Below are 228,557 nucleotides of genomic sequence, written 5' to 3'. Positions count from 1 at the left end.
GTGCTGCAGTTAAAATCACAGGGATACCGTGTGCTAGGTAAGGGCTATTTACCTCTGTTTGTTCTAATTTTACTAACCGCTAATTTGGGCAAGAGGCTGCCTGGCCTCAGATTAAATCCTGATAAGCTTGTAACAGGAAGTCAGGGGCCCAGTCACAACCACAAGATGCGGGGGAGACTCTAGAGGGAATGCAGGCCCATAGGCAGGCACACGATCTCATCTTGGGGCCTGCCATTGGCTTTCAACGATGAGAGGAGAAAGGGAAGGAAGGAAGGATGATGGCTGGGAAATGCAATGAGACCTTGTCATGCTCAGGAGGGCAGGGGAGGAAACTGGTTACAGGTTCTGGGGACTCTATTACTTCCCCCCAAAGTTTGGCTGTTATAATCAAGTGTCTGTATTACAGAAGTGACTGTCATCCAAATCCTCCTCCCTCCCTTCCTGCCTCCTCCCTGCCCACCCCTCCCTCCCCATTGGCCCTGAAAGGAGGGACATCCAGGGAGCAAACCAAAAAGTGATAAGATCTCACAGTGAGTGCAGGCTCCCCCTGTATAATTCTCCTTCCTCCACAACCTTGCCCTTCTCAACACACACAGATGCACACACACACACACACACACACATGCTCACATACACATGCTTACACACTCCCGCACACTTATCCAAATGAGAACAAGCAGACACTGTTTATTCCGAACTTGATGTAGCAAAGGAGTCGACCACCATCACTTGCATTTTGGCCAAGACGCGAAGGCAGTCAGAGGAGTAGGAAAACTTGATGGTGGACAGAAAAGAGAAGGCTTCGAGTATGCCCTTAGAAGAGGATGTTGACCTGAGGAGCTAGAATCGAGTTCTAATTACTGGCTCTGGTGTCTGGTTAGGGGTCCATATTTGGCTCTTCCAACTAGGAAAAAGAATAAAGGTAGGGCCTGTTGTTATGGACCAGTTACTAGAGATAGGGTCTGACTTGTACAAATTTGATTTATAGCAGTCTGGGTTCCTGAGTTGTTTGCTCCAGACAGTGGGTTACAGTCTTATTATTACATATATGGTCTGGCCTTTGTCCATCTATATATTGTCTCTCAACACACCCACATGCATACTCACACAAAACATCCACCCACACTGAGACACATGCACACACTTTCTGAAGCTTTTTTCTCTGTCTAAATGCTAGATAATGGTAGCTGATGACTCTTCAGTGCTTGCTTAACAAGAAGGCCGGATCTCAGACATGGTAGTAGGAAGAGTAGGGGGGCTCATGCAGGAGCCCCCATGCAGATAAGTGGGCAGGGCAGGGCTGGGGCAGGATTAAACTGAGCCCCAGAGTGTGCAGAGAAACTACAGCGAGGAGAGGGGCTGACAGCAATTCTGTTATATCTTGGTGAGCTTGGACTGCCATACAAGATACCATAGATCGGGTGGCTCAAACATTTACAGTTGACCTTTGAAAAACACAGGGGTTAGGGGCACCAACCCGTCACATAGTCAAAAATCCAGCATAACTTTTGACTCCCCCAAAACTTAACTACTCATAGCCTACCGTTGACCAGAATCCTTACGAATAACGCAAATAGTCCATTCACGCAAATTTTGTGTATGTATTATAGACTGAATTCTTTTTTTTTAATTTTTTTTAACATTTATTTATTATTGAGAGACCAAGAGACACAGAGCGTGAGCAGGGGAGGAGCAGAGAGAGGGGGAGACACAGAATCTGAAATAAGCTCCAGGCTCTGAGCTGTCAGCACAGAGCCCAACATGGGGCTCGAACCCACAAACTGTGAGATCATGACCTGAGCCGATGTCGGTCGCCCAACCAACTGAGCCACCCAGGCGCCCCTAGACTGAATTCTTACACTAAAGGAAGCTGGGGAAAAGAAAGTGTTATTAAGAGAATCATAAGGCAGAGAATACACTGACAGTGCTATACCATATCAAAGAAAATCTGTGTATAAATAGCCCCATGCAGTTCAAGCCCATGCTGTTCAAGGGTCAACTGTATTTTCTCATAGTTCTGGAAACTGAAAGTCCAAGATCAGGATGCCCACATGGTCATGTTCTCAGGAGACCCTTTACCTGGTTTATAGATCACACTGCCTTCTTGCTGTGCCCTCACATGGCATTGAAAACTCTCTGGTGTCCCTTATGAGAGACTAATCTCATCACGAGGGCCTCACCCTCATGACCCCATCAAACCTTAACACCTCCCAAAGGCCCCACCTCCAAATACCATCATATTGGCAGGGGAGGGCTCCAACATCTGAATTTGGGGGAGACAAAAATATTCAGTCAGTAGCACACTGTCTTTGAAGCTGGTCCATCCTGACCGCGTGCCCATCTGCACTTGTCAGAACACTCAGTGGTCTCTGTCCCTGAATTCAGGCTGCTTCTGACTCTGGTAACACCCTCTTCAACTGGTCACTCAGAGAAGCTGCTGCAACATTTGGAGAATCCTAGGGCCTCCCACCATAGGCCTCAGCTTGCCCCTGCTCTGTGACAGAGTTTCCAGGGTCTGAGCAGATGGCCTTGTCACCAAAAATGAAACTGAGAAAGACTGTGGTTAGGAACAGAAGAGGCGATTAGCATGTGGGACGCAGTGCCGATCTCGGGTCTGGAGGGCCCTTTGGGGAGCATCTGAGGAGAAGAGGCTGACCGGTCCAGGGACCCAGAGGCCATCCTCTAACTGACCAGAGTCTCCCTGAGGGCAGAAGACCTTTCTGTCTTGTTCTCCAGTCTATCCCCAGCATTTAGGGCCGTGCCTAATATTTTTTTTTTTTGAATGAACAAATGAAGAGCAGGTAGATTAAAAAAATTCCTTTTATAGCACTATTTTTTTTAAGTGGGTGGAAAGAGGAACCTACATTGGAATTGTTTGGGTGGGCTTGTTTATTTGAGAGTCCTGGACCCCACATCAGAACTACTGAGTCAGAATCTCTGGAGCTCAGGTCTACAACTCTGCATGTTTAATGATGTTTGAGGGGATTTTTACACATGCTAAAACTCGAGAATCACTATTCTAGAGTTTCGTTTTTAGCTCCTGGAAAGATATTTCCCCATTCTCACATAGTAAGAAATAAATAGTACTTCTAGTTTGTTCCCCTTTTTGCCTTGTTTGCCAGAAAGCCTGGAATGAAGAGTAAAGCTTGACTGTGTAACTTTCCTTAGCCCAGCTTCCCTTACCACTTCTAGGAACATTTACTTCCCTGGCTAATGCAACTCATCTTTCAGGACATCGTTGGGAGATACCTCCACTAGGGAGCCCTCCCAGAAGTCTCTCTCCTGCCTCCCGCACAGCTAAGGGCCCTTCCTCTGTCCCCGGCCCCACCGCGTTGGTCAGAATAGACCCAGAAGATCTGAGAAAGTCCTCCCCACATGACTGCCCCAGTCTTACTCATCGGGGGCCTCCCCCACCTGTTAAAAGGAGCTCGGCTTCTTCCACTCTGCTTCATTTTTGATCAAATCATATCTCGATAACTTTTTTTTCTAAGTTCCGTCAAGTCATTTTTAAGTTGGGCATATGTCATTAGCAAATACATAGTATCTGCACCACCCACTTCAAGAATGACAAATGCTTTGCCTTTTATTGGTTTTCGTGTTTCATCTGACTTCCTAGATTCAGCTGATGGTGTCCGGCCCAATTGAATCCTCAGCACCAATGACACTAGAACATATAAAGGCAGAGAGGTTTCGGGGGAAACTGCAAATCAGAATAAGAAAGAAAGAAGGAGAAACAACTGTGCCGAGCCTGCTTGGGATTCCCTCTCTCCCTCTCTCTCTCTGCGTCCCTTCCCGGCTCGCACTCTCTCTCTCCCAAATAAATAAATAAGTTTAAAAAAAAAAAAGTAAATAAAACAGCGGGGTTGACTAGATAGCCTCTACAGCACCAGTACCCACATACTTACTGTGAGGCTGTGAGATTCTTTGGGGGGCAAGCTCGCATAAACATCTTCAGAAGAGAGCTGGCCCTCTGCTTCCAAAGACAGGACCTGTTTACATAGAGCCCAGCCAGGTTCTCAAGACTTTTCTTCAACACCGAGCTTCAGAAATGCGGGCATGTATTTACAGCAACGTGACAGCACCGGGCTGAATGAGAATGGAGGGCAGGGGACTCCCAGAGCTGCCTGACAGCTGAGAATTTGGAACAGAGCAGCCATAAACATGGTGGGCTGGACAAGCATGGCGGCTGTGGAACAGGGGCAGGAGGAAGGGAATAGGCAGGCAAGGGCACTGAAAACAAAAGAGGATGTGCGTCCTTCACTGTTTGGGAGAGCAGCAGGCTCAAAGCTCATTTAAAGACAGGAACAAGAGTCTTCAAAGTCTGCAGTTACGATCACATCAGCTTATAAACACACAGGGGCACCGGGCACTGCTGTCAGTTACCATGTTCCAGTGCCCAAAGGTCAGCAGCGGCTCCACTGCGTGGGAAGACGTCACTTACCTATGTATGTCATAATTCTCTGAATTATAGAAATTATGTCCACGCCCTTGTTACTTGGCAGTTCTTCCACCCAAATAGGCAGCGTTTGTTTTCCTGCCTTAGTGATGTTGGGTCGGGCCATGTATCACTTGCTCTGACCAGTGAAATATGGGGGGAGGGGGAGAGAGTATGCTGGGTGTGAGCAAAGTTCTTTAAGAGCCATCACATAATCTGGCTTGCCTTCTTGCATTTCTGTGATCTGAGATCACAAGCCCCATAATGTGAAGCAGACCTCAACAAGGTCAGAAACCTGGAATCCAGCCTTGCTCAACCAAACCTCAGCTGACTTGCAGACCCATGGGTATGAAAATGAACGTCTATGATTATAAGCTACGGGGAGATTTAGGATTGCAGCAATAGCTGACCGGTGGATCTCTTAAGACTCTTCCTTCACAAGTTGCAAACCTGAGTGGAGAAAATCACAGAAGAAAATAAGAGCTATTTTTGGCAAAGCCATGAAGTTTTGCATAACGTGGCTATCGCACCACAGTGTAGACGGTAAAGCGAGGGCGGTTCACACGCAACTCGCCACTGCCATCTTATTGCTTCCTCCTTCAAGGGCCACTGCTCAGTCCAGAGCCAGCAAATAGACATGGCTGAGTCATGCTGTGTTACCACTCATGGCATTTCTGGACTTGAGTTCCAGAACAGCTGTACTCGAAACGCTGTTCATGGCAGTGCTTATTGGAGAGGAAGCATATTGATAGGACCTGCAGCCTTTTGGCTCTACCCATGACCTTTATCACAACATATGTAGATTCTATAATTTAGACAATCTCTTTCTGCCCTAAGTGACCATTGGCTTCTGGTAAGCAGGAACCATGTGTGAGTTAACTTGAAGACTTCCTGTAGCTCAAAGCTCTGTCCCACAAGAGAGCCTAAAACCAATTAACACATGCTGAATGAACAGAGGAATTAAAGAATCTAAAAACGGCCCTTTTTCAAATGGGATTTAAAAAATCTCTTTTAGGCCTTTGTAAATGGTCACAAGTTACTAAATCAGAAACAAGATAATTCTCGCTTTCTCCCTGCCAGGAGTTTAAATTCATGAAACTTCACAAGGGAGAATATTTACTCCCCAGTGCACACGCTGCCTAAATTTTCCTCCTCCGGTGTAGTTATTTTTTTCCCATTGCATAAAACTGTGCTCCATCCTCAGGGTGGTGTTTTGTTCTGTTTTGTTTCGCAAAACACATTGCCTCTTTTTTGGGAAAAAAAAAAAATCAAACACAATAGAATAGAGGTTTTCATGTTTGCGTTTTTGTATTTGAACACCTAAAAGCTGTATCTGGAGGTTTGTTTGGGTTGATCTGAAGGCGTTTGGCTTGCTCAGGGAAGGGCCATCTCGTGTGGTTGGAAAGTGGAGTGTAATGTTGGAAAGGAAGGCAGGGACAAAGTCCTGGAGGAATGGAACTGGATGCCTTGGCAATGAAATAGCGGTATGGTTTGACGGGTGGTCTAGAAAGTCCACCCCATGAAAAACATTTTCTTTTAAATAACATTTATTCCCCTGCCCATGTTCAAAAAAGGATCTGCATTTAAAAGCATTGCATTGATGTTGGTGGGTTTTCGTTGAGGACTGGGTGGCTTGCTACAATTTGGATGAAACAAGTTACTGAGGAATTGGAGGCACATAAAAATAGGATCTTGCACAGCTGTCCTTTTGGGTGCGATCTAAATACACGGCAAGTGAAGTCATAGCCCGAATAGTCGTATAAGTAGCCGTCATCTGACACTTACCCAAATAGGTTTATTACTACAATTCTAAATTCCAATGAATCAAAATAGGCTACAGTGTATCCCCAGGATATCTAGTGTCATTTACATTTGCTAAGTCTGGAATAGAGATCATCACCCTCAAAAGCATTAAAAAAGAAAACACTTGGGGCGCCTGGGTGGCTCAGTCGGTTGAGCATCCGACTTCAGCTCAGGTCACCATCTCGCGGTCCGTGAGTTCGAGCCCCGCGTCAGGCTCTGGGCTGATGGCTCGGAGCCTGGAGCCTGTTTCCGATTCTGTGTCTCCCTCTCTCTCTGTCCCTCCCCCATTCATGCTCTGTCTCTCTCTGTCTTAAAAATAAATAAACGTTAAAAAAAAATTAAAAAAAAAAAGAAAAAGAAAACACTTATTTACTTATGGCACCCCACTGGGCCGTACACCAAATAAATTTCTGCCTTTTACTCATTTACCGTCTTATATTAATATAACACTTTAATATTTTCAAGTCATATACACTCACTGTATATACACTCACTGTAGAAACATGAGAAAATGCAGGTCAGTAGATGGCAGAAAATAAAAGCGTCACCCATTTTTTCTTTCCAGAGTTTTTTTTTTTTTTAAGGAATAAGAAAAGGCAAGAAAAGAAAAGAAAGAAAAATTATTTTTTCAAAGAATAATTCTGAAATCACACTTGTGTTTTCCCATTTAAAAATAAAAATGTTCCTGGGAAACAGTATAGTTAGAAATAGAACTACCCTGCGATCCAGCAATCGCACTGCTCAAAAATACTAATTCAAAGCACACATGTACCCCAATGTTTATAACAGCATTATCAATGATAGCCAAAGTATAGAAGAAGCCCACATGACCATTGACCGATGAATAGATAAAGAAGATGTGATGTGAATATAATGGAAAATCAGCCATCAAAAAGAAGGAAATCTTGCCATTTGCAACAATGTGGATGGGGCTAGAGAGTATTATGCTAAGTGAAATACGTCAGTCAGAGAAAGACAGATATCATATGATTTCACTCATATGTGGAATTTAAAAAACACAACAGTTGAATACAAGGGCGGGGAGAAAGGGAAACCAGGAAACAGACTCTAAACTATAGAGAACACACTGAGATTTACTGGAGGGAAGTGGGGGGGGGGGGAATAGGTTAAATGAGTAATGGGTGTGAAGGAGGGCACTTGTGATGAGCACTGGGTTTTGTATGTAAGTGATGAATCATTAAATTCTACACCTGAAACTAATGTTATTACAGAGTATGTTAATCGGAATTTAAATGAAAACTTGAAAAATTTTCCATTTAACTAAGTAGAGGAACCTAGTCTATCTTCCAGGTAACTCTTTTTATTCTTGAAGTTTATGCCAGTATGATACTGTAAGTAGTATTTGACTGTAAGGGGGGGGGGATGACAACATTGCCTTATACATTGTTTTTATCTTAACTAGTTAATTTAATATTTCTAAATATTGTTAGTCCTTTAGAAATTCGGACACTGGGGATTGATTGTTCCTATAGAGCACATTTTGGTTTTAACCCTGATAACTTACTTTTCTTTTCCTCAAAAGAAGTTAAGAATCATTACTGATTTTATTTTATTTGTTTATTTATTTTGAGAGACAGACAGCATGAGTAGGGGAAGAGCAGAGAGAGAGGGAGAACAGAATCCCAAGCAGGCTCCGTACTATCAGCACAGAGCCCGAGGCAGGGCTTGAACTCACAAACCATGAGATCATGACCTGAGCCAAAATCAAGAGTTGTATACTTAACCGACCGAGCCACCCAGATGCCCCAAGAATCATTAATGATTTTGGAAGAAAGACTTTGATTCTGTTTTACTTCATTCTTCTGATCTGAAAAGGTAGAAGTCATTAACAGCTCTCTAAAACATGGAAAACGGGTCACACAGTGAAGGCATTACAACAATGAATAAAGATAGAAGTTCTGGAGTTATGTTCTAAATCACCCTTTTAAACCCTTTAAGCATGCTAGTCATGGTGCCTTTCATTCCTAACTTCTTAGAGTTTCAAGGAAGATATATCAGGGTATTTTATTGTCTTGCGGTATTTATTGGCTGACCGAAGGTGGCACTTGACCCAAAGCTGTCTAGTGATCACAGAGTGGTGGGCCTGAGGGCTTTTACCTATAAAGGTGATAATAAACTAATATAAATATGTCCCTCTGAAATCTGAAAGAATTTCTGGCCCTTTGGCAGTTGGTTAGTGGAAGGAGAAGGGTAGAACTCACAAACATAAGAGGAGAGACCTACGTGGGTCAGATAACCTGGAGGCAAGGAGAGGATAGGCCCAGAACTATGAGATGTGAGAGGTCCATCCACACACATCCTTACAATAAAACCTCTGTCTTTAAAGGTGGTCAGGGGCGCCTGGGTGGCGCAGTCGGTTAAGCGTCCAACTTCAGCCAGGTCACGATCTCGCGGTCCGTGAGTTCGAGCCCCGCGTCAGGCTCTGGGCTGATGGCTCAGAGCCTGGAGCCTGTTTCCGATTCTGTGTCTCCCTCTCTCTCTGCCCCTCCCCCGTTCATGCTCTGTCTCTCTGTGTCCCAAAAATAAATAAAAAACGTTGAAAAAAAAATTTTTAAGGTGGTCAGATGTCCTGTTTTTGTTTTGAACAACCAAAACCCATATATGCTTATTTTCATTTTAGTTCCAAGTGATTAGCATAAGTTTGATACAAAGTAAGTCTTAATATTTATGGAAACGAAATAATTAATTTGTTCTCTCAGAGTTGTATCAGAGACCTTGGAAAAACTCTGCATAAAATGTCATGATGCCAAAAGACAATATCAAGATAATTGGAAGACAAGACCCAGACCGGGAGAAAATATTTGCAAAAGACACATCTGATAAAGGACTATAATCCAAAATATACAAAGAACTCACTAAAACAGCAATAAAAAAGCAAACAACCTGATTGAACAATGGGCCAAAGACCTTGACAGACCTTCACCAAAGAAGATATACAGATGGAAATGAGACACGTGAAAAGATGCCCTACATCATATGCCATCAGGGGAAATGTAAATTAAAACAACATATCTTATCACAATGCCCCAGATCTGGAATGCTGACAACAGCAAACACTGGTGAGGGATATGGAGCAAGAGAAATTTTTACTTATTGCTGGTGGGAATGCAAAATGGTGCAGCCTCTTTCAAAGACAGTTCGGCAGTTTCTTATAAAACGAAATAATCTCTTACCGTACAATCTAGCAATCATGCTTTTTGGTGTTTACCCAAAAGAGTTGAAAATTTATGTCCACACAAAAACCTCCTACACATGAATGTTTGAAACATCTTTGTTCATAATTGCCAAAACTTGGGAGCAATCAAGATGTCCTTCAGTAAGTGAGTAGATAAATTACCTGTGGTACATCTAGACAATGGAATATTATTCAGTGCTAAAAAGAGATGAGCTATTGGGGGGCCTGGGTGGCTCAGTCAGTTAAGCACCTGGCTCTTGTTTCGGCTCAGGTCATGATCTCCCCGTCCGTGAGATGGAGCCCCATGGCTTGGCTCTTCTCTGACAGCATGGAGCCTGCTTGGGATTCTCTCTCTCTCTCCCTCTCTTTCTGCCCCTCCCCTGCTCACACTCTCTCTCTCAAAATAAATAAATAAATAACCATATTTAAAAAAATGAACTATTGTGCCATGAAAAGACAGGGAGAAAACATAAATGCATATTACTAAGTGAAAGAAACCAATCTGAAAAGGCTACATATTGTATTATTCCAACCGATGTGCCATTCTGGAAAAGGCAAAACTATGGAGACAGTAAAAAGATAAATAGTTCCCAGGGGTTGGGTGAGGGAGGGATAAACAGGCAGAGTACGAGGATTTTTAGGGCAGTGAAATTAACTTTGTGTGATATCCACTGTCATGGTGGATTTACGTTGTACACTTGTCCAAACAACACCAAAGGTGAACTCTGATGTAAACTTTTGGAAAGTGTCAGTGTAGCTTCCTCAGCTGTAACAAATACACCACTTTGGTGGAAGATGTTTTAATGGGGAAAGCTATATATATGGGGGGGAAGGGGTATACGGTTAATCTCTGTACCTTAATTTTGCTGTGAACCTAAAATTGCTCTTTTAAAAATGAAGCATTTTTTTAAACAAAAAAATATCGTGATCCCTGAGCTCAAGAAATTTAAGATGTATCCACAAATATCTGCAAACAAATAAAAATAGAGTGATTTTAAGATGGTTAAAATAACATGTATCACATAGGATGCTTTGGGCTTCAAGAAAAAGACGACCTAATTTAAAATGGCTTAAACAAGGAGAATCTCACGTGACAAAAAGTCTGGAAACAAAGCGGGTCCAGAGTTAGTTCAGGTGCTCAAGGACATCATCAAGGTCCTGGTTTCCTTCAACCTTTCCGCTCTGCTATCTTCAGGGGATTGACTTTGGTCTTGAGGCTTGTTCCCTCACAGACGCTACATGGCTATTCCTTCTCTAAGGATCAAACCTTCACACAACAGTCTGAAGTCTGGCACAAAGAACGTTCTTGGTTCCTCTTACAAGGAAAACTTTCCCAGGGCCCCCCAGCTGACTTCCCTTCACACTGCCATTTTTACGCTAGTCACTGGCAAAGGAAGTAGAATTACCTTTCTTGGGTTGGTCTAATTAAGAGTCACCCCTGATAACACTGTCTTACATAAATGAAATTTGCGAAGATGGTAGAATTTAAAAGTCCTCCACAGGGGCGCCTGGGTGGCGCAGTCGGTTAAGCGTCCGACTTCAGCCAGGTCACGATCTCGCGGTCCGTGAGTTCAAGCCCCGCGTCGGGCTCTGGGCTGATGGCTCAGAGCCTGGAGCCTGTTTCCCATTCTGTGTCTCTCTCTCTCTCTGCCCCTCCCCCGTTCATGCTCTGTCTCTCTCCCAAAAATAAATAAACGTTGAAAAAAAAAATTAAAAAAAATAAATAAAAAAAAAAAAGTCCTCCACATATACACATATAAAAGATAAACATGTGAGGTGATGGGTGTGTTAATTAACTAGATGGGAAAAACCTTTTCATAGTGTATATGTGCATCAAATCATCATGATGTCCACTTTATCTTACAATATCATTTGTCAATTACAGTTTTTTTAATTAATATATTTGCCAGTCACTTTTTTTTAGAGTTTATTTATTTATCTTGAGAGAGAGAGAGAGAGAGAGAGCACAAGCAGGGGAGGAGGAGAGAGAGAGACAGACGGAGAGATAGAACCCCAAACAGGCTCCACGCTGTCAGCATAGAGCCCAACATGGGGCTCAAACTCACAAACTATGAGATCACGACCTGAGCCAAAACCAAGAGTTGGATGCTTAATCAACTGAGCCACCCAGGTGCCCCATAAATTACATCTTAATGAAGCTGAAAAAAAGATCACCCCTAAGACTTTAGAGGCTCTCATGAGGCCGATGACCACTCAACACCTCAACAAAACTGGGGCGGGGCTAACAGGAAAGGGGGATATAAAACGACCCTTGAGTGGGCAACTAACAGTCTGTTACGTGAGCCAAAAGGGCAAAAACAAACAAACAAAAAAAGATAGATGATGACAGATACATAGATAGATAAAATGAAGTGTAAATTATAAGGCAGTAAGAAAAATCTAAATAAACTATAAGAAAAAATCAAGTGTAGCATAGTTTAATGGGAAGAGGGAAACAAAAGCTGAGGAAAATTAAGATCTAGCTAAACACTAAATCCAGAGAACCAAAATACTTAAAGGATGAAAGGAGAAAATAAGACAGCAGTTCTCAAAGTGTGGTTCTTGGAGAGGCAGCACCAGGGTAACCTGGGGACTTGCTGGAAATGCAAATGACTGGGCTCCTCCCCAGGGCTCCTGAATCACAAACTCCTGGAGTGGGGCCCAGCAATCTGGTTGTTTTTTTTTAACTATGAAATTTATTGTCAAATTGGTTTCCATACAACACCCAGTGCTCATCCCAACAGGTGCCCTCCTCAATACCCATCACCCACCCTCCCCTCCCTCCCACCCCCCATCAACCCTCAGTTCTCAGTTTTTAAGAGTCTCTTATGCTTTGGCTGTCTCCCTCTCTAACCTCTTTTTTTTTCCTTCCCCTCCCCCATGGACTTCTGGTAAGTTTCTCAGGATCCACATAAGAGTGAAAACATATGGTATCTGTCTTTCTCTGTATGACTTATTTCACTTAGCGTCACACTCTCCAGTTCCATCCACGTTGCTACAAAGGGCCATATTTCATTCTTTCTCATTGCCACGTAGTACTCCATTGTGTATATAAACCACAATTTCTTTATCCATTCGTCAGTTAATGGACATTTTGGCTCTTTCCATAATTTGGCTATTGTTGAGAGTGCTGCTATAAACATTGGGGTACAAGTGCCCCTGTGCGTCAGCACTCCTGTATCCCTTGGGTAAATTCCTAGCAGTGCTACTGCTGGGTCATAGGGTAGGTCTATTTTTTATTCTGTTTTAACAAGTTTTCCTGGTGATTCTGATGGAGATAAAATTTGAGGATCCAAAAGGAAAATAGACATTTTAAAACATCAAGCCTTGTAAGATGTAAAAGATCAATAGGCAAAAAGGGCAAAATAAAAACCAACACTGGACCAGTCCCAGGGTTAATGCCCTTGCGCTGGGCCAACAGGCCCTCTGACCACTCCCGACTGACCCCCTACTTGGCTGCCCCTTCAAAGTCAGTGGTTGTCACCCTGCTACACTTCAGAATAACCTGGAGGATATTTATATAATGTGGTATCACAGATCCACCTCAAGCCCATTAAGCCGGAATCCTTGAGGGTGGGGACCTGGCATTTGCATTCTTAAGAAATCCTTAGGTGATTCTACTGTACAGCCATAACTTTGAACCACTGGCTGAGAGCCTCAGGGTTAAGAGCTGAGGGTCAGAAAGGGCTCTTGCTCTCCGTGGCTCTTTGCCTTCTCACATTTGCTGCTTATATCTTGCACAGCTAAGAACATTTAGGGAAAAACATTGAGGAAAAGATAAAGCAAATATGCAAGCAGCTCATTTCTTTTCTCCAACAGGTCGGCATATACCCGTCCTACCCATACAAATCTGACCCTCCAATAAGACCACCCAGGCTGGGAAAGCATAGGCTGATGCTGAAATCCTTGACTGATGTCTTTTATGTTTTCTGAACACCTGCTGGGAACACAATGTCCTCACCTCCAGACAGGGCTGGTCCCCCAGCTAGCCAGCAACCCATTAGTGCAGCTGCTTTGGATGGGCACAGCGTGGGTCCCACAGAGACTGGATATGGCCATTAAAAGCAAACCATGGTGGTCAACAACGCAGCCAAACACTCCCTCAAAAAGTTACCCTATCTAGGCTTGTCGGGTACTTGGCTTTCTCATCAAGAATGAGCAACCCTTTTATCTCAATCTTGGTCATGTGTCCTAGCCATGTGCCCTTCCTGGCTCATTTCCATCCCCTCTCTGACATTTGTGCTTGCTTAATCCCTTAGTTTAATGCACTGGATGCCAGGGGCCCATGGCCCACACCGCTGACCCTTCATTGAATCACCAGTGCCTACAAGGTAAGCCACTTCCTATTGACTTGGAGAAAGATTTCTGGAGTCCTGAACATTAAAGGACCAGAATCCAGGCCTCTGGACCATTTCTTGAACCATTTCCTTGACTCACATGTCTCTACAGACAGATTCCTTCTCTTCTGCATGCCTTACTGCCTACCTGCCCTTATCCACGGTGTGGATAGGACCTGCTGACTCATTTCCTTATCTTCAATGTCTGAATCAATGATTCTCAACTGTGACTAGACTCCCTGAGATTAGAAAGATAGTGTTTTGTAGTAATGCTTCTCACGAGGGTAAGGGCAGAGAGGAAACAAAGAAGGTTGTAAGGAACCCAAGGAATTTATGTAACGACATATATAATGTATAAATGAATCTATATTAATATATTATTACATGTAATATGTAAGTTCATATATCTAAAGGAATTTACATATATAATAATTATATATATTACAAATATAACATTATCATATGTGTAAATTCCTTTATATACCCTATGTAATGATAATATCATATATGTGAATTCCTAATACATTTTATTATATATAATTTTATTTTATATATAAAATAGCAAATATAATATGTATATCATATGTCATATGCATGTTATTACATGTTACATATGTAGTATATACATTATTACATATATATGTACAATTGTATTACAATTTACATATGTAATTATATATATATGAAGTCTTTAAAAAATTTTTTTTACATTTTATTTTTGAGAGAGAGAGAGAGAGAGAGAGACAGAGCACAACTGGGGAAGTGGCAGAGAGAGAGAGGGAGACACAGAATCTGAAGCAGGCTCCAGGCTCCGAGCCATCAGCACAGAGCCCGATGCGCGGCTTAAACCCACAAACCATGAGATCATGACCTGAGTCAAACTCGGACGCTTAACCGACTAAGCCATCCAGGCGCCCCTATATGAAGTCTTTTAAATATATCCTTAGGAAATTATATATATGTATCATATAATTATATATATAAAGGAATTTATATAATATTTTATCATATATGTTAATTACTTATTATTACACAGTCTGTAATTACAATATATAAAATTCCTTTATGTAAACTTTCCTATTATATGTAATATATGTAAATTCCTTATATGTAATTATATATTTATTTATTATACATAATCTATATTTATTATATATATATATATAATACATATATTTTCTTGAAACTTCTCAGGTGATTTTCCTATGCAGCCAGGATTGAGAACCACTGATTGAGAATGAACCCTTTGTAAACCAAGATCTCCAGATTAGGCAAATATAACATATTTAAACGAAAATGGAGAAATACAGCTAACCAAAGTCCCCAAATAATTCATGTCAAAAGGAAGAAGACCTCGACTGTTATTCCCTCCTTCCCTTTACCCTCTTGAGAAGCACTACCATGGAGCACTATCAACAGCTCCCTTCGTAACACTGACTCTTCTACTGAATCTTCATCTTTTCGTGTCCCACAGGCTTTGCTCGCACTCCCTCCCCTGGGTAGTGAGCTCAGATCAATTGCCTCTTCACATTAGCCCTCTACTGCTGAGCCTCCCTTGAGCCAACAGACCCAAATGATGCTCCTGAGGCTCCTCCCGGTCCGCAAGACTCAACTGAGCTGAACCTCCCCAGCAAAGGCAGAGCCAGATACATGAGAGAAGGGCCATGCAGAGACTGGTTGGTGGCCGTGGTGGATCAAGCAAAAAGAAGAAGATGGAGAGGGCCAGGCGGTAGGGTGACCAACTGTCCTGCTTTGCCAAGCTTCAGTGCTAAAACTGGGACAGTGTTGGACACACCAGGTCTTATGGTCAAGCAAAGCTTTGTATTCTTCCAGAATGGAACCTCAGGTGCAGCAGTGAGACCTTACTTAACACAAGCATTTCCTGTTTGGTGTCCTGTGAGCATGCAGGGAATTGCTTTTCCAATTTCATTTTTTGCTTTTTAAAAAATTAAACAATTGAGGGGTGCCTGGGTGACTCCGTCGGTTAAGCATCTGACTCTTGATTTTGGCTCAGACCATGATCTCCATGAGTTCGAGCCCCACATGGGGCTCGTGGAGTCTGTTTGAGATTCTTCCTCTTTCTCTGCCCCTCCCCCGCTCGTGCTCTCTTTCTCTCTCTCAAAACAAACTAAAAAAATAAAATAAACTATTGAAAAACAATTAAAAGACTGATGCATCAATCATGGAAAATTTTAAATCCTCAGAGAAGCAAGAAGAAAATTAATGAAATTGCTTGTAATCTCACTTCCCAAAGAGAACTGTATTTAAGATTCTGGCATTTCTTACCCACATATATTCTAAATTTCGATATGTATATGAATATGTTAGGTTTCTTTTTCTATTAGAGTAATCAAAGGTGTCAGGAGAAGAGCAAAGATCATTAGGCACAAATAAAATAGATGCCACGCCAAGGGAAATGAAAAATAAAACATGAATGACTAGGGCAACTACAGTCCAAGGGAAATGCATCTGAGCTGTGTCCAGAGCCCCACAGCCTTGCTGTGAGGCATCAGCACAACGCTTTGCTTGTGGGGGCAGGTGCTAGCACTGTGCAGCCATGCTCCCAGCACTCTCTCTGAGGGTGACCAGGGTTCTGTGTGCATTTCTGCCCTCCCGAACTCAAGAGGTCTGGGCAGCACCGTCACGAGAGACTGTCCCTATAGAACCTGAAAGAGCTCAGAGAAGCAAAAATGACTAACGAGAAGAGGAAGGCTTGCAAGCAAAGGCAAAAGGAAAGCAGAACTATTCAGCCAGAAAAGTCAGGAAGTTGGAGGGACATCTTAATAACGCTCTTCATGTAGATGAAGGGTTAGCACCCACAGGGTGATGTTCATTTTCTCCAAGACCAAAAAAAAAAAAAGAGAGAGAGAGAGAACAAATAATAAATGTTACCTCTCATACGTGCTTTTTACTTTGCCAAACAAACACCTTTCATTCCCATTGGATGATACCATTTTCAGAACATCTTTGAGATACTGAAGATGCTTGTGCAAGGTGATTTAGATTTATGCAGGAGAGGGGTGCCTGGCTGTCTCAGTCACTTGAGCGCCTGACTCTTGATTTCAGCTCAGGTTATGATCTCAGGGTCGCAGGATCGAGCCCCACATCCAGCTCCACACTGAGAGTGGAGCCTGCTTAGGATTCTCTCTCTCTCTCTCTCTCTCTCTCTCTCTCTCTCTCTCTCTCGTTCTCTGCCCCCCTCCCCCCACTGGCCCTGTCCCACTCCTCTCCCCTGCTCCTGCTCTCACTCTTTTTTTCTCTAAAGAAAAAAAAAAAAATGTACCCAGGAGAAAATGCTGTGAGGGCTGTTAAAGCGTCCAACGCGATTTTCTATGGAGGTCACAGACTCTTCATGCTCAATAAAAATAGAACCATTTCCTCTTGGTTTTGGCTCAGATCATGATCTCACAGTTTCATGAGCTCAAGCCCCACGTCGAGCTCTGCACAGGCAGTGGGGAGCCTGCTTGGGATTCCCTCTCTCTCTCTCTCTCTCTCTCTCTCTCTCTCCCCCTCCCCCACTCTCACTGTCTCTGTTTCTCTCAAAATAAAGAAATAAACTTTAAAAAAATAATAATGGAACCATTTTTCGTCAGATAGGGATGTTTTATACAGTGCCCTCCCTGAGGACCGGGGATGATAAGTATTCCCTCCACTTAGATAACACATTATCCGAATATCTTTCCTCTTCCTAAATTTATTATCTATGAAACAACCATTTGAGGTGGCAAGGAGATATTATTTTCCCATTTTCCAGATGAGAAATGTAAGATTAAAGAAGTAAAGTGACTTGCCCAAGGCCCCACAGTGTATTGGAGAGCTGGAGTATATTCCAGACCTAGGAGTCTTGGTTTCCGGGACTCTTGCCACACTAGCTGTTCTCAGCCTTTGGCACACATTAGAATCACCTACGGGACTCCTTAAAACACAGATTGCTGGACCCACCCCCAGAGTTTCTGATGCGGTAAGTCTGAGGTGGGGCCTGAGAACTTGCATTTCTTAAAAAATTCCCAGGCAATGTTACTGCAGCTCTCTGGGGACCACACCCTGAGAACCAAAGCGTCACAACACGCCTGTCGGGCCGACTAGACTAACCGTAGAAAAAATGTTTTCCTGAAGGCGAAAGACCCGTAGAAGTTTTATCTGGCTTGAAAAATCATCTCCATAGAACTCCCTAACTCTGACCACCTTTGCAAACAACTGGCAGAATAGATCCAAACAGCACACGCATCTGTTTACAGTGTAAAGGTCTCATTCTTCCCAGTTTCCCACAACCACAATCCACAAACAGGTAGAAGCGGAGCAAAAAATTAAGAAATATTGAGCACATATGCTCTTCTGTGGCAGGCTTTCTTCCAGGTATTATACATGCCCTATGTAATGCTGGCAGTTACTCCTTGATATAGAAACAATTATTTGCATTTATAGATTAAGAAACTGAGGCTCGATGTGATAAGAAAAAAGTTAGAATATCCGGCTTCAAAACTATAAATTACTTTAGATCCATTACCTGATTTCCATTATATTCACCCTAATTTTTGTTAGGGCTTCAGCACATTAAACTATGTTTCTTTCCCCCATTCTACATAGTCGTTTTCTCCCCAGCCTGTGGCATAATATTGACTTTCTTCCTAATTCAGAAAGATCTTTTCTGGACTTTGGTGCCAAAATCAGTTGGCACTTGTTAGTTGACTGATTCATTTGATGCAAAAGACCTACCTAAGAAGGAGCTAGCTGGGTAAATCGTGGTACATCCATATGATTCTGTTTCAGTACATATTGAAATGAAAAAACTGTCATAAAAGCAATTTTTTTAAATTTTTTTAACGTGTATTTATTTTTGAGAGAAAGAGACAGAGCATGAGTGGGAGAGGGGCAGAGAGAGAGAGAGACAGAACTGGAAGCAGGCTCCAGGCTCTGAGCTTTCAGCACAGAGCCCGACGTGGGGCTCGAACTCATGAGCGGTGAGATCATGACCTGAGCTGAAGTCAGGTGCTTAACCGACGGGGCCACCCAGGCGCCCCTAAAAGCAATTTTTTAAAAAGCAAGTTACAAAGGCAAATACCATATGATTTCATTCATATGTGGAATTGAAGAAACAAAACAAATGAGCAAAGGGGAAAAAATGAAAAGGCAAACCAAGAAACAGACTCTTAATTACGGAGAATAAACTGATGGTTACCAGAGGGGAGGCGAGTGGGGGCATGGGTGAAATGGGTGAAGGGGATTAAGAGTACACTTATCTTGATGAGCACTGAGTAATATGGAAGTGTTGAATCACTGTATTGTGCACCTGAAACTAACGTAACACCGTATGTTAACTTCTGGAATTAAAACCACTTAAAAAATAAAATAAAATGCAAGTTAGAAAACATGCAAGGCGTACCTTTTTTCTGTAAAAATAAAATCATAAGCAAACACACATGCGCATAGGCAAGTGCACACACACACATTTTGACACGCTCAGGAAGAGTGTGCATCAGCATGGCCACGGTGATGAACCCCGGGTGGGAGGGATTATGGCAACTTTTTTGTTGTCTACAATTTGCTTTTCTAAATCTTGTCATTTTTCTTCCATGGGTATGTATTATTCCGTGTAGGAAGACCACCTTTGCCAATCCTTAAAACCTCCCTCTTGGGGCGCCTGGGTGGCGCAGTCGGTTAAGCGTCCGACTTCAGCCAGGTCACGATCTCGCGGTCCGTGAGTTCGAGCCCCGCGTCAGGCCCTGGGCTGATGGCTCGGAGCCTGGAGCCTGTTTCCGATTCTGTGTCTCCCTCTCTCTCTGCCCCTCCCCCGTTCATGCTCTGTCTCTCTCTGTCTCAAAAATAAATAAACATTAAAAAAAAAAATGTTAAAAAAAAAAAAAACCTCCCTCTTTACACTAAAGTTCTTCACTTTTTCCTGGTGTTTATTCGCCTAATTAAATATTTAGCTCGATCCTCCTCTCTATACCAGAAAATAAGAGCTCTCTGGGAACAGAAAGAAACCCCCCCAGCCTCTCCTGTCAGTATACCTCAAAGAGAAAACAGGGCTGCCACCAAACCTCCCTGGGCTCACATTTTATATGTGCGGTGAGAGCACTATTCAAGGGCATCTACGAACGGCACGTCGATAATAATTCTTTCTTCAGGTTCTTGGGCTCCGCCAGGTACAAGTAAGAGTGGACTACACCACCTCATAAATCTAAATGATTTATAAGAGCCAAGGTGCCGTGATCAGTACTTACGGAAATCGATGCACAAAACTCCTGTGTTGCCACAGTGCCTAGACCACATTCAAAAATTAACAGCTGGACTTTGAAGCCTTCCATAGAGTAAGTAGTATGTTCTCTAGCAATTCTCTGCCCAAGGGAATCTGCTTGGGACTCCAGGACAGTGAGGACTCAGAGATGTGTAAGTTTGGAGGAGGAAGGTTGCGCAGTGTGAAGCGAGCGCCCTTTGAGGGGCAAGCCTCTGCGCCAGGCCTCTTTAGATCTTTCTGCAGTGAAACAGAAACCACCGCGTGATGCCCTGGGTTCTGATGAACTCGCTTAGTCACACACAGTGCCCTGGGTCCAACCACCCACCAACTTAAAGGGAGTGTGGGTGGCTATCTTCTCTCCCCAGGAACAGAACCACCCTTGACCTCTAATGCCATTCAAGCCAGAAAGGGAAGGAATGCTTCTTTTAGGTGAGTTCACTGAAAGGCTGGAGGGCGGGGGAGCCACGTACTGAGCAAAGAGAAATATTTGAAATCAGAACATCTCCAAGCCTGCAAATAAACGTCTATCACCTTCAGAGTAGGATCCTGAGAGTGAAAGCAGTTTCTGGCCCGAAGTGCTTCATCCAGACAATCCTTCTAAGGAGAAAAAGGGGTCCACCCCTCTTCAAGGCCCACTCGGCCTGGCCTGAAGGCCTGTTGCTTAAACTGATGATTGTTTTCTAAAGAGCTCTCAGGGAGAGCAAGTAAGAGAAGCATCTCATGTTTTCTATCTGGAGAGTCGGCCTCTGGCATCCTTGCTGCTTCTCCCAAGCCTGATCCATCACCGTCCCTTAGACCCTATCGTGTGGGAGTGGGGAATACAAAAAAAAGGGGTGACTGGGTGGCTCAGTCGGTTAAGCGACTGACTCTTGATTTTGGCTCAGATCATGATCTCACAGTTTGTGAGACTGAGCCCTGGATCAGGCTCTGTGTTGACAGTGTGGAGTCTGCTTGGGATTCTCCCTCTCTCCCTCTCTCTCTCTCTCTCTCTCTCTCTCTCTCTCTCTGCCCCTCCCCCACCCACTCTCTCTGTCTCTCTTGGAATGAATAAATAAACTTAAGAAAAATTAGAAAAGGTTTAGGGGCGCCTGGGTGGCTCAATCAGTTAAGCATCCGACTCTCGGTTTCGGCTCAGGTCACGATCTCACGGTTCTTGAGTTCAAGCCCTGCATCTAGCTCTGTGCTGACAGTGTGGAGCCTGCTTAGGATTCACTCTCTCCCTCTCTCTTTCTCGCTCTCTCTGCCCCTCCCCCACTCATGCCCTCTCTCCCAAAATAAATGAATAAACTTAAAAAAAAAAATACCCACCAAAAAGAATGACTTCACAGCCCTTGCCCTGCATGTCGGGGAGCATGGTAACTATCTGCGGCAGGATGCCTGATGGCTAAGAGGCACCACGGTGCCACATTTCCACCGGATGCCCCTGGAAGGGATTTCTCCTGAATTATGCGTTGACCCTGTTGCGGAAATAACTGTATCCCAGGCTCACTTCCTCTCCGAGGTGATCTTTCGGAACATATGTGCGTGGAAGGCTTCTGCTCCCTGCCCCAGCCTGCCTTCCTACGGTGAGTCCCATCCACGCTGGGGTCCTAGCCATCAGCAGCGCCACGGCTTGTCCGTGAGCCGTTCTTTCTCTTCCGGTGCGCACCCCCAGGGGGCCCCAGAGAGACCGGGAGGGCAGGTCAGCAGGGGAATGACCAACCTGGCAGCACCTCACGTAGCGAGCCCTGGGCACAAGCAGCACTGAGAACATTCCGTGACCAATCTAAGAGGTAAATGCACGGCGGTGGCCGGGTCGCCTCTGCTTCAGCGGGGATGCTGACCCCGCACCTCACATCCACATGGGGGAGAAACTCTTTAGGAACTTTGACAAGCTAGACACAATGAGGCACAAAGTGGTTTGCTAGCCATGGTCTCATACTCACAGCTGCACCTTTTGTATTTGTAACTCCTAGCCTCTGCATATTATTACTTGCCCCCTACTTCTCCAGAAAGGCCCAAGGAAACAATATCTCACTGGGTAGTCTTCCAGAATAGCAGTGTTTCTCATCTCCCCAGGCCAAATGTAGCATACCTTTACTCCTCCTGCAGGAGACACAGGGCTTCCTTCCCCCTTCCTGTCTTCCTCCTCCTTATAGATCCATCTGAGAAAACACCCCCTCTGTTTTCCACACTGTACCTAAACACCCTTTCTTTGGACAGCATCACCCTGATCTTTTTATCTGCTCTTCCCCTCCCCACAATTTCTCAGGGTGCCCTGTTTTACTCTCAGTTTCGAAAGCAGCCTGTGCAGGCAGGTGTCAGGGGAACAGCCCGGCGTGTGGAAAGCGGCAACCTCAGCTGCTAAAACAGCAGCGAAACGTTTGAACAGGTCGCCTGAAAAGCTCCACGGATGGCAAACAAGCACATGAAAGAATGCTCAGTACTGTCTGTTATTAGAGAAATGCACGTTAAAACCACAGCCAGGTAACACCACACATGCCCATTAGAAGGGCTTAAAAAAACAACCTAACAGGGGCACCTGGGTGGCTCCGTCGGTTAAGCACCTGACTCTTGGTTTCAGCTCGGGTGGTGATCTCACCTTTCATGAGTTTGAGCCCCGTTTCAGCGCAAAGCCTGCTTGGGATCCTGTCTCTCCCTCTCTCTTTGACCCTCCTCTGCTTGCACACGCACACTCTCTCTCTCAAAATAAATAAACTTAAAAAAAAAAAAAAACCCTAGCTAGCAATACCAAGTACTGGTGAGGCTGTGAAGCAACCGGAACTCTCGTATACTGCTGGTGGGGACATAAAATGGGGCAATGACTTCAGATAAACATCTGCGTTCACATAACCACCTTTATGCAAATGTTTATGGCTGCTGTCTTCAAAATCGCCCAAAGTTGGAAACAACCCTGATGTCCTTCTACCGGGAATGGATAAACTACGCTACATCCGTGCAACAAAATATTACCCAGCAATGAAAAGGAATGAAGCACTGAGACATGCTATAAGCATGAATGAACCTCAAAAACAGGCTAAGTGAAAGGAGCCAGACTCAAAATTCTACATACCATGTGCTTCCACTTACGGGATATTTATGTGATATTTTTGCAAAGGAGAAACCACAGGGACAGAAAACAAATCAGTGGTTACCAGGGAGAGGGGTTGGGCAGTGGGGTTGACTACAGAGGGGTAATGGGGGAATTCTGGAAAAGATGGAGCTCTTGTATATCTTAATTATGGGGGTAGCTGCACAAATCTATGTGTTTATCAACACTCCCCGAACTAGACACATAGGGTGAATTTTACCATATGTAAATTATACCTTAATTTTAAAAATGTGAAGCCAGAGTTGGAATCTGTCTTCCAGAAGGCTGTGTCAATGGCCATGACACCGTATCTCTAGTCAGCCTTTCCTGAAGGGGCATGTCCCTGCCTCCTTCCCCATGTATAGAAGAGAGGTCACCTCAGAGCCACTGAAAATAAGTACAACTTCCCTCACAGGCTCCTAGCTCTGGAGGAAATTGCTGTTGCCGATTAGTTGACAGAGGTGTTACTAAAAAGAAAGTCAGCTTGTGTGGCTGATTAAATCCAACTGCGAGGGACTCTGTCAGGGCTGCCCTTTATAAACAATGTCATATCATTAGTGGTCATATAGTAGGTGGTAGCCACTGAGGTTGAACACGGTCACCATAAGCCATTCAACACGAGGATAACCTCCAGGGTGAAAGTGATGGGGAGACAGCCCCACCTACCATGTGCTAAGCACGTGCCAAGTTCAAGGAGGTCCCCAACCCCAGGTTACCCTCTGTGCCTCCCCTCTGCCACACCGAGGCCACGGGGCCACTGTCCTGGTGAGCCATGCCTCACTCTCCCACCAGAAAGCCATCTGACTTTGGCTTAGAAAACAGAGAACCAGGTATGGCTCAGAATGGACAGTCCCTCCCCACCCATTGTCTTTTGTTTCTCTGATAAGTGAGGTCTGTTTCAGGACCAGTTTGGTAGGATGGGTTCTCCATCACAGAAAGCCTATGTTCCTGGGAGCCAGCCTGCCATTGGTTCTGAAAAGAATCCTTTGGACCAAAGATGAACTGGGGGTCTCGATGGCTCCCCCCGCTAAGTCCATTTCTAGTCTGGCATGTCCAGGATGGGACCCAACAAGGCAGGCTGCCTTCCCAGTGTGGAGGTCAGAAGGTGCCAGGATTGGCCTTAACTCTGGTTCCTACCTCACCCTGGCTCCACGCTTCTATTATTCTTTTCTCCTCATTGTTTTTTCCTGGCTCTTGGTCACTCTGACCCCTCTCTGTCTCATTCTCAGTTTTATTGACAATGATGGGCAGATGATAAGCTGCACATTCTAAAGCATATACTTTGATAAATTTTAACATGTGCATACATCCAGGAAACCATCACCAGAATCAAGACAGAGAATGTGTCTGTCACCCCCATAAATTTCCTCATGCCCACTTTGTAATCCCTGTCTCCTGCCTTTGCTTGTCCCTCCTTCTCAAGATCCACTGATCTGCTGTCACCATAGATTAGTTCACAATTTTTAAAAGTTTTATAAAAATGCAATCATACAAGTATTTCTCTCTCTCTTTCTTTTTCTCTTTATCTCTCTCTCTCTCTCTCTCTCTCTCTCTCTCTCTGGTCTGGCTGCTTTCCGAAGAATTATTTTGAGATTTGTCCATGTTGCTGCATTTATCAATAATTCATTCCTGGGATGCCTGGGTGGCCCAGTCCATTAAGCGTCCAACTTCAGCTCAGGTCATGATCTCGCAGTTGATGAGTTTGACCCCCACGTTGGGCTCTGCGCTGACAGCTCAGAGCCTGGAGCCTGCTTCAGATTCTGTGTCTCCCTCTCTGCCCCTCCCCTGTTCATGCTCTGTCTCTGTCTCTATCTCTCTCAAAAATAAATAAACACTTAAAAAATAGTAATTTAGGGGCGCCTGGGTGGCTCAGTCGGTTAAGCGTCCGACTTCAGCTCAGGTCACTATCTCGCGGTCTGTGAGTTCGAGCCCCGCATCGGGCTCTGGGCTGATGGCTCAGAGCCTGGAGCCTGTTTCAGATTCTGTGTCTCCCTCTCTCTCTGACCCTCCCCTGTTCATGCTCTGTCTCTCTCTGTCTCAAAAATAAATAAATGTTAAAAAAAATTAAAAAAAAAATAATAATTTACTCCTTTTTATTGCTAAGTAGTATCCTATCATATGACTATACCATAATTTGTTTGCTATACCATTCATTTGCTGGTGGATATTTTGATTATTTCCAGGTTTGGGGCTGCCTTTCTCTTAAACCAGCAGGGCTGGTAGTTCTTTAGGAAACATTCAGACTTCCAAGGCTTCTTGCTCTGACCCCTCCTGATCTGCCACAGTGGGAGTGGCAGGAGTCAGTGTGCAGAGTATGGGAACAGCCGTGGAGAACTGGTATCTCCATACACCCCTCCACTTCTCCCCTTCTTCCCCACTGCCTCCATTCCAACAGCCTCTTAAGTCACAACAGCCCCTTGATCTGAGCCAGGAAGGGAGGTGACCATATGAGCACTGGGAGGAATGGACGGTTTGTTAATGACGTCTTCCACGGTGATACCTCCCACCATTTGCCCTTTCAGAAGAAGGCGAGTCTCTGCAGTGGAGCAGGTCACAGACAGACTTTATGATACTGGCTCTTGGAACATGTTTTTTAGAGACCAATATAAAATAGCTGTGGCAGTGCTTCTTAAACTTGGATGTGGACCCAGATCAGTATAGGATCATGCTAAAATGCAGATTCGGATTCAGTAGGCTTGAATGGGGACCTCAGATTCTAGATTTCCAAACAAGATCCTGGATGATGTAAAGATGCTGCTTTTCAGACCACGCTCTTGGAAGGGGTCAGTCACAGGTATTTAATCATTCAATAATTGCTTTTTAACAAGTGTCTAATCACTACCTATAAAACTCCACTAAACACAGGCTAATTCCTGTCTTCCTATCTCCTGGAGATCCCTGCGGCTATTCTGAATTGGCCAGGCCTCCTACTGAATGTCTGTAGTGCTCTGTGGAAACTAGGACTGACTTTTGAGCTGGATGGTGTCAGATTTTAGAGGGTCACAAACGGCACCTCTTGCTGGCAAAATATCGACTGCTCCTCCTGTTTTCTGCCTTATCCCTTAGTTCCCGGGAAATACTAAGTTCTGGAACTAAGATTCTACAGAAATGGGTTATGGGATAGGCAGAGACTAAAAGAGAGAAAAGAAACAAATGTATGAACAGGAAAGGGAGGAGGAATTCCTAATTACGTTCCCCAGGCTGATCCAGCCAGGGACCCAAGGACTGAATGGTGAATCTGAGACATGCTGTAAGTTCCAAGCTTAGATCTCCAGGAAAAACTTTCCAAATGGGCCTCATCTGGTCCACTGTTTCCATGAAATGCCCCTACCCTTACTTTCATTGGCGCTCAATAACTCCTACGTTTGAGGAATGGCTCATTCATTACTTTGGCTCATTTTTAGGCTGTATATACTTCCCCAGAGCCTAACTCTAATGGAATCTTTTTTCCGTAGGGGCCAGCTATCACAGACTTAACTAGAGTCGAAATGAGCTCGTGATGGTAACTGGAGATCATAGATCTCCTGAGTACAAAGTTTTGATAAAGCAATTCATTCATTCAATCACGCAAATGAATATTTATCCCCTAAAATGTGCAAAGCACTAGGGATAATGTCCCTTCCCTCAAGGGAGGATGAGACAGAAATGGATATATCTACCTTCATTCATATTGGGAGGTACGAATTAAATGTTTGAGGAGATCAGAGAAGAGAAGTGTCGTTTCTAGCCATGGTAAACTGGGAGAAGGCAGTCCACGGCGGGTGGCATGTACCTGGGTGATTACTAGGAACTTGTTAGGTGGAAAGTTAGGGAAGGGATATTCCAAGTGAAGGGCACAAAGGTGAGAATGCCTGCTGTCTTTAGGGAAGGGAAGTTACCCAGTGTTTGTGTTGGAAGGAATGGCACAGGAAGTTGGGAAGGGGGACTAGAGGCCCACCCAGACTCTATTACTATCTACACCCTGTTAGTGGTTAATTGAGGATACAGAAGTGACAGAACCAAAATGGAGCTTTAAGGTTGACTTGGCCCCAATGTGGTCTGATGGATCAAAGCGAGGTGAGTGGAGAGGTAAGGGGTACAGTTAGGAGGCCACTGTATCAGTCTGGGTGGAAGGGCCTTGGCCAGCATGGGGCTCTGGGAAAAGAAAAGATGGGTTGGATGAAGGAGCGGGGAGATACAATACCCCAGAATTGGGGGGTCTGTATGTCAGGGATGATAGAGAGAAGGCAGTGAGCATGCTGTGATTTTGAGTCTTTCTGGAAGAATGACGGTTCTGAACCATGAGTTTGGGTCCAGTTAAACTGAGACATGTATGGGAAATGTCCAGCAGGGAGTTAGTAACATAGATCTGTAGCTTTGAAAGCAAGGGCCTCCTGAAGACACACATTTGGTTACACTAAGTTCCTTCTAGAAACAAGCAGACAAAAACATGAGAATCTCTGGAACTCCACACAGTGCGACTCACTGGGTCTGAAAAAGTGAAAAAGACAGGGTCTTTTCCTTGTGCAGTTCTCAGATCTGTAGAGGAAACAGGTCCTTCCTGCAGTAACAGATTCCGGTGCCTGGGCTGGAGGAAGTGCTCCAGTAGAGGGGCATTTGGGGTGTTGCAGGGACACAACTGCCCATAGGGAGACCCCTGGAGTGGGCAAGAGGTCTGAGGAGGCAGGGCCATGGAGGGCACAGGCTCTTTTCCTGTGGGCTACATATTTTGAGTGCTTACAATGCGCCAGGCACTGTTCTATGCACCACGGAGTATGGGCCTGTGAGCACTGGGCCATACTGTCCCACTAAGCACTGTCTGCACTCTGCAAGCAGAGGAGAGAAATTGCAGGACATGGAGGGGAAATCCAGATACCGAAATGCCTCTGAAGTCAAAAAGAAGAGTTTCAAGTGATACCAGTGGTCATCAGTGTCAGAAGATGCTACCAAAAAGTCAAGAAGGCTAAGAACTGGGCAGAGACGACTGATCTAGGGACTCAGAAGGCATGGTGACGTTGGGTTCCAATTTCAGTTAAGAAGCTTCGGGAAGTTCTATTCTAAAAGAGTAAGGAATGCACGAGTTACCAAGAAGTGGAGGAACACTGGGTGTGGGTCTCTTTTTTGAGAAGTTTGATAATAAAAGGGGAAATGAGTGCTGGTAGTTCAAGATGGGAGCAGTTTAGGATTTTTTTTTTTTTTTTTAAGATAAGAACGACCAGGGTATGTTGGTTTCCAGAGGAAGAAGGAACCAGCGGAGAGGGAGTGTTCAAAGAAGGGGGAGATAATAATGACCTAGATCCCAGCAGGAGAATGTACAGGCCTCTTCAGCTCCTGGCCTCTGGGGACTCTGCTCTCCCTATGGAATCACCTAGCCTTCGCCTCTGGTGGCAGCCCTTGGTGAGGAGACGAGGGGCCCCAGGCAGAAGAACTCTGGTTGGATCCTGAGTGCTTCTGGAACCACTCTGCCGTGATCCGTGGTTTCTCCCTTGTGCTCCAATTCCCTGAGAGTGAATGGGTGGCTTGAAGCCCATTGCCCTAGTGCCCTTCTTTCTGCATTCTCACCTGTAAATAAACTCGACCCGTTGCAAAGATCTGAAGAAACTGGTTGTCCTAGTTCTGAGCACCAGATTCCCCTGATATCCAATGACAGAGAGCTCCCGACCACCTGTCTGCCTAGATCTCTATGCACGCCAGCTTTATTTATATCAACACCCAGGATTTGGAACTTGGTTTGGAAATTTTGCTAGTTGTCCTCCCATGAGACTTCACGTGGAAAACACCTTTCTAACCCACAGCTATTAATAACCTGCCTGATTTGCACCAAATCATCAGTATTTGGCTGTCTCCAGTTAGCTTAGCCCGCTAATGCCTCAGCTTCGGTGTTGAAAGCAGGAGAAATTGTGAGTGAACTGCACTCTTTACTCCCTGGAAGTTTAAAGGAGGGGGAAGATTAAGACGTTCAGGCAGGTCAGCCTCCAGCTCCCTGTTCTCCAGCCAACCAGCCTATCTACTCATTTATTCATCCTCTCAACTGCTCATTTATCTGTTTACCAGTCAGCAAGTTTTGTAAAGCACCCACTGTATGCCAGCTTCCAGAAACAAGAGACAGAAACACCAAGAAGCCTCAGGAAAGACTGAAACTAGCCCATCAGTGACTCAGAGACCTAGACTCGCCCAAATTCTCTCTTGCTTTCAGCCAAGGAGAAAGGGAAAAACCTGTTTTATTTGCACATCTCAGTACTGTGGCCTTCCTTAGCCAATTAGGATCTCAGGCCTCTCTCACCCTCCATTCTCCCCGGGGAGGCGCGAGCAAAGCCATCGTTTTGCAATTCTGGGAAATAAGTAAGACAAGCACAGGAGGCCGAGTCATTTAAAGACCTTGCCCTGATTGCCAAAGCCAGAGGTGGGGATGAACGCTACCTGTCTAATACTTCTTGCTGTTCATCAAGGCAACAGGAAAACGAGTGTTTTCAACATTTGAAATTCAACTCTAACACCAGGCTCCGCTCCAGCAGAAGCCCCAATACGGTCTGCTCAAATTTCCGCTGCTTACCACAGAGAAACCAGCAGTGGTCCCCACTCATCCCAGTCCTACCCTGGAGATACCTGCTTCCTGCTCCACTTCCTTCCTTCGTAGGACTCATGGGACCCAGAATCCTGCCAGCTCCTCGAGGACCAGGATGGAGCCCAGCCTCGACCCAGGGAAAGGAAACGGAAGCGCTACCGACTACAAGGTGGAGTGAAATTCAAGACTTTAACAAAGGAGCAGGAAGGATGTTCCACCTCACCCTGCCCCTGTCAGATAAGGGAATGTGCAACAGGGCTACATCTAAATAATCCTCGTGTAGGGGTGCCTGGGTGGCTCAGTCAGTGGAGCGTCCAACTCTTGATTTCAGTTCAGGTCATGATCTCATGGTTCGTGGGGTTCAAGTTCTCGAGCCTCGCATTGGGCTCTGCACTGACAATGCAGAGCCTGCTTGGGATTCTCTCTCTCTCCCTCTCTCTCTGCTCCTTCCTCCACTCTGTCTCTTTCTCTCTCAAAATAAATAAACTTTAAATAAATATAAATAAATAAAGCTTGTTTAAAAATGGATTTGTATTTTTTTAAATTTTTTTTTAACGTTTATTTATTTTTGAGACAGAGAGAGACAGAGCATAAACGGGGGGAGGGTCAGAGAGAGAGGGAGACACACAGAATCTGAAACAGGCTCCAGGCACTGAACCATCAGCACAGAGCCTGACACGGGGCTCGAACTCACGGATGGCAAGATCATGACCTGAGCTGAAGCCAGATTCTTAACCGACTGAGCCACCCAGGCGCCCCGGATTTGTATTTTTTTTTACATCTCTGATTAAAAGCTTAATATATTGTTGTGATGGAAATTCATAAAATACTGAAAAAGATTAAGAAGAAATAAAGGTCCCCCAGAAATAAACACTGCTAACATATGATCTGTTGCCTATACAGACATCTATTTTCTTTGCCTATGTATGCATAAATCATGTATTTACAAAGTTGTTATCGATATTATGGATACTCTTCTGCAACCTGCTTTTTTCCCCACTTCGTGTATCATATCCATTTCTCTGTATTTTTAGATGTTCTACAACATATTTAATGGCCATGTTGGATCCACAGAAAGAACAATAATAGTAACAGCAGTTAGCACATCGAATATAGCAGGCACTTTACACACAGTAACCCATTTAATGCTCACAGTGACTTAATGAGGCAGATGCTATAAAATTATCCTCATTTTACAAGCAGGGAAGCTGAAACACAGAGAACCACCCAGCTACTAAGTGAAGAGCCAGGATCTGAACCCCAGGCATTGTCAAGTGTACATGCTCTTAACCACTTACGCCACAGTATAAGTTACCGAACCTTTTCCCAGCTGATGGATATCAACCCAACTCAGAGGCTTTTTTGCTATCATCAGCAATACTGAGCTGAACATCCTTTTGAACACTTTTATAAACATCCTTGAGCACTTTTATAAACATGCTCAATTATTTCTTAATGATAATTCCTAGGCCAAAGAAAAACTTACTTTTAAGGCTTTTGATGCACATTGCCAAATTTTAGGAACATACCAAATTATATTCTGCATATATGAAAGTACTATTTTTGGGGAGCCTGGATGGCTCAGTTGGTTAAGCGTCGGACTTCAACTCAGGTCACGATCTCACAGTTTGTGAGTTGCATCTCTGCACTGGGCTCTCTGCTGACAGCTCAGAGCCTGGAGCCTGCTTCCGATTCTGTGTCTCCCTCTCGCTCTGTTCCTCCCCTGCTCATGATCTGTCTCTCTCTGTCTCTCAAAAATAAATAAACATAAAAAAAAGAAAGTACTATTTTTTATGAATGTCTACCAATGCTAGTTATTTTTTCTTTGTGATTTATTTGGTGGAAATGTTTCCTCGTGATTGTTTTAATGTGCATTTCCTTGTTTACTTGTTTCCTAGACAATTCTTTTCAGAAAATTATTGGCCATTTGAATTTTTCTTTTATAAATAGCCAGTTTGTTTATTTACATACTTTTTTCTATTAGGGCCTTCTCTTTTATTTTATTTATACAGTAAGATTTTTTTTTTAATTTACATCCAAGTTAGTTAGCATATAATGATTTCAACAATGGTTTCAGGAGTAGATTCCTTAATGCCCCTTACCCATTTAGCCCATCCCCCCTCCCACAATCCCTCTAGCAACCCTCTGTTTGTTCTCCATATTTAAGAGTTTCTTATGTTTTGTCCCCTTCCCTGTTTCTATATTATTTTCACTTCCCTTCCCTTGTGTTCATCTGTTCTGTGTCTTAAAGCCCTCATATGAGTGAAGTCATATGATATTTGTCTTTCTCTGACTAATTTCACTTAGCCTAATACCCTCTAGTTCCATCCACGTAGTTGCAAATGGCAAGATTTCATTCTTTTTGATTGCCAAGTAATACACCATTGTGTATATATATATATATATATATATATATATATATATATATATAAAGAAGATGTGGTATATATATATATATATATATATATATATATACCACATCTTCTTTATCCATTCATCCATCAATGGACATTTCTATACTTTGGCTACTGTTGATAGTGATGCAACATTGGGGTGCATGTGCCCCTTCGAAACAGCACACCTTGGATAAATACTTAGTAGTGCAATTGCTGGATCATAGGGTAGTTCTATTGTCAATTTTTTGAGGAACCTCCATACTGTTTTCCAGAGTGGCTGCACCAGTTTGCATTCTCATCAGCAGTGCAAAAGAGATCCTCTCTCGCTGCATCCTCACCAACATCTGTTGTTGTCTGAGTTGTTAATGTTAGCCATTCTCACAGGTGTAAGGTGGTATCTCATTGTGGTTTTGATTTGTATTTCCCTGAAGATGAGTGATGTTGGACATTTTTTCATGTGTCGGTTGGCCATCTGGATGTCTTCCTTGGAGAAGTGTCTATTCATGTCTTTTGCCCATTTCTTCACTGGATTATTTGTTTTTTGGGTGTTGAGTTTGATACGTTCTTTATAGATTTTGGATACTAACCCTTTATCTGATACGTCATTTGCAAATATCTTCTCCCATTCTGTCGGTTGCCTTTTAGTTTTGCTGATTGTGTCCACTGCTGTGCAGAAGCTTTTTATTTTGATGAGGTCCCAATAGTTCATTTTTGCTTTTGTTTCCCTTGCTTCTGGAGACGTGTTGAGTAAGAAGTTGCTGTGGCCGAGGTCAAAGAGGTTTTGGCCTGCTTTCTTTGATGGTTTCTTTGATGGTCTTACATTCAGGTCTTTCATCCATTTTGAGTTTATTTTTGTGTATGGTGTAAGAAAGTGGTCCAGGTTCATTTTTCTGCACGTTGCTGTCCAGTTTTCCCAATACCACTTTCTGAAGAGACTGTCTTTATTCCACTGGATATTCTTTCCTGCTTTGTCAAAGACTAGTTGGCCATACGTTTGTGGGTCCATTGCTGGGTTCTCTATTCTGTTCCATTGATCTGAGTGTCTGTTTTTGTGCCATATATATTAAGATTTTAAATCTCATGTCTGCAAGGTGTGTTGGAAACATTATTCAAAGTTTCCATTTGCCTTTTAATGTTTTTTTACAGTGTTTTAAAATATATATACAGACATTTTTAGTTTACACTATCATATTCACTGATCTTTTTCCTTATGTTCTATTTTAATGGCATATTTAGAAAGGATTTCCCTATCTCAAGAGAAGATGAATATTCACTTATAGTCTCTTGTAGTTCTTTGCAATGTCCTTTCATGACTTTATGGTCCAGTGAGGAAAACTGCAGAAAATCTGAACAACGTATCCAATGACTTGATTGATTGTCCAGCTCAATATCTACTTTGCTGCCATTTTTAAAATGCCTCTCTTGGGGAAGGACAGGACTCCGTGCCATTTTGTGGGTCTCCCGGGAGCAGCCTATCATTCTGACTCGGGGACTTTCATTCCTCATTCTCACAAGGCTTTATTTCCTATTTGAGAGTTTGCCTGCTTGGGTCAAGATTATTTCTTTGCTGCTGTTGATGGGAGCTGTGGGTTTACCATCTGTGTGCAATTGGACCACTTTTCTTTCCTCTCCAGGCTTTCCAAAGAATATACTTAGGAAAAACAAACACCTAAAGCTTCCAAAGACATTGAAAAATTGATCCAAGGACTCCAACATTTCCTTTCTTAAAAAAAGAAAAGAAAAGAAAAAAAGAGAGAGAGAGAGAATTGTCTTTGTAGATGCTTGATAAACCTTGTCCTTGCAGGAACGGTTCCACCCAGGAGACCACCCTCTACCTGGCTGTGATCCGAGCAATAAGGTTGTTTTCCAAGCCCCACCGGGCATTCTTGCTGAGTGATAGGAAGACTCAGAGTATTGAACTGCATCTTCTCAGCCGTCACTGGAAGTAAGAGAAAGATAATTTAAGTACAGGAGAGTCCCACACTGCTGGCATAGGCTCTCTTGCTAGACAAACTTTACCAAGTGCAGAGTAAATGAGATACATCCTAGATGTTTGAACAAGAAGCTGGCAGCCAAGCAAGTGGACCCATTTGTGAGTGAAATGCCTGTGAATATACTCTGCTTAGAATATTTCTCCCTTCCTGGTTTAAGTAAAAATAAAGAAAAATATTTTCTCTGCATGATTCATTCTTTATCCCGTGACCTCACCAGATTTCTCCCTCCCCATATTACGATTACCACCAAAGTCTTTCAAGAGAGCTCTCCAAGAGAAGCGTTTTCTCCCTGTAATGATAAAGATGTAAATGAGAGATGCTTCTGCTGAGACGGGGGAGGGGGCACAGGCCCAATTCACCTGAATTCTTAGAAAACATTATTGTGTTAATCACAGTTTTCTTCCTTTCGCACCCGCACTCCCCATTCCTGCAGAAGAAGCAGGCATGCCAATGTATCTGCAGCCCTGAGGTAGGATCTGGTACCAAGTGTGAAGTGAGCACCAACCTGCCTCTCCTGGAGGAACAGGAGGACAAGAGGGTGCCTAGGAAATAGCACCTTTTAGTCACTTTCAATGTCTTCTCTCATAGACATACTTAAAACAGTCTTTGGCTAAGGAATGCAGGTTTGTGGGGGGCAAAAGAAAATTAAAAGTAGAGATGAGAAATTAGGGGCTCCTGGGTGGCTCGGTCAGTTGAACTTCTGACTCTTGATTCTGGCTCAGGTCATGATCTCACAGTCGTGATCTCACAGTCATGACCTCACGGCCATGATTTCACGGTTCGTGTGGAGTCTGCTTAAGGTTCTCTCTCTCTCAGGGCACATGAGTGGCTCAGCCAGTTAAGCTTCCAAGCTCGGCTCAGGTCACGATCTCGGGTTTATGGGTTTGAGCCCTGGTCAGGCTCTGTACTGACAACTCAGAACCTGGAGCCTACTTCAGATTCTGTGTCTCCCTCTCTCTCTGCCCCTCCTCTGCTCACTCGCTCTCTCGCTCAAAAAAGAAAAGAGAAATAAAAGAAATGAGAAATAGTGAGAAGTTCAGTCCATCGTACTACCACACGCTACTTAATAATCACCTTACACCAACAATACACTTTCTATTTTAGGACAGTTTAGATTTACAGATCTATTGTAAAGACAACACAAAGAGTTCCCAGATACCTCGTTTCCCCTATCATTAACATCTGACAGTAGTATGGTACATTTGTTACAATTAAAGAATCAATACTAATATGTCATTATTAACCTAAAGACCATACATCGTTTATATTGTCTTAGTTTTTGCCTAATATCCATTGGCAAAATGTATGGATCCCATTCCAGGATCCTGACCAGGATACCACATGACATTTGTCATGTCTCCTTAGGTTCCTCTGGGCCATGACAGTTTCTCAGACTTTCCTTGTTTTTGATGGCCTTGAGAGTTTTGAGGAATACTGGTCAGGTGTTTTGTGGAATGGCCCTCAGTTTGGGTTTGCCTGATTAGACTGGGTTAATGTGTTTTTAGGAGGAAGACCACAGAGGCCAAGAGCCATTCTCATTACATTGTACGAAGGACAGTAGTATCGATATGCCTGACTGCTGATGTGATGAGCCTTGATCACCCCGCTTGAGGTAGTGTTCGTCAGGTTTCTCCACTGCAAAGTTCCCCTTTGTCTCCCCGCCTCCCATGGCCCTCTCAGCAAGACCCAGGCCCAGGCCACACTCAGGGAGTGAGGAGTTACGCTCCTTGAGGGGAAAGTATCTACGTTCGTTACTGGAGTTCTTTTCCATTTGTCTCTTCTTCCCCATTTATTTATTCACTCAATATAAATATACTTATTTATATTACTATTGATTTGTGGACATTTATTTTGTACTTCAGGTTATTATCCAATACTACTTTAACCAATAAGCATTTAAAAAAATTTTTCGTAATGAAGAATTTTGAATACATACAAAAATAAACAAAATAGTATAATAAGCCCTCATATCCCAGTCACCCAGCCCCAATCACCGGTAAGCCAAGAGCAATTCCGCCCTCCAAGCATCACATCAGTCCATCCCAAAATATTTCTGTATGTAACTGTATAAGACAAGGATTTTTTTTAATTTTATTTTTTTTAATTTACATCCAAATTAGTTAGCATATAGTGCAACAATATCAAGAGTAGATTCCTAATGCCCCTTACCCATTTAGCCCATCCCCCCTCCCACAACCCCTCCAGTAACACTCTGTTTGTTCTCCATATTTAAGAGTCTCTTATGTTTTGTCCCCCTCCCTGTTTTTATATTATTTTTGTTTCCCTTCCCTTATGTTCATCTGTTTTGTCTCTTAAAGTCCTCATATGAGTGAAGTCATATGATATTTGTCTTTCTCTGATTAACTTCGTTTAGCATAATACCCTCCAGTTCCATCCACGTAGTTGCAAATGGCAGGATTTCATTCTTTTTGATTGCCGAGTAATACTCCATTGTATCTATATACTACATGTTCTTTATCCATTCATCCATCGATGGACATTTGGGCTCTTTCCATACTTTGGCTACTGTTGATAGTGCTGCTATAAACATTGGGGTGCATGTGTAAAAGACAAGGGTTTTTAAAATAATAACCATAACACAATGACCACAGGTAATTAACAATAAATTCTGTAGAGCAAATAGTCAATATTCAAATTTTGAATTGTTTCATAATCATATAGTTTTTCTTTTAAATTAAAAAAAATTAATGCTTTTATTTATTTTTCAGAGAGAGAGGGAGAACGAGCACAAGTGGGGAAGGGGCAGAGAGAAAGGGAGACAGAGAATCCAAAGCAAGCTCCAGGTTCTGAGCTGTCAGCACAGAGCCCAACACAGGGCTCAAACTCTCGAACTGATCATGACCTGAGCTGAAGTCGGACACTTAACCGACTGAGTCACCCAGGCACCCCTACAGTTTTTCTTTTAAATCAGCATCCAAATAAGATCCATATATTGTGATTGGTCAATGTGTTCTTTAAATCTTGTTGTTGTTGCTGTTGTTGTTTTTAATCTTTAAATTGCCCCTTTCTCTCTCTCTCCCTTAATCTCTCTCTCTCTCTCTTTCGAGACTTGCAATTTATTTATGAAAGAATCAGTTGTATATCCTGAGAGTTTTCCAGTCTGGATTTTGCTGATGGCATTCATGGTAGTCCAGTATTCCTCTGGCCTCTGTCATTCCTTTAAATTGGTAATTGGTGGGGGGGGGGGGGGCGCCTGGGTGGCGCAGTCGGTTAAGCGTCCGACTTCAGCCAGGTCACGATCTCGCGGTCTGTGAGTTCGAGCCCCGCGTCAGGTTCTGGGCTGATGGCTCAGAGCCTGGAGCCTGTTTCCGATTCTGTGTCTCCCTCTCTCTCTGCCCCTCTCCCATTCATGCTCTGTCTCTCTCTGTCCCAAAAATAAATAAACATTGAAAAAAAATTAAATTGGTAATTGGACCCAGAATCATTAGCGGTTGAAAAGCATACATCAGTGGTCAGTGAATGATGGAACAGAAGTGATCCATACCTGTTAGTGTGACCAAGGATACAGAAGTTGGCCTGGGTGAAGCCATGTTCAAGCCTTAGACCAGTGTTGCCTTGAGGTGGGTAAGTGCGGTAGGCCTTCAGATCCTCATCCTTGTCTGAAGCAGCCCGACGAATGCTTGCCAGACACTGAAAAATGATATCATCCTCACTTAGCATGCTCTGAAAACAGAATCCCCACAGAAATCAGATTCAAAGAAGTCTGCATAAATCTAAATCTCCTGTTTCTACTAACTTTCACATGTTGTTAAGATTCTCTATAAGCAGATAGAAGTTGATAATTTTCTGAACTGTTAGGATTCCTGTGACCTGTGATTAGAACCAGCTACATAACAGGTATGAAGCCCAAGTATGCAGATGTAGGGTTCTTGCTCAAAATATTTAAGAATTTCAAGATGGCAACAGCCGAGCATTAAGCCCAGCATTGCGCCCCTCTAAACATTGGAGCCTGTAGACTTCAGGGCCCAGGAAGCTGGTCCTGCCGGCCATGCTCCTTAACAGTTGAAATGGGGAGATGAATACTCATTATCTTCACCCATCACACACTCAAAGGACAGGCACTTCTACAGAACAGAGCAATTCCAACCCCAGAAATCACTGAGTTCTTTGTGGACCCCCGTGGGACATTGACACTTACATCCCTCCACGACAAATCTCTGCTTCTCTGACTCATGGACACCCGGCGGCAACACTGCGGGGGCCCTGACTGTGCATCCAGGGTACTTTAGAACTGCTTCATGGTTTGTTACATTGCACGGGGGTAACACTGCACCAGAGAAGTTCAGATTCCAAGATCTCATCTCCATTATTGTGGTTATGTGGGAAAAGCATCTTGTTCTTAAGAGACACATGCATGGCTGGGGCGCCTGGGTGGCGCAGTCGGTTAAGCGTCCGACTTCAGCCAGGTCACGATCTCGCGGTCCGTGAGTTCGAGCCCCGCATCAGGCTCTGGGCTGATGGCTCAGAGCCTGGAGCCTGTTTCCGATTCTGTGTCTCCCTCTCTCTCTGCCCCTCCCCCGTTCATACTCTGTCTCTCTCTGTCCCAAAAATAAATAAAAAACGTTGAAAAAAAAATTAAAAAAAAAAAAAAAGAGACACATGCATGGGACACCCGGGTGGCTCAGTCAGGTGAGCAGTGGCACTCAGGTCATGATTTCGGGGTTTGTGAGTTTGAGTCCCACGTCGGGCTCTGTGCTGACGGAGCCTGGAGCCTTCTTCAGATTCTGTGTCTCCCTCTCTCTGTGCCCCACCTCCCATTCACGCTCTGGTTCTGTGTCTCTCTCAGAAATAAACATTAAAAAAATTAAAAAGAAAGAGATACAGGCTTAAGTATTTGCGGGTAGGGCATCAGAATGCCTGCAACTGATTTTCAGATGGTTCAGGGGTGTGTTGTGTGTGTGTGTGTGTGTGTGTGTGTGTACAATATATTAATATGTATGTAGTGGTAAGGGACAGCCTAACTGTGCACTGTGGAAATGTGGACAAAGAACATTCCAGAACAGGGAACCACAGAAGCAAAGCCATGAACCAGAGTGCCCTAGCCTGACAGACAATGTGGCAGAGCTAAAAGCCTACATTTTGGGTTTCAAAACCAAACAGGTATCCCTTATAGATCCCACTGTATCCTATCATAGTGTAATTTATCACTATATGAACTTACTCTGTCCTGTAGTTTGTTTCTCTCCCAACTAGAATATAAGCTCAGTAGAGAGGGGACCTATTTTCTTATTCACCCCATATCCCTGTATCCCAGCACCTAGAATAGTGCTACAAGAGTAGAAACTCACTAAGTGTTTGCTGCCTCAGTGACAACGCATGAATAAATAGTCAAAATGATCGTTTACCCCAAGAACGTCAAGAGCTCATTGTCCCCTGGTTCTGCATGCTGCTGGCCTGAGGGCCAATCAGTAATGTCAGTTGCACAGAGAAGCTCTGTTCTGTATGAACAGAGTTTGGACCCCATGGTCCCTTTCCCTGGGTGGGTTCTCCTAAACACGTGTGTGGGGGCGTGGGGTGCTCAGTTGCTACCGGTGTTACTTCTTTGCTCAGCAACTCTCACCAGAAACAGGAATTCAAAGATGCAAGGGTTCAAATGTCACTAAGACCCCTCGCCAAGCTCCCCAGTGGGCTTCAGTGTTAGAATTGATCTCTTAAGGTTCAGCCATAACCCACTGACTGATTTTATTATTATAATTTTTCACTTTGGAAACACACAGTAGCAATCTGGATTTAAAGGGAGATTTAGGGGCGCCTGGGTGGCTCAGTCGGTTAAGCACCTGATTTTGGCTCAGGTTATGATCTCACAGTTCCTGAGTTGGGCTCCGGATGGGGCGAGCTCCAGCCCCTGCTTCCAGTGAGTTTGGAGTCCCACTTTGGGCTCCAAGCTGACAGTGAGGAGCCTGCATGGGATTCTCTCTCTTTCCCTCTCTCTCTCTCTCTCTCAAACATAAATAAACATTAAATACAAACACACACACACACACACACACACACACACAACTTATAAATAAATAAACGGCGATTTACATTACTTTGCTCAGAATATTGATGATCTGGCAAATTACAGAGGATCCAGGGCCACACTTTTTCATCACTTTTAGCCTATTCTGGTGCCTAGATAAAAAGGGAAAGAAAATAATTGTCTGGGAGATCGAATAAAATGATAGTTCTGGACCTTAAAAACCAGAGTTGGATACATGCCACAGGGCCGAACTCTCTTGTCAAACATGTTTTAAGAACAGCAGGTTTCTTAAGCATAGCACCGCATGTGGTACTGGGAAACTTGAGAGGCTGCTTCCCGGCCTTGGAAACGTGTGCATTTATTCATCTTTAAACACGTTGAGATTGTCAAATATTGAAAGTAAAAATAGGACATGCCGTGTCATAGAAATAACATTTGTGAGTCAAATGTGGTCTGTATGTCAGAGAGCAAACACTGGAAGTATCTCAGGAACTAGCTCGAGAGGCCTGAAAGTCTAACACGGTTTTGATATCGTTCCCCAAAGCCAAGAAAACAAAATAAAGATTAGGCCAAAGTATTCCGATGTTTCTCTCTGCTAGTGAGTTTAAAATCTTCTGAGGGAACAGTCGACCTGCTTAGACAAAAAGAGCAACAGTCCCTTGGCCTTGACACAGGTAAAACTTCTTAAGAGACTTGGCCCTTTGCCTCAGGTGAAAGCTAGACACGCCAAGTGCACAGACATATCAGCAATGGAGGTGATTCCGTTCCAGGAACAAATACCAGTCTAGTTATTTGGCAAATGAATAGGTAAGCGTCCTGTTGGCAGACAGATAAAACTGAAGCAAACAGATGCTTGGAAGTTTCTGTCACTTCTCTCAGAACCAAAGATGCAGAAAGCTGGTCCTATTAACCAGCCCACTACCGACTAGGAACATGGGCATTAAATCATCCATTGCAGCAGAGCTCATGTCATACAGCTGACTAATGTAACCAATCTAAATACGTCTAATAATAGACACATGCTTTAGAAGAATTGTCATCTAGCTTTCATCAGAAGCCATCGTAAGTTTTAAGAACAAACGTAAAACTACTAGCAAGATTAAGCAGATTCCTTCAGGTGTAAGCAAGGGTCTGGAGATGACCTGGGCAATGTAAGCAAAGGTTGAGTTCGTTGTGTTCTTTTTCTTTGAGGCTTTACTTCTGTTTCTTTTGCTTTCAGGCTGGGCAAGCCCTTTCTTAACAAACCAAACAGGTAAGAACAGATGTGGTAACATGTGCTGTTGAGCTGTTTTCTACAACACCCAACTTATGCGAAAACAGTATTTTTTAAAATAGTTGGAAACTTGAAACTGATCTCTAAGACCTATGTCTAAATATTAGTCAGATGACTTTATTTTTTTTTTAATTTTTTTTTTCAACGTTTATTTATTTTTGGGACAGAGAAAGACAGAGCATGAACGGGGGAGGGGCAGAGAGAGAGGGAGACACAGAATCGGAAACAGGCTCCAGGCTCTGAGCCATCAGCCCAGAGCCTGACACGGGGCTCGAACCCACGGACTGCGAGATCGTGACCTGGCTGAAGTCGGACGCTTAACCGACTGCGCCACCCAGGCGCCCCATAGTCAGATGACTTTAAAAGATCAGCCTTTCACTAATTCACTGGGGGGAAACTGTTTGTTACATACGTATGTAGGAAGCAAACAACACCTGTAAGTTTTAATCTCCTTTTCTTAAATTCATACAAATTAAATAGTAATGTCTATCTCATTGTTGCCACTGGCTAGAAAAAAAATAGCCCCACACTAAGACTCTCAGCAAAGGGCGCTGATCGCATAATGCATTTGGTTTCTCTTGTTTATAATATACACCATTCATCCTGTCTTTTTACTGAGCCTACTGTGTGCAAAGGAGTACACGAAAGGCTGTGGTGCACAGAGAGGGGACTCACGTGGGGATCATTTTGCATGAGATGTCTAGGATAAGGAACACATGGGACTGGGAACTGAGAAATTGAGTTCTACTCCCAGCTCTGTCACCAGCTATGTGACTGCGACTCTTGGCAAATCACTTAACGCCTGGAGGCCTCACTCTCTTCACCTATCAAATGAGAAAGAAACTAGATCAGTAATTCTTAACCTGGGGTCCTCGCCCCCCAAGATGTTCAAAGATAATATCCGGGGGTCTATAAACTTGTATGGGAGAAAATATTGCATTTTGTTTCCAGTAACCTTTAACCAAAAATGGGCATTTTCTCCCATTGTGAATGTTGTCAACAAGCTACAGCGTTATTTGCTGTATATTAGCTGGGTTTTGTTACCAATAGAAACCATAGGCATCTTCATATGATAGGACAATTGTTGCAGATATCTTGAAATATTGCTCGGGCTCACTGTTACTTTGAAATTATGATAAGGATTAGAACTTCTTAGAGTTTTTAAAATTAATATGTTAATAAAGAGCATATATATATTACCATATTACAAATTGGTTTTTAAAAAAAACACTGAAAATTCTACCTCATACCCATTACGATGGCTACTACTAAAAAATCAGAAAATAACAAGTGTTGGTGGGGATGTGGAGAAATTGGCGCCTCCGTGCACTGTTGGTAGGAATGTAAAATATGAAGCTACTGTGGAAAACAGTATGGCGGGTCCTCAAAAAATTAAAAATAGAATAGCTGTATGATCCAGCAACTCTAGTTTTGGGCGTATGCCCAAAAGAATCAAAAACAGGGACTCGGACAGACATTTGTATGCCCACGTTCACAGCAGCGATATTCACAATAGCCAAAAAGTAGAAATAACCCAAATGTTCATCGACAAATGAATGGCTAAGCAAACTGGAATACTATTCAGACATTAAAAGGAAGGAAAGTCCGACTCAGGCTACAACATGGATGAATACTGAGGACATTATGCAAAGTAAAAGGGCAAGTCACAAAAGGGCAAATGCTGCATGATTCCATTTGTGTGAGGTACTAAGAGAAGTCAAATTCCTATGGACAGAAAGCAGAATAGTGGTGGCCAGGGGCTTGGGGGACTGGGAAGAATGGGGACTTATTGGTTAATGGGTACAGAGTTTGTTTTGCAAGATGAAAATAGTTCCGGAGATGGATGGTGGTGATGGTTGTATAACAGAGCGAATGGACTTAATGTCACTCAACCGGTATATTTAAAAATGGTTAAGGGGCGCCTGGGTGGCTCAGTCGGTTGAGCGTCCGACTTCCGCTCAGGTCATGATCTTGCGGTCAGTGGGTTCGAGCCCCGCGTCGGGCTCTGTGCTGACAGCTCAGAGCCTGGAGCCTGTTTCAGATTCTGTGTCTCCCTCTTTCTCTGACCCTCCCCTGTTCATGCTCTCTCTCTGTCTCAAAAATAAATAAGTGTTAAAAAAAAATAAAAATGGTTAAGATGGCAAGTTTTAAGTTATGTGTATTTTATCAGAATGAAAAACATAAAAATAAACAATAATATATCAATAATATATATTGATAAATATCAATAATATATATTGATAACTTTATCTCAACATGATTGACATTTCTGGAATCTTAGGCATTTTATTTTATGCATTTAAAAATATTATTCTGTAAGGGAAGGGAAGCAAAAATAATAGAAAACAGGGAGGGGACAAAACATAAAAGACTCTTAAATATAGCCAACAAACGGGGTGCCTGGGTGGTTCAGTCAGTTAGGCATCTGACTTCGGCTCAGGTGATGATCTCATGTTTCATGGGTTCGAGTCTCATGTGGGGCTCTGTGCTGACAGCTCAGAACCTGGAGCCTGCTTCAGATTCTGTGTCTCCCCCTCTCTCTGCCCCTCTCATGCTCCTTCTCTGCCTCTCGATAATAAGTAAATGTTAAAAAATTAAAAAAAAAACTACACAGAACAAACAGAGGGTTGCTGGAGGGGTAGTGGGAACGGGGATGGGCTCAATGGGTAAGGGACATCGAGGAATCTACTCCTGAAATCACTGTTGCACTATGTGCTAACTAACTTGGATGTGAATTAAAAAATTAATTAACCCGAAAAAAATTATTCTAGAAGAGGTCAACAAGCTTTACAAGAATGCCAAAAGGACCCATGACACAAGAAGATTAAAAACTTAAAAAACTCAGAAGCGTTTTTCAGTTTTGAAATTCTGTAATCCTCTGCAATGGAAAAGGAAGCAAGAGAAAAATTGTTGTTTCATAAAATGGATGACTATAGCTATACATAGGAATAGTTAAACCTTCACTATACATTAATGGTTTTCCTTAATAAAATTTTTAAGCTGGATTCAGAAATATTGAAAATGTTCTTTAAATTCCACGTAAGAGCAATCATATTATATATAGGCTGCCTTTTTCTTCAAAATACTCACCTTGAGAATCTTATCAGGTACTCTATGAATTATTTTAAATATTGATTATAACTCATCAAGTCAGGGGTTTTCCAACGTTTACCAAGATACTATAGCAGACTTTTGTATCATTTTGCATATAGGAGAAAAGATCTCTTTCTACTTTCTTAATATTTTGACTTCAAAAGGGGAGAGGAAAGTATCTCAGATCTTTAAGGCACTTTATCTGCTCGGACCCTCCTGGATATAGGAACTGGGTATGTTTGATCCAGCCTCCCATTCCCTGCCCTAATTGGTCCCCCCACAGGAGGAAGGGGCAGTTTAGGCAAAAGGTCAGAAGGAATCTCCTTCTTCAGGGAGAAGCAAAGACCTCTTTCTCCATTCTGGTTCCCTTACCTGATCCCCAAGTTTTGTCTAATTACCTAAGCTGTAAGTAGGTCATTCTCAGTTGTAAAGGATTTGTATATAAACTGTTAAATAGTATGCCATTTTTATAAACTGCATGTCCTACAGAATGACTTCATAAGCATCATCTCAGTGGTCCTTAACCAATGTGACTTTGTCCTCCAGGGGAGACAGCTTTGGTTTTTGGGACTGGAGGGTAGGGGCATGCTGCTGGCATGTGGTAGATAGGGGGCAGGGCCAGGGATGCTGCAATGCACAAAACAGATCCCCACAACAACTGTCGGGCTCAGAGCGACATAATGTCAGGGTTGAGGAATCCTGTTTTATCTGATTTTGTTCAGAAGAAAATAATTCCCGGATGTTTCTTGAGAACCATCTTAGATGAGGGATGGTGGCAAGAGAGGAGAACGTCAAATCATGTTGAGTACTTTGGGCTTTATTTATGAGTACTTTAAAAAAAAAAAAGATTTTATTTTTAAGTAATCTCTACACCCAACTCACAACCCTGAGATCAAGAGTTCAATGGTTTACCAACTGAGCCAGCGAGGTACCCCTACTTATGAGTACTTTTAATGCTCACATAACCATGTGTTGTAGGTATTTTCTCTATTTGTGCAAGTGAAGCAATAGGCTCCATAAACAAGTCTCTCATTTGGGTCATAAAGTGACAGAACTAGTCTGGCCCTGAAGCCTCTGTGCTGTCTGTCATGTGGGCTGTAAGTACTGAAAATTCAGCGAGCGTGTAACAGGATGAACCTAGTCTTTATTAGGCCCTTCCATGCTGTGGATGGAGACATAGGGGCTCATACAATACTCTTTCTAGCCCAATTCTTTGTTGCTAAAGCACTATACAAAAGCAGTATTAGATTGTTCTGGGGAGTAGAAATGAATTGAGGAGAAACAATGAATCCTCATGAAAATACTAAATAACAGTGCACTATATTATAGTCCAGCAGATTGAATTGAAATGATAGCTCAGTATACTGACAAGTGTTGAATTTGCTTGGCATCAACAGTGAGTGCCATTGGAGTTGAGAAGGGGACCCGGTGTTTGTTGGAGTGGACAGCAAGGCTTCATGGAAAACAGTGAGAACTGAGCTTTCAGAGACCATAGGAGAAATGAAAGAATCAAATTTGTTTTCGAGAAGCAAACTATGGAAGCAGTGGGTAGGTCTCCAGGAGGCAAGACCAGCGGCTAGAAGACAACTTTTGAGATCAGAGAGATAGTCAAGGCCGGAGAGGGTGAGAGTCTGAGGCTTACAAAGTGCTGCAGAGATGGAAGGAGGCCCCAATCGAGTAGTGGTGGAGAAGATGATAGTAAAAGAAATTAAAAAAAAATACCAACTGAGATTCATAAAACAATTACTATATGCTAGGCACTGTTCTAAAGATGCGATGGGAATTATTTTATTAATTCGTTCAATAAATAGCTGAGTTTCTGCTATATCACAGACACAGATCCAGAGATAGCAGTGAATAAAACCAACAAAAATCCTTGCCCTCATAGAGCTTATATTCTACTTGGGGAGACAGACAATAAAAAAGCTAAATTAAAATTTTTAGTTAGATAGATAGTGCTAAGAGCTAAGGGGAAAAAATAATGCAGGAAAAGGGAAAATGCAGTGTTGAGGAGGGGTGTAAAAATTTTAGATAGCAGAGTCCATAAAGACCTCAAGAAAAGGTGAGATTTGAATAGACCTAAAGGAATGAGACACCTAGCCACAAAGGTATCTGGGGAAGAGTCTTCCATGCAGAGAGAATAGCAGGTGCAAAGTCCCGGAGGCAGGAGCATACGTGATAACTTCCAGTAGCAGTGGGAAGGTTGGTTTGGCCAGTCTCAGGTGAAGGAGGGGAAGAGAAATTACGAAAGTGGTAAAAGCAATAATAGGGTCCCAGTCTCATGGGACCTTGAAAGTCATGATAAGAACTTTGGTTTTTACTCCGAGTGACTGTCACTGGAACATGCTGAGCAGAAGAGTGACATGATGTAACTTGAATTTTTTTCTGATTTTTGAGACTAGATTGCAGAAACAAGGGCAGGATCAGAGAAACCACTAGTGCTGTAATCCAGGAGAGAGACTCTGGTGGCTCCGAACACAGTGGTTGCAATGCAGGTGATGAGAAGTGATCAGTTTCCGGTTACAGTTGAAGATACACAAAGTCTATAAAATTTGCTAATGGATCAGATATAGTGTGTGCGTGTGTGTGTGTGTGTGTGTGTGTGTGTGTGTGTGTACACGATCGAGAGAGAGACACCAAGGGTATTTCTAATGGTTTTGGCTGAGCAGCTGGAAAAAAATGGAATTGGCCTTAACTGACATGGAGAAGACTGTAGGAGGAGTAAGCTATTTTTGCAGGGAGGTAGACATTGGGAGTTCAGTTTGGGACCTGTTAGATTAGAGATGTCAAGTTGGCAGCTGGATAATTTGGGCTGGACTTCAGAGGAGTGATCTGCATTGGAGATATAAAAATGCAGGAATGATCAGCATGTGGGTGATGTTTAAAGCCATGAGACTGGGTGAGATCGGCTAAGGAGCGAATAGGTAGAAAAATGAAAGACTAACCCCGGGTCTGCTGACATTCAGAGGTTGTAGAATTGAAGAAGAAGCTATTACAGGACAGAAAGATGGAGCAGTCAGAAAGGCGGGAGAAAGACCAGGCAAGTGTGCTGTCCTGAAAGCCAAGTGAAGAAAGCGTTGCAAGGAGAAGAGAGTCAAGAATCCGTACAATGCTGCTGATAGATCAAGTTAGATGAGCGTTGGGAAATAATTACTGGATTTATCCATACGGGGTCATGCGTACTATGTCAAGAGCAGTTTCTGAGTGGAGATTCAAGCAATAATAGGAGGAGAGAAGTTGATGTCTGTGAGTGTAGGCCATTCTCTCTGGGAGTTTTGCTCTAGAGAATGAGGGGAATACAGCAGTGCAAGATGGGGAGCTGGGGTCCCAAGATGGGGAGATGGGAGATTTTTCTTAAGACAGGAGAGACAACAGCATGTGTGTAGGCTGATGGAAATGACCTTGTGGAGACCGAGAAACTGATGAAGAAAGGGGGGAGAATTTAGTAGTGAGAGGGGCAGGCTCTAAGACGCTGGAAGTGAGTTGATCTTAGCATAGAGCTAAGTTCAGCTATAGAAGCAGGACAGCACAAGGAGAATACAAGCATAGATAGATGCTTCACATTTAAATTAGTTAAACATTAAATAAAATTTATAACCTGTCTCCTTCTGTTGCACTAGTCACATTTCAGGTGTTTGGCAACCAACCACTTGTGACTAAGGCTATGCCATCCGGACAGAGTAGATTAAATATTTCCATCATGAGCTCCCGAAGTTCCTTTGGCCAGTGCTTGTCTAAGGTAAGGCCGTGGGGGTGAGCAATTGAGGTCCGGTAGGTGGAGGACAGGGTCATTGGAGGAGAAATCAGCGCGTTGGAAAGCTGATCTGTGTGTCCTTTGAGATGGCTAAGACTCAAGACGGGATGATTCTGGGGAAAGTGAAGGTGAGACAGATATCAAAATGATCAAAATGTGGTAACAATGACTGGAGCCTGGTCTAGAGGTAGCAACAAGGAGCAAAAAGAGCTCCATCCCACCTCCAGCCCCATGGAAGAGATCCAACCACCACTGCAGAGGCTGCAGGGGAAGCAGTGTCCCGAGGGGACAGAGCCAAGTTTCAGTTAGGGAGGTGAAAGGAACACTCCGAGGAGACAGAGCGAAAGGAAGATTCTGCCGATGACTGACCCAAGTTCCAGAGGGCCGGAGATGGGGAGGAATGCCAGATGAGGTCAGGAAATAGGGTGGGCATTAGACTCCCAGGGATGAGAGGTCACCTGGGGGTCTCATGGGGAGGGACATCAGTGAGGATAGGGGACATGGTGAGGTCAGCCCTGGCAGATTGGGAGGGACCGAGGGATCTTGACAGGAGCTACACATGTTCTGGGATCCCCCTGGATGGCTGCTGGGAGAGGCGCGATTCTGGCACAGGGGTGGCCTAACACTGGGCCTTCTTCTGGCTGCTGCCTAACGGTAGCCTTATCTGATCTCCACAACACAGGGAAGGGAGTGTGGCTATTATTCCAATTGCACAGAAGGCAGGTAGGATGTAAAATCAACAGGACTTGGTGAATGGAGGGCCTTAATTTGCAGGTTGAATCTGGTCTTAATTACCAGTGGGGAAGTTAAGAAGGGAGTCTATTTGGATGTGAAATTGGAGGAGGTGAAGGGTCTGGGAAGCAGATTCTCCAATTCCCATTTAGCAGGCTTTGAGTGGCAGGTGCAGACAGGGAAGATTGATAAATGGAAAGGAGTTGAAGATGCTCAGAAATACAGAAGTAGGCTTGGCTCATGTGTCTGGGCAGGAGAGGTTGATTTGGAAGTCAGCAGGCCAGGCAGAGCAGATTTCTCAGTCCTAGGTCTTCCCAGGTAGAGGTCTTACTACCACAGGGAAAGCGGAATTGTTTTCTAGGGGTGAGAAACAAGAAGAGATTAGAAGCAGATTTCAATTTAGGAACTTGACAAAATCCCAGCTGCTGCCCTCAAACTATCCGTATAATATCTTTTCCCTTGCCGTGTTCTGAAGGATTTTTTCTCAATTTTATTGCTGATGTAAGGCTTATGCTTTTGAAATATTGCTTTAACAGTGACCTCTAGTGTTACAATGAGATCTCTGCTAACCGATGAGGCGGGCTGCAAACAAAAATTCCTTAACCTTAGCATCATTGCATAGATTCATTTTGCCAGAAGGTACCTTAATAAATTATTCAATCCATCCTTCTGCCTCTGGGGAGGACATCGCTTGGACAATTCCAGGTCACTTCCCTTCAAGGCAGATGTAATGGAGTTTGAGAAAGTTCAGAGAATTGCAACTAGAGTAAACAGGAAAGAGATGTATTTACCAGTGAGAATACATATTTTTTTTAGATAAAAAAGAAGACACTGCAGACTAGAAAGTGGATGAGTCTAAAATGCTGAGCTAATAGAACAAACAAATCTCCAAGTGCAAGATCTAAGAGGCACCTCTTTGAAACTATGTCAAGGTCGCTTTAGCATAATATTGGCCACCACTTTGGGGCATTTGCTCTGTGCCAAGTATGCTGACAGTCCCGTTAAGGTAAGAACCTTTATTATCTCCATTTTACAGATAAGGAAATCAATGTAAAGCAATCAACTAATTAACCAGGGCAGCACAACTGGAAGGGGGCAAAATCAGGATGGGAACATAGAATTTTCCACTTCCATGTCTGTGCCCCTAACCTGTAAATGCAACAATTCTTTAATAAGCGAGAATGCTAATTTAGATAGAGGATGGCCATGAATCAGTAAATTGACAAAAGCTCAAAATTTAAGTTTGTTCAAGAAAAGTGTGGATGTGGACATGGCAGTTTGGGAACATAGGAGATATTTCAGGAATAGGAGGTTGGTTCTCTTTCCTTTCCCACCCGGAGCTCCTCAGTCCTAGAAAACCTCTGATCTGCCCCCTGAGTGCTGATTCTCATGTCCTTACTGCATACCAAATCTATGGACCTTCAGGGAAGAAACCCCAAGCAGATCGAGCCAGGCATTCAATCTTTGAAAATCCTCACCAGCAGAAAAAGTCTTTATGGCTGATCTAAATCCCTCTCGTTGATGCCCATTTTCTTGTATTCTGTCATCAGTGAAGATGGAAAGAGTTGACCATAATCCTGTCTAACCTTTTCTGTAGGTAAGCACTGTTGTTGTCACTCTCCAGCCTTCTGGTCTACCTGCCTTCACGATATATAGTCTTCATCCTTTTGACTGTCTCCATAGGTCTTGTCTCTCTCGAGGCTTTAATGCCTCCTATGGGAGCATTTCCAACCTTAAAGAGATGTTTGTGCTTGTGTATTTAATAAATCATAAAATGTCTTCCTCCATAACATTCATACAATGTTTCTCATTTTCAAAGGACTCCCATATACCTTATTTTGCTTGATTCTCACTTGTTTGTCCTTGTTTGACAGAATTGCAAGTGAGGCTCTGGAAAGTGACATGATTTGCCCAACGTCCCCTCAGGGAATAGTGGAAAAAATAACAAGGTTGTCAAGAAAAGACAGCGCATGGTATTTGATGACTCAGGAAGTTAGAGACAACTTTTTAGAAGGCTTGTGAGGGCTGAAAAATAATCCTCTCTGCCTTTTCTGTTCATTTTAGTAGCTATCAGCATCTAGTAATACAAATATCCACCAAACTAAACAGAACAAAAGTACAACCTCCCTTTCTGGTCTTCTTCGGGGCTTTCATTTTATAACTGGAGCCCACACCTCTCCTTCAACTTCTAGGACTTCAGTAGCTGGCAGCTCAGTGCCACCTAATTATTATTATGTGTTAGTCATCCTATGTGTATCAACTCATGTAATCTTCACGACGAACCTATGAGTTAGGGACTATTTTTACCTCTTGTTTTACAGATGAGAAAACAAGCACAGGAAAATTAAATAATTTGCTCAAGGTCATACAGCTAGTCCTGGTGAATATAAAGGTAACATTTAGGTAAAACTCATCTGAATTCTGGGGCGCCTGGGTGGCTCAGTTGGTTTAAGTGTCCAACTCTTGATTTTGACTCAGGTCATGATCTCGCGGTTCGATTCATGGGGCTCTGGGCTGACAGCGCGAAGCTTGCTTAGGATTCTCTCCTTTCTTTCTGCCTCTCTCTGTCTCTCTCTCTCTCTCAAAATAAATAAATAAACATTAACAACAACCAAAAAAAGTCATCTAGGGCGCCTGGGTGGCTCAGTCAGTTAAGAGTCCAGTCATGATCTTGAGGTCCGTTGGTTCGAGCCCTGCATCGGGCTGCAACTCAGAGCCTGGAGCCTGCTTCAGATTCTGTGTCTCCCTCTCTCTCTGCCCCTCCCTGGCTTGTGCTCTCTCTCTCTCTCTCTCTCTCTCTCTCAAAAATAAACCTAAAAAAATTTTTTTTAAGTCATCTAAATTCTGCAATTCAGCAGTGAGTATTCATCACAGACTATGACCCATAATAATACTGTAGGTAGGCAGGACAAATATGCTTCCTTTGATGCATGAAGAATTTAGATCTCAGAGAGTTAAATTGTTCAGTATTGGTGGCACCGTGAGGCAGGGCTCATATCCTTGGGCACCTTGTGGCCATATTGGTTGTTAAAATGATAAATTTTTCTATACAAGTTGGCAATGGCTACTGCCCGAGCTCCCTGAGAATCCCCATCACCCCTGCTGCCCTCGCCCCTCACCTGCAAGCCCTCCAGAACTCCCTGTAGCCTGGCAACTCCAGGGAGTCCCTGAACCAGAGGTAGCTTTGCTCAGCCTCAGCAGGCTGCCTTTGGGAACAAGCAGAGGCTGGGCAAGGGGCCAGAGAGGACAACCCAGGACAGGAGGCTTTAAGGTATGTCTGCTGCATAGCTGGTTTCATTTCCCTCTGATTATTACCCGAAAGACAAAAATAGGGTGCAGGAAAGGCAGGGAATTATTTTCTCCTCTGTTTCTACATTAGCTGGAGAAACTCCAAGTATCTGAGCAGGGAAACAGATCCCGTCTGCAGTGTGGGGGTGCCCTGAGGAATTTAGAGGGCCAGCATTTGGGGAGAGCCAGAGGGCTGGAAAGGAAGACTAAGGGATTTCCTTCCTTTCTGTTGGTGGATACGTGGTGATATGTACTCATGAAACCCTCCAATGCAGTGCTGGGCCCTTGACCTGGTGCTCGGTAAATATTCGTGTACTTTCTTGGCTGATTAAGGTATGATGTTGGCTGTCTTAAAGAGAGCAGTGAGGGTCTGCTTTTAGCCTTGAATTTAGTAGGGGATTATTATAGCCCCAGAGCAGACATACAGGGGCCAGGGAGGATCACCAAATACAGAGACATTGTTTTGGTTAAAAAGAGAGAGAGAGAGAGAGACTCTGAAATGGGCCAGTAATTATAAATACTGGTGGCAAATGCCTGAATGCTGAGGCAAGAAGATGAATAGTAAGAACAGGACTGTCTTAGAAAAGACCTGGACATAACTGATTCTTCCAGAAGTAAATCCACTGGGTTGGTTCTGAGCCTCCTTGGGCCTCACGTGGGGGAAAAGGGCAGCAGACAAAGCACCCAGCTGCCTGCACAAACACACTCAGGGCACAAGGAGGCAAGCAGAAGCAAATGCAGGAGAAATGGCACAGGGTTAGAAGTCAAGATGGTGAACGATGACCGACACATGAAGCCTGAGAGCCAGCGAGGAGTTTGTGAAGATGTGTCACGTGGTCCAGAAAGAGGTTCCACACAGAAGCTCCTGTGGCACATAGTAGGCTTGCTGCTGCAGGCTCTGGAAGAAAGAGAAGAGAGTCATAAAAAGGAAAAGATGTTTGCATTACTTTCCCAGCTCTGTCAGCACTCTGTGACTTAAAACAACAAAACTTTATTCTCTCACAGTCCTGGAGGCTGGAAATCCAAAATCAAAGGGCTGGCAGGGCCCCGCGTCCTCTGAAGGCTGTAAGGGAGGATGCTTTTGTTTCTTCCAGCTTCTGGCCATTCCTGGCATTCCTTGGCTTGTGGCTGCATTAACTCCAATCTCTGCCTGTCTTCACACGGCCTCCTTTGCTCTGTGTCTCTTTGTGTCCCTTCTTCTTTTTATAAGAAGACTAATCATTGGATTTAGGGCTGCCCTAAATCCAGGAGGATTTCATCTCAAGATCCTTAACAAATTACATCTAATTATGTCTGCAAAGACCCTCTTTTTTTTTTTTATGTTTATTTCTTTTTGAGAGAGAGAGAGACGGAGTGTGAGTGGGGGAGGAGCAGAGGAAGAGGGGGAAACAGAATCTGAAGCAGGCACTAGGCTCTGAGTTGTCAGCACAAAGCCCGATGAGGGGCTCAAACTCATGAACTGTGACATCATGACCTGAGCTGAAATTGGACACAGCCAACTAAGCCACCCAGGCACCCCTGCAAAGACCCTATTTCTCTTGTTTTTTTAAAATACTTTTTTATAAATGTTTTTATTTATTTTTGAGAGAGAGAGAGACAGAGAGTGAGCAAGGAGGGGCAGAGAGAGAGAGGGAGACACAGAACCTGAAGCAGGCTCCAGGCTCTGAGCTGTCAGCACAGAGCCTGACATGGGGCTTGAACTCACGAATCGTGAGATCATGAACTGTGAATCCATGTGCCTAAAAGAAGCTCCTAGTCAGTGACTCTTAGCTGAGGCTGGCCCTGGGGGGCCTCACCTTAAAACCTGCAGAGTTTATGGGGAAAGATGCCTTGCTGTGAAAATCCCCTGGACATGTGCTGTTCCATGGTCCATGGTACATGGACATGGACAGTGGGAGCCACTGTCCTTGAGGATAAGGTAAAGGTCAAATTTGCTTTTGATTGTCAACAATCATTACATAGTTAGCTGTAGTAAGAAAAACAAGTTAATACTAAATAAATTTTCCATCTTATAAATGGATAACCGCCCCCTTTGTCCATTTTCTGCAATGGGCCACACATTGTACTGGGTTAGATAATGTCTCCCCCAAACTCGTGTTCAATGAAAAATGTAGAATGTGGATTTATTTAGAAATAGGGTCTTTGAGGGGGGGTGCCTGGGTGGCTCAGTTGGTTGGACTCTCAGTTTCAGCTCAGGTCATGATCTCACAGTTCATGAGTTCAAGCCCGTGCTGTCAGCTTAGAGCCCAACTTGGTATTTTCTCTCTCTCTCACAAAAAAAAAAAAAAAAAAGAATGTCATTCCAATTTTGTTAACAAATCTGTGAGAAACAGAGTTTAATAGAGAATGATAAAGGTAAAACATGAAAATAAATTGAACATTTATCATCAAACTAACAATTATATACAATGTCATACTGTAAAATAAAATTTCAGGTTGCAATTCTTCTAAACTCAAAGATGTGTATGTTCATACAAGTATATTTCATCTGTGTTTGTTGTCAGACTATCAACTATCCTTTATGCTATGTCCTTTTTACTTTTTGGATGCCAAATTCTTATTTCTTTTATGAAATAATAGTTAAAATAGATATCTACCTCAGGAAATATAAAGGGGGAAACTTTGTGTTGGTTCCATACTTTAAGAAAACATTTACTGAACATATTTTATATTTCAGTGATTTATTAGTGCATTGCTTTGAAACAAAGAATGATTACAGAAATAGGTTCCAGAATATAAAGGTATTTCACTATAAGAAAACCTGCCATTTAAAAGCCAAACTCAAAGGATACATTTGTTACAATATTATTATCTGTAATGTTTTTAAGAGTTTGCATTTGAGAGGGTACACCATGGATACCCTTTATACAATAAACTCCTAAAGTGCATTTATAATACGATTTCATTTTATACTTAAAACCAAAATTTCACGTGTATAGACACTTTGCAAATCAAATTATACCTCCTGTTTTTTCCAGAGGCAGCTGTCAGTAGGCAAGGTATTCCACAGGCACTTTTTTTCTAAGTTTATATATTTATTTTGGGAGAGAGAAAGGGAGGGGGAGAGAGAGAAGGAGAGAGAGAATCCCAAGCAGACTCCGCACAGTCAGTGGGGAGCCTGACGCGGGGCTCAAACTCATGAACCGTGAAATCATGTTCTGCGTGGAAATCAAGAGTCCAACGCTTAACCAACTGAGCCACCTGGGCGCTCCTCCCTGCCCCCACAAACACTTTCAGATCAGGCAGGTAGAATGACTGCAAAGGTAGGAGCCATAGCCCGGTCATTCTGCCCAGGACAATGGCTTTTCTTTTTCCTGGGCCTTACTCTGATTGACAATCATGTGACAAAAAATGATAGCAATGGCAGAGTCATTAGATCGTTATTACAATAGCTTTCAATTGTCAGAAGACCTGTCTTCCTTCAGATGGAAACTCTCACCCCTGTTATTTAAAGGAAGTATTGAGTACCCCCATCCTCCGTCCAAAGTGCTCCAGGAGGGTGGCTGAAGTCTAATCATGTTTTGTCTTCATTACCTCCTTGATGTTTCTCTTGTGCAATTGCTTCTGTGCTTCCCTCCTGTACATTCAGGGGGAAAAGGCAAAAGTTTCAGATGCCTTACTAGGAGCTGGTTTTGTCAGCCACTTATAATTATAAAAGCACTATGTCAAGTTGTCTTCCAATCTTTGTGAACATTTTGAGCTTTCAGAAACCAAGGTCATCACATTTAACATGTTTCTGAATTACAACCAGAGGCCTTGTTTACCAATATCCAGTATAAAGTCATAGTATAAGAAATATGCAGGTAACAGGACTGACTTACTTTCTAGTTGACTCTCATGGAAAGTTCACCGTGCACGTATACATATGGGTGTGGGTATATGTGTATCCCTGGCTGAGTCCCAATGACACTTTTTGTTTGCCTCCATGGAGATACATAGTTTAACATCATGCATCAAATTGCTTGAGCCGGGCAATTCCAGAGAAGGAGCTGGCACAGACACAAGGACAGCATAGTCTAAAAAGATGAAAACACTTATCAGTTTCTTCTGGGTCTTTCTTGTGCTTCTGCAATTCATACATAAAATATATTACGTCCTTGGAAACGTCCTTCTTCCCCTCTCCCCTTCTCCCATCATGTCAGAGTCTAATATATCATACTGCAAGCCAGATAGAAGCATCCTTTTGGATCGAGCTGGCCAGTAAATTAACTTATGCTAAACGGCTGTCTGCCCGTGACTGTCAGCCCTATCATCCTTGCCTGTCTTCCTTTCCCTTTCCCAGACATTGCATTTCATTGTGGATGACATTTCATTTCATTCTCAATACTATTTCATCTCCTTGCAATGTATGAAATTCTTGAGTGAACAGGATACTCGCTGACCCTTCCGAAACTGACAAGGATACTTGTACACTCCAAATAAGTTCCTAATACAACACTGTTTGGCTTCCCTTCCAGTTTCTTCCAAGCTAGTCTATAGTTCGGAGACCAAGTTCTTAAAAAAGATCACCTGTCCGACCTGAGCTTCACTTTCAAAACTGGACTTAATCCTTCATTATAGACACCCACCTTCAAGGATCTGCAGTCACATGAAGGTGCTTAACGGGCTCGTGAGCAAAGGTCTTCTAGGAATGAGAAATCAACAGAGATTTCCTACGCATTTGCGGTGTGACTTTGGATGTTGGGCTGGTCTCAGAGCCCCCTTAGGAGCACATGATTGCTACGTGCTTTATTGTAATAAGAAGAGATCATTATGCCCAGCACGGTAGCTTTCTGGAGGTCCTCTATAAACATACTGTGGTTCTCAGTTCTCCCTATATCCCTTCAGTCCAGAAACAGGATCACTTTTTCACACAAATATTTACTGAGGTCCTACTAAGTGCCAGGATATCTGTTAAATGCTGAGAATACAGTGCTGAGAAAGTAGGTGTGGCTGGTGGTCTGGCTGATGTTTCTTTAGCGCAATTGCTTTTGCGCGTCATACAGCTTGTGGTCTGGTTGAGACGCTGGATGGAGAAAACTATTAAGGAAAGGGGATGGGAAGCACAGAATGCTGGGGGGACACACAGACAAAGCCCCTCTGTGGGTCTGGGGAATTAGGAGAACTTCCTGGAGGAAGCAATAACTGAGCTGAGACCTGAAGGGTGAGTAGGATTTCGAAAAGGGGATAGTGAGGGGAACGTGATAAACTCTCCTGTGGATTAAACATTGACTAGGTTTATTGTAGTAATCATTTACATACACACACACACACACACACACACACACACACACAGCACTCTAAGTATCACGGACATCTTACTGTATTTCATGCTCTTCTGTAACCTGAGATGTAGTTGCCGGTTCTATTACCCAGGCCCTACAAGCTTAGGCTTGTCCACATCAACTCCTGGCATCACAGACCAGGAGCTCCTGGGGGGAAAAAACATCTAACGCTTATAGAGTGATGGTTAGTAAAATGCCAAGAACTCTCACTTGTAATGGTTTCTAAACTGGCATGTGACTCATTTCATTGGACTCTTGCAATTTATTATCCTCATTTAACAGATAAAGAAACGGAGGCTCAGAAAAGTTAACTGACTTGACCATAATCACACAACTTGTGAGTGGAAAATCGGGACCCAAATCAAGAATCGAAAAGGGGTTAGTATTTGTAAAATGCTTTGGACGGTGTCTGGATCAAAGTACCTGATACACAGGTATGAGTTAAGTAAAAAATGAAAAACGGTAATAGAATAGGCTTTCTGACTCCCCAAACAGCTTTTTCCCTTGATCACAATGGTTTCTCTTGTGTCCTGTGTGGTAGAGTTCTTTGGGGGTTATTAGGGGTCACTTTAGGGACTCTAGGAAAAGGCAAAGAAACTGGGGCTTAAGACCCATCCATCCTACCCTACCCCATGCCCCCAACAAGGGTAGTCCCTGAACAAACAGAACATTTGCTTGAAGGCTTTCCCGTGGAGAGGAAGGGAGCAGCCTCACCAGTAATACAGCGTGCATGCATTACATAAATACTATCTGAGGATGGCGGTGATGTTATTGGGAAATTGTAACCTAAATGTATGAAAGAGAAACAGTAGTTTCTAATTTCCAAGTGCATTATGTCCCACGGGGGAGAATAGGTAATATTAGGTGGATCACAGGCAGAGGTTAACCTTATTTCCTGCGAGGGAAAGACCTGGAACTTTTAAATATGCAAGGGTTCTATTTAAACCTTAAGCCTTCACTGGCTAACTGTATGAACCTGTTTTATCGTTGGTAATAATGGAGCTGATAAATCGCCTTTACAGGATTGTTATGACAAGGCCCTTGCTTTCAATCCTGTATTCCTGATGCCTAGAACAGTATCTGGCATATGGTAGGTCCTCGATAAATATTTGTTGAGTGGATTAAATGAAATAACAATTCCGATACTCTCTAGCCCAACATCTGTTTCAGGGAAAAGGCCTTATTTTCTTTCTGGGAAGATGAATCGACGATAAAGACAGAGAATGTGTACTGGGTACTACTCTATGTGTTCATGCATATTAAATCTGTGCCCTTAGGAAAGACATTTAACTTCTGCCTCAGTTTAAACATCTGTAAAATGGAAATAATAATAGTTCTGACCTCACAGCTTTGTTGTGATCATGAAATCAGTTAATCGTCTATAATTTTTAGAACAATTCCTTGTACACAGTAAGCCCTCAGTGTGCTTCAACTGTGATCAGTTGTGAAATCTCAAATACTCCATGTTTTACTAATGCGCTCTTCCTCTGAGTTCAAGAAATAAAGGTTTTACGAGTTCTGTGATGAGATCGATATAGGCACTAGGAGCGCTTATCAGAGCACACAGAATTTAAGCTGGGCCTTCACTGAATTTTATTGGGCAGAGGGAAGTGGGAAGGGCATTCCTGGAGGGAAAAGATACGTAGCTAGGGATGCAGTTAGAGTTATCCTCTAAAGTTATGCTTAAATTCCAACTTCAACACTTACTAGTTTCCCCACCTGTAAATCAGGATAATGTCTGCCCAGGGTAATTGCTATTCAACTGTTATATGAAATAATGAACATAAAATTTTTAACATAGTGCCTCTCACACCATAAGCATCCAATATAAGGTAGCTATCATCATCATAGAAGAAATAGACGGGCAGAAACTGACGTTTATGAGAGTGAGAAAAGTAGCTGATTCTATCCAAGAAATCAGCGAGCCCTGGTTCCTCAGAATATATCATTAACGTAGTGACTTTTGACCTACGTAAAACCTTATTATAGCACAAACCTGGTTTAAGTGGAGCCTCAAGTTTTAATGGTTTGGATTTGGGGCATGGGGATTGGGAAGTGATTTTGAGCATACTACTTAGGGTAAATGTTATACTTAAATTGGTTAAAGTCACTGAGAAACTGAAATTACTGGAAAGTAAACCAAATAGTAAGTTTAGTGGAGAGATGGTTTGTCCTTCCCGCACACCCTTTCCCGCAGACTTCTTTGAAGTCACCTTGTGCTGCTGGGGCAGGCAGCAAGGAGTAACATGAGCCAGATCACTTTCCAGCCACTCCTTCACAGGCTTGATATAAACTTCTAGCTCCCAAAATAATTTTCCTGACCTCAGTGCTCTCTTGGACTCTTGGTGTTCCCTACTTGATCCTCTCATGCTAGCCTACCCCAGAGAGCTTACATTCAAAAGCATGAGCGTAGGTCTGACTTTTTCTTTCACGTCTACGGCAGGAATTGATACTTTAATGATTTGTAAAAGTTTGTCTGTGAAGGTTACATGCACAAGTAGCACGGAAGGGCATTTTCTCTTTGGGGCTTTATGCGATCAAGGGTGGAGCTTGCTGGCTTCATCTACAAGCTGCACAAGCCCTGGGTGGTAAATCAAAGGACTCAGCTTCTACAATCTACATTTGGAAGCGTTGTAAATGGACGCTCTTCTTTCTTTCTTTCTTTCTTTCTTTCTTTCTTTCTTTCTTTCTTTCTTAAAACTAAGTGTAATTTTTCCTTTCTTGGCTAATATCTGAAGTGGTATAAACAGTTGTTATTTCTTTTTTTTTTCCAATATATATGAAATTTATTGTCAAATTGGTTTCCATACAACACCCAGTGCTCATCCCAAAAGGTGCCCTCCTCAATACCCATCACCCACCCTCCCCTCCCTCCCACCCCCCATCAACCCTCAGTTTGTTCTCAGTTTTTAAGAGTCTCTTATGCTTTGGCTCTCTTCCACTCTAACCTCTTTTTTTTTTTTTCCTTCCCCTTCCCCATGGGTTTCTGTTAAGTTTCTCAGGATCCACATAAGAGTGAAAACATATGGTATCTGTCTTTCTCTGTATGGCTTATTTCACTTAGCATCACATTCTCCAGTTCCATCCACGTTGCTACAAAGGGCCATATTTCGTTCTTTCTCATTGCCATGTAGTACTCCATTGTGTGTATAAACCACAATTTTTTTATCCATTCATCAGTTGATGGACATTTCGGCTCTTTCCATAATTTGGCTATTGTTGAGAGTGCTGCTATAAACATTGGGGTACAAGTGCCCCTATGCATCAGCACTCCTGAATCCCTTGGGTAAATTCCTAGCAGTGCTATTGCTGGGTCATAGGGTAGGTCTATTTTTAATTTTTTGAGGAACCTCCACACTGTTTTCCAGAGTGGCTGCACCAATTTGCATTCCCACCAACAGTGCAAGAGGGTTCCCGTTTCTCCACATCCTCTCCAGCATCTATAGTCTCCTGATTTGTTCATTTTGGCCACTCTGACTGGCGTGAGGTGATATCTGAGTATGGTTTTGATTTGTATTTCCCTGATGCGGAGCGACGTTGAGCATCTTTTCATGTGCCTGTTGGCCATCTGTATATCTTCTTTAGAGAAGTGTCTATTCATGTTTTCTGCCCATTTCTTCACTGGGTTATTTGTTTTTCGGGTGTGGAGTTTAGTGAGCTCTTTATAGATTTTGGATACTAGCCCTTTGTGCGATATGTCATTTGCAAATATCTTTTCCCATTCCGTTGGTTGCCTTTTAGTTTTGTTGGTTGTTTCCTTTGCTGTGCAGAAGCTTTTTATCTTCATAAGGTCCCAGTAGTTCATTTTTGCTTTTAATTCCCTTGCCTTTGGGGATGTGTCAAGTAAGAAATTGCTACGGCTGAGGTCAGAGAGGTCTTTTCCTGCTTTCTCCTCTAGGGTTTTGATGGTTTCCTGTCTCACATTCAGGCCCTTTATCCATTTTGAGTTTATTTTTGTGAATGGTGTGAGAAAGTGGTCTAGTTTCAACCTTCTGCATGTTGCTGTCCAGTTCTCCCAGCACCATTTGTTAAAGAGACTGTCTTTTTTCCGTTGGATATTCTTTCCTGCTTTGTCAAAGATGAGTTGGTCATACGTTTGTGGGTCTAGTTCTGGGGTTTCTATTCTATTCCATTGGTCTATGTGTCTGTTTTTGTGCCATGGACACTCTTCTTTATATATGACACAGAAAATATCAGACTAAAACCCTTCAGTAATTCTTCCAACCTGGATTTATTACCCTGCACTTCACCTGTCCAGGACTGAAGCCTTACTGATCATGGCACCATGCTCTTCTCTGCACTCTGGGAATTCTGTTGCCGCAGTTGATTTGAAACTTAACATACAGCGGCTTGTATCACCCAGTGTGTTTATTCTGTCTTCCCAACTAGAAAGCACAATCCAAGGTAGAGACCAGGTCTTTAACTCCTCTGTGTCCCTCCTCACCACCTAACAAAATACACTGCAGAGAAGGCTCTCAAAATAATATTTTACCCCATATGTGACAGTCCTCCTCCCGGTTCCGAAATAGCTTGGCTAATAATATTTGTATGACTGAATCATTATTTTCTTTGCTCTAAAAATAGAACACATGGCATTCCTGGGATGTTAGCTTGGAGTCTGTAACTCTAAGTGTTTAAACCTTGTGTTTCTGAGGCTTCACTAGATGATATTGTCAGAGAGTGTTGCAATGAGCAAGTCCTGGTTATAGAGATTCAGCCTGGTACTCATTCTGGACTCTGTGTTCAGCGTCTAGAGAGCACAAGGCCTCAGACAGTTCTATTTATTAATTGGATTTGGCAAAAATTCCTTGTAAAAACATACAAGCAACTTATTAAAAATAACATTCAAAGAAGAAAGCTAAAAATAATATGCAATGGAAGAGCAAATTGCTTCGCTCACATGCAAACTTAGAAAAATAATTCAGGGCGCCTGGGTGGGTCAGTCGGTTGGGCATCTGACTTCAGCTCAGGTCATGATCTCGTGGTCCATGAGTTCGAGCCCCGTGTCGGCTCTGTGCTGACAGCTCAGAGCCTGGACCCTGCTTCAGATTCTGTGTCTCCCTCTCTCTGACCCTCCCCCACTCACACTCTGTTTCACTCTCTCTCTCTCAAAAATAAACATTAAAAAAAAGAAAAAAAAAGAAAAAGAATTCTATCAAAATTTCTTCAGGTATTTATTGGAAGCACGTGTTTAAAAAAGATGAATCAGATGTAGGCTGTTAGCTCAACTCCTCAGAGACTGAGTTTTTTCTTCTTTGTAAACATCTTTGTATAGTTTTTAATGATGAAGAGTATAAATGGTGGGAAGATGAAGCAGGATTTCTTAGTGGTGAATCTTCCGAAATGTTAAGCAAGTTGTACATTCATGTTCTTTTTCTGGAGACAATCTAAAGTTTTATCTGGATTCTCAAAGAGGGCTATAGATCAGAAGAGATCTGAAAACATGGGTGTTCTTCCTACTCACGACTCTGAGTTTAACAGGCGGGCTGAAGACACTTCCAAATTACCTTTATTCCAAGTATGTGTGAAGTTTCAATGCATTTCTCACCAATTTCAAAGTAAGTTTTGAAAAACCTCTACCTTTAACAGACTCAAAATTAAAAAGGAAATCCACAGGTGGTAGTTGTTCAAAGGCTAAATGTATGTAACGATCCCATGGGCCTATGGAGCTTGACAAGGATTTCTGGAGTTGCTCTTGAGAGCTTTGAACATCTGGAGTCCTCATAAGAGTGGGACTGCTAGATCATTAAAAAGTGTTAGCTTTTTAGTTGGCCTGATTAAAAAGATAGTGTCATCTCCCCCAGGTCCCACAAAAATGACTAGAAGTACTTAACAGATTCCAACACAGTGTAACCGTTCTCTGGGCAGTTAATTAGGAACTGTGCCTTTCCTAGACTCAAAGAATGTTTCAAACTGCTCAGCACAACGTGTCTATTACACACATTCCTGAAAGTAAAAAAAAAAAAAAGAAAAGAAAAGAAAAGAAAAGAAAAGAAAAAGAAAATTGCCTGAACTTATAGGAAAGGTTCTTACAGAAAATAAAAATCAAAAGAATTATTTTCCAACCAGGGGTGTTGTGAGAAATACAGTGAGTTTTTAAGAAGTCTGGTTTCTTGTTAATTAAATACATTGGAGGTGGAGCAGAGTGAGAAAAATAGGTTGTTGTTTTTTTAATGTTTATTTTTGGCAGAGAGAGAGAGACAGAGCATGAGCAAGGGAGGGGCAGAGAGAGAGGGAGACACAGAATCCGAAGCAGACTCCAGGCTCCGAGCTGTCAGCACAGAGACTGATGTGGGGCTCAAACTCACAAACCATGAGATATGACCTGAGTGGAAGTCAGACGCTCAACTGACTGAGCCACCCAGGCGCCCCAGAAAAAATAGGTTTTTAGTGGAGGTGATTTTAAACACTCCTGCTCCCGCCAGTGTGCTCATCATAAAGCAGAGAATGACACTCCAGCTAAGAAGAGCAGTCACTTCAGTGACAACAGAATTTGGAGAGGACAGCAAAGAGTTCTTTAAAAAATATATTTTTCTATCTTTTATGCTGAGGATCGCTGAAGAATATGATTAAAATACCAAAGGGGCGCCTGGGTGGCGCAGTCGGTTAAGCCTCCGACTTCAGCCAGGTCACGATCTCGCGGCCCGTGAGTTCGAGCCCCGCGTCAGGCTCTGGGCTGATGGCTCAGAGCCTGGAGCCTGTTTCTGATTCTGTGTCTCCCTCTCTCTCTGCCCCTCCCCCGTTCATGCTCTGTCTCTCTCTGTCCCAAAAATAAATAAAAAACGTTGAAAAAAAAATTTAAAAATAAATAAATAAATAAATAAATAAATAAAATACCAAAGAGAATACTCAAAATTAAAAAATAGAGGAAAGAACCTTGACTGTTGGGCTTTACCTGTGCTAAAACATACTTTTACTCTTCCTCTTTGACCCCTGAGCCCCAGTCTAAACATATCTTGTTACTACATTAGATACAAAAAAATGGGGAAGGGGAGAGACTCATTTATTAGAGAATCATTTTTTCTTAAACAAAAATTTATTTTGCCTTTTGTCATATTTTTTCCTCCTTACACGTTGTCAAATCCTCCTTTTGAGGCTCAGACTTTAAAATACATACCTTTTAGGTGGATTGTTTCTTTCTTAATAGCATTGAAGATGTGTTATTCTAAGTTAGATGTTAATTCCCAGTGAAGACATTTGAGTGCATTGGCCTAACCTAACTCAAGCTGCCCCATGAAAAATCACACCTCAAAGCAGAGAATTAGGGGAACCCTGGTTATTACTCTACCTGTGCTTCCTTATTACACACTACAGCCATACATATTTATAGAGAAGTGGCAGAAAGGGAATCAAGAATGTTGTAGGAAAGTGTTGAAATCTATTTTGTTTTTGTAAAAATGTATGTCTTATAGTGTGACCTTACCTATTTGTTCCATATATCTATTCTTTCCTTCTAGGTGGTAATTTACATTATTATTAGCCTAAAGGAAATGGTTTTACTCTTTCACCCTCTCTTGAGATGTCCAGGGCTCATCTGCCCTTCTCTTGGGCCATTAACAGTGGGTTGCTCACATGAGGAAGTAGATAAGATCTGCCAAGATTTGGAGGCTAGGACTGGCATCCTTTCTGCAAGGCGATTACCAAGCAAAGTACTGGCTGCTGCTGTCGGAGGAAGATTTCCCTGAGCACCTGAGCGGATGTGAGGAGGGAGGATGGCTGGCCTCACCTCAGCTCATCCTGGTGCTCACGCCAGTGGGGTCTGGGCCATCTGCAGAGCCAACTGAGCTCCCATAGTTCTTGACCTTCAAATAATGTCCCTCTCAGTGACCTTGGCTTTCATCTTCCTTATTGTTGTATGTCTACATTGATGGCTCTGCTCTCAGGCCTTTATCTCTTTTCTCTCCATGGCAGCAGGGACTCTCGTTCATCTTGAGAGGAGACTTCCACTTCCTGCAAACTCCATATTCTCGCTAACATTTTGAGTATGTTCCAAGTCCCATTACTCTGCTAGAGCCCCGGCTTTGGAAGACAAAGATGGGAAGACTTCTTTTCCTTCTACATTTTTTCCTATCGCTAGGAGAGCTGATGCTTACCCAGCCCTAAAGTTGTTGTTGTTGTTGTTGTTGTTTTAAGTTTATTCATTTTGAGAAAGAGAGAGAGAGAGAGAGAGAGAGAGAGAATGTGTGTGTGTGTGTGTGTGTGCGCGCGCGCGCACACACGCGCGCGTGCATGGAGGAGGGACAGAGAGAAAGGGAGAAAGAATCCCAAGCAGGCTCCCCACTGTCAGTGCAGAGCCAATGCTGGGCTCAAACTCACCAACCCTGAGATCATGACCTGAGCTGAAATCAAGAGTCAGATGCTCAACCAACTGAGCCACCCAGGTGACTCAAAATAAACTTAAAAAAATAAAAATCTTAAGTTTATTTATTTATTTTGAGAGAGAGAGCGAGAGAGAGAGAGAGAGAGCAGGGGAGGAGCAGAGATAGAGGAAGAGAGAGAATCCTAAGCAGGCACCATGCTATCAGCACAGTGCCTGAAGCAGGGCTTGAATTCATGAATCATGAGATCATGACCCGCAGCCGAAACTGAGTCGGACGCTTAACCAACTGAGCCACCCAGGTGCCCCAAACTATTTTTTAAAAATAAGCTTTACTTGGGGCGCCTGGGTGGCTCAGTTTGTTAAGTGTCCGACTTCAGCTCAGATCACTATCTCACGGTCCGTGAGTTCGAGCCCCGCGTCGGGCTCTGGGCTGATGGCTCAGAGCCTGGAGCCTGCTTCTGATTCTGTGTCTCCCTCTCTCTCTGCCCCTCCCCCGTTCATGCTCTGTCTCTCTGTCTCAAAAATAAATAAACATTAAAAAAAAATTAAAAAAAATAAGCTTTACTTGCCCACAAGTCGCCATTTCCGTTCAGTAGCAAAAACCCAACAAACTTAATCTTTTCACGTGCATATAACTGTCTTTTGGTTTAAGACTTAATTACTTTGGGCACCTGGGTGGCACAGTCCTTTGAGCGTGTCTGGTTTTGGCTCAGGTCATAATCTCATGGTCCCCACATCGGGCTTGCTGATGTCAGCCTGCAGCACAGAGCCCGCTTCAGATCCTCTGTCCCCCTCTCTCCGCTCCTCCCAAGCTTGTGCTTTCCTAATAAATAAATAAATATTAAAAGGAAAAAAAAGACTTAATTTTTCCTTAGAATTTATTCAGACATGGAAAGATTTAAACTCTTCCCCAGAATGACCTCTCAGTACAGGTGCAGGAAGTTGTTATGAATAGCAAAGTTATTACAAAAGGGTAAATGAGTCAATATATGGGGGGGGGGTTCCCTTTAGGAAAAATAAAGTTGGATCCTTGCCTCTACCACCCACAAAATAAATTTAAATATGAAGACAAAAATTTAAATATGAAGAAGAAAATATAGAGGACTATTTCCTGGTCTCCAGGTAGGAATAAGAAAAATAATTAGTATAAAGAAATTAAGTGATTTGGGGGCTCAGTCAGTTAAGTGTCCCACTTCAGCTCACGTCATGATCTCATGATTCATGAGTTCAAGCCCCACATCAGGTTCTGTGCTGACAGGTCAGAACCTGAAGCCTCCTTCGAATTGTGTCTCCCTCCCTCTGCCCCTCTCCTGCTCACACTGTCTCTCTGTGTCTCTCAAAAATGAATAAATGTTAAAAAAATTAAAAAATAAAGAAATTAAATGATCTTTATTAATAAATGATAATGAAATGATCTGATTTGAAAAACATACTGGAATTAATAAGAAACTTTGGTAATGTTACTAGATACAAAACAGTCAAAAACCACTCACTTTTTCTATACTAGTAGTAATCTGAAAATTAAAAGGAAAATATTGCATTTGCAGTAGCAACTAAACTATAAAATACGTAGGAATAAATTAAGAAAATAAAGGATATATATGGTAATCTGAAGTAAAACACAATAGTAATTATGTAAATTGGCAGATAGATATTTGTATTGCGTATACTTTCCTGTACTTTAAAAATTTAAGATTAGAGTATGCCAAATTAATGATTACCCTCTTGTGGCATTATACATGAGGTTTTTTTCCAAGCTTACTGTTGGCTGACTTTACAATAATTGGAAGAAATTAAGGGAGGCGCCTTGCGTAAGTCTGAGTCTTGTTATTATTTCGTTTCTTTTGTCTCCTTTTTTGGTAACTGTTTGGTTTAATTCAATTTGGTAATTAACTGTTCATTACAATAACAATATGAAATTCTCTTAGATATTTACTTTAGAGGGGGGCAGTTATCTCTGCAAGAGTTAAGAGAGAGATTCTGGATCTTTTTGGGGAATGGTTCCTCAACTGGGCAGATAGTGACAGGAAAGTGGCTCTTATCTCTATGCTGGGTTACCTATTTTGCAACATAGAAAATAAGGCGTGGTATCAGCCAATAACACAGGCAGTGACTTTGCATTAACAAAGAGTTCAGTGGCACACAAAGAGGAAGTTAGGAGAAAACAAAACAAAAACCCCATCTTAATTACGAATTCAGGAAACAAGACTATCTGTAACTTTGCATTTAGTCCTCCAACTGAGCAAATATTTAATATATCAATAGCTTGTTTGTATTTAATAGGTACTGTTGGGGAGATAGATATAAAGGGATTATACAACAGCCCCACCTTAAAAAAAATCATCTTGCTGGATTTGATGAATAAGAAAAAATAAGTAGAAGTGAGTGAAGTGGGGCCCCTACCCTTTCAATTGTTTCGCCTGATACACCGTCTCTGAGTTCTCTGACCTAGGAAGTTGATTTCTGTGAATTTAAATCGGGCTAATGCATGAAGATGAACGTGTAATCGACGGTACATTAAACCAGCAAGTCTGGTTTTTCACCAATTCAATACTATGCTATAGATCCTGTTTCACTTGGCAAAAAGATTTCTAGCCTGGCAGAGATGGGAAGATGTCCAGCAAGGAGAATCAGAGGAATAGGAGATTCATTTCCAGAATTTGCGAGTCAAATTTAGGAAATATCCAGTTCAGGCAAGCAAATTTTCATACACATGAAAGTAAAAGAAGTTAAAAAAAAAGCTTGGACCTTGACATTTCACTCAATATAACACGTGCATTTAACCAATTCTCTATTGAAAACATTTGGGGTGCCTGGGTGGTTCAGTCTTTTAGAGTCCAACTCTTGATTTCAGCTCAAGTCATGATCCCGGGGTGTGGGATAGAGCCCCAGGGTAGGCTCTGTGCTGAGTGGAGCCTGCTTAAGCTTCTCTCTCTCACCCTCTGCCCCTCTCCTCTGCTTATGTGTGCTCTCTCTTTCTCTCAAACAAACATTCATACAGTTTTCAGTGTATTTTTTTTGTTTTAAGTTACTACAGGATCTGAAGGCCTTTTTGTAACCCATTTGATAGTAAAAACCGACCTACCATGAACTTATTTGACAATAAAAACTATGAAGCTATTAAGTTACTTATTACCTTTACATATCTGACTTCACATGAATGCGTTTCACTACAAAATTATTAATGTTTGATTATGGGATGTTGCCCTAGAATCTCCTGGGGATATTATATAACATGAAGTATATGCATATATGATCTTTTGCAAATCTGATAAATTCTGCATTCTGAAACATATGTGTCCCCAGGGTTTTGGATAAAGAATTATGGACTTGTATACACTGCAACAAATGTCCTCAATGTTTTTATTTTGTTAGGATAAATTTATTCCACATACAGCATATTTTTAAGTCAGATTTTCTGGGTTTGAATTCTAGTTCTGTTACTTATTAGCTATAGCTCTACTTAAATTTTCTCAGCAGTACAATGGGGATGATAACTGTTGGGAGTTATTCTGAGTATGAAGCAACACAGCAAAACACTTAGAACAATCTGGTAATTAGTAAACACTTAACACACACCAACTCTAATAACTAAATGTGCCAATTTATACTTCCAACACCAGCGCACCCGTTTCTCTATGCTCTTGCCTACATTTGGTATTGTCATTTTTATAATCTTGTCTAATGTGACGGCCCCTCCCCCCAAAGACGTCCCACTTTTTGCTTGCATTTCTTTGAGTGATGTTAACAATATTTTCATACTTTATTAGTATTTTTACACTCAACTATTCTTGAGTGTCATACCTTTTAAAATATTTTCCCTATTAAAATATTATTAAACATTTACATTTACCTTTACTTTCCTAGTATTTACAAGTTTCTTTTCTTTCTCCACATTCCTTTTCTTTTTGTCTTTCTTCCTTTCCTCCCTTCTTTCTTCATTTTTTTCTTTCTTTCCTTCCTCCATTTCTTTTAGAGTTTTTTTTAATCCTTTTGGGATTCATTTAGATGTAGGACTTTTTAAAAAAAATCCTGTGTCTTTAGCTAAGTTGCCCTATTATCAGTTACTGAATAATCCATCAATTTCACCAACGATTAAAAGCCATCTTTGGGGGTGCCTGGGTGGCTCAGTCGGGTAAGCATCCGACTTTGGCTCAGGCCACGATATTGTGGTTCATGATTTCCAGCCCCACGTTGGGCTCTGTGCTGACAGCTCAGAGCCTGGAGCCTGCTTCAGATTCTGTCTCTCTCTCTCTCTCTCTCTCTCTCTCTATCTCTCTCTGCCCTATTCCATTCACACTCTGCCTCTCCCCCTCTCTCAAAAATAAACATTAAAAAAAATTTAAGCCATTTTTATCATATTATTTTTCTTTTTCTAGACATCATATATTATTCTTTTGATTGACCGATTAATTGTTGCCCATACCATATTGTTTAAAATTCTGCTATAGGTCAAATACTCCCTATTTTTATTTTCCAAAATTTTCTTAGATATCAATACATACTTATTCTTTTGGAAAAATCTGAATTATTTTGCAAAATTTTCAACAAACCTGCATTGGGATTTTGACTGGGATTAACTTAGAAGAAACAAGCATATGTATTTCAATTTTGGGTCTGTCCATTTATTGAAGGCCATGAAAAATGTCCTCATTTCTTCTTAAAGTTTTATAAACTTTAAGGAACTTGCTATTAGCTATAGGTTCTGTAATATACATACCCTTTTAGTTTATAGCAAGTTGGAAACTGATACAGCAAGTCCATATTAATTAATATGTGAATGCCTTTATTGGTACTAGGTAATTGCTATGGACTGAATGTTTGTCACCCTCAAAATTCATACACTGAAGCCCTAACCCCCAGTGTGATGGTACTTGGAGATGGGGTTTGGGGGAGGTAATTAGGGTTAGATGAGATCACGAAGATGGGTGCCTCATGATGGAATCAGTGCTCTTGTAAGAAGAGACAAAAGAGATCTCGCCCCCCGCCCCCATGCTGGCACAAAGAGGTCATGTGAGCATACGGTGAGCAATTGACTGTCTACGGTATTTTGCTGAAATGCTTTGCATAAGGAGCAATTCAGGAAAACTTGAAAGTTTCTAAGTCACCTTATTCCCTCATTCAAAGTGAAAATGTTTTAGTTCTACAGATAAATTGCGTATTCCTAGAAATGTTGAATTCCCTATTTTATTGCATTGAAGAATGTCAATGGGAAAATTGTCATTGGTATTTAGTGACCACAAGGCTAATATCTGAGCATATCTGGAAGTAGTAGCACAGAGGTGCCTTTCTAGTCATACCTTATAGTTGGGGAACACTTTAGAGTTTGCTAAGTGTATTCATCTGCATAATTTTCTTTCATCCTCGATAAATTCAAATAAGTGTCAGTCTCATTTTATGGGTGGTACAAACTGCTATTTGGAGAAGTGAAATGTCTTTTGCAAGGTAGCATTGAACTGGACTAGATTTAATTTATTCCATTGAAGAATTTTTTTCTGAGAACTTAGTGATGTACATTATGGTCCCCCAACCTAGGCCTTTCTCTCCTCCGATGGTAGGAACTCCTCCCAGCTACTGGTAGCTTCTTGGCTGCTTTATGCCATGCTGTACTTAGCTAGGTAGCTCTAGGTGACCCCAAAGATCCAGCCCACCACTGGACTCTGAACCTGTTGGCAGATGTGTGTGCTGCCTCCCCTAAGGGACAAACCTTTCTCTACCAGTCTCTATGGAGTCCCTACTGAGCCAATGATTGAAAAAGGACCTCCCTTCACATTGGAGGTGTTTGCTTGAGAAGCTCTCCTTCAATTCTCCCTCCCCTACTCCCCACCCCCCTGCCAATTATTCTGCTTTGTATACAGTAAATGGGAGGTTTTACACTTGATCTTAGGTCCAGATGAGAAGCCAGGCAGGAAACATAAAACCCATAGGCCTTGGTTTACTCATTGTCCTACTTTATCCTGAACCAAACCTTTCACTAGTGAAGTGAAACAGTGTCCTAAATTCAACATTTGTTGCTTGATGAAGCAGACAAAAGGGAAAAACATTGTTTTAACAGTAAACACTTATATAGCAAGAACAATAAAAACAATACTATATTTAACTGAAAAGCAGGTGAATTGCTAAATGAAGTTATTTTCTGAATAGACAAGTGACATTTAGTCCCAACTTTGTGCTGATATGTATGGAGAAGATAAATCAGGAGTGAGGTATGCAGGGATTGTCCTGGGAAAAGTAAATTAAAAAAAATTTTGTTCTGGGGGCACTTGGGTGGTTCAGTCAGTTAAGCGTCTGACTCTTGAGTTCAGCTCAGGTCAGGATCTCACAGTTTGTGAATTTCAGCTCCTAGTCGGACTCTGTGCTGACAGTGCAGAGCCTGCTTGGGATTTTGTCTCTCCCTCTCTCTCTGCCCCTCTCCTGATCGTCTGCACTCTTTCTCTCTCCAAATAAATAAACATTTTAAAAAATTGTTCTGAAAATAGTTTAAATGTATACAGCTTGTAAACTACACAGAAGAGTATACAACATTAACAACTTAAAGTTTATCTTTAAATTTAAATATGCAGGCATCTTTTTCTAATTCTCTATAGGAGCCTTATCTTCCTTTATCACCTTTAGATTTATTATGCCCCAGAAATAAAAAAAAGGAATGTCATATAGGAGAAAAAACAGTAGGTACTTTCAGAATTTGGACATTAAAGTTGTTTCAAGTATTTTTGTTTGAACTCCCCTAGAGCCTCTGTGTTAGAGTGGTACAGGATTACCCACTCACACGGTCCCAGTGTTTCATTATCTCGGTGTTCTCAGGAGAGATCTCGGGAACAGAACTATCAGCATAGATCCAGCATATTCTCTGAAATATTTCACCCTCGGGTCCCTAAACTCAAGGGAAAAAAACAACAGAATTTTCTTTTACAGAGTAGAGAAAAGAAGCAGAGGGGTGTATAGTTAGAGGAACATAGGTCTAGGTGATAGGGAACTACCGCATTTTGGGTTTGGTTCTGAGATTTTAACCAAATTCTCTTTTCAGGTTTCAATGTCCTCACCTTACCAAAAATGGAGGTAATAATTCTTATGTCACAGAATATCTGGAATGGTTAAATAAGAACATTTGATAGTAAGATGGTATGAAAGAAGTGGAGAAAGAGAGAGAAAAGAATTACTGAAGGCTGGATGTATGCCAGGTACTCTAATTACAGCCAGGGCTCTTAAGAGAGATTAAGGGCCATGATTTAGGTACACAATTCCAATCACGCTAAAATTTTAAATCAAATCATTAATTAAAATGTTTTCAATTAAGCTTAAGTAATCTATATTTCACTCTATGAGAAATTTCCTTCAGCTTAATATATTTTTAAGGCTTACTATTACTAAATCTCAAAAGCAGAGTAAATCAACAGTGGAAAATAAAAATACTTTCTATAAATATTTCCTTCCAAATGTGTCTTATGTTGGCAGACTAATAATTCATAATAAAAATAATCTGTATAACATTTTACACTTTTCCAAAATATTTTTCAAAGGGTACCCTAACTTATATGTAATACATTAAATAAGCATGACTTTTAAAATGTAACAACAGAAAAGTCTGACACATGATATTTTTCTAGTTTTAAAGACGATTTTATGGATGGAGAGTAAATAATTTCATACAGTATTTTCAAATATTCTATAGACAAAACTTCCTCAAACAGAAATTTAATACAATTTGAAAGAAAAAAAGATTAAGTATATCAAAATATGCTGAAAACACTCAGTTTTTCCTGAAAATAAAATTCAGTAAAATCAAGAAATAATTAAATATTATAGATTAAAGTTTCAGCTGTTAAAATTAGAAACATAAGAACCACATAAGATATTTTCTTTTTTAGTAACTGCATATATATCTTCATATATACTTTTCAAGAGTAATCTTATTAAAATATATTATAAGAATTTAACAAATGTTTCAGTAATGTATTTTTCTATTAAATGTACACACATACATATAAATATTAGGAAGAAACTATATCATTTTCTGGTTATAGATGACAGAAAGCATCTGATAAGGTCATAGTCTTTCATTTGACCTTATATAGAAATAACTGGAAAGTAGCGAGACATATATTTTTAATCGTTTTGGTATATAATTGGGTCAGGTTTTATTTTCAGTGCTTATTCATAATTTCCTGTTAGCAAGATAAGTTAGTTACAAGAAAAATAAAGTAATTTAAAATTAATACTTGATATGAGGCTCGAATACATGTCTTTATAAAAATAAATATCTAAGTAATAGATATTTTATTTCCTAGACGAGGTAGATAAATTAAAATATTCTAGAACATGATCTGTGCTTTAAAAAAAAAAGAGAAAAATAGCAATCACCAATTCAACCTGTATGAATCAAATAGCTGGAGAGTTTTCTATTTTTGACATATGTACCATATATTTCAAGTACAAGGCCTCTGTAATACAGTTTCTACTCCCCAAAACCTTGGTAAGTTGAAATTCATATTTTTCATTTATTTACTCTTTATTTAATCTACCTAGGGCAACTTTGCTATTCAGGTCAAAGACATGTGCAATTAAACTAAAGATTGCTAGTTTTTAAATTTTTTGTGTTTAAGTGGTAGTTTCCCTTCATATACCTTATCTAGTAAAATACATTAGGAAAAGATGTTATACCACAAATAATTATTTAGATGATGAGTTAATAAAAATTTCAAGGTCTGCTAAAGAATTATGAAGCTCCTCATTCATATCTTGACTTCTAAGAAAACTTTTAAGAGTATCTAAAGCAGTTATGGCCTCATTTTTTGATGGTAAAGGGAGCTCAGTTCCTAGAGATCCACCATCATCCTCTTCATCAGAAGTATAAAGCCCAGTTTCATCTGATTTACTCTCTTCGGTCCATACAGAATCACCTTTTGGTTCCGCTTCGCAGGTCTCCAAATCATCATCGAGGGCAGCATACTCTTCTAGAGATAAACCTTCAGGAAATTCCACACCTGCTGCCTGAGCATGGGCAACCAAATCAAGACCAGTGTCTGTCTCTACATTTGTCTTGTCACTTTCTCCCTTTTGAGATTTGAATCCTGCCTCTTCATAGCTCTTAACAATAGTCTCGGGGGTTACAGCCCTCCAGCAAAGGTGCAAAGTATCAACTGCGTCTAGTAGGGAAAATGTAAATTCTTTGCTGCCTTCAACAGAGCTTAAAAATTTTTTGATAAGACAATGTCGATATTTGATTTTAAGGCTTTTAATAACACCTTGTTTCATAGCTATAAATTTGGAAGATACACATGACGGAAAGAATGCTAACTCAATGGACTTTAGGTTCTTTACCTCTGGATGTGAAGGAAAAGAATCAACAAAGATCACCACTCTTCGTTGCTGGGCTTGAAATTTCTCATCGAGCTTCCGCATCCATTGTTCAAACACATCTGAGGTCATCCATGCCATCCTGTTAGCTTCATAACACACAGGCAATGATTTTATACCTTTGAAACAATGTGGATTTCTGTGTTTTCCAATGATGAGCAAAGGAAGTTTCTCTGAGCCATCCATGTTTGTCCCAACCACTAGAGTTATTCTGTCTTTGCATAACTTTCCAATCGAGCAGGTTTCTCCTTTAAATGCAAATGTATTTGTAGGTAACATTCGATAAAGCAGCCCGGTCTCTTTTATATTAAAAACATTTTTAGGATGATAATCATTTAAATAATAAGGAAGTACATTTTGGTGCCAGACAGTTGACGGGTCTACTGAAACACCTGTAGCTTCCACAGGTTGAGCTCTGAATACTAAACCGTACCTGGATTTAAAGCGATCCAGCCAACCGTTACTGCACTTAAAATCATTATGTCCCAGTTTCTGTGCAAAATCATTAGCTTTTAGACGTAGCATTGGACCATTAACTGGTACATTTAGACACTGAGCAATTCGATACCACCTCATTAATGCCTCTTCCAGATCTGTGTAAAAAGCAGTTCTCAGTCTTTTTCTCTTTGGATCAAATCTCAGAGATTCAAAGGCTTCTAGAACTTTGTCTTTATTCTTCATAATAGAAGACAGTGAATTTTTCTTTATTCCATATTCAGCTGCAATTTCTGCCTTTTTCTTGCCACTTTCTACTGCATTTATAATGTCGATCTTTTCTTCAATGGATAAACTTTTCTTTTTCTTCACTGTTACGGGCAGAGTCGAGGCATCCACAGAAGCTTCTGCCATCTCAACCGGTGCTTATGTAGAGATTTCTCGTCTTTCTGGTGTCTGTTTCTTTAAATTTCTTTTCCAAAATGATACAAATTGCTGCTTTCTATCCCGCTTCATATATTAAAAGTTGGCAAGTGTCTGTTAGTCTTAATTCTCAGGAAATTGAGATATAAATATATTTTTTCAAAGGTTCTGAATAAGGAAAATGTTATATGCAACTAGAATATTTTAGAAGAGAAACTTCCTTCCCAGGACCTGTGCGGCTCAGTTTATAGTTTATTCAGAGTTCCAGAAGTCAAGCTAAAATAGAAATCTCATTATGTCAAACCTGTCCAGTCCTGCTGATATATTTTTGGAACTTCAATCCTTTAAGATGATCCATTTTATCCATGCACACTCAACCTCCTATTAATTCTCCACAGAAGGCCTCAGAGATAAGAAGGAATAGCATTCAGTAATTTTCATGCAAAATGTTACCCATTAATTTCCAAGTCTCTTCAGGGTAGAGAAGAAAGTGGTAGACTCCTTCTAGGACCTGGTGGTATATCTTCTGCCTCTTGAAAATGTAAAAAAAAAAAACAAAAAACAAAAAAACAACTTATTTTAGCAACTATGTGTCAATCGAGTATCAAAAAGAATATTTATACTAATTAATTATGCTTTTAATAATAAAGAAAAGAATGGGACCATGTTTCTGAAAATATAATAACCAAAGCTTCCAGGAGAAAGGCTTACCTCCTCAACGGCCTCGGTAAAAAGCCCTGTAGCTTTGCTCTATGCGTTTGAATTCTCACTTGCTTTTGAATGTTTTGTAATATATACTTTCAAAATAATTCAGACAAACTTAATCTGTTTTAAAAATGGGCACTTACCAAAATTAAAAAACTAAAAATTATGCTGGATAGATCTTTGGTGGCTATTTTTCACATGAAGTCATAGCCTGCCCCCTCTGACTCCTCTAAAAGAAAAACATAGTCAGACAGTAGTCACAAGGTTCAACTTTTAATAGCACATGGGAGACAGTGTCTCCTTTATAGGAGTCTGGTAGAAAAGGCTTCACTAAAAATCAAAACAAGTGATTCGATTACAAATTTTAGAAATCCAAGTCTTATTTGATCTAAATGCTTACAAACCTAGTAACTTTTCCATCAACTTGACACACCAGCCAGACGCGCAGAGGCCAGAAATAGTTGACAAAATGCATAGGAATAAGCAAATCCTTACAAGGGTATAAAGCAGAAAAAGACCTAGACTAAGAGTAAGAAGGAGAGTGACCATGGGTCTTACTTAATGTCTCAGGACCTCCACTTCCTTATCTGTAAAATAGAGCTTATTATAGTGTAAGGATATGGGCTTTGGTGCCAGCCACACCTGAGTTGACAAGTGATTCTGCCATTTAGTACTTACGGGATCCTGGGTAGATTACTTAACCATTTGAAGCTTCAGCTTCCTTGTTTGTAAAATAGGTGTAACTACAGCCCCTACCAAACAGGGTCATTGCACATTCAGTGAGATTCAACGAGACAGTGTGACGTGCTCAACCCAGTATTTAGCACCTTGCAAAGTGTTCAGTGAATGCCTGGTCATGATCTCGTTATCATTATTTTCTCTCTAACGTCCCTTTGGCTGTGTCAATCTACACAATTCAAAGATTTTACAAAATCCTACTTGCAAACTGAAGCAAGAATCCCACCTTAAACATATACTGAAAGCAGAGATCTTCTTAAATCAAACAGTACTGTGAGAACAGTCACATGGACCAGATAAGCTTGCCCCTACCTTCCCAGGTAGCACCTACTATACCAGAATCTACAGGCTTCGGGCCTACTGCAGGCCAAGGTAGCAAGCTAATTTGATGAGCAGGTGTTACTGCTGTGTGATATAGTGTGGGCACTCCATTCCTCTAGTTTTTCTCTTCTCCCAGGTTTCAAGATGTCCTATGCATTTTTTGCACAAAATTTTTTGACAAAACTTTTTGTCAAAATTCCTCCGCCTTTGTTGTCTAAAAAAAGTAATTTTTATCATAGGAATTACAACCAGTAAAGGATTTTCGTTGTTGTTGTTGTAAAAAGACCTTAACGATAATTATGATAGCCCAGGGCTTTATTTTCCAAACACCTTTACTTCCTGTATTTCAAACAACTCAGGAGGAAGATAAAACTGAATTTCAAAGCTCATGTAGTCATAACGTGGTTGAGGGCACTAATATAAAATCTACCATTCTCTTCACTATATTACAGTGCCTTTGGATCACACTGGTGTGGCCTCCTTTGATAATAGTTGTACACTCTGTGTCCCCAGCACCCAACCAAGGCAGCATTTGCAATGCCTATCCAAAACCCAACAACAACAACAACAAAGCAACATCAAACCTCTACAGAAGAATAGGCCTTTATGAATTCTGTGAACACAAATAGCAACCATATCCCAACGTTAGGGTGGGCTGACCTTTCTAAGTAAATAAGCTTTGAGCATTCAACTAAAACAAACAAACAAACAAAACAAATTTGCTCATATATGGGACCTCCCTATACATATTTCTGCAATTCCCTGTAAATCTACAATTACTTCAAAATAAACATTTAAAATTTTTTTTTAAAATTTTAAAAAATTTAGAGAGAGAGCATGCAAGTGGGAGTGAGGGGCGGGGGGGGGGGACGTGGGGGGTGGAGGGAGGGAGAGAATCTTAAGCAGGCGCCACGCTCAGTGTGGAGCCTGACATAGGGGTTCGATCCCGTGACCCTGAGCCAAAATCAAGAGTCAGATGCTCAACAGATTGAGCAAACCAGGTACCCCTCAAAATAAACATTTTTAAATTCTTGCTCTTATTAGGAAGATACCAACCTTTAGAAATTGAGGTAGCAAGAAACAATTTTTTAAGACAAAACCACACAGAACTACTCTCCAAGAGAAAAAGGGACTCTCCCAACTTCTCCCTTCCTTCTTTCTTCTGTTCTTTCCTTACTTCTTCTTTTCTTCCTTCCTTCCTTTTTTCCTTCTGCCTTATTTCATTTGTTAGAAATAAACCCTCTCATCTCAAATAACAAGGATTAGAGAAAAAATAACTTGAATTTCCTCCTTCACTCCCTCTTAAATAAAGCAATATAATATACACAGAGATTAGTGATTATCTTGATCAAACTGAAAATAATGATGTTCATTTAGGAAGACCTTAGTTGTTTTCTGAGAGTTAACAGTATATATTTCCTTCTAAAACAAGAGTGAAACCTATAATTTTCCATGGTAATATACAACATATGTTTATACCCGAAACAACCACATTTCTGATGCTGAGCCAGACAAGCCAGACTTCTTTTCCCTAGAAAAGAACAAGGCACCAATACTGCTTAACCAATGAAGCTAACATTTTCCATTTTTGCACAGTATAATGTCTGGGATATTTCTTGCAGGGAGTAATGGCAGTAGCTAATATTTCTCAGAAGTACCCATTCTCTCAATTATGCTCATGAATCATTCTATTCCATGAAAATATTACAGCAGAAAAATACCGTACACATTAGATACTATTTTCTCCATGTCAATGGTAAAGCTACCTAAAGAAAAAGAATTGGCAAGTCACTAAAAAAGACTTGCCAAGTGAACTCCAAGTAAAGGAAACAATAATCAATTCTACTGGTAATAAGAGAAATGTAAATCTTCTTTCAAACCAGGAGATACCCTTTTTTGTTTTTTGTTTTTGCCTACCAGAATGGCAGTATCTAGTGTTTGCCAGAATATAACATAGGTTGTGAGGCGGTATATAAACGGGTACAAAGCTTACAAAGGGCAAATTAGTAACATGATACAAAAATCTAAAAAATGTGCATCACTTTTATCCAGCAAGTCCATGCCTAGGATTTTATCCCCAGATAATAATTTGAGATGCAAAAATAATCTAGCTTACAAATGTATTCATTTCCTATTTCTGCATTTAGTAGCTTAAAACAATACCCTCTTACTATCTCACAGTCCTGCAGGTCAGAAGTCCAGGTGAGCTCAACTGGGTCCTCTGCTTAGGATCTCACAAGGCAGAATCAAGATGTTAGTCAGTCAAATGGGACTTTTATCTGGAGGTTCTAGGGAAGAATCTGCTTGCAAGTTCATTCAGGTTGTTTGCAGAATTCAACTTCTGTGGTTGTAGGACTGAGGTCCCTGAGTTTTTGATGGCTGTTAGCAGAGACTGCTCTCAGCTCCTGGAGGCCTCCTTCAGGTCCTCGACTGTGGCCCTTTTCATTTCAGCAAAAGAGAACCTTTCTCCTGTCAAATCTCTCTCATGCTTCGAATCTCTCTGCCTTCTCTGGTGCAACCAGCAGGAGAAAACTCTCTGCTCTTAAAAGGCTCATGCAATCAGTTTAGGCCCATCCAGATTATCTCCCTGTGGATGAACTTAAAGTCAACTGGTTGCTTCTGCAAAATCCCTTGTACATGTAAGAAAACATTACAATGAGAATGATATCCTATCATGTTCAAATGAGAGGGAATTATACAAAGTGAGAATCACTGGAAATCATAGAATTTTACCATACAACAATATTCCTCCCACTGTTGTTTTAATTACAGACAAAATGGGAAAGAACCTAAATGTGTAGCAAAAAGGATTAGGTAAATAAATTAACAAATATATATGCTAAAATACTACTGAGCCACTGAAGGAGAGTATTTAATGATTGGAAGAAAATTCCATAATATATTCAGTGAAAAAAGCAAAATACAAAACCGTATGCCAACAAAACCAACATACACTGAAAGTTACATGAGGACAGGGGCTCATGGCTATTCCTACCGTGTTTAGTACTCAGCAAACAGTAGGTTCTAAATCACAATTTGTTAAATAAATGTAGAAAAATATATACTTATAGAAAAAAGACATTGACAAAAATGTTCAGTGTTAATTCTAGATAATGGAATTATGGATAACTTCAGTTTTTTTTCTCTTTGTAGTTAAAACAATTTCTACTCTTATGTTCTAATCCTACTACTATTCACAGGCTTCTTAAATGTTCCATTTATCAGTACCCTCCAACACAGGGTTTGTTTCCAGAGAATTACATTGTGCAATCATTAACACATGTCTCCATGAAAAGGGAGCTGATGATAGAGAGTGATAAAATTATTGTGACATTACCAGAATCCCCCTAGAAAAGATTTGAAGGTAGCACCTCTTACTTTCTCTTGAGAAAGTATTATTTGTAAACAATATAAAGTATTTAACATCTAAAGCAAAGAAAAAAAGTTGAATGCACATTTAATTCATTCAGAAAGGAGTAATATTCTTTAACCTGTTGCCCTCTTTCCTTCTTGGTCAATAAATGAAATATAGACCGTCAGAGTTCCCCATAAGCCAAGTGAAAAAGTGGCACCTGATTTTGCAAAAGCTGAATAATAGCCAATAGCAGTACAAAGGTAAATGAGTAGATAATCCCCATATCATAAACATATATGGCAGACAACTATTACCTTTTTTCTTACCTCTCCAAACACAGATGTCAATTTAGAGAAAAGTAGTAATCTTCTATTCTTCCTAAAGAGAATGGGCAGGCAGAATCCCCCAAACTCTAGGGCAAAGAAAAAGAGAGAGAGAGAGAGAAAAAAAAGAGAGAAAAGAAAGAGAGAGAGAGAAAGGAAGGAAGGTAGGTCTCCATCTAAGCAGAGTTAGATTTAAAATAAGAACTTTCTGTTAGAATCAAAAATTTCCCCCAAATCAAAAAATACCAGCTTCTGCTTTCTTTTTCCAAAATAAAGTTCATAGTATTTCACTGTGTTCCATCACCAGCTGAAGTAGCTTCCAGTGTTTTCTTTGAGCCAACCTACATTCTAATTTCCCTCGGAGCAGCAGAAGTCATGGGAAGATTAATCCTGTGTGTCGCCCTGTACCATGCATGAGGACTAATCATGCACAGTACCAGAAATGCACTGACCAAGGTACCTAACATGATTAACAGCACCTTCACTAAACAGAAATTAGGATGAGTTCCAAGTGGTTCCAAGTCCATCAGAATCTCTAGCAAAACCGCCAGCAGCTGCCAAGGAAACTATCCAGCTAAGGACAAATAATTAAAGCAAGTGTCCACCCTTCCAATGTAAGAAACACCTCTGAGCCTAACAATTTAGTAACTAGACGGATTCTAATGAAGTTAAGCATTCCCGAACTCAAGAGACACCTGGCAGGAATCGTTAAGACACCAGCCAACTCAGTCACGTACAGGTCATTCAAGCACGACTGAGCTCAGCCATGCACCTCTTCCTAGACACCCTTCCAGAACTCTAAGAATACTTGCATTTTGCTACTATGCTCCATTCTGTTCCTATACAAGAACGGCAGTAATTATTCTAGATTGGGACCCTATTCTTACAATTGAAAAGACTAACAGGATGGCTCTAAACAGAAAACTCCACAGTGGGCTATAGAACTGAAGATACAGTTTAAGTGAACTAGCATATATATTTGCTCTTCTCTTTTGTTAGGGACAGAGCCACTTAAGATAAGGGTCCTTTATACATAGATTTACATTTTGGGACTTGAGTACTGTTTTTGTCAGAGGAAGTCTCCTGGAGATCTCAGCTGATAAATATTGTTATTCACTTCTGACACATTTGCGTTGTCGCGGGTATTAACCATTTATGGCTATGGGGAAGATATTTGTACAGGGATATACGATTCACTATGCTGAAACTCCCTAGAATTTGTAAAGGCAGAATTCTGCCTTCGGGCACTTAGCCACTAAAAATGTATCATCAACTAATATGACAAATAAAGGAGGTAAGAAGTACGGTCTTTAGACCGTAAATGAATGGTAAAGTCTACGGAATGCACTGTTACCCTTCGCATTTCTACAAGTGAAGTGGTAAAAATGAGCACCCAAGGCTGTCAAAGGAAATGCAGTCCGGAGCCTTGAAGGGGGATGAATGTGGATGGACCAACTGTGTGTACTGTAGGCAAACGAGCTTCAGGTATGTCTAGCACCACTGTACAGCCATACATTCCCTCCATTCAGTTCCGGGGATGGGGAGAGTATCCAAAGTACAGATTGGGGTCTCAACTTAGTAAACCACAAAGGGCTCTGAGAAAAAGGATTGTTCGGCGGTTTCCGTAGAGAGGGCAGTGATCTGCTTAAGAAGAAATGGGACGGGCAAATAAAGCAGAAATCAGTCATACGGATAAAGAAAGAGGAGCAGGAAAGAAAAGTATCCGGGATCCACCGTTAGCGAGAGAGCAGTGCAGAAAGTGATCACAAAGACAGCAAGTGACAAGAACTAGGGATGCCGGGCTTGGGGGTCTGGTCTTCCTGAAGTGGGTGGACGTGAGCGACGCAGCCGGAGTGGGGCGCTCCAGGCACTGGGGAAGCGATTGTGGGGCGCCCGCATCCCGTCTGTTCCCTTAACCCCGCATTCCCTCCACCCTCCCACCCGCCGCGGGACTGAAACAACCTTCTAAGTGCTCTCCAGCAGCTGAGAAAGAAGCTTTGGCTCTCCTGTGGTACGCGTGGCAGCGAGCTACGTCCACCTCCACCTTCCCGCCGCCGGCTCACCATCTGCAGGGGGAACGCCTAACGCGTGAGGCTGGGGTGTATAAGTAAGAAAGAAGGGATGCTGAGGGCTTCTGGAGACCTCCGACCACTCAAGACCAGGCCCGCGCGCGCCCTTCCGCAAGCTCCCAGCTCTGGCAGATGCATCGGGACCCGCGCGCACACCCCTCTGTGATCCGGCCGGAGCCAGAAAATTACCCGGGCAACCGCGCCGGCGGAGCCCCGGATGTGGTTGCTAGGGCCGCAACGGGAGGGGCGGGGCCAGCCTCCAGGAGTGGGGCGGAGGAGGCCTCAAGGGAAGCGCGCTGGCACCACCGAGATGTGGCTGGGCCGGGCCAGATTGAGGGAGAGAGAGGCCGTCCAGGGCCAAGGACAACGCTACTTCCGGTCTCCTCACTTCCGGCTCCGCTGCTCTCTGCACTGGTGCCGCAGGCCGGGTCGAGAGGCAGCCGGTCTGTGTGTCCTCGGCGGTTGGTCAGTGTGAGGCGGTGACAGCTGCAGTTGCTCCACGCCCCCGAGGATCCGAGGTGCGTGGGGGGAGGGGAAGAAGGAAAAGGCCTAGGTCGCGTTTCCGCTCACTTCTTGCCAGGTTTGAGGCTATTCCGGAGAGCAGCGGCAAAGATAATCCTCGACGTGAGAGCTGCCGGGTTCCCCGCAGACAGGTGAGGGCGGTGCTGGCTCGCCGGGAAAGAAGTGGGAGGGGGGTGGGGGTGGGAGGAGGAAGGCTGGTCTGAGGTAGTTGGCGGGGGTGGACACATTGCTTGTGGAGCTTGCCATTCCAGACTTTTCACTAGACACTTCTGCCCCTCGTCTGTGACATATCTGCCCAAGCATTCGGCATTTGGTTTCTGCCCCCGACCCCCGGTGTCCCGGAAACAGCGGGTGGAAAGGGAAGACTGGCCCTTGCAGGGCTGCGCCCTCTCATCTTTGCATGCATTGGGTGGGAAAAGGGGTGGCAGGATCCAGGTCTTTCTCGGCTCAGTCTCGAAGTGGGCCACCTTCAGGTTTGGTGTCCAGTCTTTATTTTTCTCCTTCGCTCACTGCATCCCCTACTTCCTCTCTCCCGCAGCGAGAGGAATGGAGATAGTTGGTAGTCCCTCCAAGAAGTTCACTGGGCAGTGGTGCAGGGAGGAGCCTTGCCTAAGAAATGTCCCAAGTCTGACTGTGCTTGTGAGGACGGCCAACGAATGCTGGAGTTTGGGAAGGAAGTCGTGCTGTCGTCTTCTCATCCGTTCCTTTTTGCCAAGTTACTGTTTACGTGTCTAGGAAGAGGAAAGAGGTTTTTGTTCTGTTTTGTTTTGTTTCAAAGAACAGCTTCTAGACGTTTTCCCTTTTACTTTATTACTTCCTTTGTTTTGCTTTCATCTCCCTCTTGCACCCATTGATCTCAAAAAGTTTGTAGTTGATACTTCCTACAGATCCTTAAGCCACCCCCTGTTAGGATTTCTGTACCCTCCCTTTGTTTTCTCCTAGATTAAAGTACATGATTTCTCTTACTTGGTTCTTTTTTTGTTTTAAGGTTTATTTATTTACCTTAAGAGAGAGAGCGCGTGCTCGAGCACGAGTGGGGGAGGTGCAGAGAGAGAGGGAGGGAGAGTATCTCAAATAGGCTCCGCGCTCAGAGCTGGACTCTGGGCTCTGTCCGACCAGGGCGAGATCATGAACTGGGTCACACCAAGAGTTGGATGCTTAACTGACTGAGCCACCCAAGCACTCCATCTAACTCAGCTCTTATCTGATAAGGAAACATGGAATATTTACAGGACTTTTCATAAACTTGTGCTTTGACCTACAGGGGTGTGCTAACATTAGCCTATTAATTAACTTCATTGGCATGGAAATGTGCACCAGAATTGGTTTTGTTAAAACAGTCCTGTGTTGGGGTGCCTGGGTGGCTCAGTCGGTTAAGCATCCGACTTCAGCTCAGGTCACGATCTCGCAGTCCGCGAGTTCGAGCCCGCATCAGGCTCTGGGCTGATGGCTCAGAGCCTGGAGCCTGCTTCCGATTCTGTGTCTCCCTCTCTCTCTGCCCCTCCCCAGTTCATGCTTTGTCTCTCTCTGTCCCAAAAATAAATAAACGTTAAAAAAAAAATTAAAAAAAAAAAAAACAGCCCTGTGTTAAGGCTGCAGGCATTTCATTGCTGCTGTCTCAGAGTGACTACAATGGACTGTGTGTTAATACTGCTTTAACTCTACTTTTCTTGTTTGTCCCATGGTTTTTTGTTTTCCTTGCTCAACATGACCAACACCCTCTCCCAACAACCACATCTAATGCTCATTACCTGAGAAAATAGAAAATATTTCTGATTTTATTTTTTGTATGAAAATCTCTGCCTCAGTTACTTTCATTCCTTTTCAAATTGATAAATTAGTTTGCCTTAATCATGAGTTATGCGTGGGGTCCATGGTCTAGAAGTCTGTAACATTCAGGGGTCTTCCTCATCCCCACCTTTTAAAGTATGTGCAGTTTTGTTTGAATGCATTTTGGAGGGAGGTAAGGGGGATTGTCCATTTTAAAAAAACCAAATTCTTAAGAAGTACATAACCTCCAGATAGATTAAAAACTATTTCTTAGTGTCTTGTTTAAGTTAATGACAACTTTTTTTTTGTGGAGCTTTTTATTTTTTCAAACTGTAAATAGCTTGTATTGGGAGAGTAGAATGCAGAGATTCTAGGCTTTAAACTGAAATCTCTTAACTACTTCAAAACATCTGCGTTTCTAAATTCCTTCCTAGACCTAGAGAAGGAAGTAAGACTGCCTACTTACTTAGTTCCTGATTTGTGGTTTTGAGGTTTCTTTTTAGGGATAGCTGTTTGTGGCCAATGCTGCGGAGATCCAATGGGTTTATAAGTTAATGTGTTTATTATTATTTAATAGGTATTAAATATCACCATCCTACTTGGTACAGTTCAGAATTAAAAAATTACATTTTGGTTATCCTATGCTTTCATTTCCTTGTTTTTTACTTGAGGCATTATTTTAGACTTTGGCTTTGCTAGGAATGGCAAATAAGATGGTTTAGTAGTGTGGTTCATAACTTTTGGTATGTTGCTGCTTATCTAGACATCCCCTTTCCCTCTAGTCTATATCAGGTATTTTAATGATTGTTCTTTCATGTAAAAAAGTTAGTATCCCTCCAAGTGCAGTACGAGTTTAGAGTGTGTACTTGAACTTACCGATTTGGTTGCCAAGTGTTTATTGGTCGAGGGTTGAAGTTGTAAAATGTTTGACACTTGCAGAAACCTATACAGCTTGTCATAAGCTCATGCAGAGCAACTAGATTCTTCTCACAAAGAGAACTTCCAGCTGTCTAGCATCCTCACTTGGGGAAGAAGAAAACATAATTTCATAAAGAGAGGATTATGCTAAATTAGCTTCTTTCCAAAAAGGTAATGACAGAGTCAGAAGATAGGTTATATCTGACACCATACCAACAGTTAACATTTGTTTGCTTACTATGTGCCGGGCCTTATGCTAATTGCTTTATGTGATTATCTCATCTAATCCTCACAGCAACTTTTACAGGGTGGCTAAAATCCCCATTTTTATAGGTGAAGAAACTGAAACTAAACAATTAACTGAGGCCAAAGGAATCTGCTCAAAATTACACTGATGGAGCCAGGATTGAACCTAGTAGTAGACTAGTCTAGTCTAGACTGCTTCTGCTGTGTTTCCGTTACATTGTTTTTGGCATGACTTCGGGATATCTCACCTGATTTCTCTATCAGCTGTTAAGAAAAGAATATGTTTTCCCTTAATAATCGTCAGTAGATGAACACCGTGTTGAATGTCCTATCTAAAAGTATGACCAAAAGAAATGAACTTGGAGAAAGCTTATGGAGTGTTATTTGGTAGAGTTTTCCCATCAGGATGGATATAAATCTGTGTGTATATGGAGTGTATGTGCATTTATGACATGAAGAGTGGTAAATGAGAAAAAGGTTTTAAGTAATAAACTTGGCTTTGTGAGATTCTGGAGGTATAAATACATTTGACTGATCAATTTGGGATGGAGAAAGGAATAAACTCAGGATGAAGGAAAGAATAAGAATAAATTCAACAGGGAATTTAAGATAATATGGCCATGTATGAAAAAACTAACAATGTATGTACACACTGGAAAGAGTAGTTCTACATAATGAAAGATGATGATTTAGGGACCATGACAGTCTAAAACTATGCAGCAGCATTAGTTCTAGGATGTATGAAAAAGACTATAAAACGAAAGAATCTGAAAATAATCTTGTCATCTTTGGCCTACTACCTTTAGGCAAACATGGAAGCCACTGAATTCTCAGATTCTTGCAGATTCTCAGCTGTTTTCTACAAAAGTATATGTTTTCTTTTTCCTTTATTCCTTTTCTCTTTCTCCTATCTCTGATTCTCTTCTCCATGACTTCTAAACCTTTGTCTTGCGGTGGTCATAGATAGGTGTTACTGGAAATTGCTCTAATCTTTTGTGAAAATATGGCAATATCTTTGCCATATTCTCATCTAAGAGTTTTTTATTTTGTTTCATTTTTGTATATCTCTGATAACATTGGACTAAACAGCTCCTTGATCTTCTTTAGCCCTTTAGGGAACTGCGAGGCACTGTTTTTGAAGCCGGATCGTAAGAACAGTGGAACTTGTGATGAAGCCTAAGTCATACAGAGGAGAGAGTCAGTTAGCCAACTCCAGTTTCTGCTAGCATGCGATAGTATTTTAGAGCAAGGCTTCCATATTGTTCTGCATCATGGCACACATAGAAAATGAATATATTTGTAGGGCAGACTATATTCAGGCTCTCTCTGGTTCCCTGAAGGCTGAGGGGGCAGTCAGTATTTCAGCACATCTGTAATTCATTCTCGGCATACTCGTTGGAAAGCTTTGTCTGGGACAAGAGGAATATGTTACTCTTTGTTTAATACCTTCTGTTTATTTAGCATCTAATAATTTACAAAGCAGTTTGATATACTCAGTTTTCTATACTTTCATATACTCAGTTTTCATATACATAGTTTTATTCTAGCCATATCAAGTGGATATGATAATATTACCATATTAGAAATGAAGAAATTGAGATTTTAGCTAAAGTGCTTTGTATAAGGTCACACACCTAATAAGGGATGGATCAGGAGTTCAAATCCCAGGTGGAAAGAGTCCCTAGGGGTTAAATCAGTGGCATGTAGCCTCCAGGATGGCCAGCCCCCTGTCTGTTTTGTTTGAGTGCTACTACCTTCAGGGCATGTAGAGCAGTCCTAAGTCCATAATAGTTGTCGTTTATTAAGTGCTACTTTGGCTAGGCATCGTGCTTTATAGATACTGTATATTAAGTATTCTTATTTTCTATTAACAAATGAAGAAACAGGTACACAAACCAGCAGAAGTAAGTAGTCCAAGGTCACCGGCGCTGTAAAAGGAGAACCACAGACTCACAATCGCAGTTGCTCTACTCCAAAGCTTGTACTCTTTTCATGATAGTGACTACATGATTTCATGACATTGTGGGGTACAGATTGGGTTCCAGTTAAAGTGTGTGACATTAGTGGCAAAGGGTGATGGTAATAAAGGGAGACAGGCGAGTGGACTGTGTTTATTTTTGGCAGGTTCAAGGTTGAGTTCTGGAGATAGTGGCTGTCTAAAAGGATTTCCGAGGTGTTTGGAGATGGGGGTGGGAGAGAAGAGTAATGTGATAAAACTCAGAGAATAACTTGGGCCACTGTGCTACAAGTACTTCTAGCAAAAGTGTTAAAAATACAGATCCTCTTCAGATATGAGTAAATGTTAATTGCAGATTATTTCTTAAAGATAGATGTACAGATTATTTTTATTTTGTTCTTTCTGTATTTCCTAATTTTTCTATGTGGCATATTAATTACTTTTAAAATTAAAAATATGTTTAATTATACAAGTAATATATATTCTTGAAACTAAAATTCGACTAATGCAGTGGGCAGATGGAATGAAAGTTTCTAGTGCTCTAATCCCTCTATCACCCACAACCACTCACAGTTAATTTGCAGGGTAGTTGTTGGGGATTAGATGAAATAGATGAAGAAGTTCTGAACCAGCTCTAATACTGTAGCCACTAGCCATGTGTGGGTATTTAAATTGGTTAAAATAAACTAGGATTAAAAATTCAGTTCCTCAGTCACACCAGTCATATTTCAGGTGCTCAGCGGCCACATGAAGCTAAGCGGCTACTTTATTGGACAGCACAGGTATAAAACATTCCCAACAATGTTCGCCAGCCATGCTAAAACCTTAAAATACCCCATGATTGGTGACATAATTACTGTACTATTGAACCAAGATTTAAAAAAACTCTCTATTTCCCGTGGTGCCTAGCAGTTTTCGTTCTAGCTGATGAAATATTATTGCCATGTTCTCTCTCAGCTTTTGTTTTAATTAAATCCAGATGGTCAAAGTCTAATGTTTTTCTTGGATATTTGGGGATTATAGTTAGCTGCTTTTCTAGGCTAAAGACAACAGCTTTTCTAAGGGTGTGTTTTCGATCTTCTCTGTGCTCTAGGCCTGTATATCTTGCTTCTTTGTTGGCACCCTCTGTTGAATATATTAAAGTTCTCTCAAATACAATATGTTTACAACTAAATTGATTTCCCCCCTCACTCCCACACAAAACAAAACAAAACAAAACAAAACAAATGTTCATTTTTCTTTGCTCCTTATTTCAGTGAGTGACTCTATTATCTTTCCAGTTGTGCAAAACAGAAAATTAGGAGTGATCCTTAGTAACGCCCTTTCCCAGTTACCGTCAACAAGTTTTATTACTCTTACTTTTTGAATATCTCTTGAATCTGTTTACGTCTTTACATTTCCACTGCTACCACTTTAGTTGTTACCATCATCTTGCCTGAAATTTCTATAGTAGCCTCCGTTCGTCTCTGCTCACTTCTATTTTGGCCCCTCTCTAATCCATTATCCATCTTGGAGGCATAGTGGCTTATTTTGAAACACGCATCTGATTGTCACTTCTCTCTCCTCCCCAATCTTTCTATGACTTCCCATTGCTTCTAGGATAAAAATAAAACTCCTTAACAGTGCTTAACTCATCCTTGCCCTCCAGCCTCATCATTTACCATGTTCTGCTTAACTCTCCACTTCAACCATGCTGGCCACCTTTTAGTCCTTTGTACTTGTCTTGCTCCTTGCCATTACAAGGCTCCTTATTAGCTCCTAACTATCCTTCACACTTCAACAGAAGTTTTGTTTCCTTAGGGAATACTCTAACCACCCAGATCATACATTTACCACAGTTACAGTTTACATTTTGTGTGTGATTATATGCCTCCAAACTCCATGAAGATAGGGACCAAATCTTACATTCTTTTTTGGCTTGTTCTTAAATCCCTATCTTCTAGCTCAGTACCTCATGCCTAAATATTGCTTGAATTTCCAAGTATATAGTATTAAAGATTTCAGTTCATGAAGTTTTAGACTACAGGATTTTGAATATAATTATTTTTATTTTTTTTAATTTTTTTTTTCAACGTTTTTTATTTATTTTTGGGACAGAGAGAGACAGAGCATGAACGGGGGAGGGGCAGACAGAGAGGGAGACACAGAATCGGAAACAGGCTCCAGGCTCCGAGCCATCAGCCCAGAGCCTGACGCGGGGCTCAAACTCACGGACCGCGAGATCGTGACCTGGCTGAAGTCGGACGCTTTAACCGACTGTGCCACCCAGGCGCCCCTATTTTTAATATAGTAGTTAAAATCGTAGTTAAATTGAGTTACACTGTTTCTTAAGTGTATGAAAAATTTTAATAATATAAGTTTATATTAATTATTAAAAACTATAACATATAACGTAGTATTCTTAGATTATTTTATAATAAGCTCTTATTTTAGAAAAATTTTAGATTTTTAGAATTATTGCAGATAGTGTAGAGATTCCTGTATACCCCATGCCCAGCTTCCCCTGTTATTAACATACTGCATTAGTGTGGTACATTTGTCACAATTCATAAACCAGTATTTATATGTACTAATGTTTGTTCAGATTGCTTCAGTTTTCTCCTGATGTCCTTTTTCTGTTCCAGAATATACCACATTACATTTAGTTGTCATGTGCCCTTTTGGTTTTGACCAGTTCTCAGACTCCTTGATTTTGATTATAAGTTGATAGTTTTGAGAGTTACTGGTCAAGTATTATGTAGACTGTCCCTCAATTGAGGTTTGTCTGGTGCTGTTCTTAGGATTAGACTGGATAATATGTTTTTGGGAGGAAGACCCACAGGAATAAAGTGACATTCTATAGAGTATGTTTATCAGTGGTTATCAGTGGTTGTTGTTGACTTAGTCCCCTGGCTTGAGATTGGGTTTATTAGGTTTGTCCTCTGTAAAGGTACTCCTTCCCCAAACTTTGCATATTGTACTTCTTAGAAAAAAGTCACTATGTGAAGTACATGCTTAAGAAGTAGGGAGTTATATTCCACCTTCGTAACAGTGGAGTATGTACATAAATTTTTTGGAATTCTTTTGCAAGGGAAATTTGTCTCCTTGTCCTCATTTGTTATTTAGTCATTTATTTATATGAATATTGACTCGTGGATATTTATTTTATACTTTGAGTTATATAATCCAGTAGTACTTTATTTATTTTGTTGCTCAGATCACTCCAGCTTTGGCTATTGGGAGCTCTTTTGGTTCGTTTTTATATTCCTTTGACATATCCCTATCGTTGTGAGGATTTTGTTGTTTGGTTTGTTGTTGGGATTTGTTTTAGCACATCTTTACTGTCTGGCACTACAAGATGTTCAGGCTCATCTTGTATATTTCCTGCCCCAGGCCTAGACTCAGCTATTTCTCCAAGAAGTGCTGGTTCCCTTTACTGGAGAATGGTATTAGAAACCAATATCTGGGCACTATGTGTGCTCATTCTGGCTGCAGTTGCTTCTAAGAAATATACACCAACTCATGTAAATACGCGTATCTATAAATTTTTCTATATGTTACTATCTGTGTCTGTGTTTAAGCTGTATTCTTACTTTATTTATTCTGAAGCATTTTTCCACTGAAAAAAATATTGAGGGGTTTACTTTATATAGTTTTGGGAATTTAGTTAGAGAATTAAAGTAACTCCCCAGTTTTTTTGGTTCTTGGTTGGCCTCACTGCTAATATTCTGGAACGCAACTAGTTATCTATGAAGAATTCAGGAAGTACTTTAGTTTTGAGACTCTTATCATTTTACTTCTCATTAGTTTCTCTGAAACACAATCTAAATGGGGAAAATAAGACTTTCCCAGTTAATTTTATTACTTGGTTGAAAGTTAGTAATGATGGTGGAGATGGGAATAGTTGAATATTGATTTTTATTTATTATTATTATTTTTTAAGTTTGTTTGCTTTTAATAATCTATACACCCAGCATGGGGCTCAGACTCATGACCCCAAGATCAAGAGTTGGATGCTTTTCCAGCTGAGCCAGCCAATCACCCCTGGATATTGATTTTTAACTTGTTTCCCATTATTACCTGTAATGGGGAATTAACTATATTTTGTCAAAGCTTTCTACTTTTGAATTGTCTAGACTGATGAGCAATGTAATCTTAACTTATCACTAAAAGGACGTGTAGGTGTATGGTAAAATAGCTTTTACAGATATGAGATAATTGTTGACATAAGGCAGCAGCATAATGTAAATGATTCGTTATTATCTTATTTCCTTTTATTTAGTTATTATACTTATGAAAGGGAATGTAATTGTACTTTGAACATATTGTGTTGTAAACCATTTTTAGTTCAATATCATTTGCATTAGATAGTAGGGAAAAGGATTTTTTCCTTACGTTAAGACTACTGTCATAAAAAAGAAAATTAAATTGTTTTGACTACAGCAGAGAGCTTCTGTATTTTAGATGTTATTTTTCAGCTCTGAACACATGTAGTTACTTAATGTCACTATATGTTTTAACTAAGTTTTTTATTGTAAGTTAGTTCAACTTTAAAATTAGTATTGGGGCGTCTGGGTGGCGCAGTCGGTTAAGCGTCCGACTTCAGCCAGGTCACGATCTCGTGGTCTGGGAGTTCGAGCCCCGCGTCAGGCTCTGGGCTGATGGCTCGGAGCCTGGAGCCTGTTTCCGATTCTGTGTCTCCCTCTCTCTCTCTGCCCCTCCCCCATTCATGCTCTGTCTCTGTCCCAAAAATAAATAAAAACATTGAAAAAAATTTTTTAAAATTAGTATTAAATAATGAAATTAAAACAAGTCTTTCCATTCTGTTTATTCATAAGTGAGAAAAGCTAGACATATTCTAATAAATTCCATCAAGAATGAAAGAAATAGAGTAACTTCCTTTAATATTTAGCCTGGTAACCAGTCTCTGGAATATCAGCAATACAATAGTCTAAAGAAACTAAGCAAATTTAAATTAAAGCAAGCCCAAGTTTTGCTACTTTTTGCTTTCAATTTTCTGTATTTACCTCCTTAGCATTGTCCTTATCTCACCAGTTAGAACTCCTTGGTCACATAGATTAATAATTATTTATAGTATTTCTCCAACGTTTTTACTAAAGTACCTCTAGAAGGAAGTATCCCTCTTCAGATGTTTCTTTCTCCCCCCCCCCCCGATGTTTCTTTGGAGACACATATTTTATTACAAAACTTCAAGAAATTTCTTAGAAGACTTATGTATATTGTTTTATTCAAGTGTATTTTGTTTTAGATCCCATAATATTATAGTACTTATTTTAATAAAAAGAATGTAAATTCTCTTTCCAATATGATGTGCCATGTTTATCCTGTTTACCTCTGCCCTGTTTCTATTTGCCTTCCTGTGCCTTGAGCACACCATTTCAGACTCTGTGTGGTATGTGAGTACCTTAATTTGAAAAACTCATGGTTTCTGTTTAACAACATCATCCCGTACATACATCCTTTAGTGTTAGACTTCTAACTTCTAGTCTTTAACTCATTGGCAACATGGAGACTGTAAATGTAGTTTTTTCTTTTCTGGCATCCATAGAATCTTCTATTTCCTCTTCCAGTATCCTGGCAAATTTGGTACCTTCTGGCCTCTCTTTCTTGGGTCCTTAGGAAGAACCTAAATGCAATTAAGTATTATAGGGTATAGAATTCTCCCTCATTGAATTCTGGTTAAAGTTCTTATATAAATTCCCCTTGGATAGATCTAGTTTATTCAGTTTATAGAAATTAAAATATGATTTTAATAATAAAATAAAAAATAATCCCAGACAGTTGGATGAATTATAAACTTCGGGTGATATTATTTAAGCACTTTTTCTAGTGCTCATTAATAATTCACGCCAAAGGTCATTTGTTCTTAACACTCTTTAGTTAATGAGTACCTCTGGCTGATTTATAGAATCAGAGCCCCAGAGATGACCTGAAGCATTTTTGGCCTGCAGTCTAAATTTGCTTAAGAGGCTTGAGCATTAATGGTAGTTTTGAAAGAGTAGCTTATCATTCTATTTTGAAAACAGTTTTTAAAAATAACTGAATATGTGTAAAGATCAAAAACCATGTATCTTAAACAGTACAAACTAGAAGTCATTAACTTTTTAAATCTTTTTGTTCCCCATGTATATTAGTTATCAAACTTTATGAACAAACTTCTAAAAAATGTGAAGTAGGTCAGAGCATTTAAAGAATATCAATAAAACACAGATTATTTAGTACCTATCTCTGTAATTCTCAGAAATTTGATTTCCTGTTTCTCTCTATGTCCAGGGTTGTTTGACCTTTTCTTCAGTTGGATGATAATGATATATTTTCCTAATTGATGCTACTGATTAATACAGAGAAGCAGATGATAACTTCTATTTCATAAGAAAGTAGAAGACAGCGAAAGTGAATTGCCTTAACTTTCTTCTGTTTTCTATTCCACTCTTTGCTATCTCCGGGGGTTCCTTCCTTTCCTTCCTCCTTTTCATTCTTCCCTCAGTGGAAGAGGTTTCCTACTTTTATCTAAGGGTAATTCCTCAACCTTTGTTCAGAATTTCTTTCTGTTTTTAAAAAACTAATTTTGATCTAATTTTAGACTTGCAAAAATAGTGCAGTTTCCTTAGATTCTTCACCCCACTTCCCTGAATGCTAACATGTTACATAACTATAATTATCAAGAATAGGGAACTAACATTGGTATCATATTATTAACTAAACTACAGACCTTATTAGAATTTCACTAAATTATCAGTTGTCTTTTTTTCTGTTCCAGGATCCTATCTAGGAAACATGACACTTTTAAAGAGTATCGATCAGTTATTTTGTGGAGCATCCCTTAGTTTGCGTTAGTCCAGTGTTTTCTCATGATAGGCCTGAGCTTATGCATTTTTGGCAAGAATATCACAGAAATGATGTGTCCTTCTCAGTGCAGTGTTTCAAGGGGATTATGATGTTATATCTTACTACTGGTAATTACTTGATCACTTGGTTAAGTTATATCTGTTGAGTTTCTTCACTACGAACCATGATTTCCTTTACTGTCTTTCCCTTTTCAGTTTGTAAGTACCTTGTGGGAGATACTTGGAAATTATGTAAACCTTGTTTCTCCTCTCTAACTTTTGCCTTCTGATTTTAGCATCTATCAGTGGATCTTGTCTGCAACATTTATTACTGTGGTATTTGCCAGATGGTGATTCTGTTTCCCTCTTTTCTATGTTTATTAATTGAGACTTTGTCATATGGAAGTATTGCCTCTTTACCCCCATTTACTTATTTATTTGGCTATTTATATCAGTATGGACTCATTTGTCTTAATCTATGGGTCTAAATACAGTATTATCGTAAGTTATTTTGTTGCTCAGTTTGTTCTAGCATTGGCCTTTAGGGGTTCCTTCAGGTTGGCTCCTGTATTCTTTCAACAGGCTCTCATCTTTTTTTTTTTTTTTTTTAACTTCTCGTTCCTTTCTGACACCAGAAAATGTTCCAGACTCATCTTGTATTTTCCCTGCTCCAGCCTTAGAATCAACCAATTCTTCTAAGAGTTACAGTTCCTTACTGAAGAATGGTATTTAGAGGGGCACCTGAGTGGCTCAGTCATTTAAGCCTCCGATTTTGGCTGAGGTCATAATATCACAGTTCATGGGTTTGAGCCCCATGCTGGGCTCTGTGCAGACAGCGCAGAGCCTGGAGCCTGCTTTGGACTCTGTGTGTGTGTGTGTGTGTGTGTGTGTGTGTGTGTGTCTGTTCTTGTATTTCTTTTTGCTCTAATGAACAGAAACATGTATTTTCTTATATTCCCTTTGTTCTACATGAAGGTAGTATACCTATAAGTATTTTTGGGCTTTGTGTTTTTTTCACGTAACAGTATGTCCTGGAAATCACTCCATATCATAGAGGTCTTCCTCATTTTTTTAATAGTTGCATAGTACTCTATTCTTTGGCTGTGCCATGGTTTATTCAGTCACTTTCCTATGTATAGATATTTAGGCTGTTTCCAATATTTTACATTTATGAAGAATACTGCAATGTCTATGTATTTTTGTATTGCTGGAGGTATATTCCTAGGATGGATTCCTAGAAATGAGATTGCTGGGTATAGCAGTAAGTGCATATGTGATGATGATCTTAGGCATCACTAAAGTTGCCTCCAGAATGGCTGTGCCAATTTGTATTCCCATCAGCACTGTATGAGAGTTCTGTTTTTCCGTACTTCCTCACGAACAGAAAGTTTTGTTATATTTAAAATTTTTTTGCCAGTCTGGTAGGTAAGAAATGGTTATCTCGGTGTTGTTTTAACTTGCATTTCTCTAATTATGAGTGAATTTGAACATTTTTATATTTTGGAGGGCCGTTTTAATGTCTTTCTGTGTGTGTGTGAATTTTCTGTTCATGTCTTTTTCCTGCTTTCAATCTGGTTTTTGAGTTTTTTCTTTTTGTTTTTAAGAGTTCTTTACAGTAGTCTCCCTTTATCTGTGGGGGATAGAGTCCAAAACTGCCAGTGGATGCCTGAAACTGGGGATTGTACTGAACCCTTTATATACTGTGTTTTTTCCTACACATACATACCTATGATAAAGTTTAATTTATAAACTAGGCACGTTAAGAGGTTAACAACAACAATAATAAAATAGAACAGTTATAACACTATATGGTAATAAAAGTTTTGTGAATGTGGTCTTTTTCTTTCTCTCAAAATATATTATACTGTACTCACCCTTCTTCCTATGGTAATGTGAGGTGATAAAATGGCCATGCGATGAGATGAAGTTGAAGTGAATGATGTAGACACTGTGATGCAGTGTGAAGCTGCTGTTAATTTTTTGACAACATATCAAGAGGAGGATAATGTGCTAATCGACCATAGTTGACTGTAGGGAACTGAAACACAATAGACTAATACCCCTAATATGTACAGTAGTCTCCCTTTAGCTGCAATTTTACTTTCTCCAATTTCAGTTACCCAAGGTCGTGATTGGAAGTCGTGTTGAGAAAGTCTCCCTTAGTTCCCTTTTCCTTGAGTACTGAATTTTGAATGGATGTTGCATTTTGTCAAAAGATCTGTCAACATATGTGAAGAAAACTGTGTTTTTTCCCTTAGGTTTAGGAATACAGTATATAGTAATAGATTTCCTAATTGAGGTAGTTTTGTATTCCTGGGATAAATCCCAATTGTTCATGTTGTATTATTTTCTTAATGTGGTATTGGGTTCGGTTTACAAACTGAAATTGTAAAATTGTTCCCTCCAGTGTATTTCAAAAGTAAAAATTTGTTTCTTTGCCTTATAATACCTAACATGGTACCTTGTAATTATTTATCTCTGTCTCCTTGATTAGATTCAGAGTACTTGCAGACCGTGAATTCGATTTTGCTCTTCTTTCTCCTTAGTGCCTAGAAGAGTTCTTCATGTATAGTTGGCATTCTATAAATGTTGTTGCATAACTTAGAAGCAGAAATAGCTCAAACTTTTTATTTAATGAAATCTGGGTATAGTGTTTCACTTCGAGAATGAATAGTCATGTCTGTGTTATCAATATGAAAGAGCACTGGCCAGGGAGGTAGAAGAGGTCTGAGTTCTAGTCTAAAACTTTGGTTTTATGTAGGCCATGAATAATATTTTTGCTTCAGATATCTTGTATATGAGTTTTTCATCTGTCACATCAAGTTGATGTTCTGGTCTTTTAAATTTTGTTTCATATCTAAAATGTTTTATGAAATTATTTTCTAATCATTGAGGTACATGTTTTCACATTCTGCATAAATACTTTTTCTCAAATTTTGTTGTTAGAATTGTTTACCTGTTATAATCAATAGATACTCATGTGATTGTAATTTTGCAGAGCACATTCTGACCGCAAATAAATTATGTTACAGAATATTTATAAGAATATCACTGAGATTGTACAGCTTTTTAAACTAAATTATTTAATGTGTGCTTAACACATTTTACTTTTAGGTATGTCTGACTGCAACAATGATACTACAACTCATGGTGCATCTAAACCAGGCACAGAAGAAGTCAAGTCTAATTCCGAGGTGATTGGATGGTATTTCTATAGATTTTTGAAATCAGCCCGTCTCAATCAGTTTTACACTGTCCAGATTGACTCAGTTGGTCTAAACATGGGCCTTTCTGAATAAACTCTTTTACACACATAGACACAGACACAGTAAGGAGTGGGAAGAGAGAGATTCCTTCATAATGGGAAATTATTATTTGCCTTCGGCATCTAAAATTCTAGAGTATATTTGTTACATAAAGATGAATGTAAAAGTTGGGGTCAAACTATAGTTGTTTATTTTTTATTTTTTAAATTTTTTTAGAGTGAGCACATGAGTGGGAGAGGGGCGGAGGGGGAGAGAGAGAGAGTTCACGCTCAGCACGGAGCCTGACACGGGGTTTCAAACCCACGACCCTGGGATCATGACTTAAGCTGAAATTGGGAGTTGGATGCTCAACAAACTGAGCCACCCAAGCGCCCCAAACTATAGCTTTTACTATAAATATGAAATGAGATTTCTGTTGAAATAATACAGTAATAGGTTCATATTTGAGCTTGTCTACTCCTGTATACTCTCTTTAGTTAGGTACGCATTAGAATCCAAGTGTAGAGTTAAAAAAAACCAAAAACCTGAGTTCTGGACTTAACTTTTGACTCACTGAATGTGAATCTATAGTGATAAGACAACCGGCATGTGGGATTTTTTTGTTTTTGTTTCTTTTTGGAAGTTCTACAAATGATTCTAACCACTTTGATGGTTCAGTGAACCACTAGCTCATTAGATTAAGGAAAGAGATATGAAAAAGTTAGTTTTATATTGAATTCAAGTTATCAGATGTTTTTTGAATACCTAATACTAGTAAAACCTTCAGGTTTATAGTGTTTGATGATTTACAGAGTAGCACTTTTATATTGTCCCATTTTGAATGTTAGAACAATTTGGTATCATTCAGTTAGGTATTAGAACAACTATTGTTTTCCCCATTTATTTGTTAAACATACTTAACTTTCAAAGAGATAGTGACTGACTCAGAGGAATTGGCAAGCCTGGAACACTTCATGGAGTCTGAACCAATTTGCCATCAGTATATGTGCACAGTGCTAGATGTAGTATGTCTTCAAACAAGCCAAGATACCATGAGTCTGTGTGAAAGCTTTAATGTAGGATTTAGAACTAGATACTTTACTTTTAGTCCAAAAGTCAAAGATGAGTTCTGGTTGGCAAAATATGTGTTATCTAGGGGAGGATTCAAGATTCTTTGTGATTTAAAATAGTTTGGCTATTTACTATTTGTGAAAGCAATGTTTTAATTGCGTTTAGTTCAGAGAAACTAGGAAATTATGTATACTGTATTTATCTTAACTCATGAATTTGATTTTTATGATCAGATCTTAGAATCTATACTGTTGAGAGATGATCAGAGGAGGTTTCATGCATGTGAACTACAGGAAGGATTGGCAGCCCAGCCAATAACAGGATTCATAAAAAATGAAAGTGTTGTGTTTGTGGTTTACCACTGTGAATTTCGTCTATGTGAATGTCACTCACATAGATGCTAAGCTAGAAATTTCTTGCTTAATAGAGAGTTAATCCTGGATGATGATGATCTGAAGGAAACCACTGCCATGTAATTGTTCTGAAAATTTAATATATATTAACATTAAAATCCATGTTAAGCATTCCCTGCATTTTTAGCCATACCCATTGTGCACTCTTCACAGGGAATGTTGTAATTTTTTTAAAAAAGATCAGGTGTGTGAGTATAGTCTGAATTTATGTCCAAATTTAATTTAAAAGTACTGAGTTTAGGGGCGCCTGGGTGGCGCAGTCGGTTAAGCGTCCGACTTCAGCCAGGTCACGATCTCGCGGTCCGTGAGTTCGAGCCCCGCGTCGGGCTCTGGGCTGATGGCTCAGAGCCTGGAGCCTGTTTCCGATTCTGTGTCTCCCTCTCTGTCTGCCCCTCCCCCGTTCATGCTCTGTCTCTCTCTGTCCCAAAAATAAATAAACGTTGAAAAAAAAAATTTTTAAAAGTACTGAGTTTAGAGTTCACCAATGTAGGATTTAGGGGTTTATTTGGGGTTTAAAATTCCTCTTTTAGGGGCGCCTGGGTGGCTCAGTCGGTTAAGCAGCAGGCTCTGCACTGTCAGTGGGATTATCTTCCTCCTCTCTCTCTGTCCCTCTCCACTTGCAAATTCCCTCTCTTTCTCAAAATAAATAAATAAACATTTTTAATTCCCCCTTTATTAGTATAATACTGACTTGAACCTTTTTTTTTTCCCAAAGTCCATGATGAAAACATTTTCAGGGGTCAGATTTGCTTACAAGAATTTTTCTTGTGGGGTGGCTCAGTTGTTAAAGCATCCAGATTTTGGCTCAGGTCATGATCTCATGGTTGTGAGATCCATGCTGAGCATGGAGCCTGCTTGGAATTCTCTCTCTCCCTCTTTCTCCACTCTGTTCGATCTTTCTCTCTCTCTCTCAAAATAAACATTTTTTAAACAAGTTTTCTTTTAATATATTGCTGTGTGTATTATGGCTGTGAACTTCTTAAATGTTCTATGTATCAGACTTTTCAGTAATTCAGACTAATCTTCAAGCTTAGCACATCACTGGTGGTCAGTTTGATGAATGAATTAATTTTTACTCCACTGCTATAAATGATATATTAATATTTGTTTCTTAGGAATAGAATATGATGACATGGGTGATAGTTTTTATTTCTTCAAAGGCAAAACAAAAAAACAAGGGCAAAAACTCCAGCTTTTCGAACTGAGCGAAAAGCATTGTCAACCCTGGACAAGAAGAGACATAAAGTTCATTTAGGTTCTGTAAGGTGAATCGCCTTGCTCAGGCTCGCTCAGCTAGTTCACCGAGGAATCCAGGATGCTCATCAGTGACCATAAAAATGCTTTCTTCTTCTACATGTGATTTTTTTTTTTTAAGTGACATTAGCTTTTTCCTTTTTTAGTTAAAAAAGGAGAAGAAAACATGGGGTTGGCTTGCTTTGTACCCTAGTCCAGTCTTGATTAGAGCAGATGAAAGTGGATTTTGTTCTTTGCGTTTTTAATATTTAAGCTTTATACCTGGAAATGTGTTTAAACTGCTGCTTCTCTATCTGTAGGCACCATTCACTGAGAGTCTGTTGGTGCCAGATACCGTACGGCGTTTTACGTATTTATTATTTCATTTAATACCATAATAACCCTGTTTGCAGTTGAGGTTTTCTCCCTCATTTTACAGATTTAGGCAACAAAGACCTGAAAAGGCTTATACAGCTAATGAGGAACAGAGCTGTGATTTGAACTCAAGTTAATTAAAGTGAAAAATAGAAGTAAATTTAAGAAACTAAATAGGGGAAAAATTACTTAAAGGTAGAAGCAAGGATATTAGGAAAACAAGCAAATAAGATGTATTTTTAACAACAAAAAAGGAAAGAAAAGAAAAATAGTTCTGTTAGGTATTTATTAGTGTGTTCTAGGATTATTGCCAGAATTACTCTTTTTTGTCTGCCCTTCAATATAGTAACACTAATACGTATACCAGTTTCTAATACCCAAAAAACATACACAAATAATTGCATTTTTCTTTTACATAAGTAACTCAGAGGTTTAAAAAGGAAATAGAGATCCTGCATTCTAGGTACATGTTGATTAATAGAGGAAATTTAAAACAAATAAAATGTAGAATAATAATGCCTGTAGAGTGGTACAAATAAAGAATTTTGGCAGTTCAGAGGAGTATCAGCCAGGAATATCAGCACAAGTGGCATTTTGAACTGAGTTTTAGTTTTTTAGTGTGGGTAAAATTTGAGCATATGAGTGATGATGATCACTGCTTGAGCAAAGGCATAGAGAAAGGAGATTGAGAGACATGTATGTGGAAGTGTGAGTAATTAAGTTTGATTTAATAGGGTAAGCATAATTGGTGGAAAAAAGATAGTCCAGGTCATGGAAGGATCTTGAGTGTCAAGAGGACAGCTTTTATGTTGTAAACATATTGGGGAGGGAGACAGACATGTTAAACATACGCATAAATAATTTTATAATTTAATATAGTCTTTACTGCTATAAAGCAGGCTAAAGGGCTAATGAGTGATGAAAACTGAATTTGCATTAGTTGGTCAGGGAAGGCCCTTCTTAGATGATGTTTAAGCAGAAGCCTGAATGAGGTAAAGGAGAATCGTGTGAAAATCTGGAAGTATGAACTTTCCAGAGAGAGGAAGGAAGGGCAAAAATAAGATTGATGTGTTTGAGGGACAGTGGTGAGGGCTTTGTGGCTGAAACTGAGTGTCAGTGGGGAAAGAGTGGGAGGAAATGTGGTTCAAGTGGTGGCTGGCAGCTGAGATTGGCTTGATGTAGAAAAGAGAATGACAGATGGGAAAGTTGGGGGAAGGTTTGAAATGCAGTGTTCAGGTAGCACCTGGTTGAAAATATAAGACAAATTAAGTATTGATACTAATATATAAAAACATTTTTTTAAGGAAAACTTGCAACATATGAAGTAAAGGTTAAATAGTAAATGAATTCCCATATATTCATCATCCAGATTCAATAATTATCTGGATTTTACCACATTTGCTTTATCCATCCTTTTATCATAGGTTCGAGGGTCATATTCCCTTTAAAACCATGAAATCTCTGAGATAGAACAAAATAAAAAAGAACAAGGTTACAAACATTAACATCTGGATTCCATTTCAACTGTCTTGATATTGGTCTGTTTAGAAAAGTGTAGTTAGCAAAGGGTGATGTGCTGGCAGGTATTAATGTTGATGGACCTATTCCAGTATTCATCTTGTTGGAGCCCAGCTGAAACCAATGTGCTATAATTATGACATCTTTATATAAAATAGCATTTTCAGTTTTTAAAGCAATTTCATATTTGATTCTTATGGTACATAGGTGAGGTTAATAATCTCATTTTATGAGGAGGAAATTGAAACTTAGGAATATTTATAAACTTATAAAAAGGGGCAAAGCTGGTCCTTATGTCCATGTTTCCTGATATGTTGGGTAGTTCTCGTGAAACTTCATGCAGGAGATTTATTCACCTAATATTTTTGAACTATGTTAACACTTTATAATAAATACATTAATCATTTTTAAGAGAAGGTCATATTTTTACTAATACAGAAGGAAATTTCAAAGACTATTTGAATTATGAGTTTAATATAATTGCTTTCTCTTTTTGTAGGCAAACAAAAATGTAAATAATTTCATCTAACACAGAAGGCATTTGTGCTTTTTGGTATTGGAACAAAGTATGGTCTCTCTTGACATGCATAATTACCCCAGTAAACACTGCGACCTTCATTGTCTGAAGCCATAACTAGAACAATTAGAGTTAAATATTTATGGCTACTTTTTCTTCTTTCACACTGTTTACTTTTTTCATTGCTCTTTTGTCTCAAATTGATTGAAATTAAGAAGTTAGTCTTTTAAATTAGAAGAAAATATAGCTACGTGATTGAACAACATGTCTACTAAATATATGCATCCAGTGATCTGAGCACTGAAAATATTTCACAGTACTTTTTAATGAATTTTCAAATAACTTTTTTTAAATAATAGATTTAAGAAAGAATTGGAAAAGCTTTACGCTTATTACTATATCACTTTATTTTTGCTTGTTCAGTGGTCAGTTGGAATAAAAACCAATGTTAAATGTGTTTTAGAAGATACAGTGCCTTGTATAGTTCCAGAAGCCTAAGGCTAAGACAAGTTCTTTTACATCTTTTTTAGAAAGTTTCTACCTTGTTTCTAAGCATTGTAGAAATTAGGCTTTACCATTAATAAGGTAATAAATTGATAACAACAATTTATTGTATTTCCAGTATGCCTTCTCTTTCCTTATTAAAAGGTAGATTTTTGGGGTGCCTGAGTGGCTCAGTCAGCTAAGCGTCATACTTCAGCACAGGTCATGATCTTGGAGTTCATGGGATCAAGCCCTGTGTCGGGCTCTGGGCTGACAGCTCAGAGCCTGGAGCCTGCTTCGGATTTTGTGTCTCCCTCTATCTCTGCCCTTCCCCCACTCATGCTGTTTATTTCTTTTAAAAATAATAAACATTAAAAAAAACTTAAGCTAGATTTTTAGTCTGGGTGAATTTTTGTTTATGTTGTATCTTTTATTTTCCATAGGGTGTTCACCTGTAAATGTTGACTGTCATTTGTAAGGCCTTTTTAAATGTTAGTGTCAAGGTATATTTTTAGAATTTGAAAAACATAAGTTGTACCAGAAAAAATTACATGAGGAGCTTTTTTTCTTTTAGCCTAGGTTTTCGGTAACCACAGAAGAGGTCATAGACTGAAAGTTGAATTGACAGGGAGAAGAGTTGTTGTGCATCCTGAGTGTGAAGATGAAGTTATTTGGTTGCCTAATTGGCCAAGTTGGAGATAGTTAGAGGAGAGAATGGTATGAGAAGCAGCTGGAGGAGTAGGTAGGGGTCAGACAGTAAGCAGTTTTATGAGCCATGTTATAGCTCTTACGGTGTTGAAAACGTTTGCTGGAATGATGGACAGTGTTAAGTGGTTCAGCAAAGGAGGGCATGGGGAGAGTAATTCTCCCTCCAGTGCAGTTGGTCTCATGCTTTGGAATGGGTTATTTCTATGACATTAAAGTAATTATTAAGACTAGTGTACGAAGCAGTTTATAGCATCAAGCTGTTTATAGAGTCTTTCATCCTTGACACTGTGACATATTTGGCTGGATGATTTTTTATTGTGGGGGATTATCCTGTGCATTGTAGGATGTCTAGCAACATCCCTGTCCTGTCCCTTCAGGATGCCAGTAGCACACTATCCTCAGCTATAAGAACCAGAAATGTCTCCAGACATTGCTAAATATTTGGGGAGGGGGTGTGCAATTCAGCCTGGTTGAGAACCATTGAGTTATCAGGATCATTGATAACACTTACATATTTTCTGGCAGTTGATGCTATTTGCAGTAATAGACTTGGTGTCCTGAACCTCCTGATTCACAGATGTCCTAGCTTAATTCTGCATTTGCCCACAGTGAGGAGTAGGAAGTTCTGGGGTACAGCTGTCTCTAGGGCTCTGGTGTTAGCAAAAGACAGTGCTAATGATGTAATTGGAGGCTGATGCTTCATTCATTCTTCAGTTGTTGGAAATGAGGGTCAGGTAAAGACAGTGCTACTCTTTAACTGTGCATGATGATACGGAAATAGAAGAAACAACAGTACAAGTTGTCAACATTAAGAAAGCAGTAGGTTTGACCCACATAAAAACCTGAATGCATATACATTGGTTGGTATGGCCCAATGATGTATTTCAGTCACCTTTGGAAAGGTAGTGTAATGTAGAGCTTGAAAATGAAGTTCTTCAAGCCAGATTTGAATCCCAGTTCATCACTTGCTAGCTGCATGTTATGAAGCAAATTTCTTAATCTTTCTGTTTTCTTACCTGTAAAACAGGAATAATAATGGAACCTATATTAGAGAGTTGTGGGGTTGAATGAGATAATGCACATAGAACAATTAGAACTAAATCAGTTAATATAATAATATAACACACACAACACACATAATATAACAAAAACACAATAGTGCCTGACACATGGTAAGTGCTCATTAAATGTTAGCTCTTAATATTCTTGTGGGTTCTGTACGCAAGAGAATATGTTATTTAAATTCCTTAAGTTTCCTAGTCCTCAGTTTCCTCATCTGTAAAATTGGGAAAGTCTCCTCTACCTCCCAGGGCACCTGTGAAGGTTAAATGAAATAATTAATGTGAGGTGCTTAGCACAGTACCTGACACATAGAAAGTAGTCAGTAAAGATCAGGTTTTCAGTTACTATTGTTGTATTAGATTAGGGAGCCATGGCTATCAAACAAGTTTCATAGCATACTAACATTCTGAAAACTTTCTAGACCATTTCATAGTTTTCACTTGATACTCAGAAACATTCACAAAGATATTCTAAGACCATTTTCCGTTATTCACTTATGCAGGTCTGATGTCAGGGTCTTATGTTGCGAGCAATGAAACCAACTCCAACTCACTTACATGGAAAAGACATTTACTAAGAGGACATGAGGTAGCTTACAGAATTGTCAGAAAGATTGACAAATCAGACTCCAGGCTTTGTGCCTAGGACTGTGCCCAAAATCATGGTCCAGCACTGTTTTAGTGAGGGTACCAGTGCTCTGCCATCGCCTAGCAACAGACAGCAGCTTGCACTGCCAGTACCTCCAGCTATGGTGCCTGGATGCTGCCACGAGTGCTATGGCCTCTGCTGACCCAGAGTTTGATCTTGCTGCAAGTTACGGCTGCTCCAGAGTGAGTTCCTGTTGTCCCTCTTTCTTTTTATTACTGGTTTCTGATTCCAGGTCTGGGTCATTTGCCTTCGATTTGACAGAACCTAGGTTTATGGCAGTGCCAGCAGAGCTTGGGAAATAAATAATAACTTCTATGGCACTTCTTGTATGCCAGGCACTCTTCTAAGTACTTTATATTTATTTCATTTTATTCTCACAGCAGTGCTACAAAGTAGGTACTATTATCATTTTACAAATGAGGAAGGAGAACTTCAGAAATTTGCCTAAGGTTACATAGCTAGTATGTGGAGGAGCCAGGGATTGAACCCAAGTAATCTGGATCCAGATATTTGCTTGATTGTCTGGTATTTTGAGTTTTTATATAAGAAGACACAGGCTCTCCCTTTCACCAGCCTTATCACGTGGAGGCTTTCCCCAACATTGGAAGCAGGCTGTGGCTGGGCAGCCAAATGAATGAGATGTATACAATACTTGACTAAAGTCTGATTTGGCAAACTGGTTATCGCCCCTATTGCTGATTTAAAAGATCTAGAAGGAGGGACACTAGATCTGAGAAACAGAGGGATTTTTTTTAATCTTCTGCCATTTATTAGATATTCTCTTAGAAAGCAAGTGCTTATGATTTTCAGACTGGCTTAAAACAGGGACTATATATCCGTAAATGACACTTAGGACTCGGCAGTGATTTTTATAGTGAGAGGGTATTGGTCTAATACGTTTTTGTCATGGAGACATATTTTGCAAAATGACAAACTTATTTGCTATTAGGTTGTAGAGCTGTGAGTCAGTCCTTATAAGTGGGTACTATGATAAGGCCATAAACCTCCCCCACCAGCTTGGGCTCTCTCGGTGGATTTGGGGCTAACAGGAGAAATGGATCCTCTACCATTAGGCATGATAGAATGGAATTTTACTCTTTCTTTGAAAAAGAAAATCAACAGTTTATTGAGATAAAATTTCTCTATAATAAAATGCACCCATTGTAAATATGCAGTCTGATGAGTCTGATGAGTTTTGATGAATGTATAAACTTGGGAAACCATAATTGTAATCAAGATACAGAATGTTTCCATCATCCTCAAGTTTCCATGTCCCTTTGAAGTCAGTCCTCCCCTCTCCTACCCTTCTCCCAAGGCAACAGCTGATCTGTCATTATAGATTAGTATGTTCTTAACTCCTATATAAATGGAATCATTTGGTATTTCTTCTTTTGTGTCTGGCTTTTTTTGGCTCAGCATAATGTTTTGAGATTAATCAACAGTTACTGCATACATCAGGAATTCATTCCTTTTTATTGCTGAGGAATATACCATTATATGTATATACCACAATTTGTTTATCCGTAACCTGTTGATGGACATTTTTTTCTAGTTTGGGGCTCTTATGAATATGCTCATAAAAGTCTCTTCTGGATGTTTAATTTCTGTGGTGAATGATTAGAGTCATATGGTCAAGTGTGTATTTACTTTTATACGAATTTGTTAAACATTTCTCCAAGTGAAGTACTTTTTTACATTCCCTCCAGCATTGTATACAGATTACAGCTACTCTTTACCAACACCTGTCAGTCTTCTTAAACTTCAGCCCATAATAGTAGGTATTTAGTAGTATCTTATTATAGTTTTATTGATTTATTTATTTTTTAGAGAGAGAGAAAGGGAGAGAGAGCGTGCATGCACGTGTGTATGTGAGAGCGAGTGGAGGAGGGGCAGAGAGAGAGAGAATCCCAAGCAGACTCCACACTAAGCGAGGAGCCTGACGCAGGGCTCTATCCCGTGACCCTGACCCTGGGGTCAAGACCTGAGCCAAAATCAAGAGTCGGACACCCAACCAACTAAGCCACCTAGTCGCCCCTTATTGTAGTTTTAAATTGCATTTCCTTGATGATTAGTGACGTTTCATATATTTTCTTTTGTGAAGTGCCTGTTAGAAGTTTGGCCATATTTTGAGCTATTGGTCTTCGTATTACTAAATTGTAAGACTCATTTATATATATATATATATATATATATATATATATATATATATATACACACACACACACACACATATATATATACATATATATGTGTATATATGTATATATATACACATATATATGCATATGTGTATATGTATACATATATACATATATATGTATGTATATATATATACATATATATATGTATATATATATATTTACATATTTTGAATACTAGGCATTTGTCAGATACATAAATTATGTCTGTTCTCTTCCCGTCCGTGGCTTGCCTTTTCATTTTTTAAATGTTTTCTTTTGAAGACAAATTTTTTTTAACTTTATTTTTTAAAATTTACATCCAAATTAGTTAGTATATAGTGAAGCAATGATTTCAGTGGATTCCTTAATGCCCCTTACCCAGTTAGCCCATCCCCCCTCCCACAACCCCTCCAGTAACCCTCTGTTTGTTCTCCATATTTATGAGTCTCTTTTGTTTTGTCCCCCTCCCCGTTTTTATATTGTTTCCCTTCCCTTATGTTCATCTGTTTTGTCTCTTAAAGTCCTCATATGAGTGAAGTCATATAATTTTTGTCTTTCTCTGACTAATTTCACTTAGCATAATACCCTCCAGTTCCATCCACGTAGTTGCAAATGGCAAGATTTCATTCTTTTTGATTGCCGAGTAATACTCCATTGTGTGTGTGTGTGTGTGTGTGTGTGTGTGTGTGTGTGTGTGTGTGTATATATATATATATATATATATATATATATACACACACACACACCACATCTTCTTTATCCATTCATCCATCGAGGGACATTTGGGCTCTTTCCATACTTTGGCTATTGTTGATAAGTGCTGCTATAAACATGGGGGTGCATGTGTCCCTTCGAAACAGCACACCTGTATCCCTTGGATAAATGCCTAGTAGTGCAATTACTGGGTCATAGGGTAGTTCTATTTTTAGTTTTTTGAGAAACCTCCATACTGTTTTCCAGAGTGGCTGTACCAGCTTGCATTGCCAGCAGCAATGCAAAAGAGATCCTCTTTCTCCGCATCCTCGCCAACACGTGTTGTTGCCTGAGTTAATGTTAGCCATTCTGACAGGTGTAAGGTGGTATCTCATTGTGATTTTGATTTGTATTTCCCTGATGATGAGTGATGTTGAGCATTTTTCCCATATGTTGGTTGCCCATCTGGATGTCTTCTTTGGAAAAGTGTCTATTCATGTCTTTTGCCCATTTCTTCACTGGATTATTTGTTTTTTGGGTGTTGAGTTTGATAAGTTCTTTGTAGAATTTGGATACTGAAGACAAATTTTTAATTTCGATGAAGTCCAGGTTATCAGTGTTTCTTTTTTATTATTTATGGTTTTAGTGTCCTAAGAAATATTTGCCTACTCCAAGGTCATTAGATAGTAAAATAAGCCCGTTTTTTGGCTCTTCATTTCCATTACAGTGATTTTGATCTCTAGCATATCTTTTTGGTTCTTTCCTACGACTTCTTTATCTGCTTACATTGCCCATCTGTTCATGCGTGCTACTTCATCCATTATAGCCCTTAGCATAGTTGTTTTAAATACCCAGTCTGATATTTCCAACATCCTTGCCATATCTGGTGGTGATGCTTGCTCTGTTTCTTCAAGTTGTGATTTTGCCTTTTGGTAGGCCTTAACAATTTTTTTCTTGATAACCAGACATGATGTAAAAGGAACTGCTATAAACAGGCCTTGAGCAATGTGGTGGTAGGATATGGGAGAAAGGAAGCATTATATAGTCCTATGATTAGGTCTCAGTTTTTTTACTGAGCCTGTGCCTCCAGACGGTAAACTTCATAAGTGTTTCTCAGTTTTTCTCTCCCCTGCCTGGGTGGGACATGATAGCTAGAGTGTGCTGGATTTGTTTATTTCTCTTCCTGAGGTCACTTAGGGGCTGATTATACCCAAGCAGGTTAGGTTCTGGTTTCCCCTGAGGGTAGGTCTTTTTAAGAAGAGCAGAGTGGTCTGATGTATTTCAAAATGGTTCATATCTCCTTTCCCTACCGAAAGGATGAGGGGATTTTTCTCCCATATTTACTGTGGTAACCTCGTCCAGCTTTTGGAGGTAAAACTCACAATATTGTGGGGCCCTCCTTATGACAGAGTACCCCTGCAGTTTTAACTTTCAGAGTTTTCCACAGTGAGCTTCCAGTCATTTGTTGATTACAGTTCAGCTTTTCCTACCCCAGCACTGGTTCCCAAGATGATTTCTACTAGTGAGTTTTTGCTCTGCTAAGCTTTGACTCTCTATATTCACCTATCTGTCTCTCCAGTTTTGGAGGCAGCACTTTGCCCTGTGTCTTTGCTGGTTTGCATCCCTCTCAGAAGCTTCCCTGGTGTAGTCTGGAATTCTCCCCCTGCCCCGCAAATACCTGGAGGGCAGGAGAAACTGAAGAAAGAGGCAGGCCACTCCAGGTCAGTAGGTGTCAGTTTTAATAAGCTAAGGGAACTTAGGTACGAGACGCTTGTCTTGATTGGCAACAAGATGAATGGATCCCTGTACCCACCTGCCAAACCTTAAGTTTATGCAGAGGCCTTAGCTGGGTTCTGTCACATGTACACCGTGCAGCTGTTTTAAACACCACTTTACTGTCTCAAGGCTATATCCTTGGAGGAGCCTCTGTAGCATAAAAGGCAAGTGGAACCCACATTCCAAGGACAGAGAAGAGGGTGAGGAGCCTCCAACAGCCTGGGTCCAGTTCATGGGTCAGCTGGCTGTCGTCATGTCTGTTCAGTGACCTTCTCCAGCAGTCTTCCTCCCTCTTAAAAATCCAAGCAGAGTTGTTGATTTTTCAGTCTGTTCAGCTTTTTACTTGTTAGGATGGCGTGGTGATTTCCAAGCTCCTTACACGCAGAAATAGAAACTGGAAGTCCCACCTTCAAGGTCATGTCTTAGTACTCCTATCCCATCTCCGCCCACAAGGTGACCACTATTCTGCCTATAATCATCATAACTTACTGGTTATTTGAATTTATTTTTATTTGAATTTAATCCTGTAGTGTATACTCTTTAGGTCTGTCTTTATTTGTTCAACATTATGTCTGTGAGCTATTTTTCTGTTTTTTATAGTAGTAGTTCTATTTCATTGCTGTATAGTATTCCATTGTATGCCTATATTATTATCTGTTTTACTGTTGATGGGCAGCTTGTTGTTTCCAGGTTTTAGCTCTTCTGAATAAGGGTGCTATGAATATTCTTTCAGCTATTTTTTGATGGACATATGCACTTTTATTTCTTGGTTATACTTCCTGGGAGTGGAATTGCTGAGTCATAGGATAGGCATATGTTTAACTCTAATAGCACTGCCAAATAGTTTTCCAAAGTGATTTTACTGATTTTTACTTGCACCAACAATGTAGAAGGGTCTGGTTGCCCCACATACTTGCCAGCACTTGATTTTGTCAGTCTTTCTAATTTTGGCCAATTCAACAGGTATACAATAGTGTCTGACTTGTAATTTTAATCTGCATGATAAGTAGAACTGAAGGATTTGTAGATCTATCCCATTACTAAAGTTTTTTTGCGTATATGTTTGTTTAGAGTCTAGAGCATGATCAAATCAGTGAGGTTTTTTATGGCAGGTAATTTTTTTTTTTTTTTTTAAGTTTTATTTAAGTAATCTCGGCTCAAACTCACAACCCCAAGATCAAGAGTTGCATGATCCTCCAACTGAGCCAGCCAGGTGGCCTGGCTAGTACTTTTTAAAAATATGTTTAAAAGCTCACCAGGTGATTCTAATGTGTGCCATAAAAAAAGTAAATAAATAAATAAAACTTACTGGCTATTCATATGGGACTTACTGGGACCCATCATTAAATCATTGATATATGGTGGTATTTCAATTGTTTTCTTTTTTTCTTTTAATCCAACATAGTTAACACACAGTGTTATGTTTGTGTACAATATAATGATTCAACAATCCATGTATCACCCAGAGCTCATCACAACAAGTACACTCCTTAATCCCCATCACCTATTTCACCCATCCCCCCACCTGTCTCCTTCTGGTAACCATCAATTCTCTATAGTTGAGAGCCTGTTACTTGGTTTGTCTTTTTTTTTTTTTTCTTTTGCTCGTTTGTTTTGTTTCTTACATTACACATTTGAGTGAAATCATGTAGTAGTTGCCTTTCTGTGGCTGATTTATTTTGCTTAGGATCATACTTTCTAGATCTATTCATGTTGTTATAAATCTCAATTTCATTCTTTTTTATTGCATCCATTGTATGTATATATACCACATCTTTATCCATTCATCTATCATTAGACATTTGGGCTGCTTCCATAATTTGGCTATTGCAAATAGTGCTGCTATAAGCATAGGGGTGCACGTATCCCTTTGAATTAGTATTCTCATATTTTGGGGGTAAACACCCTGTAGTGCGATTACTGAATCGTAGGGTAGTTCTATTTTTAACTTTTTGAGGAACCTCCATACTGTTTTCCACAGTGGCTGCACCAGTTTGCATTCCTGTCAGCTGCACATGAGGGTTTCTTTTTCTTAACATCCTTACCAACACTTGTTTCTTGTGTTTTGGTTTTAGCCATTCTGACATGTGTCAGGTGGTATCTCATTGTAGTTTTGATTTGATTTGTACTTCCCTGATGATGAGTGATTTTGAGCATCAGTTCATCTGTCTGGTGGCTGTCTGGACATCTTTGGAGAAGTCTCTGTTCATGTCTTCTGCCCATTTTTTAATTGGATTATTTGGTTTTTGGGGTGTTGATTTGTGTAAGTTTTTATGTATTTTGGATACTAATCCTTTATCGGATATGTCATTTGCACATATCTTCTCCCATTCTGTAGGTTGCCTTTTAGTTTCATTGATTATTTTCTTCACTGTGCAGAAGCTTTTTATTTTGATGTAGTCCCAGTAGTTTATTCTTACTTTTATTTCCCTTGCCTCCAGAGACATATCTAGAACAGTGTTGCTACAGCCTATGTCAGAGACATCATGCTCTCTTCTAGGATTTTTATGGTTTCAGGTCTCACATTTAGGTCTTAATCTATTTTTTTTTTAATTTTTTAAAAAATGTTTGTTTATTTTTGAGAGACAGAGAGAGAACGTGAGCGGGGGAGGGGCAGAGAGGAAGAGGGAGACACAGAATCTGAAGCAGGCTCCAGGCTCTGAGCTGTCAGCACAGAGCCCGCCGTGGGGCTCAAACCCACAAACCACAAGATCATGACCTGAGCTGAGGTCAGACACTTAACCGACTGAGCCACCCAGGCACCCTTGATGGTCTCTTAATTTCGAACTCATTCTTTGCTCATCTACCCTCCATGTTTCAGATATTTCGTATCATATTTTACATTGTTTTATCTTGTGCTTCTCTTGACTGATTTTTTACAGATATGCTTAATTTCCTTTTTCTTTTGTGCTTTCTGTTTTTCTTACTCTTTCTTAGTTATGGGTTTTGTTTTTCGCTCAGAGTTCTCCATAACGTTTCCTATAGGGCTGGTTTAGTGGTCATGAATTCTTTTAACTTTTGTCTGTCTGGGAAACTCTTTATTTCTCCTTCTATTCTGAATGATAGCCTTGCTGGATAAAGGATTCTTGGCTGCAGATTTTTCCCTTTGAGCACTTTGAATACATCATGCCATTTCCTCTTAGCCTGAAAAGTTTCTGCTGAAAAATTAGTTGATAGCCTTATGGGGTTTTTTTTGTACATACGTAGCTATCTTCTTTTCTTTTGCAACCTTAAAAAATTTTTATCACTATTTTTTGCTATTTTAATTACTATATCCACTTGGTGTGGACCTCCTTTGGTTGAATTTGTCAGGCGAGCTCTGTGCCTCCTGAATATGGATATCTGTTTCCCTCCCCATATTCAGGAAGTTTTCAGCTGTCACTTCTTCAAATACATTTTCTGCCTCCCTTTCTCTCCCTTCCCTTCTGGGATCTGTATAATGCAAATATTAGTACGCTTGATGGAGTCACTGAGTTGTCTAAGTCTGTTGTCATTATTCAGTGTTGTTTGTCTCTCACCTGTTCACCTTGATTGCTTTCCATTACTCTGTTATCCAGGTCACTGATAATATTTCTCTGTGTCTTGTAGCCTGCTTATTCCATCTAGTATATTTTTAATTTCACTTATTGAGTTCTTCATCTCTGATGTGTTAGTTTTTATTTCTTTGTCAAGGGTCTCTGATGTCCTCTACCCTTTTCTAAAGTCCAGTGAGTATCTTTATGATCATGACTTTAAATTCTGTATCAGGTATATTACTCATTTCTGTTTCGCTTAGATCTCCTGCTGTAATTTTGTTCTGTTCTTTCATTTGGGACGTATTTCTCTTTCTCCTCACTTTGTTTACCTCTCTATGTCTGTTTCTCTGTGTTAGAAAATCAGCTACCTCTTCTGCTCTTGAGAGTAGGGGCTTTATGAAGAGGTTCTGAGGTGCCCTGGAGTGCAGTGTCCCCTGTTCACCAGAACCTGGCATTTAAGTGTCTCTGAGTCACTTTTCCTTTCAGTTCAGATATTTGCGCTGACTCTCTGCCTGTTGAGGGCTGTGCTTGCTGTCTGTGATGTTAGTAAGACCTAGGCAGGCTGGCTCTGGGGGACCTGGCCACAGAAGGGCTCAGGGGGCAGGGCCACAGCATTAGCAAAAATTGTGCTTAGTGCAGGATCAAGGCCATCAGGCTTGGAATGGACGAGTCTCTGGAGAACTTGTGGAGACATACTGCTAGCAGGTTAGGTAGCAAGTATCCATGCAGCATCCCTTCCTGGAGGTGGCTCTGTTTATGCTGGTGGCAGAGGAGGAAAATGGCACCTGCTAGCTCTTTTGTTCCTAGAGAAGTCCCCCCAACACACTCCCTTCCAGCTGGCCCAGCTGACTTTTAAAGCTCTAGCCTTCCAAGTCCTGCTGGCTGTCCAAACTCACAGAATTAAGCCCCTCTGGTTTTTAAGGCAAGATGTTACAGGAATTCATTTGCCCCTTACGGGCTCCCTGGCGTTTTTCCCCTCTCTGTAGCAGCAGCTCCCTCCCTCCCGTGGGCAGCTCCAGACCCGTTTCTGCCTTTCTTAACCTCTCCAATGTGGCTTTTCTACATGTAGTTGTGGAGTTTGTTCTGCCAGTCTTCAGATCAGTCTCCAGTTTATTTACTAGGATGTGAGTGATATCTAGTTGTAAATGTGGGACAGAATGATCCTAGAGTACTCTTATTTCACCAATTTCCCAAGCCTTTCTTGTCTGTGGGGTATTTTTTTAAAAAATCTCCCTAGTTAGTTCTAAGATGCAGAGAAGGTTGAGAATCATTGGCATAATATGAATGAAACATACCATGCTTCTCAGGGCTTTGCTGTATACTCTTTAGAAATGAAACACCAACAATAAAACCTTTATTAGGTACTTCTATGTTAATTTATCTCCAAGTTGACCCACTGAAGGGGTTTAAGAAACTAGTACTGAGCTTGCACTTTTTTGGTCGTAGAATATATTAACTCTCCAGGTCAGTTCTAGCCTTCTTGTTTTGGTTTTGCATTTCTCTTCATGTTACAAGGTGAATTCTGCTTTTCAGGTGCATTCTAGCACATAGTGGATCAAGACAATCACTTACTATAAAATAAATGCACTTTGGGGTGCCTGGGTGGCTCAGTTAGTTAAGCATCTGACTCAATTTCGGTTCAGGTCATGATCTCAAGGTTTGTGAGATCAAGCCCTACATCTGGCTCTGGACTGACAGTGTGGAGCCTGCTTGGTATTCTTTCTCTCTCTCTTTCTTTGTTCCTCCTCCACTAGAACACTTACTGTCTCTCTCTCTCTCTCTCAAAATAAATAAATAGACTTAAAAAAATAATAGATACACTTTTACTGTTAGTATGTACAGCACTATCACAATCACATGTAGTATTAAATGCTCAGCTTTGATCGTCTCCTTAAATAGGAGTATGAATTTAGAATGTATTTGGAATTACCAAGGAAGGAAAGAAAAGGAGCATGACTTTGTTGTTGCTTTATCAAATAAAAAGGGAATAAAATGTGTTCACTTTTTGTTCATGAATATAGTAATAAACCTAACCTCCTGTAGATATGTAGTTCTTCTGCATGAGGATGATTTTTGATCTTCTCCAAAGAAATAGAATCATAATTGGGGGTGTGATATCCATATATTGGATTTAAAATTTTTTTTAAAATTTATATCTCTGCATTCTTTCTTTCTTTCTTTCTTTCTTTTTTAATAATTTATTGTCAAGTTAGCTAACATATAGTATATACAGTGTGCTCTTGCTTCCTGAATAGATTCCCGTGATTCATCGCTTACATAAAACACCCAGTGCTCATCCCAACAGGTGCACTCCTCAATGCCCACCTTCCAGTTTCCCCCTCTCCCCTTCTCCCCTTCCCCCCCCCCCCACTCCCCTGCCCCTGTCAACCCTCAGTTTGTTCTGTGTATTTAAGGGTCTCTTATGGTTTGCCTCCTTTGTTTGAAACTATTTTTTCCCCTTCCCTTCCCCCATGGTCTTCTGTTAAGTTCCTCAAATTCCACATATCAGCATTGTTTCTAAAGATTGAACTATATAATGTGTGTGTCCATACTTATTTTCTGACTTGGAAATAATTTGGTGCTGGCTGGAGCAGGTTTGTACTGACCTGTAAGAGCTGTTCGTTAAATTTCCAAGAATTTTATAAGCCAGCTGTTAAATACAGATGTTATATAAAAATTAAGATTTATAAACTTAAAATATACATATTAAAAACAGTAAATACTTAAAACTTGTCAGTTCCTAAATATTTTACTATTATCTGTACTCTTGAGGTTATTTGTGTCTGTGGTATTTCTCTGGTAGAAATACTATATAATGATGTGTTACTGCACATCTCATCCCATCTCTGGAATCAGTGAGGTCATGTTGGAAGCTTGAAATTGGCCGTAGTGAGAGCATTGACACCCTGAAAATTAATGCAGAGAAGCCTCAATAAAATGGAGGTAGAGGCCAGAAGGTGGAGCTCTCATGCCCTACCACTCATCATCAATTGTAGACCCCAACAGGGAGAGAGTACCTTCCTGATAAGAACAACCTATGCTTCACTACCCCAAGATTTCACTACCCAACAAGATTTTTCTTGCTGCCCAGCAACAGCCCAGCCAATGAGAGACTGTCACAACTCAGCCAATGAAAAGCCACTAAGACCCCCAGTTTATTTCAGTAGACTTTTTGTTTATAACAGCCCCTCCTAACTCCCCCCCCCCACTTTTTTCAATAAAAGAATGTTCCTCTTCTTTGTTCTCTGGACTTGCCCATATTTTAGCTATGGTTTTGCTTGTAGCTTACATGTCCTGAATTGCAGTTCTCTACTATTCCTGAATAAATTCATTTTGCTGGTAGAGTAACTGGATCTTTTATTTTTAAGGTAGCATCATGGAAATGGACAAACATCACAAATTAGGGCTTTTAAAAAATTATTTTTAATTTGGAGAACTGGTTGTTAAACATTCACAAGGCACAGTATTGGAAGCATCTTTCTTTTATTCAGTTAATGCCTGCTGTGGGGTAGGTACTCTTTATCAGTTGTTTGAATATATCTTCCCTTAAGTATTATTTAAGATGTATATATTTTCTTAATTTTATATATGAGAAATATAAGATTAACAAAGATCACAAAACAACTATATTGTAGATATGGTATTTTAACTTAAGTCTCTCATTTCAAAGTCCTTACCCTTCTCATTATATCATGCTGTTTTTCTGATGCTTTGGAATATGTATTTAAAGAGGTAACATTTGAGCTGAGCCTTAAATTATGGGCAGGATTTTACTAGATTTGAAGATGAAAGAACATTTTAAACATTGGAAACCATTTGAGCAAATGTTTGCAGATTTCATTACAGAAATGGCAGGTAGATTTATTGGTAGAGGCTCTTTAGAAGGGTAAAAGTTAAGAGAAATAAAGCCTGAAAAGTTGATTGGACCCTATTGTGGAAGACCTTGTCTTAGTCCATTCTGGCTGCTATAACAGAATAGACTAGGTGGCTTTTAAACAACGGAAATTTATTTTTCACAATTCTGGAGATTGGAAGTTCAAGATCAGGTGCCAGCAAAGTTGGGTTCTGGTGAAAGCCCTCTTCTAGGGAGCTCTCTTGGGCCTCTAAGAACACTAATTCCATCCATCCTTTCAAAAGACCTTCTAAAGGACTCACCTCCTAATGTCACATTGGGTAATAGGATTTTAACATGTGAATTTGGGGAGTGGTGGATACAAACACTCAAGACCTTCGCAAACCTTAAATGACATGGATCTTAGAAGAGGTTCTAACTTTATTTCTAAAGGACGTAATCCTCAAAGCCTTTTGTATAATTATTTTGAGTGTTCAATTTAAATTCAAATTCAAGTTTCATTTAAATTTAAGTTTAAATTTAAATTCAGTTTCAGTTTAAAGCATGAGTGAAGTACCGCGAACGGATTTTGTCCTGGAAGATGGCATGGAGTTTTTGGTGTTGAGCCCCTGCCAATTTATGTATTGGCTATTAATTTTCACTTCTATAATTAATGTTTTGTAAATGATGTTTCTAAAAGTAGGTCATTCTTTGTGGGTAAGTGAATAGATAATAGCTGGGATATTTATATTTTTTTTGGCAAATGACTATTCCTATTAACCTCATTTATGGCGTAAAGTAGTATTAGTTTATCATACTTTTCATTTTCAGAACATTTGTTATAAACTAAAACAACACATGGTTTAACTGCTATAATTTTATCTGCTGTGTCTGTATCATTAACTATTTGTCCCTCCTCCCCCATCTCTTTTGCAGTGTTCTTTGCCTTTTAATGTTCCATTGGATGCTCCTCTCAGTTTCTCTTGTCACTCTTATCAGTTCATGCCATCTACATCTACATCCCTGGATTGATAACTCCCAGATTTATGTCTTCATTCTGAGACTCTAGACCTGATTTTGAAATTTCTAATGTACTAGTGGACTTGGATACCCCACAAACATCTTGAATTCAGAACATCTACAACAGAACTCATTTTCTGACCTTCCCAAAGGCAAATAAACCTCCATTTTCCCACTTTGTTGAGTGACATGGTGGTCTTTCTAACTGTCCAAGCCACAAATTGGGTATGGGTCAGGAGGAGGCATAGGTCATCCTAGATGTTTCTTCCTGTCTTATTTTCAGCAATCTCATCACTCTGTAAGTCTCTTCTGACTTTTAAATAACTCTTGAATCTACTTTTTTCCATTCCCATAACCTTAATTTAGATCATTATTATTTCTTAGTAGAACTGTGAAATAGTGTCTTAAATAGTTTTCTGTGTGCAGTCTTTCCTACTTTCCTTTCAGTCTAACCTCCCACTAGATCAACAGTTATTGATCAGGCTCTCCTGCTACTTTTTCCTTATCCCTTTCAAGATGAAGTCCAAGCTGTCTGGCATTATGAAGCCCATCATGATAGGCTGCTGCATACTTTTCTAGCCTCATTATTATTATTATTTTAAAAACTTCTAATTTTGGTGTGCCTGGGTGGCTCAGTCTTTTAAGTGTCTGATTCTTAATTTTGACTCAGGTCATGATCTCGTCATCTTGTGATCCCATGGCTCTTGTAAGATCGAGCCCCCTGTCAGACTTCACACTATCAGTGTAGATTGTCTCTTCTTTCTGCCCCTCTCCAACTCACGTGCACACATGCACTATCAATCTGTCTCTCAAACTAAATAAGTAAACACTAAAAAAATTCTAATTTTGATAAGATTTCATACTGAAAACTTAAACTCTTTACCCAGATTCACTAACTATTGTTTTGTCCCATTTAACATTTTTTCTCTTCGTATATACAACTTCTTTTTTGAACCATTTGAGAGTGATTTGCAGACGTCATGTGCCTTTCTTCCTAAGAACAACTTTCTCTTATATAACCTCAGTATATTTATCAAAATTAGAAAATGTAATTAAAAAATAGATACTGTGCTATTGTTTAATCCACAGTTGTTCTGATAACATGCTCTACGGCTGTTTTTTTCCCTTGTTTGTGAACCAATCCATATTGTACATCATACTTAGCTGTCATTTAAGACTCTTCTTATGTACAACATTCATCTATTTTTGTTTCTTATGAGCTTAAGCTTTTTAAATGTACAGGACAGTTTTTGTACTATTTCCTTGATTTTCTTAAAAAAATTTTTAATGTTTATTTTTGAGAGAGAAAGTGAGCATGAGTGGGGGAGGGGCACAGAGAAAGAGGGAGACAGAAGATCTGAAGCAGGCTCCGTGCTGACCGTGCAAAGCCCAGAGTGGGGCTTGAACCCACAAATTGTGAGATCACGACCTGAGCCGAAGTCCTATGCTCAACCAACTGAGCCACCCAGGCGCCCCTCCTTGATTTTTTGATGTTTATTATTATTTCCTTCCTATTGCTTGCTTTGAATTTAATTCGCTCCTTTTTTTTATTTTCTTAAGGTACAACCTTAGATCATTGGTTTAAGATCTTCTATTCAAATGTAAGCATGTAAAGCTATAATTGCTCTCTAAGCATTGATTTAGGAGCATCACACGAACATTGTTGTTTTTCTTATCATTTCAGTTCAACATATTTTCTTTCATAATTTTTTCTTTGTCCCATTAATTACTTAGATGTGTTATTTAATTTCCGAATTTTGGCGAGGGGGCAGTTCATGGATATCTTATTATGATTGATTGTAAATTAATTCCCCTGTGTTCAGAGTACATACTCTGTATGGTTTTAGTATTTTAAAATTTAATTTATTGAGGCTTGTTTATGCCCCTAAATATGATCTGTTTTGCTAAACATGTCATGTTCATGTGAAAATAATGTATATTCTGCCATTACTGAGTCTACTATAAATAGTAGACAAGGTGGCTGATAGTGTTCAGATCTTCTGTGTCTATGCAAATTTTCTTTGTCTGGTTCTTTTAATTGCTATGAAAGTAGTGGTAAAATCTCTAATTGTGATTATGGACTTGTGTGTTTCTCCCTTTAATTCTGTCAGTGTTTGTTTCATTTATTTTGAAGCTCTGTTATTGGGACCAACATACACATTTCTGATTGTTATATATCCCTGATGAACTGATCCTTTTATCATTATGAGATGTCCCTCTTAGCCCTGGTAATGAAGAGAAGGCTTTCTTCATATCTGTTTTAGTCAGGTATTAATAAAGCTGCATTGACTTTGTAGGTCACCATTGTCTCTTGCTTAGATTATTCTGTTAGCCTCCTGATTGTTCTCTTTGCTTCTGCCTTTGCTCACTTTTGGTTTAATTCAACACAGCAGGAAAAGCGTGATCCTTTTAAAACACAAGTCAGATCATTTCATTCTTACGTTCAGAACCCTAAAGTGGCTTCTTATTTCACTGAAAATAAAATCCAAAGTTCTTACGATGGTCTCTAAAGCCACACATGTTCTTGCCACTGGCTGCCTCTTGACATTTCCTGCTCTTCTTCCCTTGCCCTCCCTCAAGCCACACGGCCTTCTTGTCTTTGCTTGAAAAGCTGAGCTGCTTCTCACTGTCTCGTCTTTGTATTTACTACTCCCTCTGTCTGGAATGCTTTACTCCGAAATATTTGTATGGCTTACTTCCTCACTTTATTCAGGTCTTAACAAAAATATTAAAACTTCTGAAGTTTTCCCTGATATATGTGCACATATACATGCCCATTAGCACTTACAACTGTATGACATGTATATTTATTTGTTTTTTCCCCTAACTAGAATGTAAGGTTTATGAGGGTGGAGAGTCTTGTCTGTTTTGTTCACCATTTCTGTCCTGTGTCCTGTGTCCTGTTTGAAATTGTACCTGGCACATTAGAGAGCTCAATAAGTTAGTTGAACCCGTGAGTATATGAATGAGTAATCACCATTCTAACCAATTTGCTTTACTTGCAGTTTCTAGACTATACCAACTTCTTTTCCACTATGCTCCTATTATTCCGTCTATTTAGAATCTTTTCTTTACTGTGTCCCCCTCTGTTACCCCACAAGATCCAGCTTAGATACCACTTCTGATTCCCTCTTGGTGTTCACCACATTGTTAAGTGCTTCCTTCTGGTGTTCACCACATTGTATTATAATTATTTCCTAAATATACAATACACTTTAAATTTCTGTAAGCCCAAGACCTTATTTCTATTTTTATTTTATCCCTTGCACATTGCCTAGAAGATAGTAAATACTTGTTGAATCACCAGCTGTTTCTAGGAGGAAGAGGAGTAAGAACTTTCTTACAGCTTGAAAAAGTGATGACTATTTAGATAGCTAGATCTTAGTCATGAAGATTGGATTAGAAGCCAAAGAACCTAGTGTCTCTTATTTGCAAGAAGCAGACACTTAACTCCAGCAGCCACAAATAATCCAGCTGTATTGTAAGAATGTAGTAGTAGTGAGGAAAATAGGAATCTCAAAAGAATCCAAGATGACAAGAACATTCAGGATGCCAGTGGAAAAAGGAATGTCTTTTCAAGAGATGATGCTGGGAAAACTGGATTATCCACATGCAAAAGAATGAAGTTGGACACTTATACACAGAGTAGCTCAAAATGGATCAAAGATCTAAATGTAAGACCTAAAACCATATAACTCTTAAAAAGAAAACCTTCATGACATTGGATTTGGCAAATTTTTCCTGAATATGGTACCAGAAGCACTGGAAACAAAAGTAAAAATAGACAAATTGACTACATCAAAACTGGAAATTTCTATGCATCAAAGGATACAATGAACAGAGTGGAAAGGCAGCCTATGGAATGGGAGAAAATATTGGCAAACCATATATCTGATGTGGTTAATACCAGAATATAGAAAGAACTCCCGTAACTCAAAATAAAAACACACCCCGATTAAAAAACTGAGCAAAGGACTTAAATAGACATTTCTCCAAACATGATATGCACATGGCCAACAAGCATCTGAAAAGGTGCTTGATAGCACTAATCAGAGAAATGTAAGTCAAAACCACAATGAGGTGTTGCCTCTTAGTTATTAGGATAGTTACAACCAAAAAACTGGTAAATAGTGCTGGTGAATATATGAAGTAATTGGAACTTTTGTGTACCGTTGGTGGGAATATAAAATGACACAACTATTATGGAAAACAGTATGCTGTTTCTTCCAGAATTTAAACATAGAATTACCATATGATCTAGTAATCCCACTTCTGGGTATATTTCCAAAAGAATTGAAAACAGAACCTTGAAGAGATACCTACATACCCGTGTTTATAGACTCATTATTCACAATAGCCAAGAGGTAGAAGCAACCTAAGCGTCCATTGTTGAATGAATGGATAAATAAAATGTGGTGTATACATACAGTGGGATATTCATCTTTAAGAAGGAAAAATTCTGGTGCATGTTACAATCTAGATGAATCTTGACATTGTGCTAAATGAAATAGGCCAGTCACAAAGTCAAATACTATATGATTTCATTGATAACGAAGTATCCAGAGTAGTCACATTCACAGAAACAGAAAGTAGGATGATACTTGCCAAGGGCTTGGGGGAGAGGGGAATGGAGAGTTGTTGTTTAATGTGTGTAGAGTTTCAGTTTTGTAAGATGAAGAAGTTCTGGAGATTGGTTGTACTACAGTGTGAATACATTTAATAGTACTGAACTATACACTTAGAAATGGTTAAGATAGCAAATTTTATGGTATGTGTTTTTATCACAATTCTGTCTATGTATCTATTTATATATGTATGTATGTGTGTATTTATTTATTTTCCTTTGGGGGAGTTTATTTCCCGGTTAGAAAAGGAGCAGGGTCAGGTTCTTGGGCATTCTAGGCTCAGGTTTGACAGGGGAGGTAAGGGGAGGGGGAGGCACAGGGGTGGGCTCCCACTGTGTCCACTTGGTCCCACAGTTGTCCTGGCTGGATCCAGAGAGGGCATGTCAGGGACGGTGGCACCAAGCCTGGGGGCAGAGATGGCAGGCCAGGGGGCCCAGAGGATGGCACATATGGAGACACTGACAGGCCAGGCACACAACTCCAGGCTGGCAGGCCCAGGTGGGATAAGTAAGGCTCGGCCACTGACCTTGTCCAGAGGGGGCTGTCTGCTGGGACCATGGGCTCCGGCACTGCCCGCTGGGACAGAGAAAGCAGGGGTGTCAGGACACCTGGCCTCCTAGGTTAGAATGGAGACTACTTCAGTTTTGGCAGTTTGGCTTTCCCCAAGCCCCTGGAGCCGTCCCCACAGCCCTGGCTCAGGGAGGGGGCTGGCTAATCCCTGGCAGGCAGGAGAGCAGCAGCAGCACATCCCCCGCATGAGATCATGTGCTCATGCGGACATAGGAGGTTAGAAGTTAGTGATGGCCCCCACAGCACATGTTCTACATGTTAAGGCATCATGGTTAGATGGTTACTAACAGTGTTGGATTAATTGACCGGACACAGGTGAAAGCTGGAAGGTGGCTGACCCCCAGGAAGCCTCCAGTTATGCACCCCACCCCATTCCCACCCTGGAAGAAGAGAAAGAACAGGATTCAGGGCAACTGCAAAGGCCCACAAGGATCTGAGCACCCCATGAGATTCCCTTGGAAAAGCCGGGACCTCAGATCAGGCTAGGACAGGTAGGGGAACCTGAAGGTATGGAAGGGAAGGTGGAGACCTGGGCTGGAGGCTCCCTCTCTGCTCTACCCCCCAGCACAGGCAGAAGCAGCAAGGCGAGACCACCAAGGAGACTTCATTCCTTTTTGATGGTAAGGTTCCACTCCCAAGACAGGTGGTCAGTCTTATCGTCGTCTGTGAAGCGAGACTTGATGTTGTAGCTGTCATGAGCCAGCATACCCTTGGGCGCCTCCTCCATGGAGGCTAGAAGCTCATACTCCTCTGCCTGGGGACCATAGCTTTCCATCAGGTACCAGGTGGTCGATGTTGTCAATCTTGACGCCTTTCCTGTATGTGTGCTGGATGTATTTCATGCCGGACACGGTCTCCCAGTTCACATCTGGTATTCCATCCCCTCCTTCGGCACAAAGGACTGCCTCTTGAAGCTCTCCAGATCACTTATCAGGTCCAGCTCCAGAAGACCCAGGGCTGTACTGCACACCAGGATCAGGCGGGTCACAGCAACACTGGGGATTTTGGGGTCAGCAGACACAGCTACGTGGCCCAACAGGGCCTCCTTGTACTTGCGCAGACTCTCGTCATCCTTGTCCAGCTCCTGGATCTCTTGGATCCCCTTCTGGGTGGGGGGGCTTATGGTTGACCACGTGTTCATCCTCCTCATTTTCAGCCGCAGTCTGTGCTAGCCACTGAGCTATGGGTTCCTGCTCAGCCATGCTCACACCTAGCTGACTCGGACACTGGAGGCTTGACCACGCTGCTCTCATGCTCCCTCCTGCACAGAATCCACCACAATTTTAAAAAAAGAATCTGAGAACAGAAGATTTTCATAAGGTCATACTTCAGAAAGGAAGAACTGGACACAGATAACATTGTCAATAAACTTTGACAAGCTTGATTAACACTTGTGAGCTAGCGTTTGGGAATGTTTAAGCTGTGACCTGTCATCTGCATAATTCTCCTCTTTGCTTTGCTTTTCCACTCATTTGTCTTCCAATACCCCCATTGACTAATTCTCTAAGCATCCCTTATTTACCCTTCAGAAAGAGTCTGATTAGCTCAGGACATTTCTCTTTCCTCTATTGGGCAATACTTTTCTAACCGGCCCTTCTCTTAGCTTGTGACCTGTGGATCAGCCAGCCTGTGTCAGGGGCTCTTCTTTGTTTCAATTACTGGGCACCCCTTAACTGGGGACTATGAAAGAAACAGTTTCTCTTAGTAGAGACCAGTGAATTTCTGTAAATTTATGCATAAAGTAGCCAGATATCCCCTAAACAAGACATTTCAAGTTCTTTTAAAATAGATACTATTTTTGGGCACCTGGGTGGCTCAATCTGTGAAGCAAGTCTGACTTCAGCTTAGGTCATGATCTTGCAGTTTGTGAGTTCCAGCTCTGCATTGGGCTGTCTGCTGTCAGCACATATCCCACTTCAGATCCTCTGTTCCCCTTTCTCTCTGCCCTCCACCCTGCTCACGCTCTCTGTCTGTCTGTCTCAAAAATAAATAAAATACTTTAAAAAAAAATAGAATAGGTACTACCTTAGTAATAAGGAGCTCTCTCCTTTTCTCCACCATCATGGTGCAGCTGACCTTTCCTCACCAGGTCTTCTCACAAGACTTTCAGGAACAGGCAATTCCTTGCCAAGAAATAAAAGCAGAATTGTCCCATCCGCCTGTGGATTCAGATGAAAACTGGTAATAAAATCAGGTACAACTCCAAACGGTGGCATTGGAGAAGAACCAAGCTGGGTCTGTAAGGGATCGCACGTGAGATGGCACACATATTTATGCTGCCTGAAGGTCATGTGTTCTGTCCCATCCTTCTGTAAACCTCCCTACTACCTGAACAGCAGATGTTTTATCAGGGAAATGATTTTTCTCTGTTACTATGCTTCTATACCATAGGTTGGTTCAGTTATAAATATGTGAGACCTTTCGATTGAAAAAAAAAAAAATAGAATAGTAATAAGGAGGATATAGTGGATGCTGTGGTGCGTAGCCCATTTACTCCCTTTGGAACTAAAGCCCTCATTCCAAGAGTATTGCTTGCTGAGGGCTCATAGCTGAGTCTTCCCAGGAATTGCCTCTGCCAATGACAGTTGCCTTGTCCATGGTTATACCCCTAGAGGATAGCCTGCACCTAGTGGTAGAGATGTGGGGGTACAAGGGCCTGGCTGCCTTGCCTTAATTTGGACAACTGTAAAGAGCCATCTCAGCTTCAGCACTCCCTGTGGATTGGCCAACACATATAATGCTACAATAGCATTGCTGTTCTATCCAGTCTTACTGGCCTCTACTGAAGTACTTTACTGGAGATCTCTCCAGTACTTGTCTGAATGCAAACTTCTCTTTCACATCTATTTCAGAGACTCTTTCCCTTGGAATCCCCTCTAAAGTGGAAGAGTTTTGCTTTCCCTTTTTAAACTTTTGGAATCTTCTCTGATTTATTTTTTTCTTTACTTGCAAGCCTTAAGTAAGATTTAGTTTTACTGATTCCTCACTTGTTTGAAGTCTGTGATAAGATGAACTCTGAAATAAGACTTTTTTAAAAAATCAGTATTTGCGGGGGGGGCACCTAAGGTGGCACAGTCAGTTGAGCCTCTCTTGATTTTGGCTCAGGTCATGATGCCAGGGTCATGGGATTGAGCCCCATGTTGGGCTCCGTGCAGAGCATGGATCCCGCTTGGGATTTTGTCTCTATCTCTAAAATAAAATAATTAAAAATAAATTTAAAAATCAGTAGTTTTTATAATATATTTAGGAATGCAAGGAAATAAGTTTTTTGGTAAATGTTTTAATGTTTAATTAAATGATTAATGTTTAAATGTGTAAGGATTTTGCATTATTTTGAAAATTCTTTTTTCATTGGCCTAACCAAATAGTATTTCAGTTTGGCATTTTAGTCTTTCATTATAACTGTCTCAAAATAATTAAAGTGCACTAATTTTGAAATATTGATAACTAACTTTTTTTTTCTATTCCACACGTTTCCCCCTGGTTTGTTTTACTACAGTGATATCCACAAGAAGTAACAAATGTGTTATTCTGTACTCCTTGGGTGGGACAAAGGAGAGAGTGGATGTGGAGCACAAATGCATAATGATTATTTTAACACCTTCCCAACTACAAATCTGACTTTTGGTGTAACTCATGGCACTCCTTGCCGTTCAGTAAACATTTATTGAGAACCTTTTGCTTGCCAAATCCTGGGCTAATCTCTGAGCACACAGATATGGCTAAGAGTGTCTCCATCCTCAAGCACCTTACTTTATTCACTCAGATCTTTGTTCTTTTGCCCTAGGAATACAAACAGGGATACAAGGATGTAGAGATAGTCCATTTTTGTGCCAGATAGTATAAACATTATTAGGTATAAGATTTATCGTGATACAAAGGTTTGTGTAACGAGTAGAATGTAACATAAATGAGGATCTACGGGAAGCAGAACATTTCTGGAGCTGCCAAGAAATAGAGATTTGGCCTAGAATGACCCTAGGATTTATGTTATCCGTAACTATTCCGGTAGGTTTGGTATTAGAGGGTCCTAAAGAAAGAGGGGCACACGCTTGCTGTTCTAGGTATTTATTAAAGAGTCTAGTTGGGCTCCCAAACTAAATCAGTGGTGCTTTTCCCCAGAGCAGTGACTACCTTATTTGTTTTTTATATTCTCTAGAATTTAGTAAGAACGCCTTCACTAAATGTTGGGTAAATTTGTCTACACCAGTGTTTTTCAAAGTGTGGCTTGGAGGCCCTAGAGGTCCCCAGGAATATTCCAGGGAGTCTACAAGGTAAAACTTTGAAACGTTACTGAGAAGACATTTGAATTGTTTGCATTTTTCATTGTTGTGTCGTTTGCACTGATGGTGCACAAGAATAGGTAAATAAAACTGCTGGTGTCTTAGCAGGAATCAAGGTGGTTGTCCCAAGATGTAGGAGTAGTCATATTCTAGACCATTATGTACTTGCATTTAAAAAAAATTACCAGGGCATCTAGGTGGCTCAGTCAGTTAAGCGTCCGACTTTGGTGCAGGTCATGATCTCACGGCTTGTGAGTTCGAGCCCCTTGTCGGGCTCTGTGCTGACAGCTCAGGGCCTGGAGCATCTTCAGATTCTGTGTTTCTCTCTGTGTCTCTCTGCCCCTCCCCTGCTGACACTCTGTCTCTCAAAAATAAATAAACATTAAAAAAAATTTTTTTTTAATTACCAACTTCACTTAAGAATGTCTTTAGTGAAGCGGTAAAAGTTTTCAATCTTATTAAGCCTTTTTAACATTCTGTGGGACAAAATGGGAAGTCTGTATAAAGCACTCTTGCTGCATGACAAGGGTAGCCGAACTAACTGCAGAAGCAAACTGTGGCTATATTCAGACTTGGTTATTTAGGAGACATACTTTTGGAAAACCTGTTACTGTAAGTAAAATAATGGACATTATTTTTTGCCAGCGGTCAAATTCAAGTTTTCCAGCAAAAATTAGAATTTTGGAAAATTTGAATCCAAAGACTGTTTTTGATAAAAATCAGATATAAAAGTAAGACTTTTTATTATATAAGGAACTGTGTCAGTATTTGGATGATATGTGTAAGTCATCAAACCAATGTTTTCTAAATGACCAATGCATGATGGTACCAAATCATGCATATGTGAAAGACTCATTCAAAGTACAGGGTAGACCGATGGATTTTAATGCTATAGATTATGAAAGATGTTCATCATTATGGTGTCATGCTTTTATATTCCACATTGTAGTTAACTTTTAAGACAGGACCACTTGCTGGGGCGCCTGGGTGGCTCAGTTGGTTAAGCGTCTGACCTTGGCTCAGGTCATAATCTCACGGCTTGTGGATTGGAGCCCCGCATTGGGCTCTGTGCTGATAGCTCGGAGCCTGGAGCCTACTTTGGATTCTGTGTCTCCCTCTGTCTCTGCCCCTCCCCTGTTCTCACTTTGTCTCTCTTTCTCTCTCCTTCTCTCTCAAAATAAATAAACATAATAATAAAAATTTTTTAAAAAAATTGGCCACTTGTCAAGTTTTGATATAGTATCAAAAAAGTATATCCACAATTATTTGAAAAGACAGTAGCCACATAAGCCATGTTTTCTTCATATACTTCTACCAGATTGAATGTGGGAATAGATAGAAGAGTCCAGCTGTCTTCTCATAAAGGCAGAACAATTCAGAAATTTGCAAAACCATGTAACAGTGCTACTGTTCTCACTAAGTTTTTGTTGCTTTAAGTATAATTATTTTCATATTAAGAATTTATGTTAACATGTGTATATAATTATTACTTTTTTTTTTTTTTTTTTAGAGAGAGAGAGAGAAAGAGTGCAAGCTGGGGAGAAGGGTAGAGGGAGAGAAAGAGAGAGGGAGAGAGAATTCTAAGCAGGCTCCATCTGAGCACAGAGCCTAATGCAGGGCTCAGTCCCACAACGCCAGGATCATGACCTGAGGTGAAATCAGGATTTGGATGCTCAACCAACTGAGCCATCCAGGCACCCCTGTATTATTTAATTTACAGCATTACTTTCTAATACAGTAAACATTGATAGATATAACCCATATAAATAAAAGCTTTTGGGGATACTTAATGATTTTTAAGAATGTAAATGGGTCTAGGGGTGCCTGGGTGGTTCAGTCAGTTGAGTATTCGACTTTGGCTCAGGTCATGATCTCACGTATTAAGGGTTCAAGCTCCTTAAGTCAGAGGCTGTGCTGACAGCTCAGAGCCTGGAGCCTGCGTCAGATTCTGTCTCCCTTTCTCTCTCTCTCTCTCTCTCTCTCTCTCTCTCTCTCTCTCTGCCCCTCCCCTGTTTGCTCTCTCTCTCTCTCTCAAAAATAAACATTAAAATAAAAAGAAGAAGAATGTAAAGGTGTCTTGAGCCCAAAAAGTTTGAGAATTGCTGATCTGTATAGTGTTATCAATAGATTCGTTTAAGTCCTACCTTATATATTTGACAGTTTCTTCTGTCTCACATACTTAATGATATACACACTATATGAAAAGTATCGTTGGGTGTCATTCAGTATTTTAATTAGGCCTTTTTATATTTCATGGAAGTAGAGACTAGACCACAAACCAATTTGCATTCGTACTTGCTTTTAGTAGTATAACTTACCTAATTATAAAAGTTCAGTGCAGTTTTTTTTTTTAAGTTTTCTGGCCTTGGTGTGCCTGGGTAGCTCAGTCAGTTAGGCGTCTGACTCTTGATCTCAGATCAGGTCTTGATCTTGGGGTCGTAAGTTCAAGCTCTGTGTTGGGCTCTGCGCTGGGTGTGAAGCCTGCTTAAAAAAAAAATAAAAGTGTTTTTTTTTTTTTTTCTTAAATAAAGTTTTCTGGCCTTGAACCTTTCCTTAACCCCTTAAAAATTAGTAATGCACGATGGGGCGCCTGGGTGGCGCAGTCGGTTAAACCTCCGACTTCAGCCAGGTCACGATCTCGCGGTCCGGGAGTTCGAGCCCCGCGTCAGGCTCTGGGCTGATGGCTCGGAGCCTGGAGCCTGTTTCCGATTCTGTGTCTCCCTCTCTCTCTGCCCCTCCCCCGTTCATGCTCTGTCTCTCTCTGTCCCAAAAATAAATAAACGTTGAAAAAAAAAATTAAAAAAAAAAAAAAAAGTAATGCACAAGCTAGATATGACAACACTCTCTTAGTTATTTTAATCTTAAAAACAATTCCTTCAGAGAAAATCAAAGAACCTCTTATGCTCTTGGCAGTAAGATTCAGTTCTGTAAATTAAACACGCACACACATTTTAGTTATTTGGTTTGGTTTTGGTAATTCTGTGCAGTGCAGAATCAGGGGTAGCAGGATTCAGGTCTGAGTGTTAGAACATACAATGTTAGGTATCAATTGTGTACCTAACATGTATTTTATTCTAGTGGGCACTGTTGTTATAAGTGTGAGTGTATGTGCATGTAATGCTTTTAAAGCCATTACTGGTTTAAAAGGGAAGGGAGGCAAGGAGAAGAGAGGGATGAGGGATACCTGTTCTCTGTGAAAAGTGGAATCAATGGTTTAGTTTTTACTCTGAAGTTTTTAAAGTGAGGGAAACTAGATAATTTTTAAGACCCTTTACAGGTATAAAATTCTCATTTTATCTTGTAGCCACACATGTTTCTTAAATCACATAGGATTGGAGCAAAAAAAGTTTTTATTAACCAGAATTGACTTTCTGTTACCGATTAACTATATTAAGTTCCTGAAAGAAATTTATATTTTATAGAAAATGTGCTTATAAAATTAAGGAATGTATTTTTAAACATTATTTGACTGTTAGAACAGTAAAGGCAGAATGTAAAATTTTAATTCTCCTAGTGTACAGATTTAAACATTTTGTTGTATCAGGGAAACTCTTTAAACAAAAGCTGGCTGAGAAGCCCATTATGTACAACAGGAAAAGTAGAGCTGCTGTAGTTGAATTAATAATGAAGTGTGGCTTTCTGTGATATTTTTTTCAGTTGTTACTGGTAGCCTTATCATAATACTATTTATGAGGCAATTTATTATTGCCCCCTGGGATCTGCAAGTAACTTGTTCTTAAATAAGTTTAAGTTGACTCCAGTTTTAAAAGCCGGATACATTTTTATTATATTAATATCATATTTATTATGTGTTAGGTAGGTTGTAATTATTTTTTTTAATGCTATAATGATGGCTTTTAAGTGCTATAAACATTAACAATCTTTTGAATATTTGCCTCTTATGATTTGGTGCTATTTACAGCTGTTTCTTGTTTTGTTTTGTTTTGTTTTAGGAGTCTAGCATGGCTCAAGAATCTCCCAAAAATTCAGCAGCAGAAATTCCAGTGACTAGTAATGGAGAAGTTGATGACTCTCATGAACATGGCTTTAATAGGGTAAGAATATTTTCCTTTCTGTTGATACAGAGGACCACAATAAGCCTATCAGATGAAAGTAATAGAATTTAATTTACGAATATTTTCTTAGATTGGCTGAAGTGTTAGGAACCTAATGTTACCACGTAGGGGTGACTAGGTGGGTTATGTTCGTGATTTGTCAAGGTTAAGCTCCTAGCCAGTAAGCATTCATGCCTTGATGTTATCATCAGTAGTTCTGTTACATGACTGGAACAAAGTATATCTGATGATTTTGGTATATGACTTTATGAAACTATTTAATATTTGTGATAAGAAAAAATACTAACTATAGATTACCCTTTCAAAAATTGGCAGTAATCTCTTTTCTGTGTGTCTTTAGTACATATTTCCTAAGTAGGCTTCTCCTGACTTTGCCATTTACTTTCTAAAGTGGCATACTTGACTTGGTGGAAAATGAAAGTTGCAGTGCTTTCAATTTTGATCTGCCTCTCATTTGAAATTGAAATTTAATGCATTTTAATGGAAACACCATGGGTTTGAAGATAACTTGGGTGCACATTTTAGCTATGTCATTTCTAGCAGTGTAACCTTGGGCAGGTGTTTAATCTCTTCTAGTTTTTGTTTTATGATCTCTATAAATGAGAATCTTACTTTCATGGGGATATTGATACTAAATGAGATAAAATAAATAATATGCCTAGGATAGTCCTAGAAATGGTAGTGATGGTTATTATTTCTGGATATTTTTACAATAAATACCCCTTTTATGACATTTGATACGTGTACAACTTTAAAAATATAATGTTCATATTTTTGAAAAAGGAATAGTTGAAAGAAATGGATTATTTTATAGGTTTTGTTAATTTAATTTTTTAAAATAAATTTCTTTAATGTTTATTTTTGAGAGAGAGAGAGAGAGACTGAGCATGAGCCGGGAGAGAGACAGAGAGAGAGGGAGACAACAGAACCCGAAGCAGGCTCTGGGCTCTGAACTGTCAGCACAGAGCCTGATGTGGGGCTCGAACCCCCAGACTGCAAGATCATGACCTGAGCCGAAGTCACACTCAACCTACCGAGCCACCCAGGCGCCCCAAATTATTTTATAGTTTAAATAGGACTCTTTCATATGCTGAAGAATAAAATCCTTTATTTTAACATAATTTGACATTTTGGGTCAGATAAATTCCTTGTTGTAGAGGATTGGCCTCTGCATATGTAGGATGGTTAGCGGCATCCCTGGCCTCTTCCTCCTGTTGTGACAAGCAAAAATGTCTCCAGACATTGCCAAAGGACCCCTGGTGTGAGGAGAAACTCACCTCTGGTTGAGAACCACTGTTTTAGATTGTTTTAATTGATTTTAGTAAATTCCACTGAATTTCACTTATTTTTGCCTTCACAGTTTTTTGGAAGGAATGAATGTGTCTTCAAACTTGAGGGTTATTTTAATTGTGAGTGCTTTAATTTGGTGTCTGTGTACCTGTGGCCTTAAAATAGAGGAACTCACAGAATAGAGACTCTTTAAATTCTGGGCACACAAAGGAAATTTTCACTTCAGGTTTTAGTCTTTCTTGTGTTGGAAAGTACTAAGACACACCTGCATAATAAGCTAATCACGTTACCATCATTAGACTCTAGCAATTACTTTATAAACTTCTGTTAATTCAAATAACTCATTATACCAAGATTTTAGTTAATGATTGCTTCATTTTATTTTTGGTAACAGTCCTTTTGCAAACTTATTCTGCAGATAGTTATCAAGTATCTGCTGTGTATCGAGTATCTGCTGTGTATCACACTGTGGATATGGTAGTGAATAAAAATGACAAAAATACTGCCATCAGGGAGTTGATGTTCTAATAGACAGTCTAATGACTTTAGTTCAAGAAAATGCAGTACATACAAATGCTGCATTGTTTTGGATATTCACCTGCCACCTTAAGCCTGTTTCTTTTTCTTTTCTGTTGGTTTTGTTCTCTTTGGAGCTACCACTTACGCACAGTAAAACACAGATGTTAAGTATACAGCTCAATGGAAGCACCACACACATCAAGATGTAGAACATTTCCAGGACTTTAACTGGCTCTGTCTTGCCCCCTTCAAGGCAGTACACTGCCCTGTCTCCCAGAATAATCACTGCTACTCTGACTTTATCATCACAGATTGCTTTGGACTATTCCTGAACTACAAATAAATGGAATCTTACAGTATGTACTCTTTTTTGACTGGCTTCACTCAGTGTTATTCCTGTGAAGTTTATTCAGTACTGTTGTTTGTGGCAGTATTTCATTCTTTTTCACTGTGCTGTAGTTTTCCATTCTGTTAATATGTCACAATTTTGTATACCCATTCTTCAGTTGATGGATACCTAGGTTTCCAGTCTGTGGCTATTATGAATAAAGCTGTCGTGACCATTCTGGTGCAAGTCTTTTGGTGTACGTAATCACCTATTTCTATTGGGTATATACCCTAGTGTGGAATTGCTAGATACATGATGTTTGGCTTTGGTAGATATTGTCAGCTAATTTTCCAAAGTGGTTCCAGCAGCAGGTAAGAGTTCTAGTTATTACACATCCTTACCAATTCTTAGTATTGCCATGCCTTTTAATTTTAGCGATTCTGGTGGAAGCGTAATATTCATCTCTCTAATGACTAATGATGTTAAGCGTATTTTCATATTCTTATTGATCGTTTGGATATTATCTTGTATGAAGTCCTTTTTCAAGCCTTTTGCCCATTTTTCTATTGGGCGTGTGCCTTTTTCTAATTTTTTTACAGGAGTTCTTTATTCTGGATGTAAGTCATTTGTTTGGATATGTGTATTTCACATATTTTGTTCTAGTCAGTAGCTTGCTTTTGTACTCTATTAATGGTATCTTTTGATGAACAAAAGTTGCTAATTTTAATGAAGTCAAATTTATCTGTGTCATTTTAGTGATTTTTGTGCCCCTTTTGAGAAATCTTGGCCTATCCCAGTATCATGAAGATACTGTTTTCTTCTAAAAGGTTTTTTTTTTAAGTTTATTTATTTATTTTGAGAGAGAGAGGGTGCAAGTGGCGGAGAAACAAAGAGAGAGAGAGAGAGAAAGAATCCCAAGCAGTCTCTTAGCTGTCAGCACAGAACCCTACGCAGGGCTCAAACTCACAAACTGTGAGACCATGACCTTAGCTGAGATCAAGAGTCAGATGCTTAACCAACTGAGCCACCCAGACGCTCCCGAAAGTTTTTTTGTTTTGCTTCTCACACTTAGCTCTGTGATTCATCTTGAATTAAATTTTTGTGTAGTGTGATGCAGGTGCCAAGGTTCATTTTTTTTTCCTCATGAGTATCTTACTGCTATTCACTGTTTATTGAAAAGACTGTCCTTTCTCCACTGGGAGCTTTTCCTGTCAATCAGGTGTTCATATATGTGTGGGACTGTCTCTGGACTCTGTTTTATTTCTTTGTCTTTTTGTCTTTCTTTACAATAATACCACACTATGTTACTTAATTACTACACTAATTAAGTCTGGAACAAATATTATCTTTAACCTTAATACCTGGTGGGTAATTCCTCCAGCTCTGTTCTTTTTCTGGGTTGCCTTATACTTAAACTTATTCATGACTCTTCACTTAACCTTATTTGCCTTTGAGTAGCACTGAAAAAAAAATAGAGTCTTACTAGAGTGAAGTGATTTAAACCTTCAAATATCTGTATAAGCTCTTTGCTTATGCAGTCAAAGCCAGTTAACTTGCTGCTTTGTAAGTTTACTCATTGGTTAATGTCAGATTCTTTTTGGACATTTTCCTGCAGTGTTATTTCACTTCTCTTGGGTGGTAAAAGAAGAAAAAAAGATGTTCTCCTGGAGGCCTCCTTTTATTGGATGTGAACTTTACCTGGGAAAGGCTCCTTAAGAAGCAGTTAACCTGGAGCACCCGGGTGGCTCAGTCAGTTGAGTGTCCAACTCTTGACTTTGGCTTAGGTCGTGATCCCAGGGTTGGTAGATCGAGCCCTGCATTGGGCTCCACATTGAGTGTGGAGTCTGCTTGAGATTCATTCTCGCTCTCTCTCTCTCCCTCCCTCCCTCCCTCCCTTCCTTCCCTCCCCCTCTTCCCCGCTCACATGCAGTCTTTCTCTATCTAAAAATAAAAAATAAAAGTGCTCAGTTGGTTACATGTGCGACTTCAGCTCAGGTCATGATCTCATGGTTCATGGGTTCGAACCCCACATCGGGCTCTGTGCTTGTCAGCACAGAGCCTGCGTCAGATCCTCTGTCCCTCTCTGCTCTATCTCTTCCTCTCTCAAAATAAATAAATATTTAAAAATAAATAATTTAGAAATAAATAATATCTACTTCAAGTAGTATACCCCACTTCACCTCCCTAAAGAAATTCAACATGATAAAATTTCTGTATCTGCTCTTATTAAAAATATATGTATCACAAGAGTCTCTTATTTGATATGTTGAATTAAAATAAAATTGGCTGTGTGATTCCTTTCACCACGAGTGAAAATAATGTTTCAAGAGCAACTTTTGACCATTTTGAATAAATTATACTCAAGATCTTTTAGGCATATGTTTACTTCAGTTTTAGCATACTCCTTTGTTTTCCTGAGAAATAAAAGAGAAATTGCATTTAGCCTGAAATTCATGTTTATATTTTATTACTGATGAAAATTCATATGGAAAATAAGTGTTAAAATGTATTGTTTAGCGTTAGACTGTATTTTATAGACTAGTAAAGAGGTCTCATGTTAAACTGGATAATAACCAGAGTTTGCTCAAGTATTTTACTTATATACATCTTCCTTTTACACCTGTTTGTTGTTTAAAATCATATACTGGTTTTTATTTACGTTTATTTATTTTTGAGAGACAGAGAGAGACAGAGCGTGAGCAGGAGAGGGGGCAAAGAGAGAGGGAGACACAGAATCAGAAGCAGGATCCAGGCTGTGAGGTGTCAGCACAGAGCCTGACACGGGGCTCGAACCCACGAACCATGAGATCATGACCTGAGCTGAAGTCGGATGCTTAACCGACTGAGCCACCCGGGTGCCCCAAATACTAGTTTTTATTTAAAACTTAACTGCATGATGTACTCTAAAAAATATAGTCTTGTATAAAATTAAGATGGTAGTTTAAGTTGTATCCTGGCTGACCAGTTGGTGTCACTGTGGCACAGGCAGTGAAACTAAATGTTTCTGTCCTGGCTTTTGTGTCTCATTGCAGAAGTTTCATTTTTCATTTGGTTTCCCCTCTTAGTCTGTCCTACAAGAGGCCCTGGTTAGACTCTAACTTAGCATTCACATTCTAATAGAGGTTATAATGAAAGAACTGGTCCTAGAAATCCCCTGGTAGCAACTTGACATATGTTAATATTTTGAGGTTTATTACTCTTTTTCTTAAGACAAGGAGCAACAATGATTTAGAGAGGATAGAATAAGAATCTTAGTATCATCACAGTTTTTTACAGCAAAAATATTTTTTTCTAAATAAAAATTCCTTTTAAAGATTAGTAAAGTTTAATCTCTGAAGAATACACATTATTCTTTGAGTTGTAAACTGCATATTATTTATAAATCTGTTAAAGTGCTGGTCAAAATATTAAAATCGTGAAATTCATGCCATGAATTAAAGAGAAGAAGCAAACATCAGTTCCTTGTAGTTGAAATTTCTTGTTAATTAAGTTATACTTGGCAGATAGGGAAACTACCTTAGTATATATCACTGAAACAAAATTTTTTCTGTGGTTGGCCCAAAAGTAAAATCTATAATTTCAGTTTTTCCACCTATGGACCTTTTCCTCAAGAAAAATGTACATATATACAAAACTACCAAATTTTTCATTTAGTTCTAGGGAGTTTAGGACTCCCTAAACTGAAGCCTGCCTATGGATCCTTAGTTTCCTGGGTCTTAAAAACCCCCGGTCTACAAGTTTTGAGTTAAATCACAGGATTTTAGTTTAGAGATCCCTGAGTTCCACTACTTTATTTTACAGTTGAGGAAAAGGGCCCTTGAGGTTGTGATGGAATTACCCAGATTAACTGGCTGTACCAAAGGCTTGTGTGATTTGATTGTAAGGAAAGTGAGGGCAAAAATGTTTCCATTCATTACCTTATCTACAGTGCTGCCACATAATAGATAATTGAGGCTTTCATTTAAATGTTTGGTGAATAAATGAGTAAATGAATAAACACATGTTAAAGCCAGGACTAGAAACATGTTTCTAGACTTTTGTGGAAGATGTACTGCTTTTGGACTTGTTCTATCCATCTTGTGCCCTTAATTTCCCAACATGCATCATCGCTGTTGTTGTACTTGTTGTTGTTGTTGTTGTTGTTGAAGTTTTGTGTATGTGGTCTTTGTTATTGTTGTTTCACTCTTTAATGCTTTTATTGAACTAAGTAGTTTTTCCATTCCCCTGTACATATCAGTCTGGACAGTGAACTCTAGCAGTCTGGAGAAGATTTGGAAAGGAATATAAGAATAGGAATTGTCAGAACACTGTTTTGGATAGATTTCCTCCCCTCCCCTCAGTGTTGTAACTGTCCATTTACTTATCTGTTTTTCCTAAGAGATTGAAATCACCTTTAGGGCAGCTTGTGTGCACACAGCACAGTTTATGATTCACAGTAGTTGCTCAATAAAGGAAGTGATTCCAGTATAAAGACTTAAAATTTAACATGTTTTCTACTTCAGCCATCCTACACTAGAGTTTGAATAGCATATGATGACCATTTGTCTCCGTGCTATATACTATTCAGTATAACATTTCTGCATTACTCACATCTGAAAAATTTAGGAGTTCTGTCAGTGGCAACATTGATTCGATGGAGACTTTCTCCAAAGACCAATTTTTACCAAATGTATAGCTTGGACCCTTTTAGAAGTATGGCAAATATTTTTCAAGGATCGTTTAACCCATGCAAATCTAGATTCATTTTTTTTTAATTTTTTTAATGCTTTTTATTATTTTTTGAGAGAGAGAAAGAGAGACAGAGCATGAGCAGGGAGGGGCAGAGAGAGAGGGAGACACAGAATCCAAAGCAGGCTCCAGGCTCTGAGCTGTCAGCACAGAGCCTGGCATGGGGCTCAAACCCACAAACGGTGAGATCATGACCTGAGCCCAAGTCAGACGCTTAACTGACTGAGCCACCCAGGCGCCCCTAGATTCATTTTAATATTTACTTCAAAATATTAAAGTATTGAATATATTCTTAGTACTATTGCCACAAATTAAGTTTTAAAGTATGTGCATTATATAGAAGTCTATTAAATTAACTCTAGATTGGGATTTCTATTGAAAAAATATGAATAAATATAATTTTTAATGAGAGGCTGAAGCCTGTCTTTCTTAATTATGACATATTGTGCCTAGAAGATAGATTCTGCCTCTGTTTATAAGCAAATGCTGTCATATTTGTTTTTTTATTTCTAGAAGGAATTGTTTTGAATGTAGATACGTATAAATATTCCCACGGTGATAAGCCTTTGAATGAATTCAGCATTCCCTTGGTGCAAGCTGGTATGTGATTTCATTCTTACCAGACTTCATTACTACTTGGAATCTAGACTAAGGGGACTTGGGGATGGGGATGAGGTCAAGGAGGTAGGCAGTAAACCATCAAAAGATAGTAATTCTGTAAGTTCTTGTTAAATGTTTGTGGAATGAATGAGAGAGGAGAGAGAGAGAGAGAGAGAGGAGACTGAGAATTGTATATGTGTGTGTAAAATGGAGAAAATGGATGAGTCATATTTGCTAACTTGATCAAGTGGAATAACAGATACAGGAGCTTGTGACCACAAAGAGAGTTATTAGACTTAAAATTCCAGAAGTGTTGCTTCCTGAGTGATGGCAAGTTCCCAAGAGTGGCCGTGGGAGTTCTGGTGGCTGAAGTAAAATGGGGCATGAAGGATGAAAGGCATTAGAGATGTAGAGGTTACTGCAATCTGAGACAGAAGAGTAGGTTGGAGTTACTATGTTAGTCTAGTATATCTTTTATTTGTCCTCACACTTTTTTTGGCCCTTTGTCCCCTACAGATTACCAAACCTGTATCAAACTACCAACTTTAGGCTTCCTACAAGTATACTAAGGGAAAAAAAAAATCATACACTTTGACAGATTGTTAATACTACAACCCATTATTCTGTATCAACATAGGTAGGCAAGCTCATGCAATAGATTTTATTTCATTTCAAGTAATTGATACTTTGTATTAAAAAAAGTTAAGCAACAGACTACATACCGTGACATTATACATTGTTTTTTTGATGAGCTATGAAAACTCAGCTTGGACCTTATATTTCAGTTTGGAAAGAATTGCAGACCGAACAAGGAATCATTTCATTTTCTGAAACTGCCCAATGGCGTGCAAAAGGTTGGGAACACCGAGAATAATGGTGAGAATTAAGGATAGAGCAGAAGGCCCTCAATAAATATTTGGGATTAACTAGAAAGAAGATAGATGACAATGTTAAGGTGGAGAAGAGGGCAATGAGGTAGTGTGGCCCACAGGGAAATGCGGGATGGGAATCCGTGTATTACACAAGTATGGAAAAACTGTTGTACGTAACAGAGTTCCTCAAAATGTAGACAAAGAATTACCTGCATCAGAATCACGTGGCTTATTTGTTTGAAATTCTGGTGCCTGGACTTCGCACTCCAACTTCATGAGATCACGATGGACAGCTGAGAAGAATCTGAATTTTAATACGGTCTCACGTGGTTCTTACGCAAACTAAAGTTGAGAACTGGTAGTTTAGAAGTACCAGCAGAAAGCTGAGAAAATGCTAACCCTGCCTTTTACTCACTTGATAAATAGCATGTTGGAGAATAATCAGCTTTGACTTGAAGTAATTGTGGAGAGGCAGAGAGGCCACTATGAAGATGTTAAGGATGTTGAAATATGTTTATAGTAGGATTGGGATGTGGAGATCTGTTCGAATAATAGCTTTGCTTCTGGTGGATACTCTTTATAGGCAGCTGTTAAAAACAACAAAGGGGATTTTAAATTACCAAAATTCATGGAACATTTCACAGAAATTTTTCAATTTGTTTCTTTAAAAATTATGTAAATGTTTTGGAAGGTTTTATACATTTTGAGGGATGAGATAAGATGCATAAATTGAGAAAATTGCTAGTAAATGAATATATTGGTGTTATATCTACTAGCCGCTAGGAATGAATACTAAAGGGGAACAAGATAGATAAGCACCCTGATCTTTAGAAAGCTTTTATAGTCTGCAGGAAGAGAGAATATAGAAATTAATTAATTTACAAATGAACTTTATTCCTTTAATGTTTATTTTGAGAAAGACAGTGCGCACGTATGCGGTCATGCGAGATGGGGAGGGGCAGAGAGAGGGAGAGAGAATCCCAAGCAGGCTTTGCACTGTCAGGGCAGAGCCCAACATGGACTTCATCCCACGAACCATGACATTGTGACCTGAGCCGAAATCAAGAGTCAGGTGCTCAACCAGTTGAGCCACCCAGGCACCCCCACAAATTAATTTTAATATCATGTGAAAAGTAATATACTAGTCCAAGTATAGCATGGTCTGAGAACTGATAGGAAGAGTATGGAAAGATTACCTGAGGAATTGCTAGGCAAGCTGAATCTGAAGGATGAGCTGGCCAAATGAAAAGTGAAGGGTGTTCCCATCAGAGGCGACTAGAATGAGCTGAAAAGTGTGTGAAACTGCAGAATTGAAAATTTGCTGTTGTTGAAGTGGAGACTGTGGGGCCAGATGTGTGAGAAATGAGGCTAGAGAGTTAAGTAGAGACCAGATCCTGCAACACCTTAAAATCATGTTGAGGAGTTTGGGATTTTACCTAAAAGGCAATGGGGGGAGGGGCACTAAAGGACATAAAAATGGAAGTATCTCAATCAGATTCACATTTTTAAAAATTTTTTTAATGTTTATCTTTATTTTTGAGAGAGAAAGAGACGGACAGAAACAGACAGGTGAGTGGGGGAGGGGCAGAGAGAGAGGGAGACACAGAATCAGAAGCAGGCTCCAGGCGCTGCCCTGTCAGTACAGAGCCCGATGCAGGGTTCAAACTCAGAGACCACGAGATCGTGTCTGAGCCGAAGTCAGACACTTAGCCGACTGGGTCACCCAGGTGCCCACAGAGTCACATTTTAGAAAGCTATCTCTGCCTACAGTTTGAAGAATGAATTTCAGGGGTGCCAAGACTAGAGACACAGGAGATGGATCGGTTAGGTCGCCAAGGGAAGTAGAGAAGTTAGATGTAAGACTTTTCTCTTGTGGAGAAGCTAGAAGCAGTAAGGAAAACCAAGTCATTTTTACAGAAGTAGATGGAGGAAAATTGGGAGAATGTAGTGTAAGGAAACTAAGGGAGAAGAGAGTTCATGTAATTTATAGACTACTTGGAGAATCCTTACAGATTGTTGGTGGTTACAGTACACACTTTGGAGAATCACTCCTTTATTCAAGATTTCCCCTTCTTGAGAAGAGAGGAGGATTAATTAGTCTCTAGTTCTGCTTATCTGTTGTAGTGTTGTGCATCTTATTAACGATGTGTGTTTTAAAGCAAGTTTGCTAAACATTTTGTGTTCTTTGTATATTGGTTTTGCACTAACTTCAGTTCAAAAGTAGATCACCAAACTAAATTATAAATTCTAAAGTTATGTTTTTAATCTCATTCCTGTTCTTACCTCTGTGAAAATATGCAAAATGAAGGCAAGTTATTTTGGAGGAAAATTAGCATCCCTGCACAGCTTTATGGAAGCTGTTACTACAGATACTATTTTGTATCCTCTCAGAAGGACTTGAAACATACATGAAACGTTTTTGCCAAAAGCATTCTATTTTGTTTCAGCTTAATTGTTTGAGAATTTATTTTTAAAAAGTATTAAATGCTGAGTATTATCCTAGTGCTTGAACAGAAAGTTAACTTTGGGTTTATTCCATTTTATTGTGTACTTGTTAAGCATGACTCTGCTAAGTCCTAAACTTTGAATTGAATGTCAGTGACATAAAAATGCAAATTAGGGATTTTATGTTGTTGGTTATAGTGGGCTCATTGTCTCTGAGATACATTCTGGAAACCACAGGGGTAAATGCAGTAGCAGACATTTGAATAGTTACTAAGCTATGTAAGACACTTTTAAAAAGAATTAAAGATCATGTAAAGGCACATTTTAAGTTTTTGTGAATTATGAGGCTAAACTATATTACCTAGAGAGTGTGTATTTTATAAAAAACAAAAACAAGCCAACAAACACATAAAATACTTACGTGTGTTCTCTTACAAGTCATACATTCCCCTCACATAACCCATATTATTTTGTGTTGCATTCAGCTGCTGGACAACTATCAAAATGATAATTCTGTTCCAAATCTGAACGGACCCATTTGTACCACTTTTGGTTAGGCTCCTTTTGTTAGTGACAGTTAAGGCTTAGGAAGACCTTAGTGCTTTTCAGATTTTACAGCTGTTTTACATAAAGGTTTTTTCTGGAAGAATTTTTGTTTGTTGAGCAAAGGACCCCTGGGAGATCATTGGGAGGGGTCTGAGTGAGATGTAATATCTTCAGACAACCAGGAGTTTCTTCTAGAGGCCATGCCTGACAAGATGGGAGACATCCCTGTACCTTCTTGAAAATTTAGGTAATCTGAGATACCCATCATGTTTACTGTTTAACCTCTTACCAACTACTACTACACTGTATCTCTCTACTGGGAATTTACACAATACTTTGGGACAGGACATATGATTAAAATGAGTAATGTTCTTTCAGATAAGTCCCAAGAATATAGCAAACACAGTTGTCCTGTACCTACTGTATGCCATTTTTATTTTGTTTGCATGCATTTTTTTATTCCTCATATTTTGAGGGATGTCTTCGATACTTATTTTCTTAGCGAGAGCTAACAGCTGTCAAGACTTTGAGCAAGGCAACATTCAAGGAAACCATTCCAAAAATAGTTGAGCTTAATGACCAAACTTGCAAAGTTTAAAAAATGTCTTGGTAGTTTGGCAGTATTTATTTTGTAAGTGATAGATTTGTCTTTCAGAGAGAAAAGATCGTCTGGTTTTAATGTAAATATTAATAAAAGGATCATTAATATTTAAAAATATTAGAAACCACTGGGGGCACCTGGGTGGTTCAGTCTGCTAAGTGTACAATTTCGGCTTCAGGTTATGATCTTATGGTTTGTGACTTAAAGCCCTGCATCGGCTTGTGCTGACAGTGCCTGCCTGCCTGGGATTCTCTCTTTCTGCCCCTCCCCCACTCACATGTGCCTGCTTTCTCTCAAAAATAAATAAATAAACTTTTTTTTAAAACCTAGAAATTACTGATTTAGTATATTAAGAAATAAACTGGAAAGGTAATTTATTCCATGAAATGAACAGACTCAGATTTGGTTTAAAAATGGGAAGTAGATAAAACTGAGTGTAATTATTTTTCTTTTTAATTCTGAGTACTCTTCAAAACAGTATTCAGATGAAAAGAATATTGTCCTGTGACGAGGTTTTAAGTGGCATTAGGAAAAGGGAAAAGGAACGAAAGAGCTCATTTCTTTTGTGCTGTTAGGAAATTACAAGTTGAAAATGTATTTGCATTAGTGTTTAAACTTCAAATTCTGAAATTGTGATTTTTAAAAGGTATTTCTTTAAATCTTTTTGAAAACCATAGGAGCTAATGAATTCTAAGTCTCTAACAAATTGCTTGTAGCTCTTTACATTTACTCTACATTACAGTTAATACTGTTTCTTGAAGCCTAGCCCTAACTATATTGCTAGTTAGTAACTAAATGACACATTTTTGTGTCCCAGTTTTTTCATCTGAGAAATAGTAGTAATAGTACCAATTGCTTGATCATTTTTACGGTCCTGCACTGTCATGCAGAGAGAGGACTGCCTGTACGTTAAAGTGATTAGAACAATTCCTAGCACATAGGAAGTGTTCACGAAATGCGTTTCACTCTAATTATTAGCAATAGCATTAATTAGTTATAAAGATGATTGCAGTAGGGGAGAGGGATGGCTAACATTAACTGAGTGCCTAAAAATATGTACGAGGTGCTTTGCTTATATTGTCTCACATAAATTTTCATAGAACTCTGAGGTAATTTTTAGCTTCTTTTTACAGCTGAGCAAACAGGGACTAACAACGTTGTTAAGCACTTGCCCAGGGTCATATAGCCCCTTAATAGGAAAGCTGGTCTGTCTGAATTATCTTTCCAGGTCTTTCCTGTTTCTAGTAATAGTTGGTTCTTGATGAGACTGTGACAATCTTTAAAAAGTAATTTAAGGGTCTTTGCTCGTGATAAACATCTTTAAAATATGCTGTACAAAATTCAAAAGATAATTCCATGAGGGATTCTAATTAGGGTGGAGAAAGCAAGGTTAAATCTTTGTGGCTGTGTTATTTATTATTTATTATTATTGTGTTATTATTTATTTATTTATTTATTATTGTGTTTTTGTGCTTTTTTTTAATGTTTATTATTTTTTGTTTGTCCCCATAATGATTACAAATAAGATGTTTAAAATTTAAAAAAAATTGTTCTATTTTGCTTGGATAACAAATTATTGGAGTAGGCACCTTTTTTAAGGCCAATTCAAAGAGATGTCTCTGGTAAAACTGATGTTAATTAGTTTTCTATTTGGGGGTAGACCTGTCACTTTTATTGGATTACCAAACAGTTTCTTTTGGTCTTGCTAATGAATCTTGGTTTGGTTTGATTTGGGAGGGGGGGGGGCGGGGTTGGGGTAGAAATTGGCAAACTGATCCTATGTAAACGCAAGGGATCCAGAATAGCTAAAAGGGTCTTGAAAAAGGTGAACAGAGTTTTAGGACTCACTGATTTTAAAATTTACTACAGGGGCGCCTGGGTGGCGCAGTCGGTTAAGCGTCCGACTTCAGCCAGATCACGATCTCGCGGTCCGTGAGTTCGAGCCCCGCGTCGGGCTCTGGGCTGATGGCTCAGAGCCTGGAGCCTGTTTCCGATTCTGTGTCTCCCTCTCTCTCTGCCCCTCCCCCGTTCATGCTCTGTCTCTCTCTGTCCCAAAAATAAATAAACGTTGAAAAAAAAATTTACTACAAAGCTACAATAATCAAAACAGGTTGGGACTGGCATAAGGAGACATAGGTGAGTGGAGCAGAACTGAGAGTACAGAAACAGATCTCTACATTCGTAGTCAGTTGAGTTTCAGCAAGGGTGCCAGGAATTTTCAATGAGGAGAGGATGGTGTTCAACAAATGGTGCTAGGACAACTGGATATCCATATGCAGAGAATGAAACTGGACATGGACCTCATGCCATGCTCAAAAATTAACTCCAGGGGCGCCTGCCTGGCTCAGTGGAGCGTGTGACTCTTGATCTTGGGGTTGTGAGTTTGAGCCCCATGTTGGGTCTGTAGAGATTGCTTAAACATAAAATCTTTTTTAAAAAGGAACCTCAAAATTGATCAAAGATTTAAATATAAGAGCTGAAACTATAAAACTCTTAGAAGAAAAAACAGGTATAACTCTCTGACTTTGGATTAGGAACTATAGTTTCTTAGGTAGAACACCAAAAGCACAAGCAACAAAAGAAAAAAATAGATAAACTGGACTTAATAAAAATGTAAAACTTTTATGCTTCAAAGAACACCATGAAAAAACTAAAAAGGCAGCCCACAGAATGGGAAAAAATACTTACAAATCATATATCTGGTAAGGGAATTGTGTCTTAAAACTCACATGGCTCACTCGCTCACACTTCTTTGAGGAATCTGCCCACATTTTACTACCCCCGAGAGACCTTCCCTCAATACCCAACCCAAAGTAGCACCCTTTTCCCTGTCACTCTGTATCCCTTTTATCCTGCCTTGAAAAGAAACATACTGATTTACTACTTGTTACTTAACAGCACTCCTTACAGGGCATGCATTTATTTGTTTACTATCGGGCTAGTCTTCCTTCCTCCCCCCATGAGAGTCAGATTTGGACAGAGACTGTTTCCTACACCGCTCCATCTGTAGTGTCGAGAGCAGTGACTGTCATTGGTGTTCAGTAAATGTTGTGACAATGAATAAATAAATCCTTTATGTTCCAGAGCTCATGCAGAACTTTCTCTTTTCCTGTTTGGTTCTCGTGGATTGAGTCCCTCTTCTTAATTCCTCTGATACCTGTTGTCTTTACTTTGGCGACAAGTTCAACTTTTACATTAATATTTGTATATCTTGTCTCTCCAATGAGGCAAGGGCTGTACCTTACCTTTTTCTTTGTCCAGAAAGTCTAACATACAGCAAGAGGAAGCAGATACTCATTAAATTAAATTTTAAAGTAAACCTGTTGCTGTAGCAGCTTCTTAATCTATATGGTGTTGAGTCACAAGTCCTTTAGTTCATTCAACAAATTCATTTATTCATTTGACAATATTTATTAAACATCTCCTACATCCCAGGTGCTATTTCAGGTGCTAAAAATACAGCAGTAAACAAACTAGGCAACATCCCTGTTCTAGTGAAACTTAACAGCATATAGAAAGAGGAGGTAAAAATAAACACAAATACACGTAATATGTTACCGAGTGATAACTGCTCTGAGGAGGATAAAATAGAGGAAGCAGAATAGGGAGTTCCAGTGTGAGGTTGTGAGAGTTGCTCAAGGGGGGAAAGCCTCTCTACCTAAAGGAGCAAGCCCTGTAGATGTCAGGTACAAGAAAGCATTCAGGAAGAAAAAACAGAAGTACAGGGCCCTGAAACAAAGCTAGGTTTATTGTTTTTGAAGGAACTGTGTGGTTGTAAGACTGAGGCTGGTGGGAGATGAAGTCAAATCCTGTAATCCCTTGAGAACATTTAATAGTCTGGGTTTTACATTAGGTGAGATAGAAGGCTATTGGAGAGTTTTTGTATAGGGGCTAATTTTGGTTGATGTGTGCAGTTAGACGTGTGTGTCTTGGATAGAAGCAGGGAAACCAGTTGAGAGGCTCTTAGAGTATCCAGGCGAAATATGATTCTAGCTTAGACCAGAGTTGTGGCAGTGGAGGTGGTGAGAATTGCTTTCATCCTGAATGTATTTTGAGAGTAGATCGGATAGAATCTGCTTAATGGTTTGGATACGGACTTGAGAGAAAGAGTCAAAGATAACTCCTAAGATTTTGGTGGTAGAGATGCTGTTTAACTGAAAGGAGGGAAAATAAAGATGCCATTATTTTGTTTTGTCTGTTGGGCATTGGGGATTTACTGTGGAATCAGTCAGTTTGAGACATATCAAGTTTGAAATGCCTACTTAATATCCAAGTTGAAATAAAAGTATGTGATCAGATATATAGGAGTTAAAGAGGGAGGCCCAGGTAAGACACCTAAATTTGGGAGTTGTCAATGTATAGATGGTTTTCAAAGCCAGAAGAATCAATACAGCCACCCAAGAAGAGACTATAGGAGAAGAAGTCCTCTGACTGAACCCTGGGACGCTCCAGAATTTGGAGGAGACGAGGAGGAATCCGCAAAGGAGACAATAGAACATAACAGATGTTGTATGAGGAAAATCAGGAGTATCTGAAGCTAGCTGAGATGTTGAAAGTACCACAGGAGAGGACAGTTACTTGTGTCAAATTACCTGTTTGATAAATGGTAAATGATAAATTTGATCAATCAAATGTTTGATGAGATGAGAATCGACCTCATTATTTATTAGTTCATGGCCCATCACACCAATCAAATAATTGCCTAGACAAAATTAATGAGCTTCTCAAGAAAATCCCTCTCACCAACATGCCAGTTATGAGAGATTGTATCTGTTAAATTTTGACTTTGCCAATTAGAAAATTCAAAACGTTAGTTCTCAGTTTTCAAATTATAACTACATTATATGTGATATGGTACTGTATTAAAGATTTCAAAGACATATTTATGTTTTAGTGCATCATTTGTCATTATCGTGGGAAACCAGTGGAATCCATTCATAGACTGATTATGAAAATTGGGTAATTCCTCATATCTAAGCCAGACGAAATAAAGAAATTTTGGACATCTGTATTTCTTGGCTTTCTCTCTCTCTCTCTCTTTTTTTTAAACTGTAAGACTGAATGTGGAATATTGTATTTGTTACAGCTAGGTTCCAATTATAAGCCAGTCTGCAGTTGGATCGACTAATGTCAGTATTTAACATAAAATGAATAGCAGAAGATTTCTTTTTCCCCACCCTGATTGAAATCCAAGAAGCCTTGCTTATTACCTAGCTAACCTTGAAATCAAAGGAAAATTAATATTGCAAGTGAATGATTTGTTTATATTGACCAGGCTCATGATTGTATTAGACATCAGTTTTTACATAATAGTGACTTTTTAGTCGTCTTAATTCTGTCCTTTAAAATGGTTTTTCTGATGTATCAGTAACTTAGAAATTTGAAAATTGAATTTTGATATCTGCCTGTTGCTTAATTCTAGAATAACAAATATTTTGTATTTGACATAAACTATACCTCTTAATAGCAAATCTTGCTGAATTTGCTGCTGGTTATACATCATTATAGAATGCTACGACAGCATGAGAGAATACCACATATAGAGAAAAAGATAGTTGAAGACGTGATTAAAAGGGCACCATTATGCTGAACTGCTATATGGTGTGAGATTTTTTATGAAGATTTTCTCTTTTATTCAAATGTTGCCAAGGATCTGAAGCGTTCATTACCAGCTGGACTTGGTCTCTCAGAAACCCAAATTACATCTCATGGCTTTGACAGTACCAAAGAAGGGGTTATTGAAGCAGGAGCATTTCAAGGTAAGAGCCCATGTATTTTTAAAGATGGCTGGGGTGGAGGATGGGAGAAGTGCATCAAAAGCAACCTTCATTCATAAACCATAGTAAAGTCATTTAATTCTGTGACAAAACACTGATTTTATAAACATAATCTGTTTCTCTTCAATTTAAACAATCTAGGAATTGTCTTAGTAGTCTTCTTTATATAAATAAATAAATATGCATAATTTCACTGATTATTAAAGGATTGGTTTTAGAATATTAAAATACTCAAAAAGTTATATCCAAAATGCAGATTTAAACTATTTTAGCAGGGCGCCTGGGTGGCGCAGTCGGTTAAGCGTCTGACTTCAGCCAGGTCACGATCGCGCGGTCCGGGAGTTCGAGCCCCGCGTCGGGCTCTGGGCTGATGGCTCGGAGCCTGGAGCCTGTTTCCGATTCTGTGTCTCCCTCTCTCTCTGCCCCTCCCCCGTTCATGCTCTGTCTCTCTCTGTCCCAAAAATAAATAAACGTTGAAAAAAAATAATAAACTATTTTACCTTTTAACTACAAAATTTATAGCAATAAGTCAATGTTTTGTATAAGTACGTATTTCCTATTTCAAAGCAATTAGAAAAATAACTTTTATTTTTCCTATTATACATTCCATATAAGAGGTCTCCAAAACCACCCTCAGAGTCAGTAATTTGCTAAGAGTACTCACAGGACTCCATACGTAGTCATGACTATGATTATTACAGGGAAAGTATACCAAGCACAAGTAGCAAAGGCAAAGGATGCCTGAGGCAGAGTCTGGCGAAACTGGGCATAAATTTGCAAGGGTCTTCTCCCAGTGCAGTTACACAGGACATGAGTCGGCAGTCATTGATTATGCTTAATTCCCCTAGCAGATTGTAACAACGTGTACGAAACGTTGCTAACCAGGGAAGCTCAGGAAAGACTGAGTGCTCAGGGTATTTATTGGAGATTGCTTGCATAGGCACCCTCTGCCTGGCATGTACCAAGATTCCAGACTCCTAGAAGAAAAACAGGCGTTTAGCATAAACCACATTGTTTGTGTAAATAGTTTAGGCAGAGTGAGCCAGTCTTAACCATTCGAGGAATGGAGGGAATTGTCCCCCCCGCCTCAAAAAAAGTTTCCAAATGCCAACCAAGGGCCAATCTTGTAAGCTGGTCTTTTTAAGGATAAACAGACCTGCCATGTTAACTGTTTTCTGCACCCATTTCATGTATATAAAGGAAAAAGTTATGTGCTTTTAATATTCTTCCCTATGATAACCTTTCTCAAGTGTTTTTTTCATTTTCACATGAGTGAAAGTAAAACCATGTAAACATTTGGATGTAAAAAATGGATTGTTTCCTTGACAGAGCTGTAGTTAAAAATAGTAGCTATATTTGATGTTCAGTGAAGTATATTTTAATACTTCATTATAATTTCATAAAATGAAAAAATTCTTGGCATCTTTGTAATCCTTAGCCCTCTTGTAGATGATAGTATTCTATATTTTTATTATACTAATAGCCAGTACTTTATTGAAAAACAACTTCTGTTTTGAAATATATTCTTTCCTAAATGGGTCCTGAAAATAAGCATTTAGAAGAATCCAGAATAACAACCTCTACTCTAGGCTGTAAAGTGAATGGACTAAGTGATTTTTTTTCCTTTTTCATCCTTATATTCAGAGATATAAAACCGTAGAAAGGGAGCATATGTGTCCATATCTCAGTGGTCTTATGTAGCATTCTGGCATTCTTATCTAGGGGATAACTTTGATTTTGAAAGGGTTGACTGAGTGCCTAAAATTATGAGTACTTAAAGATAAAAGGCTTATTTTATGTAATGTGACCAGTTTTGGACCAGTCACCAATTTTCAAATTTAAATGTCAATAGAGAATTTAAAAATACTTTATAAATAACTTTATTTATTTATTTATTTATTTATTTATTTATTTATTTATTTATTTATTTGAGACAGAGAGAGACAGAGTGTGAGTAGGAGAGGGGCAGAGAGAGAGGGAGACACAGAATTTGAAACAGGTTCCAGGCTCTGAGCTATCAGCACAGAGCCCGACACAGGGCTCAAACTCACAAACCGCGAGATCATGACCTGAGCCGGTCAGACGCTTAACCGACTGAGCCACCCAGGCGCCCCCCCCCAAAATTTTTTTTAATGTTCATTTATTTATTTTGAGAGAGAGCAAGGGGAGGGCCAAAGAGAGAAGAGAGGGAGAATCCCAAGCAGGCTCCATGCTGTCAGCGTAAAGCCGGACGCGGGCTTGAAGTCGCGAACTGTGAGATCATGACCTGAGCCACTCAGGCACCCCCCAAAATACTTTTACTATTAAGGTGTTTTAAGTATTCTCAGTGAAATTATTTAACTGACGTTTGGGTTAATCTTTTTCCCTTAAGTAGAAAAGTATTATACAATGATTGAAATTGACCATTATAAACTGTTGAGTGTAAGCATGGAAATGCTGATCAGTTTCACTTCCTTATTGATACATAACTAGTCTTTCAGATTGGAATAAAAAATATGTTTCCTGATAATGGCAATAATGTATGTCTCTTTGAATTGACTTTATTAAAACATTTTTTAAAATAAACTACATTGTTGATGTGTATATTAAAAAGATAATCATTCTACCATATGCAGATTAATCACTTATGAGAAAGTTGTAGTTTTTGTTTTGGGTTTTTTTTTTTTTTAAAGAAAGTTGTAGTTTGGGGCGCCTGGGTGGCTCAATCGGTTAAGTGTCTGACTTTTAATATCAGTGCAGGTCATGATCTCATGGTTCAGTTTGTAAGATCTGGCTCTGCGCTGATAGTGGGGAGCCTGCTTGGGATTCTCTCTCTCCCTCCCCCACCTCTCTGCCCCTCCCCTGCTCTCTCCAGTGCTCTGTCTCTCTCAAAATAAATAAATAAACTTAAAAAAAAAAAAAGTTGTAGTTTTTGTTTTTTTGAGAGAGAGCGACAGAGAGAGAGACCGTGTTAGTGAGGTAGGGGCAGAGAGAGAGGGAGACACAGAATCTGAAGCAGGCTACAGACTCTGAGCTGTCAGCACAGAGCCCGACGCGGCTCAAACCCATGAACTGTGAGATCACTGACCTGAGCCTAAGTCGGACACTTAACCCACTGAATCACCCAGGCACCTCAAGTTGTAGTTGTTTTAAGTCCCTTGTTTGTGTTTTTGTTTTGTTTTGTTAATGTTTATTTTTGAGAGAGAGAGAGAGAGACAGAGCACAGGAGGGATAGAGAGAGAGGGGGTGACACAGAATCCGAAACAAGCCCCAGGCTCTGAGCTGTCAGCACAGAGCCCGAATGGGGCTCGAACTCACAAACCATGAGATAGGACCTGAGCCGAAGTCACTCGCTTAATCAACCCCTACCAAGCCACCCTCGCTCCCCTAAGTGCACTTGTTTTAAGGTATTTACAGATAAATTGGAATGAGAAAAAGCAACATGATTAAAACTTATGAAATAGATCTTATGAAAAAAGCGTTAAAGGAGTTGGGGCTGTTTTTTTAGCTCTCTGGAAAAATGACTGAATGATAACAGTGACTTTATTACTTGAATAGTAGCTCCAAGAAAAGTATTAAGCATTTAGTTTTCCATCTCTAGAGCAAATTTAGGAGAAATGATACTTAAGTTTAGCCTAACAACAATTATTGAAATCTACCTAACAAATACATTGTAAAATTAATAACAAGGAAATTATAAATAAATCAAAGCTCATGAGAGTGAAGTATACTTGGTACCTGAGTTTTGTTTTAATGGGGTATCGATCATTACATACATATATTCATATTCCTAGAGTTCTGTTGTTGAAGTGAAATGGAGCTAATTCCCGAAATTTAGTCCATTAGCAAGATTTTTGCTTTTTAAGAATTATTTTTTATTGGATAGTGAATGATTTTAGTAGCTAACTTCATCTAAATTGGTGGTTTAAAGGGTTGAAGTTACATAGAAATGATAATTTGAAGATAGAGAATATTGAAGATACAGAGAAGGGATAATTACCCTTGAAAGTAAAATGAGAAGGCTGAAGTACCCAGTTACCAGGGCACCATAGCTTTTGCTGTCTTAGTTTGCAAAGTTCTGTATCATTTGTTGCATATATTATACACATCTCCTTTGTGTCATGGGATTATTTCTTATGCAAGGTTAATAAACAGTAATAACCAGAACAACGGAGCTCTGTTCAGGGATCATCAAGAAATGGAACTACAGTAGTTGTCTTTTATTTAACGCTTGCTTCTATAATAGAAACCTTTGTGCCTTGGAGAGTAGAGATAGTCTTTGTTTAAAATGGTGATTGGATTGGGTAACCTATTTAAATGCCTTCTAACTCAACAAGTAACTTATGGATTAGTGTTTCCTGTATTGAATTTAATAATGGAGATTTTATGGTGTGAATTCAGAACATCTGAGTCTCTGATAAGCTGTTTTAACCCCTCTGGGTTTTCTTCTGTGGTTTAATGTCAGAGTTAGTTGATTTCTGTCATTCCTTCTAGTTTTAAATTTTATGGTTCGGCAGATTTAAAGAGATAAATATCTCTCACTTTGAAAGGTAATGCTAGTCTATTTCGGTCTACTGTTTGGATTTTAATGTTAGATCTAGTTCATTTTAAGGTTTTCTTATTATTAAAAGTGGTGACTATTTCTCCATCAGATCTTAGTATATCTGGAATATAACCAGTTATTACTACCTCTAAGTAAAGAAATTTGATCTTGATTTCTGTCCTATTAGAAAATTTTAATTATAAATTTGATTCATTTCTAGAGAACTGGGAGAGTATAGCTGAAATAAAAGAAGCTTATGGATGTTATCAACTGAATATGGAAGGACATTAATAATTTTTCAGCTTTCAATTATCATTCCCTTAAAGATGTACAACCTTCAGACTTTAAAATAAAGAAAGCAGTTGAAGTTATAAGTTTTCTTTGGTTTAATACTGGACATTATCAACAATGTTGGATAGTCTGTTTTCTCACTTTATAGATAACTAAGGCTCAGAGAGATTAACTAATTTGCTAACATATTCCTGATACTATGTGGTAAGTAGAGCCAGAATTTCACAGAGTTAAGAATTTAAAATTCAGTTGTGTTTGATTAAAATACTATTTTTTTCCCTTCAGTTCTCAAACTTGGTTGAGTTAGAGAATAATCTGAGTGGCTTTTAAAAAACTATAGATGCCTAATGCACAACATGGTGACTATAGTTAATAATACTGTACTGTAAACTTGAAATTTGCTAATAGAATAGACCTCAAATGTTCTCACCACACAAGAGAAACCAAAAGAAGTGATAGGTGTATTGGTTTGTGGTAATCGTTTCACAGCGTATACATATATCAAAACATCACATTGTGCACCTTAAATATATATATAAATTTTATTTGTTTAATAAATAAAAACAATTAAATGAAAAAATTAATACTGTCAAAAAAAAAAACCCAAAAAACAAAAACCTTACAGATGCCCACTGATGACGAGTAGATGCGGTGGAGTGTCACAGCTATGCTTTAAAAGCTCCATTCTTACGATTAGTTAGAATAGCACTCTATATCAGCACTTCTCAAGCATCAGAATGCATACAAATCATGTAAGGATCTTACGAAAATGCAGATTCTAGTTCAGTAGGTCTAGGGCAGGACCTGAGTTTTTGCATTTTCAATGACCTTTCAGGTGAAATAATTGATATAGGTCCCTTGCATCCATAGTATGAATAGCAGTGATCTACACTATGTGCTATTGGATTTATGATGTAAAATTTTAGGCTATAATTCCTGTGAAGGCTGTGATTCATTCACAATTTTGTGAATTTTAATTATAATTTTGATACATTTTTACATACCTTTGGATTTTTACTTAAAGGGCTTTCCTTCGAATGTAGGAGTAACAATGTACAAAATATTTCCTTAAGCTTTAAATCGTTCAACTATGGAACTTTAACCACATTCTGTTAAGTGATTTGGAAATAGCAGAACCCAGGTAAAGTCCTGATTATCGAGGTCTTGCCAAGTTTCTTCCTATAGCTCTGTGTATTGTTTGGTTTCAAACAGTTGCATGAAAAGTTTCTACAAGAACTCAGCCTGGTAGCACCTACTTATTGTTAGTCCATTCTTGCAAGAAAGCAAACTATATTAATTCCAATTTTTAATCCTCGTTTTTGAGTATTTTAACGGAAATGTCATTAAACCTATATTCAAAGTGTACAACATGTGGAGGAGGAAAAGAGTTTTCACAGTTAAATGTCTACCCTTTTCAGGTTCTCCGGCACCACCATTGCCATCTGTTATGTCTCCTAGCAGGGTGGCAGCTAGTCGCCTGGCTCAACAAGGAAGTGATTTAATTGTTCCTGCAGGTATTCTCTGCACTCACTGATTGGATAAAGCCCTTCTTGCTACTTCTGAAACTAAACTAATTCACTCAGTTTCATAATCCCTTGCTTTATATTCTTAGGTGTATGTAATTCTGGCTTTTGTGGTGGCTGCTTCTTTTTTTTTTTTTTTTCTTTTTTTAACAATAATGTAAATAATCTTTTCTAGCCATCCCTATCTTTCTGGCTTTTCAAAGTTATTAACTATCTTAAACCTGAAATTTAATTCCCTTTGATTTAAAAACATGGTAAAATTTGATTCATTTTAAATCGTGTTTTCTTTGCTCTATAAAATGTAGATTCACTTATTTGATCGTCTCCGCTTTGCAGCTCTACTCTGTTTTCAGTTCAACAAAAAAGGAGCCTTCAACAATTGGGTTGTTCATTATTTGGAATGGGTCAAGTGGAAAATGTTGTGTCTTCCTATTTTCAACCACAGCTTACAAATAGCTTGCAGATTGCAACAAAAGAATATGTAATTTACCAGTTATGGCCAGTGAAAAATACTTGGGAAAAATGCATTTCTTTGCATTGAATTTGTTCTATACTTTAGTTCTATACTTTAATATGCTCCATTGTACAAACAGGAAAAAGTTGAAGTACATATTTCTTTTAACATATGAAACTTCAACATTCTGTATTTTGTTTCCATGAGGATTTTGTACATCTTACATGTATTTGATTTTGTGTACCGTTCTTGATCTGAGGTTGTGGTAAAGTTGTGGCAAAGGCTGGTCTGACTATAAGAGTAAGTCAGAAAAGAAATTTTTGCTGACTCTGAGATTAAAACCATTTTTAAGAACTTTTTCTCTTTTCCTTATTTCATTGTTCTCTTTAAATTATGAAAAATTTTATTCTAAGTCATTAGTATCTTAAGCATTTAACTATTTCTTTTCTATGAAAAACATTTTATTATAGGAACTATTTAGGTGCAGAGTTGCTTTTATGTCATAATTTCTTAGCTGTTGTAGCAATACATTGTCAGGGCTTTATACTGTATTAATTATGGCTTTTTGCAGGAGGGTGGGTGGTCTCTTGAGAAAAAAAGGAGGTACAATGTAGACCTTGTTTTAGCCTAGCCTTTCATACTGGTGGTAAGATATTTTTAATGACTATTTGAAATTTGGATTATATTTTTAAATCCTCCAAAATTATAGTAACATTCTGTTGTTGCTCTGTTCTTCATAGTATGATGAAAGGAGATCACTGTGAAGAGTTCATAGCCTTCCAGATTTTTACTGGCACAGTTTTTTTAGGGTCATGAGGCTATAAGAGTAACTGTCGAAATTTTGTTTTCTAGAAGTAAAGAGCTTACTTAGAAAAGAAGTTTGGTTACAACATTTTTTTTTTTTTTTAAGACAAGCCACATAACATTTGCATTTAATGGACAGAAATGTTTTTTAAGTGTTTGGAAATTATTCTCAATGATTCCAGGAAATTTGAGTTCTTCACTTTGTCAAAACCTTTTTATTTTTAAATGTATAACTAGTTTAACTTGAATAAGCATCAGTGGTTTGGTTTTTTACTTACTTGTCTTTATCTGGTTTGTGTTTTGTCTTTTGTTATGATCATGCAGGTGGCCAGAGAACACAGACCAAAGGTGGACCAGTTATTCTAGCAGATGAAATAAAAAATCCTGCAATGGAAAAGTTAGAGCTTGTTAGAAAATGGAGTCTGAACACGTACAAGGTTTGTTTGTTTGTTTGTTTGTTTGTTTGTTTGTTAATGTTTCCACCCTAACTGGCTCTAAGAATTTTCATTTGTATGTTATTCAAATTAGTGTTTTGCAAATGTATGAATATATAGAAGAGAATGATGCCATCTAAACATAAAAATACAGTTAGAAGATGAAGCATTTTATTAATCTTTGTTTGCATAGTTGTAGTTTAAATAGTAGCAAAGAGTAAAAAAGTTACCAAAATGCTTATTAATTGATACATAATTGAAGAAGAAATATATTGCCTTAGAACACATTTAGCTGTAGAACTGCTGTAGATATGTCTGTCCCTAACTCCTCTTTTTGATACTTTATGGAACTGAATTTGCAAAAGAGATACATTCATTATCCAGAGTTGGAATTCACTGATCTTATTATAATGACTGAGCATTAACTGTACATGTAGCATCAGTTTGCAAGTGAGTTGGACTTCAAAAGTTTATTGATGTTATTAGTTGCATTGCTTCAGAGTAATTGGTGACTCTTTTTCTTATGACCTCTGTGAAACAATAAGCAGATTATTTAATCTATAGAATTTTTGATGTATTACAAAGAGCTCAAACCCCAAATCCACTTTAGTACCTTTGAATCTTAACAGGGACAAGACAGTAGAATTTAAAGAAGTTAAGTGAATGAAAGCCCTAGCTGTTCAAGTTAGAGCACTGGCCATAAAACCCTATGTTTGTGATTTGTTTGTGGGTATAGTGGTTTGCAAATCAAGGATTGTCTGTTATATTTTTATACAGAGCACATGTCTCTTATGTGTCTTCTCAAGAGTAACACGGAAGTGAGTTTATTCTTTCAGTTAATACTTTCTTTCAATTTTTTAAAATGTTTTGTTTATTTTTGAGAAAGAGAGAGAGCGTGCATACAAGGGAGAGGGGCAGAGAAAGAGGGAGACAGAATCCCAAGCAGGCACCAGGCTCTGCGCTATTAGCACAGAGCCTGAAGCGGGGCTCAAACTCACTAACTGCGAGATCATGACCTGAACCGAAGCTGGACACTCAACCGACTGCGCCACCCAGGTGCCCTTCGTGGTTAATACTTTTAAAATATGATCTGAAATCATCTACAAAAGTACAGGTTCTCTTAAGATGATAAAAGTGCCCTGAAACATGCTCATGAATCTTTCTAAAAATTATTTAGTGTTTGTTAGAGAACAGAAATAGACAGAAATTAAAGGCAGAAATCATGCAGGAACTGAAGTCCAAGAAAGAGAAGATCAAAGTCATGGCTAGAATCAAGTTACTCAAAAGTAAAATGGATAGCAAGCACAGTCCTAAATCAACCAAATCAAAATCTTATCCTTGAAGGATTATTGAAATGATAGTGCATGCCCAGTATAGCTCACAATTTGGAATGAAAAGGTAAAAAAGCCACAAGAACAGAGTCAAAGAGACCCAATATGGTCATTACACTCTGAGGTTCTTTTAGTTGAGAGGCATATCCCAGCCCAGACACGCTGGGCTATAAATTCCATTAAACTCACATGACTTAGAGGCACCTGGGTGGCTCAGTCGGTTGAACGTCCCACTCTTGATTTCTGCTCAGGTCACGATCCCACGGTTCAAGAGATTGACTCTGTGTTGGGCTCTGCGCTGACAGTTTATTTAAGTTTAAATACACTTAAAAAATTTTTTAAATAAAAAGAATAAACGTATAAGTTAGAACTTTCTTTTTCTCTTCCATTTATTTTTGAGAGAGAGAGAGAGCACAAGTGGGGGAAGAGCAGAGAGGGAGACACAGAACCCGAAACAGGCTCCAGGCTCTGAGCTGTCAGCACAGAGAACAGTGCGGGGCTCAAACTCAACAGACCATGAGATCATGACCTGAGCCGAAGTCGGACGCTTTACTGACTAAGCCACTCAGGTTCCCCAATTTTTTTTTAAAGTAAGCTGTAGGCCCGACATGGGGCTTGAACTCAGGACCCCAAGATCAAGAGTCTCATGCTCTACAGACTAAGCCAGCCAGGCACGCTGCAATATCCCAACTAAGCTTTTTTTTTTTTTTTTTTTATGTTTTTTTATGTATTTTGAGAAAGAGAGAGCATGCATGTACTGGAGCGGGGGAGAGGCAGAAGGAGAGGCAGAGAGAGAATCCCAAGCAGACTCTGCACTGTCAGTACAGAGCCCAACCTAGGAGTCAAACCCACAAACCGTGAGATCATGACCTGAGCCAAAACCAAAAGTCAGGTGCTTAACTGACTGAGTCACCCAGGTACCCCTCCCGATTAAGCTTTGATGAAAAAAAATTCACTTAAAAACTGAAAATCTTTTCAGTTTTTTCAGTTTTCAGTTAAAAACCCCTTCATTTAGTATTATGCTATGTGTGCAACATTTTAAAGGCTGGTCAGTTTCATTAACATAAACTTTTAAAAAGGCTGAATGTGGTATGTCAATATACGAGGTAAATATAGAGTCTTAATGATTCAACTCAGATTAGTGTAGAAGTAAAAGACAAAGCAAGGGGGACAGATAATAAACATATAGGAAAACAAGATAAAGAGCAAGGGAAACGTGAACTAAAGGACGCAAGAGAGGAAGGCTCAAATGAACAAAAATCTTTTTTTTTTTTTTTTTATAATTTTTTTTTCAAAGTTTATTTATTTTTGGGACAGAGAGAGACAAAGCATGAACGGGGGAGGGGCAGAGAGGGAGGGAGGCACAGAATCAGAAACAGGCTCCAGGCTCTGAGCCATCAGCCCAGAGCCTGACGTGGGGCTCGAACTCACGGACCGCGAGATCGTGACCTGGCTGAAGTCGGACGCTTAACCGACTGCGCCACCCAGGTGCCCCAAAAATCTTAAATTTTGTAATTTGTAACTACTAGAACTTCGTTCAGAAATAGGACCTGTATTTTTTTTTTTAAGCTTGTAGTGTTTTAATTTAATTTTTTTAAGTAACCTCTACAGCCAACGTGGGGCTTGAGCTCATGATACCAAGATGAAGAGTTCCATTCTCTACCAACTGAGCCAGCCAGGCACCGCTAAGGCCTGTATTCTTTAGGTTTCAAAATGTGTGAATATAGAATGTTCCTATTTAGAGGCAAATTTCATGAATAAATGAACAAAGGAATGGCTGAATAAATAAGTTTAATAAATAAATGAAACCCAGTCTGGTATGAAAGATGAATAAGTTAAATGAAAGGGAGCAAAAAGAGGAATTCCAAGCAGCAGGCAAATATAGCCTCATGAACAAAGTTGTAGACATGTGAGAAAGCATGGTTTGGGAAATCTCTGGATAACTGGTATCACTGGATCCTTGAGTGGGAGAGAAGAGCAGTAGGAGATAAACTTGGGAAGGCAGATGGGTCTGATTCATGCCATTCTAAAGACAGTGGGGATCAACTGAGCAATTTTAAGCAAGAGGGAACCATATTACACATCAAGCAGAGTAGAATATGCAGTGTAGGAGATTTTGTCAAGAAGCTATTGAGTAGGGGCGCCTGGGTGGCTCAGTCAGTTATGTGTCCGCTCTTGGTGTCAGCTCTGGTCATGATCTCACAGTTTGTGAGTTCGAGCCCCATGTCAGACTCTGCGCTGACAGAGCAAAGCCTGCTTGGTACTCTCTCTCCCTCTCTCTCTGTGCCCCTCCCCCCTCAAAATAGATAAACTTTAATTTTTTTTTAGTGTTTGTTGATTTTTGAGAGAGAATGTGAGCCAGGGGAGGGGCAGAGAGAGAGAGAGGGAGACTGAGGATCTGAAGTGGGCTCAGCACTGACATCATAGAGCCCAATGCAGGGCTCGAACTCACGAACTGTGAGGTCATGACCTGAGCCAAAGTCAGACGCTTAACTGACTGAGCCACCCAGGCACCCCTAAATAAACTTTAATTTTAAAAAAGAAGCTGTTACAGTAATGTGAGAGAGTAAGACATGGACTATGCCTGTGAAGACTGGAACAGAGAAAAGGGGATAAAGTCAAACAATTTTAAGGAGGCAGAATCTACTTAATGACAAAGAAGATTTTAGTTTTGTATTTTTTTATTTTTAGAGAAAGAGAGCACGAGCAGAGAGGGGCAAAGGGAGAGAGAGAATCCCAAGTAGGCTCCATGCTCAGCACAGCGCCTGACACGGGGCTCGATCCCACGACCCGGGGATCATGACCTGAGCTGAAATCAAAAGTTGGATGCTCAACCAACTGAGCCACCCAGGTGCCTCTGTAAAAGATTTCAGACCGTATTTTAAACGTATTAACTGAGGGGCGCCTGGGTGGCGCAGTCGGTTAAGCGTCCGACTTCAGCCAGGTCACGATCTCGCGGTCCGTGAGTTCGAGCCCCGCGTCAGGCTCTGGGCTGATGGCTCAGAGCCTGGAGCCTGTTTCCCATTCTGTGTCTCCCTCTCTCTCTGCCCCTCCCCCGTTCATGCTCTGTCTCTCTCTGTCCCAAAAATAAACGTTGAAAAAAAAAATAATAAAAATAAATAAATAAATAAATAAAAGTATTAACTGAAAGAATAAATTCACTTCTGTGTTACTCTTGAGAAGACGCATAAGAGACATGTGCTCTGTATAAAAATACAGACTATTCCTGATTTGCAAACCACTACAGCCACAAACAGTTCACAGACAGAGTGTTATGGCCAGCGCTCTAAGTTGAGCAGCTAGAGCTTTCATCCACTTAACTCTTCTTTAAATTCTACTGTCTTGGCCCTGTTAAGATTTGAAGGTACTAAGTGGATTTGGGGCTTGAGCTATTTGTAATACATTAATCACCGAAAGGCTTTCCGTCAACAAGAATATTTAGCACTTCCTTTATTGGTTGTTAATTTGGGCTCTAAGACCAGGCTGGTGAAACCAAATCTATAATGGGAACAAATGTAAGTTTAGGCCCTGAATATAAGTATTCTTAAGTATTATTTTAATCTACCTGATTTTATTCATAAAATTTGAATCCAAAGTTTATTTATGTTCTTATTTATTCTCATCTGCAGGAATAGTAGTGAATAGTGAACTCTGGTTTATCCCTTTTGTTTTTGTATTTTCCTAGTATAGAATAGAGTATTTTTAGTGCTTGCTTCAACAGCACATATACTAAAAAATTGGAACGATACAGAGATTAGCATGGCCCCTGTGCAAGGATGACACACAAATTTGTGAAGCATTCCATATTTCTGGGGATGGGTGAAATAGGTGAAGGGGATTAAGAGTACACTTATCTTGATGAGCACTGAGTAATATGGAAGTGTTGAATCACTGTATTGTACACCTGAAACTAACGTAACACCGTATGTTAACTGTATTAGAATTAAAATAAAATAAATCTTACTTTAGGGGCACCTGGGTGACTCCATTGGTTAAAAGTCTGATTCTTGATTTTGGCGCAGGTCATGATCTCACAGTTTATGGGATCAAGCCCTACATCGGGCTGACAGCGTGGAGCCTGCTTGGGAGTCTCTCTCTGCCCCTCCCCCTGCCAAATAAAGAAATAAACTTAAAAAAAAAAAGAATTAAAAAATAAATTTTACCTTACTATTATTTTTTTAAGATTTTATTTTTAACTAAACTCTACACCTAATGTGGGACTCAAACTCACAGCCCTGAGATCAAGAGTTGCACATTCTACCAAAAGAGCCAGATGCCCCCCCAAGATAAAATAAAGGTAAAAAAAATTTTTTTTTAAAGAATAGACTAGGGGCACCTGCCTGGCTCAGTCAGTGGATGAGCCAGCATGCAGTTCTTAATCTCAGGGTTGTAAGTTTGAGCCCTATGTTGGGTGTAGAGATTTTTTTACTTAAAAATTAAAAAATCTTTTTTTTTTTTTAATTTTTTTTTTCAACGTTTATTTATTTTGGGGACAGAGAGAGACAGAGCATGAACGGGGGAGGGGCAGAGAGAGAGGGAGACACAGAATGGGAAACAGGCTCCAGGCTCTGAGCCATCAGCCCAGAGCCTGACGCGGGGCTCGAACTCACGGACCGCGAGATCGTGACCTGGCTGAAGTCGGACGCTTAACCGACTGCACCACCCAGGTGCCCCTAAAAAATCTTAAAAAAGAAAAGAATAGAGTACTTTTAGAAGTCCATCTTATTATTATTTTTATTTATTTAAGAATAATCTCAGTTTCAGCATTCAGAGCTGTTTGGCCTGTTTCACAAACATTAATAAATACTTTTTTTAAATGTTTAAGAATTTGCCATCAGTATTCACACCTCAAATTAATCTTTGTTGCCTTTAGGCCAGTATCTTTTAAACTTTCATTCCTGTTTTTCTTGTCATATTGCCTTATTCGTTTACTGGTTAACCTATTTCCCCTGTTCAGTTTCTAGTATTTTCTTTTATGCCCTACTTCCCTATCCTTCACCATTAATAACTCTTTTAGTGTCTGTCAGCTTATACCATGAAATTATTCTTTTGATGGTATTTAAGTGTTTTTATTCACTTTTTGGTTTTACAGAAAAAGCTCTTGGTGCTATTTAAATACTCAGAGTACACAGTGACTATCTTGTAAATTCATGACCTTATGACAGTGATTCACATTATTTTGTATACTGTTTATCACTTTATTATATTCACCCTCCCCCAAGTAGGAGATGTACATAGAGCAGTAATTTACTTTTGCTTCTTTCTGTCCCTTTAATCTTGCTCCATTTGTCTCATTATCTTAATGGATTCTTAATTTATAAGTATGGAAAACTGAATGGGACTGCCAGCTCACTGTAATTCATCTGCATTTTCAGGAATGTAGGCTATCTGAAGTACTGTCACTTCCAGGTTACTTAGATTGTCCTTGAGGTTGTACCTTATCCATACTAGAATACAAGGTTGGAAAGTTCCATTTCAACGCTTGTTTCCAGTGTCAAGATTTAACATGCTTCATAATCACTGTCACCTTATGCTTCTTACTGCCCTGGCTTCCTGGAAACAAAAAACATGCCCTCATTAAACCTTTGACCCTGCTGTCTGCTTATAGCTGTTATTTCTGAGGAAAAATGGCCACTCAGACAACAGTAGACATTTCTTTCATTTTGTCCAGTCTACCAAGCTTCTTCAATGAATTCTGGCTTCTTGACTTTGAACAGACTGTTTTATCTGGGTTGCTGTGGAAGGCACCACATGCTTTGGCTTTCAAATGGAGTAAATGTGTGTGGTGATATTGCACAGGGAAATAAATCTGTTTTGTGTGGGTGAATGCAATGGTATATCTCCTTTATCTCGTTACCATTTCAGGTAGTATTTCTTGCTGATGTTTCCCTCATAAAAATGACAAGTCTGCAGTTAAGCTTTGCTCTGGATATGATTTTAATCTCCTGAGTGTGTGTTGGTATGTTTTCCTTAGAAATAGTTTTATCTCTCTTCTGTGGGTTCGACCTCTCACCTTTCCTATCACTTTCCGTATAGTTAATTTCTCTACCTTAAAAAAAAAAAAAAAAAAAAAAAGAACTCCTTTATTTTTAAAGGTTTATTCACAAAGATCCTTAATTGGGGTGCGAGGGTGGCTCAGTTGGTTAAGCATCCAACTCTTGATTTTGGCCTAGATCATGATTTCATGGTTTGTGAGATCAAGTCTCACATTGGGCTCTGCACTGACAGCAGAGCCTGCTTCGGATCCTCTCTCTCTCTCTCTCTCTCTCTCTCTCTCTGCCCCTCCTCTGCTCGTGTTCTCTCTCTCTCTCTCTCTCTCTGTCAAAATAAATGAATAAACTTTAAAAAAAAAAAAAAGATCCTCAGTTGATGAGAACAGAGAATACGTCAGGGAATTCATTTCAATTTTAAATAGAAAAGTATGAGTAGTACATAATATACTGACATTAGAAGGATAAATATAGATTTATATGTATTGACAAGGAAAAGTCTCAAGATACTTGTTCATAGGAAAAATATTGAGGATATTATGTATAGCGTAGCCTGGTCTCATGTTTACTTGACAAATATCATATGTGAGTATAGAGGTTTACAGAAGAGTTTAGACTATGTAAATAGCAGTTTTCTGTTATTTAGGGGGATTCAAGGAAGAGAAAATTCAACTTTTATTTCATTCAATATGTTAATTTTTGGAGTAGATATTAGTTCTATAACCAAAACTTTGAAAGACATGATAAAAGAGCAAATTTGTAAAGTTTAAAAATGACAATATTTATTTATTACTTTTTTAGAATATTTTTGTTAACTTTAAATGATGAAAAGCTTATTAGTGCCCTATACGGTTACTCTTATATTATTGAGTAGTGAAGTTGTTTATAATTTTTTTATTGCTAACAAAAATTTCCTGTATTATTATTTCTGGGTTAGGACACAATAATATCATAATTTAATACTATTCTTTCTGAATAAAGTAAAAGAATCCAGGAATCTCTAATCTCTACCTCTTTCTCTTCCTCCTTCCCTTCCCCAACCCCTGTTTCTCTCTCTTTCTACCCCTTTCTCTCTCCTCATTCTTTCCCACCTCCACCTCTTTATTCTTTCTCCTTCCTGTCTTCCCTTCATTCCTCCTATTCACACACATACACATAGCTAGTTTAAGAGGAAGATTGAAGGAAGAAAAGCATTTGAAACAAACAGGAGAGTAGAATTTTGGTATGCTTATTATCCCTCTATTAACAACCCACTAATATTCTTAAGTCACTGCCAAGGATCTCAGTTGTTGTAAATAATCTACCCAAGTACACTAAGCCTGAAATAGGATTATGTGAGAGAGCTTATCTAGCAGTATATAAATCAGCTCTCTAAGTCTTAAAACTTCTTCTGATTAGTGGGACGCCTGGGTGGCTCAGTTGGTTAAGCGTCCGACTTCGCTCAGGTCATGATCTCACAGTTTGTGGGTTTGAGCTCCGTGTCGGGCTCTGTGCTGACAGCTCGGAGCCTGGAGCCTGCTTCGGCTTCTGTGTCTCCCTCTCTTTCTCTGCCCTTCCCTGCTCGTGCTCTGTCTCTCAAAAATAAATTTAAAAAACATTAAAAAAAAAAAAACTTGCTCTGATTAGTAATAGTAGATATTACTGTAAGTTTATTTGAGTCTGAGTGAACTTCTAAGTGGACTGATAGTTTTCAGTTTTTTTAAGGGTAGCTTGTTTGAAGCCAAAAATGCTATATGCCAAATGCTCTAGCATTAGTACTTTGGATCCTATATTACTCTTTTCTCTTTTGTTCTTTTTTTTTTTTCTTCCTAAACAAAGTGCATCTTTCCACTTTTAGTGTACTCGACAAATTATCTCTGAGAAGCTAGGCCGTGGATCAAGAACTGTGGACCTTGAACTTGAAGCTCAGATTGATATATTAAGAGATAACAAGAAAAAATATGAAAACATTTTAAGACTGGCTCAGACACTGTCGACCCAGCTTTTCCAGATGGTGCATACCCAAAGGCAACTTGGAGATGCATTTGCTGACCTGAGTTTGAAGTCCCTAGAACTCCATGTAAGATTATTTTAAATAACTATTGGAGAGTGTGGAGGAGGAGAACGGCAATAGTATTCCAAGATATAATTTGTTATGTTTCTGATTTGCTTAACTCTTAATAAAACTGGAATCTTGACGTGTTCTTCAAGATATTTTATATGATTTTTAATAAGGCCCAAGTGACCAGAGATGTCAGCTGGAGGTTTCAGGGGAAGGGAACTTGGTTAGAGGAAAGGAAAAGGAAAGTACTCAACCTGCTTGAATCTAGAAGGAATCATAGCTCTGTGTATGTGAGCATGGATAAAAAGTAAATTCAGGTACCTACTGAAAATCTCTTACCAGTTGTCCAAGTATCTTGAACAAATAGTAACGTGCTTGACTGGATTCATAATATACCTTTAATGACTCATTAATAGGAATTGTGAATTTTAGAAATTAAGAATTTTAGAATAATTATGAAATCATTTTTCTGTATATATCCCTATAAGCATTCAGCAAAGAATTCCTAAGAATTTCTTAAGATATATGAAGTGTTTTCTTTGATGTCTTTTTTTTTTTCCCTCACCTGGAGCCAAAAGGTGCAAAATCCCTTTCCTACAGACATCTAACTTGAAGAGTTAGATAATTTAGAGCATTAAGGTATTTGATAATATCTACAGTCTTGGAAAAGAAAGTTTGGCTAGACATGGCAATATATATCATAATAGCAAAGAATACTGAGATTCAATTCTGAGTCATTAGATAGACAAAAAGAGCTAATCTAATATTTGGGAAGCTGATTAATCATAACAGCTGCGATTATTGGGTGTCCACAATTTCACTGTAATGATCTGGGTGCTTTATAGCCATTATATCATATAATTTATGTAGCAAGACTGCAAGAAATGTTATCCCTATTTTATAGATGAGGAAACTGAAGCCAAGAGAGGTTAGGTAATTTTTATAAGATCACAAAACAAATAAGAGGTAGAGCTGAAAATTGTATTTTATATATAGAATTTATTTGTATTTTATACATACGGACACACACGTATTTATTTTGTTTTGTTTAGTAGCCAAGGTCATGTACAGGCAGTGAGGCCAGGAGGGGGCACCTCTGGGTGGGGCTCACCTATGCATGTGCACAGGAAGGAGCTACCAGGCCTATGTTTCTCAGTGGCCTTTTGGCTATCCCTTGTAAGTAGAATATTTAGAGGGTCTGTGATCTAGAGAAAAAGCCCCACAGTGTGGAAGGAGGTAGCCAGGGTACAGGATCTGCAGAAGTGCTGCAACAGTGTTCTCAGTGTTCTCAGTAATGCTACATTCAGTAGACCCTGTTAATTATAGTAGTTAACACAGATTAGGAGTTTACTATGTGCCGAATACTGTTCTAAGTGGTTTATCTATGTATTAGCTCATTTAATGCTCTGTCTTAGCTAGTAGTAGGTACCTTTGATATCTTTTCTAGATGTCACATCCTTTTGTTTTTGTTATTTTTATAGAACTGAGAGGTTAATCCTCAGTATTCGCGTCCATTGGACCCAGTTTGAATTTTTGAGGGTTTTTTTTTAACGTTTATTCATCTTTGAGAGACAGCGTGAGCAGGAGAGGGGCAGAGAGAGAGAGGGAGACACAGAATCAGAAGCAGGCTCCAGACTCTGAGCTGTCAACACAGAGCCTGACGCGGGACTCGAACTCAGGAACTGCAAGATGATGACCTGAGCCAAAGTCGAACACTCAGCTGACTGAGCCACCCAGGCGCCCCGAGTTTCTTGTTTTTTTTTTAAAGTAGGCTTCATACCCAGTGCAGAGCCCAGTGAGGGGCCTGAACTTGACCCTGAGATCAAGCCCTGAGCTGAGATCAAGAATCGGATGCTTAACTCAGTTAAGCCACTGAGGTGCCTCTAATTTTTGAATTTCTTATTTGAACATTTCTAACCCTTTGCAGGGATTGATATTTTATGAGTTTTAGTCCAGTGAGAAAATGTACTTATTCCTTTTTTTTTTTTTTAACAGAATACAACTTTTTATCTTACAACTACCATATGGGTCCATTGGAAATCAAAGACACAGAATGGGATCTTAATGATCATATTTTGCTACTTAAAACATTTTGCTGTTTCATCATCTTAGGAATTATTTCATCATTACTCATCAGTTATTTCCAACCATGTTAAAAATTACCAAGATGATAAGAAAATAAAAGAATGATAGCATTGCCTAGAAAAAATGAAATAGATAAGTGTTTGTGTTTCCAAAATGAAATCTGAAGAAACTGTTTCTGCAGGTTTTTTTTAATGTTTATGCAACATAGTTGAAAATGTAGAATTTTTCCTTTTTTTCCCATAATGGCAAAGAGAAGATACTACCAGAGGAAGATATTTCACAATTACTAGACAAATCAGAAGATGACTGCAAAGAGACAGCAGCAAAGATACTCAACGGTGATGACAAAATAGATAATAACAAGTGAAATCTCAGTTTATGAGTCTTCTGATGATGAGATACTAGATGAGTTTTCTTAAATTCAAGAGCCAATGAGTTTTTAAGGACAAAAAGGAAATGTGGTACTATATTAGTCCAGTTCTCTACACAAACAGAACCAATAGGATATGTAGATATGTAGAAAGATGTATTTTAAGAGATTGGTTCACAGCACTATGGAGCGTTGGTACACCTAAAACCTGTAGGGTAGGCTGGCAGACTGGAGACTCAAGGAATGTGAGTTGCAGTTTGAGTCCGAAGGCAGTCTGTTAGCAGAATTCCTTTTTCCTCTAGGGAGGTCAGGTGATTGGATGAGACCCACCCACACTGCAGAGGACAGTCTGCTTTACTGCTTTTGCACTCCACCAATTTAAATATTACTCTCATTCAAAAAACACCTTCACTGAAACATCCAGAATAGTACTTGACCAAACATCTGGACATCATAGCCCAGCCAAGTTGACATGTAAAATTAATCATCACAGGTAGTTTTATCTAGTTAGTAGTTTAATAGGCATGACACCATCATGCAGCATTTTTAAACAAGAATTTGGACTATCCTATTTTGCTAAAAAGACATACTATATTCTTCTTTTATGATGCTTATACTCCAAAACATACTTGATATGATTTGTTAGTGAACAAATGCTAAAGTCCAATGTGTATGCAGAAGTGATTTGAAGGAAATAATGTAAGAAATAGAAAATTTATTGGATTGAACATTCTAACTGGTGTTTATAAATATAAAAATAATGGTAAACTAGAACCTATTAGAGACTATGAAATTTGGAGTCAGTATTTACAGGGTGGATATTTTTGTATCGGGATTTTCCAGAGAAAACCCATAGGAGATGTGTACATAACACACACTGTACACACACACACACACCAGCACACACACATTTATTTTAAGGCATTGGCTCACCCAGTTGTGGGACTTGGCAAGTCTGAAATCCTAAAGGTAGGTCAGTAGTGTAGAAACTCAGGCCAGATTTCTAATGTCACAATCTTAAGGCAGAATTCTCCTCCAGGAAGCCTCAACCTTTTTGCTTGGAAGAACTGATTAAATAATCCATTCATATTATGGAGAATAATCTCTTGAAAGTCAACTTTAAATCATATCTGGAATGTTTATTATTGTAAATGTTAATCACATCAACAAAATCTGTATCTTGTTATTCTAAGATTTTATCTTTAAGTAATCTCTACACCCAACATGGGGCTTGAACTCACAATCTCAAGATCAGAGTTGTACACTGTTCCAACTGAGCCAGCCAGGCACCCCCAAAATCTGTATCTTCATAGCAGCATCTAGACTGGTGGTATTTGACCAAATAACCGGACACTTTAATCAAGTTGACACATAAAATTAACCATCATCATTAAGCCATACTTAATGTCCAAATAAAGACAGTAACAAAGTCTTACTTTCACCTAACGTGATATGACTATCCTGCATACTATCAAAGACTCAGTAACCTATTCCCCAGAAGAGGATGCAAAGTTCTTGAGTGACATTCACTTTTTTCCTTGATGTCCTGTAAGTTAAGTTCTACGCTCTAAAATTAATAATATATCTTATGTTGTATGCTAAGGGGATAAGAGAGGGAAGAAAACAAAGTTATTTGCTTTATATACACACACATATTAACAACAAAATAGAACAGTTATAGTCCTCAGTTGTAGAAATTGTTACAAGGTCTTAGCTTCTTCCACTACCCATTCCATATTACATTTGCTCTAGCACCTCAGCCTTTCATGGTTCTTTGCCTGGTGGGATGACCCAGACCTTCATTCCTGAAGGGTCCAGGTCATTGGTAGTCCTGACTGAAATGGGTTGTTGTAGTTTCCATTGACATTAGTCACAGGGCCTGGTAGTGCTAAGAGATGCCCTAAGAGGTTGCCTATATTCCAGGCAACCTCTTCCTTATCAGTCCAGTTTTCTTTCTTTTGGTAATCAGGATCAATTATGCAAGGCAGCAAAATAACTCTCTTCTTTGCCAATGGATTGTTCTTGAAAAACGGTTTATAGAGTTCAGTGATGAAGAGCTGGTGTTCACTTCCTTCTGCCTTAGGACAGGAGATTCATTGACAATACTTAGCACAGGCATCGCACGTAGTGGCACGGAAGAAAGTATGATGGGTATGATGGCTGTTTGGGGATTGTGGCATTTGGGAAGGAAGATTTTAAAGATCAGTTCAGTTCTTTCATTTTCTGGAGAAACAACCAGTATCCAGCAGTAGAGAAAACAGATCTGAGGGGGACAGGAGATGGAACTTTATTGAATGCCTGTCATGTCAGAAACTTTATGAAGGTTCTCTTATTACGCTTCCTATCAAACTTGTAAGGGAATTATCTTCATTTTATTACTAAGAAATTGACACAAAAAGAATTTGAGTTATTCATAAAAGAGACAAATCCAGTCAGCAGAATCAGGGTAGGAAATCCCAGACTGAATTCCCAGACTCGATTTTTACCATTTACGTGCCTCTGACTCCCAGTTGTGTTCCACCATGGCACCTCATTAAGTTGTTTTTTCTCAGTTTAGAAAGTAACATACACTTCAAGATTAGGGGATTTCACACAGTCCATAATATTGTCAATTATCAGTTAGTACCTGTGAGTCTAATTTTTTATTGCTTTGCATGGTTTAAATTAACCCACTTGTTATTAATTAGGTAATAATTTATAGTACTAAAATTGGAGGTTTCAGATCCAGTGGCCATTTCTGTTATTTGGTCCTAATGTATAAGTTTAATGGGAAATAGTGGTCATTTACATCTGGTAAATGTTGTAAATGATGTAGGAGCTGCTAAAGAGAAAAAAAATTGAAATGTTTTGAAATTTTATTCTTTCTCCATATAAAGCAAACAAATATTGAGATTAAGGAATTGTACTGGCCTTTGCTGTTCAGTAGCAGATTAGAACCAGGGCCCTGTTCTTAATGCATGCACCCTTTGATTACTTTATGTATAGTTTATTTGTAATTGTGAAGGCAGTGTACAATGTATAAAATGTCCCTGCCCAACCAGAAATACTGAGACAACTTATCAACTAAAGGAAGTTTATGAATCAAATCGTGTTTTACTTATTTTCAGTGCTAAAAGAGCATACTTAATTATAAAAGAGCATACTTAATTTATGTGTTTCTTTATAATGCATATACATAATATATTCATTTCTTTCTGGCGTCCCAGTTGTATATCTTTTTATTACTATGTCTCTTGTACCTTACTATAAAAAAAGCCCTTTTATTCTAGCTAGTGTTCAAATTATACATTAAAACCTTAAGTTTTATATTCACAGAATTACAGGTGGGATTTATATTCGTGAAACAGAACAGTGGCAGTTTACTCTTCCTATCTGCTTTGAATTTAGGCCTGTTTTGTTATTGTAAATACAGTATTCCAAATTCTGCTTTACAACTTTTCACTCTGCTGCTGTTTCGCCTTAGTACACTCTGGGGTTTTTTTATTTGTTTGTTTTTAGTAAAAGAGTAGTCTTCTAGGTTGTATAGATCTCTCTGGTTAAGTTAGGACTTGTGGCATTTTCAGTGTTAATAATGTAAAATTGTGGATGTTGAGAAGTTTTAGATATGAACAGTGTTACAGGAGTATGTTTTAATCATATATACTTTGTTATACAGTGAGTAGAAAAGGCTTTCTTATTTTTTATGAACCATGGTATTAATACCAGTTTAACTTCGTATTTTTCTTCCTCTTATTTATAGAATTTTTAATTTTACCCTGTGTCTCTTAATGAATGCCAAAGATGATAAGTACTTGTAGTATGTTATGTGAACTTTTTCTAAAAGTTGTAAAAATGTTTTCTCTTGTGTTAGCAACAATAGCTCCTCGGATAAACCTCATTGGCTACAATACTGCCACTGCACAAAGCTTGTTTTCTCTTGTATTATTCTACTTCTAGTAGCATTTTTGTTTGCTTGTTTGTTTTGGACAGAGAGAGCAAGAGAGTGAGCAGGGGAAGGGCAGATGGAGAGGAGAGATAGAATCTTAAGCAGGCTTCACACCCAGCCTGATGTGGGGCTCATGCTTGATCTCATGACCACGAGATCATGACCTGATGTGAAATCGAGAGTCGGACGCTTAACTGACTGAGCCACCCAGGCGCTCATACTTCCAGTAACATATAGTCTTCAGTATATAACTTAGCTTGTAAATACTTGATGCCAAAAAGCTTCAGCTGTCCTGCCTTTCATTTTCGTTTTTATATACATTAGTTGATACTCCCTTTATGTAATCCTGTATCTGCCAATATTTACAAATCAAGGTTTATAAAATCTTGAAGACTGATTCCAGAGTAAACAGTTACATGGATGTCTCTTAAATGGAAAATGCTTTTAGCACAATAAAGATAATCTTACTTTCTTGCTATTTATTAGTATTGAATATTTTATCACCTAGAAATTGAATTATATCTGTAGCACTAACATTAAACTTGCATTTTCTAATATTTAATTTAATGTTATATGTTTTTCAGCTGAAATTAAAAAGTGTTTCATAACTTCAGAACTCTGAAGATATGACCAAAGTTTTTATTTGGTCAGATGTGTCCTCATAATAGGTTAATTAATCAAACTTGGACTGGAAAACCAGTCCAAGTTTGAAAATTAGAGTTACAACTTGCCATATCTGAAGGAGTTATATGTAATATTTTCTAAGCCAAGACTCAGTTTATTCAGAGAGAATGTGCTCAAACTGGTGTTGAGTGATCCTTCCCCAGCCGTGCACCTACGTAGACCTGAGCTTGGGAGTCAACTAGTCACTGAGTTTACAAAGAAACGTACATTGTTAATATTTATAGACTGAGGAGATTATGTCAAAACACAAAAATTGCAATCTGTCTTATGGCTGAAAGTTTTAGTCAATTGTTAACCTAATTTGGTTGTGAAAGTTATAGTTTTCTTTGATTAATAATCTGCTATATTTTTCTTTTTAACAGCTGTGCTTATAGTATAGTAGAAACAAAACATGGATATGAAAATATTCTTTCTATTTCAAGTAGTTTAACTTTCAAAATCATTTAATTTTAGCTATACATCTGAGCTGATGGCAATTTTGGTTTATTAAACTTTTTTGGTAACTATATAGCTAGCTAGCTGTGATTTAGATTTCCGTTTATTTAAACATTAAATGAAAAAACTTCTGGGGCGCCTGGGTGGGCTTCAGTCAGTCAAACAATCTGACTCTTGATTTCGGCTCAGGTCATGATCTCACAGTTCATGTAATTAAGCCCTATGTCTGCAGTGTCAGTGCAGAGCCTGCTTGGGATTCTCTCTCTCTCTCTCTCTCTCTCTCTCTCTCTCTCTCTCTCTCTCTCTCTTTGTACCCCACCCCCCTCCTCAAAATAAATAAATAAACATTAAAAAAATAAAAGAAAAAACTTCTATAGCTAAGTATTTTAAATCAGATATTTTCCCATTAGTGATATGTTTGAGATTTTTTTTGTCACATTCACTAACTTATCAGTGGGTAAGTTAAGGTGACTTTTTTGTTTTAGGAAGAATTTGGATATAATGCAGATACCCAGAAGCTACTGGCAAAAAATGGAGAGACTCTTCTTGGAGCCATTAATTTTTTTATTGCCAGTGTGAACACTTTGGTGAATAAAACAATTGAAGATACATTAATGACTGTGAAACAATATGAAAGTGCGAGGTAGGTGTAAATTTTCATTATATTCTCTGTTTGCAGATGGTACATAATTCATTTAAGGTCTTAGACTGCATGTGATAGAAGTCAACCCAGGAAAAGAATGCAGTAGAAGGTTATAGGATAGCTCATAGAACTAATAGAAAGGCAGGAGAACAGATTCTAGAAACAAGCAGGAACCAAAGTCAAGGTAATGCCTCAGAAGAATCTAATTAGGACCTCGATGCTGGGTACCTCTGGTACTTGATGTTGCCACCGCCACCATACGTCATTTCCAAAAGGCCCCTGAATACTTTGCTTCATTGCCTAGAGAGTGTCTGATTGAACCTTGGTCATGTGCCCAACCCTGCCTGCTAGAGAATAGGGAGGTGGAGGATCTCCCAGCTCCAGCTCCCTTAGAAGAGGACAAGGGCCTTGTGTTCTACCAGGTAGATACTAGATGCTCTCCACAGTCTGGCCTAAGCCTATCTTTTCAGCCTTCTTACTGCTGCTTCCCAGTAGGAGCAGTGCAACAGCAGACGTAGTTTCACTTTCTCTTCAGTGTACAAGCTCATACCTGCTTTCGTGATTTTGTTTGTGTTTTGGATACCAACTGCCTGGTCTTCCGTTTATCTAGGCTATGACCAGCTTCGAACTCTTTCGTATTTTACCTTTTACTTATTTTCAGAGCTGTTTGAATGCAGTGTTTTCATACATTTTATACACACACACATACACTCATTATTCCTCTATCTCATAACTCCCTGTTAGGTAACCTAAGTACATTTTAATAAATACTTACAAAAATCTAAAAAGTAGCAGATCAGTGATAGCATTTTTTAACTTTTGATTTCCAGCCCAGTTTTTCTCCCACTCATTCTGATTTCCTTTGAGGTTTTTTTTTCCTCTAAATACTTGAAATCCTTATTTTCTGTTAAACTTTTTATAGCATCGTTGAAAATAAGTGCAAACTATACCTTTTAGAAGTATTTGGCCCCTTGCCCTAATATGACATGACAAATGGCCATGAAAACTAAAGTCATCTCTCTAGTCTTTGAGTGCTTATTCTGAAGTATATGTTTCCTTATGCCTTACATAAGTAAAAGTCCAAAACCCTTGGGAAGTTAACTTTTAATCTTTTCACAAGAACAGATGCTTCTGTCTTATTCTGTGTTTGTAATTTTAGGTTTAGTATTAACGTGACTCTTAATGACTTGGAAATGAAGGTCAAGATAAATAGCTGTGGGTGTCTGATAGAAGGGTAGAGATGGGGTTGTGTGCCTTATTTAGGTTTTAGACTTGGTTTTTTACTTTTCCTTATCGTTTGAACTATTTATTAACACAGTATTAAAATCAGAAGGTGGAAAAAAAATAAACTGAAGGAGTCTATCAGTAACACTGAAGGAATTTCTCAGTAAGATACCCTTCAATAGGAATCCCTTCAATAACACTCTTAGTAATTGGTTCTCCAGTCTCTATTTAAATCTTTTTGTGGACATTGTCTATATTTTTCAAAGGAATATTATGTATATTATTTTATTTTTATAAATTTTATTTGGTTCTTTTCCAAATCTGTTCCTTGGAATAATGCCCTAATTTGTTTATAGTGAATCTTCCTTTTATCTCTTTAATTATTTTAAGCATTCTTATTTTCTGTTGTTTCAGATTGTTTTAATATTTGTGGGTTTTGAAGATAAAAATTCTCTTATTCCAAAATTACCCACTATCAGCTCCCAGTAAAGAACTACAGGAATCTAGTTTCTGTTTCTGTACTTTGTAATTGTCCACCTATCCTGAAATACGTTTTTAGTGCCTAAAATATATTTTTGTTTAGTATGTTTTAAAATATGTTTTATTTTAAGCATGTAAAATCTTTTTCTTCAGCCTTTATTTCTAAGATGCTTTTAAAAATACTAACCCAGGGGCACCTGGGTGGCGCAGTCGGTTAAGCGTCCGACTTCAGCCAGGTCACGATCTCGCGGTCCGTGAGTTCGAGCCCCCGCGTCAGGCTCTGGGCTGATGGCTCAGAGCCTGGAGCCTGTTTCCGATTCTGTGTCTCCCTCTCTCTCTGCCCCTCCCCCGTTCATGCTCTGTCTCTCTCTGTCCCAAAAATAAATAAAACGTTGAAAAGAAAAATTAAAAAAAAAAATACTAACCCAGGGGAGCCTGTGTGGCTCAGTCAGTTAAGCATCTGACTCTTGATTTGGGCTCAGGTCATGATCTTGCAGTTCATGAGATGGAGCCCCGCGTTAGGCTCTGTGCTGACAGACAGGACCCTGCTCGGTATTCTCTCTCTCCCTCTCTCTCTACATCCATGTGTGTGCTCTCTCTCTTTCTCAAAATAAATAAACCTTAACAGAAAAATAGGAGTGCCTGGGTGGCTCAGTTGGTTGAGTGTCCAACTCTTGATTTCGGCTCGGGTCATGATCCCAGGGTTATGGGATCGAACCCCACATTGCTCCATGCTGAGTGTGGAGCCTGCTTGAGATTCATTCTCTCCCTCTCTCTCTCTCTCTCTCTCTCTCTCTCTCTCTCCCCCCCCCCCACCCCTCTCCACAACTCCTGCGCGCTTGCACTCTCTCTCTCGCTAAAATAAAATAAAATTTTAAATATAAATTAATTAACCCATATAATGGGGTGCCTGGCTGACTCGGTTGGTAGAGCATGCAACTCTTGATCTTGGGATCATGAGTTCAAGCCTCACCTTGGACATATAGCTTACTTAAAAAAATTTTTTTTCTTAATATTTACCTGTATTAGAGAAAGACAAATTCATTAGATAAGGCACTGAACAGCACAAAGATCATTTTTTGTTTAATTTGTAGAGGAGAAAAGCCTCTGGAGATTAAAAGGTTTGCTCATTTGGAGCCAATTTCAAAGCCAAAATGAGAGCCCATTAGCTTTCTACCTTTTACTTTTGATCATTCAGCCTCAAATTTGAACTGGATTTATCTCACATTTTCATATCTATTTTAAAAAATATAAGGCGCCTGGCTGGCTCAGTTGGTGGAGCATGCAGCTCTGGATCTCAGGGTTGTGAGTTTGAGCCCCATGTTGGCTGTAGAGATTACTTAAAAATAAAATCTTTAAAAATAATAATAATTTTCACATCTTATATGGAGATATCTGATGTTTAAAGTACAATGTGATAAAAGATCTCAATCTATCCATTATATAGGTTTATTTGAAACTTTTGAACAGAGTTATAAATCAGGTTATATGTACTTATCAGGAAACCTTTAGACAACCTCTGCCTACAGAGGGATGACATTAAAAAAGAATCCCACATTAAAAGTTTCTCAGTAGCTGAATTTTCTTCTCTGTCAAAACCAGAATTTACTGACTTTTAGGGCAAGGGTCAGCTATTTGATCAGCACAAAAAGTGGCAATTTAGGCAAATGTCCGGGTGGCCTTTTAATGCTCCCTATTATGCATTGTGTACAAGTATTTCCTAGCCCTCTGGTGCTTCGTGTATAGAAAATCTTATAACAGCCCATTCAGCACTTCTCCATAGCAGCACCAACAAGGGAGTCATTTGTGGTCAGGACTTTTCAGATGTCAACACCTGTTCTCTAGAAGTTTTACATAAGCCATAGAGTAACCAACTATCACTAACTATATTGATATGGATTCAGTTCAGACTGGCACCCTTGAAGTGAAGAGTTGCATTTTGAAAATTTAGTGTGCTTCTCTTATTGGTAATGAGCACTGTTAGAGAAGCTCTTACGGAAAGTTTTACTTTGATACCATCTACAAACTCTGGATGTAAAAATTAAGGGATATAAGGTCAGTATTGTAACCTTGAATATGTTGAAATTAATCTTATTGTTTAGAAATGTTCTCTAAGACTAATGAAGGATATTTGTCTTCACGTTAAATCACCATGTATCACTATTTTTGTTCTTTCATTGTTTTTTTCTTTCATTTTTTATTGTTTTTAGTATATTTGCTTCTGGCTCGCTCCCTTCTAATTTGGCCATAATAATAAGCACTCTAAAGATATTAGTTATTACCAGGTATCCTAAGTACTTTACATGATTATTTTGTGAAGATTGTTATTCTCCTTTATAGATGAAAAACTAGAGCGGAAAGGTAAAAACATCTAGTTCAAGACATTAGAGCCAGCAAAGATCAGAGTGGTTTCAGTTTGGCTAGAAACCCATGGAATTTAATTTGTTATCATTACTAAGTCAGTCTTGCTTCCTAAATTTTTAATATCTGTCTCCCCTTTTTAGCCCCACTGCCATTGTCCTGATTCAGTGACTCATTTGTCTTTTGCCCATGGTCTTCTATTTGGTTTCTTCTTTCTGTTTCTTAATCTCCTCCAGTCCATCCTCCATTTTTTACCACTAGAGCCATCCTTCTATTCTGAATAGATAGAACATGTTACTTTCTAGATCAGAGTTCCTAAGTGGCTTCCCATCACTACTTGACCTACTGGATTAAATCTGATTCCGTTTGACATTGTCTATAGGCCCTGCATAATGGCAGTCCTGCCTACCTGTCTGACTTTAATTCCTTCCATTATCATGTTCCAACTTCAGGTTCTAACATAGTGAACTACTTCCCAAATGTATCATGGTATCTTACAATTCTTTGCTTTTGTACGTACTGTTCTCTTCCTGGATTGCTCTATTTCCCTGCCCCAGTCCACCTTGGAAGCTTTTACCATCCTTTAAAATTTAATTGTGGTGTTTTAATTCTGTTCTGAGCTACCTAATTAGGCAACTCTTCCTCTTGATTTCCACCCTGCCTTATTCTCCCTCCCTCATGGCAGTTACCATTGTCTCATTTTGTTATAGCTGTTTAAGAGCTTCTCTCCTTCTAAACTGCAAGCTTCTTGAAGATAAACTTTTATCTATTCATCTTTAGAGCTCTGGTTTCTAATACAGTGCCAGGAACATAGAAGGTGCTCACTTAATATTTGTTGAATGTGCCAGTGAATGAATGAATGATTCTCTTGGCCCTGAAAGTTCAAGTTTGTTAAATTCAGTATAAGATAAAAATAAATTAGACTCAGTACAAGGGACTGATGTGTTCTTTCTCAAGTCACATATGTGATATAGTTTATGTTGTTTAAAATATTCTTAATTGCCAGAATAGGAGATATAGATTGTACTCTGGATACTTGAATAAAGAGCTTTAGTTCTACGGCATAAGCTTTGTAATGCTGATTTTGACTAAATCAGAGGTCACATTGTTCTTCAGTAGAGACTGCTAGATAAGTCTCTGTTTAATAAGCAAGGTAGTACTGTTTACACAAGTACTGTGACAGAAGCATCGTGAGGTGCTGTGTGATCATGGAGTGATGGTGGTGGGTAGTATTTCAGTTAGTGGTAGGAGAATATTAGGGAGTAGGCGTTTTAAGGAGCACAAGGTGTTAAGTGCTCTATAATAGATGGCACTGTCACGTTGTAAATACTAATGTTTCAGAAATCCATTCAGAGTTGCTCTGTCCCATATGGTAGCCATTAGCCACATATGTCTGTTTAGCACTTGAAATGTGGTTAGCCTACATTGAGATGTGATAGAAGTGAAATATAGACAATGGATTTCAAAGGTTCAGTACTAGCCCACCCCCAAAAGTAAAATAGTTCAGTAACAGGTTTTTTTTACATTGATTACATGTTACAATGATAATATTATAGATACATTGGGTAAAATAAAATCTTTTGTTTAAAAGGTGAAATTAATTTTTATTCTTTTAACGTGAATGCTAGAAAATTTTACGTTACATATGTGGCTTGCATTTTATTTCTGTTGTGCCTTGCTGGCTAGATTATACTTTAAGGATGCCGACCCTCAATATAACTTCCTTTTCCCACTTAAAGTATGTCATCCTCAAGTCTGCCATCTTAATATGCTTTGTTTTGTTGGTATTAACCAATTCCCATGGGAGATAGATCACTTGATCTTGTTAGCGTTAGGTTTTGACTGCTGTTTTTTAAACTGGTTTTTCAATTTTGGACATTCTGCATGTCAGTTAATACTGTACTTTGGAAGGAATAGTTAATTAGATTAATAAGCAGCTCCCCCTTCATGCTTGTACTAACAGCTCTTTGTATTAAAGAAACATATGACTTTAAAAGCATAAGGTATAATATATACGAGAATTATTATTTATTCATGTATGAGACTGTCATGTATTTCCAGCTCACCTCCTGAATTTATTTCACTCTGTTTTTGTAATATGCTTCACTTACTCTGTTCTTTCCAGGATCGAATATGATGCCTATCGCACTGATTTGGAAGAATTGAATCTTGGACCACGGGATGCAAACACCCTGCCAAAGATTGAGCAGTCACAGCATCTGTTTCAAGCACATAAGGAGAAATACGATAAGATGCGCAATGATGTTTCTATCAAGTTGAAATTTCTAGAAGAAAATAAGGTAAATTCAGTCTTTACCTTCTAGATAAACTTTCACGGACTTTATTTAACTTAATTTAAATCCAAGTTAGTTAACATACAGTGTAATAATGATTTCGAGAGTAGAATTCAGTGATTCATCACTTACATATGACACCCAGTGCTCATCCCAACAGGTGCCCTCCTTACTCCCCCTCACCCATTTACCCCTTACCCCTACCCAACACTCCTCCAGCAGCCCTAAGTTTGTTCTCTGTATTTAAGAGTCTCTTATGGTTTGTCTCCTTCTCCGTTTTTATCTTGTTTTTGCTTCCCTTCCCCTATATTCATCTGTTTTGTTTCTTAAATTACACGTGAGTGGTATCATATGGTATTTTTCTTTCTCTGACTGACTTAATTTCGCTTAGCATAATACACTCTAGTTCCATCCACGTTGCAAATGGCCTTTTGATTTCATCCTTTATGATCACCAAGTAATATTCCATTATGTATGTATACCACGCCTTCTTTATCCGTTCATCAGTCAGTGGACATTAGGCTTTTTCCATAATCTGGCTATTGTTGATAGTGCTGCTATAAACACTGGGGTGCATGTGTTTATGGACATTAAAATGATGTCACCCTACAGCTCAGTTGGTTAAGCCTCTGGGTCTTGGTTCCTACTCAGATCATGATCTCATGGTCGTGAGATGAAGCCCCATGTTGGGCTCTGTGCTGAGTGTGGAGCCTGCTTGGGATTCTCTCTCAATCTCTTTCTCTTTCTGCCCCTCCCCCACGGGCATGCACACAAGCTCGCTTGCTCGCTCGCTCTCAAAATAAATAAACATTTTTTTTTAAATGATTTTCTGGGGCACCTGGGTAGCTCAGTCAGTTAAGCGTCCGACTTAAGCTTAGGTCATGATCTCCCAGTTTGAGTTAGAGCCCCTCATCCTGCTCTGTGCTGACAGCTCAGAGCCTGGAGCCTGCTTTGGATTCCGTGTGTGTGTGTGTGTGTGTGTGTGTGTGTGTGTGTGTATGTGTGTGTGTGTGTGTGTCTGTCTGTCTGTGTGTCTGTGTGTCTGTGTCTCTCTCTCTCTCTGCCCCTCCCCGCTCATGTTCTCTCTCTCATTCTCTCTCTCATTCTCTCTCTTTCTCTCTCTCTCTCAAAAATAAATTTTAAAAAAATTAAAAATGATTTTCTAATTTTTTTTAATGTTTATGTACTTTTGAGACAGAAAGCAGAGGAGGGGCAGAGAGAGAGGGAGACTCAGAATCCGAAGCAGGCTCTAGGCTGTGAGCTGTCAGCACAGAGCCTGATGCGGGGCCCAACTCACAAACTGTGTGATCATGACCTGAGCTGAAGTCAGGCACTTAACCGACTGGGCCACACAGGCTTCCCAAAATAAATAAACATTTAAAAAGTAAATAAATAAAATAAAATGTCACCCTAAAGAGAGATAAATAGAAAGTTTTTTGTTTCTGTTAACTCCCTTTCATTACAGTTGCAAAATGGAATTTCAGCTGTAATCAGTGTTTTGAGTTTTTAGAAGAACAAAAAATATATTTATCTTTCTGTCATAAAAGTCATCATCAACCCTACTGTCCCAGTCTTTCACATGGAGTTGCAAAAAAATATTTGATGTTCAACTATTGATGTTCAGATTGGTGTTGATTGACAGATGCTTTAAAAAGTTACATAATTGGGGCACCCGGCTGGGTCATTTGGGGGAGTGTGCAACTCTTGTTCTCGGGGTTACTAGTTTGAGCCCCACACTGGGCGTAGAGATTACGTAAAAAAACCAAAATCTTAAAATAAGAACAAATAAGTAAATAATAAAATAAAAAATTACATAATGAGAGATTCTGCTTTGAATATTTTGAAACTTTTTTATTAATGATAGGTACAGATTTTAGGAAGAGAAGAACATTCTTCCTAGTAATTGATAAATGAGGAATGACTAAAAGGCTCATTAGCATAACCTAGAAGAAGTAAGCCAAGAAATCAGTTTTCCACATTACTTCTGTGTAACATGAACCCATCCAAAGGCGAGAATGGTGAGAGCTGAGATGGGCCTGCTGTAGGCTTCATGTGGAGATGGATTCACATAGTAACAAGCTCCCGAGCTTTGGTTTACGTACAGGACAGGTTCCTTTGTTTAACATGTCTGCATACTCAGTTTTGTGAGGGGGATTGCAGTTCTGGAAAGAGGAGTCAGTAGTGGACGCAGCACAGAGCAGGCGGAGTGGCTCAGTCTTGTGGCGATGGGGTCTTCCCACTGCATGTTAGTGGTCCACTCGTGCTTTTCGCATCCTCTGAAGGCACAGTAGGTCTTCAAATCTGCTTTCTTTAGGTACCGTGCCTCTCAAAATTATTCTTCAGTTTTAATTGTCTGTTGATATCTTCTTGTTTTTCCTTAACATATTTTTAGAACCTCTTTTGGCTACCATAAGAGCTGCAGAATAATACATTTCCTTAGGATCGACCAAGTCCTGCACCATCACTCACTGTTTTTTTTAGCGGCAGTGGGTGAAAAGTATTCACCAGAAGCCATTACAGTGTCAGTAAAGGAAACCTGAGCAGAGTTATCAGACAGATTTCCCGCATCATTCCAGCAAGAATGCAGTACAGCCTTTCAGCATGTCATTCACATGTCATCCTTTTTAGTCATTCGTATATATCTCTGTAGATGTATCTCTCTGTAGGTACATATGTACAGAGAGATAGATCAGTTACACTGCTTAATATTTTAATGGATAGGAATATATTAATACTTAGATATATGTTTTAAATACAAAAATATTTTTTATATACTCCTGTAACAGTTCAGCACTGTATACTGTATAGTGCTACATGAGGTATGCGCCAGCTAACATTTTAGAGGCTCTATCCAAAGCTAATTTGAAGGGAAAGGAATTCACCTAATCTACGGGTACAGGACCTCTGCAAATAGAGAAAATGACTTTAGGAAATCTATAAAATGGTAACTGTTCCGTCGGAATGTAATGGTATTGTGTGCTATCCTCTGGATGGTGAGATCATGGGTAATTTTTGTTTTCTATATATTTTTCTATATTTTAGATGATTGTGTTGCCTTTCTAAAAAAGAGAAAGTAATGTTGAAAGAATCAGTATCCCAAAGCAGCTCTGCTTATATGGTTCTTGCCAGAGTAAATAAAAATAGACAAACCACACAAAGATAAGCAGTGGCCACGTGACTGCTACGTGTCTTAATAGAACTATTTTTGGATCTTAGGAGATCCCAGATGTAGACTTGAATTAGTGAAGGCACTTCTTATTTGTCAGTTGCATGTATTGTCAGCAATACATGCATTTTACATGTATTCTCTCAATCCTCATGACAATCTTCATACTTTCATTCTTTCAGTAAAAATTATTGGATACTTTCTATACGGGGAATAGGTCAGTGAAAAAAAGACAAAACTCTGTCCTTTTGAAGCTTACTTTCTGATTAGTCATATACTCTCGTCATCTGTATTTCCCAGATGAGTGAATTCATCTCACGTAATCTTCTGTGATCATGTATCCCCTTCACTTCTGATCTTTTGAACCTCTCTCTGATCTGCCCACTGCAAAGTTGCTCCTCACTTATGAGGAAGAGTTGTATGACATAACGTAGGCTCTTCCTTTTCATGTGTCCAGGAAATGTTCTAGATCTGGGAACGCCAAAATCAATATTTGAGCTGTGGAAGATAGACTGAAGAAATGATTTGGGGCCTAAATCTAGTGTCATGACTGGCTGAAGTAGCCCTGTGTTGCTAATGTGAGAAATACGAAGGAGGTACAGAGGTGGCAGGTAGAAAAGAAATTGTATACTTTCTCCTCTGTCCTTGCTTTGCCTCACTTGTTTTTTGCTGTCCTCTGCTCTGCTCTAGAGTTGAGCAGCATAGGCTAATGAATAGGCAAGTTGGACTGTATCTTTTGCAAAAAATTCCAGAGTAAGAACATGAAAACCTGGGTTCCAGACCCATTTCTGCCACCTGCTAACATTATGATCTTGGACAAGTCTCTCCAAGCTTCTGTATTTTCCTCTGGAAAAATGAGGGTAAATCATGCCTTGTGTTAAGCAAGTGAAAAAAAACACACTGTCTATAAGGGGTAAAGTACTGTTCACCAGTATTTATAGAATTCCTGCTGTATGCCAGGCACTTGGCTAGGTGAAGGGATGAAGGAGAAGGAAAATAAAGTTTATGATCTTAGGGAGTTACAAAAACATAGGATGGGTTTGTTTTCTAGAAGTCATCACCTTCACACCTTCCCCTGGTGGTTTTTGAACTTAACCTGTATCCTGCCTCCCTTGTGTCTCTTTTGCGGGTACGAGCAGAAATTGACATTAGAAAAAATGTGACAGGAGACATGAACTACATTTATTTCAACATACATATTAATTTGAAATACTAAATTTATATCATTTGGCATTACATAAGCAATACTTTCTCAGTGGTAAGTGAAGATAATGCATTGACTGTTCAGGGAAATCTTAAAGATCCATGGAAGAGATAAGGACTTCAGCCTAGCCTTGAAAGATCCGGAGGACAGGCCTAAAAGAATTGGGAGGAGAACCTTCTTGGCAAGGGCAGTGGCCTGCATGTAAGAATAGAGGAATACTCATGTTTAGTAGAGAAATAGACTACCATGATGGAACATAACCTTCACATGCTTTAAAGGAAGAGAGAATCAGAAAGGTAATTGGAAGCCACATTGTATAGAGCCTTGTTCACATGAAGATTGAATTGTGGCCTCAAAAAGGATGCATACTGAGTAATGAGGGACCAGCCAGGTCATCTCTGTGAAGTTTAAATGTCTGTCAAGATGGCTCTTAAAATCCAACTCTATCTTGTTGGCATTGAAGAATTTGTAAAGTTAGGAGTAAAAAAAAATACATGACTTAAAAACACTACAGTTTAAAGGAAGAAAGAAAGTAGAAGCACGCAGACCAGTGAGGAATCTTTTATAGCCAAATGAAGTGATAAAGAGCCTGACGTAGGGTAAATTCCAATAGCAACAGAAAGGAAAGAATACAGTGATTTCAAGTCTGCATGACCGGGGTTGGGAAATCAAGAGAGGAAGCTAATTTGGCTTGAAGGTTGTAAGGGATGAGGAATGGGTATTTATTCCCTTTAACCCAGTGCTCAGTTTGAGGTGATGACAAAATATTCACATAGAAACAGTTGGTAGGATGTTAATGATGTGAGTTTGGAGTTGGAATGAGCAGGGTCAAGGCTTCAGAGATAAAGGTTTGGAAGTCATTGCCTTTGAGAATAACATTGTTGTCACATCTTCTTTTGACCTTACTATAAAATTTTTTTTAATTTGCCTTTATTCTCAAGGATTTATGTTCTTAGAGAGTCCTAGAGATAGTCTTTGTTTTCAGCTTTCCACAGTTGTCATTAACCTAAGTTTCAATTTGAACTCCATAATCAGCTAAAAATCAACTAAAATAAAATCTATAAAGAAACTCTGATCTTTTTCTCTTATTTAACTCTTAAAAACTATAAAGAGATAATATTGATCTCTGTTTTATGTTAACCAATCAATAACTGTAATTTGGATGAAGACTTAGATTCATGAGAAAACTTTTTTATTGTTGAGCAACTTTTACCCTTTTATTTTTAATAACTCTAACAAAAGGAGGAAAAAGCAAGCCTTTAGGCTTACAAACTGTCTTATCATCCCTGTTTGCTTTCTTGGCAGTGTGAAATGCCTGAAATCTTGTGTTTTTTCTTCTTTTGTTAAAATAAGCTGAATTTGTACCTTAATATCTCCTTTATACAAAGTGTCAGGTAATCCACGTAGCACTTGAATTTTAACAAAATATACTCTTCCTATTTCTTAAATATTGTATATTGAATTTTTTAAAACATAGGTTATTTTAAACATCATGTAGTGTGTTAGTTTGTAATTTGATAATATCCTAAAGGTTAATGCTTGTCTTTACAGCTGTTTTTTGCAGCTTTTGGGGGAGGAGGCTTTCTTTGACATCTCTCATTTCATGGCTTTTCAAGTGTCTTCCCATAGCAACACTTCTGTTCTAAAATGAGAGGCCAGATAACCCGACAGTTAAAATGATGCATAAAGTAAAAGCAGTCACTGAGTAAAGGACTAAGAACCATTCCTGTGACTGTTGTAATATATTTTAGTAGCCAAACATTGTGAGAATGTTTTTGTTTCATTCTTACAACTTAAAAAAAATTTTTTTGAGAAGGATTGAAAGGTGGATTCTTCTCTGTATTTTAGAAAATTGAAGCGTTTATATGTAGTTAGTCTAGCCTTCCTTCTTTCTGGGAAAACAAAGAAAATAGATGTGTAAAATACACACATTCCTGTGTGTGCGTTCATGCTGAGTGATATGTGCACATCTCTCTTGTCATTTACTTTTAATGGAGAAATTTGAATTCTATTATGTACAATCTGTGCTCTTTATCCACCCACCCCCAAGATACATTATGTTTACCTTTAACCTAAACAATCCTTATTAATCTCTGATATTCTCTTCCTGTTTTACTAAACAACATTGAGTGGCATAGCAGTAACAACAGAGTTAATTAGGCTCTTCTAATGTTTCTGTTTCATCATTATTTCTCTTTTTCCTGTCTTTTCAGTAATGTAACATGAGCTGTTTTGTGACTTAAGGCAGTTTATTTACCTTTCATTGTTCCTTTCATGATTCAAAACAAAACATAGGCTACTTTAGTAACGAGAAGAGAATAGACATTCCTGGAATTTTGTAGACTTTGTGAGAAAGGTACCATGCCTCCTTTTACAGCCTCATGATGCCTAGCAATGGTGTTTAAATATATAATAGTTATTTTAGCAAACATGAGTTTGTGTGTCTTCCCAGAATTGAGGTATACTGCAGGGAAGAGAAAGAGATGGAAGAAAATGAGAGTCCGCCATAACAGGACAAAAGGGCAAATCCTGATTACTTCATTCTTTGCTTTAGTGAGGGCAGAGCATACTCTCAAAAATGCCTCTATCGTCTGCAGTGTGTACTGTTGCTTGTGAAGAGAAGGCAAAAAATTTACAGAAAAAATATGCACATCGTAGTGAGCAATCCATGGTTTTTAAAAAAAATTTTTTAATGTTTTTATTTATTTTTGGGAGAGAGCAAGACAAAGTGTGATCAGGGAAGAGGCAGAGAGAGAGGGAGACACAGAATCCAAAGCAGGCTCCAGTCTCTGAGCTGTCAGCACAGAGCCAGACGCAGGGCTTGAACCCACAGACTGAGATCATGACCTGAGCCGAAGTCAGGTGCTCAACCGACTGAGCCACCCAGGCACCCCTCATGTTTATTACTTTAAAACAACTTTTTACATGGCTTGGAATCACATTAAACATGAAAAGTCATTTAAGATTAATATTTCCTTTAACAGAACTATAATTTGGGAGTGGTAAATCTCTTTTCAGAGCTCCTAATGTATTAGGGGAGGAAAACTTGAATATATCAAAAGAGTCAACAAAGCAGCTTAGAGTATAAATAAAAGTAAGGATCTTATTGATTTTACTATGTTATTATTTTAAGAAAGATGAAATATACTCCTCCTTTAAGGTAATGTCAATTAATTAGCAATACCCATTAAATGCAGGGTTTTCCCTCTGTTATATTTCAGGGACTTGAGGATGACAAGGGGGACTAAAAAAGATGAACCAGACTTGGGGATGTATCCTGGACACATATTTGATTAATGCACTTACTTAATTTAAAAACCTTTTTTAAAAAAATCATAGTCATTCTGAATCTTAGATTGATGAAAAAACTGTTGTTTTCACTTGATGCCATGTTTCATGTATAATCATAATACAATAATATTCTTGAATATTAGGATTTATTTTCTAATATATTATTTAATACACTATTTTTTCTAATATATTACAGATTTATTTCATATGTATCTTATTATGAATTTGGCTTTTCAGAAAATCCATGAACTAAAATGGGACGCAGGAGAAAGAATACACAGAGAATAGAACACCTAGAACAAAGTAAACATATTCATGTAATATCCAGCTATATATGTAGTTGTGATGCTTCGGTGACTATGCAAATACATACGGTAATAGGAGATATTTAAAACCTAGTACATCTTTGTAAAAATAGGCTATAAATGTTTGGAAAAGCTTGGAAGGCAAAGGTATTCTTATTTACTAAAACTTGTCTTTGAGAGGAAAAAAAATAAACGTCTAAATTTTAAAACTGGCTATTTCTTGCCAAATATTAAGAAGCATGTTAATCATTACTTAATATGTACAAGTAGATATTCTTGAAGTCTTTTTCTTCACTGTCAAAAGAAAAGGACCCTAACTTCTTACTCTTGATAATTTTTAAATATTCATGCCAATGACTTACCATCATCTTTATTTCTACAACTGGAGGTATAAATGGGATTACCTCTTGGTATTTGCTCATAGGTCAACTGAAATTAAGTTCCACACTAAAAGAACCCTACTGGTTCTAAATAAAAAAATAAGCATTTATAGATTGAAATATGTAAGTATGTATAATAAGCAACCTCAACACTGTGCCAAATATGATTACCTACATTTGGATTCTGTGGAACATTCCCTTACTCATGCAACTTTACTTCCAGACTTAATTCCTGAGTATATTTCATCATATAATTTGGTATCGTAATATCGTGTCGTTATTGTTCTTTTTTTCATTCTTTTTTTTTTTTTTTAATTTTTTTTTCAACGTTTATTTATTTTTGGGACAGAGAGAGACAGAGCATGAACGGGGGAGGGGCAGAGAGAGAGGGAGACACAGAATCGGAAACAGGCTCCAGGCTCTGAGCCATCAGCCCAGAGCCCGACGCGGGGCTCGAACTCACCGAGCGCGAGATCGTGACTTGGCTGAAGTCGGACGCTTAACCGACTGCGCCACCCAGGCGCCCCTTTCATTCATTTAACAAACAATTATTAGATACATACTGCGTGCCAGGAAGTGTTCTGGATATTGTTGATACCCAGTGAGCAAACAAAAACAAATTCTACCCTCAAAGAGCTTATCGCCTAATAAAAGAAACAACATTGATCAAATCACACCGAAACATGTATATAAAATTTTCGCTGTAGCGGTGGTCTCAAGGAGAGGTACATAGTTCATTAAGTGGTCAGGGCAGGCTTCCATGAGAAAGTGATGTTGAGCATTAACTAGGTAAAATGAGAAGCAAAGAGTATTCCAAGTAGAAAGAACCACATATGTAACAGCCCTGTGGCAGGCGAGGGTGTGGTATGTTCAAAGAGTAAATATGATTGGAGCCAATGTGACTAGAGTATAGGACTGACCGGGAGGCAAGCAAAGGCCAGACCATCCATGCAGGTCTTATAGACTACATTAAGGAAAAGTTTGTTTTAGTATCTGTGGGTAGCCATTGAAAGAATTCTTGGCCAATGAGAAGTCTAAAATATGGAGATTGATCTTAGTTAGAACCTGAGAGTGAATATAGTAGTTTAGACAAGAGATGATGAGAACTTGTTTAGGGTGGTGGTAGTGGATATGGAATGAACTGAGGATGTCAAGAGATACTTAAAAGGTAAAATAAAATACTAAGAGCAGATCGATACGTAATTGGCACCTTTAACATTTTATTCTTTTATTCATCAAATATTTATTGGTTGCTTTTTTATGAGCCAGGGATAAATAGTAGAAATATAAATGGGCTTGCCCTTGTAGAGCTTATGGTCAAATAAGAGAAATCGGCATTAACCAAATAATTATATAAATACAAACTATGATAAGTGTTGTAAAGGGAAAATAGAGGAGTCATGTGAGTATACAAAGGGGACTTGGCTTGGTGTGGGGTATTGTGGAAGGCTAGAGGAAGTGACACTGAGGCTGAATTCCAGAGGGCTACAAAGGAGCTGACTTAAGGTGTGTGGAGGAAAGGGATTTTAAATAAAAGGAATAGAATATGCAAAAGCCAATTGAAGGTCAGTGAGGCCAGAGCATAATGAGGATGGGGGAAGAATAGCTCTGGATGAAACCAGACAGGTATATAGGGCCTACGTAAGGATGAAGTGACATAGGTACAGGGTTATTCATTACGGCATCGCTTGTAATATCAAAGGAAGAGAAACAACGCAGCAGTTCACCAGTAGAGGACAAGTTAAATAAACTGTGGTTCATTTACAGAATGGAATATTTTGTAGCTATTAAAGAAAAAAAGAGTAAGTATGCTATTGATAGAAGGATCCTTAGGACATACTGTTAATTGAAGAGTAAGGTGCAAAGCAGTGTATATGGTAGAATATCTTTTGTGTAAGAAAGGAAGGAAATAAAAATGTATAATTTTACATAAAGATTTGTGCTTGCATAAGAAAACCTGGAAGAATTAACTAAAATCAGTTACCTATAAGGGGACACTGGTCAGAGACAGGAGTGAAAGTGAGACTTCTCATTGTATACTTTTTATATTCTTTCAGTTTTGATCCTACTTATTGAAATGATAAGACTAGATTTTTAAAAGAAATGAAAGTAAGTATAGCTAGAAAATATTTGTTTTTTAAGTAGCATACACCTTATCTTTTTTTCAAAATGAGACCCAACTAGATTTCTATTTTTCAGACATGATCTAATACATGTATTTATATAGCCTATAATTTTTCTTTAGGCTTAAAATCAGATGATCAATTTTGTGTTGGAGAGAATAGAAAAACAGTTAACTTGCCAGGACATGAGTTCCCTACATTATTCTTAAGTGACAGATTAGAAATGTAGAAATGGTGTGATATAGTACCTTTTATTTATACCAGAAAATATTTCCTAAATACAAATTTGAAAAGAAAAGAAAATGTTTTCATGTATAGTACCATGTTTGCTATTGCTAGTGGTTTGGCTTCCATGCCTCTTTAAACATTTTGCTAGACCCACGTGAAGGAGGAAAAAGTTGTCTGGGGTTTGCACTGCCTCCTCTCTTTCTTCGGAAAAGAGGCAGAAATTAACTATCTTTATATAAACCATGCAGCCAAAAAGAATTGGGAGTTGAGGGTTGCTTTTGAAATTAGTATCATCTAAGGCATACCTGTCTGGAATCAGTATGAAATTTGTAATCATCAACTGGTGAATGAGAGAGAGAGTACAACTAGCTAACCAATTCGTCAGTTGTGCTGAGATTTCCAGATTTTTGTGAAGAAGTATTTAAAATTTTTTTTTAATGTTCACTTATTTTTGAGACAGAGAGACAGAGCATGAACGGGGAAGGGTCAGAGAGAGAGAGGGAGACACAGAATCCGAAGCAGGCTCCAGGCTCTGAGCTGTCAGCACAGAGCTGACGCGGGGCTCGAACTCATGGACCTTGAGATCATGACCGGAGCCGAAGTCAGGCACTCAACCGACTGAGCCACGAGGCACCCCATGAAGAAGTATTTTATACATAAGACTTAAAAGCCTCCCAGAAGGGATAGCTTTATAGTCATCAACTGTTGTTTTTATAGATTTGACTTGGTCTTCTCTGACTTTTATAGATTTGACTTAGTCTTCTCTCTCTCTCTCTCTCTCTCTCTCTCTCTCTCTCTCTCTCTCTCTCTGTCTCTCTGGCAATTATAAGGTACTTATATTTTCTGACCCTTTTTGGTCAGAAGTGATCAGTTCATTTGGAGGATAGAGTTTGAGTTTCATTTTCCTTTTGTATATGTTAGAGGGGAATGGATTGCTTGCTTTCACTTTGTGTGAATAGGGTGCACTTATAAAAATTTACTTCTTGGGGCACCTGGGTGGCTCAGCTCAGTCAGTTAAGTGTCTGACTTTGGCTCAGGTCATGATCTCAGGTCGAGCCCCGAGTCATGCTCTGTGCAGACAGCTCGGATTCTGTGTCTCCCTCTCTCTGCCCCTCTCCTCCTTGCGCTCTCTCTCTCTCTCTCTCTCTCTCCCTCTCTCTCTCAAAAATAAATATTTTAAAAAATTTACTTAATTATTACTTCTGTAGTGTTATCTGTTCTATAAAATGTTTGATACCTGTGTACTGCTCAGATCCACATTTCACTTATTTTGCCAACCTTATGTATCACCCAAGTCAGATTGCCAGGTTTTGTGATTAAGGTGAGTTTTCAAGTGATCAATTTAAGATTTGAACAGATCACTAGTAATCTGCGTTAGTTTTGGTGGCAGTGGCAGTACTGTACTTTTCTCCTTAGTTACAGTCTTTTGATTTACTTCAAAATAAAACCTTTAATTGGCATCTCTGAGTAAAATTGCAGAAGACACTAGCAGTGTTTAAGAATTTGAGGAACACCTGGGTGGCCCAGTTGGTTAAGTGTCCAACTGTTGATTTCAGCTCAGGACATGATCAAGACCTACATGGAGGGCTCTGCACTGACAGCGGGGAGCCTGCTTGGGATATATTCTCTCTCTCTCTCTCTCTCTCTCTCTCTCTCTCTCTCTCTCTCTCTCTCACACACACACACACACACACACACACACACACAAAATAAATAAACTTTTAAAAAAATAAATAATTTGACTTAGCATTGTTCTTTTTAACCTTTACTTGAAGTCCTCTCAGTAATGACTCAACACTTTGGTTTTGACCATATGCCTTCCACCTATAATGTTACACCTTACAATATTCTGGTTTTCTATCTGTATTTCTTCCATTAAATTTTCAAAAAATGCACTTTTCACAGACTTTCAGTAAAATTTTTAAGGTGCTTGTTTGGGGCTATTCTAATGTCTTATCCTAAGGAAGTATTGTATAAAGGTATTATGACAGACTTCTTGCTGACAAGCAATATACAGTCTAATGGAGGACATTTAGTAAAACCTACTATATACAAAATGTTGATTTATGCAGGAGGAAGAAGAACTACAGAATTTGATGAAGAATATTAGTGTGGACAGTGTGGGCTCTTAGAAGTACCTGCTAGGCTAGGTGGCATGACTTGAACAGAACCACACAAGAATGAGTAACATGAGCATTAGTGGAAAAGGTTACAAAAAAAAAAATTCTTGAAGAAACTCTGGAGCATATGTTTTAAGTTATCTGTAAACTTTTGTTAAATTTTCTGTTCTTAAAGTAGAGTGTAGTATAACTGCTTGTGGATTTTTTTTTTTAAAGAAAAATAGTGGTTTTATCATAACAAATTTTGATAAAGCTTTTTTATTAAGCTTATAAACAGTTGTTAGGTACATACGATCAGAATTTTTGTAAGTCATATAAGAGATTGGGTTCTTAATCTTTAAAAAAAAAAAAGTTTTCCGAGATATAATACAGAACCACACTTACAATGGAAAACTATTTTATGAATATAACGATGGGTGTGAATGGGCCATTGGTTTAGCTGGAAGTTCTTGTTGCCCAATGTCCAAAGGCCAGGGAGAACAAGGTCACCTAATTGGTTGAAGGAAATACTCAGCTCCTTAACTACTCTTCTGTACCTAAATTCGTATTTATCTAGGAGCTCAGATGCTATCTTGAAGGATTTTTGGTACTTAATATTTCCTCTAGCAACTTGAAAGTTTCTTTCTTCCCCTGTGTACTACCCTGCTACCCAGGGCTTTCTCCAACTAAAGCACATACCATACTGTGCTGTGAATGTCTGTTAGTCTGTTTCTTTCTTTAGAGGTAAGCTCCATGGCTGCATCTATAGAGCATTCCCCTTCTTCAGCAAGTGAATTGATGCACACTGATCTTTGAGTAATCTGTATATGGAGGAAATGCTCTATAAGTATTTTGTTTAATATCTATGTGTGTATCTATCTGCTGTAATCTAGATGATCATATACCAGCATACAGATGATGATAATGGGGTTCAGAGGTTAAATAATTTGCCCAAAGTCTCACAACCAGACCAGGATTCAGATCTAGATCTGTTTGACTCCACAACCCTGCTTTTAATTAATGTGCTATAATGCTGCTCCAAGTAGGGTTCTTAACATAGTAGAGGAAGAAGATGGGAGATAACCTTGAAAAACAGAAGCCATGTGGGTCATATCCAAAACTGGAGCTCTTAGAAGGAAGGAAGAAGGGGAGGGAGCTAACACTGTAAACCATAGAACGAAAGGGCGATAGACATTTTTGTTAAAGGGGGAGAAAACCTGTGCATTGAGAATTTTAACCTACCATTGGATAAAGAATTATGAGGCCTCAGCACATTCTGTGACCTATCATTACTGGAATTGTGTGTCATCGGTTATCTGCTTTTCGAAATAGGACTGCCCTTTTTTTTCCCTCCTAGGATGCTTTTTTTTTTTTTTTTGAAACATACTTGTCCAAGATTTGTTGAAACCTATCCCAATGAGTCAAAAAATAAAATCTATTCTTCCACCTCCACTTGTGGTTCATATTTGTCTTTCCTTCTCTTAACTCCCTTCCCAGTGTCCACACCCATATTTTTTATCGTACTTTTTTCTCAGCTGTTGCTTTGACATGACAGGCATTTCCAAAGCTATTACAAAGTAATAAAATTACACTTCACAAACCTAATAAAAGGCCAAGACAGGTATACTTCCCTGTTTAAATAATTAGGGGTAAAGAAAGGAGTTAATTCTTTACATGTTAGTGGTTTAGAGACTTCTTACTAAAGAATAATTTTAGGGGTGCCTGGCTGGCTCAGTTGGTGGAGCATGTGACTTGAACTCGGGGTAGTAAGTTCAGGCCCCCCGTTGTGTAGAGATACTTAAAAATAAAATCTTAAAAAAAAAAAGATTTTATTTCAACTTTTCCTCACATGTTTAACCTAACCTCGGTATTGTTGTTCACTCACTATAAACCCTTATTTTATAGAGTTATTGGGAGAGTCAGTGCTTTGAACAATTATAAATATATTAAAACAAGTTACTTTTATTTGAATTAGAAGTTGCCTCTTTTTGGGGCGCCTGGGTGGCTCAGTAGGTTAAGCATCTGACTTCAGCTCAGGTCATGATCTCACAGTTCATGGGTTCGAGCCCTGCGTTGGGCTCTGTGCTGACAACTCAGAGCCTGGAGCCTGCTTCGGATTCTGTGTCTCCCTCTCTCTCTGCCCCTCCCCTGCTCATGCTCTGTCTCTCTGTCTCTCAAAAAAATAAACATTTAGGGGCGCCTGGGTGGCTCAGTCGGTTAAGCGTCCGACTTTCGCCCGGGTCACGATCTCGCGGTCCGTGAGTTCGAGCCCCGCGTCGGGCTCTGGGCTGATGGCTCAGAGCCTGGAGCCTGTTTCCAATTCTGTGTCTCCCTCTCTCTCTGCCCCTCCCCCGTTCATGCTCTGTCTCTCTCTGTCCCAAAAGTAAATAAACGTTAAAAAAATAAAAAAAATAAACATTTAAATTTTTTTTTAAATAGTGCCTCTTTTTTAAAGTATCTCTGATAAGAAAGTAGGTAATTAATCTAAATTTGATTTGGAAAAAAAGTTCATTTGGTAGAAATAAAGTACCTTTTTATGGTTTTGATGCCTGTGCAGTAATACTTTAAATTTTTCGGTTGGTAAACTTTGTAAATGGTATTTATCTTCTATTGATACATGCTGTGTAAGCGGGAGAAAGTTTTCGGTATAATCCACTTGGCATCAGCTCTCAGGCCTGCTCTTAAATTTCTCTTACCCAGTTTCTATTTAAAACCTCAGCTTGTCTCTGCCTTAGTAGTCAGTGTTGAAGTTTGTTTTGCCCTTTAACAATCAAAGTATTGTATGGCATATTTTAGGTCATTCACCAGATGTTGCTATCGTGGTTTTGCTTATGTCTGATCCGGGTTGCTCATTGTTTGGCAGATCTTTATGAAAGTTCTTTGTAATTGAGTTCACAATGATTTAGTGTATTTCTAAATTACTGTAATTGTTTCTGCTGTTAGGTTTTGAAAATTTGTCAAATTTGTCATCATCCCATTTCTGCCTGGAACTGTTACCTCTATCTTCTTTTGCTCCTTTTTTAAGTCTCTGCTTCTCTCTTGTATTTCACTCATCCTTATAGCCTCCTTAAATCTTTTCTAAGTTAGGACATACATAAATAAATAGTTCCTGCTGTGTAAGTATGGAAAGAGTGTACAAAAGTTTAATATTGCATTACTCTTCATAATTTAAAAAGAATTAACTTTTATTTCTTTCATGTGCTCCAAACCTTGTGTTAGATCCTGTCTCGAGGATGTTTAAATGCCACATCAGAGCCAGTGACAAAATGAAGAAGGAGGTTAAAACATACCTTCTGTACATTGCTACCTTTCCTTTAAGTGCCCTGCCATACCTTTTGTTTATTTGTTTCAAGCTTTGTTTAAAAGCTTTCCAAAATGTCTGTTGCCTTATGAATAGAGTCAGGTTAGCATAGGTAAAAAAAACATGGACCTGTCGTGGGATAAGACCTTCCACTCCCAGCTCATCTGCTAACTATCTAACCTTAAGCAAGTTACTTAACTTTCTGAGTGTTTTTTTAACTATAACATGGAGAGAAGAGAAGCCTGTACAGAGTAGATGCAAGGGTAACATATTACCTGTCACATAGAAAGTGCTTCACAAAAGTGTCACCCACCATATCAAATACTTGCAAATACTGACAAAAATACTTGGCGTTTTTTTTTATTCTGTGTGCTCATCATTTCTCGTGATCCGATAATATAAATACAAACGTAAATTGCAAAAGTGTAATGACCCTAAAATACTTCCTCAAGCATTTTTGGCTTTTTGCACCTTCTCCTAAAAGTACATTCTGACCTTTCCTCCACCTTACTTTCTTCATCTATCTTCCTCCCAGTTCTGTTTGAGAAACTGGTATCTATCCTACACTGACTTTCACAAGGCCAAATAGTCTACTAAAGTAAACCTGATAAACAAGCCAAGTAACTTAGACTAACACTTTTAAGTCTCATTAAAACTACTTATACATAGTGACAACTGCACAGTCATTATAAAGATTGCAAAAATTAGTTCTCTTTAAAATTGTATTTGCAGCTCTTTTTCTGTATTACTTAATTGTTCTTAAACGTCCTGAGGATTCTTTGTGGCATCGGTCAGAGCTGCATTGATATTCTATAAATAATACAGTCATTATATGAAGACATCATATGAATACATACTGTAGTGAAAATTAGTTTATCAAAAATTTAGAGAAAATGAAGCAAAAATAGGCAGAAAAGCCCAAAGCTTTTAATTTGTTTATGTAGAAAGTAAGTATATTCATATTGATAATTGATTTATTAATCTATTTTAGTTCCCATTTATATTTGGGCTAGTAACGGTTTGAGTGGTTAAGAGTCAGTTTACCATTCCTATTTAAATGTCCATCTGATTTTTAAGACATACTACCAAAACTAAATAGTGTACTAGGATAACACTTACATCATCGGTGCTAATAGAAAAATGAGGTAAGTTAACCTGTTTTGGTATAAAAAGGCTTCTGAGATTAAAGTAACAATGAAGTTTTATACTTTATTTCCATGATTACAATTGAAGAGCTATGAATCCCTACAGGCTGTCTCTATACCAGGGAACTGTTCTGAAGTGTGGATATACTTTAAGAGGCTTACACATCAACCTTCTCACAATTACTGGGAGAATGTTTTGGTGAAAATGGGTATTGTGTCATTTTGTTGTGAAAACTAGAAGTCAGTCTTAAAAAGCACCCTCTTTCCTTGATTTCCCACGGGTTACGTTTCAGTGGAGTTGGGGAACATTTTGCGTACAGGTAATACACCTGGTTTGAGGCTTTGTTGCTGTGTCTTTGTGTTGGGTTTGTCAGCCACCTCAAGGGGGTACAGAAACTGACTTCTCAGTGGACATCTGTGTTGATTGACACTCGTAGAGTTAGCTACAAAATTGTCTGACGCCCTTCCCGCTTTCTGACAGTAACTTTCAGACTGTTGTAACAGCTCTCTCCAGGTACACCACATGAATCAAATCCCGCACTCTATGCTTATTGTCTCCTTTCATTCTAAAACACTGGGATTTAACATTCAAGTCAAAAATTTTCATGACCCAAAAAGCCATAAAGTAATTGTCTAGAATCTATTTCTAAAAGTTAGAATCTCACACTAAAAATACAGAAACCCCTCAGTTGCTGTATAACTCCAGGAGCCAAGGATCATCCAAAGAAAACAAAAAAACAAGAAAGGCCAGATCATACTAGTAAGGCAAGTTGTAAAATTATTTTGTGACCCAGGTAGGTTACTTACTAATGTGAAAGCTAAAAATACCTTTAAGTAGGGAAGAGTGTTTAATTAATGGGCTGGTTCATAAACTTTCAATTGAATTTTAAAAATCTCTGAAAGAAAAGCTAGTTTTTGTCCTTAAAATAATGTTTTTCTGTTGAAAGAGAGAGCCTTTCATCTGAAAGGCTTTGGGGGAGCCATTTGAGTTTCCAAATATATATATTTTATTCCAAACACACACACACACACATACACACACACACACACACCTCTATTTAGAAAGCAGTTTTCTCAAAATTTTAGTAGAAAGGAACCGTAACAATTATCTTAATCTGTTTCTTCACTGTACTGCTATCCTGAACTCTATCCACTCTCAAAATTAGTTACTTAATCAGCATTGCCATGTGTCTGCCTGAAAAACCATCTCTCACTTGTCCCAAACTGAGTTCTTGATAGCCACATTTCCCCCTCCTCCACACTTGCCCTTCTCGTAGCCTTTGCCATATATCAGTGTGCGGTAGCTTTATGCTTTCAGTTGGTTGTTCAGGGCAAAACTCTTGGCACCTTCTTTGTCCTTGATCTCTCCCACAGCCTCATCTATTGGCTTTATCTTCACAGTATATTGAGAATCCCACCTCTTCTCACTGCTTCCTCTGTTACCACCTTTGTCCAGGCCACCATTATCTCACCTGGGTTATTGCTGTAGTATTCTAACAGGTCTCTCTACTTCTACCTTTGCATGTTTATTAAAGTAAATCAGATATTGTCATGTCTCTGCTCAGAATCTTCCAGTGCCTTCTCATCTCACTCAGAAAAGTAGCCACAGTCTCTATGATGACATCTAAGGTCCCACATTATCTAGCCCCCCCATTACTTACCTGACCACATCTCCTACCACACCCTTAATACAATGACCAGCCACACTGGCCTCCTTGCTGTTTCTCAAACAAACCAAGCACACCATCCACCTTAGGACTAGAGTACTTGTTATTTCCTCCATCCAGAGTGTTATTTATTCTTCTAGCCTCATTAGAAAACATAAAGTATCGGGGTGCCTGGGTGGCTCATTCGGTTTAACATCTGACTTCAGCTCAGGTCATGATGAATTCGAGTCCTGCTTCAAGTGAGCACGAGCCCCACTTTGGGTGAGCCCCGCTTCTCCCTCCTCCCCCCTCCCTCCCCCCTCCCCCACCTTGTGAACTCTCTCTCTCCCTTGCCCCTCACTCACGCTCTCTCTCAAAAAACAGAAAACAAGAAAACTTAAAGTATCTTAAAGCTCACTCTCTCACTTCCTTTAGGTCTTTATTCAAATGTCACCTCAGACCTTTTCTAGCGTTCTGTTTACATTGCTGCACTCTGCCATCCATATATGTATCTCATATTCCCCATTGCTTAATTTTTCTGCGTAACACATGCCATCATCTAACATACCGTATATTTTACTTACCTTGTTTCTCTTTCTTCTCAATAGAATATAAGCTTCTTGAGCAGAATTGTCTTTTTGTTGATTGCTTGCATTCCAGACCCTAGACTAGTGCCTGACAACAACAGACCCTTAGTAATATTTATTGAATGAATGAGCGTAAGTAACATTTTAGGTGTGGTGTTTTTTCTCTCTGAATATAAAAGGGGGATGACTAGTTCATTAGAGCACTGAATAGTGCAGATGCTCAGCAAAGTTACGATGTATAGACAGACTTTATCTTTCATAACCTTTCCCTTTTTTAATAATGTAAAGATGTTAAGTACATTCAAAAGAATGTTTAACATATAGGCAAAATATGAAGAATAACAGCAACAAAACAGCCATCCACCCACCACCCAGGTTAAGAAATGAAGCCTCCTCCGTGCTTTCTCTTACTTCATCCTTCTCCTTCTCCTCCCTCCAGAACCCCTATTCTGAACCCCTATTTTTTTGTTCCTGTTGGTTTTCTTTACAGTTTTGCCACCTGTGAATGTGTCACTCAGTCACACGTGTATTTCTGAACTCCGTATAAATGGAATCCTCCTATGGGTGTTCTTCTGCAGCTCGTTGTTTTGCTCTGTCTGATGTTCCCAAGATTCATCCACATGGATGCACGTGGCTGCAGTGCATTTATTTTCACTCCTATATAGTGTCCCCACTGCGTGAAGAGACTGCAGTTTGTTTATCCATTCTCCTGTAAATACAAGCTTCAGTTTGTTTCCTTGTTCTTTAATGCTAAAAACGGTGCTGCTGTGAACATAATTGTCCCTGTCTCATAAAACACAGGTGCAGATTTCTCTAGGGTGTATTCTTACAAGTTAAAACGCTGTTCGGTGGGGTGTATGCATCCTTCATGTTGTGGATTAATGCCAAGTCGTTTTCAAATGTAGTTGTACGAATTTATACAACAATCAACAGTGGGCAAGAGTTTTAACTGTTTTAAGTTTTCTTAATGTAGAGGCTATAAAATGGCATCCCAGTGTCGCTGGGCGCAGGGGTGCCAGAGAGCCTGGTTCCGAGGGTCCCAAACAGACCAGGTTTGGCCACTCACTGCTGACAGAACCCAAAGGCAAGAGAGACCAGCGGTGGTGAAACAGAAAAAGAATTTATTTCAGTGAGGCCAGTACTGGGAAGACAATGTCTCAAAGACCGTCCTCCAAAGTGCTAGAAATACTTCTCCGTTTCTGTAAGGAAAATGTGGGACAAAGGGCGATGGGTTTGTACAGGTAGGCAGTAAAGGTCAAGTCAATCACTGTCTCGGGATGAGGCTCGTGGGGTCTTGTGGGCTCTCGGCAGTCCTTGTTGCTTGAGGCGATAGTTCTTGTTCCTCACTGGATGCCTTGCCCGCAGGGTATTGTGCCTGACTTAAGAGATAAGCTGGAAAGAACTTCGTCAATTAGAGATTTTGAGGTCAAAATGGAGATAGTTGAAGTCCTCTTTCATCAAGTTAGTTTTAATTTGAACTTTCCTGTTTTCTACTGAGGCTGGATATATTTTCAGATTTAATTGGCTGTCGCTGTTTCCTCCTCTGTGAAATACCCATCCACGTTATTTGTTCTTTTGGTTTGGGTTGCTTTTGGTTTGTCGAGTTCTTTACATTTTCTAGATACATAACCTTTGTCAGTACATGTAATGCAGATATATTTCCTCAGTTTGTAACTTGTCTTTTCACTGTCTTTGGATGAATAGAAACTCTAAATTTTAATGAATTTAATTTCTCAATCCTTTCTTTATGAGTTTTTAGTTTTGAAAAGTTCCTTCCGGGGCGCCTGGGTGGCTCAGGTTAAACATCAGACTCTTGATCTTGGCTCAGGTCATGATCTGATCTCGCAGTTAGTGAGTTCGAGCTCCACATAGGGCTCTGTGCCAAAAGCATGGAGCCTACTTGGGATTCTCTTTCTTCCTCTCTCTCTCTGCCCCTGTCCCACTTGCACTGTAAACGTCTCTCTCTCTCTCTCTCTCTGTCTCTCTCTCTCTGTATGTGTGTGTCTTTCTCAAAATAAAAAAAAAACATTAAAAACAAAAAAGTTCTTCCCTATCTAAGGTCATGTGGGAACTCTTCCACCCTCTGTTAAAACATACTGCTCTTGGAGCCCTTTTTTGACCACTCCCTCATAACCTGTTCTCCAGAAGAACAGGTGACTGAGAAGAGCTCAGTTTTTAAAAACATTTTTATGTAAATAGGAATCAAATGAGAGCTAAGCTGCAGTGTCTTATTTTGCTTATTTTTTGCTAGTTATAATTTTAATTGACCAATGTCTTACAAGAAAGAGATTTGGGGGGCACCTGGCTAGCTTAGTCAGAAGACCATGCAAGTCTTGATCTCGGGGTTGTAAGTTCAAGCTTCATGTTGAGTGTAGAGATTACTTAAATAAATAAAACTTAAAAAAAAATAAAAAGAAAGAAAGAGATTTGGTCCTGAAATTAAACTCTACCCATGTAAAGTGAACCCTGGTTATAACTTTAATTAGAATAATCTGACCTTTTTTTAGTACTTATGCAAATCAGTGTATCATTTTAAAGCTTGTTTTAAAAGCGATTGCAATGTAAAACTTTTCTCTCTAGACATGGAGAAAGGTCAATATGAATTTAGTAGAAGTCTGTATTAAGAATGTTTTAAACAAATTTTATATGTAATACTATTAACTCGAATGGTGCTTACTGATGAATAATTTGGAAGAAGTGCCTCTGTGGTGCTTGAAAAATATGTTCATGTTAGAAGCACAGAATTGTGGGGTTGTAAATTGACCCTTTAAACTTCTGAGTTGTGGTGCCTTGCTCACTCAGTCAGTAGAGCATGCAACTCTTGATCTCGGGGTTGTAAGTTGGAGCCCCCATGTTTGTAGAGATTACTTAAAAATAAAATCTTAAAAAAAAAAAAGTTCTTGGGCATCTGGGTGGCTCAGTCGGTTAAATATCCGACTTTGGCTCAGGTCATGATCTCATACTTTGTGAGCTAAAGCCCCGCATCAGGCTCTGCGCCAACAACTCAGAGTCTGGAGCCCATTTCAGATTGTGTGTCTCCCTCTCTCTCTGTCCCTCTCCTGCTTGTTCTCTCGCTCAAAAATGAACAAATAAACATTTAAAAAAAAAAATAGTTCTTCTGAGTGATCTGTCAAGCAGAGGAATTCCTTCTGCAGCATCCCTGGCTGTTTTCTGCCCTTGGATGGAAGGCCATGTCAAGGCAATCAGCGTTGATAAGCCAGCTGTGCCCCTGTACCTTTTTAACAAAATTTATTTGCTTAGCACACACCTTTTTTTTTTTTTTTTTTTTTTCCCATCATGCTAGGGTAAACTTCACATCCATTTCTTCCTTTGGAAAGGAGAAAACTCTGTCTTCTTTTACACTCATAGCACTTTTCAAACACTCCTGACACCAGATGTATGAGGTTTCTCCTACACCAACTGATGCTCGATCCTGGACACCAGCTGGGTATCCTCCAGTTTGGTTTGGTTCTGACACTGCCCCCATCCCCTCCACCCTCAGACACCGGTTGCAAGTCAGGTTGCCACCTGTGCTTCTGACCGTACGTTGAAGGTTTCCACAACCTCTCAATTTGGGTCATGTGCTAGAGTATCTCACAGAACTCAGGAAAGCAGTTTAGTTACTAGATTACCAGTTTATTACAAGGAAATATTGAAGGATACATATGAAGAGCCAGATAAAGAAGTACATAGGGGTCAAGGTCTGTAAAGTTCCTGAGCACAAGAGCCTATGTGCCCATAGAGTTGGGGGTGCCCCACTTTCTTAACATGTGGCTATATTCACCAACCCAGAACCTCTCCAAACCTCATACTTCAGAGATTTTTAAGGACTCTTCATTACATAGGAATCATTGATGAAATCATTGGCCATTGGTGAATTATTCAACCTGTAACCTCTATCTCCTCCCCAGAGGTTAGGGAGTGGAGCTGAAATTCCCACCCTGTAATCACAATTTAGTTCCCCTGACAACCAGCTTTTACCTCTGGTTTTCTAGGGGCTTTCCAGAAATCTCATTAACACAAAGTCAGGTATGATTAGAAAGTGATTGTTCCAAACAAAAGTCATTCCTCCCACCTGTATAGCTCTGGGGCTATTTCAGGAACAGGACACACACTAAATATTAGAACAAAAGTTGCTCCCTTCACTCTTATCACTTTGGAAATTACAAGGGTTTTAGGAGCTTTGTTTTTGTTTTTTTTTTTTAATTTTTTTTTCAACGTTTTATTTGTTTTTGGGACAGAGAGAGACAGAGCATGAACGGGGGAGGGGCAGAGAGAGAGGGAGACACAGAATCGGAAACAGGCTCCAGGCTCCGAGCCATCAGCCCAGAGCCCGACGCGGGGCTCGAACTCACGGACTGCGAGATCGTGACCTGAGCTGAAGTCGGACGCTTAACCGACTGCGCCACCCAGGCGCCCCTGAATCTTACTTTACTATTTAACTGTGTGACCTGAGGCAAGTCACTTAACCTCTCAGTGACTCCATTTTCTCATACGTAAAAGAGGGACATATGTTTAAGGTTGTTAGGAAAATCAAATGAGTTAGTATAAATAATTTAGAACAGCGCCTGGCATACAATGAATACTATATGTGTTTGCTATCATCATTATTGCTCATTATTGCTCATCATTATTGCTCATTATTGCTACGGGTTTTAGGAGCTTTGTGACAGAAATGAGGACTAAGACCAAGTATGTGTTTCTTAATGTTAAATCACAATATTACAGTCATACTTCTTGCAATTTCCAAATCAGTGGGTTCTAAGTAAGTGAAATTTTACCAGGAAAAGTCCATGTCATTTGAGGATTTGACTGTCTACTAGGTAAACTTAGATTCCACTGAAATTGAATGAGTACTTATTCTGTGTCAGACACTGTGCTAGGTAGTATCTCATTTCACTTAACCCTTTACAATAGCCCTGCAAATTCAGTTTGGTAATGGCATCCCTGATAAACGGATAAAGACCTTGGGCAGTGAAATTGGAAGTGACCTGTACCTGGTATCACAAAGAAAACTGGAAAGTAGTACAACTAACATCGCCATATATGCTTTCTGATTCCAAAGCTCTTTAGGGTAATTCCTGTAAAGGAACAATACCAATAATGGGGATGTTGTACTTAATAATCTAAATGAGTAACAAGGGCACCAGGGTGGTTCAGTTGGTTAAGTGTCCGACTCCTGATTTTGGCTCAGGTCATGATCCCAGGGTCATTGGATGGAGCCCCAAATCAGGCTCTTCACTGAGCATGGAGCCTGCTTAAGATTCTCTCTCTCTCTCTCTCTCTCTCTCTCTCTCCCTCTCTCTCTCTCTCTCTCTCTCTCTCTCTCTCTCTCTCCATCCCTCTGCCCCTCTCCCCCACTCGCTCACTTGCTCTCTCTCAAATAAAGAATAAATAGGGGCACCTGGGTGGCTCAGTCAGTTAAGCATCCAGCTTCAGCTCAGGTCATGATCTCACATTCCATGAGTTTGAGCCCCACGACAGGCTCTGTGCTGACAGCTCAGAGCCTGGAGCCTGTTTCAGATTCTGTGTCTCCCCCCTCTCTGCCCCTCCCTGCTCTGTCTCTCTCTGTCTCAAAAATAAATAAACATTAAAAAAAATTTATGAATAACAAATACAAATTGGGGAAGCTGTGACCAGTATCAAACTATGCCTAATGCAATTGTTAGGTCTTCCTAGAAAATTGGAAGTAAAAGTTTTCAAAGATACCTATATTACATTTACTCCAAAAGTGCAATTAGATCTTGGGACTGGTTAGTAGCAGTATGCCTCTCTTGTTTGAATCTGTTTCCTAGCTGCTTTGTCTCCATTTCTCTCGTCTCCCAACTCCTAACCTCCCCAAGTACAGGCCTTTCTTCAGTTCCTTTATTTATCACCCAGCTTAGCCTTTCCTCTTTCTAAGCCTGTTCTCCCCCTTATTCATTGTGAGGAAGCTGCGTTCTTAACCTTTTTCATAGATGTACCACTTATCTCTTATTGCATAACAAAATACCCAAAACTTAGTAGACTAGAACGGCGATGATTTATTATTTACCACAATTATGTGGGCTGGGTAGATGGGTTCTTCCGGCTCCACTTTCAGCTGGTAGGCCTGCTGGGGCACTGGGCATAGCAGAAGTGACAGGTCCTCCTTGTGAGCTTCATGGAGAAAGGCTAGACTGCGCTTCCTCTCAAGGTGGAGGCAGTCCAGGAGGGCAAGCACTTGCTTATCAGGCCTCATTTTCTAGTATTACATGGCCAGGCTCATTTTCACTGCAGAAGGCTCCCCAAGGGTGTGGATGCGGAGAGGAGTAATTCTTTGGGGCCATCATGGTAACAATCCAATATAATCAAATACTTTGCTTGCTTACTAAATTGCCTTTTAGAAACCTGCTTTCCGTATGATTATCCTGTTTCCTTAGTAATTGCTCTTAGGTTGAGGCGCATCATCTTTTGAAATAGCCCTCATATCTCAAAAGCAGAGGGCAGAGGAATTAGTGTTCTGTTCCAGGGTTCTCCTCCAGCCTTTCTGGAAAAAAACCTATTCTCCCAGGAGTGCCCTTTTAAAAAAAAAAAAAAAAAAAAAAAAAGTTAACCCAGGGTACTTGTACTGCTCATTTATCATACTGGCATTTTCTACTGCCCGTGTCTTACCATTCTTGTATTCTTGTATCCCTAGTACGGTGCCTGACACATGGTGTTAAATGTTTCATCGTTGCCCTTGTTGTACCCGGTACCAAAGGTTTTTATTTACAAAGGTTGCAGGCCTTAAAGGTCTGACCAGGTAAATGCAAGATGGACCTCTTTTAGTTTGTACGGACATTTTTTAGTTTTCATTGTTTCATGCTATCTGGTTCTCTTAAACTATATCCTTGCTAGAAATGTTTCTAATCTTTATCAGAAGGAAAGAAGAAATTTCTTTTGTTTTAAATAACTTTTAGATAAATCAGCAATGCCAGATGCCCTCCTGGTCTGCGAGTTAGCCCAACCTCTTCTCAAGGCTTGAGATACTAATTTCCTGGGATGTCAATCCTTATTTTTGTTTCTTACTTCCCTCCTCTCTTTCCCCACTCGCTAAGGTTATAAGCTCATAAGGGAGGGGATTTTTTCCTATTTCCCTAACACCTAAAACAGTGTGTGGTACATAGAAGGTAGTTAATAATAGTTGAGACGCATCTGGGTGGCTTAGTCCATTAAGCCTCAGACTTCGGCTCAGGTCATGATCCCACGGCTCATGAGTTCAAGCCCTGCCTCAGGCTCTGTGCTGACAGCTTGGAACCTACAGCCTGCCTTGGATTCTGTGTCTCCCTCTTTCTCTGCCCCTCCCCCACTTGGGCTCTGTCTCTCCTCTCTGAAAAATAAATGAACATTAAAAAAATTTAAAATTTTTTTAATATTAGGTGAATAAATATATGACTAGAATAAAAAAACTAAGATATTTTGAGTAAACAGCAGTACTGAAAGTGTGCATAGTGCAGTCTCTTTGTGTTTTTAAATAGTATGTATATGCCTAGAAAAATTCTCAAAGGAAACACAATAAAATGTTAATAGTGATTTTTGGGTGGCAGGGGAGGGGATAAGTGCCAAAAGTATGGATCAGAAGGTTTTACTTTATAATCTTGAGTGTGTTGTTTTTATAATATTTTAATTTTTAAATCAAGGCTTTACAAATCAAAAATATCCAATGTAAATGTTTGCATTGTGTCCTTTATTAGAGGTAAATGGATGAAGAAATAGCTAGAGAGACCATGCGTGTGTGTATAATAAAGTGAATGTAAATGTCATACCACATATAAAATGCCATATCCTATTTCTTCTTAGCATTTATATCAGATGTTTTTACATCATTAAAACTATTAAAGTTCAATCTTAATAAATATTGCATTAGCTGGATAAGTCAGTATTTTATACTTTATTGTCGAGCACTTACAGTTATAAATGAGAGCTAAAGAAACACCTTTATTCATAAATCTTTGCAATCCTTTACTGATTTCTTTAATAAAGATTTACACAAGTAGCATTACTTGGTTAAAACATACTGTTGTTATCGTTAGAAACGCTAAGTATTTGAAAACATTGGAGAGTCATACGAACTTCAAGTAAATTGGCTTTTGGGCAACACTTGCTGCCACTTGGCTTGATTCTTTGCAGGGAACTGCAGTATTTCAAAGTATCTGACCTACTCAGTTTTATAGAAGATTTAGCCTTAATGATGTCCGTACTTGGTATATAACATATACTGTAGAGTAACTGTGTAATTTTCCCTCTTCAGTAGTTAATTTTGAATATACTTATTTTGAGGGGGGATTTAATAATATTTAATAATATTTTTAATTAATGCCCTCAATAATGTCTGAGTATGGTTCAGCTTCTTTTTTTTTTTTTTTAAATTTTTTTTTTTTCAACGTTTTTTATTTATTTTTGGGACAGAGAGAGACAGAGCATGAACAGGGGAGGGGCAGAGAGAGGGGGAGACACAGAATCGGAAACAGGCTCCAGGCTGTGAGCCATCAGCCCAGAGCCTGACGCGGGGCTCGAACCCACGGACCGCGAGATCGTGACCTGGCTGAAGTCGGACGCTTAACCGACTGCGCCACCCAGGCGCCCCTGGTTCAGCTTCTTAAAATGACCTATTCCCTTTAGAGAAATTAAAAAGTCATCAAAGCCTCAGTGACCCTGCAAAGCAACATACCGTTGGTGTGTGTGTGAAATTCTTTGTCGTTATTAAAGCAGCTTTTCCTGATGAGAGATACACTATTTAGTTAGGACATGTAATAAGTCACCTTAAATTTCATTGCCATTGGTGTTAATGCTTGGTCTTGTAACTCTGCCCTGTTCACAGGTTAAGGTATTGCACAATCAGCTGGTCCTTTTCCACAATGCCATTGCCGCTTACTTTGCTGGGAATCAGAAGCAGCTTGAACAGACGCTTAAACAGTTCCATATCAAATTGAAAACCCCTGGAGTGGATGCCCCATCTTGGCTTGAAGAACAGTAAAAGCATACCTGGAAAAAAAAAAGTCATGTTGTTATATTTCTAAACAAACCTAATAAGAATTAAGCAGAGTTAGGTTAAGATTAGGGAAGGGGTGACCACAACCATTGTAGTGATTCTTGCACAAACAGCTTTAATTTTTCCCTTTTTCATACTTTAACAACTGAACTGTTAAATTTGATGGGAAGGTGGGTGATTTTAATGTAAACATAATTTCTATAATCTGAACACAGTAATTTTCCTTTTTGAGAAATCCTTTTGTATTGTGAGGGTTGATGGCTATTTCTGTAGTTTGAAAACATCTAATATAGATTTGCACTGACAAGATAAAAATTCAAGGTTTTTGGTCCTGGCAATGAGGGCCAGTTGTAACTTTTCCAAAGGGAGGTTTACATGATTTGTATCAACATCAGATATTTTATATATGAATATATTCAACATCTTTGAGAGATTCATTTTCATGTATTGTCTTAAAGAAAAAAGAAACTATTTTGCAGAGTAAAATTATATGGTGTTCCTGCAGCATCCACACAGAGGCAGCAGCTCTGATGAATGACTGATTGGCTTGTGGAGTTGTGGCCAATACCTTTTTAAAAATGAATCTGTACTATTGTATTTTTGTTTAGAGGTTTTTTTTGTTTTTTTTTTGTTTTTTTTTGTTTTTTTTTTTTAAGACGCAGGAATCACACTGTCATTTCTGTGAGGCTTTAGAGCTTAAGAGTTTGCATCACCCAAAGTCATTGGGCAGTTATGTTAGCAACTTCTTTTGATTCACAATGAAACCTGCTTAAGAGAAGTTTGTGTTTTTTTTTGTTTTTTTTTTTTTTTTGGCAGGTGGACTTGGAATAGAAACTCTTGATGGTTTCTAGAGTAGAAATCTGTGCTTAGAATGCTAGTTTTGGGGTAAATTCCATTTTGACAGAAGTGAATTCCTAGACAGCTTTCATGGACTTCCATATGTAACAATACCGGTCAAGCCTTAAATCACAGATATGTGCCTTCTCAGATACAGTAATTCTCATTCAACCAATGTACATAATCCATAAAGAAACCCCTTTCAGATAATGTTTGACGTGTCTATTCCTTCCTTGGAAAGGAACACCGTGTATCAGTGTTGGGTTTCTTTGTATTCGTTAAACCGTGTTTAAGGTTTATGGTAAAATCAACTTTTGAATTTGCTGTTTGGTGTTTCTTCATTCCTTTCGTGGAATGAGAAGATGGAGAAATATTTTTCATTTGAGCAATGAAAAGGTAATACGGGACAGTGCGGTGGTAACAAGAAAGGGGATTGGAAAGGCCAGTACTGTTTTAGTTGCTCAGCACTGTTGGTTGGTTTCATGTCATGTGGTTGACCTGTCTGCCGTGTGGTTCTATCAGTAATGTAAGCCTTTTAAATATAAGTTCCCTTGATTTTTGTCATAAACATAAATTAATATATCTTCATTTCTTTTGTGTTGAAATGAAGTACTTAAAATTACTGTTATACATGAACTTTGTGGACTGTAAGATTTGTTATATATGTTCAAATGCCTTTTAGCTGGCTTTTTAATTAATATGCCTGTTTTCAGTGCTTAATATGTACAATGTAATGTGATTGTAAATCATAAGCCTATTTTAAATCATTCCTTCCTGTATATTTGTACTCTGAGAGAGCCTTATTTTATTCTTCCAGCAGAATTAATACTTGTGATAGTTCCTTTACATTCCCCAGAATGTGCCTCTGGTGTGAATTTTGTATTCTTATTAAAAGTGTTTGCTGCAGTACCTTGTTTCTCTGGCTCTTCATGATTTAAGAAGAAACTCTTTGGAAATTCTGAGGACATATGTTTTGTCTTTTCCTGGCTTTAAGAAAAAACAACAAATAATTGGTTGATCTGTCACTTATAATTGCTTTTTTTCTCAGTAAGTTATTCTTTTTCCTCAGTTGGAGCCCCTCTGGGGGGCAGAACATGTCCAGTCTTACCACATTTTGGAAACAATTTTAGTAGCTCCGGAATTAAGCAGTTTCAGGGACTGATGATTTTTTAGACTAAACTAAAAATGTCAGTGATTCTGAGCAGTGAGTAAATGTGCAAAAGAAAGAGTTAACGTATTAGCCAGTGGTATATTAACTTGGTCAGGAAAGTAATTTATATTCATTGTAGAAAAAATTAGAAGATAACTTCAAAAAATTGAAGATAAAATAACTTCCCAAGTCCGTAAGTACTGCATGGGACCACCTAACTCCCCTGAAGTTAGAGATTCTTTAGTTCCCAGTTATTTATATTATAAGGTCTAGTTTGAATATTCTTTAACATGCATGCATCCATCTTTGTCCTCTTACGTAGTTATTTCCTTGAGTTCAATTCTTAGAAGTGAAGATGAGCCCTCAAAGTATAAATTCACTTTTAAGACTTTTAAGTAGTGCTGGTGGCTTTCAAGGAAGATTTTACCAGGAGCGCCTGGCTGGCTCAGTCAGTAGAGCATGAGACTTTTGACCTCAGGGTATGAGTTCAAGCTCCACATTGGGCGTGGAGTGTACGAAAAAGAAAAAATTAAGAGTTTACTTGAATAAAAATGGACTCAAATCAGGCAAGATCAAATTAGAAATGGTTAGGATCCCTCCACCAACAGGAACTAGGGAAAAGACATTTTAGAAGAGTGGAAGCAAAGCAAGGGAATGATTTGATTGGCTATAGCTGAAGTGTTGCCTTATTTAGGAAGGACTTGTTGACTATTTGTCATTATCCTTAGATTTTGATTTAACCTTGAGGTGTTTCAGGCTTAGGTTTTGGGTTGCTTATGTAGGCTACTAAGTCTTTAAAGCCACCTCAATCTAATGGCCTCCTTGTTTAATTAAATAGCCCCAAAGCTTCCAAATCGTAGGGCCCAGGAAGGACCAGGGCTTGTAGAAGCAATTTATCTGAAATCTGCTAGACTTTAAGAACCATCTTTTCCATATTCAAAGTGCACTGCACTAATAATGTTAGCCAAGCTTGTCCCATCAGAGTGTGAAACTAGATGCTTCCTTAGAGATGATCTGTTTAAGGTCTTTATTTTTACAGGTGAAGATATGAAGGCCCAAAGATACATTAAACTGGCTTAGACAACCCCCATTTCCAAGTGTAAGGCCAGGTAAGTTATTTGCAACTAAATATATGAATTTCCCTTTAAATCCTGCCATTTCAACTACATAATGAAATCAATGTGTCAAAAATGGCATTTCTTCTCCTCAAGTACAATGTGTATTAAAGGTCTTTTTGGTTCAAAAAATAATCCATTCACCCTAAAATAGATTCATATTAGGTGTATTTCATATATCTACAATATATTCCAATCTACTGATCTTAAAACTGTTATGAAAAAGAAATCATGTGAACCTGATAAGTGCTATATAAAGTAAAATTAGCATATTGGAAAGGCTACATGGAAGTGTCTTTCAATCATGGAATTGTTAATTTGAAGAATAATGTATCTACCTCAAAATGTGCCCAGTCTCCTTATTCCTTCACTGGAGATGACTGTAGATGTGAAAAGTAAAAGCAAATGATCTAATGGTTCAGTGTAACATTTGTATATAATTTGTACTAATTTTTGTGAAGTATTAAGAATGCCTGTATTTTGTAATAATATTCCTAAATATCTTTTGCCAGGTAGCTCTTTCCTTGAAACTTCCAGTTGCCTAGGAGACTTGAGACCATGTAAGATCCTTCACCACTCAATTCTAACCATATTTAGCCATTTAAAACATCTTCCACCTGTAAGACTGCAAATTTTTATATTGGCTCAGACTACCCAGTTGTGAATAAGTTACTTTCTAATCAAAAGGCCAGTTATATTTTGCATTGGCTCAAAGCTCTTCCAAGGGCCACAGGTTCTTTACTATTGTTACAATATAGCAAGACATGAAAGTAGACAACACAAACAACTTCCTTCTTTTTGAAGACTTTTATTAAATTCTATTCCAAAGGAGCACCTGGGTGGCTCAGTTATGCAGCCAACTCTTGGTTTTGGCTCAGGTCATGATCTCACAGTTTATGGGATAGAGCCCCACAATGGGCTCTGCACTGACAGCACAGAACCTGCTTGGGATACTCTCCCTCTCTCTCTGCTCCTCCCCCACTTCTGTGCACGTGCGTTCTCCCCCCCCCCCCAAATAAATTAACAAACTTAGGAAAAAAGATGAATTCATACTCCATGTTCCCATTGAAGGTTTCCTGCTCAACAGGTTTCTGGCAGAAATGGGCCTTTATAATAAATTGCCAAGTGGTTTTCCTAAATGTACAGAAAACTGTGCAGTTCAGCTTTGTTTTGCAAAATGAAAGTTAACTCTTAGTAGTTTATATAAATGAAGTGAGAACTATTTGGTATTCTGGTGGTAACTCTGATATGGGAAGAGAAGACTATGGATACAAGGAAGGGAAATTAGACCCAGTCCAAGAACTGGGACTCTATTTCTGTGCAGTTAATTGGATTAATATCAGAGCTAGGAATTTCAGTGACATTTTTACAAATGAAACTTCCATAAAAAAACAAAACCACTGGGGCCCCTGGGCAGCTAGTCAGTTAAGCATCTGACTCTAGGTTTCATGTGTTCAGGCCCACTTCGGGCTCTGTGCTGACAGTGAGGAGGCTGCTTGGGATTCTGTCTTGCCCAATCTCTCTGCACCTCCCCTGATCATGCAGTCTCTGTCTCTGTCAAAATAAATAAACTTTTAAAAAAACTTAAACATAAAAAAAGCCAAACACTTTTTTGTTTGTTTGTTTGGACCAAATCCAGGGTTTGTCATGAATATCCTCTGTAAAGGAATGTGAGCTTTCTGCAACCATGGTTGATCATTAATTGTTGATTCATAAGGACGATGAAAGGGACAAGATACCATTTTGTTGATCTCAGACAAAAGTAACTTTCCATGACTTAGACTTCCATATTGCTTTGCTTTTGTAAAGCAAAGGTGTATGTGTTTATATAAATACTTTAGGGATGAGGGGCACCTGGGTGACTCAGTTGGTTAAGCGTCCAACTCTTGGTTTCAGCTCAGGTCATAATCTCATAGTTGATGAGATCGAGTCCCCCCACCCCCTCCAAGCTAACAGCGTGGAGCCTGCTTGGGATTCTGTCTCTCCCTCTGCTTCTCCCCTGGATGTACACACTCTCTCTCTCAAAATAAACATTTAAAAAAATTTCGAAATGACGAAATTTTTAGAATAACAACATACCCAAATTATTTATATAATGTAACTTTATTTTTGTCTTCCCCCTAAATGATTTCTAATTCTATATTAGGAAGCTCTTTATGAAAACCTAGCTAAAGTTTTAGGCAGACAATTACAGTTCTTTCCTTTGAGGAGTGTATACTTATTATGGCTAGACTCTAAGCTCTTAAGGAAGACACGGTGTATGTTTTCTTATTTACCCTGTCTTCCCAACTCCATGCATAATTCTTTCTAAGGAGCCATGTAATAAAAATTTGTTCAGTTTTTTTGATACAGAATTCAATGCAGGAAAGCATTTGGTGGTTGCACTGCCATTTCATTGGTAGGAGTTAACAAAGACAGTATATGTATAACTTACTCTAAATTGTTAGGATGTTACATCAGATACTAGGATGTTTACAGAAGAATGGCTTGTTAAAAAATGTAGAAAGAGGGGCGCCTGGGTGGCTCAGTCAGTTAAGCATCTGACTTTCGGCTCAGGTCGTGATCTCATAGTTCATGAGTTCGAGCCTGCATCAGGCTCTCTATCAGTGCAGAGCCTGCTTTGCTTTGGATCCTGTGTCCCTCTTTCTCTGCCCCTCCCCCACTTGCACATGCGTGTGTGCTGTCTCTCAAGTATAAACTTTTTTTTAAATGTAGAAAGATTGGCAGAATTAGAAAAATCACCATTTTGCAGCCCCCACTTTATACTGATTCACACAGCGATCACCAATTGATGCTAAAACCATCAGATTGACGGAAAACAGATTATGTCTTAATACCAAAGTATGACCTTACATACTAAATTTGCAAAGGAAAAAGTACCATTAATACGAGATTTGTGTTGGGGCACCTGGCTACCTCAGGTCAGTAGAGCATGTGACCCTTGACCTCGAGGTTGTAAATTCGAGCCCCACATTGGGTGTAGAGGTTACTTAAAAATAAAATCTCTTAAAAAGAAAAGATTTGTGCTTACCATCCAACTCAAGTGATCAAGTTAGCATCACTAATAACCTGATAATCATGTGCCTCCAGATATAAGGCAATATAATTATGCAACATCACTCATGAGATATTCCTGTTGGAAGTGTTTAACCTAAGCCTACTCAAGCCTTTACCCTTACTTCCAGTGTATAGAAAATAGAGGGGATTAAAATACAAGTTTAAATTACACCATGAGGAATCAATTGGACAAATCCAGAATCTGGAACATTCTACAAGATAATTAACTTGGTCTCTCCAAAACGTGAGCCACAAAAGAAAAAATATTTTAGAAATACTGTTATAAAATAAAAGACTTTATGAGGCACCTGGATGGCTCAGTCCGTTAAGCATCCGACTTCTGCTCAGGTCATGATCTCGCGATTCGTGAGTTCGAGCCCCTCATTGGGCTCTGCTGACAGCTGAAAGCCTGGAGCCTGCTTCGGATTCTGTGTCTCCCTCTCTCTCTGCACCTCCCCTGCTCTCACTCTCTCAAAAATAAATAAACATTAAAAAAAGTGTTAAATACTTTAGATCACAGTTCAGAAAATAACTACAGAACAATTGTTCTTGGGGAACAAGAACAATTCGAATGTATGTTTGATGCTAGTAGGGACTTTCTGTTAGTTTTTTTAGGTAGTTATATCTGTAGGTGAATAGCCTTACAGGAGATCCATGCCTAAAGCATTTAAAGAGAAGTGGCGTGATGCTTACAATTTACTTTTAAATGGCGCAGCAAAAATATATACATTCATGTGTACTTATGTATGTGGAAAGAAAGCTGGAGAGAAAGAGAAAAGGAAGAAGAGAAAGATGTTTTAAAGTAAATATGCCAGTATGTTAGCAATTAAAATGGATGGATGTGGGGGGGTTTGTTGTACCAGTCTTTTAACTCTTCCCGTTACAAATTTTTCATAATAAAAAATTATTAGGATATTTTGTCTAGAAATGCAGGTAGGATTCTGCCAAGTTTTCCCTCTTGCACCAGGGTGGCAATCAAGGGCTTATTTTGGTAAAGCCTATGATAACACTGGCTTCACTCCTGCAAATAACCAAATCCCTTCCCTAGCATGTGAAAGAAACTGGTTTGTATGTGGAAACACAGAAATGCAAGAAAGTGTAAAGTCGAACAAGTTTCTATTAGTAAGACTTAGGGCAACTGAAGTAAGTAAGTAAGAAAAAGGGCAACTGAAGAGGCATAGCTAGTTTAGGATATGAGGCTCGTTAGAAAAAGAAATCATGTAGGAAAATCTGCATTTCACTAAACTAGGTTCTTTTCTCTCCTTTTTCTCAGCTTTCTAAATAGCTATTTGAGGGGCGCCTGGGTGGCTCAGTCGGTTGAGCATCCGACTTTGGCTCAGGTCATGATCTCGCGGTTCGTGAGTTCAAGCCCCGCGTCGGGCTCTGTGCTGACAGCTCAGAGCCTGGAGCCTGTTTCGGATTCTGTGTCTCCCTCTCTCTCTCTGACCCTCCCCCATTCATGCTCTGTCTCTCTCTGTCTCAAAAATAAATAAACATTAAAAAAAAAAAAATTTAAATAGCTATTTGAAACTAAGAGAAGTGAAGCCCCAAAATAAGACACTTTTTTTTTTTTTTTTTTTTTTTTAAGTAGGCTTCATGCCCAATGTGGAGCCCAGTGTGGGGCTTAAACTCACAACCCTGAGATCAAGACCGGGGCTGAGATCAAGAGTTGGATGGCTTGATCGACTTGAGCCACCCAGGTACCCCCAAACAAAACACTTTTATTTTAGCTTAAAACCAATGGTTTCTACTGTCTCAATTTCCCCGCCCCCCCTTCTCATAAATAAGTATATACTACTTTTCCATACTGCTACTCTGGATTTCTTAAAACGTAGCTGATTATATAGTTCATTTATTGTAACTACTTAGACTCCTTAAAATAAATTATACTTGTACATTGATAATTTCTAATAAGTTATTTTCAGTCTATAAAGCTATTTTATGAGCTGGCCAAATTTTTCCTAATGCGCACTTCTTAAATTAATAAAATAGCTTAAATCTTTAAAGAATTCCCCAAATAAATAATGGATGTTTACATTGTTCTCAAATCCTCTGTTTCCTGTTCCCTCACCCCTCCCCTCCCTTAGGTCAAAATGCAGAAAATGTTGCGGATTGAAATTTTCTAACTAGTTTACCTCAATAATAGGAGCAGCAAAAAGCCCAGATGATGTTTTGAGAACTGAGTTTTACCATGGCAATGGTTACTATAATAATCACTGGTACAATCAAGTGAGTCGAAAAAAAGTTTAAGTAAGTTTAAGTGTAAGTTTAAACGGTCATGAGTATTTGCTGAAGGACCAGTCTGCTTACCCATGTTGACTTTTCCTCACCTGATTCCACTAATACCCTCCAGAGGTCCAGATGGTCCCTGAAGTGGGTCTAACAATTTCTTCTTGCACTGATGTTGACCATCAGACAAGGCCAGACCTTTAGTTTATCATTTAGATTTCGTATAGATTTTTTAAAAATATATTTTTATATTCTCTAAAATGTATTTATCTAAAAGCCTCCCTATATTTTCTTTGTAAAGTTTGGTTAACATTTTCCTTCAATTAAGCCAGCCAAAAACTAAGAGAAATTGGTAAGAAATTGCAAATGAATAGCTACAAGTCCAACTATAGATGATAGATAGATACACACATATCATGAATATACCCACATACATATACACATATACACACATATATATGTTGAGAGAGAGAGAGAGAGAGAGATTGATAACTTGCCTAAACTGCCAATGGAAGAGAAAGTATAAAAGCTTCATAGCAGACTCTAGTCTTAACTTGCCTCTTTGTCCTTTTAAAAAATTACAGTGACATAATAAGAGTCATTGTGCTGTCTTTGCTTTTCAAGCTTTTGGAGTCACTATTTGTGCTCATGACTACAGCAATGAAAACGAGTCTTTTTTTCCCCAAGACACAAGTAGCCTCAGTTCAAGCCACTCCAGACTTCCTTGCCAGTGACCTTAACACTGACCTTGACTTACTTATTCTAGGAAGAACTCTTTCTGTTTAGTCCTTTTAGCTCATTTTTATGTGAATTTCTGTTCACTCATAATGAGCTGAGATCACCCAATTAATTAAGAAAAACTTCATGATTAATTAAATTACTAGTGTGCTGACTTTTCATTGTTTGAGTATCTCTTTTCCTTACAGTAGCCTCTTTGAAATCCTGTACACACAGCCTATGGAAGCAGTTTACCCAGGCAGTGACAGCTGGCTTACCTGGGCATGCTTAGTCTCTTCTCTTTTGAAATCCGGAATCCACAGCTCAGTGGTGAAGCCCTGAGAGAAGGAGAGGATCCAAGCTTCATGCTTCCCAGTCCTCTGTATCTGATTTCAGAAGCCAGAACTCAATCCCAATCAGTCTTCTCCACAAACAATGTCAGAGCTGGAAGTGTTTTTCAGTCGGGCACCAGCCACATGGCTTTCTGTGGATCGTCAACATGTCTTTGGAGAGGTTTTGCGTGACTGGCCCATGCGTGTCTCCATGTCTTTGGTTCCCCATAAAATGTTACCATAGCTGGCCGTTCTCTCTGTGTGCTCTTACATCCTGCTTCAAAGAACTTGATCTGGTGGATTCCTTTCTGGATTAGGGAAGCCTCTTGAGGACAGAATGTTTGTGTGGCTCTCCCTGTGCCTTGTGTACAAAAAGCATTCAGTTTTGTCAGTAATGGCGATTATCATGGGTGGAGCCTCTCACTTTGAAGGATGAGGCCCACTCGGGTCATTTACTGGTGATGAGGCCCAAGTGTAGTTGACAGACACTGCGACCAACCATTGTCAGAGTTTTGACAGTATGTGCCATGGGATATAAAGATTAATAAAACAGCCCTGCTCTCAAACATTTTTAAAAAAAATTTTTATGTTTATTTATTTTTGACAGAGAGACAGAGCACAAGAGGGGGAGGGGCAGAGAGAGAAGGAGACACAGAATCTGAAGCAGGCTCTAGGCTCCAAGCTGTCAGCACAGAGCCCGATGAGGGGCTTGAACTCATGAACGGTGAGATCATGACCTGAGCCAAAGCCGGACACTTAACCGACTGAGCCACCCAGGTGCCCCTCAAACTTTTTGATTTAATGGGGGGAAAGTCTATGCAAATCCTGGGACTGAATGGTGTGGGACAAGGAGAGGGACCAGTATGCCGAACATGCTATTGCAGTTGAGTGTTCAAGGGGCCAGCCTTCAGCTCCAAATTGGAATGTCTTGTGCATGTGTCTATGTGTGTTGGGTACAGAAGAGTATATTTTACCACCCTGCCACCACAGCCGGGTCGGTGGAAATGGCCAAATCCATGTTGTCAAACTAAACCTCACATAAATCACATCTTAAATATGAATACAATATTATTTCCTTGTAGGCTCTGAATCTTAACACTCCTTTCCCCTACCGGTCATTCAACAGAATGCTCGATTCCTTTTTACCAACTAGGACTAGTGTGAATTTGGACAAAGAGACAGAATTTGTCTATAGCTTCTAGGTTATTCAATTCTCGGGAGAAAGTTGTTGGTCAGAAGGTTTAGCAGTTTAGTATATGACCTTAAGGAGATATGAACATCTGGAGGCCAACCTGAGTGCTCCCATTTTTGAGAAAGAAAAGAACTAATAAATTAATAACCATTTACCTAGCACTCAAATGTGTGGGTTATAAGTAGGCACCCGAGCAGTGGGGTGCATGAGTGTTTCATGGTCATGAGAATTTGAACACAATCCTGGTAAAGTCCTTTATTGCAGTTTTGATCATTGCAGCCTGATGAAGAAGAAATCAGCTTATTTTGACATGGAAGACAAATGCATGCAGAAGATGTCTTTGGTGGTAATCTCGTTAGAGCTTTGGCTAAAGCAGAACATGTAACTTTTGTTAAAAACCTGGGGGGCGCCTGGGTGGCGCAGTCGGTTAAGCGTCCGACTTCGGCCAGGTCACGATCTCGCGGTCCGGGAGTTCGAGCCCCGCGTCGGGCTCTGGGCTGATGGCTCGGAGCCTGGAGCTTGTTTCCGATTCTGTGTCTCCCTCTCTCTCTCTGCCCCTCCCCCGTTCATGCTCTGTCTCTCTCTGTCCCAAAAATAAATAAAAACGTTGAAGAAAAAAAAAAATTAAAAACCTGGATGCCATGGCACCTGGCTGGCTCAGTTGGTGAAGCATGCACCTATTGATCTTGGGGTCGTGAGTTCGAGCCCCACATTAGGTGTAGAGATTACTTAAAAAATTGATTAATTTTTATCAACTATTAAAAATCTGGACGCCAGGGGCCCTGGTGGCTCAGTCGGTTAAGCGCCAACTTCAGCTCAGGTCGTGATCTCGCATTTCGTGAGTTCAAGCCCAGAGTTCAAGCTCCGTGCTGACAGCTCAAAGACTGGAGCCTGCTTCAGATTCTGTGTCTCCCTCTCTCTGCCCCTCCCCTGCTCGTGCTCTCTCTTTTTCTCTCTCTCTCTTTCAAAAATAAACATTAGAAAAACATTTTTTTAATCTAGATGCCAATAAAAATTTGGGAGTGAGTCATAATCTTCATTGTTCCCCGTTGCCCCCTATATCCCCCATCCCTGCTTCAGCCTTCTGAATTAGCCCCTCTGATTTCTTTATGGTGGCTCTACCTAGCCTGTCACATAGGACAAAGGTCTCTGAGCCATCAACTTGATTTCTGTAGACTCTGTACCATGAGCCTGAGGATCACAAGGGGCCCCCTTTTTTATGAGCTCCTGTGCAGGACGCTGCCAGGGCAGAATTCCTTCCTCTGCCCTCCCCTCCAGTAGACAAGGTTTAACCTGATTGTGCCCAGCAGGCAAATAGGCGCCTTCGGAAATTAGTCTCCTTATTGAGACCAAGTCTGAAAAGGGCATGCTTATAACGGAAAGAATGCAAAGCTAGAAAATATGTTCAAATCTTTGATAAGGGGGCCGGAAGGTAGAGGGGAGATGAAGAAGTATGAACAGCTAGCATTTTCTCTGCTTTCCTTTATTTATATTCCTCTTGAAATTACAAATGTGATGTGTCTTTGTGACCCCAAACTTGGGGAGAATAAGAATCTACAGTGAGATGGTATTTAATTTCCCTGGGAAGAGAAATTGTCCTTTTTGGGGATGGGTGGGGGCACAATTTCCAACATAAAGATGATTCCATTGCATAGTGTAAGTTAAAGTCCTGTGTTCAGTTGTGTGTTTGCCCACATCCCCTCTGCCCCTGTGTAAAAAGGACACCCGGAGAGCCAGTGCCTAGTAATCACCCCACAGGAAACACGACACAACTCAAACTGCAAATATTCAGAAATTCACGTACCCGTGCCTTCAGCAAAGAGGTGCAGTGGGGAAAGAGCCTAGGTTTAATTTCAGATGTCAGCAACATTTCGAGAAAAATTAAAAGTAAAATTATTTGCTCTTTTCTGTAGCCTCGTCCTGAGAAATCACCACCATTTTATAGCTCAATATACAGTTTAACACAGAAAAGTTGATCATGTGCACAAAAAACACCAGATAAAAGAAATTTAGAAATGTGAGGGGAATGTCTTTCATTTATTGTAAACTACAAATGGCTGGATGTTTAATATCACGTCTCTGAGTTAGATTAAATATAAGAGCCTCCTTCTTCAGGAGGGGGCCAGGAGTTAGGAGTGAAGATGAACAGAGAAGTCCAGGGTTTAACCCCAACACAGCCCTGTTCAGGTTTGGCCTGGTCAGGCCCACAAAGAGATGCAAATATGAGCTAATTGTGATGCTGCATGTTTTGGTGGGGATCTTCCTTGCTGCCAAGGCCTGTCAAAACGTGAATAATGAATGGTATTGCCACCAAAAGGCTTACTGTCATTCTCAAAAAAGGGTCCATTTGAATTCTTTCTAGGTATCTGGCTTAAGTAATACCAAGATGCTAATTGTTATGGGCTGGTTTTATTATTTCCTATCATACCCAAATATTTACCATCTTATTAGAAATAGAAGCTTAGCGCCAAAGTATGGTGCATAATTGGTCCCTAAACTAAGTACAAACTCAATTTGCAAGGGAAATAAAAAGGGCTTTACAAAATTGCTAAGTCACCAACATGTCCTTTTGCCCACCTTTATATGCCATACATCTTGTACAAGATTGCACATATTATTTCCCCAGGGAAGCGCACACACACACACACACACACACACACACACACACACACATCACCACCACCACATACCAATATCGTTGATTCATTGAGTTTCTGTTTGCTGACTGCCTGTAACTGTGAGTGTTATGGTTTCAAATTACTCTTTGTTCTTCTAACTTCTTCAAAGGATAAACAATTTGAAACAGTTAAAACCAGTAGCAAAAGAAATTGGCATCTGACATCCTCGTTAACTTAATTCCTCTCACTGAGACTCACATACTTGTTTTTTGATGATGGTGAGTGGAAAGAAGTAATACACTTTCATGTTGTATTTTAAAGGTATTTTTCTCCTGAAAATTTGAATGTTATAACAGCCAGTACCTACATTTTCAAACAGTACTGAGCGGTTTTCTAAGCACTGTATCAACTGTAAGCTAAGAAAAGGCCTAGCTGAGGGTTTTCTGGATGAGGGAGATCCTCAGTAATGTGTACCCTATTTCTCTTACCTTAGTCTCTGCTTCCATCCTGGTCTCCAAAATGCACACACACGCACACACACATACACCTTAAAAAGCAAATGAACAATGTGCTCTAAGGAAACATAGACAGCAGGAGAAAAAGGTCATCAGATGCCTAATTACCTCATTCTTACATGTTGGTAGGGATTGTCTGTAATCTCTCTTATCCTCAAACAAATCAGGCATTGTTGTTGACCAAGTACCTGTGTTTACTTCTGGCAAGAGAAATGCCTGTTGATGTTACCATGGATATCAACATCACATGTGAAAGCATTTTCTATTTAAAACTTTTCAGAAATCACTTGTTAGCACCCAGAAAAAAAGTTTTCTCCCTCTTCATAATCAGAGCCCAGTCATTATTTACTACACTTAAAAGCAGTTTACTGTCTACATTTCTTAGCCTGCAACAAGAAAACATCATCTTCTCAGTTCAAAGTTGTCTAGAAAACTATAGCAACCCAGTGTCTGCATTTTGCCAATAAGGTATGTGATGCAAATTCACATTCATGGTGACAGCAACAATTCTGTTGAATTTATTTATTTTACACGTTTCAACCTTTGAATGGAACAAGGCCTAGTGATTTCTCTTAGACATGGCTCTTACTAGAAGGGCTGGTGAGTCTTTGCATTTGTCTGCAAGTCTGTTTAAATCTAGAGTTGGTAGAGTTAGTTTCTTTTGCAGTGTCCAATTTTAAGAGCCTATAATCTAAATACTGAACAACTGATCTCATCAGCTGTATTTTAAGAACAAAGATTAAGTAAATCTCAGTCTGCATCAGAGAAAGAGATTTTAAAAAATCAGTTTGATGCCTCAATCCTATGCCAGAGGGGACTTATTTCATTGTGTCCATTGTGGTTCCTTAGAGGGCCCAGTAAGTCAGCTCATGCATTAGACTTAACTCCTTAAGCAAACACGCCTGTTTTAGAACTGAAAGTTTTGTTTTGTTTTGTTTTTTTAAAGGATGGATTCTGAAATTTGATTCATTTTGGTTTCAAGGTTTTGTTTAGTGGCTCCTAATGACAGATTCAAATACAAAATGCTTGATGTAGGAGAAACCGAAAGCTTCTCAGGGCTGAAGAAGTGAAGCCAGAAGAGAAAAAATGAACTGGGCAAAGGAAAAGGAGCCATCTGCCATCTGGAAAGGAAAGTCTGGGGAGAGGGAAAAGCAAACCGCAGACAGAGAAGTTCTTCTGCAGGGTTGGAGCTGGCACCTGTGAGGCTCGTGGCCTGGGCCACACTAAGCTAGAACACGCTCCAGAGAGGTCAGCTTGCTTGGAAGAGTGCGTGCCGGCCACACTCCCTGCTGCTCAGATGTCCCTGCGGTCAAACAGCAGCTTCCTCCAAGCCACAAATTCCAGGGCCTGGGCTGACTTGGAGCACACTTGGCTTCAGGAGTCTTTCCAGCCTTCCTCCCAGAGAGGGCTGCTGGCGTTTCTGGGGTACAGAAGACAAACAGCAGACCCTAACTCCCAAGCGCAAACTTAGGTGAGATGAAGGCTTGGTTAATAATCTGCATATAAACAGATGAACAAACTGCCCATCAGATTTGCAGCCTTTGATTCAAATCCATGGGGACGCTGACTCTATTTCAGACTTGGGCTCTGTGCTACTCAACTACTTTTTGGCCACCTCATTTGCACACCATATAAAAAGAGCCAAAAATTGGGTGCTGGGTCGCTCAGTCAGTTGAGATTCTGACTCTTGATATTGGCTCAGGTTGCGATCTCCCCGTCCTGGGATTGAGCCCTGCGTTGGGCTCTGGGCTCCACACTGACAGCACTGAGCCTGCTTGGGATTCTCTCCCCTCTATCTGTCCCTCCCCAACTGGCTCGAGCGAGCGCTCTCTCTCTTTCTCTGCCCCTTCTCCACTCACTTGCGACACATTCTCTCTCTCTCTCTCAAAATATAAACTTTTAAAAACATAAATAAGAGCCAAAAATTAAGGCTGACACATTCAGGGCCAGCACACAATGCTGTTTGGGCACAATAGAACACCTCAGACTGCAGGAGAGGGAGGTAGGAAGCAGCCAGCATCAGACTGAAGATCTCTGCTTTCTTCGTGTACTGATGCCAAGGAGTGGACTCTGGAGTCCAATTTAACTTCTCTAAGCTAGAAAATGCAGAATGGAGAGTTTCTAGAATTGTTGCGAGACTCAAGTGTGATGCCTGACACATGGCCAACAGCAAGTATCAGCTCCTCCTTCCTCTAACTGGGGTTAATGGATGTGCATACAAAGTACAGATATAAGAGACATGACTTGTGGAAAGAGCAAATTTGGCAAATACTTAGATCTAAGGAATTTAGAAGAGAAAAAGAACCAGAGGAAAGCTGGGATTGTGAGTTTTATTTTACTTTATTTTTTAAAGTTTATTTATTTTGAGGAGGGAGGGGGAGAGAGAGAGAGAGAGACAGAAAGAGAGAATCCCAAGAAGGCTCCTGGCTGCCAGCACAGAGCCCAAATTGGGGCTCAAATTCACAAACTGTGAGATCATGACCTGAGCCAAAGTCAGATTCTTAACCCAATGAGCCACCCAGGTGCCCCTATTTTATTTTTTCTTAATGTTTATTTATTTTGAGGGGGGGGGGGAGGGGGAGGGGAGGGAGACAGAGAGAGGAGAGAGAGAGAATCCCAACCTGACACAGGGCTCAATCTTAGGAACTATGAGATCACAACCTGAGCTGAAATCAAAAATCAGATGCTCAACTGACTGAACCACCCCGGCACCCCTTGATTGTAAATTTTAAAAATCAGGTCTTAAGAGGTGCAGGCAGGAAGAGTCCTAGTTTTAAGAGAAAGAAGAATTGACCCTCGGACACTTAATTTGGACCTGAGATATTACAGAGACAATTTAAGATTTAAGAGTCTGTGACACGGTGGAATCAGAAGTGGATTTGCCTTGGAGCTCAAGTTTTGCTGCCCCTTACTCCCCGGGACACTACCAAGGACACATACCTAGTGTTGTGTCTGTAGGTTATCATTTCTCTTTAAAAAGCTCCCTCAAGAGTTGTACGAACTTCAGGCCCCATAAAATCTGGACCTTCCAGGTTCAAGTCAGAAGGTAGCACCCGTGGGGGAATGAGAGATAAAGAGTTGGAAGAATCTAGTTACTGTCCTCAAAGGACAAAAAGGGTCAGCAGAGGAGGCCAGAGAGGCAAAGGGAAGGCCGGTAGGTCAGGATGCTGCAGGGAGATCAAAAAGACACGAGGTTAAGGAT

The 228,557-nt window shown here is 39.4% G+C and overlaps 2 protein-coding genes, 3 long non-coding RNA genes, 2 other non-coding genes and 2 pseudogenes across 17 annotated transcripts; 3 read left to right on the top strand and 6 right to left on the bottom strand.

The window, feature by feature from the left end:
* Positions 1–32,955: 32,955 nt before the first annotated feature.
* LOC123385221 lies at positions 32,956–41,402 on the bottom strand. Its single transcript, XR_006597417.1, has 3 exons — positions 40,067–41,402; positions 37,519–37,664; positions 32,956–33,958 (listed from the first exon to the last, which is right to left on the bottom strand). It is a non-coding gene; the product is annotated as an uncharacterized LOC123385221 (long non-coding RNA).
* A 3,756-nt stretch (positions 41,403–45,158) lies between these two features.
* Positions 45,159–51,384, bottom strand: LOC123384907. The gene is made up of 2 exons (XR_006596689.1): positions 49,492–51,384; positions 45,159–49,205 (listed from the first exon to the last, which is right to left on the bottom strand). It is a non-coding gene; the product is annotated as an uncharacterized LOC123384907 (long non-coding RNA).
* A 1,190-nt stretch (positions 51,385–52,574) lies between these two features.
* Positions 52,575–66,451, bottom strand: LOC123384906. Its single transcript, XR_006596688.1, has 3 exons — positions 66,392–66,451; positions 55,958–56,152; positions 52,575–53,034 (listed from the first exon to the last, which is right to left on the bottom strand). It is a non-coding gene; the product is annotated as an uncharacterized LOC123384906 (long non-coding RNA).
* A 7,179-nt stretch (positions 66,452–73,630) lies between these two features.
* On the bottom strand, positions 73,631–83,637 carry TIGD4 (tigger transposable element derived 4). Of its 5 annotated transcripts, XM_045055766.1 has the most exons (3): positions 83,340–83,637; positions 76,784–76,869; positions 73,631–76,467 (listed from the first exon to the last, which is right to left on the bottom strand). In XM_045055766.1, exon 3 carries the CDS (start codon positions 75,924–75,926, stop codon positions 74,391–74,393), a length of 1,536 nt encoding a protein of 511 aa, XP_044911701.1. In that variant the 5' UTR covers positions 75,927–76,467; positions 76,784–76,869; positions 83,340–83,637; the 3' UTR covers positions 73,631–74,390. The 5 variants fall into 5 exon arrangements, with proteins under 5 accessions (XP_044911701.1, XP_003984986.2, XP_044911702.1 ...); XM_003984937.5 differs by lacking the exon at positions 76,784–76,869; XM_045055767.1 differs by lacking the exon at positions 76,784–76,869 and having other exon boundaries at positions 73,631–76,461.
* Positions 83,638–83,831: 194 nt separating this feature from the next.
* ARFIP1 (ADP ribosylation factor interacting protein 1) lies at positions 83,832–213,339 on the top strand. Of its 7 annotated transcripts, none has more exons than XM_045055768.1 (10): positions 83,832–83,964; positions 98,801–98,880; positions 133,407–133,508; positions 151,109–151,217; positions 157,467–157,562; positions 159,154–159,266; positions 168,422–168,643; positions 176,610–176,767; positions 182,958–183,132; positions 211,423–213,339. In XM_045055768.1, the coding sequence occupies exons 2-10, from the start codon at positions 98,803–98,805 to the stop codon at positions 211,576–211,578; spliced, it is 1,209 nt and encodes a 402-aa protein (XP_044911703.1). In that variant the 5' UTR covers positions 83,832–83,964; positions 98,801–98,802; the 3' UTR covers positions 211,579–213,339. The 7 variants fall into 7 exon arrangements, with proteins under 7 accessions (XP_044911703.1, XP_044911705.1, XP_006930881.2 ...); XM_006930819.5 differs by lacking the exon at positions 211,423–213,339 and adding an exon at positions 195,896–197,569 and having other exon boundaries at positions 83,858–84,099; XM_019828844.3 differs by lacking the exon at positions 211,423–213,339 and adding an exon at positions 191,025–191,722 and having other exon boundaries at positions 83,859–84,099.
* On the bottom strand, positions 125,775–126,372 carry LOC123384905 (annotated as a pseudogene).
* On the top strand, positions 126,853–128,235 carry LOC109499330 (annotated as a pseudogene).
* LOC111560278 lies at positions 164,300–164,405 on the top strand. Its single transcript, XR_002742036.1, has one exon. It is a non-coding gene; the product is annotated as a U6 spliceosomal RNA (small nuclear RNA).
* Positions 174,841–174,987, bottom strand: LOC111560245. The gene has a single exon (XR_002742005.1). It is a non-coding gene; the product is annotated as a U4 spliceosomal RNA (small nuclear RNA).
* Positions 213,340–228,557: the final 15,218 nt, after the last annotated feature.

Source organism: Felis catus, chromosome B1 (assembly GCF_018350175.1).
Source record: "Felis catus isolate Fca126 chromosome B1, F.catus_Fca126_mat1.0, whole genome shotgun sequence".
Classification (NCBI taxonomy): domain Eukaryota; kingdom Metazoa; phylum Chordata; class Mammalia; order Carnivora; family Felidae; genus Felis; species Felis catus.
The sequence above is the reverse complement of the archived record's forward strand: the minus strand, read 5'-3'. Positions and strand labels throughout refer to the sequence as shown.

Excerpts from the sequence above, each read along its gene's own strand:
- ARFIP1 (XM_045055768.1), top strand. The coding sequence starts at position 98,803 with ATGTCTGACTGCAACAATGATACTACAACTCATGGTGCATCTAAACCA. Across the intron at positions 151,218-157,466 it reads TGAAGCAGGAGCATTTCAAG|GTTCTCCGGCACCACCATTG; the intron begins GTAAGAGCCCAT and ends TACCCTTTTCAG. Across the intron at positions 176,768-182,957 it reads AAACAATATGAAAGTGCGAG|GATCGAATATGATGCCTATC; the intron begins GTAGGTGTAAAT and ends TGTTCTTTCCAG.
- TIGD4 (XM_045055766.1), bottom strand. The coding sequence starts at position 75,926 with ATGGCAGAAGCTTCTGTGGATGCCTCGACTCTGCCCGTAACAGTGAAG.